Genomic DNA, 282,794 nt, shown 5'->3' with positions numbered 1-282,794 from the left:
ATATATATATATATATATACGATCAGTAGCTTGTTCAATTTTTTTATTGTAGATTATTTTACCATTCAGGTGATATTTATTCTAGATTTAGCACATACTCATTAATTGGTAGTTCAAAGTGTGTTATCCTTATCCCCAAGTGGTTTTCAGTCTAAAGGGCTAGATTGTTAATACATATTAATGCACATTAACACATGCTTCGTTATTGTCAGTGAGCCCTGTTTAATAATTATGAGGACAATTCTGTAGCTGGGCACCTCCATATCGGCACCCCAATAAATCAGGTGATGAGTGTATTCTGTAAGAACATTGGAGTGCCTAGGTGTCCTTAGAGAATTCTAGCATAAACTCGCATTTGTGCATCTAAATGTAAGCACGCACACTTAAGACAGGTCAATGGTGGGTGTAAACAGGTATGCCTAAGTGCGGAACCAACGCCCACCACTTAGAGTATTCTACAATATAAACTGCACATGTAAGAGGAATACTCCCATTCTCCAACCACATGTACATTCCTTAGCACTTATGTATTTTAGCTCTTACCCGCACCCTTATAGAATAGCACTTAGGGTGTATGTGCACATTCCGACAGATTCTATATATTGTGCCTAGCATTCCACGCTGAAATCCAAGCATATTCTGTATCAATGCATATAACTTAATTGGCTTAATAAGCCAATTGGTGTTTTTAGCAGCACTTAACAAACAATAATGAGTACTAATTGGCAATAATTAGACTTTATGTGCATAACTCGATGTGTATTCTGTAACGCATAGCACCTAATGTGTGGAGCCAAAAAAGGACATGGTTATGGGCAGGGAAATGGACATTTCATGGACATTCTAAAATTTACATGCACTGTTACAGAATATGCCCCTATGCACTTAAATCTACGCACCAGTATTTACGCCACATTTCCCTTGGCGTAAATGGATATGCATAGTTCTAGGCACTGGGATATTAACTAAACGTATTCTATATACTGTGCCTAAATTTAGGCGCTTCTTATAGAACACATTTAGGCGGAAATTTATTCCGCGCATGGAATTTTCAGGTGCCATATACAGAATCTAATTTATGAATTACAAATTATCTCTGAATTTACATATATGAGGCACACATATCTGAGGGTATGCAGTTATAGAATTGGCCTTCACACGCATAAATCATGTCAATGTGCCTTAATATATGTTACTAATTCTGGCCTAAGGGCCCTGTTTACTAAGCTGTGCTGTGGGTGTGCTAATGTTTTTAGCACACACCCTATGAGTATCTCTAGCATTAGTGCACACTAAGTTTTAGCGTGTGCTAAAAATGCTAGTGCACCTTAGTAAACAGGACCCTAAGTTTGGCCACAATGAAGGGCTTGATTTACTAAAGGCACTACCATACCTTATTTACTGTGGGTCACATTTTATGCAATAGGAACTATTAGCCTATGTTAACATGATTGTGATTTGAATTTTAGCTTCCCTGGTTTTCAGCTTGTTACTCTACCCACTAAGCCATTTCTCCATTCCCTATAGCTAACATTCACTGGTGCATAGCAACAATGACCCAACAAAAATACCCTTGCATATATATGTGGCATATCATGTGGGGATATTTTGGCACAAAGCATTTTCCTCAGTTAGCCTAGCTCAGCGGATATTTGTCCCTCTGAGACCTACAGCTCTGTGTAATTCAATTTCAACTTGAAAATCCAAGAAGGCTGTGAAGCTAATTTCTATTCAGATTGCTGCAGTCAAAAATTTTAAAGTTGCTGTGAATATCCAAGTCTAAGACACACCAAGAAGTTATGTGGGTGCTGGCCAATATTCAATGTTGGTACCTGCATATCTAACCAGGAAATGATAGGACTGATACATCCATTTAGGTTTGAGTGCAGCAGCACTGAATATTACCAGTATCAGCATATTTTCTGGCTCCACCCTGGACGGACCCAGCACTAACTGGACCAAGCCAAGACAGCCATACCAGATTCTCAGCATCATTTGAAGACTCATTCAGTGTGGTTTAATCAGACAAGAGCCTCTCCTGCCTGCTTAAATCATGCTGAATATCAACCCCTACATTGTTTTATTAGCTATATTATGAACATATAAAAGCATGTAACATTCTTGAGGGTTTCTATAATTTGCATAGGGGAATGTTATGCTCATAATCATTTGCCAATGCCATGGATGTTACTTTTGCTAATTAGAGGTACTGAAACAGCATATATGGGATTCAACACCAAAACATTGTGTGCACCAAGGCTCTCTCGTGCATGTTAAACTGAGCTTGAAAGTACATGCTAAAATTATCCTCTTGTAAATGAAATAATGCCACCTGGAAATTAGAATTTAGTAGGCACACAAGAAATATTATGGCATGCTCTTTTCTTCTTGCTGTTTAATGTGCATTTATTAAGGCCTCACATCAGATGTTAATCCTTTCAGTGTGCATGCTATTTAAGGGGCTCAACTACCAGCAAGCATTACAGCTGAAAGATGAAGGTGATATAAAAAGACCCTGTAAACGTTTAGACCTTTGAGCTAAAGAACAAAACAGTTTCTTGTATTCCACTTTGAAAAAGAAAGAAACCAGCACACACGTGGTCTACTCAAAATTAAATCAGCATTTATTTACATAATGCAAATAAATTTCCTAGCAATAAATTTACAGAGGACGATGTTTTTTTTTCTGATACTGTTATAGACTTCAAAATAGATAGAAATGGTGTCAAGAAGGGAAATAAATGACCATTCTCCGTGTTTCTAACCATTGCCATGATTGTGCATAAACATTTTAGTGTATGTGCTCTATGTCCCGCTTGATCTCACATGGTTCCTATAATTGGCAAAGAACATACTGTAGTAGAGAAAAAGCTGCTCAGATGGTGGATAAGTCCTTCACAGGTGGCTATAATGGAAGTGAATTTTAAAGATTGTTTTTCAACCCTATCTTGAACGACCAGTCCACTCGGGGTCTGTATTGTTGATTAGAAGTAATTCTGTTTAAAAATGATTAAGTATTATTTTAAAGGATTGCTTTTCAACCCTGCTTTTGTCCGATAATATACTCTGAAATCTTGTCTTTGACTGAAAGTAACTTTCCTTCTAAATTCAAAAACAAGTTGGAATGTGGAAGGCACATCTCTGACCAATTCAATTTGTGCAGGATGGAGACAGGATATGCTCGGAGTTCAGGAGATGAGCCACCTGGCCAGTGGTTTGTTTACTTGGGCCAGAAGCATGTGACTGCATCCTCATGTATATTCTTGTAATTTTCCTATGCTCTGAACATGAGCTCAGAGCCTAATAAAAAGGGAGGGCTTGTCACAGCAGAGTGGGGGCTCATCTGTGAATAGACGCACTGTGCAGAGGGTCTGTTCCTGGTCCAAGAAGCTCCTAGCTCTTGCTGTGAACCGCCCCCCCCCCCCCCAGCTGATGTTACGAGCCTGGATGGTGTAAGGACCAGTGATGATTGTATGTATAGTGATGTAATTATTGCTTCTTTTTCCTGGTCTAAGAACTCTTGGCATTCCTCAGATGTAGAGACCAGTGATGTAATGATTGTTTATATAGCTAATCATTGTGTGTATATGTGCTAATCATTGTATATCTATCCTAATCATTGTAGAATTTAGCTCCTCTAATAAAGGTTTTCATTTACTTATTACGAATCCAAAAGAATCCACAGTAGGCTGTGTCAGTGAGACAGGCTATAAATCTATAGCAGTTCAGTGGCATAAAGAGGAAACTAGGAGGAATGGTCACATCTTCCTACTACAGCGTGAATGTCTCTCTGCAATTTTCCACCTCCGATCTGGAACCTCCAAGATGGCTGCTAATGTGTGAAGCAGAAGTTGCAGGAAAAAGGTAGGGATGAATTCAGGGGATGGGACATAGGTTAGTGTTGTCACTTACCCAAACTTGTTTTCCAATTGCAGGTATTCAGTGGCTTCAGCATGAATAGCTGTTAATGTGCTGTTATCCCAACATAAATTGGTGCTTGCAGAGTGAGGAGGATCTGATGTCTTTGAACATCAAGGATAGTAGATTTCCCTTCCCTTTCCCCTCTAGCATTAATGAGGTGTGTGTGCCAGGCTGTCCAACGCAACTTCTGATTAATGTTCCCTCCAAGCTGAGCAGAAGTCCTCCAAACGTATTAATACCAGTAGAGGGCGGTGCTTCAATATTGTCTTTTGGATCATTAGGGACAGGCAGGTTTCCTGGAGTCCTGCAGAGCTTGCCTGTCTCTCGCTATTGAAAATGTGATAATGAAACAGCAATGTAGGTGGAGGACTCTCACACAACTTTGAGGGAACATTACTTTCGATGCCAACCTTCCCCATATTGGCAAATATTAGAAGAGCATACTTTTGGTGTGGATTTTCCTTTTTGGAAATTTCTTTTCACCTCCTCTCACATGCTCTCCTCCTTCTGTCCTCTACACTGACAGTCATCCCCATGGGCCAGGCTCCCTTTTATACAGCAATGCACAAGGGGGCTGGGCCATGAGGTAAAGGGAATTGTATATGCTCAGTGTAACATTTATATGCTAATTTTGTTCCACAGATATTATGATTTACTTCCTTGCTAGGTCTTTATGTTCTGCTGTCAAGGGTCTTTTGGATGCCCCTTGACAGATAAGGTTGGAGAAGTATCAGTTATTGTTGTTTGGGGTTGCAGGCTCCAATGTTATGGAATGCCTTATTACTGTCTTTGCGATCACAATCTTCTTTGGCCTGTTTTACCGAACAATACTGAGAGGCATTGCTATATTTATGTGCTGAATCCTGAATGACCTGATTAAAAAATATATATATACACATAAATTCAAGGTCTGAATAGTCTGACCTAGCGAGTATCTGGTCAGATTTTGAATGTATTATATTTTTATGGTCATTTTTATGTTTGCATTTAATTTTTTATGTTGCTATTTTGCATGTGCATTTGTAACCCACTTAGATAGCAAGGGCTAGAAGATTTTGTAAATAAATAAATACTACTCAAGATATTTTTTGTACATATGTCTAAAATTTAGTGTTTCATCTACAAAGAGTATGATTTTCATGAACATTTCTGCTGATAAAGCAATGTTTTATTTGCAGATTCTAATAAAATTGCACTCTTGATATATATGGAAAGGTATGCATGAACAACACAGACTTGAGTAACTTTACTCAGACTGAGCAGAAGCATTCCCAGGGGCGGGATGGGAAAATGTTTGATTTATGTACCACTATGAAAGGCCAAATTTTGTAGCCTTTCTGCAATGGTGAAATTGTGGGAGTCACAGATCCTCAGCTGGTAGCACACACAGGGGCCCGTTTACTAAAGTACACTAAGGGGTCCTTTTACTAAGGTGCTCTAAAAGATTTAGCGTGTGCTAACAATTAGTGCACGCTAAGTGATAAGACACCCATTGTGAGCCCGATTCTATATATGATGCCTAAAATTAACATGGGTTAGGCAATCACTCCTAAGTGTTTTCTAAATATCGCATGTACCTGGTGAAAACTATCTCAGTTTTTAAGAGTCCTTTGTGCATTTTTCTGTCACATTAAGAACCTTAAGGAACATTTGAGCTCTGTGGTTCTTTCCACTCCTCCGATTGACCTTTTCATGGGCACGGAGCAAGTTGGTCACTTGAAATGCAATAACTGTATCATGTGTGAGGTTATGCTTCAAAACAACTGAGTTCACCAATCCAGCGGATCATAAGACCTACTACTTGAGAACCAAAACTTCTTGCAAGTCTGATCACGTCATCTATTATTTGAATTGCTCATGTGACAAGGTTTATGTTGGTCAAACCATGTAAATTATCTATACATTTGACTGAACACAAAAGTTCAATACACACCAACAAGCCTGGTTTCACTTTAGTCACTCATTGCATTCAAAATGGTCACTCATTTCAAGACCTTAGGTGTTTGATTTTACATTAAGTACCCCCACTTTCCAGAGGAGGTGATCGCCAGCATACCTCATTCAGCTTGAGCAGAGATGTATCAGCAGATTACAATCGCTTGAACTGAAGGGACTTAACTTGTGCTTGGATTGGTGTTATTTTTTCTAATGTTGTCATTTTGCATATGCAACTTTTGTGATTGGCTGCAACATTGTTGGCGTCTGAGATCATCATTTCGTTAAATAGGAGCCATTTTGTAAGCAGAAATGTGGATGTGAAGGTTTTCATGGCTCTTGAATGCCGCTTTTTGATGTATGTGATTGTGAGTGGGGCTTGCTTGCTTTTTTGTACTATGAAACTTTTTCAGCAACCTTTTTTGTTTCTTTTCAGAATCATTTTGCCATCTGAGGTCCTGAAGCAGCTTAGCGAAACGCTGGCAATCGTTGGCCCAGGGGCAAGTTTGAAGTTGGAAATATCCACCAGATGCCTTTCCTGCACTTCATTTGAGCCATGAGATAAATGGTCTTCACCTTTTCTTGAGCAGTGACATGGAATGGCATTTTTGAAAGAACCATCCACCCGTAAGGGCTATGGTAGTTGTGTACAGTTGCGATTTGGACGTCTTTGCAAAACGGCGAAATCCAGGGGCGGGGAAACCCGTACTTTTGAAAAAAGATGGACGTCCATCTTTCATTTTGAAAATACCATCAGAGACGCCCAAATCCTTAAATTTGGACGTCCCTAGATTTGGACATCCTTGGATCTGGACATTTCTGACTTTTGTCGAATTTCAAAACCAAAGACGTCAATGTCAAAAACTTCCAAATGCAAGCCATTTGGACATGGGAGGAGACAGCATTTGTAGTGCACTGGTCCCCCTGACATGCCAGGACCCCAACCAAGCACCCTAGGGGGCACTGCAGTGGACTTCATAAATTGCTCCCAGGAACATAGCTCCCTTACCTTGTTTGCTGAGCCCCTCAACCCCCCCCCTAAACCCACTACCCACAACTGTACACAACTACCATAGCCCTCACGGGTGAATATATATTGGTATAGTGGGTTTGTGGTGGGTTTTGCAGAGCTCGCTGTTTCCTCCACAAATGTAACAGGTAGGGGAGGTATGGGTCTGGGTCCGCCTGACTGAAGTGCACTGCAGTACCCACTAAAACTGCTCCAGGGACCTGCATGCACTATCATGGACCTGAGTATGACATCTGAGGTTGGCATAGAGGCTGGCACGAAACATTTTTAAAGATGTTTTTTGAGGGTGGGAGGGGTTAGTGACCACTGGGGGAGTTACGGGAGGTCATCCCCGATTTCCTCTGGTGGTCATTTTGGCACCTTTTGTGCCTTATTCGTAATAAAAGCACGTCCGGGTGAAAATGTCCAAGTGTTCATCAGCGACGTCCTTGTTTTTTTCAATTAACCCCTACAGGTGCATGGTTTTGGAAGCCATCTTAAGTGTGGGCACAGTAGGGGGGATCATTTAGGGAGCTTCATGGCAGCCATATTAGAAGTGGGCACATAGGAGGTAGCCATCTTGAAGGGCTGTCACATGGGTTCTGGCTGCCATATTAGATATGGGCAGAAAGGAGTAGTTAGCCACTTTATTGCACAATGCCATATCAGAATAGGGCATAAAAGAGGCAGCCATTCGGATTCAGGCAAGCTGTGGCAGACATATTGGGGCTGGCAAAAAGGGTGTCCTAGTTGTGTTAAGAAAGCTTAGTATTGTAATTTCTTTTCCTTACTAGATGCACTAAACTTAACGAGCCAGCAACGTGGTTTTTAAACTGGTTCCAGCCAGTTTAACATACAAGTTTAACACACGCGAGTTTAACACAGCGCATTTAGCTGATACTGGTAACAGCTAAACGCTCTGTGATTGGCTGAGAGAGACCTGGAGGGAGGGATGTCCAAAAAGTTTTGGTTTGGACGTCCTTGTATGTCCCGATCCTGTGTGTGAAGGGGGGGGGGGGGGGGCCAAGCTGAAAACAACCTTGGAGGGGACTGTTGAGAGAATTGTGGTTGTGGTTGTGGTCAGTTCAGGCAGGTAAGAAAAACAGGAACTTCCTTTGTTTTTTTGTTCACAGAGTCCTTCCTAATTGCCTGATGTAAGCCTGCCTTTAACATGCAAAGCAGTAAACAATGGAAATGTTACACAAGCAGAGAGCAGCAACACTTAAATTAACTGCGGCTCTTTTCAGCACTCTCTCTTCTGAGGTTTCAGGCTGCTGACAAGTTTCTTGTTGTTTTTTGAGTGAAGGATGTCCTTGGCATGTGAAAGTCTGCAACGATTATGGGGATGACTTGTTTTTGTTTTTGAGTGAAGGACGTCCATAAAGGATGTCCTTGGCATGCGCAGAGCAGCCAGCATAAAGCTTGGCTGCTCTGCGCATGCTCAGCTGGCCGACTGGCTTGGAAGGAAATCCCATGCAAATGAGCTAGCAGTGACCAGCTCATTTGCATGCGATTTCCTTGATGCATGCCCATTTCTTACCGATCCGCTAAGGAATCGGTAAGGGAAGGGCTTTAACGATTTTTTTAGTGCATCTACCTCTATGATCGCCATTTCTCTTCTCCGCCCACCTCTATATTGAGGTCTTCTGTGGTTGGGGGAGATCTATATGGTTGCATTTTTTTCTTTATGATATATTTCTTTGCAATTACCTTGTTTGTAAGGTCGTCCCCTACCAATTTTTTTAATCTATTATGCAAATGCCTCCTTTTCACAAAACTTGAATTTACTATAGCTCCTGGAAGAGAAAAACATGCACAGAAAAGAATTGTGAAAATAAAAAAAAACTTCAAAAAAAGTGCTGTCAACCTATCATTTGACTGCTAATTAGAGGTAGTTAAACAAAGGCATCAAAGTGTATTTTAAAAAACATTATGCATGCATAATTTTTTCTTGTGAATCTTTTTTCCATTGCTGCATTGAGCAAAAATATATTATAAAACTGTCCATGAAAACTTGGCTTGCAGAACTTTTATATTGGTCTATACTGAAATCTGGTTCACTGCATTCTGCTCGCTGATAGTGTTGTCTGTGCACTGTTAGAATGAATATATTTTATACTGTATTTGCGCCTGCAGACACTAGATGGCCCCTCAATATAACATATCCAATTTCACTTTCAAAGGTATAGTTGATGTTTTTCTGTTACACAAAATCGATGTTTATCAACCTTAATCAAAATAGGCATTAGATATAAATATCTATAATATCAAATGGAAATGAAAAGAGAACATTCTAGCCTGTGAAATATTATTTACATGAAGTACTGAAGAACATTACACACTGACAGATTTTTTAACTTTCTAGCTATAAATGCCATAAACTGTACAAAAATAAGATGGCCTTTCAAGTGATCATGAAAGTAAGGACCTACATGAATTCTAAATACATTGTCAGACTGATTTTGAAAGCTTGATGCATTTTGTTGTGTGGAAACTTGAAATTCATCTCATTGAACTATTTTGGACTGACATTCCTGTATGAAATCTGCAGTACTGAAAATTGCTAATCATTTCCATGTTCAAAAGTCAGTACCTAGAGGTTTACAAGTTCTGGAAACAGAATAGACCAGCAGGCTGAGAGTCACATAAACCAGATTTTGAATCCCACTAATACTCCTTGCAGTTGCAGTCAATTCATTGTATTATCCACTGCCTCAGGTACAAACAGATTTTAAGTTCTCAGGACACAGAGAAATGCCAAATGTACCAATAAAAAATGGGTAGGATAGCATCACATAAATCTTAATTATAAATGCCTGAGGAGTGGTTAGGTTTTTTGCCTTAATGCATCTGTGAAGCCCTTTGCAAGTTTGCATTTTCATTGCACTAAGAAGTCATGAGCTATTTGACATAGTTTTTGCATCTCAGTATCTCAATAGCAAAGATTTAATGTTAAAATGATTCTAAACTAATCTGTGCATGTTAACAGTGCTGTGAGCATGCATAAACAAGCTGAAACATTAACAACACTTTTAATGTGGTTTAATCACTTGCAATAGCATTAGGGTACTTCGATACATTATTTATCAGTCAATATTCAAATGTGGTAGCATATACAGTATGTTTTTAAACAGACACAGTGTTTAAATATATTGCATACATTCAATGCCACTATCTGTATAGTGAGCAGTGCTGAATATACATGGAGACTGATGACCACCATTGGATATAGGTATAGCAATAATACTCAGTTGCTCTCAACATAACTTTGTGTTTAATTTAGAACAGCAATGTTGCTGGGGTGACCTGTAGAGATTTTCAGGGGCATTATATAGATAATGCCACTGATAATTTATAAATAGGGCACGTAGTGCGTCTTTTAAAACCCGCAGTAGCGTTTTTAGCTCACGGTATAAATCAGCTGGTGGTAAACACCAAGATGCCCATTATATTCCTATGGGTGTCTCGGTGTTTACCGCCAGCTGATTTTTAGCGTGAGCTAAAAATGCTACCACAGCTTAGTAAAAGACCCCTTAGCCACATAACCCTGGATTCTAATGCAGGACTTCCCTTGCGCTAAGCCCAATTCCAGTGCGTCCCTAAAATAGGGATTTTTTTTCTTTTTGCAGGCCTCGTGCTAATTTTTCTATTGATGCATGGGACTTGCAAAAAAAAATGAACGCGGGAGCACTTACCCCCAGATTCTATATATGGCATCCACATTTGTTTTTTGCATGCACAGCTGAATAGGCTAGCGAGCTGTTAATCATCAACAATTGGATACTAAGAACCAATTATTGATGTTAATTGTCACCGATTAGATTTTCTGCATGCGTGCACCTGGCTGCATGCTATTCTGTAATGCTAATAGACGTTGAAGAAGGGCCTTAAGACTCATCTCTTTACAAATGCTTTTGGCTAGTTGAGACTGAGTTTTAACCCTTGTCCATGAGATTCTGTTCCTGGAGTTGTATGTAGAGCACAGCGTGCAGTCGTCAGTAATTGTAATTCTTTTTCCGGTCCTGATTTTTTCATTTCTTTTTCTTCTTTCTTTTCATTTTACCATATTGTAAGCTGCTCAGAAGGGTTTCCTGATGTAATGGGGTAACAGATTTAGCTTGATGTGCCAATTAAATGCATAAATGATTTCAATAATGTCATATATGCGAGCATGTGCTCACATAAGTGAACAAATGCAAAGGACAGCTGAAAATGTCCAAACATCAAGTGGTGAACACAGCGATTTTTGAACCAGAAAAGTTTCTTTTTGTTTCGAAAATGGCCATTTCCTAGATGTTTTTCTGCTCAGTGCATCTATCTTTTTGAACCATTTTTGAAAAAAAAGGTCAAGAAAAAAGCACACAAAATCAAGCCATTGGGATGTATGGGGGACCAGCTTTTTTAGTAGACTGGCCACACAGACATCCAATCCTAGTGGGGCACTGCAGTGGACTTCACATAAAAGGACCCAGGTACACATCTCACCATTACCCCCTTATTTTGTATGGGGATTCCACCAATACTCACCAAAAATCTACTGTATTCAACTGTACACCACTACAAGAGCCCTTATGGCTGCAGGTATCACCTACATATCAGTACAGTAGGTTTTTGGTGGGTTGTGGATAGCTCACACTTTGAATAACAAGTGTAAAAGTTGAGTGGGATTTGAGCCTGGGTCCCCTTCTCTACAGTCCACTGCACTGACTACTAGGCTACTCCAACATGCCTGGCCATAACATCTGAAGTTGTCATAGAGGCTGGAATGTACTGTTTCTTTCACATCATTGGGGGAGTGGGAGGGAGTCAGTGATCCCTGGGGCAGCAAGGGAGGGATCATGCCTTAATCCCTCCAGTGGTCATTTGGTCATTAAGGGCAAATTTTTGTGACTTAATTGTGATTGAAAAAGGTCTAGACCAAAATGTCAATTTTTAGCCCTGGACATTTTTGCTTTGTTCCATTATGGCAGAAAAATGTCCATTTTTTTTGTTAATGCCCAAATCCCGTCCAACACCCCCCCCCCCCCCCAGACATGCCCTCTTATGATATGGATGCACTGCATATGAACTGCAAAGAAAGACATCCAGAAAATGGGTTTCGATAATAGCGATTTGGACATTTTGGCAAAAAAAAAAAAGGTCTATCTGCCCCTTTGTGCCACCATTTGGAAGTTTTTCTGTTTTAAAACGATCCCCATAGCCTGCATTTTATAGCTAGGCATAGCATAGGTAGAATCTGGGCCAAGCATGGGCAGGACACACATACACGTAACTTATAGAATACTGTAAGTCAGTGGTTCCCAAACATTTTCAATTCACGGCACCCTTCTTGTCCGTGCAACTTTTCGCGGCACCCCCAATCTCTGCCCCCCCCTCAGCCACACAGGTCTCCATCTTTTTATCTGCACAAATATATCAGTGCTAGGGTGTCCCAATAACCAGCCCCTCCAAATAACACACTGATTATGATTTATAACAAATTACTATTCTACCTATGAGAAATTATTCTATTATTATACTTCCTTTTTGCACATCTGTATGCTGCACAAGCAAGCATGTTTAAAAATATAAGTGAGATTAAATTAAAAATGTTACCAACAATAAAGAATGACAACTTGGAAGCAGCAGCTCATAGGTTTTTTTGCTTGTTTTGAATGGGAATGGAAACAGAGACTACTGACCTATTGGCTTCAATTTTTTGACTTCATCCTGTCTCCTGATTTCATCCAACCTCCTTAACAGTTGCCACTGAGTCCTGAATGCCGTCTACTCCCTGTCCCCATTGGCAGTGACAAAAAAACAAAACAGGTGCAGGGCTGCAGCAACCTTCAGGCATGTGCTGTTGACTTTGCTGGTCCTCTGCCCCCACTGATGTCAACTTTCAGTTCCGGTGGTAGAGGACTGGCAGAACTGACAGCACATGCTTGAAGGCTGCTGCAGTCCTGCGCTTGCTTTATTTTGTTGTTGTTTTTCTGCCGCTGCTGCGCTGCTGTGTGCAGTAGCGGTTCGGGTGGGAAGGAGGTCGGGATTTGCTGCGGCACCCCAGAGAGGTCGCTGCGGTGCACCAGGGAGATATGCTAGAGGTCTATAAAATAATGAGTGGAGTTGAACGGGTATGTTCACGCTTTCCAAAAATACTAGAACTAGGGGGCATGCGATGAAGCTACAATGTAGTAAATTTAAAATGAATCAGAGAAACTTTTTCTTCACTCAACGTGTAATTAAACTCTGGAATTTGTTGTCAGAGAATGTGGCAAAGGCGGTTAGCTTAGCAGAGTTTAAAAAAGGTTTGGACAGCTTCCTAAAGGAAAAGTCCATAGACCGTTATTAAATGGACTTGGGGAAAATCCACTATTTCTGGGATAAGCAGTATAAAATGTTTTGTACATTTTTGGGATCTTGCTGGGTATCTGTGACCTGGATTGGCCACTGTTAGAAACAGGATGCTGGGCTCAATGGACCTTTGATCTTTCCCAGTATGGCAATACTTATGTACTGCTCTAAGTTATGCACATATCTCCAGCATTTAGACATGAGCATTTAAACCAGCTCTATGGTGCTCATACCTAAATTATATGTGTGCATTTAGGGGTCCTTTTACTAAGCTGTTGGAAAAAGGGTCCTGCGGTAACGGCAGAGGCTGTTTTTCCCATGTGCCAGGTTCCTTTTTACTGCAGTATGTAAAAAGCCCCCCCCCCCCCCCATGCAGCGGGGAGCACTTATTGATTTTTTAGCATGAGCTAAAAACGCTAGTGCACCTTAGTAAAAGACCCCCAAAGATAGGGCTGACTTATATGCAGTCCTATTTATGTGGTCAACCTGGCTGGTTAAGTTCTGAATAATAGCACCAAACCAACCAAGTGCTGACTCCACCCCGGAACACCTTGCAAAATAGTTGGTTTTGAGATAGGTACTAACCGGTTAAGTGCCACTGAGAATGACCAGTTAGCCCCAAACAGGTGATTTAACTGGCCAGGAGTCATGTTTGGCTGGTTACATAATTTTGAATATTGACCTGCTTGAAAATATAGAGCACATTATAAATAAAACTGCACTGAATATGAAGAATGATGTATACAAAGTATAATAAAGTGTACTTATAAGGGTTTAATTTAGTCTATTTATTTTGATATATTGCCTTTCTAGAGACAACAAATTAATGTACAATTAAAATTATTGGGGGGGGGGGGGGGGGTGACAATCAACCAAAGGAATAAAACTGAGCAAGAAAGTTCCTTGCAAGCTGTTGTAAGCAATTAAGCCACATCACCGCAGTTCAAAAGCCTGTTTAAAAATCATATCTTTAGACTGGTCTTCAGTGGATGTTCTAGAGGACAGAGATAGAGCATTTCACTAACAAGGTGTCAAGTAGCTAAAGACACTGCTGCTGAGAAAAAGAAATGCGGGCAGGTCAGGGAAGGCCATTATGAATGGAGACTGCATAATTAAATCTCTGTGTGTACTTATCTTTTTATATACTAGTTCATATTTCTTGGTTGTCTTTTTGGTGATAGCTCAAGTCAAAGTACAATAAATTCAGCTGCAAATTATGAAGTTACTTTCTACCTTTGTTCTGTGCACTGGCCAAATTTTCAAAGGGAAACACCTTGAGGTTCGAGTGAACCTCAAGGTGGCATAACAGAGTGGTGTACACCAGTGTTTCCCAAGTCCAGTTCTGGAGTACCCCTTGCCAGTCAGGTTTTCAGGATATCCACTATAAATATGCATGAACTTGATTTGCATACACTGCCTTCATTATATGCAAATCTCTTTCATGCAGTGGTGTAGCAAGGGCAGGGCGGTGGGGGCGGTCCGCCCCCGGAGTACGCTGCTGGGGGGGGGGGGGGTGTCGGCTCTACTGTTCCCTGCTCCCTCTGCCCCGGAACAGGTTACTTCCTGTTCCGGGACAGAGGGAGCAGAGAACTAGCGGAACTGACACCCCCCCCCCAGCGGCGTGCACACAGCAGGCAAGAATGCACTCGGGGGGGGGGGGCTTAGGTGATGCACCGAGGGGGGGGTTTGATGCGCCAAGGGGGGGTGTCATGCTGCACCCCAGGGGGGGTGCTCAGCAGCGAACCGCCCGGGGTGGTAGCCGCCCTCACTACGCCACTGCTTTCATGCATATTCATTGTGGATATCCTGAAAACCTGACTGGCAAGGGGTACTACAGGACTGCACTTGGGAAAAACTGGTGTACACCTTGGGAGCAATTCTCTAAGTGGGCGCCTCTGTTTCGGTGCATTGATGCTGAGCAGTGAGAGCCTATTCTATAATGGTATCTTGGATCCCTGATTCCATTATAGAATACTAGCATAACCTGGTATCAGCATGCTTTATATTTACACACCTGCTGTTACACCAGCCATGGACCTGACATAAATGCAGTCACTTAAATGCAGCAAGAACACACATAATGTGATAGATTTCTTGGATTGTGCGACCAGAGAACTGGATTGCGGGCATGTGATGGATTTCAGCAAAGCCTTTGATACTGTTTCTCATAGAAAACGTGATGGGACCTGAGGTGGTAAGCTGGATCAGAAATTGGTTGATAAGTGGCAGAGGGTGGTGGAAAATGGAGTTCATTTGGAGGAAAGAAAGGTGAGTAGCAGAGTGCCTCAGGGATTTGTACTAAGGATGATTCTGTTCAATATATTTGTGAGTGACAATGCTGAAGGGATAGAAGGAAAAGTGTGCCTTTTTGCAGGTGATACGAAGATTTGCAACAGAGTGGATACCCCAGTGAGAGTAGAAAACATTCGAAGTAATCTACAAAACCTAGAAGAATGGTCTAATATTTGAACATTAAGGGCTCGGTATTCAGCTGGTATTCAGTGTTTTGCTGACTGCTGCCAGCGTTAAACCTGGAAATTCAGTGCCGGGCTATGTCCGAGCATTAGCATTGAATTTTTGGGTTTGCAGAGCCGGCTAACATATAGATGGTTAAGTGCAATATTCAGCACCTAACTTGCTATGGGCTACCACATAAGGATAGGACTGACTTTTATGCAGTTCTATTTATGCAGTTAATCTGGCCGGTTAAGTTCTGAATATCAGCACTTAATCGGCCAAGTGCTGACTCTGCCCCAGAGTGCTCCCAAAATAGCCAGTTCTAAGCTTGGCGCTAACCTGTTAACTGCTGCTAAAAATGACTGGTTAGTCCGAAACAAGTGATTTAACCTGCCAGGAGCTGTTTCTGGACTGTTAAATTGCATTGCATAAAATTCAGTGCAGAGTAATGCACTTGAGGAGTAGAAATCCAAGGGAGCTATATAAAAGAAGGAGAGAGAGAGGAGAGAGAGAGGCTGATAAGCACGGACTGGGAGAGGGGTGATAGTGGCTGAGGATATGGAGGTTGTGACAAGGCGGTAACCAAAGACAAAAGGATGCTACATTGCATAATAAAAGGCATAACCTATCCCTGTACAGGTTGATGGTGAGGCTCCTCTTGGAGTATTGTGCACGGTTTTGGAGGCCATATCTAGCTAAGGTCATAAAAAGACTTAAAGCGGTTCAGAGGAAGGTGACAAAAATGATATGGGGTCCTATCATATCTTTCCTCAGCAATTGTTCAATATGCACCACCTAAACTCATTAGGTCCCTGAATGATCGGTGCCTACATATTTCCCCAACTTTCTGTGCAAGACTGGAATCTACAAGGCAATCAGCCTTCTATTGTGTGGCTCCTCGCTTCGGCTTGAACTCTCATTCTCCAATTTCAAGGCAGCTCTTAAAATCTACTTATTCAGGGTTGTATTTGGGGTTACTTATTGAGTATTGTCTGTTGTTGGGCATCTGTGACCTCATTTGGTTCTGACTGAGGGACCCTTTTACAAAGGTACGCTAAGTGTATGCTAAAAATAAGCATGCACTAAACGCTAGAGATGCCCATATATTCCTATGGGCAATGCACGCTAAAAATGCTAGCATGCTTTTGTAAAAGACCCCCTGAATGTTGGAAGTGTTTTGTATGCCATCTTTGATTGTTTTCTTGTTCTTTTCCCTTTCCTGTTAAACTTAGCATTCTTTTCCATTTCAAAAGTTTAATTTTGTATTGTAAACCACTATGCTGTTTTTATATGAATAATGGCATATCAATTGTAACCATAACCATATGCAGAGAGATGCTCGTGCAGATCTTACTGTTTCACTGTTATCTATTTCGGACCTGAAACGTGAGCTGGATCATTCCCTCTTGCCATGCGTTAAGGTTCTCATCTCATCTAGAGGAACTTCCAGATCCCTTTGATATTCAACTATCCTCTTGAGGCAATGACAATGCATACCATTGTTTAGAAGCCACCTTCCATAGTTAGCAAATATTCCTTATATGGGACTCCCTCTTCAAAGAGAAGGTGAAAAAGACCATTCATAATTAAAGACACTTATTTGTCTTCTGCTGCATCCAATTCTGTTAGATGTACTTATTTTAGTTAATACTGACTTGGCTACTACTACCACAAAATATTTTATTATCAGAAACACCTCAGCAACCTCAATGTATTGTTTTCTCAAAGACAAAACAAAGAGAAAGGGCTCAGTCTATGCAAGTAACTATTTTTTATTCTAAGCATCAATCTTCTCTTTTGATGGATATCATCTTGATCTATTAGCCATCCCTCGATTTGTCATCTATCATGGACCCAATCTCTTTCCAGCTACCACAGCCTTTTATAAGATGAGATTTACCTTCTCCAGGCCAAGGCCATAGATCAGGTTCCTCCACAGGAGAGGAATCAAGGATTGGACTCAGGATATCTAAACAATTCCAAAAGAGACAGGAGGCGTACACCCTATCTGCAGGATTCTATATATCATGCCTTAATTCTGCATGGAAATCAAAGTGTATTCTATAGCAATGCATGTAATTTAATTGGTTAACTAGCTAATCAGCGCTGTCAATTAGATGTTAACATGCACTTATCAGCACTAATTGGCATTAATTAAGATTTATGCACAGAACTCGCTAAGCATATTCTGTAATGTGATGCGCATAAATTCTAAGACACATAGTTGAAAAGGGAGCATGGCCATGGGCAGGGCTGAGCATTTCTAAAATCTATGCATATTGTTATAGAATGCACCCACTTTGAGCCTAATTTAGGCATCGAGATTTACACCAAGTTAAATGTGGTGTAAATCACCGTGACTAAATTTGGTCATGTGGAGAGGCACTCCATGCAATTCTATATACCATGTAGAAATTTAAGCCTATTCTATAAAATTTAGGCATACTTTAGAGAATACGCCTAGGCGTATTTTTTTCCGCATAGAATTTTCAGGCGCTATATGTAGAATCTAGCACTATCTTATATCTAAGTAACCTCAACCATTTCCTCCTCAAGGAAAAGTTCAGAAGGGAAGTTATCAATAAAGAAGACTGGATGGATAATCTAGGTTTCAAAGATACATATATACATATTCCAATGCATTCTTCTTACAAGAAATGTCACTCTGGGAAGGTTTTTTTGCCCATGATGAGGCGTGGATCCCCTTAAGACCGAATAATTGGTCAACGGGATCTACACCTTGTGGGAGCGTTTGACCCAGGCACCTTGAGGCTTTTTTCCCCATCAGTCATGAATGACACAGAATTTGCTAACATTCATATGTGAGCAGATTATCTCCTTTTTACAGTGCAGGGGGAGTCGTGACTTTTAATAATAGTGTTTCAATAGCTACTTCCACCACCACTTAGATTGTATTTAAAAAGTTATAATGCAGGTTAAATATATTTTTTTCACAAAGGTGTGAAATAAACTCAAAAAAGCATCCAAAAATTAAATGGCCCTTTTACTATGCGGTGGCAGCCATTTTTGCTACGCACCAGGGCCCCTTTTACCACAGTGGGTGAAAATAAAAATGAAATGGCCGTGTGGTAAGTTCACACTTGCCGTACAGCCATTTCAGGGGTGAGCACTTACCACCACCCATTGAGGTGGCAGTAAGGGCTCCCGCAGTAACCCAGCGATAAACATGCAGCATGTGATGCTGCCCAATTACCGCCAGGTAACCCCTTGAGGAAATATGTTTTCAAGATTTCTAATAGTGGTGGAAATGGTGCTCACTGGGGGTGGAACTACCACCAGCAGCCGCACTGGGCTGGCAGCAACCCATTAGTAAAAGGGCCCCTAAAAATGCTTGTAAAAATTTGAAAATGAACTGACATTTTTTGGTCTTGCACATCTCTAGTACACATGTATTATTTCTTTCATTTTTGCACCATGAAAAAGTACTCACACAAGTTTGTGGCTGCTTTTTTGCAGGTGTTTTTCTAGGACAAAACTACACATGCAGTTTTCTCCACAACCTAGTCCAGGGATGCTTCCTAAAATATGTCAGTAAAAGCAAGCATCTTGGTGATAAATATGCAAATTTTAAAATGATTATAAAATGGGCAAAATTTAAAATATTTCATGATTGCCATACAAGAGGGAATTTGCAAAAAAACATTTTCCCAGGCACATATTTTTACTTGGTTATATGGCAATTCAAAAATCCCCCCCCCCCTCTTCTTCGAGGTAAAAAGTATAAATATAGGAAGCGTAGATGTACTCAGAGGTAGTATAATTAGGGTGAGGCAAATTATTGTTTATCGAGAAAGTACCCAAAGAAAAAAAAGAAGTAATCTCTGCAGATACTTTTCTCCTGAGCAATCTCACAGAGAAAGTTTTTCCCTCTGAAAGTTGCTACAGAATTTACAGGGAGAGGGTACTCTCACACTCAGCACTTCCCCACAATTTTCAAAATTGCCCCATATAGTTTTGTGGCTTTTTAAAAAATACATTCATTCCATTCTCTTCATTTTTTTTTTTAATTTTCATTAAAAAAAACAAGCTTAATGTTTGAGAAACAATAATATTCCTCTTCTTGTTATAAATAGGTTTTAAAATGTGTGTCTTAATACAGTGGAATTTCTATAAGGGCTCTTGAACACATAACAATGATAATTATTGTTCCTTATGGAAAGAAATATGGGTAAAGAACAAACAGATTCTTCAAGGGATTTAATTTTCTGAATTATTACAGAATAATTTAAGTGATTTTAGAGATTAAATAATAGATTGTTAAATAAAAATTATTCTTTTCAATGATTATGATGCTGCTTGTCTATTTCATATGTGTGCTAATTCAAACATTTTTCTATTTATTACCATGTGCCCAATAATTACCTTGTACTTAAGATGATAGGGAAGAAAGTGGTAAGGGCTTATAACTGGTCTGAAATCCAAACATCAGATTGTTAGTATAATGATGTATACTTCATATACAAAAACAAAAGGAGAGTGGGAAATAGACCAGGCTGACCAGGAACAAACGAGGAGACTTCAAATGCTCGGAGCAGAGACAGACCACTTTATGCTGGATTTCCCATTTTCCTTCAAAGGTCTTTCTGAAGACCAGTCTTCAAGATCTGTTTGTACCAACATTTATTGTCCATTTTGTGGTTTTACATATGTTTTATAGAGACTCCTGAAGCAGGCTTACTGCTGAAACATGGTGCTGTGTTGAGTCTTCAACATTTTATCAGCATTTGGAGTCTCCTTGTTTGTTCCTGGTCAGCCTGGTCTATTTCCCACTCTCCTTTTGTTTTTGTCACTTCATTGTGGTATCTCAGTGTTCCTCCTTCTTGGCGGGCCTTCACTGTATACTGCATATATCTCATGGCGGAAACAAGCTTGGAACCAAGAAACAGCTGGGAGAAAAAGATGGTTTAACAGACCGAGAAGGAAAACAAGCAGTACAAATAGAGTCAAAGAAAGAAAAAAAAAACATTAACTGAAAAGAAAATGGGTATAATCTCAACAAAGGCAGGGACTGAGTCAACTCAAACCAGTTATACTACAGGACCAAGACAAGGCAGGGGAACACAAGACTGAGGAACAATAGCAATCAACAAACAAAGAGATGAAGGAGAATAGAGGAAAATAGCATGGCAATGAAGAACAGTAGTGCAATTTGACCTAGATTTTTGCTAGATCCAAGGTACAGACACCCATGTTAATTTAGGACTATGGAGGCCAAGGAAACCAGATTAGAACCTAATCTATGATAAAACTATGAGGTTAGCGAGGAGAGAAAAAAGATTGTTGGGTCAAGAACATTACTATTTACAATAGATTTCACCAGTGAAATCAAAGCGAGGACTATTTTATATAAAGTATCAATGTGAAGATTTATTCAAACACTTTGTAGTGGTGAAGCAAGAAAACTGAGTAATGTCTGTGGGCAACACTGAGGGCCTGAGGTTATAGGACCTCAAAACAAGTTAACTTAAAAATAGGGAAATTGGGTTGTCTTTGTTCATTCATCACCTTTTATTGATTTTTTTTCCTTTGAGTGTTTTTAGGCCCATGTTAGGGATATGTACATGAAAAACACATTTCTGATTTGTTTTTGAAGAATTTGGGGGTTTCCCCAGTTTTATTGATTTTTCGGTTAGTTTCACACATTCAACTTAACAGAAAATTTAAAAATTCATGTTAGAATACACATGTTAATTTGTAGGCTAATGTGCGTAAAACTGATTTTGTGAAAACCTTTAGAAGTCTAATCCACATGTATGGGTTAGGTTTCTTGTTTCTTTGAATACAACTGAAACAGATTGTAAAGTGAATGGTGGAAAAACAGCATCAACAACTATACATGTAGCAGCAGCTTCTTCATCAACTCAGACAGCATTATAATCCTCATTATCATCAGCAGCAACAGCAGCTGGTGCAACTGACAATCTTCAAATGGGTGGTAGAAGATACAGACAGACAACAGAGAATAGGCTTTTTGCTTACTCCCCTATTTAACAGGTGGACAATCAAAACCTATTGGAAATGGTTGCTAGACTCTATCTGGAGGTAAAACAGACTAATTTGATTAAGTTTTGAATTTGACTATAGACATTTTGGACCATTCAACTGACTTAAAGACTGAAACATTGGTATCTAAACTGACATAGAACAACTTTTTTGGGCAGAGGTTGCAACCTACTGAGCACTCCAATAAGCAAGCAGTGGAAGATATAGGGCCCCTTTTACTAAGCCGCGTAGGCACCTACGTGCATCCAACCCACGCCAAAATGGATTTACCGCCCGACTACTTCATAGCTCTTGCGGTAATTTCATTTTTGGAGCACGTCTGATACTCTTATTTGAAAAATATTTTTTTTTCTGGCGTGCGTAGCGGACACGCACCAAGTGTCATCTGATGCACGTAGGTCATTACCACCCAAATTCTTTACCACTAGGTCTATGGCTGGTGGTAACGTCTGAGACCCAAAATGGACACAGAGCAATTTTGATTTTGCCGTATGTCCATTGTCAGGAAAGAAAAAGAGGCCTTTTTTACAGGTGTGCTGAAAAATGATTCTGACCGTCCAAAACCTGCACCTACACTACTGCGGGCCATTTTTCAGCACGCCTTTGTAAAAGGACCTCATAGTCTTGGAGCAGATTTTAGAATTTGACCACTTACATCTCGGGAGTGAGTGGAATAAAAATCCACGATGCTCCGAATGAAAGCAGTTAAATTGGCAAAACAATTTTTGGACACAGATCTATCCATGCCCTCATACAAGACCTGGGCAAGAAGTCTCACAATTGAAAGAATGGCACCTTAAGAAATGAGAACTGAGCTATTAGAGAGGAATGTCACTGGCAAGATAGACCTCATGAGAAACAGCCTTCACATTTCAAAGTCTAGAACTGAACTGGTAACAAGGAAAACTGAGAACAAGCAGATGAGTAGAGGATAACAAACCAACTTTCACATGGGAAGTGTTGATAAGTATGATCTTTTATAGAGCTCAGTTTTAGCATATAATCTCATATTTACCTTAGGTTCTATTTTTAAGTCACTTTACGTGCTTGTTTTACCAATCTGCCATTTTTTGTTTTTAATGAGTTCACCACGATACCGTAATACTGCATATGGCAGTTATCTTTACTAACCGTTTAACTTCATAACCAGTTATGTTTAGACGGTTTTTAAATAACCGGCCATTTAGAGTCCTATAAAACTTTTATTTTTTTTATTATATAACAAGTGGACATATTTTCCTCCGGATTCTATATAGCATGCCTGGTTACGCACGATTCTGCGTGTAAATCTAGGTGTATTTTATAACGACGCACATAGATAGTTTTAACAAGCTGTTAAGCATTAACAGCTCTTAACAAGCAATAATGAGCACTAATTGGTAAAAATTAGAATTTATGCATGTACATTGCTAAGCGTATTCTGTAATGTACTGTGCCTAAATTCTAAAGCACATAGGCAAAAAGGGGCATGGTTAGGCACATGGAAATGGACATGTTGTGGGCATTCCAAAATCTATGCGCATTGTTATAAAATATGGGCCAGTGTATGTAAATTTATGCGCAGAGATTTACACCAGCTTTTCATTGGCATAAATGGACAAGTATAGATAGTCATATTAACAACACCTAAACATATTCTAAATACTGCACATAGATTTACACACAGTTTTTAGAATTCACTTAGGCATAATTACTTAGTGTGTGCTAATTTTAGGTGCCATATATAGAATCAGGCCCCTTGTGGCAATAATATATATTTTTATTTAAGTACATTCCAGTCCATTTCTTGTACTAGTCTTTTTATTCAGCTCCATACCAGTCCTTTATATACAACTTCAATAGTCCTTCCATAATCAATAATGATTTGTCTGTAGTCTTAGACAAGTGTTTTATTTAGATATATGGTATACATTCTGTGGGCAATATCATTTTTATGATTATTCCAAAATGGGATACTCATACAACATGGTCTCCTGTTCGTGTTTCACAGTTTGTTTATTGTTGACCCTGCTCACACTCAGAGCAGTTTTAACAAGGCACTGTTCTTAGCATCTTCCAGCTTCAAGGTGAGCCTATAAATTTAGTATGCCTTTTATGACTTCTGTCTGGTGATGTGAAACCCTTGGCCCATCTATGTTTTAATATGTTTACTTATTTTGTCAGTTCATTTACCCATTTTTATCTGATGTGCAGTACAGTCTATACATGATCCTATTTTTTATAATAATTTAAATATTTTATGAGTTTTGCTCCATATCAGTTTAATGAGTTTTAATGTACTATACATATATTTTATGTATTATGCTAATTTTTATGATACTATACATATGTTTATTTTATGTTTTTACAGTACTATTCTTTTTGACCCTTGAGGCAGGTGGGCAAACCCACCGAAACATGGTCCCGTGTTGGGTCTTTATCTGGTGCCTTAATAAAGAATACTCTTATCAATACTCCCCATGTGGAAGTCAGTATGTTATCCTCTACTCCTCTGGGCGCACATACTACTACTACATAGAGGTTACATTCCTGTTCTTCTTTGAACAAGGAAGATTGAAACATACAATCTGAAGTGGTTCCAGGTCACATATGAATGTACAATTCCTGACTCCACACACAGAAAGAACACATGTTTTCTTTGTTTGCAGACATTAGAAGTAGAAATATTATTTCACAGATTGTTCTATGGTCAACTCTTGTCCTATTGGCCAATTGGTATTTCCCATCTATATGTGTCAAACTACCTGGGGCAATAAACCATCACACTTCAAAGTAAGGTAACAAAAGTTCTTCCCTGGTCATCCTTTCTGATAAGTGGGCTGGTGTGGAAAGGGAATCAGTCCAACTATCATCTTCTCAGAAGCAGGGAATCACAGGAATCTGTGCTATCTCCACTTCAGTGTATATTTTCACCTGTTAGTAGACATAATTGAGAGTTTTGGCAACAAAGTTTTTGTTTGTACTGGTGATGTGTCTTTGGCAATTTTATTGTGAATATTTTTTTGGAAAGTGCCTAGAATCATAGATAGTGTAGGGTAAAATATTTTTTTTAATAAATAAAATAATTGATATCCAGATGTGTGTGCTTTTTGGTGGAGATCAATCTGGTACAATCATGAATCTGGATAATTTCTTGTCTACAGTGACTGATTGGCTGGTTTTGTATAAGCTTAAATTAAACTCATCTAAATTTGATGCACTTTGGATTGGTAGAAAGCACACACTGCTAGAAATGAAGAAGCTGCTGCTACTGGATCTGCTGTTGTTCTGCCATTCATTTGAGTAGAACATCAGAATCTATGTTGATGAAGTCAGGCTCTAAGGGCCTCTTTTACTAAACCATGATAGTGATTCCCAGTGCGGAAATGCTGACAAAGCCCATTCACTTTAAATGGGCTTCGCCAGATGGGAATCACTAGTACAGTTGGTAAAAGAGGACCTAAATGAGAGAGAAAAATAAAAATATGTGTGGCAGAATGGCCTTAAAAATAGCTCTTTAAGGTTATGGAAAGTATGAATAAAAATGAAACCTTCTCCTTTAAAAAAAAAGTTATTAGGTGGGCAGAGGTACCATTGATGACTGCTACTAGACATCATGCAATGAATAGTTTATTTCCCTTTGTGATCAATATCTAGTTCCATTTCTCATGGAAAAGAAATCCTTTTGCTATCTCCGTGTATAAATAAGAGGCTTTCTTGTGGTTCTTCTGGTTGCTTAAACTGATCTGTGTTTCTTTCTAATTCAGCGTTTTCTGCACTGCAGCATCTGGATACTCCTGTTTGCAGTTCCTTGTACTCCATCTCCTCCTCTTAGATTTTCTCATTGATTATATATTTTCATTTTTTTCTAACCCAGTAAAGGTGTAGCAATCTCTATTTCACACTCTTCTCCTTTGTCTGGTTCCTCTCTTCTAGTCTACCAGTTGGGAAGTAGAGGAGTGGCCTAGTGGTTAGAGTATGGGTCTTGATATCCAGAGGTGGCTGGTTCAGATCCCACTGCTGTTCCTTAGTGATCTTGGGCATGTCACCTAACCCTCCATTGTCTCAGGTACAAACTTAGATTGTGAGCCTTCCAAGGATAGGGATATACTCAGTGTTCCTGAATATAACTCATCATGAGCTACTACTGAAAAGATGTGAGCAAAATCTAAATAAAGAGCATGGAATTTGGTCCCTCCCTTATCAGTACTTTGCTAGGAGCTCTCTTGCATTTCAGCAATTTCCTCTTTTCTGGTTTTGGCTTCTTTTTCTCTGCATTTTGTGTCCTGGGCAGCTTAGTTACATTCTCCTCTGCCTCAGGTATGTGCTCAATCACAGGACCCCTTAGATACAGAAACATAATTAAGCATGTGTTACCCTAAAAATCACCTGTGTGCAAAACCAGTATTGCAAGCAAAAGATGCTTCCAAAGTCAGATTGTTGATCATTTTAGCTGAAGAAGGGGATGGGAAAGAATACCTCATCCCAGCAGGAATTTATGGCACAGGAAAAAAATATTGTGTAATTGAAATGCTCTGGAGTGAAAAGCAATCTTTAGCCTCTTGAGGGCAAATCTTTCAAGCTGGTAACAAAATACACCCCTTATAAGTGGCTACAAAGCATGCAAGAGTTTAGACCCTGGATAATTAGGTGATACTTGAATTAGAACAATATTACTTTGAAATGAAATCAAGGAAAGGAGAAACTAATTATGGATGATTTACCTTGGGGGGAGGGGGAAGGAGAGGGCAAGGGTTCCTACTGATAGTGCTGCCACAATGACTTGGTGGGGGGAAGAGAGAAGGATGTATACATACCTCACAACAGAATAAAGCTTAGAACCAAAATGCAGTGATGGAAAACAGGCAGTTCAAAGCCCAAGAACAAAGACAAACAGTACTAAGAAAGCAGAAAAAAGTAAATTAGGCAGGCCAGAGATGGAAAAAGGTGACCCTGAGCAAAGGTTTGAAAAAGGGAGGGACCAAGTTCTGCCAAAATGAAAATTCTTATATTCTGAATTCCTATGGATCCATGTCAGTTCAGTGACCATCTCTGTAGTTTACCTAATTTTACTTGTTCCCATTAGAAAGTACAATGCTTTGCTATGTTATATATGTTCAATAGCCCACTTTGAGGGTGATTAGACTTGCAGGGATTTGATTAAATTTCATAGTATACCATGGGAAATGGCAAAGAACAATACATATTTACAAATTTTAGTATTTGCTTGTGATATGCTAGAAATATGGTTTGGTACTGTTTGTATTCTTTTTCTCAAACTTCAGTTTGAGTTCAGACACAAGGGCGGCATTAGCACTGGATATCTTGCTACTCAGTTGATGGTCTATGAACTTGGGCGTCAAAGAACCAGACACAGTGGGCAGCCTCCATTCAGATTTCATCTTCTTTGATGGCAAGAGGAGGGGAGGTGGAAGACATGGGGCACTGGGAGGGATGGGAATCTCCAGAAGGTTTTGGTTGCCGTTGTTATTTTTAAGGCCAGTCTTGGATTCCTGGAATATGAAATTCTCTGCAGTGTCATCGGTCCTTTTGAATTTTAGCCACTGCATCCTAGAAGACTTTGGGTGTTGGTCTTCCCTTCTTCTTTTTATAATCCGTCGTACTGGCATGACTTTGCTGGACTTTTTGTTGCGCCAGAACATTGCAGTGGAAATGAAGATACTGATGACCACGATAACAGCCATCACACCAGCTAGCACTCCTAAGGCTTTCATAGGGTTATCTTTACTTTGCATCAAAAAGGCAGCCATAGGCCCTTTATGAAGGAGACTCTGTAAAAGAGTACAAAGAGAACAAGTGATTTCACTTTTTCCAACCTGGAAAGATTGACATTTCATTTGCCCAAAATATGCAATAAATCCAGTAAATATTAGCAAATCACTATTCTTTAAAAATAAAGTTGCATTGCTTCACATTAGAAACTGGAGCTCATTGTCTCTGATTTCATGTAATTAGATAAGCAGTGAAAAGAACTTTAAGATACATGAATGACTAGGACTTTAGAAAATAAATTTTCTTTTCAGAACAGTTTGTGGCTCCAAATGGAAACTATGTTGTGGGAAGTGTTTGATCACTAAGGCAATACAAGCAAAATTGCTGTGGAACATTTTTTTATGCATTTTGTTTAATTCTACAATTATATAAATATTGTTTTCACTATTTTAGTACAATTTATTTGTTAGTACTCTTTTACAGACGTACTCCCTTTTACAAAACCATGCTAGCATCTGCCCCACGGCAATGCCAACATAGCCCATTTACTTTGAAAAAAAAAAGGGGGGGGTAATATATTAGTATAATTTGAAGTAGATGTTTGGGTCAGAAAGAATAGTAATGTTGATTTGCCATAGTAAGGACAAATGAATAAATGATGCAATAGCAGATTTGATAACAAGTTTATTTAATGACTTATTTGGAGGACCCCAAATAATTTTTCTGACTCTGCCCTGTGGATGAATCCTGGATCTTTTTACACTTTTCCAGTACATGATGGTGGATATCACTATTGTTATAGAGATGCTGGAAATAACGGTGCTCATCCATATCCCAAATATAGTCCACGGTCGCTTCCCGAGGCCCAGAACATATGACTTTACCCTTGCTCTCATCTAGAAATGTCAAAAGTAAAAAAATTTAGATTTTAGCAAAATCTTCATATCTAAAACCTATGAGGCTGATATTCAAAAATAAACTGACAGGTCAATATTAAAAAAGATTTAATTGGGCAGCAAGCTGTCATCTGATATTTAACGCCACTTAATCGTTTAGTGCCACTAAATATCATCGTTATCTGGTTAAGGGGCGGCCTGTTGAGTTAGGGGTAGACAGTGTTGGAGTTTGGGTACAGTGTCAATTTAGCTGGTTAGTGGAAATTTTCGATCTGTTCACTGGCTAGGTAACCGCTTAAAGAGGGTCTTTTAGTGTTTTTAGCATGCACTAAAAATTAGTGTATGCTAAACGTTAAGACACCTGTAGGAATAAAATGGGCATCTTAGCATTTAGTGCATGCTAAAAATGCTAGCATGCCTTTGGAAAAGGGGTCCAAAGTTAGGACAGAACTTGCTACTTTTATGTGGCAAGTTAACCAGGCACTATTCTGAATATTGGCTGGTCCTTGGTTAACTTCTGTTTTCGGATGTCATACCAGGATATTCAATGATAAGAGTCACATATATCCTGGCATTGAATATCTGGGGTTAATTCAGCCTATGGTTGGAAGCAGCTTGCCGGTTGCCTACTGCCACGGGCTGAATATTGACCCCTGAGAGCCTAAATGTAGGTTCCTATTTTAAGCAGGTAACTTGGGAACTTAAGTTCAGCTTAAAATAAGTGCTTTAAACTAGGCCAGTCTTAGCAATTGTGGGCTCTGTGCAGACCAGTTCAGAGGGGACCCCCTGGCCCTATGCTTAGCTCTGCCTCCACCTTGCCCCGCCCCTGATGACAATAAATGTATTTAGTTTTTTATTTTTTCATTTATGATCTCTGGTGAGTCCTCCTTTCCATAAAACATGTTTAAACAACAAAAACTGAAATTCACTCATTCATTACCTCTCTCTGTCTCTGAGAAACACGTACAGTCGCTATCCCTCTAAGAAGCACACACATTCACTTTTTCTAACCCTCTACCTGAGAAACACCCACAAACTCTTTTTCTGTCTCTGAGAAACACACACATTAAATATATCTCACTCTCTCTGTATCTCTGAGGAACACACACACTGGAAATCTAAATAAAAGTGAACCAGAGATATGATATAGATTATAGAGTATAGGTACCGTTACTGCTGTGGTAATTTTTGATCAAATAGCTTAGATCTACCATGGTGTCTATTAAAGTGTTTCTCACTACTACCCACCACATAATTTTCTGGGCTAGGCACTGAGTTTCATTCCTGGCTCAGATCTTTTGTTCCCCAAGTTTATTTACGAACCCAACCCAATACAATACACATACAATTCAGGATATAGCACACACTACAGGGCAGAAGTTGGCTAGGTATAGATTTAAAAGTTGGGTGAACTAGAAAACTAGATGTTTTTGTGTGGCATCACCCAACTCCTAGACCTAGCCAACCTCAGTCCTGTAGTGTGTGCTGTGTCCTATATCGTATGTGTATTGGATTGGATTGGGCTGGGTTCTTAAATAAACCTGGGGGAATAAAAGACCTGAGCCAGCCAGGAATGGAACTAATGGATTTGTCTCTGTCTGTTTACCTATCAATTATAGCATGATGCCATCAAGTTTTGTTGATGTTCCGTTCCTGTTTCCCTGGCTTCTTTTTTTTTTTTTTTTGGGGGGGGGGGGAGGTGAGAAAGTGGCCCAACTTAGAGCAACACTGCAGCTGGGCTGAGAGCTGACTCAGAGTGACCCCAACTGTATTACATTCTGTGCTGACACTGTTCACCACAGCAGCAGCAGGATGATGGTGGCCTGAAACTCCAGAAAGCAGCTGGATGACCGGATTGCTCACAAGACGCATTCATGCAGTTGCATTTCTCTGGACTCAGCCACAGTTTCTTCACGTGGCTGAGCTGCTACAGAAGTGTAGCTGTGATTGGTAAGGGAACCCTGTCTGGCACCTAAAAGGGCACTCCTGATTGGTTGGATGCCAGGAGTAACTCTATTTTTTTTGTTACATTTGTGCCCCACACTTTCCCACTCATGGCAGGCTCAATGTGGCTTACATGGGGCAATGGAGGGTTAAGTGACTTGCCCAGCGTCACAAAGAGCTGCCTGTGCCTGAGGTGGGAATCAAACTCAGTTCCTCAGTTCCCCAGGACCAAAGTCCACCACCCTAACCACTAGGCCACTCCTCCACTCTATTTGTATCTAGAAATCATTACACCATGCCACACATTCTCTAGAGGAACAGACCCCAGAAGGGAGATACTATAACCAAATGGTATACACCTTCTGTATATTTATACACCAGATTTATCTTATCTCCCCTCTCCTGTATTTCTTCCAAAGTAGATCTTTAAATTTACTTCCATTCACTTTGGGGGCAATTCTATAACTGAGTACATCTAACTAGGTACCTGGAAGGCTTGTGGTAGAAGCCTATTCTTTAACCAAAACTAGGTGCATGCAGTTTTTGCCACCATAGAGTTGCTTCAAGTGCACATGTGGCAAGAAGGCCCATATAAGTTTCATGTGTTCAGTGAGAGCCCTGCCTATATCCTGCCCATACTGCACCGCTTTATATGTCCCCTTTGCAAAAACATGCTATGCAAGTTAAATTGGTATTTGCAAAATAGCACTTTGGTGCCATACTAACATTTATGCACATAGATTCAATATACATCACCGAAAGAAATTGTTGCAGAAAAATAATGCACCTAGGCATATTCTATAAATGTCATGTAAAGTTAGGCATGGTTTATAGAATACGTCTAAGTTAGGCACAGTTTACAGAATATGCTGAAGTGCTTGGTCCAGGAACTAAACTTAGCTGTAGCCATTTACGCCTAAATGTCCATGCCTAATTTATGCAAGGTTCGGGCATATTCTATAACACTGCGCATAGTTTCTGGGAATGCCCAGGAACCACTCATTCCATATCCTTAGCCACACCTTCTTTTCACATCCGTGTCTTAGAATTTATGCACATCACTTTATAGAATACACCTAGCAAATTGTGTGTGTAAATTCAAATTAATGCTAATGCAGGTTCCCTGGAGTCCTGGGGAACTTGCCTATCCCTCACTATTGAAAACGTGATAGTAAAACAGCACTCCTCCCCCTACTGGCAAGACTGTAGGTGGAGGATTCCCCCTCAGCTTACAGATATTACTGATTCTACACATTTATGCACATAACACATGCATAAATATGAGCACCTAGGTTGTAGAATTGTCTTCTTTTTTGAGAAAGACCACTGCCCATTTTGATAACCACTGCCTGAGCTGACTTCATGCAGAATTGCACACAGTACTCTGAGGTCTCACCAGAGACTTATACAGGGGCACTATCACCTCCTTTTTCCTGTTGGTCATTCTTCTCCTTAGACCCCCAAGTATCCCAACTTTTCCTATCTGACCACCTTCTGTTCATCAGTTATGATCACTCCTAAGCCCAGCTCTTTTTTATGCACAGAAGTACTTCACCTACTACACTGGATAGCTCCCTTGAATTTTTGCAGTCCAAATACATGACCCTACATTTTTAAGCATTAAATCTTAGCTGCCAAATTCTAGGGCAATCTTCAAGCTTCACTAGATCCCTCTTCATGTTATCTACACCATCCAGGATATCTAACCTATTGCTTATTTTGAAATTATCCAAAAAGAGGCAAAATTACCAGACAGCCCTTCTACAATATCACTTACAAAAATGTTAAAAAGAACTAAACCCAGAACCAACAGGCTCCTGCCCACTTAAATCGTGCTCAAGTATCCATCCACCAATATTCAGTAACTCAACTGGTCAGTGTTGCTGAATATTGGCACTAACCACCCATATCAAATCCAGTAAGGAGAGGGGCATTTAGGGGGTGGAGTCATAGGGGATCCAGGAGTTATGCTGGTTCTAGCAATATTCAGTGACAGTGCCCATATAGCTAACCAGTCATGTAGGACTTTATGAATAGCACTAAATATCAGCTGGCATGCTCATAACTTCTGGGTACCAGCCTGAAGGGTTGTGCTCTCCTTTCCCACCTGACTCCCTTGAAGGGCATTGCTATCCCCCTCCCATTGCCCTAGAAGAGCATCTGACCTAATTCTGATCCATCTTCCCTTTTTCCCAGCTACCCCCAACTCTAAATCCTTTCTACCTCCCACCACTCTGGAACAACACCTGGCCCCCAAAGATCCCCCCAACCCCTGTAGCCTCCCCAGCCCACCTTTCTGTTTACTGGTGGTCTAGTGGAGAAAGGGCAGGACCAATGCCCACTCGATCAAGCCCATCGTAGTTTTTTCTTCAAAATGGCTGCCACAACTTCTAGTGGCAGCCATGTGGTACTATTGAAGGTTTAAGTGCCCAGGGCCTGATAGCAAGGTATTATAATAAATCCTGCTTAAGAGGACCTCTCTGATTTCAGTGTTATTTTTTACTGTATAATTCTTTTACTATCTCGTTTAGGTTACACTTAAGGCACTGAGTTTATACTGAAGGGATCAATTTTTTGCTTTCAGTTTATAATTGATGCTGCATGACTCAGTTTTGCAAGTGTCACCAAAATATTATTGCAGTGGACTAAGAGAATAAAAACTGCTTCAACCTCCTCCTCCTCCCCCTCTTGCCTATGCAGATTCCTGCATGAAGCTAGAGTGAAACTCCAGCTTTATTTTACCAGTGTATTTGAAAGCAGAATGACAGACTTGGTAGTAAAACCAATTGACCCCTGCAGAGACTCTTTTTTATGTTTAAATCATACCATTTCTTTCAAGCACAACCCAGTAGTATCAAAACTCTGAAAGTCTTTTACAACACCTTTGATGAGCTAAAAAAAAATGTACCATTATTACTAGGGATGTTTTGAATTTTACCCTCAGGTCAGGGTTAGACATTTCCCACAGAAATCTCAATTTCAATTTTTATAGTGTAGGAATTTGTACTATAGTCATACACAGTATAATATTTTAGAAGTATTTTGTGAAGTTTCCCCTACAGAGCAGTCTTCCCTTTAGTTATATTATCTCTACTATTCAATGCGAGGCTTTAGTTGTAAATAGGTTCTTCCCATTTCATAGCCATAGGAGTCAACTTTTCAAAATGATTGGGGGTGTTAAACTCAATGGAAATTAACCCTCCATGGACACACACAAGGAATTTGCTCAATACTGGGGGTGCTCAATCACCCAAAGCTTCCACAGAGCTGACTCATATACTTATAACAAAATTTTCATCATGTTTTGTAAGAATTACAACATTCGTTTTCAACTGCCCCTTCATATGTCCCTCCATCCTTAGGGATGTATTTGCACAACTGGAAACAAATGTGAAGAGAACACAGAAGTGCAGGAGCAGCCAGCAGCAGGGTAGCAGGAAGATGAGGTCTTGCCATCTGAAGATGTAGAGGAGCTGGTAGCAGCTGCTGAAACCCAATCAAACAAAAATTGAGAAACGCTGGTGACAGCGGTACTGGAGAGGCCTGGCCTTATCACCAGAAGCCTTGGAAATAATTAGCAACCAACAGAGCTGCTAGCAGAAAGGAGGAGGGAGTAGGAGGAGAAGCGTGAAGACTGCAAGGGAGAAAAAGAGGAGGGGAAGGCAAGAGAAGAAAAGGTGGAGTGGAGTGGAGTGCAGGGGATGGGGGAGGATAAGAGGACAGGGAAAAATGGGATGGGTTGGGAGGAAACTGTGTTCCCCTTGCTTTCCCTTTCCATTCTCTCTCTCTCTCTCTCTCCACATACATACATTCCTCGGCACACATTCCTATACCCTGCCTATATTAAGAAATACATCTTCATATGCAGACCAGGGGCGTATCTGCGTGGGGCCTCAGGGGCCTGGGCCCCCGCAGATTTCGCCCTGGACCCCCCTACCGCTGCCAACCCTCCCCCTCCGTTGCTCGCCTACCTTCGCTGGCGGGGGACCCCAACCCCCGCCAGCCGAGGTCCGCGTCCTCCTGCCGCTGCCGGCTGCCTTTGGTCCTTTAATTCTTCCATTGAAGCTGGCGCCGACGAAAGTTTCTTTTGAGTCTGACGTCGCTGCACGTTGTACGTGCAGGACGTCAGACTCAGAAATTGTTTCTGAGTCTGACGTCCTGCACGTACAACGTGCAACGTGCAGCGACGTCAGATTCAAAAGAAACTTTTTCGTCGGCGCCAGCTTCAGTGAAAAAATGAAAGGACCAAAGGCAGCCGGCAGCGGCAGGAGGACGCGGACCTCGGCTGGCGGGGGTTGGGGTCCCCCGCCAGCGAAGGTAGGCGAGCAACGGAGGGGGAGGGTTAGCAATGGCAGCGGCTGGGGGGAGGGGGATCGGCAATGGCGGCGGGGGGGGGGGGGGGCTATAATGTGCCCCCCCTCTCTGGCCCTGGCCCCCCCTACCGCCGCAGTTCAGATACGCCCCTGATGCAGACATATCCTCCACATCTCAACCACACCCTGCCCTGCACCTCATATTCCCTTCGACTTCCAATCTACATACTCCACCTCATCATCCCTCCACATACCCCCATGTCTTCCACATACTCCCCCACACATAACTCAAACATTCTGACAGACACATAAATACATCCTTAACCTCCACACACATTGAAATCTTTCCCACAGATGCAAATGTACATGCTATACCACACTCATACGCCTCTAATATATACTTCTACTCACCATATCCACACACACACATATATACTAGGACTGCAATGACATAGAAAATGACAGTGACATATTCTATGTCATTGCTTGTTGTTACCAAAAGAAAATGAGAAAGCAATCCACCGAGGTGGATGAACACAAACTCCCATGAAAACAAACTATCAAAAAGGGAGTGGGAAGTGGACCAATGACTCCAGGGACACGGGACTATGGTGATAAAGGAAACAACTTTATTCGCAGACTCGACACAGTACTGTGTTTCGGCCACAGGCCTGCCTCAGGAGTCTTAAATGATTCACGTAGCGTGAAAAGTGGATATTATCTGGGTAGTCTTGATAAAGACTTTGACGAAATAATGTAAATAATGCGGCACCTCTGTATTGTCTATGAAAGACAGCCATAGATGATACAGAGGTGCCACATTATTTATATTATTTCGTCAAAGTCTTTATCAAGACTACCCGAATAATATCCACTTTTCATGCTACGTGAATCATTTAAGACTCCTGAGGCAGGCCTGTGGCCGAAACACAGTACTGTGTCGAATCTGCGAATAAAGCTGTTTCCTTTATCACCATAGTCCCGTGTCCCTGGAGTCATTCGTCCACTTCTCACTCCCTTTTTGATACCAAAAGAAAATGAGCAGAAAAAAAAGACATTTTGTGTTTTATCATTCACTGATAATAGTGCACACTATTTAGAAATAGTGTGCATTATCCTCTGGATTCTATATAGCTTGACTTAAGTTACGCACACAAATCTGGTCATATTCTGGATCTGCACATGCAACTTAATTAGTTAACAAGCCAATCAGCACTGATAATTGCCAATTAATAAGCAATTGACATTAATTGGCATTAGTTAGAATTTACATGTACAACTGTCTGAGCGTATTCTGTAACGTGATGCATGTAAATTCTAAGTCACGTGGAGAAGCATAATCGAACGTCACCGGTGGCGCAACAAAGAGCAGTCCCGAAACGTATTATCGAAAAAGATGGCCGTCCATCTTTCGTTTCGATAATACGGTTGAGGCCGGCCAAATGTCAGAGATGGCCGGGTTTGAGATGGCCGGCATCGGTTTTCGCCGATAATGGAAACTAATGCCGGTGATCTCAAACCCAGCCAATTCCAAGGCATTTGGTCGTGGGAGGAGTCAGCATTTGTAGTGCACTGGTCTCCCTCACATGCCAGGACACCAACTGGGCACCCTAGGAGGCACTACAGTGGACTTCAAAAATAGCACCCAGGTACATAGCTCCCTTACCTTAGGTGCTGAGCCCCCCAAATCCACCCCAAAACCCACTTCCCACAACTGTACACCAGTACAATAGCCCTTAGGGATGAAGAGGGGCACCTACATGTGGGTACAGTGGGTTTTGGGGTTTTTTGGAGGGCTCCCATTTACCACCAAAAGTGTAACAGGTAGGGGGGGATGGGCCTGGGTCCATCTGCCTGAAGTGCACTGCACCCACTAAATACTGCTCAAGGGACCTGCATACTGCTGTCAGGGAGCTGGGTATGACATTTGAGGCTGGCATACATGCTGGCAAAAAATCTTTTTTTGTGTGGAAGGGGGTTGTGACCACTGGGGGAGTAAGGGGAGGTCATCCCCAATTCCCTTCAGTGGTCATTTGGTCAGTTGGGTCACCTTTTGGAAGCTTGGTCCTGAAAAAAAGGGACCAAGTGAAGCCGGCGAAATACTTGTCAGGGCCGGCTTTCTTTTTTCCATTATCAGGCGAAGCCGGCCATCTCGTGAGCAAGCTCCCGTCCCGCCTTCCCTACCCTACAGACACACCCCCTTGAAGTTTGGCCAGCTCCGCGACGGAAAGCTGTTGGCGCCGGCCAAAATTGGCTTTCAATTATACCGATTTGGGTGGGTTTAGGAGATCGCTGGCCATCTCTCGATTTGTGTCGGAAGATGGCCGGCGTTCTCCTTTGAAAATAAGCTGGTTAGTTGAAAAGGAGGCATGGCCATGGGCATGGAATTGGCAGGTCATGGGCATGTCTAAAATCTATGCGCATTGTTACAGAATACACCTGGTCTGTGCCTAATTTATGTGTTAGTATTTACACCAAGTTTTACTTGGTGTAACTGCTCATGACTAAATTTAGTCACTCGGACAGTGCTCAGCATATTCTGTAAACTAAGCAGAAATTTAGGCATAGTCTATAAAGTACACCTAAATTTAGGCATACTTCATAGAATACACCTAGGAGGATTTTTTTCAGCGCCAATTTTTTAGGCATGATATATAGAATCTAGCCATATATGGGATGGGAAAAGGGCATGTGGTAAAACTGAAACCAGTACACGCCTAAAACTGGCCTGAGCCCTTAAAGCCACCCACTGATCTAGTAATAAGGGCTCACGTGCTACACGTGGTGACTGGTTGGTGCATGCCAACTGTCGATTACTGCCGGAAATGCAGCATATGGGAGGAAATCTAATATAGCAATTTGCACCTCCAATGTTCTGAAGCTGACTCCATGGCAGCTTGGAAGTGAAGCTGTGAAGCCCTGAAGTGTTAATAGGCTTCATAATCGCTCCACCCAAGGTAACACGATGTCAGAAGAATCCTTCCCTCCCTCCCTCTGATTTCCAGACCCCCCTCCGAGTTCCTAACCCCTGGACTCCCCTGCCGTGACACTCTCGAGCTCCCCCTTCCCGCCGCCAACCCTCCCCCGCTGCCATTGCATACCTGTGCTGGCAGGGGACCCTAACTCCCGCCAGCCAAAGTCCTCTTCTCGGCCGCGTGGTATGGACGAATGATCTGATCAAGTTGCAATCTGTTTGTGTGTGTGCGTCTGACGTCCTGCACACAAACAGATTGTAACTTGATCAGATCATTCGTCCACACCGCGTGGCCGAGAAGAGGACTTTGGCTGGCGGGGGTTGGGGTCCCCCGCCAGCACAGGTACGCGACGGCGGCGGGGGAGGGTTTGCGGAGGGAAGGGGTGCTCGAAAGGGTCACGCCAGGGGGTCCAGGGGTCTGGAAATCGGAGGGAGGGAGGCAGGGAGGTGGGGTCTGGAACTCGAGGGGGAGGGGTTTGGAACTCGGGGGAGGGGACGAGAGGGGAGGAGGGAGTGAATGCACCACCTGTACAAAAACTAGGAAAAAAAAACAGGGGGACGATCCTGGAACTTGGAGGGAGGGGGGGGGGGCCCTGGCACACACTCTCACACACAGACTCTCTCTCTCACAGACAAACTCACACCCAGTCTCAATCTCTGTCACACACACACTCTCGCATATTCACTCTCTCTCTTTCACACAGTCACTCTCACACATACTCTCTCAAACGTACACACTCCGAGGAAAACCTTGCTAGCGCCCGTTTCATTTGTCTCAGAAACGGGCCTGTTTTACTAGTAAATAAATAAATCATCCAGGCATTATAGGCGAGTGGCAAATCTGAAATTACCAACATTGGGGCATGGTAGCCTGGCGGCAGTCTCATTTTGGTGCACGTTACATGCACATAGAGCCTAACACGCCTTTGTGAAAGGGCCCCTATATGCAGACTGGCAAAATTCAGCTGTTCTATTTATAACTTATATGGGCCTAACATGTTCATATAATGCTGGCATTTACACATATATGAACCCACACTATTTATTTATTATTTTATTTAAATTTATACACCAATCACCCTGTTTACTAAGCTGGTGGCAATGCCAACACAGCCCATTCAAAGTGAATGGGCTGTGTCAGCGTTAGTGCACCAGTAGCCCCCAGCGTGGTTTTGTAAACAGGGGGGCACGTTTTGACAAAGCAGAAATCTAGTTAAGAAAAAAAAAAGAACTATATATTCTTGTAGAAATTAGAAATATTACAATCAGCAAAATTAGATCACAATAAAAGGGACATAAGAAACAACTTATAGGGTGATGGATTTTAAAAAAGATAAGAATTAGAGGAAAAATAGGAACAATATCTTGCATTTTACAGGACCAGATCTTGGATTTAACCACAGGAAGCCCTGGATATCCACATCAAATTAATATCCAGGAAAAAAATGTAGTTGAAAATATTCATTTAAAAAAAACAAACAGAAACATAGACCCTACTTGTCCACCTAAATAATTCATTTGCAAGAAAAAGCAGGAATCTAGCTCCAGACTTTCTGGCACATAAGCAAGAACTGGTCTTGGATCTGCCTAATACAAAAATAAAAGTTGCATTACAGAATCAGAGCAGCATTATTTAAACAGAACAGTGGTGCTGAATATATATATAAGCATCAGCAGCCAGCAGTGCATGCTGGTGCTTATTAGGGGCGTATAGCCAGAAAATTTCTGTTGTCTCATGTCCCATATTGTTTCTGGGAATGTTCATTTTGTTCACTTTTTTAAAATCTTGTGCTGTCACAAGAGTATTGTCATTATGTGCTCCTTTGGAAAAAGTACATGTGCAAATGCTTCATACACTATCAGGGCAGAATGCACACTTTTCTGAAAGGGCACACACTCTTTGGGAATAGCACGTGCTCTTTCAAAGGAGTGTGAATTCTTTCAGAAAAGTGTCCACTATGAGGCACATTAAAAACATTCAAATTTCAGGTTGTTTTCTGCTTGCTTTTGTTTGCCAAAGACATGAAACATAGGATATGTTGGGCCTGATATTCAGCCATTGGCGTTATGTCTGGAAATTCAATGCCAGCCAAGTCCAGGCTTCATCACTGAGGGATCCTCTTACAAAGGCGCGCTGAAAAATGGCTTGCGGTAGTGTAGGCATGGGTTTTGGGTGCGCGCCAATCCATTTTTCAGCGCGCCTGTGAAAAAGGCCTCTTTTTTTTTCAGCCGAAAATGGACGTGCAGCAAAATCAAAATTGCAGCGCGTCCATTTTGGGTCTAAGATCTTACCGCTAGCCATTGACCTAGTGGTAAAGAATCTGGGTGGTAATGACCTACGCGTGTCAAATGCCACTTGGCGCGAGTCTGTTCCACGCATCCAAAAATAAAAAATATTTTTCAGACATGTATATTGGATGCACTCCAAAAATGAAATTACTGCAAGAGCCACGTGGTAGTCAGGCGGTAACTCCATTTTGGCACACGTTGGGCACACGTAGACGCTTATGCGGCTTAGTAAAAGGACCCCTGAAGTTCCAGGTTTGTGGAGCTGGCTAAATCATAGCCAGTTAAGTGCAATATTAGCACTTAGGGGCCTTTTTACTAAGGCGTGAAGGTGTCTATGCGTATCCAACACATGTCAAATTGGAACTTTTACCCATCGGTAATTGGCAGTTTATGTGCACTGACGATTACCGCCCGGTTAACGTATGAGACCTTACCACTAAGTCAATGAGTGGCGGTAAGGTCTCAGGCCAAAAATGTATGTGTGCTGGTTTTAATTTTGTTTCATGTCCATTTTCAGCCACAAAAAAGGCCTTTTTACCAGGCACGCTGAAAAATGGACCTGCATGCGTTCAAAACACGTGCCTACACCAGCACAGGCCATTTTTCGGTGCGCCTTAGTAAAAGGGCCCCTTAACTGGCTATAGGTTGCTGCATAAAGATAGGACTGTGTTTTATGTGGTCCTATTTATGCGATTACCTTGGCCAGTTAAGTTCTGAATATTGGCCTTTAATCTGTCAAGTGCCGACTCCACCCCAAAACAACCTCAAAATAATTGGGTTTTCAGTTTGGCACTAACCAGTGCATTTTTTTCTAGCTAAGAAGGTGCCGGTACTCATGCCAAGACCACCCTTCAGGGGTGGGGTGATCACTGAAGGACCCTGCAACCAGTCACAGAATCTGTGACAAGGCAGAATTTGCATGTAGAGCCTGAGCTCTTTCATTAAAATATGATTACCATGAGTCCATTTTAGCAGACAATGGAAAAAGTGCTGGTACTCAGTACCCCCAAATACCCCCTCAAAAAAAGCCCCGACACTAACTGGTCATTTTCAGTGGCACTAGCTGGTTAAGTGCTGTTGAAAATGATCCATTAGCCCCAGGCAGGTGATTTAACTGGCCAGGAGCCATTTCTAGCTGGTTAAATTGCTTTGAATATCGATCCGGTTGTTGACATTTCTTAGATCATTTCAAACAAATGCACAAGTTAGGCCTAATATTTATGTGGCCTCTTATGTACATAATTTATTAGCAGAACAGCTGAATTTTACCACTGAACATAAGGACTAACGCTCAGCTGAGCAGCACTGCTGAACATAAGGATTAAAGTGTCTGCACTAGAGCTTAACTTTATCCACTGCCAAGTCCTTCTGAAAACATTCTTGGGCTGTTACAAATGATCTGATTGATTCCCAGTGAAAGTTTGCCACTACATGCTAGAGTATATGATGTCTCGTGTCAAGAAACCATCAAAAACTAACACCCATTCCTGCAGCAAGTGTTGGAGACTTCTGTAGAATTTAAATTATAAAGAGCTATGTTGATGAAATCTATTATTTTGGAGTTTGACAAGGACTTGGTTAAGCATCTATTCTTTTGCAATTTGCAAAAAGGTTTTATGATGCTTGGGCTGTGATCTATGTTTTTTTAACTCATCTAAGAAGGAAAGATGTTTGATCCTCTTTAGTGAGGTGCATTTTCAAAGCACTTAGACTTACAAAGTTGCATAGGAACCTATAGAACTTTGTAAGTTTATGTGCTTTGAAAATGAGCCGTGTCACGGCCATGCTGTGACTTCTACTCCGCTCTCTGACTGACTTACCACACCACAGTGCTCTGACGGACAGCATCCTCCCTCCTTCCTGCAGTTGCTTTCTGGCCTCTTAGGGCACGTGCTGCAGCCCATAGTTTATAGGGCTAGTGGTGGGAAACCGTGTGCTTGTGCCAGGAATGACATCATGGGTCTGGGCATATTTAAGGAAAACCCAGGATCTCCTCCAGCACCTTTGCAATGGGTCTTCTGGTTTCTTCCAAGCTTTATGTGCCTCGTCTTGTTGTCAGTTCCAAGTCCAGCCTTGTTCCAGTACTAAATCCTGCCTTGTCTTCAGTCTTGCCAAACGTCGTCTTTGTCTCCTGCTTTGCCTAGTCCTGCCCTGTTTCCAGTCTTACCTAGGCCTTCCATGTATCCAGTCTTGCCTGTTTCCTGCCTTGATGTGCTATGCTTGTTTCTAGCCTTGCCTAGCCTGTCTCTAGTCCTAGCCATGTCTTGTCTTGCCTGGGTCCAGTTCATGCCAAGTTTTGCCTTGTCTTGCCTTGCCTTGTATGGATCCAGTTCTAGCCTTGTTGTCTTGTCTTGTCTGAATCCAGTTCTTGCCCTGTCTTGCCTTGCTCCATCTGGACCCAGCCAAGTTCCAACTGAGTCTATCTTGTTTCCAGTCCTGTCTTGCCAAGCCTTGTCTACCTTGTTTGCACTCTAGCTTTGCTAAGCCTGTTCTTGCCTGGTTTGCCTTGTCTCCAGCCAAGCATTGCATGCTCCACCTGTTTCTAGGCTGAGTTCTGTCTTGCTTAATACTCAGCCTAGCCCGAGTAACTCACCTACTGTAGTCAGTCCGCGGCAATGGCCAAGGGCTCGCATTCGCTTGAACTGTGACAAGTAAGGTATTGTCAGAGGAAGTGCTGAATTCTCTTTACAGTACTAGAAATGGGCAGATATGAAATTGTCATTTTGTTGTTTTCCTTCTTTTTCATTCTGAAATGAATATTGTTAATAATGCCCACTATTTGCAGATAGGCCCAAATTCTATATATGGCTCCTGCAAAATTGGTGCTGAAAAAAACCTGCTAAGCGTGATTCTATACGGGGTATGCAACTTTTATAGAATCACACTTAGCACATAAATGTAGGCATCCAGAGGTAGGCCTGCTCTGAGCAGGCCTAAATGCAGAGGCCTACATTTAGGTGTGATTCTATACTTATACACACAAATATTGGGAACACCCCCAGAACACCCCTAACCATGCCCCCATGTAGTTACACACGATAGAAGTTAGGCACAGATCCATTTGCAATTAAATTACATCCTAAGTCAATTAGTTCCAAATTTGGCATTTAATTCCAATATTTGACTTTTAACAAGCAATGATTGTTACTAATTAAATTTAATTGGAACTTACATACATCAACTTAGGCGTGGGATCTGCACCTAGATTTTATGTGTGGTCCCAAAAAGGGGGCGTGGATATAGGGGGGCATTTTGGAGCAGATTGAGGGTGTGGTTTTCTGTTACACATGTAATTATAGAATATAGGGGTTCTGAGTGTAAAGTTTGGAACAGGCATTTGCACCAAATTTTCACTCGTGCAAATGGCAGTGCCCGTATTTACGCATGACCCCTGAATGTAAGAGCTATTTATAAACTGTTGCCATAGGCGCCCCGTATAAGAGGCTTGGGGAGGCTAAGCCTCCCCAGCCAAGCTGTGACCTTTCCTCGCCTTTTCCGCCGCTGCCCACTCCCCGCTGAGCCCGCCCTCAGCTCCCCTACCTTCTTGCAGTGGCAAATTGACAAAAAAAAGTTGGAAAACAAAGCAGCTGCAGCATCCCACCCACCTAACGTCAAACTATTCAGACCGAAAATAAAACCCGACTTAAAGTCTGGACGAAACCCGCAAAGAGGGAGTGCAGATCATTTTCTGTTTCAAAAGCTATCAATCACTTAAGATGCCAGGATTGTCTCTAGAGAAAGAGGAGCTGTTTTAGGACCCTGGAGGGTCCCAGTCAAGTCTGCTCAGTTTTCCCTTCCAGTTAAAGAAATGGGAGGTGCCAGGGTACCCGATTCTCCATAAACCTGGCTTCAGTGCTTAAAGCCCGGCAGATGTTACAACTTTTCCAAAATGCGTTTTAAAGCTTTGTTTTAGCAAAATCATTTTCGGATAGGTACAGCTCAACTGTTTGCATTTTCAAGAAAGCCTAAAGAGTGATTTTCAGAGTGTTTTGATTGCCTTTTACTTACTGTACAGCCCGAAGAAACTTCATCAAATCTCGTGGAAGCTTGTTTTTAGCGGAAGGAGAGGAAAATAGCAGTGATTTTATGCTGCAAAGCAGTTACGTTAGAGAAAAGCTCTGGAGAAAAGGCCAGCTATTTTTGCATTAGTAGAGAAAGTAACCTAGGCTGAGCTCTGTTTATAAGTGCCAAAAAGCCTTTGCTAGATTAGAAAGTTAACTGAAGACTTGCAGGGTCAGATGTTTACTGTATGAAAAATCCTGGTCGATCTTGCTGTAATCTTTGGCGGCTTTTTAAAATGATTGAAATGCAAGTTTTCACCCTTGGGAGCAGCTTAGAGCAATTATGGATTCATAAAAATGTATAAGCATATTTTGCATTTTTATTTGGTATGGGGTGAACAACATAAAAACCCATAAAAAACCCCACCCCTTGTGGATCCAGTTCATTGGCAGAAAGTTTTTTTCATTTTGCTATAAACTTTCTTGAAGCTTTTGCAGGAGGAGGCGCTTTGGGGGTGGGGGGTGGGGGGGGCTGGAGGTACCTCTCGGACAGCCGGGGGGGGGGGGGGGTCGGCCAGATGCTTGGCTATTGAAGGGTGCAAAAGGACCGATCCCTTTGCTCCGACATGGCTGTTTATGCCCTTACTGGCTTCTCTGTGGTCAGTCTGCTCAGCTTTGGCTACATGTATCCAGCCGAAACCTGCCCTTGGATACTGTTAAGCAAAGGCAAGTCCCCAGAGACTTGGCTACATAAACAAACACAGGTTTCTGCCAGCTGTCATTTTTGCCAAAATACTGTTCTTTAAAGAGACTTTTTTTTAAGCAGCTTCCATTTTTCACAACTACTGTTCTATCAAATTTTGTTTTATAAATTAAAAGCCTGCCTGCTTCCCTGTGGTTCTTTAGACCCTGAATAAACACACAGAGAATGGGGGCTAGCGGAATGGCTCAACAGAGAACCTGGGTCAGTCAGGACTGGAGATGCTACAGAGGCATCCATAGTCCCTGAAGGGAGGGAGGTGCAATCACTGTGCAATGCAGATAAACATGACCTTTAGATACTGGTGTGATTGAGCATTCAGGACTGCCAGAGTTGCAGCAACCTAGCTAGTCATATGGCAGGGCACCTATGGGGTCATGGTGAGGCATCTGAATCTTTTAGGACTGTAGTGCCACCCAGTGAAATCTGCCTAAGGGGCCTCTGACACAAATAACGTGGGAGAGGGGAGGGCAGGGGAGAGGAGAGTTGCTGGACATGGGTGGATGGAGGGGAAGGGTGGATGGAGGGGAGGGGAGGGGAGAGGAGGGTTGCTGGACATGGGTGGATGGAGGGGAGAGGAGGGTTGCAGGACATGGATGGAGGGGAGGGAACAGTGAGGAAGGAAATGAGATGAGGGAAAAGGAAGAGAGAAAAACTGCACATGGAGGAAGAAAATAGGCAGAAGCTGGATCCACTGGACAGTCAAGTCTGTGGAGGACCCAGCTTTTACTTATGGATGTTGGACAAGAAATGAAGAAGAAAGGCGGAAAGTAAAGAAATAAATAGAAAGGAAGCCCTGGAAACGTAGTTAAGAGGACAGATAGCATCAGAATCGGATACTGGGCTACCATGATCAGAAAAACAAAGTCACCAGACAACAAAGGTAGAAAAGATCATTTTATTTTCATTATAATGTTTGCAATATGTCCACTTTGAGAATTAGGTGCTCAACATTAAAAGTTTATATTTATTTATTTACTTATTTATGGCATTTTATCCCACATTAAACATGAATTAGGGTGTTCTGTGGCTCTACACGTATCATGATATTATGATCCCTTGTTTCATATTGTTGACGGTCTGCATTTTCTGTATGGGTGGTATATTAGTGTATTAGGTTCTGCCCAGTGTAATATTTATGGTACAGTAAGGTTCTGAGTGCTTTTTTGCACAAAGTTGTGCATAGTGTTTTGCAGTTCAGCGATTGTGGTTAGTATATGCTTTGAGCAACCACTTTATTCTTTGACATATGATACATAGCTAATATCTAAATTTAATAAAAGGTATTAATTGTGACTTTTATTTTTATTTTTTTTTCTGTGTGTTATCAGACAATTATGGAGTTAAGCTCCACCCCTGGCCCCACCCCTAATCCCACCCCCTTTAGCCTCCCCAAACAGTTGGGCCATGACTGTTGCCTATGACTGTTGCTAAATTTAAGTGTGGTTTATAGAATAGTGCTTTTTTGGCGCCAATTCTTTTGGGTGCCATATATAGAATCTAGCCCTATGGGGGTAATTCAGTTCAGGTTGCCTAATGCTAGGCACTGGGATGCTGTGTGCTAAGCATGAATTCCATATCGGCAAAGCTACATAGAAGTTGAGAAGTAGGTGAGGGGGCACATTTTAGCCCCCCCTGGCATCGCCAACTCCCCGCCATTGCCGACCCCCCCCCCCCGCTGCTGTTGCCACCACCAACTTTGACCCCCTCTGCCGATGACCCTCTCAACCCCCCTCCCGCCGCCAACCCTCCCCCACTGCCGCTGTCGCCTACCTTTGCTGGCGGGGGACCCCAACCCTCACCAGCCGAGGTCCTTTTCTTCTGGCACAAGGCTTTGTTCTGTTTCTGAGTCTGACGTCCCGCACGTTGTACGTGCAGGGCATTAGACTCAGAAACTGAACAAAGCCTTGCACCAGAAGAAGAGGACCTCGGTTGGCGGGGGTTGGGGTCCTCTGCCAGCAAAGGTAGGTGACGGCGATGGCGGGTTGGCAGCAGGAGGGGAGGTCGAGAGGGTCGTCGGCAGAGGGGTCCAGGGCCAAATCTATGGGGGCCCAGGCCCCCATGGCCCCACGTAGCTATGCCACTGCTTATAGCACCAGGCTGATAACCAGTTCAAATTCCACTGTGGCTCCTTGTGACTTTGGATAAGTGCCATAGCCTTCTATTGCCTCAGGTACAAATTTAGGGACACTTTTACTAAAGTGTGCTAAGCCTTATTATAAGAAAAGGTTTACTGCAAATGACGCGCAGGGGTGGAGAATGGCATGGAAGTGTTAACCTGCTAGCACATTAGGATTAGCAAGCGCTAACTGGTTAATGTTGGGTTAATGTGGGAGCACTTAGCAGCACCTAAAAATGCAGTAAGTACTCCCATGTTACTTTTTTGCAGGTCTTGCATGCTAATGGTCAAATTAGCGCAGGACCTATAAATATAAAAACAGAAAAAGCCCTGTTTTACTGATGCATTAAAGATGGGCCTAGCATATTTTACCCCAGGACCTTCCTGTGTGCTAGGCCCATTTTTTTAAATGCAGTTTAGTAAAAGGGCCCCTTAGGGCCTCTATCAAACTGTGCTAGCAGCTTCTTGTGTGGTAATGCCGACAAAGCCCATCTGAATGGGATCCGTCAGCATTGCCACGCGGGAACCGCTAGCACAGCTTGATAAAAGAGGTCCTTAGATTTTAAGTCCTTAAGGGACAGGGAAATACTTAGTGTACTTGAATGTAACTCGCCTAGATCTACTACTGAAAAAGGTGTCTGCTACATCCAAATAAATAAAATAAAATTTTAGTTTTCACTCTACAAAATTGAAAGGTCTAATTGCAGAAGGGTGTGTGAAGCATCCAAACCAGATCAACATAAAAAACTTCTTTATACACACTCTTTCTGCAAGTCCAGATCTAAAGTTAAAATATTCTTAACAGGGATGTGCACAGATATGATAAAGAAGAGATATTTAATGAACTTTCTGGGGCTTCTCAGCTGGCAGAGATGGCATACGCTGTCTCCAATCTAATTCTAATTAGCACAGCTATCTCTTCCTCTCTGCGCTAAAATTCAGGCACTAGGCAATCATCAGCAATAAGTTGTCAAGCAACTGAATCTTTCAGTGCTTCTTGCTGTGAAAACACTTCACGTCCCAAAGGCACTGAAACATCTGCCAAATTATATTCCATCAAGAAGGTGAGAAAACATCTTTATCTACTGAATTCTTGTTCTTGTGCAGAGATAGATAACATTCAATAATATATCACAAGAAGGAGCACATATGTTGAGAATAATTTTCACTCCTTATCCACTGATGTATAAGTAAATAAAGAGGCCTAATATTCAAGGGATGTATACTCCTACTTTGAGAGTTAACCCCCAGTTTCTGTATAGGATGCCCAAAGTTGGGCGTACAATTTGGGGGTGCAGATCCCAGATCCACACGCAAACTAATTAGCCAGTATGGCGATAATTATTAGCATGAACAAGCATTTAATTGGCAGTAATTAGGAGTTACATATAGATCTTCCCTATGCCCTATTCTATAACATGTGTACCTAATACCGGCCGATATTCAGCCTAAGGAAAATAGGCCTGTTAAGTGCCACGATCGGTGCTGGGCCTGGATATTCAATGCTGGGCCATTTCGGTGACTGGTATTGACTATCCGTTTTTTTTTTTTGGATGGCTTAAATTAATATTCAGTGCTGGCCAGTTAAGTTTACAGTGGCCAAAGATAGGACTGCTACTTAGGAGGTCCGATTTTGCCACTAAACGTAGCCGGCAAAGGACTGAATATTCGTGACTAGCAGGTTGATTGTGTGATATAGCTGCTTAGTTGCTATGTGCTAAGCACTAATATTCAGTGGAGATAACTGGCTCTCTTATGCTGAATATTAGTGCTTAGCCGGTTAAGGGCTATTTAATTGGCCAGGAGTTGTTTCTGGCTGGATAAATAGCGCTGAATGTCGGCCCGATAGTGCGCAACTCCAAAGGGGGCATGGCTATGAGACGGACATGGGCGGGTCAGGAACATTCCCAGAAATTAGGCATAATGTTAGAGAATACCTGCATTTGCATACCTAACTGCCATTGGTTGGGCACAAGCATTTACACCAGTCTTTGGCAGGCGTAAATGCTTGTGCCCAAAGCTAGGTGTGAAATGCACGCTAAGCTGTTTTTCTGTAAAGGTCAATCTGCATAGAGCACTCTTTACAGAATACTAGTTTAGCAAACATCATCTCAGTGCCTATCTTTGGGCACCATTTACAAAGTCTAGCCCTATGCTCTTAAATTGGCCTTTTTGATTATTACTGCCAGGAACCAGGAAGCCAGTGGACTTGGCAGGAAATAAAAGTTCCTTACCTGTAACAAGTTTCTGTTTGGCCAACCAGCCTTGATTTAAAGGTTTGTCTTTTCCGGTTTTGGTTTAACAGCACTTCTTACAAAATGGTGGATACCTTATTAGTGAGGTATGTTTTTCCTGCTCTCCTTGCTGCTTTCAATTTTTTTTATAATATATTTTTTATTGAAGCTATATATTTTTTGTATATTCTATTTTAATGGCTCAATGTATGATGTTTGCTCGCAGGAAAATTATATTGTGGAAGTTGGACTTTGTGATATGGGTTCCTTGACAAAGCGAGTAGCGAAACATGATCCATGTTGGGACCCTTCAAGATTATAGAAAAATATACCAATCAAAGGACTCTTCTGAAATATGTTGAAGTGCTTTTGATGACATTTTTGGAATGTTCTAAGCAATCCTGTTTTTTTTTTCTTTTTGGATGATAAGAATTATGGCAACTAATGAAACTATGTAATATTGCTGCTACATAAGTTTGAGGCTTTTTTCTCCATCTATACATTTTTAAAAAAATATTGATTAAAGGGTTACAGTGACACCCTCCTGCAACAGAATTGTGAGCAATAGTAGTCATCTTAAGCTATGCTGAACATTAGCACATGCCCATTAATTTTGAAAATGGAAAAGTGGCCATTTTCCGGCTGTACAAAAAATTGCATTAGTGCACAGGAAAGACTTACGTAAGAGCATACTAAAACCACTTTTTAGCAGAGCTTAGTAAAAGGAGTGGAGTAGCCTAGTGGTTAGTGCAGTGGATGTTGATCCTGGGGAACTGGGTTCAGTTCCCACTGCAGCTCCTTGTGACTCTGGGCAAGTTATTTAATCTTCCATTGTTCCAGGTACAAATAATCACCTGAATATACTATGTAAACAGTTTTGAATGTAGTTGCAAAAACCACAGAAAGGCGGTATATCAAGTCCCATTTCCCTTTCCCTTAGTGATTTAGGTGTACTCTTTACAGAACAGAACCTGGCGCTTAAATGCAGAACTACTATTCTGTAAACTAGACATGTACCTTATAGAATTATCTGTCAGGTGTAATCTAGGACATTTTAGGAAAGAGAGGATTAGATGTATGGGCCTGATAATCAAACTGCAGAAGGCAGCCCGCATAAATGTTGTGATTGGCACTGATCAAGGATATTCAAAGCCAGGCCATTTCTGTTGACCGGCATTAAATACCTGTTTTTTTTCTGGATCAAACTTAGGGGCCCTTTTACTAAGTCGCGTAGATGCCTACATATGCCCAACACAAGTCAATTTGCAGTTACCACCTGGCTATCATGTGGCCCTTGTGGTAATTTCATTTTTCACGTGCATCCACTATGCGCTATGGAAAATAATTTTTATTTTCTGGCGTGTGGCAAAAAAAAGCATCATTCTACTTGCGTAGATGATTACTGTATGGTTAACACATGAGACCTTACTACTAAGTCAATTGCTTGGGGTAAGGTCTCAGACCCAAAATGGACATGTGCAATTTTTATTTTTCCACACGTCCATTTTTGGCAAAAATTTTAAAAGGGCCTTTTTTACAGGTGCACTGAAAAATAAATCTGTGCACGCCCAAAACACACACTTACACTAACGAAACCCATCTTAGGGCCCTGTTTACTAAACCGTGCTGTAGGTGCGCTAACCTTTTAGCGTGCACTAACACTAAAGACACCCATAGGAATATATGGGTGTCTCTAGGATTAATGCATACTAATTCGAATATTCAGTGCTGGTCGATTAAGGACTGCTATTTAGGTGGTCTAATTTGACCACTAAACTTAGCTGGCCAGTGCTTGAATAGCACACCTGGTGTTCCGTGCTGAAATCTAAGTGTATTCTATAACAACATGCATAACCTAATTGACTTAATAAGCTAATCAATGTTAATACCAGCACTAACACACAATAATGAACATTAATTGGAAATAATTAGAATTTATGCACTCAACTTTCTAAGTGTATTCCATAATGAACTGCACCTACATTCTAATGCTCATAGTTCAAAAGGGGCATGGTCATGGGCGTGGAAGTGGGAGTTCCTAAATTTACACACATAGTTACAGAATATGGCCCAGTGTGCGTAAATCTATGTGCTGAAATCTAAGCCACATTTTCATTGGTGCAAATGGAGGTGCATAGTTTTAGGTGCTGGCATATTAACTAAGAGTATTCTCTATACCACACCTAAATCTAGATGCCGCTTATAGAATATGCTTAGCCGGAAATGTTTACCTCAGAAATGTTTTTAGGCACCTTATATAGAATCTGGCCCTATGCACTAACTGCAAATATTCAGCAGAGATAATGATTATCTCCCATTGAATATTAGTGGTTAGCCAGTCAATTAAATAGTGCTAAATATTAGCCAGTATCTATCTATAATATTGATTTTTCCTCTTAAATGCATTTAAAAGAGAAGGCTCTTACTGGGGTGGAGAAATTCTATCCTTTTGGTTGGGTTTCTGGGTGGAGTGCTCCTTTGGGCTTATTAACTTGCTCATGAGCAGGACAGTGCGTATCCTGACCTCAAGCAAGTTAGGTTTTTAGCTGTGCTTTACTGGGCATGGAAGTGGTAGAGGACAAAGCAGGGCAAGTGCGTGGAAGCTTCCCCTCTTCTTACTCTGGAGGGAAATGCAAAACTTCAATCCTTTGTTTTTATTGAAAGTGTGCTTCAAAGATTATGCCCTGAAGTCAAGCTTGAATTTTTTATGATCTGCATGGTATGGGGTGGTATTATCATAGATCATGATAGCAAATAGAATCCAGGATTACTTAAAATTTTTGGAGTTGATATTCAGAGCATTTTAAACATTTTAAATTGTCTGTCTGATGCTAACAGTGGATATTCAGTGTCATATAACCAGACAATGCCGTTGAATATCCTTTCTAATCACCCATGCTGAAATATGCTAGTTTGTGGGTGGTACAGGGGTGGAAGAGTAGAATTAGGGCAGTACAGAAACACAACTGCATAAAGTTAGAAAAAAAAGGCTGTCCTAACTTTAAGCAGCAAAGTCAACCAGTCATCACTATGAACATCAGTCAGTGCCCAGTTAACTTCTGGGTCATGGCAAGAAGTGTGCCATCCCCCTCTCTCTCTCTTACCCCTGGCACATCCAGAACCTCCTGCCACAACAGGCAAGAGCAAGTGGGTATTGCTTCTGCCCATTTCCCCACTGGACCACCAGGAAAACACAGGCAAGTAAGCCTGCAAGCTTGGGGGGGAGAGGGGTTTGCTGTTCTGGGGGTGGGGAGTGAAGAGTAGAGGGGAGGGGAATCTAGAGGGGAACTCTAGATTTGATTCCAGGTGGGTGGAAGGGAGGGGCAAGGATCAGAATGATTGGATGGAGGCAAGATCATCTTATTCAGGTCCTGAACAATATTCAGCTGGGACACTCGTAAGCTCTGGCAGCTAGGATCTAATGAATTAGCCCCAAATATTCGATACTAGTGGATGGACATGGCCCCAGCATTGAATGTTTAAGGCTAATTCTGCCTGTGGTGGTCAGCATTTTTTTAAAAATCCTGACTGACGTGAGCTGAATATTGACCGGATAAGGAACAAAATTCAGCCCAGAAGTTAAGTGGAGGAGTGGCCTAGTGGTTAGGGTGGTGGACTTTGGTCCTGGGGAACTGAGGAACTGAGTTCAATTTCCCAGCACAGGCAGCTCCTTGTGACTCTGGGCAAGTCACTTAACCCTCCATTGCCTGCTGCATTGAGCCTGCCATGAGTGGGAAAGCACGGGATACAAATGTAACAAAAATAATAAAATAAAATAACACTTAAGATAGCTATGTTGCAATTGGGAGCTGATTTTCATCTGCAAATTGAGGGGTCCTTTTACTAAGGTGCGCTGAAAAGTGACCTGCGCTAGTGTAGGTGCGTGTTTTGGATGCGTGCAGATCCATTTTTCAGTGCACCTGTAAAAAATGCCTTTGTTTGGGGGGCTGAAAATGGAGGTGCAGTGCGCATCCTTTTTGGGTCTGAGACCTTACTGCCACCCAGTCACATAGCAGAAAGGTCTCACGCGTTAACCAGGTGGTAAGGTTCAACACTGATTCAAATGTCGATTACCGCCTGTGCGCTGGAAAATAAAAATTATTTTCTGGCGCACGTAGTGGATTCACGTATAAAATAAACTACCACTCATGCCACGTGGTAGCCGGGTGGTAATTTCAAATTGACGCACATTGTGCGCACCTATGCGCCTACACAGCTTAGTAAAATGGCCCCCTAGTTGGTTAAATTGCTGCTCAAATGAGTGATCAGAAACCTTCAGACCCCACGGACACAATCCACTTGGTTTTTCAGGAGATAGATTTACTTGTACATGCACGAGATATATTTCTCTATCATATATGATAGGGAAATTTTGACAACTTGAGTGACCAGGTGCCCATGACAAAATAGTGGTTGCTTCCTCTCACTGAATGAAGCTATCTCCATTACAGTTAAAGCTTAAATACTGTGTCTGAAATTGCTGAAAATACATGCTAGCTGGTTAACTTCCTTTTCGAGAGCCAAACCTGCCCCCTCAGGATTGCCCACATTTTGGGCAGTTGAAGACTCCACGAAGTGAAACTAGATGATTACCTTTAGCTACTCAGTGTGGAAAGGTTTTTAATGTTGGATCTAGCAGGCTGACTTCAGCATTTGACCAGTTAATTTGCTTTAAAAATGCTCCTTATAATGGTTAGATGAGCAAAGTTAAAAGTGTTGAAACATCTAACATGTTGGTTTCCTTGTTCACTGATGCACATACCTTTGTACCAAATACATCTTTTAAATCTTGAACAACTTTTCCACGTAGGAACTTAGCTTGCAGCTCAATGCATCTTAAAAATCATGCAGCACTCAATTTCCCTTGCTGAGATTAGTAACTTACCTCTTCTGTAACATCAATCTTAACTATTGCTGTGGTGCTGAAGGATGGAGAACCTCGATCTTTAGCCTGCACAACTACAGACCACGTGCAGTCCCTTTTATTTGTGATATTCTGAATAGTGTCCAAGGATCGGATATAGGACTTGAGCATAATTTCACCTGTGCTAGGATCTATGTCAAACACATTGGCTGGATCTGCTTGCATGATGGCGTAATCCACGATGTTGTTGGGTCGTTCTGCATCTTGATCTGTAGCCTGCACAGGAAAAACGTGAAGATAATAATTTGTGCAACAAAAATATTAGCATGTTTTATACTACAGGTTGATTTGTGGTTTCTGGATTCAGGATTTAAAACATTTCTAGCAGAGAGATAGTCATAAGTTGCTGAGCAGATATTCATATCCAGGGTGAAAAAGGCCCTGTGCCTCTCACAAACAGATACCCCTTTATAGAGTTTTTATGTTGATTTCTGATCTGAAATATGAACTATATTGATTTCATGTCATCTCTTAGGGACCCTTTTCCCCTGCGCTAGCGACAGTGCGTGTTTTTGCCACGTGCCACGGCTCCTTTTACAACAGAGTAAAAAGGCCAAAAAAAAAGAAATGTCTGTGCAGTAAGTTTGCACTTGCTATGTGGCCACTTTGGGGGGGGGGGGGGGAGCGCTTACTGTCACCTCAGTAAGGGTTCCTGCACTAACCTGGTGGTAAAAATATGGAAATAAATTTCCGTAGTGCCAGAAATGGCATGTTTTGGGGGCAGAATTACTGTTGGGCTGCTGCGGTAGCTCGGCGATATTTCCAGATTGGCGCACGGCAAGCCTATTGCTGTGTGCCAACCCTTTAGTAAAAGGGCCCCTTAATAACAAGGCACTATGTTGACATCATATGCATTTGGAACTGAGCCTAGAGGGCTTTATTTTGTAACTGGGGACCCCTTTTACCAAGCTGTGGCAAAAGGGGGCCTGTTTTTGACATGTGCCGAGGTTCCCTTTTACCGCAACAGGTAAAAGGGAAGTCTTTCTTTTTTTAAAAGAAATGTCCATGCGGCAAGTGAAGCACTTGCCTCAAGGCCGTTTTGGGGGGGGATCCCTTATCGCCACCTCAATAAGGGCTCCCGCGCTAACCCAGCATGCTGGGGTGGGTGGGAACTACTGCTGAGCTGCTAGGTAGCCCAGTGGTAGTTCCTTTTTGTAAAAGGGACTCTGGTTACCTATGGGGGAAGTCAAAAAAAGTAGTCTATTTGAAGCCTATTATATAAAAGCAACAAAAGCACCTATGTGCCCTCATAAAATGGGTCCTAGATGGAGTCCCAATAGTGCACAAATACAAACACAAAAATTTATGCCAGCTCCCAAGAAGGTGTAAATGTGTGCATGTTCACCATGGGGTAGATTCTATATATGGTGCCTGAAAAATCTGCATAGTAAAAAAATACGCCTAGGAATATTCTCTAAAGTATGTCTAAGTTTTATAGAATAGGCTTAAATTTCTACGCAGTATATAGAATAATGGCAAGTGCCTCTCCACATGACCAAATGTAGTCATGGCCATTTACGCCATGTTTTACTTGGCGTAAATCCCAATGCCTTATTAGGAGCACAGCGGGTGTATTCTGTAATAATGTATATAGATTTTAGAAATGCCCATTCCACACCCACGTCCCCTTTTCAACTATGTAACTTAGAATTTATGCGCACCACATTCCAGAATATGCTTAGCGAGTTGTGCACATAAACCATAATTAATGCCAATTAGTGCTGATAATTGCTCGTTAACATCCAATTGATAGCGCTGAAGCTAGTTAGCCAATAAAGTTATGCACATGGTTTTAGAATACACTTTGATTTCCACACAGAAATTAAGGCATGATATATAGGATTTGGCATTTACAAGCATATTTTATAAAATATTTAAAGTCCACTGCACTAACCACTAGGCTGCCCCTCTGCTCTGCAGGGACATCTGTGTGGCAGTTCCTCTCCAAATGATGCCAGACAGGTGTTTTTGTGTCTACTTTCTTGGCATCCAAAAGTTTTTTGTTTTTTTAATGCTAAGATGTCTCTCTCAAAGTCCATTTTCAAACTGGAAAACTGGTCATTTTTCTGTTCAAAAATGTCTGTCAGATGGACAGTTTTTTTGGATGTCATCGGCAAAACGTCCCAATTCAGACAGACAAAAATTGCCCTTCACGTATCCCTAACCTAGAACAGAACTGGCACACTTTCCTGTTCTGAGGAATGGTGAAAAGATCTATTAAGGGTGTGCCCCACTTGCTAAAAAATCATTTGGGCCATTCTTCAATTTTGAGATCACTCATCTAGTTGTAGTACACAAATTGGTTTATTTGCCAGTGCATTATTCTTCACAGCCAGATACATGACACTGAGGGTCATTCAATGAGTGATGGCCCAATTCCATATTCAGACAGTTTCCTAACACAGAAAACAGGGTCCTATTGATATAATGCATTGCAACTGGATTGTCCAAACTAGAACTCTGAAAACATAGTAACATAGTAGATGACAGCAGATAAAGACCTGTACGGTCTATTCAGTCTGCCCAACAAGATAGCCTCTGTGTATGTGCTACTTTATATGTATACCTGACCTTGATTTGTCCTTGCCATTTTCAGGGCACAGACCATAGAAGTCTGCCCAGTACTAGCTTTGCTTACCAATTACCAGTGTTGCCACATAATCTCTGCTAAGCTTCTGTGGATCCATTCCTTCTGGACAGGATTCCTTTGTGTTTATCCCACACATTTTTTAATTCCGTTACCATTTTCATCTCCTTCACCTCCCATGGGAGGGATTCCAAGTATTCACCACCATCTCCATGAGAAAATACTTCCTGACATTTTTCCTGAGTCTGCCCCCCTTCAACCTCAATTCATGTCCTCTAGGTCTACCGCTTTCCCGTCTCCGGAAAGGGTTTGTTTGCAGATTAATACCTTTCAAATATTTGAACATCTGTATCATATCACTCCTCTTTCTCCTTTCCTCCAGGGTATACATGTTCAGGCCAGTAAGTATTTCCTCGTACGTCTTGTAATGCAAAATCCCATACCATTTTTGTAACTTTTCTTTGCACCTCTTCAAGTCTTTTTACATCCTTAGCAAGATACGGCCTCCAAAACTGAACACAATACTTCAGGTGGGGCCTCACCAATGACTTGTACAGGGGCATCTTCTGCTGCTTATACTACTCTCTATACAGCCCAGCATTCTTATGGCTGCGGCTGAAAAGTCTTTAGAGTTTTCCTTACTGCTCTTAGCTCCAGGAAATTAATTTGGTGAAGTATTTCCTGGGGACACCATAATCCCTGAATATGAAATTTCTCTACATGGGCTCCGTATCCCAGTTTAGATATACTCTGAATATGGGTTTCCCCTCCTTCCCCTGGTAAGATAGTTCATAAGATTTTATAAAGTAATAATCGGGCAATGTCCTCCTGCATGCTCTAAATATCTTTATTCAGGAAATGATATGTTTTCTTTATAAATATCTCCTGAATCATTGCTCTTCACATGATTTCCACTATTTGCCTTCCAAAGGTACAACAAAATCAGGGAATGAAGCCTTTTGATCCCCAAACTGGTAACATTAAAGATCAGAATCAGGGGAAATAGTAAGCAATAGGGAAAGAGAATCCAGAGGATGTCAAGTGTGTTGTCTGTATTTGGGAAATTTTCTACTCGCAGGCAAATATATGGACTAAGGTAGACAGCAACCGTGAGGTAAAAGACTTTTATAAACTCTTATTTTTCTTAGAAGTGCATTAATTGACACATCTCTGTAATATACATGAAAATATTAAAACATCTCATATTCATGTAATTGAAGGTCATTGTTCTTTGTCAAATTCTTTGCCAAGAAAATGGATGAATTACCTTTGAAATATTTGCCATGTGCCTCCCTTCTTTCTTCCTTTATCTTTCTCCACACATTTGGTTTCCTTTGTTTCCCCTTAGATGAATTCATTCCTCACATACTTCCATCTTTTAGTGAAGTCCCTCACCAAACACACATTTTTTGCCTGAATGGTCAATGGCAGAAGTTTTACAGTATCTGCATAGTACATAGGACTCAATATTCAAACATGGCTTGATGGTTTATTCCTCTGGCTATGTCCAATATTCATCAGTCTTTTCTTAAAGGCCACTGAATATGCAGTCCCAAATTAAAATAAATAACTTAGCCATTTACAGTTAGGACTGCTATTTGTACAGTCCTTTTACTGTACAGCAAATGATACATTTGTTCGGATATATGTACATTAAAATTTTTTACTACCCTATACAACTAAAATTGTTTCTTGATAATAAGTTTCCTGTTTCCTTTTTTTTCAGTTTCTCTCTGATATTTCTGAGGTGATTAAATTTGCAGATGACACATAAGTTGTCAAAATGCATGCAGATTGTGAAAAATTGCAGGAAGACCTTAGGAAACTAGAAGACTGGACATCCAAATTGCAAATGAAATTTAATGTAGACAAATGCGAAGTGATGTAAATTGGGAAAAATAATCCAAATCATAGTTATCTGATGCTAGGGTCCACTTTAGGAGTCAGCACTCAAGAAAAATACCTAGCTGTCATTATAGACAATATGCTGACATTTTCTGCCCAGTGTGCGGCAGCGACCAAAAAAGCAAGCAAGATGCTAAGAATTAATAGGAGAGGGATGCAAAATAAGACTAAAAAATGTTATAATACTTTTGTATAGCTTAATGGTGTGACCTCACCTTGATTATTGTGCTCAGTTCTGGCCATTGTATCTCAAAAAAGGTATAGCAAAATTAGAAAAGGTTCAAAGAAGAGCAACCAAAATGATAGAGGGGATGGAACTGCTCCCATATGAGAAAAAACTAAAGAGATTAGGGCTCTCCAGCTTGGAAAAGAGATGGCTGAGGGGGGATATGACTGAAGTCTACAAAATCATGAGTGTGTGTGTGTGTGTGTGGGGGGGGGGGGGGGTGGAAGTAAATCAATTTTTCACTCATTCAAAAAGTACGAAGACTAGGAGACACTCAATGAAATTGCATGGAAATACTTTTAAAACAAATAGGAGGAAACATTTTTTTTCACTCAAAGAATAGTTAAGTTCTGAAACTCTGCCGGAGGATGAGGTAATGGTGGTTAGCGTATATGGCTTTTAAATGGTTTGGACAAGTTCCTGGAGGAAAAGTCCATAGTCTGTTATTGAGATGGACATGGTGGAAGCCACTGCTTGCCCTGGGATTGGCAGCATGAAATAGTGCTATTAATTGGGTTTCGGCAGGATACTGGGCTAGATGGACCAGTATGGCTATTCTTATGTTCTTATGTTATATTATGGGGGCTAAGAGGTGTTAAATTCTTGTATTTTTTGGTCTCTTTTCATTAAATTTTCCTGAAATTTATTTCTCAAGATACTATCCTATTTTCTGTTCACGCGAAAGTATTGCTTGTGAATTTTGTTGAAATCTGTAATACATAAATTGTTTGGATAGTTTCTGAATATTGTTGCTATCTCCATAAAGTTGACCTCACTCCTAGATATCCCAGCCAAACTGGAGCCAGGTATCAGATTTTCAACTCAAAATATATCCATTAGATAGCACCACATTTTAAAACAACATTACTAATGGGGTCAATCTTCAGAAGGCCTCTTTTACAAAGCCGCACTAGTGATTCTCGGTGCAGCAAATGAGAGGAAGCCCATTCAATTCCTATGGGTTTCCTCTCCTTTGCCATATGGGAATCACTAGCGCGGCTTTGTAAAAGAAGCCCAAAGTGATTTAACTGGGCAGTAGAGGCTCCTGCCTGATTTAATTGTCTATGCAACGCTATCCGCTGATATTCAACAGCAGTTAACCAGATAGTACTGCTGAATATCAGCACTAAATGCAAGAGCCAAAACTTGCTATTCAGTGGGCAGTCTAGGGGCAGAGTCAGAGCAAGGTGCCTATATTCAGTCCTTAACCAGTTAAGTTAGTTGGCAAGATAGGATCACATAAATAGCAGCCCTATCTTTGGCCAGTTTAACTGAACCGGTTAAGACTGAATATCAGCACTTAACCAGTTAAGTGATGGCTCTCTGCATATACCTGAATATTCAATCAGGATGAAATTGACATTATTTTGACTTACTTTGAGAAGCTAGTATGTTTTGGATGATAAAACTCAAAAAAATATGATGGATGTATAAAAATGCTTTTTTGGTGGATTTTTAATAATGTTTTTTTGAGATGCTACCTTTGACCTCTTTAGCAGCTCCTATAAGCTTGCTGATACATCAAGTTAGGCTGTTTTGTCTGATTGGTGAGACTACCTGCTGGCTGTAAGTAATAACCTCCTTCCACTTTTCAGCTGCTTTTTCTTGTTTCTTAGCTGTATGTTGTACTCAAACTGTGATTTTAAAGCTTAGATTTTGCAAATTTGCTTTTCTAGAGGGAAGCAAGTGTGATCTTATTCCCCTCTAGGTAGGTGCCATCATTTATTTTGATCAAACACTGTGTTTGAATTAGTTCCTTGACTGAAATAGCACAGTACATGGAATATAAGCACACTGCTTTAGTATAGCACTATGAGCACTGACATTGGACACTGCTATATATGTTTTATGTTCTTGTCATTTATATCTTTGGCTATATGTTCTGAAGAATTGTTTGTTTGGCAGGTGTTTATGTTATATTCTTTTATGAAGTGTACATTGCACAAACACCTGTATGTATGGAAATGTTAAAATACATGCATATTCTATAAGTTACAATTAAGTCACTGACTTTCCAATTTCATATTTATGATTCACTATGTTTTATTATGATTTTATCATGCATTATGATTTTTTATTATATTTATTGTATTTTTGTGATATTCATTTTTATGTCTAATAGCTGCCCCTGATGTAACTGTACAGGCGAAATGGTTGTATTTGTACAATACCATACCAGTTTATATCCCTATAATACCTTGCAGTTCAAAGTGGGTAACAAGACAAGACAAAAAAAGAGCAGACCTCTGTGAAAGAAAGAAAGAAAGAAAGAAAGAAAGAAAGAAAGAAAGAAAGAAAGAAAGAAAGAAAGAAAGAAAGAAAATCAAATAAAGTGAATATGTTTAAAAGAAAATCTGAAACTGTGAGATTTTAACCTTTCTTCTATAAACCAAAACAGGGAATTTCCAAAACCCGTATAATAAAAATTCTACTTTCAAAAAGTGGTTTGGAAAACTAAATGCAATGGTGTGTCACCCTGTAACTCTTTAATCCACAATCGGGATCATCTCCCATAAATAACAAGGAACCTCAAACCTTACTCCTTATTTTAATGGTGAACTAAGCCTTAGTAGCAATGTGTTCTCCATGAGGAGGTTTGAGGTTCCTTGTTATTTATGGGAGATGATCCCGATTGTGGATTAAAGAGTTACAGGGTGACACACCATTGCATTTAGTTTTCCAAACCACTTTTTGAAAGTAGAACCTTTCTTCTAAGTCATATCTGAGGAAGAGAATATCTGAGCAAGCTTTTTCCAATACTGAGCATCTTGAAATGCTAAGGTGAATTCTAGCATCCCGAGGTCCCCTTTTACTAAGCGGCAGTAAGCCCAATACGGGCTTACTGCTTGCTAAACAGGAAGTACCGCCAGGTAAAAGGGATCTTTAGTCTATTGCTACCCTTAGGTGAAGGAAAAGAAAACAAATGATTACAAATAGTCCTCCTAGATCTAACAGAAGCTGCAAAATTAAAATGTAAGTATATGTAATTGGGGACTAAGCCATATAAAACTCTGTACCAGGGGCGGGCCTGGACGGGCCCCGGCCCAGCCACTTTCCCTCCAGGCCTGCCCATCCATGATCCAACATCCTTTGTTCCAGAGCGGAGCTGCCTGTAATGGCAGTGCTCGCGGCTCGCCTCGTCGTAGCCGCGCTGCCAGGCCCGCTCATCCATGATCCAACATCCTTCGTTCTGGCATTAAGTTTTAATTTATATTGAAGCATCCAATTACCTAGTAATGATCGTAAGAAAATGTTAAATAAAATAGGAGAAAGAGGGGAACCTTGGGGAACACCACAGGGGTTTGACCAGGTTGACGTAAAGGAATATTTTCTCTCACCCTATATGACCTTTTTGTTAGAAAATTTTGAATCTACTATAAAAACATTTCCAGTTATACCAATATCTACTAAATTTTGTAATAGAATAGCATGATCAACCAAATCGATTGCTGCTGAAAGATCAAACTTGAGTAGCAAAGTGCATTTCTCTTTGCTTACTAGGACTCTATTGTGTTCCAATAATGAGGTGATTACTTTTTCTGTACTATACATTGGATGAAAACCAGTTTGTGAATCATGTAAAATATTATAATTATCCAAGTGTTCTACCAGTTGTAGGGTAACCAAATCTTCTGTGAGCTTAACAAAAAAAAAAAGGTATAGAAGCTATTGATCTATACTTGGAAGCTAAGGTTACAGATAGTTTAGGATCCTTTACTATCAGAGTAATTATCATTCCTCCAAGAGTTCAAGGAAGAAAGAAGGAGAAGGAGGAGGCAGAGAAGATATAAATATTGATATGAACAATATGTCTGCCATTTTGGAGCAATCGATTGAAAATGTTACAAAGAGAGCCACGCTCCTAGTTTCTTTTGTGTTTGAACAAGATCTTAATGCCGTTTTAAGGCTCTACTTTAAACATTCAAGTGCTTTCTTTGGAGGAGAAAAAATTTGGATTTATCCGGATGTTACTAAATTAATTCAAGAATGGAGAAAAATGTTTTTGGTTATGAAACAGGAAACATTAAAACTAGGGGGAACTTTTTTCCTTGCTTACCCATGTAAATGTTTGGTCTGATTTGGAGAGACGAAATACATTTTTTATTCCCCAGAGCAATTAAAAGCTTTAACTAGATTTTACAAAAAGTTAAAATAATGTTGGAAATAGTAATATAGGTTAGGTAATCACATGTAGCCTTTATGTCTATATTTTGCATTACCTTTGAATAATCTCCTATGATCTGTTGCCCCACCTCCTAAGTAGTGGTGGTCTAAGAAAGTTGACTTTATTTTGATATAAGAGGTTTCTTCTATTTGCTTTGGCTTCTACTATGTTTCTGTATAACAAGTGTATGGCTTGTAAAACGTTTTGTAAAATTATTATAACTAAATAAATTTTAAAAGAAAATCCTTTCTAGTGCCTTTTTTTGAGTGCCATTTATAGAATCCAGCCCCTCATGTGCATGTAAGTTATAGTATACCAGCACTTACACACTTGACACTAGTTGGGCATTAACCCCCATATTCTTTATAGCGTGCCAAGAGATCCGCTCCAAAATCCAAGCATATTCTATAACAATGCACATAACTTAATTGGTTTAATAAGCTAATCAGCATTGATAACAGCTCTTAAAAAGCATTACTGAGCACTAATTGGCAATAATAACAATTTATGTGCAGAAGTCACTAACAGGCTCATTTTCAAAAGAGATGGACGTCCATCTTCCGACATAAATCAGTACTTGGACGTCCATCTCTGAGAGACATCCAAATCGGTATAATCAAAGCCCGATTTTGGACGTCTCTCACTGAAGTCCGTCGCAAGGATGTCCAAATTTCAAGGGGGCGTGTCGGTGGCGTGGTGAAGGCGGGACTTGGGCGTGCCTAAGACTTGGACATCTTTGAGCCATAATCGAAAAAAACAGAGACGTCCATGAGTAACACTTGGATGTTTTCACCCGGACGTGTTTTTAGTATGAATAAGGCACAAAAAGGTGCCTGAAATGACCAGATGACCACTGGAGAGAATCGGGGATGACATCCCGTTACTCCCCCAGTAGTCACTAACCCCCTCCCACCTTCAAAAAACATCTTTAAAAATATTACGTGCTAGCCTCTATGCCAGCCTAAAATGTCATATTCAGGTCCGTGACAGCACATGAAGGTCCCTGGAGCAGTTTTAGTGGGTGCAGTGCACTTCAGACAGGTGGACACAGGCCCATACCTCCCCTACCTGTTACATTTGTGGAGGAAACAGCGAGCTCTCCAAAACCCACCAGAAACCCTCTGTACCCACATATAGGTGCCCCCCTTCACCCATAAGGGCCATGGTAGTGGTGTACAGTTGTGGGTAGTGGGGTTTGGGGGGCTCAGCGCACACACAGTAAGGGAGCTATGTACCTGGGAGCAATTTATGAAGTCCACTGCAGTGCCCCCTAGGGTGCCCGGTTGGTGTCTTGGCATGTCAGAGGGACCAGTGCACTACAAATGCTGGCTCCTCCCATGTCCAAATGGTGTGCATTTGGACATTTTTGACATGGACGTCTTTGGTTTCAAAAGTCAAAGATGTCCATGTCTAAAGATGTCCATGCCTAAGGATGTCCAAATCCAAGGACGTCCTTGGTGTTTTCAAAACGAAAGATGGACGTCCATCTTTTTTCGAAAATACGGTTTTCCCTGCCCCGAATTTGAACGTTTTACAAAGACATCCAAATCCCAACTTAAACATTTCTTTTGAAAATGCCACTCTAAGCATATTCTATTATGCACAGGCAAAAAGGGGTGTGGTTATGGGCAGGGAAATAGGCATTTCATAGGCATTCTGAAATTTACACATGTAGTTATAGAATATGGCCCAGTACGCCTAAATCTATGTGCCGGGATTTAGACCATGTTTTCATTGGCATAAAAGGATGCTCGCCCAGTCGCCACTCCGGACCGTAGCTCTCCTCCTGAGTGAGTCCGCACCTCTGACCCCCCCCCGGGCCACGTGGCGTGATGGTCACAACGCGTGCTGCGTGCCGCAGACTGTCTGCAGCAGAGCAGTAGATCTGTTCTGCTAAGTCCTCCTGAGTGACAGACAGTCCTGGTCTGCCACTGATGATGTGGCCCACCCCCGCGACAACTTCCTTCTTCAAGGGCGTGCCGCGCGGGACGGGCAGCGAGAGTTGAGAGAGTTCCAGTTCCAGCTTGAGCTTCCAGCCGCAGCCAGTCAGAGACAGAGTGACAGACAGAGTCGGAGTCTTCTTGAGTCAGAGAGTTGTGGTATATATTTTAAAACAATTTTAATACCTTGGTGGTCTATATGTTTTTATATTGTACATTATATTTTACACATCACTTTATTTTATTGTATATCTTTTCATTTCATTTTTATTTTAGTGCATATATCTATAATATTTTTGCTTATCAATGGGGTGGAGCTAGGGTGAGGGCAGGGGCTAGGGCGAGGGCGGGGTTAGGATGGGGCCCAACCAAATTGGTCTGCACAGGGCCCCGCACTTGCCAAGACTGGCCCTGAGGGATATCATAACCATTTAAAATCTTTTGCATACAGATCTGTGGTACATCGATAGTACCAGATGAATCACAAATACCATTATCATTGTCCCCCTCCAGGTAGTCCAACATATTACAATATCACATGCTATGAAAACTTCATTGAACAAAAATTGTCAAACTTGTGCCAATTTTGTAAATGTAGAGACATTTAAAATTTGACAGTTACTGTTTTGTGGGTTAGAAGGGATTGGGATGTGTTTAGGGGGGGGAAGAAAAATAATAAAATTTTAAATGCCCAACAGCCAAGACTAAGTATCATTTAGCTTTGCATGTTGTGTTGTTTGATTGCATTTTGTATTCATTATGCTATGGATAGTTATGCATTCTGTTGTACTTATTATTACTGTACAAGCAAAAAAGCCTGTTTCTCCAAAAATGAAATGGGCCCTAGAAAGGCTATCGTCTAAGCGATTTCTCCTCTCTCCCCTGCCCTCCCCTCCATGTCCTGCGATTCTCCCCTGCCCCTTCCCTCCCATCCTATCCATGTTCAGTGACTCGCCCCAGCCCCCACCTGCCCCCTTTTAAGCACCCGAGTTCCAGTTCAACCCCAGCCCTCACCTGCTTGCCTTCTTCTCCCACAACAGCCCTCCTTTCCTTCCTGCCAGCCTTCCTTTAAAACTTTTATTTTATCTGAAGTCGCAGCAGGCTCAGCTCACCTCCACCCTTTCCTTTCCTTCCCTCTGTGTCCCGCCCTCCTCTGATGTAATTTCCTTTTTCCGTGAGGGCAGGACACTGAGAAGGAAGGGAAGGCTGAAGGCAAGCTGATTATGTAGTAGCTCATTTGCATTTGGCTATGACCCCAGTCAGCCAGCCATCCAGAAACACAGATTGAGAAATTATTATATAGGAGATGTGTACTATTCTTGGATATTGGTTCAATAAAGATACCTCGATTTTCACTGGCAGCCCAATGATCATGGTCCTTTCTTGGATATTCTCACTGAATTCTGGGTAGTGGTCATTGACATCTAGCACTGTAACAAACACCTCAGCCAAGCTGTATTTTCCCTCTGCATCTTCAGCTTTCACATAGAAATTATATTTTGAATTCATTTCAGCATCCAATATGGCCCATGGTTGTGTATAAATAATTCCAGTTGAAGGGTGAATTCGAAATCTGGAAAACAGTCAAAGCAGTCAGTGGTTTGAGGAGTTATTTTATAGAAAAAGACAATATACTGAACTAAGATGTATGAGCACAACCAGAATGAAAAACTGAATTTCATAAATAGTTCAAAGCATTAACTTTACTTTTAGTAGTTGTCAAAACTATAAGAAGAATTGTAGAAACCACGCTGCGTGCTGTATCTATATTCTCATGTACTTAACAGTTTAATATGAATTTATTTTAAAATCAGTTGCAGATAAAAGGTCCCCCTCTCTCCATTCCGTGGTTCTGCAGTCTGCACAGAGTTTCTAAGGAGAATTCAGTCTGAGGAAGGCTACCTTATAACTAATGATGTTCAACTGCCATTTATTACAGGGACCAGGAGGCAGGGGCGAACTGATAGTGATCTGGGCCCTCGGTCAAAAGTGGTCATGGGCCCCTAACCACCTATCAAAAGTGATTAAACTAGATAGAAGTTAGAACACAGTGGGCCTCCTATTGTTGTGGGCTCTTGGGCATTACCTTGTTGTCCCAGTGGTCAGCCTGCTCCTGACGGGAGGCCAATAATAAAAATAAATACCTCAAAACATGAACAAAAATTAAAAACCTGAGTTCCTAAATTTGGGAATCTAACTAGATGCCTATTTTTAATAAATTTCAGTGCCTGTATGTGCAGAACCTCTAAGTTCATCTGAAAATGGGACCCTCTACTCTAAGGGGGTAATTTTCTATAGACCTCATGAATTTTATAATGGCAATTGCATACACAATTGTCATTATAGAATACTAGCATAAGTCCACAGTCGCATGCAGGCATGAGCACTTAGCTCAAGGGCTTTTGTAAATGCTCACACCTAACTTTAGGTAGTTAGGTGCATAGCTATTAGTTTTCTATAACCTTCCTGTGTAAGTTTTAGGCACATTCCTGACCCACCTATGCCCCCCCCCCCCCCCCCAGCAGGTATGCACAATGGTTTTGGCTGTTTCACTTTGGAAACAGTTTTTCCCAAAGCGTTCATCTCACAGCCATAACTGAACAGGAAATCTAGACATTTTTCCTTTTTGATTATGGCTGCAAGATGGCCTTTTTTTTGGACTTTATGAGCATGCCTTTTTTTGGACTTAGACTTTTTTTTAATGCCTCTCCAAATTTTCAAATATAGGCACCTGGGTTCAGCTGAAAATCTGTTCTAATTTCACAGGCATACAACTGAGGTGTTAACTTAAACCTCATCTAACTTTAGAATCATAATCTAAGCACCTAACCCTTGAAGATTACTTTTTTCCTTGACTTGATCCCTCCCACTTTTAGGTATCTAAGTTTAGGAGTCAATTAAAACACATTCGTAAATTTAGGTGCTCTGAGACAATTTTTAGTTTTCCAGACCTAGGCACTTAGGGCTCGATTCTATATATGGTGCCTAAAATTAACATGCACTAGGCAATTATGCCTAAGCGTATTCTAAATACCATGCATAAATCTACACATGGTATTTAGAATACGCTTAGGCGTAGTTAATGTGACTGAAGCTATGCGAATTCATTTAGGCCAAAGAAAAGCTGGTGTAAATCCTTGCAAGTATATTTTCGTACACTGGCCCATATTTTATAACAATGCGAATAGATTTTGGAACGCCCATTTCCACGCCCCTAACCATGCCCCTTTTTGCCTGCGTGTGTTAGAATTTAGTTGCTGTACATTACAGAATACACGTAGCAATGTACATGTGAAAATTCAAATTTTTGCCAATTAGTGCTCGTTATTGCTTGTTAAGAGCTTGTTAAAACAATTAATCGACACATGTAGTTATAAAATATGTCTAGATTTATGCGCAGAATCACTCATAACTCTAGGCGTGCTATATATTTATTTATTTGTTACATTTGTATCCCACATTTTCCCACCTATTTGCAGACTCAATGTGGCTTACATAGTACTGTAAAGGCGTTCGCCAATTCCGGTATGAACAAATACAGTAATGTTGTGGTAGAATAAGGTTTGTGTGTACAGACACATTAGGGAATCGTAGAGAGGAAGAGTTACTATATATCCATTACGAGCTTTGGCTTTGTTGTGTTGCAGGGTACAGGCATTTAAGTTGGGTCGGTAGGGTATATAAATAAATATAGAATCCGGAGGTTAGGGGGCAATTCAATAACATAGGTGCTAACTTTGATATGCATGTTACATGTGTAACTGTTTAGACTGCTAGCATATATGCGCATATATGTACACAGGCATGCATAGATGCCAATATTCTGCCTAAGTGCTATTCTCTACATATATATATCTTGAACAAGTCATATTTGCAAAGAGGCGTATACAAGGGCAGAACCAGGGCAGAGTAGAATGAAGCTCCCTTTTATGTGTATAACTTATAGAACAGGAAGTGCCTCATTTTATGTTTCAAACCTTCTGGGAAGCCCAAGGAAGAGAATAAGCACAGCTATGGGAGGGAAGAATATGCTCCTGCCACTATGTCCATAATGGAGCTGAAGGTTAGGGGCTGATGCTGGAGGAAAGGGAGACTGATACTAGGTCTGAAAGGCTGGAGCAGGAAGAAGGTGATTGGAGGCTAATGCTGGGGCTGGGATAAGGGGGCACAGGCTGATACTGAGGTTGGGGGCTGGGCATTTGGAGAAGGGAATTAGAGGCTGAGGACTGATAGACGAGAGCTAGAAACATGGGACTGGAAGAAAGGAGCTGAGGTTGGGGGCTGGGCATTTGGAGAAGGGAATTGGAGGATGAGAACTGGGGACTGATAGAAGAGAGTTAGAAACATGGGACTGAAAGAAAGGAGCGGAGGCTGATGCTGGGCTGGGAACTGGGAGAAGAGAACTGGAGGCTGATGCTGGGGCTGGGGACTGGGAGAAGAGCTCTAGAGGCTGATGCTGGGGCTGGGTACTGTGAGAAGAGCTCTGGAGGCTGGGGCTGGTGATGGGAGAAGAGCTCTGGAGGCTGATGTTGAGACTAGGGACTGGGAGAAGAGATCTGGAAGCTGATGCAGGGGCTAAGGACTGGGAGCTCTGGAGGCTGATGCTAGGGCTGGTAATGGGAGAAAAGCTCTGGAGGCTGATGCTTGACACTGGGAGGAGATAGCTTCAATCTGATGCTGGGACTGGGAATTTGGAAGGGGCTGATGCTAGAGCAGGGGATTGGGAGGAGGGAGCTGGAGACTGATGCTGGATGGAGAAGCTGACAGATTCTATGATGGGGACATGCAAGGGCATATGTAAGGGAAAATGCTATAGAAGGGGAGAAATAGGCATAGTGGAAAAGGCAAGGGCAATAGATAACTAGAAAAGTGAAAAAGGAAGCAGGAGGGAAGATCTGAGGACATAGGGAAGTAGAAGAGTAGAGATTCAGACTTTGGTGGAAATTCTATGATTGGGTGAGATTCCAAGAACAAAAATTCAATGACTGGCTGAGTACTGGGAGTGAGAGGACCTATGGGTTGGGTGGGATTGTGAATGATAATTTAGGGACTGGGTAGGTTGGAAGAGAGGGGACTTGGGGATTAGTTGGGGAGATAGTGAGGACTAAGAAACTGAGCAGGAATTAGGAAGAAAAATGGGGACTACTTGATTGGGTAAGAGTATGAATAAGGCAGCAAGACTGTGTGCAGAAAAATGTGGAGGGAAGATGGTTTGAAGGATCTGGAAGGTTTGGGGAGACAGACAGTTACAGAGTGGGTGAGAGAAAAAGGAAGCGAACAGATCTTTGAAAGAGAGGGTAAAAATGGGGGTATAGGAGTCTGGATAGTGGGAAAGACTCTTCCCTTCTCCTAGGACCAACAGCAGCACTCCCCCACCCCCTTTCCTAGGCAAAGGCATGCTGGACTTGTGCAAGAAATCTCACTCAGCAGAAAAGTCCCTCCTCTCATAGGTAGAGGAAGAGAGGTGACAAGGTAGAATCTGGAGTAAACAGAATTGAGAAAAGAAGATCTACTCTGCTTCTTAACCCAGCTCATCTCCTCCCATCTTGCAAAGAGCAGGACGGGAGGGAAGAAGGTTGGAGAGGACAGAACAGAGAAGATGAAAAATGATACTGCTTCCTAATCCAGCTTCTCTCTTTCTAATATTTTTTTCTCCAGCTCAAGTAGCCTGTAGACAGCACAGACCACCAATGACACTGCTTGGCTGACCAGCCAACTGGAGGATGCCCAATCTCCTAATAAACTAATCCATTTCTGAGCATTAAGGAGGCATTTCTATAAGTGAGTACCTCCATTTAGGTTCCCCAAGGCTGCATGATAGGAGTATATTTTATAATGTAATCTACGTTCCTAGGTTCTGTTATAAAAAGAACTAGCATAACCCATTACCAGTGCACCTAACATTTAGGCACTTGCAGTTCCACCTGCCCTAGAGCTGGTATAAATGTTGGTGGCTAAATGCAACAGCAACACCACTCCTCTTTTACAAAAATGCACTATGTTGGTTATTGGCACACCTATGCACATATGTACTAGTATTCCAGACATTTATGCACACAATGGGCATGTAAATGTCAATGCCATTTATAGCCTTGTCCTTTAACAGGGGAATTCTATATATTGAGCCAAATGTTAGGTGTTACGTTTGTGTTGAAAAACATTCTAATGGATTCAAGGAACCTAAATGGGTCAGGAACAGCAGACCTATGTGAAAACACTCCTTACTTATTTTTAGATTTTGCTCACACCTTTTTTTCAGTATTAGCTCAAAGTGAGTTACATTCAGGTACACTGGATATTTCTCTGTCCCAGGAGGGCTCACAATCTAAGTTTGTACACCTGAGGCAATGGAGAGTTAAGTGACTTGCCCAAGATCACAAGGAGCAGCAGTGGGATTTGAACTGGCCACCTCTGGAGTGCAAGACCAGTGCTCTAACCACTAGGCCACTCCTCCACTCCACTCCACTCTTACATACCCATTTATAGAATGGCGTCCAAGTGTTTCTGCATGGATCTGCAAAGGGGTGTGGTCACAGGAGGGGCATAGGCGAATTATGGGCGTTCCTTTAAAATGTTTTCAATGTTACAGAATAGTGTGGATACAGTGGTTGTCCTAGAGGGGCTGAAACCCGGGGCGGATCGCCGATGCGCCCCGCCCCCTGGGTGCAGCACGACTCCCCCCGGCAACCCCCCCTCGATGTACGCCGCTGGGGGGGGGGTGCCGCGCGCCTGTCCGTTTCATTCGTTTCCATGCTCCCTCTGCCCCGGAACAGGAAGTAACCTGTTCCGGGGCAGAGGGAGTACAGAATGAAAGTAGCGGACAGGCGTGCGACACCCCCCCAGCGGCGTGCACCCGGGGCGGACCGCCCCCACCGCCCCCCCTTGGCACGCCACTGTGTGGATATGAGCCCAACTTGCTCACTGGGATTTCTGCATGGTTTCTTTTGATGTAACTTCTTGTGTCCAAAGTTGGATGCGCATCCCTGAGCTATGCACTATTCTTTAAAGGGTACCGTTCCCAGAACACCATTCAGCGCTGATTTACTTGGCGCTGAATTTTGAGCAGCATTTACTGAATCCAGCCCCGTGTATATAGTCCTTCTAGAAACATGACAGCAGATAAAGGCCATATGACCCATTCAATCTGCCCATCCTCTGTAACCCCTAATTCTTCCTGTTCCTAAGCGATCCCACATGCTTATCCCATGCCTTTTAAAATTCTGGAACAGTCCTCGACTCCACCACCTCCACCGGGAGGCCATTCCATGCCTCCACCACCCTTTCTGTGAAACAATACTTTCTTAGGTTACTCCTAAGCCTATTCCCTCTTAACTTTGTCATATGCCCCCTCATTCCAGAGCTCTCCTTCATTTGAAAAAGGCTCTCTTCCTGTACATAAACGCCTTTGAGATATTTAAACATTTCTATCATGTCTCCTCTCTCTCCCTCCTCTCTTCCAATGTATACATATTGAGGTTCATAAGCCTGTCCCTATAATTTTTGAATTCAAGACCGCTTACTAATTTGAGTTGCGAGTACTGGAACTTCTCAATCGATTCAGAATTTAACAGTTTCTCGGGCCCTGTTCCTCTTCTATTAACACTGTTCAGCAAAGTGTTGCCCAAGTTCTTGGAAACAATGCAAGTGTAAATTGGATGTAACTGAGCTCCTGCCTCCTTGATATTTTTGACCATATGAGTTTTAAAATTGTCAGAACATACGCAGTTTGAACCAGCTGCCTTCTGATATATTTTCAGTGCAGTCAAAGGAAAACTACAGGCTATCCTACTGAGCTCAGCAGAGAGATCTGTCATGTTCAGAAGCCTATATTTATCATGTTTGTTAATAGAATAATGCAGATACTTTATTTGGGGTATAATGTAACTTACTGAAATGATGTCTCAGTTATTGAAAATAGCTCTTTATATTTTTTTTCTTGTTGGTATTCCCACCTTTTAAAGATGGTAACTGGAGGCATGGAGTATGGTAATATTTACAATTCTTTGCCTCCTCTAGAAAACCCTACTTTTATATCACCTATCTGGGAAAGTAGGAAATATCATTACAATTCTCTGAACATGAGAACATAAGAATAGCCATACTGGTTCAGACTAATGGTCCATCTAGCCCACTATCCTGCTTCCATCAGTGGCCAATCCAGATCACAAATACCTGGCAGAAAACCCAGTTAGTAGCACCATTCCATGCTACCAATTCCAGGGCAAACAGTGGCTTCCCCCATGCCTATCTCAATAACAGACTATGGACTTTTCCTCCAGGAACTTGCCCAGACCTTTTCAAAATCCAGATACGCTAACCGCTGTTACCACATTCTCCATCAGCGAGTTCCAGAGCTTAACTATTCTTTGAGTGAAAAAAATATTTCCTTCTATTTGTGTTAGAAGTATTTCCATGTAATTTCATTGAGTTTCCCCCCGTCGATTCACTTCTACCCATTCAACACCACTCAGGATTTTATAGATCTCAGTTATGCCCCACCTCAGCCATCTCTTTTCCAAGCTGAAGAGCCCTAACCTCTTTAGCATTTCCTCATATGGGAGGAGTTCCATCCCCTTTGCAACACAATACTCAAGGTAAACAGACCTAACTGTGCTCATCTAATAGATTGTTTAGCTACCAATAGAAAAATTGATGCAATTATTGGCAAGGGTAATTATAATGGTAAAAGAACATTGGCCTGGAAACATCCCTATATGACTCATGGCCCATCTTTTGGAAGTCATGCATATGCCAAAGATCAATGTTTAATAACAATTAAGACCCAACATTTAAAGCAAGCTGGTCACAAGGTGTTACCAGTTTGTTACATTAACATTAGATTAGATCAGTAGTAAATAAGGTAGATCTGGTAAGTGAATTTGCAGGAGAAAAGTAGTTGGGTCTTCTACTATTGACTGAGACTTGGTTAAAAGACATGGATATGGTGAATGAAAACATACCATGCCCTTTTGAATATGCCATTATCTCCTCTCCTAGGAATAGCAAAGAAGGTGGGGGAATAACAGTTGTTTTTAAGACTTTTCAGGTTCAAGTAGTGGAAGTAGTGATGAAAACTGAGTTTGAGGCTTCATTATTTAAGGTGAGGATGCCTCCAAAAGGCTCTGTGATTGATAGGTTGCTGATTTATAGACCACCTGGGTAGGGAAGAAATAGCTTGATGATCTACTTTCTCTGTTGATATTTGCTGATTTTGAGTATCAGCAGATTTTAGTAGTTAGAGATTTTAATCTACATCTGGAAGATATGCAAGATAGAAATCTAGGTTTGCTTTTAGAATTCCTTCAGAAAATAAACCTTAAGATTGTTAATGTAGGAAGCACCCATAAGGCACTTCATGCATTAGATGGTATAATAACTTCAGTAGGTAATGACAGGAACCTTTTATAGATCACTGGTAATATACGTGGAGGAGCATTTTTGATATGATGTCTAAGTCCGACTTTGGACGTTTTGCAAAATACATCCAAAATCTTAATAGAAAAGAAGGTCATTTTCAAAAAAGAAAAATGTCTTCTTTTCTTTTTAATACTGTTTTATGTTTTGGATGTTTTGATTTTTGGTCCATTTTCAATAAAAAAAAAAGTCCAAGTGCAAAACACACAAAATCAAGCCATTGAGATGTAGGAGGAGCCAACATTTTTAGTAGATTGGTCCCAAAGTCATCCCAAGAGATAAATGGGGCACCCTAGAGGGCACTGCAGTGGACTTCAAAAACATGCCCCCAGATACACATCTCACTGTTGCTCCCTTATTTTGTCTGCTGAACCCCCCCCAAATCCCCCCTAAATCCAGTACCCCCAACTGTACACCACTATAGTAGCCCTTATGGGTGATGGGGACACCAATATGTGGGTACAGTGGGTTTCTGGTGAATTTTGGAGGGCAACACTGTAATAATGGGTGAATATTGACTGGATAAATGTTACATCAGGGCGTGTCAGGGAGATAAAATTTCTAGATGTAATAAATGACTGCTTCTTGGAGTAACTGGTCCAGGAACCGATGAGAGGGGAGCCATTTTGGATCTGGTCCTTGGTGGTATGCAGGGCATAGTGCAAAAGGTTGTGGTGTTTGGTCCCTGGGAAACAGTGATCATAACATGATCAAGTTTGAGCTACTGTCTGAAATACATCTGTAAAAGAAATTACTGTAGCTGCATTTAATTTTTGAAAGGGTAACTATAAAATGAGGAAAATGGTTAGAAAGAAGATAAAAGGATCAGCTGCTAAGGTAAGGACACTAAATCAGGCGTCAATGTTATTCAAAAATACCATCTTGGAAGCCCAGACCAGATGCATTCCATGTATTTGCAAAGGTGGAAAGAAGAGAAAACAACAGTCAACATGGTTAAAAGATGACGTAAAAGAGGCTATTACAGCCAAAAGATTGTCCTTCAAAGAATGGAAAATGGACCCAAATGAAGAAATTAAGAAACAATATAAGCACTGGCAAATCAGATGCAAAGCATTAATAAAGAAGGCTAAAAGATAATATGAAGAGAAACTTGCCATAGAGGCTAAAACTCACATTAACAACTTTTTCAGGTACATCAGAAGCAGAAAGACTGTGAGAGAATCTGTGGGACTGTTAGATAACAAAGGAGCAAAAATGGCACTCAGGGAGGACAAGACCATAGTGGAGAAACTAAATGAATTCTTTGCTTTGGTCCTTATGGGAGAAGATGTAAGAGACCTGCCTGTTCTGGAAATGGGTTTCAAGGGTGATGATGTGGAGGAACTGAAATAAATCTTGGTGAACCTTAAAGATGTACTGAGCCAAATTGACAAGAGTAGTAAATCACCCTGACCAGATGACATATATCCAAGGGTACTCAAAGAACTCAAACATGAAATTTCTGATCTGCTGCTAGTAATATGTAACCTCGTCAGTACTACCTGAAGATTGGAGGGTTGCCAATGTGACAACGATTTTTAAAAAGGGTTCCAGAGATGATCCAGGAAGTTACAGACCTCTCAGCTCTGCCTCTGGTCTTGCCCTTCTGGAAACAGGAAATAAGGGCGTGACCAGAGGCAGAGCTGAGACAGCAGGGAAGGCAGGCTGAAGTGCCGTGCCTGCTCGCCTTTCACTGCTGCCGCCGGATCCAGAGGTAAGAACTTTTATAATCTGGGCAGCACGCAGGAAGACGAGGTGCAGGCGGAGGACTGGGAAAAGAGGACGGGCAATGCAGGTCGGGCTGCCACTTGGAGGGGAGGGGGAGAGAGAGAGAGAGGGAGGGAGGCGCAGGGGTCTGGAACTCGGAGGAGAGGGGAGCATGGAACTCGGAGGGGAGGGGAGAAGAGGGAGGGAGGGAAGGGACATGAAACTCAGAGGGGAGGGGGCCTGGAACTCGGAGGGGAGGAGAGGGAGGGATGGGGGCATGGAACTCAGAGGAGAGGAAGGGAGGGAGGGCAGCATGGAACTCGGAGGAGAGGGGGCCTGAAACTCGGAGAAGAGAGAGAGAGAGGGGCCTGGAACTTGGATGAGAGGGGGGAGGGAGGGGGTCAAGCTGGAACTCAGAGGATAACCTTGCCAGTGCCCGTTTCATTTGTGTGAGAAATGGCCATGTTTTACTAGTAAAGAATAAAATTACAGAACACATAGACAAACATGGTTTAATGGGACAGAGTGAGAATGGTTTCAGCCAAGGAAAGTCTTGCCTCACCAATTTGCTTCATTTCTTTGAAAGAGTGAATAAACATGTGGATAAAGATGAGCCGGTTGATGTAGTGTATCTAGATTTTCAGAAAGCTTTTGATAAGGTTCCTCATTACAGACTCCTGCGAAAATAGTCATGGGATAGGAGGCAATGTTCTGGTCTGGATTAGGAATTGGTTATTGAACAGAAAACAGAGGGTAGGGTTATATGGTAATTTCTCTCAATGAAGGAGAGACAGTGGAGTGCCACAGGGATCAGTACTGGGACCAGTGCTATTTAACATATTTATAAATGATATGGAAATAAGAACGAATAGTTAAGCTCTGGAACTCTTTGCCGGAGTGGTAACAGCAGTTTGCATATCTGGGTTTAAAAAAAGGTTTGGACAAGTTCCTGTAGACAGACATGGGGAAGCAAATGCTTGCCCTGGGATTTCTAGCATGGAATGTTGCCATGATTTGGGTTTCTGCCAGGTACTTGTGACTTGGCTTGGCTACTGTTGGAAATAGGATACTGGTCTAGATGGATCATTGGTCTGGCCCAGTATGGCTACTGATATGTTCTTATGTATGTAACACACCAATTTTCTATAATGGAATCTTGGCGCCAAGATGTCATCATAAAATTGGCACTAAGCACATAGCATGGGCACCTAAATTGAGGTGCCAATTTATAATATTGCTGCCTATGCTATTTGTGTGCTAAAGTAATAGGGGTCAGTAATCAAAGGGGTTTAAAACCTGGCATGAGAGACTCCTGCCCAGTTAAACCCCACTGAGGTGGCTGGCTGCCTATATTCAGCAACATTTAACCGTCTAGGTTAGGAGAGGTCTAGAGTGGAGTTTGGACAGAGCCACTTAACTGTCAAAAAGGCTGTCCTAACTTTATCCAACGAGTTAGCCGGACACTGATATAATGGACTGGTGCCTGAATATCCAGGGTTAATTTGGTTTGTGGCTGTGAGCAGTTTACAAGTTGCTTACTGCCATGGGATTAATATCGGGCCAATAGAGTACTGTTGTGCACACAGATAGCACATATGCACATGAATGTCACATTCTCATGAGTAAGTGACATTATTCTATAATCTAAGTGCGCAAATGGCACTTACATTTAGGTGCTAAGGTTATAGAATTAGGGTGATATTGTATTTTTACGTTTCATCCCATTAATTTCTTGGGAAACGTCATCTCATCCTTTTCTCAAAAAAATGAAGGATTGCAAATCTCAGCATAAATGGATGTAGGCGCTAAACACTAGCAGCAGCTCACAGTGTCCCCAATAAACTGGAGTTAATTAAGAGATATTGTTTATACAGATCATGTGCCACAATCAGATTCCGATGTATAATAATATATGATAAAAACACAGAGAAAAAGTTGAGAGATTTCAAGGTAGTGATTTAAAAAGCTGATGATCCAAGCATTTTTGGAGGGATAACCAAAATGTGTGTGTGTGGGGGGGGGGGGGGGGGGGGGCTGGGTTGTTTTTTTCAATTACAATCATGTGATCCACAGATTTCTCTCATTCTAAGAATAATGCCAACTCTCTCTCATAATAAGAGATGGGTAACTCAATATCTTCATAATTGATTCAATAGTCATAATATTATGACAGTTTTAACTAACAGTTCACAGAAAAAAGAATTTAAGACGTTTTGCCTGTCATCCTTGCATATACTGACTTCCACTATTCAATCTTCATGAGAATTAAAAAAATTGAATTTCTTTATTTAGTTTTCTCACATTTTAAAGGTATGAAAACCTGACTAAACTTGTACCTTTCATATTTTTCTGCTGATAAAACTTTCCAACCTCCTTTGATCATTTTAACACATTTGAGTATAATTAGCCAGACTGCATCTAATGAACTTTGGTATTCTTTGTGTTTCTTCTCTTTTATGCAATTAATAGGCCACTGAAGGATTTAGCAAGAAGCTGGCAATACGACATGATTGGAAAGCTGTGTGATGCTGTTTCTCAGTAACAAGGCTGTTCCCCACCCCCCCAATCTTTCAATATCCAACCTAAATTTAGTTAATTGGTCTTGTGATGTAGCAATCCTGCAAATTTAATTAAAAGGGTTCTCATCATAGTATTTGTTTGTGACTGTTCTCTCTGAATTGACGTGACTTCTTCTGAATGTTTCTGTGACAACAGCTCAAGTTATGGCACCCAAACAATCTATAATTGTATGGGACCTACCAAACATTCCCCAAGCAACAGATCTAGGAAGAAAGCTGAGAAATATTGTTTAAGATATACTTGGTAGCTGAGCTCAGGACACCAAAATTTAGGTAGGACATTTCTGGGTTTGTATCTTCCAGCTCAAAGTCTTGAGGTTTTGTTTTTCTTACTGACCAATTAGGACTACAGAATCCACAAACAATGGGATGCAAATGAAAACAAAAATAAGACAGGTGGCCAGGAGCAGCACGTCACTTTGACAACTGTACTACAATATCATGTTTCAGTAGTTTTTTTTTTTCATTCAGTTTGGATGTTTTGAAGAGGTGATTCCAGCACTTGTAACAGACAGTGCCACCAGAATTCCACCATTGTCTATTTGAGGCTGTGCTATTAAACCCTAAAAATGTTTGTGATGATAAAAATAATATTAACAATCACGGTTGTAATTTATGACAGGATTTCTGAAGTGGATTTAAAACAGGAGATATCAAGGGCCACATTTTTTTTCTCACTGAGTCAGACCAATAGTCCATCTAGCCCACTATCATGCTTCCAGCAGTGGCCAACCAGGTCACAAGTACCTGGCAGAAACCCAATTAGTAGCAACATTCCATGCTACCAATCCCAGGGCAAGCAGTGGCTTCCCCCATGTCCATCTCAATAACAGACTGTAGAATTTTCCTCAAGGAACTTGTCCAAATCTTTTTTAAACCCAGATATGCTAACCACTGTTATCACATCTTCCAGCAACGAGTTCCAGAGCTTAACTGTTTACTGAGTGAAAAAATATTTCCTCCCATTTGTTTTAAAAAAAACTATTTCCATGTAATTTCATTGAGAGTCTCCTGGTCCTAGTACTTTCTGAAAGAGTGAAAAATAGATTGACTTTTACCTGTTCTACTTTACTCAAGATTTTGTAGACCTCAATCATATCCATCTCTTTTCCAAGCTGAAGGCCTAATCTCTGTAGCCTTTCTTCATATGGGAGGAGTTCCATTGCCTTTACATAGTAACATAGTAAGTGACAGCAGAAAAAGACCTGTATGGTCCATCCAGTCTGCCCAACAAGATAAACTCATATGTGCTACTTTGTATGTATACCTGGCCTTGATTTTTATCTGCCATTTTTAGGGCACAGACCGTAGAAATCTGCCCAGCACTAGCCCTGCTTCCCAACCACTAGCCCCGCCTCCTAACCACTGGCGCTGCTACCCAATCTCTGCTAAGCTTCTGAGGATCCATTTCTTCTGAACAGGATTCCTTTATGTTTATCCCATGCTTTTTTTTAATTCTGTTACCGTTTTCATCTCCACAATCTCCCTCAGGAGGGCATTCCAAGTATCCACCACTCTCTCCGTGAAAAAATATTTCCTTCAACCTCATTTCATGTCCTCTAGTTCTACGGCCTTCCCGTCTCCGGAAAAGGTTCGTTTGCGGATTAATACCTTTCAAATATTTGAACGTCTGTATCATATTACTCCTGTTTCTTCTTTCCTCCAGGGTATACATGTTCAGGTCAGCAGGTCTCTCCTCATACATCTTGTAACCTTTCTGGTCGCCTTCTTTGAACCTTTTCTAATTCCACTATATCTTTTTTATCATACAGCAACCAGAATTGAAAGCAATGCTCAAGGTGAGGTCTGTCACGATCGCCCCCACACTACCTTACCTCTGCATCAGGGGCCCATGTGACACACTCCGCTGTCCTCTCCTCTGGCCTGCTGACAGATGTGTGTGCTCACTTGGGGGAGGCTGGATTCAGGTTGATGCTGCTCAGGCCCACCCCTCGCTGACATCATTACCCTGCGCCTTCTTCTGCAGTCACCGCTTTCTCTTTGCCTTGCAACAGGATGTCCTGGTTCTAGCCCTAGTTCCAGCTTTCAGCTCTGCTTCAGCTTCCAGCCCTGGTTCCAGCTTCCAGTCCTGGTTTCAGTTCCAGCGCAACTTCAGCTTTCAGCACCATTTCTGTTTCCAGCACAGCTCCTACTTCCAGTCATGGTTCCAGCTCCAGCACAGCTCCTGCTTCCAGTCATTGTTCCTGCTCCTGCTTCCAGTTCCAGAACAGCTTCCGCTTCCCAGCATAGCTCCTGCTTCCTTCAACACCTCTAGTGGTGCAATCCCTTCCTCAAGGACTCGCCCACCACTTGCTACAGTCTGTCTGTCCCCTGGGCAGGCAGGCTGTTCTTTTTCACCGCGGTTCAAGATGTCACTCATCTTGAAAGGTGACAAGGTCAAACCATGGAGTGATACAGAGGCACTATAATATTCTTGGTCTTATTTTGCATTCCGTGCCTAATAATTCCTAGCATCCTGTTTGCTTTTTTGGCTGCCGCCGTTCATTGGGCAGAAGATATCAGCGTATTGTCTACAATGACACCTAGATCTTTTTCTTGAGTGCTGACTCCTAAGGTGGACCCAATGAGCATCAGTTTGCATTTGTGCACGTTAAATTTCACCTGCCATTTGGATGCCCAGTCTTCCAGTTTCCTAAAGTCTTCCAGCAATTTTTCACAATCCGCATGTGTTTTGGTAACTTTAAATAGTTTTGTGTCATCTGCAAATGTAAACTTGTCACTTTTCGTTCCAATTTCCAGATCACTTATAAATATGTTAAATAGCACCAGTCCCAGTACAGATCCAGCCACAAACCCCTTATTCCCAGGATGACTGCAGTGAACATTTGTCAAGCACATTATCATATACTTGATCTGAGAACAGTGATCATTTGTCTAGTTTGACTACTCTGAAAGCCTTGAGGGCCCCTGGTCTGTAATATTAATGTACATCAGCTGATTTATTTATGGCACTAAGATGACCCACTTTGCGTTACACCTTAGTGTAATGAGATGCATAGACATCTGATTTTTTGTCCCAGTATGGCAATACGTATGTACTTATATACTTATTATGTACTTTGAATCACCATCTGGTGGGAGTTGATGGTATACAAGCAACTCATCATCAAGTCTCAGTTTCTGCCTGTGGAGTGGGACGCACACAGATAAGACTTAAGTCTGACATTATTTCTGTGGTTTGGGGCATTTCTATACAGCTCTAGAGATATGTTACAGCAAAAACATTAAAAAAAACTATCTTTATCTGCTCTGCTAAGCTTGTGGATTTTGTGATTTGTTTACTGTTTGATTTCCTAACTAACTGCTATTGGCTATTTCTGGCTATTTCTAATTTGATATCTGTTAAATCCAAGTACTAGTTTAAATCTGCTTATTAGCTATTTCCTTTTGATATCTATTATCAATAGAAATCAAACAAAATAAAACATGGAAAAGAAAATAAGATGATACCTTTTTTATTGGACATAACTTAATACATTTCTTGATTAGTTTTTGAAGGTTGCCCTTCTTCGTCAGATCGTAAATAAGCAAATGTGCTAGCTGACAGTGTATATAAGTGAAAACATTCAAGCATTACTATGACAGTCTGACAGGGTGGGAGGATGGGGGTGGGTCGGAGGTATGCATGGGGACATCAAAGCATATCATTGATATTCTAACAGGATGGGTGTGGATAATTGAGGGGTGGGGTGATCAACAGAGAAATACAGCTTTATGGTTTATAATGGGCTAGGAACCCCAGATCCTTGTTAAGTCCTTTCTGTTGGGTGTTAAAATATTCAATCATTCTGACTTCAAAGGTCTTACGTTCTTATATGGTTTTAAAGTTACCTTTCAGGATTCTCACTGTGAAGTCACTGGTACAGTGTCCTGGTCCTGTAAAATGTTGACCAACAGGCGTGGGAACCCTACTGGCACCAGTATTGTTCATGTGATGTCTATGTAAATTGAATCTTGTCTTAAGCATCTGGCCTGTTTCTCCAATATAGCATCCTGCATTACATTTTTTACACTGAATGATATATACCACATTGGAAGATGAGCAAGTGAAAGATCCCTTTATGTTGAATATCTTTCCTTTGTGGGTAACTGTGGGGTCCTGTGAAATATTTTGGCATAGTTTGCAACTGGATAAATTACAGGGAAGTGTGCCCTTCTGTTCCTTTTCAGTCTGTGATGGAAGTTTACTTCTGATTAGCTTGTGTTTTAAGTTGGGTGGTTGTCGGAAGGCCAGTACTGGTGGGGATGGGAATATCTCTTTCAGTAATTCATCCTCCTGGAGTACAGGTTGTAGATCTCTTATGATTTTCCTCAGTTTTTCCAGCTCTGGATTGTATGTCACTACAAGGGGAATTCTGTCTGTGGATTTTTTCTCCTTGTACTGTAGCAGATTCTCCCTGGGTGTTTTGAGGGAGGAGGCAATATTCTTGGAGATTATTTTGGGGTTGTAGCCTTTCTGTTTGAAGGATGCACTCAGGCTTTTAAGGTGTCTGTCTCTGTCCTCTGGGTCAGAGCAGATACGGTGGTATCTTGTGGCTTGGCTGTAAATGATGGATCTTTTTGTATGTGAAGGATGGAAGCTGGAGTCGTGGAGGCAGTGGCGTACCAAGGGGGGGGGGGCGGTTGGGGCGGTCCACCCCGGGTGCCAGTGGGTGGGGGGTGCTCCGCTCCTGCCACCTCCCGTGGCCGTTTCTGCGGCACTGCACATTTAAAAAACCGGCAAAGCAGCGTCGCAGGCAGCGCCTCGCGCCCTGCTTGTAAAAAAAAAAAAAATCAAATCTCCTTCCTTCTCCTCCTCGTCTTGACGTCGACTCGGGCCTTTCAATCAATTTGATTGGAAGGCCCGAGTCGACGTCAAGATGAGGAGAAGGAAGGAGATTTGATTTTTTTTTTTTACAAGCAGGGCACGAGGCGCTGCCTGCGACGCTGCTTCGCCGGTTTTAACGGGACTGAGGTGGGGAAGGAGAGGGGCGAAAGGGACTCGGGTGGGGGTGTTCAGAGGGGAGAAGGGGACTGGGGTGGGGTCTCAGACAGGGGAGGGGAGAAGGGGACTATGGTGGGGGTCTCAGACAGGAGGAGGGGAGAAGGGGACTGGGGTGGGGGTGTTCAGAGGGGAGAAGGGGGCTGGAACTGGGGGCTGAAAAAAGGAGCAGAGAGAGAGAGGGGACAGATTCTAGATGGAATGGGGAGCGAGAGGGAGGGCAGACCCTGGATGGATGGGAGAGGGAGAGCAAATGGTGGATTGAAGGGGCAGAGAGAAAGGGCAGGCACTGGATGGAAGGGACGGCAGAGAGGGCAGACACTGGATGGCAGAGAGAGAGAGTGAAGACAGATGCTGGATGGAAGGAAGACGGTGAAAAGAAGATGAGGAAAGCAGAAACCAGAGACAACAAACTGTAAATAAAATATATTTTTTTATTTTTTTTGCTTTAGGATAAAGTATTGTAGATGTGTTAAATGTTTATAATAGAACATGTAAATAAGGTAATCTTTTTATTGGACTAATTTTAATACATTTTGACTAACTTTCGGAGAACAAAACCCCCTTCCTCAGGTCAGGATAGGATACTGTAACAGCACTATACTGTACTGACCCGAGGACGGAGGTTTTGGCCTCTGAAAGCTAAATGTATTAGTCCAATAAAATGGTATTATTTTACTTTCTATATTTGTTTTATTTCTATTTGTTAATTTGTAAAGTGGTGATTGGTACTTGTTAGTTTTTTTCAAATTTACATCTGCTGTCTTTATATTTTGCACAGTACTAGGGGACAGTTTCTGTTTCTGTGGTGTTGCATTGTATGCAGAGTCTGGCATTGGGGGTTTAGTTTAATTTTTGTCTAAATAGAAAGTTTATGATTACTTATTCTATAGTGGATTAGGGTGTATCTGTGTTTGTGAAAAAGACATGGCTTTCAGTTGGCATTGACTGTGCAGGATCTACGATCTGTACTATTCTGTCTGGTTTCATTTTACAATAGGTGAATTGATGTTCTAGTGCTCACTGTAGTGTTTAAGATGCTTTCCTTTTCCTTGTGTGACTCGTAGAAATGACTGCTTATAGTATGGTAGAATTGTTCTATAGGTCCTGAGTGTTTTGTATTCTCGGCATGCCTAGTACTGGATTTGGGGGGGGGGGGGGGGGGTGTTAAAAAATGACCGGCCCCGGGTGTCAACTACCCTAGGTACGCCACTGCGTGGAGGTAGCTGCATCTGTCTGTGGGTTTCTTGTATATAGATGTTTGTATACCGCCATCACTGATTGAGACCGTGGTGTCCAAAAAATTGACTTTTTCTGGGGAGTAGTCAACAGTAGGGTTCCCATGTCTGTTGGTCAACATTTTACAGGACCAGGACACTGTACCAGTGACTTCACAGTGAGAATCCTGAAAGGTAACTTTAAAACCATACAAGAACGTAAGACCTTTGAAGTCAGAATGATTGAATATTTTAACACCCAACAGAAAGGACTTAACAAGGATCTGGGGTTCCTAGCCCATTATAAACCATAAAGCTGTATTTCTCTGTTGATCACCCCACCCCTCAATTATCCACACCCATCCTGTTAGAATATCAATGATATGCTTTGATGTCCCCATGCATACCTCCGACCCACCCCCATCCTCCCACCCTGTCAGACTGTCATAGTAATGCTTGAATGTTTTCACTTATATACACTGTCAGCTAGCACATTTGCTTATTTACGATCTGACGAAGAAGGGCAACCTTCGAAAGCTAATCAAGAAATGTATTATGTCCAATAAAAAAGGTATCATCTTATTTTCTTTTCCATGTTTTATTTTGTTTGATTTCTATTGATAACCTTAAGAGTGGACTAACACGGCTACCACACTCCTCTACTTTTGATATCTGTAAATCGGAGAACTGGGTTTAAAAACTGCTTTAAAGTTTGTCTGTTTCCTTAGAGTGTAGAGCCCACCCTCCCCCATCTGGTTGTAAGGCATAGGTGTGGACTAAGCATCTGCTGGTGAGAGCATTCCTCAAAGTCTCAGTTTCTGCCTGTGGAGTGGGATGCACACAGATAAGACTTAATTCTGGCATTATTTCTGTGATTTTGGGCATTTCTGGTGCATTTCAATACAGCTCTAGAGATAGGATACAGCAAACACACTCCACAGGTCTTAAGCTTAAGCCCACTGACCTACCCCGACTGACACTTCCTAAATAGCTTTCCTGCATACACTACTTTTCACTAATTAACTCCACCTGAATTACAACCCCATCATAGTACACCTGTTCATACCCATTTCAACCAATCAAAATGACGTTTATTCTTTGTAATAATTGTGGTGCTTTAGTTTCAAGGCCAATCATCTGGAGACCTAAAGCTTGTCCTATCTGCCTTCAGCTCGCTAGTTTAAAACAGGAGCTCAGTAACGTAAAGCAGGAATTGAATGCACTTAAAGCAGCTTCTAGGACTACACAAAATCATACTACAGAGAATCATACCAAATTCTCACCACTGCCTCAAAGGATAAAACCACCTAAGAATAGATGGTTCATGGTAGGCTCAGGCAGACTTAGTTATGTGACTCAGAAGCATCCGCCCTCACAAGTGTTGCCCTTACAGAATTCTTTTGCTCATTACAGCACTGTGATGTTCCTGAAAATAGAACTGAGGCGGAAGAAAAAGCAATGAAGGTGGAACAAAAAGTTATGAAAGTACCCAAAGAGAAAAGACACCCCCGAATCACAAATGTTGAAACACATACCAGGAAATGTAGATGGAAAGCGATGACCACAAATGCTTGCAGTCTAAGCAATAAAGTTCATGACCTTCAAGCCCTGATGTTGGAGGCAAACTTAGACGTTGTTGCAATCACTGAGACGTGGCTCAATGGTTCCCATGAATGAGATGCAAACATACCAGGCTATAATCTATTTAGGAAGGATAGAGATGGTCATAAAGGTGGAGGAGTAGCTCTGTATGTCAGAAATGATATCACAGCGACTGAAATGACAGGGACCTGGGGAATGGAAGAAGCGATATGGATCACCTTAAAAAGAGGTAATAGAACCTCTGTCCACTTGGGTGTTGTCTACAGACCCCCGACACAATTGGAGGAACTAGATAAAGATCTGATCGCAGATATTCAAATGTTGGGAAAGAAGAGATAGGTGCTATTGCTGGGAGATTTCAATCTGCCGGATGTAGATTGGAAGGTTCCATCTGCAGAATCGGAAAGAAGTAGAGAGATTGTGGATGCTTTTCAAAGTGTCTGCTCAGTCAAATGGTGATGGAACCCACGAGGGAGGGAGCAACATTGGATCTGGTGTTCACAAATGGGGATAGTGTGTCAAAAGTCCGAGTGGGTGCCCACCTGGGCAGCAGTGACCATCAAACAGTTTGGTTTGATATGACAGCTGAAGTGGAGGGCGGCCACTCAAAGTCCTGGATTTCAAGCATGCTGACTTTAGTAAAATGGGGGAATACCTGAGGAAGGAGCTGATGGGCTGGGAGGGCGAACGAGAAGTGGAAGGAAAGTGGTCCAGGCTGAAAGAAGCTATAAATATGGCCACAAACCTTTATGTAAGGAAAGTAAATAAAAGCAAGAGAAAAAGGAAACCAATATGGTTCTCCAAGCAAGTGGATGAGAAAATAAAGGCTAAAGAGTTGGCATTCCTGAAATACAGAAAAACTCAAGAAGAGGAACACGGAGAGGAATACCGGATGAAACTGAAAGAAGCCAAGAGAGAGATACGTCTGGCGAAAGCGCAAGTGGATGAACAAATGGCTAGAAATGTAAGGAGGGGTGACAAAAATTTATTCAGGTATATTAGTGAAAGGAGGAAGACTAAAAAGCGAATTGTGAGACTGAAAGATGCTATGAACCGCTATGTAGATAATGATGAAGAAAAAGCAAATTTGCTAAATAGATACTTTTGTTCTGTCTTCACAATATACTATAGAGTTGAGAATGACTCTTTAGACTTTGACCATGTTCCACCTTACCCCATGGAAAGAAATATATCAAAGCCAGAAAAAGTGATGTAATATTGACTATCACAGACTGTTTGCACTTTTTATGGCTCCTTGAATTCTGTTTTATTATTTATGTGAATAGCATTTCTGCATGTGTTTTATTGATTTCATTATTATTTTACTATGATTTATACATTTACTAGTAAAAAAGGCCCATTTCTGTTTTAAAGGAAATGGGCGCTAGCAAGGTTTTCCTGGGAGTGTGTATGTTTGAGTGAGTGTGTGTAAGAGTGAGTGTGTGAGAGAGAGTGAATGTGCGAGTGTGTGTGTGTGTGTAACAGAGAGAGAGAGAGAGAGAGAAAGAGAGAGAGTGAGACTGGGTGCGACTGTGTGTGTAAGAATGAGAGTATGTGCCAGGGTCCACCCTCCCTCCCAGTTCCAGGGTCATCACCCCCCCCCCCCGGTCTGTCTCCCAGTTGCAGGGTCCCCTTCTCTGCCTCCCTCCCTTCCTTCCTTCCTCCCTGTTTCCCCCCTCCCCCTCCCAGTTGCAGGGTCTGTCTGTCTCCCCCCTCCTTTTGTCCTTGACGTTTTAAGGCACTGTCTATCAAGAATTTTAAAAGGACAATGTGCAGCAGCAGCTACTAGGTTCCCTTGTTTTGAGTGTATGCCAATGAGGGCTGCGTAGGGGAGTGGAAACAGAGATTAACCAATGTGCTTCCTTGCTTACCCTAGACTTGCTGTTCTGTCTTCCATTCCTATCTATTAGACATCCTGCAGCATCTGCTAGTTTTGGTTGCTTTGTTGTGAGTGAACGGGGATGAGCGATGCGCTGCAGTTGGACCCGCTGGTCTTTCCCTCCCCCCTCTTGCGAGTGGATCGCGACCGTCGCTGTGATCCCTCACCGGCCTCCTCGACATTGGACAGTCGGTGCAGCATCTCGCTTGCCGTCTCGCCGCCCTCCCTCTCCATCCTCTTCGACAGTGCGAATCAGGAGTTGGAGAGCAGAGGGAGGGCAGCGGCAGTTTTTGGAGGGCGTTTAGTGTGCGCGTGTGGTTCGGGAGGTTCAGGCAGTCTGGTGCGATTCCTAGGCAGGAGGAGGAGTAGGGAAACATGCTCCGCGTGTTTCCCTACTCCTCCCCCTCCACATTGGACACTCGCAGCTCCTCCCCTCTCTCTGACGTTTCCCTACTCCTCCACCTCCACATTGGACACTCGTGCCTCCTCCCTTCTCCCTGTTTCCCTACTCCACCTCCACAGTGGACACTCGTGGCTCCTCCCCTCTCCCTGACGTCATGATCTACTCCATGAAGGACACCACCACCGGAAGCCACCAGGCAGCCTCAGAACCTTGGAGGTGAGCTTTATTATATAGGATGTGGATAAGTTTGTATGTGATTACTTATTGATTTGCTTTTAATTCTATTTATGTGTCTAAATTGACAGTTTGCCCTTGACACAGCCTTTCTAAAGTGAAACGTGGCCACGTCGGGCTTTGATTTTAATAAAATCTTTCTTCCTGCAATTTGCTGTTCTGCTTTGTTGATTTGCTGCTTGAGCATTTGCAGATTGTTGCCTCCCTGTGCTTCTGCTATTTACATGATAGACCAGGGAACTCTGGGCCTTAATGGTACATTTCTATTTGCCTGAATTTTGAGTTTTAATCTGTGCTGATTTTTAAAAAATTATTTAGGGCCCTGTTTACTAAGATGTGCTAGCAGTTTTAGCACATTTAAAATTAGTGTGCACTAAAAGTGTAGATGCCCATAGGAATATTATGGGCATCTACACGGTTAGCACGTGCTGATTAGTGTGCACTAAAAATGCTATCGCGCCTCCAGCACGGCTTAGTAAACAGTGCCCTTAGATATTTAGGTTACCTCAGTCCACCTCAGTACTTGAGGTGGGTTATAACTAAACATAGTTTATAACAATAATAAGCATTTCATTATACAAAACAATGCATTCAATAAATATATTAATGGAATTTCTAAAAAGTAAACTGAAGAAATCAAATTATAAAACATCCATTAAATGAAGAATTATGAATAATTTGATTAATGGGGCCGAGAGAGAGATGTAAATAGTTGATAAAGAAGAGCTAGAGAACAGAGATGCAGGTGAATGATAGAGATGGATGAAAAGTATCAGAAAATATCTGATGCTGAGTAAATTGGACTATTGTAATATTGTATATTTAGTATTAACTAAGCAATTGATGAGAAGAATTCAGACTATCCAAAATGTGGCAATACACATGATCTTCTCTTTAAAAAAAAAAAAAAATCAGGCAGGATAACTCCTTCTTTTATTAAACTGCACTGGCTTCCAGTTGGAGCTAGAGTTCTGTTCAATTTAGGATGAGTATTTAAGATAATTTCACGAACAATTCCTAAGTACATGACATCTCTGGTCTGTGTTTTGTTAGATAGAAAACAATATAACATTCGGAGACTTTCCTTATTTTCTTTTCCCAGTTTTCGAGGGATTATCTAATAAAAATTGTTTATGTCTCTGTTTTCATATCAGGCAGCTAGCCTATGGAATTCTTTTCCATTGAAGTTAAAGAATGCATCTAGTTTTATCAGTTTTAAAAAGAGATTAAAAACATGTCTGTTTTCTAAATTTGTCTTAAGGAACTGAGTTACGGTAATCATAATGTGGTCAATTTGTGATAGTTTATGATAATTTTGTGAGTTTAGAAGCATTAATATGTAAACTGTCTTTTTTACATCCTAGATTGATATGACAAAACAGTGGGTTTCTGAGCCTGAAAACTGTATTATTTCATGAAGTGTATTTCTCCTAACTGGCCAGCAGATTATGCTTGTTTTGGGTTTTAAAGCTATTGCAGAAAAATACTTTCTCGCTTCCAGTTTCAGCTTATGGAAAGGCAATCTGCAGTACCATTGGGCAGCTACTTTTAAAATTGATTCCCTGGGCTCTGATTGGCTCTGGATTTCAAATTTAGACTGAAGGTACTGGACTTTCCCCAGTCTCAGCCAGGGAGCAGAGAGAGAAAGATCTCTTTACCAAGACTCTGTGAGCAGTTATATGTTATAACCTGTGAGAAGCTGTATTTCCTGAACTTCCCAGATAGTAAACAAATGTTTAGATAGTTTTTATAATTGATCCATATTCAGTTACCTGTTATTGCTTGCTGATTTCACCTTTTTCTGTTCACTGTTCGAGTTCTGTGACAATAAACCTTATTTAGTTTATTGACTCTGCTGTCCTGGACTGACTAAGAATTCTGATCCATGTTTTGGGGTCTGTAGTTGCTTTCTGGGAACTGTGGAACTCCTGGAGTGTGGCCCCAGTGTCCTAGAAATCACTGGGGAATAACCTGTGAGTAGGAGATTATCCCAGAGGCAAGTGGGTCCCAGTCAGCAGGTGTAGGGTGCTAGAATAGTGCACGAGCCCAAGTGTAGGTGAGGCTGGGCAGGCCCTTCAGCTGGCCACAAGCTAACACCAGGTGGGTATAAAAGTGTTTCGTGACAGATATGTAGTCTAGTTTTTCTTGGTTGTAACCCACTTTGGACTCATATTTTGGTATTAGTGGGATATAAGTCAAATAACTAACTGTAACTGTATAGGGAGTTGCGATGCTCCCTATCTGATTTTTTTTTTAGGTTTTTAAATTATACTTACGGATCAGCTCCAGGTCCATACATGGAATATTTTACAGCACCCCAAACTCCTGAATCAGGATCAGTAGCCTTAGGAAATAATTAAAAAAAACTGTACTCAATGCATAGATAAGGATATTTTGTGAGTATTTTATATTCTGTGAAATTTAGAAATCTGCAAACATCATGCATGGGAAGACATAATGGACTCAATTCTGTAAATAATGCACACTAAGTGCTGCATGGGGACCTGAGTGGGTGGTCAGGTGCCACTGGAGGCTTTTTTTAGGACATCAGATGTTGCTGGGGGGGGGGGGAGTCTTGCTTGGGGAATCAAATGCCAAAGAACATGTGTAAATTATACAATTCTTTAATTTACTTGTGTAATTTTGCACTCTGCCTATGATATACCGAAACTCTACCCATGTGAATGATCACCTGTAAAGTTTATATGATTGAAGATTCATGTGTACTTGAAGATTAGTGATTAGCTGGAATACTATGGTTTATACATGTAGTGATGTGAAAAAGCTTTTCCCTCATCCTGAATTCCCAATTATTATATATTTGTCACTGAATGATTTCTGATCTCAAACAAAATATAATATTTCACAAAGGGAGCCCAAGTAAACATATAACACAGTTATTATGTTATTACTTAATTGATTTAAGGAACACCCATATCACCCATATGAAAAAGTAACTGTGCCCTAAACTTAATAAATGGTTTCATCACCTTTACCAGCAATAATTGCAACCAAGCGCTTCCTATAATTTGATATCAGTCTTTCATATTTCCCATTTTCTTTCTCTGCTAACTTGTGCATGCTCTTGACAAATGGACTGCCTGGTTTTGGCTTTTACATGGTGGTTACCTGGCTTAGAGATAATGCACTATTAGAAAGGCAAGATTTAAGAAGGAGCAGACTGGAGGGTCTGTGACAGGGTAGAATTGATGTGCAGAAGGAAAACAAATTTTAGAAAGACTGAAATGAGTACAGCAGGGACAGCTGAAGCACACACATTGCAAATCTAGTTTAATAAATGAATACCCCTGCAATCTTCTTCAGTGCACAATTATGTGGTAACTTGAGACAGAACTTACCATTACAGCGACAACATTTGAGCCCCCAGGGGAATTCTCAGGGATTCTGGCGATATAGTAGTCTGAAGAGAACTTTGGGACATTATCATTGGTGTCCAAGAGATGGATCATTATATCTGCTGTCGAACTAAATTTCTCAGGAGTATTTACTTCTATGGCAAGTAGCTAAAAAGAAAATAAGAATGATTTTCCAAAATATAGTAAGTGAAGTCTTACCAAATGCTGAAACAATGGATCATAGTAATTCCACCAAACTATACATATAAAACAATAAAAGCTTTCTGATTAAATTCTATCAATATCTATTTCAAACCTGGAGATTGAATAATAGAAAAAATGAATTACAATTATTGTAAAAACAGAATTTTGATGAAAAAAAATATTCATTGTGGCCTGAAAAAAAAGATATTCTGAGATCACAGTAAAAGGAATCATCACAGATTTACCCCATACTTCACTGTATTGGCTCCTGCTTTAGGCTATCATAAATCTAAGCTAGTATACTTCCATAGCTGTTAAACTCTCATTAGGGGCAGCTGGACCACAAGGTGGATTAGGTGTCTGCCTAGGGTAGTACAATTGAGGGGCAGCAGTGATGTAGTATTTCAAGTATCTGCATAAGACTAAGCTCAGCCCACATGAGGCCACAAGCATCTGTATAAGCACAAGACCTGCTGGGTCTCACCCTCTTTGAAACAGGAAGTTTGGAGAAGGTGGACCCTGGCAGGTCTTGAGCTCTGTTGTGCACTAGTCATGATTATTGTGTAGACATGCTGACTGCCATGCCAGTGCCGTCCCAGAGGAGAAAGAGAAATGACGAACACCACATGGAGGGGGGGGGGGCAGTTAAATTCCTTGGGTAGGGAATAGAAGCTGCTGAACACTGATAGGAGGCAATACAGGGAAGAAAGTGAATATAAGGGGATAGATGCTGAACACTTTGTGGAGGAGAGGTAGGGAAGGAGAGAGGTGCTGGATGCCACCAAGTGGAAAGGTAGGGGAATGAGAGAGAGAGAGAAAGAGAGAGAATGAGAGAGATGCTGCACATCAAGGGGAGGGGGATAGGGAAGGGGAGAGATGCTGAAAATCAGGGGGGGGGCAGGAGGGGAGAGTAGGGAAGATGCTGGACATCTTGGGTAGGTAGAAAAGCAGAACAATGCTGGAAAGGAAGAGAAAGGGAGATGCAGGACATGGGGGTGGGATGGGGCAGGGAGGAAAGGGTCTTAAGCCAACCTTTGATGGTGGAACATAGCTGAAGGTTCAGATAGGGTGCCAGAGACCCTTGGGTTTGCTCTGGCTCTAATTATATTTTATTGGAATTGCTTTAATACATTCAAATCTTTTATATGTAGAGAAAAATAGGAACTAACTGCAACAAACTTCTTTTTATTTTATTCTAACTTGAAAAGAACATTTCCTAAGTGACTAATGTGCTAATGTATATTAAGGTATGTTCCATGGGTGTTACCGCTGTATTATGTCATCTGGCACAGTCCATGTTCTTTCTCCCTTTCCCTTCCCCATATTAAAACTGAGAGCCCTACTGCACTGTCTGATCACCTCTTAAGCCCCCTTTCCTTTTCCCAGGCTCAGGGCTTCTCTGCCTATTTCATCTGTGGTTCAAAAGCAATATCGGGGAGGGGACAGAAGAGCATTCTTGCCTTTTCTGCCTGTTCCACTATGCAAAATGATACTTCCCACACAATTCTTTGCCAGTAGGGAACTTTCTTTTTGATCTGAAGTATGTTATGAGTAGAAAAAGCAACCAGGAAAGACTTACTTTACAATCTGAAGGGAAGATGGGGGGAATGCAAGACTAGATACACTGTCTTTTTAGCTCAGCAGGAGGTTTTGGAGACATCATAGCCAACTTCAGGTTTAGCAGTACAGGTGGTTTAATATACAGTGGGGGAAATAAGTATTTGATCCCTTGCTGATTTTGTAAGTTTGCCCACTGACAAAGACATGAGCAGCCCATAATTGAAGGGTAGGTTATTGGTAACAGTGAGAGATAGCACATCACAAATTAAATCTGGAAAATCACATTGTGGAAAGTATATGAATTTATTTGCATTCTGCAGAGGGAAATAAGTATTTGATCCCCCACCAACCAGTAAGAGATCTGGCCCCTACAGACCAGGTAGATGCTCCAAATCAACTCGTTACCTGCATGACAGACAGCTGTCGGCAATGGTCACCTGTATGAAAGACACCTGTCCACAGACTCAGTGAATCAGTCAGACTCTAACCTCTACAAAATGGCCAAGAGCAAGGAGCTGTCTAAGGATGTCAGGGACAAGATCATACACCTGCACAAGGCTGGAATGGGCTACAAAACCATCAGTAAGACGCTGGGCGAGAAGGAGACAACTGTTGGTGCCATAGTAAGAAAATGGAAGAAGTACAAAATGACTGTCAATCGACAAAGATCTGGGGCTCCACGCAAAATCTCACCTCGTGGGGTATCCTTGATCATGAGGAAGGTTAGAAATCAGCCTACAACTACAAGGGGGGAACTTGTCAATGATCTCAAGGCAGCTGGGACCACTGTAACCACAAAAACCATTGGTAACACATTACGACATAACGGATTGCAATCCTGCAGTGCCCGCAAGGTCCCCCTGCTCCGGAAGGCACATGTGACGGCCCGTCTGAAGTTTGCCAGTGAACACCTGGATGATGCCGAGAGTGATTGGGAGAAGGTGCTGTGGTCAGATGAGACAAAAATTGAGCTCTTTGGCATGAACTCAACTCGCCGTGTTTGGAGGAAGAGCAATGCTGCCTATGACCCAAAGAACACCGTCCCCACTGTCAAGCATGGAGGTGGAAATGTTATGTTTTGGGGGTGTTTCTCTGCTAAGGGCACAGGACTACTTCACCGCATCAATGGGAGAATGGATGGGGCCATGTACCGTACAATTCTGAGTGACAACCTCCTTCCCTCCACCAGGGCCTTAAAAATGGGTCGTGGCTGGGTCTTCCAGCACGACAATGACCCAAAACATACAGCCAAGGCAACAAAGGAGTGGCTCAGGAAGAAGCACATTAGGGTCATGGAGTGGCCTAGCCAGTCACCAGACCTTAATCCCATTGAAAACTTATGGAGGGAGCTGAAGCTGCGAGTTGCCAAGCGACAGCCCAGAACTCTTAATGATTTAGAGATGATCTGCAAAGAGGAGTGGACCAAAATTCCTCCTGACATGTGTGCAAACCTCATCATCAACTACAGAAGACGTCTGACCGCTGTGCTTGCCAACAAGGGTTTTGCCACCAAGTATTAGGTCTTGTTTGCCAGAGGGATTAAATACTTATTTCCCTCTGCAGAATGCAAATAAATTCATATACTTTCCACAATGTGATTTTCCGGATTTAATTTGTGATGTGCTATCTCTCACTGTTACCAATAACCTACCCTTCAATTATGGGCTGCTCATGTCTTTGTCAGTGGGCAAACTTACAAAATCAGCAAGGGATCAAATACTTATTTCCCCCACTGTAAATGCAGTACTATTGATGGTTACATACAAGAGTTATCTTCAGCAAGATGTTGGGATAAGTGCTCTTAGTGTTTCAGAGTTTAACAAAGTGTTAATAATGCCTGCATTAGAACTGCCCATTAGCACGTGTCAATGGACAGTTTTTAACACAGTTTAGTGATTTGGCCTTTAAGGGGGTTAATTTTATAAAAAGCCGCCTAGATTTAGGTAACAAATACAGACATTATTTGCATGCATATGTGAACACATGATGATAATCCAGCTTTGCACCATTCTGTACATATGTGCCAATCTTCAATGGTGCATACTTTGCAAATGAGTGTTTATATGGACAGAGTCTGGGCAGCATGTGGGTGAGATGTAAAATAACAAACTTAAACTAGGAATATATCTTCCTAATCTGGGCACAGCATTTACACCAGTTCTATGGCAGGCATAAGTGCTCATGTATAACAACATGCAGTATGGGCAAGATTCTATAAATGGTGCTGAAAAATGGGTGTTGAAAAAAAATCAGTGCTAAGTGCTATTCCATAAAGAGTATAGATCCCCCCTTGTTTTACATGACTCATAGAAGACTCATAGAAGGTTGCAAGCGATGTGACCACATCACACCATTTTTGCAAAAACTTCATTGGCTACCAGTACAATACAATTTAAAACTCTATGTCTGATCATCAAGGCCCTGAAAGGAAATGGCCCTGAATATCTGAAGAATAGGATGATCCTCCACACACCGCCAAGGACACTAAGGTCCTCCCAAGGACTTTCACTAACTACACCCTCTCCAAAAGACATTACATGATGTGATACCCGCAAGTGAGCCTTCTCCGGAGTAGCCCCCACACTCTGGAATGCATTGCCTGAAAGGCTTCGCTTAACACAAGACTACCTCTACTTCAGGAAGCAGGTGAAAGCTTGACTCTTCAACCAAGCCTTTAATGGAAGTAACAACTAACTTGTTAGTCTCACTCACATACACAAGGATTGACTCGGGCTGCACATACTGCAGCGGGACATGTTTATCCACTCCTACCCTAGCTGAGATAATATTTAACCAACTCTCTGACCTCATTTGCAACTTTCTTGAAATCAATCACCTTATTTTCTAATTCTTCCTACTCTCTTACTCATCTATATGTTACAACTTTGCCTTACCATTCACTACCAATTATAATGTTCTAGTACATATTGTGTTGTCATTGGAAGTAGTATGCCATGCCATACTTTGTATTGTTGTTTGAATATTTTTACTGTTTAATTGCCTATTGCTCATGTTTGATCTATTCTTACTGTACACTGCCTTGAGTGAATTCCTTCAAAAAGGAGGCAAATAAATCCTAATAATAATGAAACTTTTGTAATTTCATGTGCTATTTGTGTTGTCAAACATTTGTGCTGTAACTATAAAACACCAACTATAACACCGTCTATTTGAAAATTAATGTCATATACATCACTTTAAGTTCCACAGCTGTAAATTGTAAGCCACTTTGAACTGAAACTTGTTTTTGGATAATAATGGGATACAAGAATGAATGAATAAACAAATAAATAAATAAATAAAGCATACACAAAATCAGTTCACAGTTTAGCCTAGTAATTGTTCCTAGCATTACTCTTCTGCAAGACCACACCTTCCTATGATACAAACATACTGTATACCATCACTGGTACATAGTGAGTGTGAAAGCATCCTTCCAACAAGTAACAACAAGCTTCATTGCAACCATTAATAAAAGATCCATAAGTCACCTATCAGACTTGGGTACTGAAGTGGATAATCCCAGAGACTTCCAGATCACAAACTTGTATGTTAGCGGCTCCTGGAAACCAAGGACAAATCTCTTCACAATAGGTAACAATGATTTTTCTTTTTTCAATTCAGAGACACTGTGATAGAACTCCGAAGGTAGCCACCAAGTATTTCAATTAATAAATGATAGTTGCAGTACACCTGGATGTTCAGACTGTGATGATATTTATGGTAGATTGCTTCCTGGATTCTTTTGGAGCTAAGCCCACTTGAGTGCATTGATTAGCTCTCAGCACATTGTACTGATGAAGTCACTAATCTTAAAATAGTTCCTTTGTATCTCCTGCTTCTCCTGCTTAGAACACAGAAACTAAATATAGTCAATCAGGCACATAGGCAGCCAATCTGAAGACAAGACAAACTGAGGTCAGTCTGGTTTCCTATTGCACTCTGAAATGAACCAGATGAGAGAGGTAACATCTTTATGTCCATAGCCAAATTATGAGGACACCCATATGTGGGCAGTCTATAGAGGTGCTCAGATACCCACTAGAGATGTTCATTCCTGGATATTGGCACCATAAAATTTGAATGCAAATTAGTTTTATGTGTGAATCCCCTCAAATTAACACACATACAATTAATTTGCTTGTGCAAAAAAATATCTTGTGTGCATGCAATGTGCGCAAACAGCACAACTTTCATAGGGCCCCAATTACAAAGCTGCAGCAAAAGGGGGCCTGCGTTGGCATCGGCACGTGTTTTTGATGTGGGCCGAGGCTCCTTTTACTGCAGCAGGTAAACGGTAGGTCTTTCTTTTTTTTTTTTAAAGAAAATGACTGTGCGGCAAGTGAAGCACTTGTCACATGGCCATTTTGGGGGTGCGGTGCTCTGTCACCCATTGAAGTGGTTAGGGGCTCCTGTGCTAACCTGTCAGTAACCAGGCAGTGCGTGGCACTGCCTGATTACCACCGGGTACACAGCGGGTACATACCAACGCTATAAAAATAAACATATTTTTGTTGTGCCGGATATGACGACATGCTGGGGGTGGGAACTACGCATCGTCTGGGCTAATTGTGGTAGCCCAGTGGTACTTCCTTTTTAGCAAGCGGTAAGCCCACTTTGGGCTTACTGCCACTTTGTAAAAGGGGCCCATATTGTGTAACTAAAAAGGATCCATGGCAAGGAGCACGTCAGGGGCGTTCTGAAAAGTTGCATATGTAATTACCAAACTAAGACATGAAATTGCTGATATTCTGTTAGTGATCTGTAATCTGTCATTAAAATTGTCTGTAGTATCTGAAGATTGGAGGGTGGCCAATGTAATGCAAATTTTAAAAAAAGGTTCCAGGGGTGATCTGGGAAATTACAGATCGGTAAGCCTGACATCAGTGCCGGGTAAAGTAATGGAAACTATTATAAAGAATTCAGTTACAGAACACATAGAAAAACATGGTTTAATGAGATAGAGTCAGCCTAGATTCAACCAAGGGAAGTCTTGCCACACCAATTTGTTTCATTTCTTTGAAGGTGTGAATAAACATGTGGATAATGGTGAACTGGTTGATGTAGTGTATTTAGATTTGTAGAAAGATTTTTGACAAATTTCCTCATGGGATAGAAGACAATGTTCTATTGTGGATTGGGAATTGGTCACTGGATAGAAAACAGAGGGTAGGGTTAAATGGTATTTTTCTTAATGGAGGAGGGTGAATAGTAGAATGTCGGAAGGATCTATACTGGGACAGGAGCTATTTAACATATTTATGAATGACATGGAAATCGGATTGACAAGTCAAGTTATTAAATTTGAAGATGACACAAAATTGTTCAAAGTTGTTAAAACATGTGGATTGTGAAAAATTACAGGAAGACCTTAGGAAATTGGAAGACTGGGCATCCAAATGGCAGATGAAATTTAATATGGACAAATGGAAAGTGATGCACATTGGAAAGAATATTCTGAATTATAGTTACCTAATGCTAGGATCCACCTTGGAAGTCAGAACCCAAGAAAGAGATCCAGGTGTCATTGTAGACAATACGCTGAAATCTTCTGCTCAGTGTGCGGTGGCAGCCAAAAAAGCAAACAGTATGCTAGGAATTATTAGGAAAGGGATGGTAAATATGACCAAGAATATTATAATGCCTCTGTATCACTCTATGGTACAACCTCACCTTCTGGTCTCTGTATCTCAAAAAAGATATAGCAGAATAAGAAAGGTTCAAGAAGAGCAACAAAATGATAAAAGGGATGGGACTCCTTTCATATGAGGAAAGCCTAAAGAGGTTAGGGCTCTTCAGCTTGGAAAAGAGACAACTGAGATATGATGGAGGTCTACAAAATCCTGAGTGGTGTAGAATGAGTAGAAGTAAATCGATTTTCTTTTACTCTTTCAAAAAGCACAAAGACTAGGGGACACTCAATGAAATTATGTGGAAATACTTTTAAAACAAATAGGAGGAAATATTTTTTTCAATCAATGAATAGTTAAGCTCTGGAACTTATTGCTGGAGAATTTGGTAACAGCAGTTAGCGAATCTGGATTTCATAAAGGTTTGGACAAGTTCCTGAAAGAAAAGTCCATAGTTTGTTATTGAGATGAACATGGGGGGAAGTCACTGCTTGCCCCAGGATTTGGTAGCATGGAATGTTGTTATTAATTGGGTTTCTGTGAGGTACTTGTGACCTAGATTGGCCACTGTTGGAAACAGGAGACTGAGCTAGATGGACCATTGATCTGACCCAGTACAGCTATTCTTATGTTCTTATGAATTTGGACTAAGCGCGCCTAAGTTGGGCACCAGTATTTACACCTGGTTTCAGCAGGTGTAAGTCTAGCTCCCAAAAGTTAGGCACAAGATCCATGCCTAAGCGCTATTCTATATGAGGCATGCCCTTTATAGAATAGCATTCAATGATGAATTTTTTCAGTGCCCAAGTTTCACCATTTATAGAATTTCCCCCATTGTGCAGTGATCAATGCAGTTGCTATCTAAGTAGTATAGCTGCTGCTATTTGGAAAACAGTTGAAAATCACTGTTAACTGGATAATTTCCCAGCTCTTCCCAAGCTCTGCCCTCCCTGCGTCTCTTCATTAAAAATATAGCATTATGTCAGTTAAAGGAATTTTCAATGTGAGCCTATCCATGTGGGGCACCATTTTAAAAAGGATGTACAAACTAGAAATGAAATAGCAACATAAACATTTATACGATGGAACATAAATGTTTATATTAGCCATTTTAGAAATATGCATGTTTATTTTTCCTGAAGCTATCACAAAATGCAGTATCCCTTGCCAGTGTTGCTTTCAGGGATGGCGGTGGAGGGGTATCATCAACCACTGAGGGATTAAAGGGGTGGGGTGTATGGGGGAAGGGGTCCATAGGAGTGAAGCTGTCCTTTTCGTGAGACAATTCTAGGGAGAGGGGGTTGGGAAGGGACTATCGTTTTGTGGAGCCAGCTCATCTGGGGCGCGGGGGAGAGTTCAAGTGAGGACTGTGCATATGGATATCTAGCTGTTCTGTGGGATCAGAATCAGGAAGGAAACTTAGTTTCCTTTATGTGAAACACGGCTGATATTCAACTGAGAGCTGCGTAAGTACTGGCGTTCAGAACATGTCCAGTCATATGCTGCTTTATGGACACTGCCTAGCTTTGAATATCCAGGTCTAATTTAGCTAGGGACAACTGGTGCTTTAAAAAACTCATCTGTAGCCAATAATGATGTGCAAAAAGCAAATTTTATTGGTTCACTTGGGCTTTTTCCCTACACATTTTACACTTTCGTTTTAATTAATGAAGGCGTAAAATGACCTTTTAAGTTCATTTCACACATTCATTTTAATAAAGGTTTTTCAACTTTTTAGCCTGCAACAATCATCTTAAATATGCATTAATTCATAAATTAACTAGTCAATATTTAGCCAGTGGTGGCCATGTCCAGGCACCAGCATTGAATAACTAGTTCTGACATGTTTAGGCTGCCTGAGATTATGCGAGTCCCAGCTGAATATTAAATGGGACACATATAAGGGTATCTCAAAAGGCCAGCCCCCTCCTCAATCTAGTGATCCCTCCTGCTCCCTGACCAAAAGTTCCCCATTCCCTTCCCTGATCAAGTTCTTCCTTCTGGTCCCACCAACAATAACTTGCTACCTCTTGAATCTCCCACCTATCTACCTCCCCCCCATCTGTAGGCCTCTCCAGGCCTATATGACTTTTTATTGGGGGGAGAGGGATGTAGCACGGACAGAAGTGAATCCCATTTCAAAATGATTGCCATGACCTCTAACCTTTTATGTGGTCCTATTTGGTTACTTAGCTATGTGGTTACTGGCAATGAATATTTCCGACACTCGCATAACTCCCAGATCCTTCCTGACTATCCTCCAGAACACCCCTCCATTTGTATGGTCTGAGTGATTATTCAGTGACACTGCCCAGTTAAGAGACACTCAGTTACTGTGAGCACTCCAGTACCTCCAATCAAGAACAGAAGACTGGTACTGAGCAATTCCAAAGATGGATGTTTCTGTAATCAACTCTTTTACAAATTGGTTTAAAATGTTAAAGATCCTACACAATACAATATCTGGAAAAAAGATGGTATGAAGGTAGTCCAGCCAGACAGGTGATAAATAACAAGATAAGGTACCTTGAAGGTCAAAAACTGCAGCTTTTCATAATCTATTGCAGCAGAGTTTTCAACAATTATTGTCACCTGAGCTTCATTCAGTACAGTCTGTGGGACCACTCGAAAGATTCCACTAGGTCCAACCAAGCGCAGGTTGAACTTAGCATTGGCTCCCTGTGGAGAGAGAAACTGTATCAAAACAAGATTGTTGAGAAACAACACAGTGCTACATAAGCAAATCTAGCCAGAAAATGGTGAAAGATCCAACTTTGATTAAATTCAAAAGGGATCTTAAGACGTTTCTTTTTGAGGATGCTTTTGCATTTGTATAAAACTGCCCGTGGGGTTGGCTTGTGGATTGGTAAGTCAGTACAGATGTATTGCCCTTCCCTCTATCACCACTTTTACTCCTCTTTACTATTTTTATTGTAGTTCCGTTTTTCCCTCCCCTTACTGCTTTTCCCATTTTTAACTCTTTTCTCTCTCTCTCTGATATTTTAGAATTGTAAGCCACTTAGATTTATTATTATGACTTGCTGGATAGCAAGACTGAAATAAACTTGAAACTTGGGGGTCCTTTTACTAAAACACGTAAGCATCTACGTGCGCCCAACGCGAGCCAAAATGCAGCTACCGCCTGACTGGCATGTGGCTCTTGTGATAATTTCATTTTTGGTGCGCGTCCAAAAAAATTTTTTTATTTTCAGGCACGCGTAACGAATGCACGCCGAGTGGCATTTGGCGCACATAGGTTATTACCGCCTGGTTACCGCATGAGTCATTACCGCTAGGTCAATGGCTGGTGGTAAGGCCTCAGACCCAAAATGGATGTGTGGCAATTTTCATTTTGCCGCACGTCCATTTTTGGCAAAAATAAAAAAGGCCTTTTTCACAGGTGTGCTGAAAAATGGATTGGTGCGCCTTTGTAAAAGGACCCCTTGATTAGTACTGAACCTCAGTACAGTTGAATATATACTACTGATGTGAGGTATGTTTCTGGGAAAAAATAGATGAAAGAAACATTTTTGTATAACAGAGAAATTTTTTTGCCCAAGGTTTGGTGATACTATGAATTGTACCTAGTTGTATATGTGAGCTGCTGAATGAAGAAAGTACTAAATTCGGATTATAAATAACAGGGACTATAAAAGTTTGAAGATCAATTTTAATTTTTTGAAAGTTTTGTGTACTACAAGGTCAGTGAATTGGCCTGTACAAAGTTTTTTTTTCACAATTTCAATGTTTTTATGTTTTATAGACTTAAAACTGAAGGTACCTTAAGTGAAGTATGTGATTTCTGGGGTTAATTACTTTATTTTTTTATTGATAAGCATTTCTTATTTTTTAAAACAACAGAAAACCTTTTTTTAAATTTCAGGATGCTTTTAATATATAATTTTTGTATGGCCCTAGAAATATTCTCCCTTCACGGAGTCTTGCTATCCAGCGTCAGAGTACTGCATGATTCACAGCTACCCTGTCCTCTTTTTTCTATTTCTTCTTTCCTATCAATGAATGGAGTTCCTTTTTATTTCAGTCTAGAATTTATATTATGACTTTTATGTACACCACCCAGAAAGTCATCTCTTTGGGTGGTATATCAAAGACTAAATAAACTTGAAACTTAAAAGACACAGTTAGTCCATACCTGAGGCTGAAATTTTGCAGGATTATTCAGTTGACATCCCTCTATCTGGTGGTGTAAATAAGTCACATACCCCATTTTAGGTACACTCTCTTGTTCTACTGTCCCCCTCTCTGTCTGCTAAGGGGTGGGAATCTTGCCAATAAGCACTCTTGGAAGCCACTCTTTGTTTCCCTAATCTTCTTATCCAAGGTGATTTTAACATTCATGTTGATGACTAATAATTACAGAACAAAATACTTCTCTGACTTTCTATCTGATTTTTCCCTACAATAGTGGATTTCTTTCCCAAATCATAAGGCTAGTCATACTCTCAATTTGGTTGTCACTCTGCAAGACTCAAAAGTATTTCCTACTTCCTTTTCAGCCACTTCTCTTTCTTGGTCTGACCACTCTTTAGTTCGTTTTGGAACTCTCACTAATCATTGACAATCAGAGACCTTCTTCAATTCATGGTACTTGGACTAGGGCCCTTGCTAGGTTTGATCCTGCCGCTCTTTCCCCTTCCCTTTTTGTAATTCCACATGCCTTTTCTTTTAAATCCTTAGATGAGCAAACTGATACCTGGCATTCCATCTTACAACAAGGTCTTGATATGGTTCCCCCAAAACCTTTTGTTCTCGCAATTCCACTAAATGTCATCTCCATTTAGTTAAACAACAATATCAATGGGTCAAGTGACTTTGGAAAAAGTCAGATTCTTCAGTAGATCTGCAGAAATGACAATTTCATCATGATTATAACTATCTTCTAAAGGCAGAAAAGGAGTCATTTATTGCAAAAGCACTCTAAAGTCTTCAAATCCTTCCAAGAACACCCTAGTGAAACTATTCTTGTCTTTACCCATCTCCGTATCAATCCCTCATTAACTGGCCCACCTCCCCCCCCCCAATTCTCCCTACTCTCTAAACCCCTCTGGCTCTTCTACCTGGTCTACATTCCAAAAAAACCATGGTTACGATGAAGGCCACTCAAAGTTATTGTGACCCCCTCCCCTCATCCTGGTTAAAGATAGCTGATTTGCAACTCTTGCCCCTATCATTAATCTGAGTTTATCATTGGGTCAGTTCCCTGAAACCTAGAAACTTGCAATAGTTTGCACTATTTTGAAAAAAATCAATGTTGAACCCTTCAGTCTGAAGTCACAATCATCCCATGTCTAATCTCTGCTACATGTAAAAAAATACTTGAAAAAGTAATCTTTAACCAACTCACTTCCTTTTCTGAGAAATCACTGGTCCTTCACTCCAGAAAATGTGGTTTCAGTAGGCACTTCAGTACCAAAATGGTTATGACAGCCCTCCTCAGTGAACTCCACTCTTGCTTGTCCTTGCAGTCTCTCTTGATTTATCAGAAGCATCTTTCCCACCTGGCTGCTCTGGGACTTTCTGGCACAGTACTATACTGGTTTTCTTCATTTCTATCTCATCCATCTTTTCAGGTACACATCTCTAATACTATCTCTGAGAAACTACATTGTGGTGTCCCCCAAGGATCAATTCTCTCACCTCTTCTTTTCCATCTTTTTTTAAAGTCCCCTTGTTACTCTGATTCGGTCTTTTGGTATTTAAGTTCACATATCCATGGATGATGGTCTTCTGCTGTTTCCTAACTCCCCACTATCCCCATCATTCAACTCAATTGCAATGTGATTGAAAGACAACCATTTGGTACCTAATACTGACAAGACCGTTGCCTGTTGGGTTTCTGGTGCTTTAACACCTTCCTCTTCTTCGCTTCATCTTTTTGGAACCCCTATTACACCAGTATCTAATTTTTGCTATTTAGGAGTTTCCTCAATTCCTCCTTATCTTTTTTGCCACAAATCTCACACATATCTAGAGTTATCTTTCTGATCTTTCAGCAATTACGGGCAATTTGTCGCCTTTTCAATTCTAATCATTTTCATGCACTTGTTCTCTTTTTTTTTCACATCTTGCCTAGATTACTGTAACATTATTTATGCAGGTTTACCTCACTCAGCATTAAAGTTACAAACTCTTCAAAAGACTGCTATCCATGTACTCTGTTGTGCCCATTGCTAAGATCACACTACACCTCTATTAATGCAGTATCATTGGTTACTGGTCCAATAATGCTTCAATTACAAGGTTGCAACACTGCCTTTCAAGAAGCTCTGAGTAGGTTTACCTGACTATTTTCCTGTCACAATTCCTTATTCTTCAGCAAGAATCCTATATTCTGTAAATGATCATCATCTGATCCTCCCAAGTCCCAAATTTGCATACTTAGAATCAAAGACTTTGCGCATTTTTCTTTCTTTCATCTCACGTCTGGAACAACCTTCCTCTTTCCCTTCGGAGCAACACTTCCTTTAAAAAGTTTAAATCTAAACTCAAGACTTGGCTGTTCATGAAGGTGTTCAATGTACCAGACACATAAGGTTTACCAGTGTCTCCTCTTTCCTTTTGTTTTTCCATTCTTTTAAATGATTTTTTTTATTTTTCCTCCCCCAGTTCTATTCCTCTACCTGTTCGTCCTTTGTCGCTCTAAGTGTGAGTGAATCTACTTCCCATCAAACAATGAAGTTCTTTTTCTTTTTTTAATATGTTTTGTAGTATGTATACTGCTCTGCCCTGAATAGTCAGTTTGAGTGGTATAGAAAGTACTAGTAAACTATAAACTACCTTTTTGCTCAGCGGGTCACATATGTTTATAAGCTAGTGAGCAACATCTGTCACCTTGTGAAGAATTTGGAACATTGAGAACAGTGAAACCAACTCATTGTAACTTTCAGATACCTGAAACCTGTGTTTCTCATTTGTTTGGCAGCAGTTTCCCTGATCTGAAAATATCAGTACACTGAAAGCTTTGTACTCTCCCACTCTGACGCCCAGGTGCCCAAATACTGTGATGTATCACAGCTGTTTGCATAGAAGATAGGAGAGAAGTGGCACTTGGATGACAGAGAGATACTTATCAAGATGAGAAACTTATTCCAGAGTTCAGAGTCTGAAACCTTAGTCTATTGAGCCATTTGTATGGCTCAAAATTTGTCATTGCCTCATAACGAAACCTCTCTATTCTTCTTGAATAAAAACCTATAAGAATTGGCATTGCTGGTGAATTATATCACACCTTAAAATACAACAATAATGTGATATTGCTACTACAGTATCACTAGTATGTATGATATGAGTCTTAGGAATAATTTTATTAGCAATAATAAAGGTAATGGAATAAGTTCTTAAATCACAAAGCATCCACATTGTATACCGTGCTTTTAATTGTCTGTGTGTGTGTGGAGGTGGGGGTGTTGGGTCGGTGAGAGCCCTATTCACTGATATTCAGTGCAGTTTGGCATTCAAATAGGCGGAGTTTGAGTGGAATTCTAAAACACTATACTGTACATGTTTTCTTTAACACTGCAGGTATAGTTTGTACCAGCCCAGGTATGACAGAGCCACACAGTGGTCACAGGTGAAAGAAAATACAGTTTATTATAAGTATCAGGTAGGGGTCCTGTTCCATTCACTGGCAGGGGAGAGAAAATAAACACAAAAATGTCTTTTAAATGCAACAAGACTCTCCAGTGGCCTGCTCCCTGTACTTGTCTCTGGCCTGGTTCCCCAGACTTACCAATATAGTCTCTAGCAGTTACTTGGGTCCAAATCCAAAGTGTCAAGGTTCCAGTTGAACTGCTACCTGACTGTAGCAGTTGCAGTTCACACATAGATGGTGTAGGCAAATGCAGATGGGCGTCGCTGCTTCCCTCTGGGTCTCTGGAACCTAGCTGTAACTGGTCTTTTATATTTCCTAGATCATGTTCTCCTAGCTCCAACCCTCCCATGTCCCCTTTGGGCAGCACTATGGGGCCCTTTAACAGAGCGGCGGTAAGCCGAACATGGGCTTACCGCTTGCTCTTCTGGGACTACCGCCGGCGGAACGTGGCTGCCAGAGGTTGTCCCGCCTTGAGCGTGTGCCATTTTCAGGGGCAGCAATCAGACATTGCCAGACATTACTCAATTACTGCTGGGTTATGGCAGGAGCCCTTATCACTACCTTAATGGGTGGCTGTAAGGGCTCCCTGTTGCATGGCCATGTGGTAAGTTCTCTCACCACATGGCTATTTTATTTTATTTTTTTGTGTGTGTGTGTGTGGGGGGGTTACTGGCTGCGGAAAAATGGCCTTGGTGAGTGGGAAAAACGGCCCCCACAGCTAGCACAGGTCCCTTTTTCCTGTAGCATGGAAAAAGGACTCCTACGGGTTATAAGGTGGCTCAGACACTGTGAGGGAGAATATTTAAGGGGAAGTGGCAGCATCCTATAGATTCTCTCACAAAGTGATCACACCTAAAATATAGACAGGTTTTTGATCTATTACACTAGATCATGGATTCTCAACCCAGCCCTTGGGATACACAAACCCAGTCTGATTTTCAAGATATTCATAATAAATATGCATGAGAGAAATTTGCATGCACTGCCTCCATTTTAAGCAAATCTATCTCAGGCATGTTCATTTAGGATATCCTGAAAATCTGACTGGCTGGGTGTGAATGGGGGCTGGGTTGAAACCCCCTGCACTAGATTTAAGTAGATGCCTGCCTTTTTATATAGAACAGTCTCCAAATAGGCATGTTTTGTACCTAAAATAGGCACCCTTTTATTTATTTGGGCTTGATATACCACAAAATAGATCCAAACAGGCAACTAAGTGGTTTACAGGAACATTTTCAAGTACAACGCAGATGGAAATGCCAGCCAAAGTAAAAAGGAAGGCCAAGAGAGGCCCTAAGAGGGGGAAGATAGGAAAGCCAAAGAAAAAAGGCAAGTGTTAAGAAGGACTTTGAATTTAGGAAGGGAGGGGGTGAACCGAAGACAGGAGAAAAGAGAGTTTTAAAGCTTAAGGTCTAGATAGTTGAAAGCAGTGTCAGGAGAAATTGTAAAGTGAAGAGCAGTTGGTGAAGGAACACACAGCATGTGATCAGATGTGGAGCATAGGAGGTGGAATGGGGAGTAAGCAGTGGTGTGCTGGAGCCGGCTCGCACCGGCTCGCAAGAGCCGGTTGTTGAAAATAGCGAGCCGGCTCTGGCTGTCCTTCCTCCCTCCCTCCGGATCCGCCTCACCGCCCGCTTGTTTCGTGAATTCTTCGGGGCAGGCAGTCTTGCCTGCCCGCTTCCAGCGCTGACTGTCCTCCCTTGCCCATTCGCCCTTTAAAAATGGCCGCCGAGACTTCCAGAGGCGACCTCGCGAGACTTCAGCTGAAGTCTCGGCGGCCATTTTGAAGCGCGAGTCGGCAAGGGAGGACAGTCGGCGCTGGAAGCGGGCAGGCAAGACTGCCTGCCCCGAAGAATTCAAAAAACAAGCGGGCGGTGAGGGACCGGATCGGGAGGGAGGGTGGGAGGGAGGAGAAGAATTCACGAAACAACTCGGGAGGGGGTGGCAGGGGGGAAAATGGAGTCGCTGCTGGGCATGGGTGGATGGAGGGGGTCCCTGGGTATGGGTGCATGCAGGGCAGGGGAGAGGAGGGTACACTGCTGGACATGGGTGCATGCAGGGCAGGGGAAAGGAGGATCACTGTTGGACTTGGGTGCATGCAGGGGAGAGGAGGGTCACTGCTGGACATCTGGGTGCATGCAGGGCAGAGGAGGGTCGCTGGGTATGGGTGCATGCAGGGCAGGGGAGTGGAGGGTCACTGCTGGACATGGGTGCATGCAGGGGAGAGAAGGGTCACTGCTGGACATCTGGGTGCATGCAGGGCAGGGGAAAGGAGGGTCACTGTTGGACATGGGTGCATGCAGGGGAGAGGAGGGTCACTGCTGGACATCTGGGTGCATGCAGGGCAGGGGAGAGGAGGGTACACTGCTGGACATAGGTGCATGCAGGGCAGAGGAAAGGAGGGTCACTGCTGGACATGGGTGCATGCAGGGCAGGGGAAAGGAGGGTCACTGCTGGACATGGGTGCATGCAGGGGAGAGAAGGGTCATTGCTGGACATCTGGGTGCATGCAGGGCAGGGCAGAGGAGGGTCGCTGGGTATGGGTGCTTGCAGGGCAGGGGAGAGAGAAGAAATGCTGGACATGGATGGAGGGGAGAGAAGAGTGAGGAAGGAGATGAGATGAGGGAAAAGGAAGAGAGGAGAAAAACTGCACATGGATGAAGAAAATAGGCAGAAGCTGAGGACCAGAAATGAAGAAGAAAGGAGGAAAGAAATAAATGGAAAGGAAGCCCTGGAAACGGAGTTAAGAGGACAGATAGCAGCAGAATCGGATACTGGGCCAGCATGCGCAGAAAAACAGTCACCAGACAACAAAGGTAGAAAAAAATCATTTTATTTTCATTATATTGTTTGGAATATGTTCACTTTGAGAATCAGGTGCTCAACATTAAAAGTTTATATTTATTTACTTATTTATGGCATTTTATCCCACATTAAACGTGAATTAGATTGGAACCTGGGATCATTGAAATTTTTTTCCTGGAGAGAGTAATGCATTGCCCCCCCCCCCCCCCCGGCTATAGCCAGCTCTGCAATTTTGGGGGGGCGCCGAGGTGGACTGGGGAGAGAGCCTGTTGTTAAAAATTTACCAGCACACCACTGGGAGTAAGGAAAGAACCCAGCCACACCTCCTAAAGGGAGGCTGGGCACAACCGGGCCGATGGCCTGCGACGTGGGGGAGGGAGGGGGGAGGGGAGAGGAGGGTGCAGGGAGGATAGAAAGGTAGAGATAGGCAAGCAACGAGTTAAAGCACGGAAGGGGAGGGGAGGGGCGGAGAGAAAGGAAAAGTGAAAGGAGGGGAAGGAAAGGGGAATTTCCTTTCCATTCGGGACAGCAAGGAGAGAGCAGCGCTCTTCCACCCGCCCACCCAGTCAGGAGGCACTAATTGTCGCAGCAGGCGGTAAGAGGAGAGGTTGACGCAATGACACCAGGGGGTACACAGCAACATACCAGTAACAGTACTAACTGAGATGCTGATAACAGGGGCAGAAAGACCTCTTGCAAAGTGATAAGCAAAAGCAACAGTACGGCTGCATAGTGGCAGCAGGAAAATCTGGACAGCGTGTCTCCTGGCTTAGGCGGCCGGGGGGCCAGAACGCCGTTTTGGATATTATGGCTGGGCATCCTTAAGCGGGATGCGCCAGGAGTCTACGGGTGCTGGTAATTGGCACAGGGAACCCACAGGCTGCTTGGGCGGCAACCTGTGGGGCATACTAAGCATTTGCGAGACCCGAAGCTGTGTACCCCCAAGTTATTAATTGATGATAAATGTTAGTTATGTGGTTATGACAATAATTATGTTATAATATGTTATAATGTTGTTCTGAATTGTAATGTAAAACGTTCCTGGCTGCGGCCAAAATAAATCCAACCTTCTTCAAGATGCGTTTGGTGTGGTGTTTGCGAGTGAGGCGGAGCAAGTGCCGAGTGCACGAGTTGTGAGCAGCTGATGTAAGGAGGCAAGTGCAGAGGGAAAATGTGCTTTGAAAACTAGCATAAGAAGCTTGAAGTGAATACTGAAAGACACAGGTAACCATGCTTGAAGCAGAGGAGGGGAGTGACGTGGTCGAAGTGGTGTGTACGATGAATGATTTTAACTACTGTTGAATGGATAAGTTGAATGTGCTTCAAGAGTGCAAGGGTAAACCAGCATAGAAGGAGTTACAGTAGTCGATTTTAGAAATTATCAAAGAGAGGAGCAGGGTGCAAATAAACTGAGAAGAAAGGAAAGGACAAATAGTACGAATATGATGAAGAGCAAAAAAGGCAGAGTGAAGAACAGAATCGATCTGTGCTTTCTAAAGTAAGTTTATAGTCGAAAATGACTCCAAGGATCCTGACCAGCTCACAGAAGGAAAGTGGGTGACTGTTAACAGATGGAGCTGAGGAAATAGGGCAATTGGGGGTGGGAAAGAAAAAAGATTTGCATTTGAATTGATTAAGGAAAGACCATTGTTCTTCAGCCAAGTAGAGACAACAACTGAACAGAAATTGAGAACAGGCAATGGAGATAAAGTGTTATCATGGACCCTGTATAGGATGTGAATGTTATCTGCATAACAGAATGGCACACAACCCTGTTCTTGAATAAATGTGAGCAGAGGGGCAAGAAAAATATTAAACAAGGTAGGGGAAAGAATGGAACCCTGGGGGACACCAGAGGTGACAGGGAAAATAGCAGAAAAGTACCAGAAGATGAGAGTTGAAAAGAGCAATCAAATAACTAGAGAACCATGAGAGGACAATCCCAGAAATACTAATGTAATGAAGACAATGAAGCAGGAGAGAGTGATCGATGAGACATGATGATGACAGGGTGATGTTGATCCAGGGAAACTCTAATAGTGTCATACAAAGATAGAAGAAGGGTTTTAGTGCTGTTTCCCACATGAAACTCAGATTGACAAGGGTGGAGAACAATAGAATGGTCAATGAAGGTGTGAAGTTGGTATATTTAGCATAACCAGATGCACATGAATTTGTTCCATACCAAGTTATGAAGAGGTAGAATTGGACTTCCACCCCCTAATTCTACAAAAGTCAACAAAAATTGTATGCACAAATTTGCACGCACAATTTAATTGAATACCAAGCATTTTAACAAGCAATTATTGGCAATAATTAGATTTAATTGGAATTTATGCATGAACAAAAAAAGGGGTGCAGAAATGGGAGGGTCATGGGCAGAATGGGGTATTCCTAGCATTTACGAATATTGTTATAGAATAAGGGGGGATATGTGTCTAATTTAGGTGCATACATTTGCACCACGTTTCAGTTGGTGCAAATGGCCACGCCTAAAGTTAGGCATGATTCCTGGGCATAAAAGCTAATCTATAAACCACACCTAACTTTAAGCACAGCTTTAGAATAGTAATCTTTTCAGCCGCATATATAGAATTCACCCCCAGTGGAAGAATACAGTTATGCCGATAAAAGATGTGGTACTTCACATTGAAATGTTCTGTTCCCAAATGAATGACAGTTTATATGGCATGCTTGTTCATTATAACCAATACATTTTCCTCTTCCTGGCTACTATATGCATCCTCAGACCTCCTTATGGGTTTATATCAAGGTTTTGGACATATGATTATTTAGCAAAACAGATTCCAGAGATATCTGTCTATGGAATAGAGCCAGAAGTGTAGTACTGCTCAGACACATCACAAAACATAGGGCTTGTCAGTCTGCTACCACTGAAGAATGATTAAAGGCCAATCAGGCATGCCATTTCCCAGGTGGAGTGTATTCAGAGATCCCATGAAAATGTTTTGCAAGGCACTGATCAGATCATCTACTGGAATACAAGTAGCTCATCATGGTGCCAATAAATACTATTGCTTACAGTTTCAGCTAACCAGAGGCTCTGTTCAGAAGAAAGGGTGATGGCTTGATGGCTTCATAGTGTCTCCAGTCCACCATCACATCTTGACTCTTCATAGGGTTACTAGCTTAATAAAGTTACACCTACTGTCCTGGGAAAACCCTCTCTGTTGACAAATCAGAGAGGTGCACTGGATTATACTATGCTGTTTGTGAGGGTATGGATCTGAGTAAGATGGGTAAAGAGACACTACACCTGCAGTATGAACCAAGTAATGATCACTAACCGCAAAAGACATTTTTGTCAGTTAATGACCCATTGTCATAGACTTAAGGCTTAAGTTAATTTTCATTGGGGCACTGATAATTACAAATCTCAATCCTGAACTTCCTTATTATATTAAAGCTGCTAGCATTTTTAATTTAAATGGAAGAAAACCCTGTTTGAGAATTATCTGTATCAGCATTTTGTACATTGCATAATCCTTGCCAGTATGATAGCAGACCTGTAATTCAGAATGTAGAATTCCTATTCTAATACTGCAAGCCAATCAATCTCAAGATATAATGCTGGCCATACACTACAGGTAGCTGAAACCTCTTACTAAGAAATTTTAGAATTTTAGGAAGTGGTCACCTAGAGACAAACTCATAGAACTCATGTATAATTTGGAGGAGGTATGATTGACACATTTAAATATCTCCATGTTGTAAATGCACAGGAGGCAGGTCTCTTGTAACTGAAAGGAAGCTCTGGAATGAGAGGGCATAAGATGAAATTGAAAGGGGACAGACTCAGAAGTAATCTAAGGAAACATTTTGTAATAGAAAAGCTGATGGATGGGTGCAACGACCTCCTGGTGGAGGTGGTAGAGACAAGGACTGCACCTAAATTCAAGAATGAGCGGGACAGGACTGTGGGATCTCTTAGTGGGAGGAAGAGATAGTGGATGATATGGATGGGCAGATTGGATAGGCTAGTTAGCCTTTATCTGCTGTCATTTTCTATGTTTCTATACTTTTTTTTTTAAACCCCTAGATGTGAATGATAATATGAAACAAGGGAGGGCATATAGGAATAAAACCAATGGAGAGCTGAAATGAGCTAGAAAAACAAGTAAAATTTATAATAATGTAAATAGTACTGATGTATTTATTTATAGAAAATCAGAATAAATAAAGTACTTCCTGTTTCATGATAAATGTTAGCAGGTGAATAAATGATTGAATTAATGTTCTCTCGCTTTCTTTCTCCATGCTTAGACACACATATATAGGTGTATAAAGATCTCTTTAGAAATGTACCTGATCAGAATCATTGACTGTAATTTTCAGCCACCTCAGAATCTCTCCTTCTGTGGGATGTTCATAGATTGTTAATTCAAATCTGTTCTGGGGCCCATTTTCTCCATAGAATGTCGGAGGATGGTTATTGAGGTCAACGACTCTTATAGTCACTACAGTAAAAGCATGAGCCACCACATTGCCTTCTGGAGTAATTTCTGATACCTGTTGCAAACCAAAATCCAGACTATAAGAGTAATTTTATAACATGGTGCCTAGGTTAATTGAGCGCCTTTTTTTTAGCCTATATGTCTTTACAAAACTAGCACAAATCCTACAAAAATCACATCTAGATTGAGGGCATAGACATTGCGCCTACTCAAGAGTTTGTGTAAATATATGTGCATACAGTATGAGCAGTCCTGCGTATTTTATAAGGTTTCTTGTTGGGCAGACTGGATAGACTATACAGGTCTTTATCTTCTGTTATCTACTATGTTACTATGGTATGCATATACATCACAATTCTACCATGCTATACTATCTTGAGCACCCCTAAGTACACACTAACTTTCATCACACATACTTTCAAGTAGGACCTAATTTTATAAGACCCCATATATGCATGTTAATTAGCATTTTATAAGTAAAAACAGCTCATAAAATTACCTTCCATGGGGTAATTATATAACTACATGTAGGCTTTTCTGAATTATCAGTGTAAAAATATTGCATAATTCTATGTTGACAATTAGACTTGGAGGGGCATTTTCAATAAAACTTCTAAGTCTGATTTTGGACATTTTGCTAAAAACATCTATAAACTGAGTGGTGAGTGTAAACATTTTCGAACCTAAAAAATGTCTCTCTTTTTGGTTCAAAAATCACCTTCTTCTAAATGTTTTGTGCTCAGTACATTTTTCTTTTGGGACCGTTTTGGAAAATAAGACGTCCAAGAGACAAATACCCAAAAGCTAGCCATTAGGATGTCTGGGGGCCATCATTCTTAGTAGACTGACCACACAGACATTCCAGCACAGCTGTGGGGCACCCTAGGAGGCACTGCAGTGGACTTCACATAAAAGGTTCCAGGTACTCATCTCACCATAACACCCTTATATTGTGCGGTGAGCCCTCCAGAAATAGCAAAATAAATATACTGTACCTAACTGTACACCACTACAATAGCCCTTATGTCTGAAGATGTCACCTATATGTGGGTGCAGTAGCTATTTAGAGGTTTTGGGGGCACTCACACTTTCCACCACAAGTGTACCAGTTAGAGTGGAATATGAACCTGGGTCCTCTTCTCTGCAGTTCACTGCACTGACCTCTAGGCTACTCCAGGGACCAGCTTGCCTCTCTAAGAGGAATAACCATCATATCTGAAGCTGTCATAGAGCCTGATATTTACTGTCACTATCATATCTTAGGGGGATGGGAGGGGGGCCAGTGACCATGGGGGGGATTAAGGGGGGTTATGCTTAATCCCTCCAGTGGTCATTAGGTCATTTATCACGTAGTTGTGATTGAAAGAGGTCTAGCCAAAAATGTTTTAATTTTGGCCCTAGACATTTTCATTTTGTTCCATTATTCCAGAAGAATGTCCATCTCTTGGTGCTGCCTAGGATCCGTCCAAAACATGCTCCCAACACGCCCCCTTGAATTTGGATGAACTGTGGAGCAAAATGTCTAAAACCAGGATGTCAAAAATTGCAACTTGGACGTTTTTGAGAGAAAACATCCTTCTGCCACCTTATGATGTTTTTTGGTTTTGAAAATGAGCCCTTGATATTTGAGGCAAATAGAGTTAGTTGGTTAAAATACGTGTATGTGTTTAAATTTTCAAAAGTTTGCATGTAACTGATAACTCTTCTCTAATTCACCTCACTAAAGTCTCCTTAAATATATACAGCCAGTGTGTAACAGGTCATCTACTGGTAAAGAACTACTTTACAATGGAAAAACCTTTGAAAACTAACCTCTAAGAATATTTTTCCCTGACAAATGTAGGGCTACATTTACTAATGTGTATTAACATGCAACATGTGTAATTCAATATGTTAGTAAACATAAGCATCATTAATGTCAATGGGGTAATTCACTATCCAGCATATATTCAGCCAGAGGTGGTCAGAATTTTTATGTCTGCTGCTGGCTGTATTCCCAGATATTCAATGCCAAGCCATGTCTGGGCACCGGCACTGAATATCTGATTATATGTTGGCAACTAAAACTTATGCGGTTAAGTATAATATTGAGCTCTTAACTGCATAAGATTGGACCACATGAAAAAGTCCTATTTATGCAGTTATCTTACACAGTTAGGGTCTTATTCTATAAAAGGTTATGCTCCTAAATTTACACTCCTAAATCTTAAATTTATGCTCCTAAATTATAAACGTAATCTATGCTCCTAAATTTATGCTCCTAATTTATGAGCATAATTTACACTCCTAAATCTATGCTTCTAAATTACGAGCATAATCTATTTTGGAGCATAGAGTATGCTCATAATTTATGAGGATAAATTTATTAGGAGCGTAAATTTAGGAGCATAACCTTTATAGAATAAGGTCCATTATGCTAATAGATTTAGCATACATTGAGGAGTACAAATTACGTGTTTAAATTTATGAGCGTAAATTTAGAAGCACAAATTATGCTCATAAATTTAAGAGTACAAATTTAGGATCGTAAATTTAGGAACATAACCTTTATAGAATAAGGCCCTTAAGGGGTGAATATTAGCACTTAATGGCATAAGTGCCAACTCCTCCTTGGTATAGCCACAAGTTAGCCAGTTTTAGCTCAGGCGCTAACCACAAATATTTAGTAGTACCGACCAGTTAGGTGCTACTGAATATTCATGATTACTACTACTACTACTATTTATCATTTCTATAGCGCTACAAGGCATACGCAGCGCTGTACACCAAACACAAAAAGACAGTCCCTGCTCAAAGACCTTACAATCTAGATAAGCCACAGATAAATGATTTAAACAGCCAGGAGCCTCTCTGGGTCATTTAAATTGCTTTGAATATCATGCAGTATGTACATAACTACCATTAATATATATTAATGTGCATTAGTACATGCTAACACATTAACACACATCAGTAAATCAGCATCTTAATTTCATTTAAGGTCTATTTGCATTTTGCTTTAAGAACATAAGCGTGTGCAAATAAAGGGCCCTGTTTACTAAGGTGTGCTAATATTTTTAGCACACACTAAAAATTAGCGTGTGCTAATGTTAGAGATACTCATATATTCCTATGGTTGATATACCACTATTCAAACAATACAGCATAGTGGTTTACAGTACAACTTAAAATATTTGAAATAGAAACGAAAGGGAGAGAAGAGGAAAAAAAAGGAAAGACTAGTCACTCAAGATAAGACAAACAGAGATAAAATAACCATGTCACATTCAGGCAGCAGAGATGAGATCACCGATAAGCTCACGAGCAGGCTCAGTAAGTGACTCCAAAGGCAGCTTTAAATAGATAAGTTTTAAGGGCTGCCTTAAATCTAGGGAATGAAAGCTCAAGGCACAGTGAAGATGGAAATGAGCTCCATAGTGTTGGGGCTATATAGTAGAAGACTGATTGCCTCATAGAGTCTAGTCTTACAGAAGAAGGCAGAGGAATATGAAGGCATCGGTCATGTAAGGGCCCTTTTACTAAACCGCGTAGGCACCTACGTGCGCACAATGCGCGTCAATTTGTAATTATTGCCCGGTTATCACGTGGCCCGGGCGGTAATTTCATTTTTTACATGCATCCACTACACACGCCGGAAAATATATTTTATTTTCTGGCATGCGGCGCTAACCGGGCGGTAATTGGCATTATACGCGCTTAGACGATTACCGCCCAGTTAATGAGTGGCAGTAAGGTCTCAGACCCAAAATAGACGCGTGCCAATTTTCATTTTGCCACATGTCCATTTTTGCACCCCCTCCCCCCCCAAAAAAGGCAATTTTTACAGGCACGCTGAAAAATGGATCTGCGTGCATCCAAAACACGTGCCTACACTAGCGCAGGCCATTTTTCAGCGCACCTTAGTAAAAGGACCCCGTAGTGATCTAAGTAATCTAGGGTGTGTGTATTGGACTATTACTGAGGATAAGTATGATAGAATACCTGTGGATAGAGTCTTGTGGGTCAAGGTCAGGATCTTATGTTGTATGTGAAAGCTAACTGGGAGCTAATGGTTTTGGATTGAGAGGGGAGTAATGTCTGCTGTCTGCTGCTCTAGTCCGCTTGATCATCTGGGCTCTCAAACAGAGTAGGAGGCCTTCTCTGATACCTGACCAATGTCTTCCAGGTTCACCAACCTCAAAACACACCAAGTCTGGAGAGTCTATCCCCAGAGTGGGCAGGGCTATTATTTACTTACCTGGACTTGATATCATCTCTGCCTTAGAACTAGTGACTCCCAGCAATACCAAATGAGCTCAAACACAATTGGGAGCTTCACTGATGGAGGTCAGACACAGTTATGGAGACTGTTGTGCATCAAAGGGGTATACACAGAGCTTCCCCTTGCATTTCCCCATGGCAAATATAGGTGAAATGTGAGTGCCATATTGTCTCTCCCTCTAAATCTAATACTTTTAAAGGAAATATGACTAAGAGTTTGTAATAAAGTAGTGCTAAGCAAACTTTATTTTTATTTGAGCCTCTGGCATGGTTAACTTACTTAAGGGCCCTTTCACTAAGCCACAGTAGGCACTAGCGCATGCCTACCATGTGCCAAAAAGCACTGCCACAGGACACGCTGAGGCATCTCGCAGTAGTGTGCCAATCTGTGCGCGCTAATCCTGCGCTAAAAAATAGTTTCTATTTTTAAAATGGGAGGCGTGTCTATGGGCAGAGAGTGGGCGTGCCCTATGCTAATTGGGTACTGAGGGCACATTGCTGCAAGCTGCCTCATTAGTGTGGGGTTAGCATGGGAGCCCTTAATGCCTAATAAATAGGTGGTAGTAAGGGCTACCATGCTAATGGTCATGCAATAATTGGGAAATTAGCATGTGGCCATTACAGAACAAAAACACAAATGCGTCCATTTTACCACTGCACTAAACGTGGCCACAGCGCGCAGTAAACCCACATGCTTCAAGCAGCACCATCCACTGTTTAGTGCAGCTTAGTAATAGGGCCTCTTAGGGATTTAGGGGCTTGACATACAGCAACCAGGAACTACCACCGGCCCAACACAGGAGCCAGCAGTAGTTCCACCCCCAGCGCATGCCATTTCCAGCGCTAGCAGAAATATTGAAAACAATATTTCCTCAGGGGGTTACCCGCCGAGTTAGTGTGGGAGCCCTTACTGCCACCCAAGTGCTCCCCTTGAAATGGCTGCATGGCAAGTGCGAACTTACCGCACGGCCATTTCATTTTTGATTATTTTCACTCGCTGTGCACACCCAGAATTGTCTTACATTATTTGCTTGTTAAACTAATATCATGTTTCATCACTATCATGCTACCCAAGCTTCTTATGTAATACTAAATGTATATTCTCTTATATATTTCCACTATTCATGATGTATTGTAAGCCACATTGAGCCTGCAAATAGGTGGGAAAATGTGGGATACAAATGCAATAAATAATTAAAAGGGACCCTGGCATGTGGCAAAAATGGCCGTTGACATTAACGCAGCATAGTAAAATAGCCCCTTAGGAGGAAGTTATCAACATGGGCTGCTATTAAAGGGGAAAATTATCAATGTGAGCTACTGTTAAGATGGGTTATTTTACTCAAAGTTGTACTATTTTAGCTCAGGGTCTGATTGCATAAAATAGCACAACTGATGGTAAAATAATTTGACTTAACAGTAGCCCATATCGATAACGTCCCCTCTTACATACTAAAGGTTCTCAGCTACTATTGGGGTAATTATATTAAGTATTTTCTGCATGTAAAATTTGTTTTGCGTATGGGAAATTGCTATTATAAAATTGTGTGGTGGTATACACATGTAAAAAGTAGACACATGAAAAGATAGCACCTACTTTTATATGATCTTCATGTGGGCACTTCCAGGATTATAATTTGGATTGAGCTGGGCCAGGACTGTAATGTATTTTATAAAATACAAGTGCACATACACTGGGTAATATTTGCACCTGCTTTGGTGTAGGTGTAAATTCATGCATGAGTATTTTTACACATGGAATATTTCTGAGAGCCTGTTTATTAAAAAAAAAATACATAGCAGTCTAGGTGGCTTTTATAAAACAGGTGCTCTTTTGGAAATTTTATATAGAAGTCATGGTACAAAATTACCTCCCAAATGACTATGCTGAAAATACATATTACATGGACTGCTTACTGCCAGTATTATTTAAGAGTTAAAATTAAGCTTCTTTGTAACACCTTTGATGCATAAAGTAATGGTAAGTAATGGTAAAGCTATTAGAAGCCTTCTGTGGAAGGGGACCAGACCATAACAGCAGACGGTACTGTTGACCATTATTTAAATTACCAATGAAATTCAGACACAAACATAGTAAAATTCTAGACAGCTGCTATTTACAGTTTATGAGACGTCTGAAATTTTTTATGATCATTTTGGAAAAGAAGAAAAACCTTGCAGATTGATGAAATACACCAGCACAAACCTAAACATTCTTTATCTTGCTGATTAATGTTCCCTAGTTAAGTTACTGCACAAAGGAACACATGAATATGAAGCCATAACAGTCAGGTCTTTGATCATACTCTGCTTTAAGTACTTCACAGAGCAAGTGGATTGTAGATTTTTGTCAGTATGTGATGCACAATACCTGGATTTTAAGCTCATAAACTTCTTTCTTTAGTTCATTTGGACTTTTTATCACTGAAATACATCCACTCTTATTGTTTAGGGCAAATGATCCTTCACTTTCTACACAAAAATAGAAATATGATTGAGTGACACTTTTAAAGATAATGTTGCATGAACAGACTTCCAGATCTTATAGACTTCTACCAAATGCACAAATATTAACTGGGCAGAGCAGTAAGTCTTCAGATGTAGCTAGGGGTGGGCATGGGGAGGGGGTGGCACCTTCTTCCCCAAATATTATGGAAGATAATACTGAATTGGAACCCCTCACCCCACTGCCAGTGTGACTTCCCTATTCTTTGCTCCCCCTCCCCCTCCCAAAATAAGCATTCAAACCACATATTTTCTCAGAAATGAACAATGTCCATAAAGGAATGTAGCATAAGGAAAATTCATAGTACTTAGGCATTTTTTTTGTAGTTTAGATAAATTGCACTCACCGTCCACAAGGAAATAATGAATAGTATTAGGGTTTCCTTGATCTCCATCATAAGCCACAACTATTAATATTTCAGATCCCTACAGAGAAACAGCACACACTTGAAAATATGTACAGCATCTAACATTACCAGCACGCCAAAGTCTACATTATGTTTTTCATAATTATCACTCATTTCCATAGCTTTTTACGACATATTTGAGCATGGCAGTATGAGAATTCTTTCTGAGATCTGGTTTAAATGTTGTGATTTTGTCAATAAGACAGCTGCAGTATTTATAAATACTGTATGTTTAGAACTAATATTTCCTAAACCCCCCCCCCCCCCTGTTTATTAAGCCATGCTAGCGGCTGCCATGCACTAATGCTGACACAGGGGGGTTTGTATGTGGAAAACATCTTCAGTTCACTTTTTGGATCCTATCCAGACATTTTTTCCCAAAACTGTTTGGTATGTTTTTCGTTTGACACTATTCTGTTAATTAAGCAAAATCTACACTAGAACCTTTTATAGCATGGAAATCAACTTTATGCATACTAATTCATAGCTTAATGTGTGATAATTGATTTAGTCCACACAACTAACAAAAAATGTGCTAATGAATACAAATTCCTAATATTCTCTGGTCAAAAAACATAGGTCTAGAATGTATATTTTCTAATCCAAGTTCTGTTTTTGACTCTCTGTGGACACTTATGTAAGTCATTTCAGCTAACTATTACTTACTTTTCTTAGCTAAAACAAAGAAATCAGAAAAAAAAAAACACTTTTCCGCATGGGGATAATTTTATAACAGAGCACCTAGACAGGAAAAGAAACAGGTGCATATGGTATACCTATTGAACAAGGGCAACACGTAATCTACCCAGAAGCTCCCACATATACTTGCTCCAAGGCAGGTGTAAGTTTCTGTGTTTATACCACTAAGAATTGACTTGTGTTCCAGTGATTAGATCTCAAATAATTGAACATCTTAGTAGAATTCACACAAAAGTGACACAAGCTCCTTTGGCTCAACATTGGAGCACTTTTAATCATGATATGACTGAATGAATATTTGTAGTACTAGAAAAACTGGACCGTGGGAGGAGGGTGACAATTATATAAAAAAATAAAATAACTTTGGAGACACGAACAGTTCTGGATTTATCATTGGGTCTCAACCGGGAAGTGGAGTGGTGGGCTTATTTATAATGAATTTATTTATGTTGAATCATTATTAGCTTGTTTTAGACAGGTTTCTTGTTAAATGAGTTCTGTCTCTTTAATTGCCCTCCCAGCTCAGTGATGTGCTCATCTTGCATTTCAATGAGGAGCCATTCTGACTTTTGGGTTGTCAGGGTGTCTATTGTCAGTTGAAAGAAAGCTTGGAGGTGGTATGTGTAAGCCTCACTCTTTTCTAGCCAGAATGCATTAATGAAGAAATGTTAAAAGGTTTCAATATTAGAATGATATATACATTCTTTTGATATCTCATTTATTTTCAGGGACTTTAGCAGTACTGGTTTTAGTACTGGACATTTTTGTTTTGTTCCCATTATGGCTGTAAAACGTCCAAGTGCTAGGCACACCCTAATCCTGCCTTCAAAATGCCCCCAACATGCCCCCTTGTGATTTGAACGTACTTATCATAAAATTCATAGAAAAATGTCTAAAATAAAGTTTCGAAAATTCCAATTTGGACTTTTTTGTGGCTTTATGTCACTTTTTGGACGTTTTTCTCTTTTGAAAATGAGCCCCTAAATTTCATCAGATTGAGGATATACAGTGGAGAGTGACTGACACTGTCTGTTCTGAGATGTGGTCTAGAACATCAACTAAATCTTCATGAAATGTATTGGACTTTGCATCCACAAGGTCTGAATGAAAATATTGAATAATTTATAATAATCTGATGCATGTGAATATCATGTGTTCTGCACAATATTGATTTTATTGGCTGGAGACATCTTTATTTGCTATTTAAGCCTGAATGCCATATTGTCTTTTTTGATCAGTATAGTGCATGAATTTATTGTGGAAGAATAAAGTATGGTATTGATTTTAGATACCATATTCAGTTTTTTTAATATGCTTTTTTAAAGATTATTTGCAGAGAAGATTTCCCTGATGTAGAGCAGTTGCTTGAAACACGATCATGTTGGTGACCTTCATTTTTGAAGGAAAGTATTATATATTTGTGTTTTTCTCACTAAGAATGTAAATTTTGCAATGTGAAATTGCTGGTAGATTTGGTGCACATATCATTTTCAAAAGCTCAAAAATACATTATTTCTACATATATAGACTGATGATTATACTACTGAAGTGGTATATGGCTGTATGCCTGCTTCATTTATAGTTCATAAATCCACCTGCCTAAGGGCCCCCTTTACCAAGCTGCGGCAAAAAGGGGGCCGGCGCTGGTGTTGGTTTGTGCGCCAAGGCCCCCTTTTACTGCAGTGGATAAAAGATAGGTATTTCTTTTTTTCAGGAAATGGCCATGCAGCAAATGAAGCACTTGCCATGTGGCCATTTCAGGGTGGAGCCCTTACTGCCACCCATTGAGGTGGCGGTAAAGGCTTCTGCGCTAACCCAGTGGTAATCAGGCAGCGCATGGCAAGTGCTGGATATGACACGCACTGAGGGTGGGAACTATCACCAGGCTGCTGCAGTAGCCTGGTGGTACTTCCTTGTTAGCAAGCGGTAAGCTCGCATCAATGCCTCTTTGTAAAAGGGGCCCTAAGTAAAGATAACAACTAATTCAAAGTGCCTTTTTTTGTTACAAGGCCTCTGTTGAATACCTAAGTATTACAATTACTTTTTCAATGTGAGCCCTAATTATTTTTGGTTGACACTAACCAGGCGGAGCCACAGTTGTATGAGGTTTTCCTCTCATTATCAACACAATCGTTAACACGCAGTGGTTGCAGGTGTACATTGGAGATTCACTCAGCTCTGCTGAATACCAACATAACTCTTCGTTATTCCAACTCTAATGTAACACAAGAATGCAATGATGGCATTTGCTTGGTACATTATTTGCTATGCTATTTGGTAGATCACTTCCATTGTGAAATAACAATGCAAAGTACAGGAACATTGGCCTGTAAAATGGGGGAATCGTCTTTATAACATCTAAAAGTTGTAACCAAAAGGAAAACTAAAACATTTCAATAAGAATAAAGTTTAAAAATGTATTTTTAATAATGGTGTTTTACTAATATGTTCATTCGAGATATTTTTAGATGTTGCAGTATCTTTATATAATAGACATAAAATAGTGCCCTTTTATAAAATTACCCCCAATCCCATGGATTCTATATTGCACTCCTAGAGATCCGCGCCGAAATCCAGGCAGATTCTATAACAATGTGTGTAACTTAATTGGCCTAACAAGGTAAGCAGCATTGAGAACTTAATAAGCAATAATGAGCACTAATTAACAATAATTACTATTTACGCTCACAACTCGCTAAGTGCATTCTGTAACATACTGCACCTAACTTCTAATGTGTGCAGGCAAAAAGGGGCATGGTTATAGGCAGGAAAATGGGCGCTTCATAGGTGTTCCAAAATTTACATGCGTAGTTGAAGAATATGGCCCAGTGCGACTAAATCTATGTGCTGGGATTTATGCTATGTTTTTGTTGGTGTAAATGGACATGTGTAGTTTTAGGTGCTGGGATATCAACTAAGCATATTCTATATACTGTGCCTAAATCTAGATGCCGCTTATAGAATACGCTTAGGCAGAAATGCTTTCCGTGCTGATTTTTTAGACACCATATATAGAATTTCCTCCAATGTGTGCAGAAGGACAAAAAAAGAGGAATAGTTGAACATAAATAAAAAGGACAGAAAAGACATAACATTTAAACAGAAAGAAAGAAAAACTGCTCATATTCCACATACCCTGGCTTAGATGTGAAGTTCATTACTGTCATGTAATTTGCTAACCTAACCCACTGAGAGACACTGTCCTCAAGGAAAACCTTTGTGCCAAGCAGACTGGTATGTTTTCTCTGGGTCACTAATGAATTCTCTGGGTCACTAATGAATGGTAGTGTACCCTTAATAATGATTTACAGCAAACGATATACATTCTGGAGCAAGTCAAATTGAATGAACAGGCTGTTTTCCACATTGCTCCTGTATTATGTTTGAGAAAGGTTAACAAAAAACAAAGTAAATTAAATATATATATATATATATATATATATATATATATATATATATATATATATATATATATATATATATGAATAGGAACTATTCCCAAAAGGAAATCTTTGGTTTTAGTGTTATTAATGAAACATAACAGAGACATCTGTATAATATCAACAAGACACTCGGGAGATGGAATTGCTTTTGAGAGTATGCTACATCTGGGGAAATTACAGCAATTTGATTCACCTCATGCATCAGAGGTGGGATTGCTTCCTGATAATAACTAATCTTTCTGCATCTTATTGCTTGAACGCTCATCAAAAGTTTATTTCAGGTTTTCATTTGGGGAGTTCTGAAGTATAATATCTTATGGCAATTTCAATGTGGCCAGTCCATTTTTACAGCTAATTTATTATTAATAAGTACTTACTGGCAGTGTGTCCTCATAGACATATCCATAATATGGAGTGCCAATAAATATGGGAGGTGTGTCCTGAATGTCTTCCACATTAACTACGGCCACGGTTGTAGTTGAAAATGCTTGGTACTTGCCTCTGAGCTTTCCACCTCCATCCTGGAACAAAACATATATATTCTGCTTAAACTCAGCGCATTAAAAAAAATTTGCTTTCTGAAATATTCATTAGAATCATTTTGGGAAGCTGGGGAGCAGGGGGCGGACAGTTTTCAAGATGCAGTAAATGTTGAGCATTTAACACAGGAGTCACCAACCTGCAGCATAACAATCTCGAAGGTTACTGACTACTAAAGTAAATGAATAAAGGTGCTAGTGCCAATTCACCTCACTCCCAACCCAATGATATCCCTTGACCTCCAATGAAACCCTCCACCCCCAATGACATCCTACCACCTACCGATCAAGCCCTCCAACTCCCAATGACATCGCATATCCTGCCAAAGGGCTCCCACCATCTTCTTGGGCCACCTGCCCAGTACTTGTTGGTCCAGTGGTCTAATATGGAAACATAACCCCTAGCAGTAGTAGCATAAGACTACCATTAGGTTGCCATTTTGGAAAAAGCACCATCAGGACAGAAGCAACTGGGGATAATTCCTGCTTGAAGACCACTGAACCACCAGATACTGGGCTAGAAGGCCAAAGAAGATGGTGGGAGTTTTTTTTTTATAGGTTGTGGTATGTCATTAAGGGTGGGTGGGTAGGTGGGAAGGAAGGAACAGCACCAGCCACTTTAGGCATAGGCATTGGGGGAGCTGCCAGTGCTGTTGCACTCCCAAAATTTCCTCCTTCTTCCTCACCTTGATCTGTAGAACATTTCTTCTTCCTCCTGCGCTAAGTATTGATTTCTTACCTCTCTTCGCCAGGCAGCAATGTTGCAATCTGCTTAACAAAATTGACTAGCGGCTAGCTGGCATGGGTCCTTGAGCATCGGCATATGCTCAAGGTCTGTTGGCTTCCGCCCCGCTCTGAAACAGGAAGTTTGGAGAGGTATAAGCCAGCAGGCCTTCAGCATGAAGCCATATTATTGGGAGGATTACAGTGTCACCTTCTGGGGGAAAGTGATAAGAAATCTATATTTAGCACAGGAGGACAAAGAAAGATGCTAAGGGAGGAAGGAAAGAAATGTTAGATACCACATGAGGGTGGTTGGGGGAATGTTGAAAAGGTGGTGGAAAAAAAGAAAGGCAAGAAATGCTGGATACCATGGGTGTGAGGGGGGGGGGGGAGAAATGCTGAAGGAGTGATAGGTGAGGGGAAGAAAGAAATGTTAGATAATGGGGAAGAAGGAAAGAAAAGCTGAAGAGGTGGGGGAAGGAAAGGAAGGCAATATATGGTGGATTACCATGGGTGGAAGGGGGGAGGAGAGAAATGCTGAAGAACTGGTAGTTGAAGTGAGGGAAAGAAAAGAGAGAAATGCTGGACATTGTGGGGGAGGAAAAAAATGTTGTAAAGGTAGGAGGAGGGCAAAGAGTTCCAGAGTTGAACTATTTGTTGAGTGAAAAAATATTTCATCCTATTTTTTTAAAGTATTTATGTAATTTCATTGAGTATCCCCTGTTCTTTATACTTTTTAAAAGAGTAAAAAATTAATTCACTTCTACTTTTTCAACACCACTCAGGATTTTGTAGACCTCAATCATATCTCTCATCAGCAGTCTCTTTTCCAAGCTGAAGAGCTCTAACCTCTTTAACCTTTCCTCATATGAGTGGATTTTGATCTCCTTTATCATTTTGGTCACTCTTCTTTGAACCTTTTCTAATTCCAATATATCGTTTTTCAGATACAGTGACCAGAACCTAATGCAATACTCAAGGTGTGCTCGCACCATGGAGCGATACAGAGGCATTATAGTCTTACTCACCATCCTTTTGCTAATAATTCCTAGCACCCTGTTTGCTTTTTTGGCTGCCGCTGCAGCCTGGACAGAAGATTTCAGCGTACTGTCTGCAATGACACCAAGATCTTTTTCTTAGGTTCTGACTTCCAAGGTGGATCCTAGCATCAAATAACTATGGTGTTTTTTTGCTAAGCAGTGAAAAGCCCAATGCGGGCCTACTACTCGCTAATCCAGAACTACCGATGGGCTACTACAGCAGCCTGGCAGTAGTTCCCATCCCCAGGGTGCGCCATTTCTGGTACTACAAATATAGTGCCCCATTTACTAAGCCACACTGTAAGTGCACTAACATTTTAGTGTGCGCTAATGCTACAGACACCCATATATTCCTATGGGTGTCTCTAGCATTAACGCACACTAAAAAGCTAACGTGCCTATAGCGTGGTTTAGTAAACGTGGACCATAGTTTTTTTTTATTTTTGTAGCATTGTTATTTACCTGGTTACCACTAGGTTTTCACAGGAGCCCTTACCGTGCTCCCTCATAAAATGGCCACGCAGCAAGTGGTTCACTTACAGCATGGCTATTTCTCTAAAAAAAAAAAAAAAGACAGGCTTTTATTCCTGCTGCGATATAAGGGGGCCTCAGCGCGCATCAAAAACAGGTGCTGCAGGCCCCCTTTTACCACAGCTTAGTAAAAGGGCCCTATGATTCAGAATATTCTTTCTATTGTGCATCACTTTGCATTTGTCCACATTAAATTTCACCTGCCATTTGGATGCCCATCTTCCAATTTCCTAAAGTCTTCCTGCAATCTTTCACATTCCACATGTGTTTTATAAATCTTGAATATTTTGGTGTCATCCGCAAATGTAATCACCTCATTCATCGTTCCGATTTCCAGATCATTTATAAATATGTTAAACAGCACCGGTCCCAGTACTGATCCCTGTGGCACTCCACTATTCATCCATTGAGAGAAATGGCCATTTATAAGTACATAAGTAGTGCCATACTGGGAAAGACCAAAGGTCCATCTAGCCCAGCATCCTGTCACCGACAGTGGCCAATCCAGGTCAAGGGCACCTGGCACGCTCCCCAAACGTAAAAACATTCCAGACAAGTTATACCTAAAAATGCGGAATTTTTCCAAGTCCATTTAATAGCGGTCTATGGACTTGTCCTTTAGGAATCTATCTAACCCCTTTTTAAACTCCGTCAAGCTAACCGCCCGTACCACGTTCTCCGGCAACGAATTCCAGAGTCTAATTACACGTTGGGTGAAGAAAAATTTTCTCCGATTCGTTTTAAATTTACCACACTGTAGCTTCAACTCATGCCCTCTAGTCCTAGTATTTTTGGATAGCGTGAACAGTCGCTTCACATCCACCCGATCCATTCCACTCATTATTTTATACACTTCTATCATATCTCCCCTCAGCCGTCTCTTCTCCAAGCTGAAAAGCCCTAGCCTTCTCAGCCTCTCTTCATAGGAAAGTCGTCCCATCCCCACTATCATTTTCGTCGCCCTTCGCTGTACCTTTTCCAATTCTACTATATCTTTTTTGAGATACGGAGACCAGTACTGAACACAATACTCCAGGTGCGGTCGCACCATGGAGCGATACAACGGCATTATAACATCCGCACACCTGGACTCCATACCCTTCCTAATAACACCCAACATTCTATTCGCTTTCCTAGCCGCAGCAGCACACTGAGCAGAAGGTTTCAGCGTATCATCGACGACGACACCCAGATCCCTTTCTTGATCCGTAACTCCTAACGCGGAACCTTGCAAGACGTAGCTATAATTCGGGTTCCTCTTACCCACATGCATCACTTTGCACTTGTCAACATTGAACTTCATCTGCCACTTGCACGCCCATTCTCCCAGTCTCGCAAGGTCCTCCTGTAATCGTTCACATTCCTCCTGCGACTTGACGACCCTGAATAATTTTGTGTCATCGGCGAATTTAATTACCTCACTAGTTATTCCCATCTCTAGGTCATTTATAAATACATTAAAAAGCAACGGACCCAGCACAGACCCCTGCGGGACCCCACTAACTACCCTCCTCCACTGAGAATACTGGCCACGCAATCCTACTCTCTGCTTCCTATCTTTCAACCAGTTCTTAATCCATAATAATACCCTACCTCCGATTCCATGACTCTGCAATTTCTTCAGGAGTCTTTCGTGCGGCACTTTGTCAAACGCCTTCTGAAAATCCAGATATACAATATCAACCGGCTCCCCATTGTCCACATGTTTGCTTACCCCCTCAAAAAAATGCATTAGATTGGTGAGGCAAGACTTCCCTTCACTAAATCCGTGCTGACTTTGTCTCATCAGTCCATGTTTTTGTATATGCTCTGCAATTTTATTCTTAATAATAGCCTCCACCATCTTGCCCGGCACCGACGTCAGACTCACCGGTCTATAATTTCCCGGATCTCCTCTGGAACCCTTCTTAAAAATCGGAGTAACATTGGCTACCCTCCAGTCTTCCGGTACTACACTCGATTTTAGGGACAGATTGCATATTTCTAACAGTAGCTCCGCAAGTTCATTTTTAGTTCTATTAATACTCTGGGATGAATACCATCAGGTCCCGGTGATTTACTACTCTTCAGCTTGCTGAACTGACCCATTACATCCTCCAAGGTTACAGAGAATTTGTTTAGTTTCTCCGACTCCCCCGCTTCAAATATTCTTTCCGGCACTGGTGTCCCCCCCAAATCCTCCTCGGTGAAGACCGAAGCAAAGAATTCATTTAATTTCTCCGCTACGGCTTTGTCCTCCTTGATCGCCCCTTTAACACCATTTTCGTCCAGCGGCCCAACCGACTCTTTGGCCGGTTTCCTGCTTTTAATGTATCTAAAAAATTTTTACTATGTATTTTTGCTTCCAACGCTAATTTCTTCTCAAAGTCCTTTTTTTGCCCTCCTTATCTCCGCTTTGCATTTGGCTTGGCATTCCTTATGATCTATCCTGTTACTTTCAGTTGGTTCTCTTCTCCACTTTCTGAAGGATTGTTTTTGGCTCTAATGATTTCCTTTATCTTACTGTTTAGCCACGCCGGCTGACGTTTAGTCTTTTTTCCTTTTTTCTAATACGTGGAATATATTTGTCCTGAACCTCCAGGATGGTGTTTTTAAACAGCATCCACGCCTGATGCAAGTTTTTTACTCTGCGAGCTGCTCCTTTCAGTCTTTTTTTCACCATTTTTCTCATTTTGTCGTAATCACCTTTTCTATAGTTAAACGCTAGCGTACTTGATTTCCTAGTTTCACTTCCTTCAATGCCAATATCAAAACCGATCATATTATGATCACTGTTATCAAGCGGCCCTCGTATCGTTACCCCCCTGCACTAGATCATGAGCACCACTAAGGACTAAGTCTAGTATTTTTCCTTCTCTTGTCGGCTCCTGAACTAGCTGTTCCATGAAGCTGTCCTTGATTTCATCAAGAAATCTTATGTCCCTTGCGTGTACAGATGTTACATTAACCCAGTCTATATGCGGGTAATTGAAATCCCCCATTATTATTGTGTTGCCCAGTTTGTTTGCGTCCCTGATTTCCTTTAACATTTCCACATCCGTCTGTTCGTCCTGGCCAGGCGGACGGTAGTACACTCCTATCACTATCCTTTTCCCCTTTGCACATGGAATTTCAATCCACAGTGATTCCAAGGAGTGTTTTGTTTCCTGCAGAATTTTCAATCTATTTGATTCAAGGCTCTCGTTAATATACAATGCTACCCCTCCACCAATCCGATTCACCCTATCACTACGATATAATTTGTACCCCGGTATGACAGTGTCCCACTGGTTATCCTCCTTCCACCAGGTCTCAGAGATGCCTATTATATCTAATTTTTCATTTAGTGCAATATATTCCAACTCCCCCATCTTATTTCTTAGGCTCCTGGCATTCGCATATAGACATTTCAAACTATGTTTGTTGTTCCTAAGTACATCATGCTTAGTACTTGACAGTATTAATTGGCAATCTTTTGTCTGATTTTTATTGTTATTTAAAGATACCCGATCTACTACAATCTCTTTTGCAACCTCACTATCAGGATACTCTATCTTCCCTGTTATGGTGATATCTTTGAAAGATACCTTATCCCGAACCATGCTCTTTTGAGCGACTGTCGGCCTTCCCCCCATTTCTAGTTTAAAAGCTGCTCTATCTCCTTCTTAAACGCCGATGCCAGCAGCCTGGTCCCACTCTGGTTAAGATGGAGCCCATCCTTTCGGAATAGGCTCCCCCTTCCCCAGAATGTTGCCCAGTTCCTAACAAATCTAAAGCCCTCCTCCCTGCACCATCGTCTCATCCACGCATTGAGACCCTGGAGCTCTGCCTGTCTCTTGGGCCCTGCGCGTGGCACAGGTAGCATTTCAGAAAATGCTACCCTGGAGGATCTGGATTTCAGCTTTCTACCTAAGAGCCTAAATTTTGCTTCCAGAACCTCTCTCTGTTTTATGTCCAATAACCAGTCCCTAATCCACAACAGAACACTGTCTCCTATCCCATGACACTTTAATTTTCTCAGGAGTCTCTCATGAGGTACTTCATCAAAAGCTTTCTGAAAATCTAGATACATTACATAAACTGGCTCACCTTTATCCACGATTCACGCCTTCAAAGAAATGAAGCAAATTGGTGAAGCAAGACTTCCCTTGGCTGAAACCATGCTCACTCTGTCCCATTAAATCATGTTTATTTATGTTCTATAATTTAATTCTTTATAATAGTTTCCACTATTTTACCTGGCACTGACGTCAGGCTTACTGGTCTGTAATTTCCCAGATCACCCCTAGAACTCTTTTTAAAAATCAGCATTACATTGACCACCCTCCAAGCTTTAGGTACTACAGATGATTTTAATGACAGGTTACAGAATACTGACAGCAGATCAGCAATTAATGTTTGAGTTCTTTCAGATATCTTGTCCGGGTGATTTACTACTCTTCGATTTGGCTCAGTATGTCTTCCAGGTTTACAGAGACTTATTTCAGTTCCTCCACATCATCAGCCTTGAAAAACATTTCTGGTACAGGTAGATCACGTATATCTTCTTCTGTAAAGACCAAAGCAAAGAATTTATTCAGTTTCTCTGCTATGGCCTTGTCTTCCCTTAGTGCCACTTTTGCTCTTTCATGATCTAACAGTTCCACAGAATCCCTCACTGGCTTTCTGCTTCTGATGTACCTGAAAAAGTTGTTACTGTGAGTTTTTGCCTCTGCGGCAAGTTTATCTTCATATTCTCTTTTAGCTTTCTTTATAAATGCTTTCCATCTAACTTTCCAGTGCTTATTTTGCTTCTTATTTTTTTTCATTTGGGTCCTTTTTCCATTCTTTGAAGGGCATTGATTTTGCTCTAATAGCCTCCTTCACTTCACATTTTAACCATGCTGGCTGTTGCTTTCTCTTCTTTCCACCTTTGTAAATATGTGGAATGCATCTTGTCTGGGCTTCCAAGATGGTATTTTTTAAAAATGTCTATGCCTGTTTTAATGTCCTTACCTTTGCAGCTCATCATTTTAGCTTCTTTTTAACCATTTTCCTCATTTTATTATAGTTGCCCTTTCAAAAATTAAATGCTGCTACAGTAGATTTCCTTTGTGGCTTCATTCCAGATAGTAGTTCAATCTTGATCATGTTATAATCACTTTTTCCTAGTGGAAGGAGAGAAATGATGAACATCATGGGGTTGGAGAGGGGTCTGAGAGGTAGACAAGGATAGAAATGGACACTATGGGGTAGAGATGGGTTTGAGAGGTAGGGAAGAACTGATGGACACTCTGGGGGTTAGAGGGGGTTTGAATGGCAGGGAAGAATAGAAATGATGGACACTATGGGAGTGAAAGAGGATTTAATAGGTAGGGAAGGAGAGAGATGATGAACATTGTGGAGGGTGGAGGGGGTTTGATAGTCAGGCTTATCCTCCATTTCATGGAAGTTTCCCTTTTATCATAAGAAAGAAATGTGAGGTATTAAAAAGAAACAAGTCATTTGAATTGTATTGTGTATATCGTTCTTTCTTTATATTTAACATCTACATCTCAACTGTATTAGTAAGTATCTGAATAGTTAGCCATGCAATGAAAAGAATGATTTGATATTAGTTTAGCTTAGAATACATGTTTACATGTTATAAATTTATAGGTCAATATTCAAAGCGATTTAACTATCCAGAAAAAGCTCCCAGTTAAATAGCTTGTTTGAGACTAAGGGGTCATTTTCAATGACTCTTAACTGATTAGTACTGCTAAAAATGTCTGGTTGGCGTCTATTTTGGGGTTGTTCTGGGAGAAGAGTCAGCACTTAACTGGCCAAGGTATCCACATAAATAGGACTGCTTAAGAATCAGTCCTATCTTTATGTGGTGCTCCATAGCTAGTTAAATGCTGAATATCTCACTTACTGGCTATGCTTTACCTGTCTCCAGAAACCCGGAAATTCAACACAAAAGCCTGGACATGGCCTGGCATTGAATTTCTGAGCATAAAACCAACAGCACAGCAAATCACTGAGGGCTGCTGGCTGAATATCGACTCCTATATTTCATCTCTTAGGGCCCTGTTTACTAAGCAGCGTTATAGGCGCATTAACGTTTTTAATGCGTGTTAACCATGTATGTGCCTACAATATCCCTATAGGCACCTACATGGTTAGCGCGCACGCTAAGTGTAGGCGTGCTAAAAACACTAACACACCTTAGTAAACAGGACCCTTAGTAATATCAAAGAATGTGGTGCTTTAATTTTATATTTTTAACTAGTCATTAGAGGCCATTATTGGTAAAGCCCAGATAGAGAGTCTGATCTTTATTTGTGAATAGTCTGGAAACATCTCAGAGATTTCTAAATATAAATTTTTAAACATAACTTTTTTAAAGTAATTTCTCCTTTCTCTCTTCTCCCCTCCAACTCTGCATCCTAGTAGCCCCAGATAGCATACCAGGGAGGATTAGGGAACTTTTCTCTCCTGATGACTGGAGGGAAGCCTCTTTCAAGGAGTATCCTCAGTGGTACTTTATAGTGTGTTGCTCCGTTCTAGTCACTCATTTCACTTTTTCCAGAGTGGACCATTATTGTGTTGAGCTACAACATTCACATTTTGAGCAACAACTCATACACCTAGTGTTGATTGAGGCAAGCGTTAGTTATGTCGAAACATGGCCCATGTCAGGTCATTAATAATGAACACTTCTACCATTCTTGAGAGCTCTTTGTGCTTTTTTCTGGACTGCTTGTGCTGTGTACTTTGACCCTCTCCACTGTATGCTGTAAGGGGCTACCATAATACCATATCAACAGCTATCCTTCACCACCCCCTCACTTCATATGAGCATATTGCCTTTACAATGTTTCCAGGTCAAACTAACCACAGGAGAGGAGGGATCTAACCTCGGATCTCCCTCAGTATAGAGCTTCCATTTGTTTGTATAAATGTAATGGTCCTTAAGTCATCCATATCCAAGTCCAGTTTTGACCATATTACCTTTGCTATAACAGTGACAAAATGGGTTCTTGTTTTTTCATAGTCTAGATTGACTCCTGCTTTGATGCGAAGAACTCCACTGTGCCGATCTATTGTAAACTTATTTGAATGGGCATTCTAAAAGGACAAAGAAAGATACAGCTATAAAAGACTACCAGTTCTAGACAGGATAATGACAACCTGGTGCAGAACATTGCCATTCTTGCTGTAATGACTACACCTGGAAGTAAGAATCATAATCAGTAGAATTAGAACAACTTGGTAACCTTATCAACAATTACATTTTGGATTAATTGTGTGTTTTTAATGCCTCCTAAAAGATCTAGATATATCAGGACCAATATCCATGGTGGTCAGCCATGGGCAGAGTTAAGTCAGATCAGGGCATCAGCACTGAATATCTGAGGTCAGCCACCAACCAGGAAGTTATACAGATGCCGGTTAATAATCAGACAAGACTGCCTTTTGTGCAGTAATATCTGCCCGCTTAGCTATGCAGGTACTGGCACTGAATATGGCTGGTGCCCACATAACTACTGGCTCCTCCTTGACTCCGCCTACGAACTGCGCCCCCCCCCCCCCCCAAGTTGAATATCGGTGGCTGGGACCATAAGTACAATTTAACTGGGCAGGAGGGCAAGGGTATAACTTGGCAACCTCAATGGCTTTTTCTGAGCACCAATTCTATAATGGCATCTTAGCGCCAAAATTCCATTATCGAATACTAATACACATTTGCACCAATGCCCCAACAGTTTTAGGGCCTACACTTAAACCAGGTTTATGGCTTTCTTAAGTTGGCATGTCTTGAGTGCACAGAGTGCGCAACTTATAGGATTGTATAAGGTGCACACACAAGTAGATGACATGTCCATATCCCATTAATGATAATATAGTCCAGTTTGAATTTTCTTTAAACCCTCTTGATCTTAAGTATAGTAGAATCCTTTTTACACAGGCACAATTTATAACACAGATACTTCAACATCAAAAATTGATCATATATTTATTTCAGAACCTCAGTGATGTAAATCGCTATCCTTTAGATAGAGACGATTTCAATAACAACAAGCTCTTCACCGGTTCTTTTATTTTTCTTTTAATTTAAATGGATATATATTTTTATCACTTATCTTTTCAATTTATCAAGTTTGTCGGACCCAGGGGATCATCTGCCCGACATGCACGTTTCGCCCATAGTGGGCTGTCTCAAGGACATTCCCCCCGTGTTTCTTATAGCGTCAGCTCAGCAAAAGTTATTAGCCAAGATCCATATCCATGTCCATATCCCACCCATGCTCCACCTACATATATGCTCCACTTGCAGTTACATGCTAGCTATAGCACTTATGCACTCCCATAAAGCACATAATGCACTTCCACATGTGTCAATTAAGGTGTCATTTACATGTGCAAGGCACAGGTAACTGCGTGTGCTCAGTTAAAGAATTGCACTGTAGTCAACCTAGACTAAGGGCCCCTTTTACTAAAGTGTAGCATGCACTGACATTAGTGCATGCTAAATGCTGTATGTCCTATTTTATAGATATGGGCCACATGGCACTTAGCATATGTTAATGTCCATTAGCACACACTAAGCTTTAGTAAAAGGGCCCCTAAGTGGAGTATAGGGTTAATATACATAATAGATTAACAAGTAACATACAACAGACAAAGAAATGCTTACAACGAAACTATAAGGACAAAACTGACAGACAATAAAAAATAACTCAGACAAAACAAAGGATGACTCGTTGTTAATAAACAGCAAAATTAAGTCTTAATTGACAGAAAGTAATGTGCTACCTCCATAGAATTCAGACACTATCTAAAAATTAAGGGCCTAGTTAAACCCCGCCAAGTGAGCTGGCAGCCAATAACCAGTTACTACCAGTGAATATGCCCGTTATCTGGCTATCCCCTAACTGGATAGGTTAGGGGTAGGTTGGAAGCAGAGTTAGGGCAGAGTGTCAACTTAGCTGGTTAGTGGCAATATTCAGTCCATTAACCAGCTAAGCAACCACATAAACTTAGGACAGCAAAACAACTGTCCTGTCTTTAGGGTCCTTTACTAAGCCACAATAAAAAGTGTACTCCGGTAGTGTAGGTGCATGTTTTTGGTGCTTGTCGGGCCAGTTTTTACCAAATCTGCAAAAAAGGGCTTTTTTTTATAGAACATGAAAAGGGCATGCGGCAAAACTGAAACCAGCATTAGCCTAAAACCAACCTGAGTTCTTAATGCCACTCATTGATGTAGCAGTAAGGGCTCACATACTACATTCGTGGTGATGTAGGGGTATTTCCCTGTGATCTAGCCTAAGCTGGTCTTGGCCTATACAAGCCTATGACATCTTGGTATAATAAGATGGCTGCTGCAACATCTCTGTGTCAGCAAGATCCAGCTTCAGCTTGAAGAAAATCACTGACAGGCTTGCTAAAGCCAAGGACAGTCTGTGTTCTAAACACCCCCTTCTATCACCCTGAGAACAGAGTAGGGAGGCAGACATGGCTCCTGAAGTTACCATTCTCCAAGGTCACAACACAAAGAACTCTTCTTGCCCATGTACTGAACTGGACAAGATCCTGATTGGTTCCTACCGTCACCTGACCGAGAGGTACGGGGAAAGTGGGAACAGAAGTAAGTTAGTGAGTCGGAGACCCTTGGAAGAGGGGCAACTGGTAAGAGGACCTGAGAAATCCAGCAAGGCTCGGGGGGGGGGGGGGGGGGGGGAGCCAGAGCCTTTGTATGATACCAACCTCGTGACCTGCATCCTGGTGCAAATACCTGTGGCAGAGATATTGGCTCTGATAACCAAAGGAGTGACGGGAACCTACGTGGGCTGATAAAGACCTGCACTACATAAGACACAGACAGCTAAAATAGCGTCTGGGGAGATTCTGCTCCGGTCTTATCTGAAGCCATCATCACGACAGCGTGGTAAGATCACAGTGATATATTTCCTGGTCTGGGGTTAGGCAGTGGTTTTATCTAAGTACGACTGGTTTATGTCAGCTCTTGGTCAGGGAAAGCAGCTAATGTGTATTTTGCATAAGATGTGATAAGTTTCATAAGGATTATTAGGTTATCATTTGTACTGTTCTAATCATTACCGTACTTAGTCTCAAGATAATCAGAGTGTAGTTTAGACAATATATTTTCGGTAGTGCTCATATCAGTAAGGGATATTTTTATTGCATAAGCTAGGCAGAGTATTTTTATTTTCTTATCCATAATAAAGCTAATATATATATATATATATATATCAGCTGTGTCTTTCTTTTTCACTCTACACACCAAAACACCTGGAGAGGTGCCAGAAGCAAGATTCCTGTATCTCACCCTAGACAGAGCTAGTGAGTCTGTTAGGCAGACTTATGCATCAGGGAATCTTGGTATAAGTAATCTGTGGGTACCTGTTGCCCTAGGTATTATTTATCTCACCCTACAGTGATGGGTCAACTGCTGATTACTGCTGGAAACACCTTGCATGGGATGAAATAAATAAATCATCCAGGCATTACAGGCATGTGGCAAATCTGAAATTACCATCAGGGGGCATGGTAGCCTGGCCGTAGTCTCATTTTGGCATGGTCTGCATGTGAGTAGAACCTAACGCTCCTTTGTAAAAAGGCCCCTTTATGCACTGTTAACCAGGCACATCCCCTCTATCATGATAAAAAAGCAATGCAGTTCTTCCATGCATTGGCTGGGTGATTCAATCTTAGCTCCCTCTATACTTTGTAACATTTCTGCAGTTGGGAACACGAACAGCACTTGGGTATCTGTGAAGCCCTCTAGTATTCATTGCATCAGGGTTGACGTGTATGATTTCACCAGCGGGATCACTAGTTGTTCCAACCACAGATCCTGGTTCATCAGTCACCTCCAGGTGGAAAATTGTGATACTCTTAAAGCCCTCCTATGATATGGATTTCTGTGCTAACAAAGAAATAAGTGAAAATCACTTCTTGTCTCCCCTCCTCCCTGAACAGGGCTTTGTTCTTCCTCTTGCTCCTTGGAGAAGTCCATAGATTCTATTAGTCCCTTAGTTCATCTGGAGCTTAATCTTTAAATCCCACCAATTACAGATGGTGGCAAGGTCTTATTCCTCTAGATCATGCTCTCCTTGTTTAACCAACATCTCAGTTGGGCAATCGGTTCTATAGACAGCTCAACCATTGCCCGCCAGCTCAGTATTTTTGGTTCTTTCCCCCCCTATTTTCCCCCTAGTTTTTATAATGGGAAGGTCCCCTGTTAAGTTTAAGCAGTACTTCATGTAGCTTTAATAATATCAACTCAACCAACATATAAATATTTTCTTTGCGTGTCCAACATTCTCTACCTCTTCCAATCCCAATCTATCCTTGCCTCCTAAACCTACAATCCCTTCTCTCACTAGAACAAGTAGAAGAGAGTAAGATTGAGTCTAATGGCCTTTTATTGGAGCAGAATGGGAAGATGAAAAGAAAAGCAAAATAAAAGAAGCAAATTCTGTCAAATAGCATCAAGTTTGGTGGCAGCTACCCTTGATTTCTGTGCTAAAATTTAATCCCACAAAAAGGAAGAAGAGAGAAAAAAAAGAACTCAAGATCTGAACTGACTGTTGAGAGGATAGTTTTAAAAAGCTAATGATATTTTTAGTAATACAGATACTCTATTCACAGTGTCCTCTCACTTTTGTCTCCTATCATAGCTTCCTAGCACTAAATCTGCTGATAATGTATGCAGCCTTTCAACTCGAAAACATCTGTCTTAGGATTCCTGTTTTCCCCTGTAGCATTGATTATTTTAATGGCTCCATTTTCCTTAACAGAAATTTGAGTACACATTTCGCTGTTTTACTTCCTGACTAAAACATCTAGAAGCTGCTTCTGTTATGATAGAAACACAAACATATTATCCCTTGAACAAGAAACTCCCTCCAAAGCTAGTGGCTATTCAGCAATTAGCAGGCATCTAGAGGGAGGGAGGGGGTAATAGTTTCCAAAGGCAAACAAGTACAATATGTTACAATGTTCACTAACTTTAAACCCAATTATTATTGTCAAGCCCAAATGCTACTGTTTCTTATCACATTATGGCAACATTTGCCCTGTCTGAGGTCGGGTACCAAGCAAAGATAGAACATGAGCTTCTTCCTTTTTAGTCTCAGTTCAATAGGAGAGGCCTATTACATGCTAAAATGTTCATGTATGTGGCAGTTTGTCCTTTTGTGTGTACATACATGTCTCCACCTTAGAGATCCTTTTACTAAGGGGTGTTAGAAAGTGTTTGGCGTTGCAATTAGCGTGCAGGTTTGCCGTAGCTGGCGTTGCAATTAGCATGTAGGTTTGCTGTGTGCTCGACCACTTTCTAGTGTCATTGAAAAATGGATGCAGTCATTTTTTTTAAAATGGCCACACACTAATTTCCCCATTAGCATGTTGCTCTTGGAAGACTCTATGGGAGATGTTACAACAAGAGGAACTTTAATTATGACTTTAGTCTTTGAACAAGATATAAATTTGTTGATGAAACTTTATTTTAAATATTCCTCAAAATTATTTTGTGGCCAGAGAGTCTGGATGTTTCCAGACATTGCAAAGATTACACAACAAAGGAGGAAACAGTTTTTACTTTTGAGGAATGATGTTAAGGGATTGGGAGCAACTTTTATGCTGGCCTATCCCTGTAAATGTTTAATTCGCCTATCTGGAATCAAATACATCTTTTTTGATCCACTTCAATTAAAGACGTTTCTGGACTCTAAAAGACCTTCTAGTTGAACGATACAATAATTCTCAGCGATGATGTATAGGGATGAAGATTAGGATTATTAGCCTTAGAGATAAAAGTTTGCTTGTGTTACATACTCCCTGAGTTGTACTTATAAAACCACTCTCCCCCCACTTATGGTGGTCTGAGGAAGAGTAAATACAAATGTTTCATTAATCTATGATGTAACTTTTTGTTTATATAATTTCTCTGTATTGCCTTACAAATGATTCTTTGTTTGTATTATTGAAATCACATAAATAAATAAATAAAAAATAAAAAAAAATATATAAAAAAAAAGCATGTTGCTATTACCATCGGGAGCCCTTACCACCACCTATTTAGGTGGCATTAAGGGTTCCCGTGCCACTCCTGTCCAACCGCCACCTGAAACTGAACATGACCAAGACAGAGCTTATTGTCTTTCCACTCAAACCCACTTCTCCTCTCCCCCCACTCTCTATCTCAGTCGATGGCACCCTCATCCTCCCCATTTCATCTGGCCGCAACCTCGGGGTCATCTTCGACTCCTCCCTCTCCTTCTCTGCGCATATCCAGCAGATAGCCAAGACCCGTCGCTTCTTTCTTTATAACATCAGCAAAATTCACCCTTTCCTCTCTGAGCACACCACCCAAACTCTCGTCCACTCTCTCATCACCTCTTGCCTCGACTACTGCAACCTACTCCTCACTGGCCTCCCACTTAGCCATCTATCCCCCCTTCAATCCATTCAGAACTCTGCTGCACGTCTTATCTTCCGCCTAGACCGATATACTCATATCACCCCCTCCTCAAGTCACTTTACTGGCTTCCGATCAGGTACCGCATTCAGTTCAAGATTCTCCTACTAACCTACAAATGCACCCAATCTGCAGCCCCTCATTACCTCTCTACCCTTATCTCCCTCTACACTCCTACCCGAAACTTCCGCTCATAGGACAAATCCATCCTCTCTGTACCCTTCTCCACCACCGCCAATTCCAGGCTCTGCCCTTTCTGCCTCGCCTCTCCCTATGCTTGGAATAAACTTCCTGAGCCCATACGCCAAGCACCCTCCCTGCCCATCTTCAAATCCTTGCTCAAAGCCCACCTCTTCAATGTCGCCTTCGGCACCTAACCATTCTACCTCTATTCAGGGAAACTCTAGACTGCCTCAATTTGATTGACTGCACATGTTGTCCATTAGATTGTAAGCTCCTTTGAGCAGGGACTGTCCTTCTTTGTTAAACTGTACAGCACTGCGTAACCCTAGTAGCGCTTTAGAAGTGTTAAATAGTAGTAGTAATTGGATAGAGTGCAGCAATATGTCTATGCTACTCGATTAGTGCAGGCATGCCTACTCTCCACGCCCAGACATGCCTCCCTCACTGGAAGATAAAAAGTATTTCCAGTGTGGGATTAGAACACGCTAAGCTGAACACTAGTACAGGATGCCTCAGTGTTTCCCGCGGTAATGCTCTTTTAGCAGACGGTATGACCGCAATAGGCCTACTGTGGCTTAGTAAAAGGGCCCCTTAGACTTTGTTGTACCAAACTCTGGGGTCATTTTACTAAGCCATGGCAAAAAGTGGCCTGTGGCAGTGTGGGCACGTGTTTTTGGCGCTTGCTGGTCCACATTTTACCTTGTCTGGGAAAAAAGGGCTTTTTTCAATGGGCCAGGAAAAGGGCCTGAGGTAAAATTGAAACCAGAGCATACCTATTTATGGCCTAAGCTCTTAACGCCACCTATTGATCAAGTGGAAGGGCTCACACGCCTCACATGTGATGTAGGCACACACCAACTACTGATTAATGCTGGAAATGCCGCACATGGTAGGAAATAAAAAAATAAATTGTCCAGGCAATATAGGCATGTGTTAAATCCAGAATTACCACCAGGGGGCATACACGCCTGGCGGTAGTCTTGTTTTGGCATGTGCTGCACACGTGTAGAGCCTACCACACCTTTATAAAAGGGCCTCTCTGTGTGGAGGTATTTATTTTTGGAGATATCTAACTTTTCAAAGTCTGTGAATTATTTGGAGGGAGTAGGATTTGCATTCTTAAGTATGCATTCAATTTATTAACACACCTTAAAAAAACATGTGTGTACAAAATTGATTGAATATGCAATAACCTATAAATTAATATAAGTATAATTGATTTTTACTCATTAAAAACTACTAATGCACAATCAAATGTTTTTATTAAACTGAATATGTAAAACACACAAAATCCCTCCTCCTCCCCCAAAAAAGTTCAGACAGTTTTCAAAATTTCTGAAGCGAACCAAATATTTTTTGACAATGTACATTCCTAGGGAGAACACAGGTAGGAACAAAGTTGGATCTTGTAGAAAAGAATTGTATGTGGCATGCATTAATTTATGCTGCTACAAATAAGTGCTAAGCTAATTTTATAAATATTTTCTTGTGTGTATATGTAAATATATGTGCATATAGTGTGTCTCATACAACTACCCTCCATATAAAGTACATCAGTCAATATTCAGCCCACGGTGCTCAGTGATTTTTTAAACACTGACTGCAGTGGGCAGATTTAGTTCCAGATATTCTTATGAGATCCCGGATGACATTGTGGATTCTGTTGACTGGTAGTGCTACATTTCATATTGTCAGTTATTCATTGTTGGTGGCAAGGTTCAAAAAGATTGGAATGGGGGGGGGGAGGTAGGCTTTCCTCGGTATATTTCATATTTAAATATTCAAACTGAAGTATTAGAACTGGATAGAAAGATGCTCATTGTTTTTTCCAGGAAGTTGGGGACTTCCTAAGGGTGCGACATTTTCTCTCCTGATTTTAATCTACTTATGAAATCACTTAGAAATGTAATTGGTCAGTTTTGTTCAGATCCTTTTTCTTCCAGTTATATTTTCTCTTGGGAACAAATACAATACAAGTTTTGGAAAAGATCAATCATTTTTGAATAGATTTGTTACTAGATGAGGAACAATAAATTGAGCTTGAATCCACCCAAAACAGTTGTTGTACAGGTGCAAAAAGGAGGCATGGTTTCTGAGAAACCTAAATTTTATATTGATGATCAAGAAGTTAAAGATCACTTGGTGAATTTGACTGTAAGATTAGAATGTGTCTTAATGTTGGATGCACAGGTAATTTTCATTTGCATCAGCTAAAATTGATGAGTTCAATACTCAGCATAGTTTAAGCAGGCATAAAAGTAAGTAGTACTACAAAGTCTACCAGTAGAGGTTGCAGCAGCCATTTTGAAGCCAAATCTAGCATCGGCAGGAGTAATTGGAGAATTATCCTGCCTGGACAACCCCCCCCCCCCCCAGACCACCAGGAATAGTAGGGTAGGCTCAAGGGGACCTTAGAGATGAGTGAGTGGGGATGCTTCTGCACATGGTGTCTGGAAAGGGTCCAATGCTATTGGAAAACTCCAGGAAGGGCCTGATGCTCTAGGCAGGTCAGGACCGTAAAGGAGGAAAGTCAGGGAGTCCTTACAAATCCTCTTATGCAGGTCCCGGCTGATATTCAGCCAGGACCTGCACAAGTGCTGGTTAACAGGAGAGAGAGTTGCCAATCAAAACACCAAGATATAAAAGCTTGTCTTTAATGGGAATTTCTATGTGGTTAAAGACTATTTGTGGTGCATGCAAATCTATCTCACGAGTATTCGTGTGGATATCCTGAAAACCTGACTAGCTGAGGTGCCCCCAGGACCAGGTTTGGGAATCACTGTTCTAAGGTTTCTGCATCGGCCTCAGAGTCTTTTACTGGGGAAAAAAGCCTGTATGGTCTACATAATATTATCATTTGTGCAGCAGGTCAGCTGTTTTCTATGTCTGTTTCATTCTGTGATATTACAGTTTTATTAAACTAGAGCTAGCAATGGAATATGCCCTTGCTGCAATCTGATGTAGCTATTGTAATTTTCAGCAGAAACATCAACATACCATACTTATAGCAAATGATGCGAATGTAATGTTACTACATCAAAGAGTGTTCTATAATGAGCAACAGTTCTAGGGATGAAATAACCTTAAAAATCAGCAAAAAAGAACAAGTCAATGACTTTTATAAAAGTCACAGACAGCAAGACCACTGTGACACAATTAGACCTTTAGAGTTAAATTTTCATACTGATTTCTGCTGAGTCAAAGCTTTTTCCTTTGCAAATTGGCTGTCTGAACATCAAGTCGCATACTTGACAATGTGTTGACTTTTAGCTACACTGAAAGAAGGTGTTACTGGGGCACATTAAGGTCTGTGGAGGGAAAGCATATGTACAGATTGTATTTTCAAATCTATGTTGTGCTTTTCAAGTAAAAGTTTACCCAATTAAAAAAAGGTGCAAATGACTTAGCATACTGTATACTCATGACACTTTTCAGAGAAAGTGAATGTGTGCTATCACTTTCAGAACTGGTGCAAAGTCAGCAATTAAAAATAAAGTTACATTATATGAAATTGCATCAGATCAGGGGTTCTCAACCCAGTCCTCAGAACACACCTAGCCAGTCAGGCTTTCAAGATACCCCTAATGAATATGAATCAGATAGATTTGCATAGAATATTTATTTTTGTTACATTTGTACCCTGTGTTTTCCCACTCATGGCAGGCTCAATGCAGCTTACATGGGGCAATAGAGGGTTTAAGTGACTTGCCCAGTGTCACAAGGAGCTGCCTGTGCCTGAAGTGGGAATTGAACTCAGTTCCTCAGGACCAAAGTCCACCACCCTAACCACTAGGCCACTCCTCCACAATTAGGTAGTGCATGCAAATTTGACTCATGCATATTCATTGTGGATATCCCAAAAACTTGACTGGCTAGTTTATCCCCCCTGCATCAGACACTTAAATCCCGCAAAAGCCTTATGCATTCAGAAGAAACACTAGGCCTTCCCAGGATGATCACAATATATCACCAAAATATATTCAGTTCATCGATCCATGACAAATTTTTGAAATTATTTATAATTTGTTGTTTGTCTCAGGATAGTAGAAAACTAAATAAGATCCTGATGGAGTATCATAATTTCTGATTTATATTTCAATCAGATTAGATATATAGGGCTCCTTTTACAACGGCGCACTAGCCTTTTTGGCATGCACTAAAAATAAGCATGTGCTAGAGATGCTCATATATTCCTATGGGTGTCTCTAGCATGTAGCGCATGCCAGGGGCGTAGCCAGATCTTGATGGGAGGGTGGTCCAGAGCCTGAGGTGGAGGCACAGTTTAGCCCTCCGCTGACCCCCCCTGCTGCCGCTGACCCTCCCCCGCCACCTTTGACCCCCACTCGTCACCACCAGGACTCACAGAGACAGATCAGCGAATGCGCCAGACCCCTGACAGCAAAGGTACCTGGCGGTGGCGACAGGAGGAGGGGTTGAAAGTGGTGGGGGAGGGTTGCCAGCAGGGGGTTCAAAAGTAGAGGGGGCCAGGGCTAAATCTGTGGGGGCCCATGACCCCGTGGCCCCAACTAGCTATGCCCCGGTGCACGCTAATCATTAGCACGTGCTAAAAACGTTAGTGCACCTTTGTAAAAGACCCTCATAGCTAGGTGTTTGGCCATAAAGAATAAGGAATACCAAAGAACACAGTTTTAAAATAGCAAGGGTTTCAACAGGAAGCCAATTAAACCTTAAGAATAATGGTGCATCTTTTTTCAAATTCGGAAACTAAATATTAAGCACGCTGCAATATTTTATAATGTTTGCTACTTTTCCTGAATAGATAATCAGGCTTATTTTCGAAGGAGAAGGGCGCCCATCTTTCACACAAATCGCAAGATAGGCGTCCTTCTCACAGGGTCACCCAAATCGGCATAATCGAAAGCCGATTTTGGGTGTCCTCAGCTGCTTTCCGTCGCGGGGACGACCAGTTCATGGGGGCGTGTCAAAGGCACAGCGAAGGCGGGACTGGGGCATGCCTAACACGTGGGCGTCCTCGACCCATAATGGAAAAAAGATGGGCGTCCCTGACGAACACTTGGACGACTTTACCTGGTCCTTTTTTTCTTACGACCAAGCCACAAAAATGTGCCCTAAATGACCAGATGACCACCGGAGAGAATCGGGGATGACCTCCCCTTACTCCCCCAGTGGTCACCAACCCCCTCCCACCCTCAAAACATTAAAAAAATATATATTTTTCCAGCCTCTATGCCAGCCTCAAATATCATACGCAGCTCCATGAGAGCAGTATGCAGGTCCCTGGAGCGGTTTTAGTGGATAAAGCAGTGAACTTCAGGCAGGCAGACCCAGGCCCATCCCCCCTACCTGTTACACTTGTGGTGGTAAATGTGAGCCCTTCAAAACCCACCACAAACCCACTGTACCCACCTGTAGGTGCCCCCTTCACCCATAAGGGCTATGGTAGTGGTATACAGTTGTGGAGAGTGCGTTTTGGGGAGCTCAGTACACAAGGTAAGGGAGCTATGCACATGGGAACAATTTCTGATGTCCACTGCAGTGCCCCCTATGGTGCCCGGTTTGTGTCTTGGCATCTCAGGGGGACCAATGTACTATGAATGCTGGCTCCTCCCATGACCAAAGGGCTTGGATTTGGTAGTTTCTGAGATGGGCGTCCTCGGTTTCCATTATTGCGGAAAATTGGGGATGACCATCTCTAAGGAAGACCATCTCTAAGGTCGACCTAAATTTTGCGATTTGGGCGTCCCCGACCGTATTATCGAAACGAAAGATGGACGCCCATCTTGTTTCGATAATATAGGTTTCCCCACCCCTTCACCGGGACGTCCTGCGAGGACGTCCTCAGGAAAACCTGGGCGCCCCTTTCGATTATGCCCCTCAATGAAATGTAAAAGTTTAAAAAACATGTGTCTTAATATCTCATGAAATAAATATTAATAGAACATATATTTACCTGGAGGAAATAAGTAACACTACCTCCAGAACCAGTGTCTTTATCAACTGCTTCAATCTTTAAAATGCTGCTTCCAGAAGGCGTGTCCTGTTAGTAAGAGACATTGAACATGTGAAGGAAAACAAATTATTTGCAAAATTGTTGAATGCTAGTTGTATTATTTGGAAAAGAACAGGAATAAAGATCAGACTAGAGATGAAAACAAACAGTAGTAGTCTCTACAGCAGGGGTTCTCAACCAGTTCTCAGAACACACTTAGCCGGTTAGGTTTTCAGGATATTCAAAATAAATATGCAGGAGATAGATTTGTATACAATGGAGGCTGTGAATGCAAATCTATCTCATGCATATTCATTGTTGATATCCTGAAAATCTGACTGGCTAGGTGTTTTCTTAGGAGTGGGTTGAGAACCCCTGCTCTACAGAATATGAGAGAGAGAGACTGAGATAAGCATTGAAGACATAGTGAATGAGAAGAAACAGGATTTATTCAAATTTAGAAAAAATAATTTATGCTATTTATAATGAAGTGAAACTAAAGTGTGTTCTTAGGTACACTTCTAGAGAAGAGCAAAAATGAAAGTAGGGGAGGACCAATACAATTCCAACTCAAGGGTAAAAAGCAACTTTTATTAGTCAGACTCAACACAGATCTGCATTTCGGAGTGGGGGCACCTGTCTCAGGAGTCAACAAATCAATCCAGATAAGCATTTGAAAAAAACCTAAAAAACAGTGTCTTTGGTAATACAAACACCAAGAATGTAAAATATTGTCTGCAGTAACTAAATTTAACTATTCAGCATTGCTGTTCCTTGTGACCATGTTTTTTGAGACCTGCAGTTTAGTTGATTTGTTGACTCCTGAGGCAGGCACTCCGTGCCAAAATGCAGGTTGGCATTGATTGCTTTTTACTGAGTTGGAATTGTATAGTCCTCCCCTACTTTCATTTTTGTTTTATGGCTGGAGTCAAAGGTTTTCTCTTCTTCTTTTTGACACTTCTAGAGAAGACATTTTTATATTTGCAACCATGCTCTCTATATATAATTCTAATTTAGTATTTTATAAATGTAATTCATTGTAGTTTTTTTTTTTTGTTACATTTGTACCCCACACTTTCCCACTCATGACAGGCTCAATGTGGCAGGCAATGGAGGGTTAAGTGACTTGCCCAGAGTCACAAGGAGCTGTCTGTGCCTGGAATCGAACTCAGTTCCTCAGGACCAAAGTCCACCACCCTAACCACTAGGCCAGTCCTCCACTCGTGTATTCAGGTCTGTTCTGACATGATATTGTATAGAAGAATCAAAAAACTAGTCCACAAATTTAATATGAGGATGTTGTAAGCAAACACACACATGTCCAAGAATGATATAAACTTTCTAACTTTACTTAGATCAACAACGTAGTAATATGGACTATCTGAAGGTTACTTGCAACTTCAGCGGTGTATATCCTTCACACCAAAAGTGTTTCTAACACTACACATCCTCATTTGTCTAATTTACTATCTCCAGATATTTTAGTAATATTTCAAATAATTATTTAAAAAATCATAAAGAACTTATCTTAAAAAGCATTCAGGGACCAACTATCAACATGAATCATGTTTCAATAGCTGTGCTTCAGAGAAGATGGTCACCTTTCAAATAACTCTCACACATTCCATATAGTGTTGCCATAGCTGTTTTTAATATTTTTTTGCAATACACAGCCTTGCATTTTTGTAATACATATTAAATATTTTTTTTAATATTGAAGTTTAAAATTTAAGATAAAGATTAATAAAATATCTGGAGATAGTAAACTGGACCAATGAGATTGTGTAGGAGAGGCATGGAGGTTCTCTGGTTGCAAGGTAAGGGGAAGAAAGCCAGAGATCAACTACACTCTGTCAATTGGACAATTAAAAACAATACACAAAAAAAGGAACTCTATTTCATATAGCACAGAAGGTAATAAATAGAAATAAAACAAAATACAGAAAAGAAAATAAGATGATACCTTTTTTTATTGGACTAACTGAATACATTTTTGATTAGCTTTCAAAGGTAACCCTTCTTCTTCAGATCAGAAATAAACAAATGCTGATAAATAGCATTATATATAAGTGAAACATCAAAGCATTTCAATGACAGTCTTCAAAGGAAGAGGGTGGGGTGGGTAAGGTGTGAAACATGGGAGCTGGGTAGATGAGAGACAGGGAGAGATGCATGTAGATAAGAGGGTGACAGCAGTAGAATGTTATGGTTTATAATGGGCTAGGCAACCCAGATCTTTGTTAAGTCCTGTCTGGTGGGTGTCAAAAAATTTAATCATTCTGACATCAAATTGGATTGTCTTAAAGTTTCCTTTTAGTATTCTCACCATAAAATCATTGATACAGCGTTCTGGTTTTGTAAAGTGCTGTCCCACAGAGGTAACAGCCTGGTAGGCATTGACATTTTTCATATGATGTCTATGTAAATTAAATTTTGTCATTAGCATCTGACTTGTTTCTCCAATATAGCACCCTTCTTCACACTTTTTATATTGAATGATATATACCACATTGGAAGATGAGCATGTGAAGGATTCCTTTATGTTGATATTTTTCCTTTGTGAATGACTCTGGGTTCCTGCGAAATGTGATGGCACAGTTTGCAGCTGGATATAGTGCAAGGATGTGTGCCACTATCTTCTTTTTGAGCTTCTATCAGGAGCTTGCTTTTCAATAGTTTGTGTTTTAAGTTGGATGGCTGTCAGAAGGCCAGCACTGGTGGAGATGGGAATATCTGTTTCAGTAGTTCATCCTCCTGGAGTAGTGGCTGTAGATCTTTTATGATTTTTCTCAATTTTTCTAGCTCTGGGTTGTGTGTCACTACAAGAGGGATTCTGTCTTTGGCTTTCTTTTCCTTGTACTGTGATAGGTTTTCCCTGGGTATTTTAAGGCAGGAGGCAACATTCTTGGAAACTATTTTGGGATTGTAACCTTTTTGTTTAGTCAGGATTTTGAAGTTTTTATCTCTGTCCCCTGGGTCAGAGCAGATACGGTGGTATCTTGTGGCTTGGCTTTTTATAATGTTTGTTTTTTGTATGTGAAAGGTGGCAGCTTGAGTTGTGGATGTAACTGCATTTGTCTGTAGGTTTCCTGTATATATATATATATATATATATATATATATATATATATATATATATTACAGAGAAATAAAATAAAAAAACAACAGGGTAAAGGAAAGAGGATCTGTGTGACCTGTCGAACCGCTATCAAACAACATCCTCCATGTAGCGTTAAACGTAGGGAAGGATGATTCAAGTTGGAACCCTATGGGAAGATAATTCCATAGATGTGGACATAGGAAAAGAAAAGCACAATCCCTAGTAGATTCTAGGTAGCTTGCAGAGATTTATGGACGAGCCAGATAACAATCAGTTGAGGTACACAGGAAGCATGGAGTAGACAAGAGAAATAACGGAGAGGCAAAGTTTTGGGGGAAAGCTGATATGCAGCCTTATATACAAGGGACAAACTTTGAATTAAACATGATAAGAAACATAAGAATACAACATTATATGTTGGCATACTGAGACAGACTGAAGGTCCATCAAACCCATCATCCTGTTTCCAACGGTGACCAATCCAGGTTACAAGTACCTTGCAAGATCCCAAAACAGTACAATTCGTTTTATGCTGCTTATTCTAGAAATAAACAGTGGATTTTCCCGTCCATTTAAACCCCACTAAGCTAACTGCTTTTAGCACATTCTCATTTTTAGAAATATGTTAAAAAGCAGCAGCCCTAGCACAGAACCCTGTGGAACCCCACTATCTACCCTTCTCCATTGAGAAAACTGATCATAGTGCTCTTCAAATGCTGCCTTCACAACTCAAAAAACTGCATGCAGTACTTCACCTTCTCAATAAAAGTACTTTCTTTGACTTAGTAGTACCTGAAGTCATGATGTTAATCAGTATTTTAGCTCACATGAAGCTGAAAGTCTGGTTTAAGATTTTATTATTATTTTATATTAATCAAATGTCCTTGATTTTGCTTTAACCAAGTTTTGAAATATCATTGTTCCACAGAATACATAAAGCTAAGACCCATATCTTGCTGAGGTCCAAGTACATTTCTTCAGTGTCTCTCATTTGGGAACAGCGATGGTGTGACAGAGATATAAAGGTCGATATTCAAAGTGATTTAACAGGCTAGAAATGGAATCCTGGGGCTATCCGCTGTTTGGGGCTATCCACTGATGTTCAATGGCACCTAACCGTTTATCCCAGGATTCTATATAGCTCACGTAGCATTCTGTGCCAAATTCCAATTTGTTTTCTATAACAATACATATAACTTAATTGGCTTAACAAGCTAATCAGCGTTATTAACAGCACTTAACAAGTAATATTGAGAACTAATTGGCAATAGAATTTATGTGCACAACTTGCTAAGTGTATTCTGTAACATACTGCACCTAAATCTTAATGCATGCAGACAAAAAGGGGCGTGGTTATAGGTGAGGAAATTGGAGTTTCGAAGGTGTTCTAAAATTTACGTGTGCTGTTATGTAGGAGCAAAGCAAGCACTACTGAAGCACTATGAGCACTATTGCCCAGCTATCCATGTACCTCTATGGAAGCATATATGGCCTTCTACATACATGAAAATCCAGCATTAATAACCTGATTACAATATGCAAACTCAGACATTTCATCTATAAAGCCTCTAGAACAATGCGGAGACATCAGTTCTAATAGAGGCACAATTCTTGTTTACTATACTTGGAAGCTGCTGATAAATTCACAATGTTCCAGGACAATTAGGCTGTTATCAGAATTGACGTCAATGCAGGACTCTTGGAGACACTGAAGCTGGTCAACATGTACTTGTTTATGTTATTCCAAGGACAGAAAGTATATCAGCAGTACAGATACAGCTTCTGATTTCTCTATAAAAAGGAGTTCTTATCAGAGATAGCTGCTGCTATGCCAACATCTTCCTTGAGGAGCAGCCCTGAATTGGAGAGACTGACCATCTGAGGGACACATTGACATCTGAAGGACTGCATCAGGTTATGTGCCATGTATCTTTGTATTAGTGCTCTGGGGTTAGAGTCACTCTTTGTACTTCAGAGTCTAGTTAGGGACTTAGGTGCATTTACTCTAAGCTATTTCTGTAATGGGGTTGTCTTTGTCTTTAATCCTGTCTTCTTTATATTATTTGCTGCTATGACAAACAAAATAATACCCTATTTTTATAACACTTGAGTGTAAAGTTAGTTCCTTCTCTCATCTTAGCACAGTGACACCAGACTTACTAATGTAAGACTTGTTTGGGATCCATTTTTGTCATACCCCAATCAGGTGCCAGGTACCCCAATGGTACCCCAAACAGAGTGTGAATATAGCCCTCTGCACCTAAATCTATGCGTCGGGATATATGCCATGGTTTTGCTGGTGTAAATGGAGGTGCATAGTTCTGTGCACTAGGATATCAAGTAAGCATATTCTATATACCGTGCCTAAATTTAGGTGCCATTTATAGAATACGCTTAAACAGAAATCTTTTCAGTGCATATTTTTCAGGTGCCATATATAGAATCTGGCTCTTTGTGCTGCTGAATATCATTTCAGACTGAAACTCAAAGCCAGAAGTCTGTGGGCAGAATCAGTATTTATGCAGTTAAGTGCCGATATTCAGCAATTAACTAAGTTTAGCGGTCAAATCGGACCACATAAATGTCCTTCCTATCTTTATGTAGTGTTGCTTATGCAGTTAAGTGCTGAATATCACACTTAACACATAAGAGATAGCTGACTACATAAAACTGGATAGTAAACAGTGGTGCCTGAAAATGGATCAACACTGCATATCTGAGAATAATACCAGTGGTGGCTAAAATAATGCTCATCGTCAGCGGCAGAATATCGTCCCCATGGAAAAAATAGGCTCACCTCTGAGACTTTGATAATATATGGCGTGTTGAGAAATTCTGGACTTTCATCATTGGCATCTGTTACAAGGATTCTGACCTTTTCAACAACCTAAAGAAGAGAATAAAAAGTATTATTAATTAGTTATTTTGCACATTACTATTTCTCTGGGCAAACAAAAGGTACAAAATAGCTTGGAAATAAAAGATAGAAAAATGGTTGAGACAAGGCATTGCGACCTACCTGGTCTGTAAGAATCATACAGTATTCTCAACTTGTAGGTATAAAATATTGGAGCAGACTTCACTTCAGGTCAAAAGTTTAAAAAGATTAGGGGTCTTCTCTATAAACAGTGCTAAATAGCATATCAGGCAATAATGTAATCCTATTTTCACTACAAGGGTTATACTCTCTTTTAATTAGTCACCGCTATCATGTAACCAACTTGACTAATGTTTTGTCTTTTACTATATTATTAAACGTATAACAGTATACATTCCTTCATTATTATTTATTGCTTAACATATTTTTACAACCATACTTTCAAACAAACAAATAAAACTCACGTCCCCCCCATTAGACAAATCTCCTCAAATACCAGTCCTCTGGGCTTATGATATAATCATGTCCACATATCGTGTTATCCACAATGGTCTCTTAAGTTCTAACTCTCCAGGTTACATCACCTTATTATATGCAAATACTAGCACCACTTCATTGTATCCAGAGTATATATTCCAATGGCAACTTCACTTAGTCCAAATGATGGTAATCAATATTTGAACTTTGAAAATTTTTTCTCGCTGTAACCTTGACATTAAACTCCAATAGATGTGAAATCTTCACAATATAAGTCCTCACAAGGAGACTTGTCCGGGTCTGAACCACACGTGTCAATCATATTCACTCATCAATCAGGTCTCTACACAGGCCGTGTTTCATTTTCCTTCTTCAGGAAAGCACCATTTATAAAATTTGGGAGATAATGTGCACTCTTTAAGAAGAATGCAGAACTGCTAGGCACACGCTCACTGGTATTAAATAATATGAGCAGGCAACTATCAGTTGCACATAAATGCAAGGGAGTGTGTTCAGGGGATGGTGCATAGGCAGGGCATGGACATGTCAAACATTTATATACTTAGGTTATTGAATACTTTTATTTACATGTTAAAGTGTAACCTTTAGGTGCCCACATTTATGCCTACTATTGACATGGCGCAAGTGGACATGCCTAATTGCTAGCACGTTAATGCCAACTTGAACTAATCCTATATAATAATTTGCACCTCCAACTTTCCATGTCTGGCTGCCTGGGTTCGTAACATCTCCTGACGTCAGCCAGCCTCCAGCATTCCATTCCCCCTCACTGTCCCGCCCTTGCATCAAGACGTAAGGACGTCAGAGGGCAGAACAGTGAGAGGGAAGGGAACGCTGGAGGCAAGCTGACGTCAGGAGGGATGTTACGAATGGAACGGAAGCCAGCGCCAGCCAGCCAGCCACAGAATATTCAGGTACAAATCGAGGGGAGGAGAGAATCGCGGGACATTGAGGGGAGGCAAGGAAGGAGGAAGGGAAGGGAAGGGGAGGGCAGAGGAGAATTGATGAATATGGATGGGATGGGAGGATAGGTGAGGAGAGAATTGCGAGAGAATCGCGGGACATGGATGGAAGGACAGTAGAGAAGAGAATCGCTGGACACGGATGGGAGGGCAGGGAAGAGGAGAATCGCTGGATATGGAGGGGAGGAGGGGGAGGGGAAGAATTGCTGGACATGGAGGGGAGGGCAAGGGAGAGAGAGAAAAAAAAGCTTACATGACAGCCTTCCTAGGGCCCATTTCATTGTTGAGGAAATGGGCATGGTTCCACTAGTATTCTATAATGTAATGTGGGGTCCCCGATTCCATTGTAGACTTTGCACTCATCGTTCTTCATTTTGGTGCCTGAATTTTGGCACCCTTTAAAGAATTGACCCCGATGAATATTGTCATTTATACTTTGAATATATTTTTATTTTACATTTACATATATTAACATAAACGTTCAATCGCAATATTTTAACAGAAAAAATATAATACTAAATTGAAGTAATAAATCATTTCCACTTTGTCCACAATATCAGGTCCAAGTACTAGGAAATAATAGAACACCAGAAAAAACAAAATTATATAATCAATGGGGCAGATGAGAGCCTAGTGCTCACAGCCGATATATAGCGATCAATTATTAGGTGGAGCCAAGGTATCTAAAGCTCTCTCCTTTGAGTTAATATATTCCATCAGTTTTTTGGGGTCATAAAATACATAATTATTTGAATTGAATGATATTAAACATCTGCAAGGGAATTTTAACATAAACGTTCCACCTAAATTAAGAACTCTGGGTTTTAAAACCAAGAATTCTGTTCTTCTTTTCTGCGTTTCCCTAGCCAGATCAGGAAAAATTTTAATTTTTGAACCCAAAAAATTTGCATTTATATGACGAAAATAAATTTGAAACATATTATTTTTGTTTGGTTCTAATGCGAATGTCACTAGAAGGGTAGTCCTTTCTGTTATCACTTCCAGAGAATTTTCTAAGAATTCCGTCAAATTCATCACAGATTGAAGACCTATACTAGGTCTGGAAGTAGCTGTAATGTGTTGGGCTCTGACTATAGGGGGACACCCCTCAGTCAGAATTCCCAATACCTCTTTCAAGTATTTCTTTAGCAAATCAAGGGCTGAGGTAAGTGGTGACTTAGGAAAGTTCAAAAACCGTAGATTATTTTTCCTTCCTTGGTTCTCCAAGTATTCCAACTTATGATATTGTATATCTCTGTCCTTGATAGCCAATGAGGAAAAACGTTATAGATGGACTCTCTCTCCCTCTAATGATTCAGTACTTTGAGAGTAATTATCTACATTATCAGACAATGCTTGAAAAGATTTTTTCATTTCCAAAATTTTCCCTTTAAAAGTGTTAGATACCTAAAGGAGAGAAGCATTTAGTCCCTGGATCGCATCCCATAAGGTTTCTAGTGTTACCACAGTTGGTCTCATCGTCTCTTCATTGCTTCTGGGTGTGGATCCCTGGCTAGGGAGGAAAACAAGTCGAAACGCCTGGTTCACCTCCGCAAGATCTTCTCTCAGGGTTCGTACAGTCGAGGGTTCTCCCCTATCAGCGGTAGAAGCCAAGTCCCTGCCGGCGCCACCACTCACTGCATCTCCGTCGGCATGTGTCATCGTAGCAAGCTGAGGGTCTCCTTGCCTCCGAACTCCAAAATCCTCCAGAGTAGCCTGACGTATGGTCGGGGTCTCCAAAGGACTCGAGGAGGTAAGTATCTTTGGTTTCCCTTTCCTTTTCCCCATATTACAATGGGAAAATTCCAGTCAACCTCTTCAAGAGTTCAGGAGCCTCAGGAGATCATGTCTGCTCCAGCCGCCATCTTGGATCCGGGCTGAATATTGTCATTTTTACACAAAAGAAAATAGGGCATCATGAAATGTTCACATTCTACTTTAAAAAAAATAGGATCAAGTCCATCAGAGAAAAGGAACACAGTCTGGTAATATTTCCGTAGGAATAAAGACCTTCAGGAGCATTAAGTCTACCATAGATTTACCATAATAAAACAGTGGTGCAAATGCTTCTAAGAAGTCAGTGTCACAGCCTTGGGCCGTGCCTCCCACCCGACGCTCCTTCTTTCTTCTTGGCGAGTCCTGTGATGTTCGGGGTTCTCAGGTGGTGGTCAGGTCTGGCTAGGCACTAGTGCAGCTGCATCCGGCATCTGGTGGTGTTCCTCAGACTCTGTGCTGCTCCTGGGGTGCCCACAAGTGCCAAAGACCTGCCCTTATTGGGGCAGCATGCTGGACTTCTGAGGTCTTCTGGTCTTGGTGGCATCTAAAGCCTTCGCAATTTGATTGACTGCATACTTTGTTCTTTAGATTGTAAGTGCCTTTGAGCAGGGACTGTTCTTCCTTGTTAAATTGTACAGCGCTGCGTGACCCTGGTAGCGCTTTAGAAATGTTAAGTAGTAGTAGTAGTAGGTCTCCTGCCTTTATGTGCCTTCCCTTGTGTTCTTGCCTTGCTTTCTTGTCTCCAAGTTCCCGCCAAGCTCCAGTCCTGCCTTGTCTTAGAGTTCCTGCCAAATTACAGCCTTGTCTTATCCCCGAGTTCTTGCCTTGCCAAGTTCCAGCTTTGCCTTGCCTGTCTTGTCTCTTGTGTTTTCCAGTCCTGCCTGTCTCATCCAGCCTTGTCTTGTCTATTTCTAGCTTCTGCCTCGTCTCTTGCCTTGCCTGGATCCAGTTCTAGCCTTGCTTGCTTTGTCCTGTCTAGTCCTGCAAGCCTTGTCTTCAGTTCAAGTCCTGCTTGCCTTGTCTTCTGCCAAGCTTTATCTAGTACTATGCCTGGAGCTGTGCCTAGCCTGAGTGACTCGCCTGTCGTAGTCAGATCTGGCAATGGCCCAAAGGCTCACCACCCCTTGAACTGTGACAGTTTATTACAGTTTAGTAAATAACCACTGAAAGTAAATTTGTGCAATATTCTGCTGAATAATAAGGGGATAATGAAGAGGATACTTCATTTTGAGGCCAGAATGTAAAGGTATGCAAAGAACTAATTGGGATAACCAGTTAAGACAAATTTTTGTAATTCTCTTCTAGGATGCAACTTGTTTTGGTGCTCAAATAAAGCAAATTGCATACAAATGATCATACAATGAAGGAAATCATACCTGACTTGTTCAGAACTGTGGAATATATTAACTACTTGATTTTGTAATGCACAAACCTCATTATCCCTTTTTCAATATGCAAAGTTATACAACCTCTGGTAATCTCTATGGGGTTATTTACTAACCTGTATTAGCTCATTAACATGGGAAATAGCATGCACGAGCACAATAATGAGCATTATATTTTCTTTAACATGAAAATGTCAATAGCGTCATTAAATCTCACTTTAAGATGGAATTATATGGAAATCAAACAAATATGTGGGAAGGGTAAGATGTGGATAGACGTTACACAAAACAGGCTTACAACATTTAATGCTCATAAATGATAGCAAAGAAATTTAATTACATCTCCAGAGGTGTGATTAACTACTTTCTGTATTAATTTTTCATCTTCAAGGTGCATTATTCAATACTAGGAACCCTGACTGCCTTAGACAGCACACACATGTAAAGATTCCTGGTACAAATTAGCACCTTAGCATCTACCAGGATTCATTCCACTATGGCATCTTTTGGATTGAGCTTTATGGTGAAGGCAGTATTGTGAGGACACCAGCTGAAAGAGCAATAGAATCCACAGCAGTAGCCAGAGTGAAAACAGATAAAAGTGCAGCAGAGCCAACTTAACCTAGGCAGTCACCTAGGAAAGTAACTTCAAGGGGTCAGCAAAGATAAGCTGCATTCAAAGCAAAATAATAGTCCTGATAGACACACACAAATTCAAAAGAAATATCATCCTGTATTCTTGTGCACAAAGTTGGAATTTCCTACCAGTCCATTTACCGAGGTAAATGGCATGTGAAAATTTCCCTCATTAAGTACATAAGGCTTAGTTTTCAGTATGATTTAAGTGGGCATTAATGTTGCATTTAGTTATTGTAATAAGTGGTTGTTAAAATGATCAGTATTTTACCTATTGGATGCGTGCAAAAATCAACACAAATCTTTGGATTTGCACAATCTGTGTTCCGTATTCTCTCTTGTCTGAAGGATTGCATTGCTGGATATTTGATTCTTGACATTTATATTGATATATACTTTGAAGTTACTGCAATTCTACAACTAGATGCATGCAGTTTCGCATAGCGCATAAGTGCTATAGCGCATAATTGCAAGAGGCCAAACATGTGAATGGAGCATGGGAGGAGGATGGGTGTGTCTCCAATTTATGCACACAACTTATAGAATACCATAAGTTATTTATGTTGCATGGTGCTCTTTTGCATACCCATTAACACCAGCCATAGATAGTATTCTATAACAAAATCGTTATAGAATGGTGTCCCCTGCGCTGCATAGAATAGGTGCCCAGATTCTGTTATAGAATATTAAAACAAAAAAATAATAGGGACATACATAGTAAAACCAGAATAAATTAACTCAAATATACTTAACCAGAAATACTCCAGATAATCTTTTGAACAATATCAAAATCATTATATAAAAATATTATCACTCCTTTCACATTCACAACACTCATGCATACTGCTAACACCCTGACATAATAGTCATGCCTGTTCAGGAGCGTATTGCCTTTAAACTCTGCTCCTTGACCCATAAAATTATCTATGGGTTTGCCCCGGAGTATATGCACCCCTTGATCGACCTCCCGCCCAGGAATGCCAACCCTCCTGCTCGTTCCTTCCTCCACCTTCACTTCCCAAACTGTAAGGGTGTCAAGTACAAGAAGATCTTCGCCTCGTCTTTCCGCTATTGGAGTCCTAAGCACTGGAATTCTCTCCCGCAACACCTTAAAACTCAAGCGGACCACGCCCTCTTCAAGAAGTTGTTGAAGACCTACTTCTTTTGCCAAGACCTGCTCCTCACTTTATACCGCTGCTTGATGCACTCTCCCTGGCTCCTACCCTGCTAGTTCACCCTGTTAGATGCTTCTCCCCCTGCATACTCCTTGTATACTCTTCTAAGTTTTCCTATTCTGTATTTTATTTAATGTTTGTAAGCCACATTGTGCCTGCATGAGTGGGAAAATGTGGGATATAAGTGAACAATAAATAAATAAATAAATTGCACGCTATGTTGCCAGATACAGTCAGTTCACTAGCTTGTATTGCAAAATGTTTCAACCACTGAGGAGAAAATAAGTTCAACTCCGCTCTTTCTTTCTTTTACAGAATACCAGCGTAGCCTAACATTTATGTACTCAGTTATTTCAGTTAGGAGCAGGGACTTAGCCAGGCTTCAACAGGAGGGGGGGGGGGCAGAGCCCAAAGTGGGGGGGGGGCATATTTTGGCCTGCCTCCCTGCTGCTGCCGCCCCCTGCCTCCACTGCCCCCCTGCTGCCGCCACTGCTGCACAATGGTACCTTGGCTGGCGGGGGTTCCCAAGCCCTGCCAGCTGAAGCATTTGTTCCTCATTGGCCTCACATTGCCTTCCCTGCTCTGTTCTCAGTCTCGCTGTGCACACACGTTTTAATGAAACTGAGCATGCACAAAGTGTTGCACATGCCCAGTTTCACTAAAATGAGCATGCACAGTGTGAATGAGAAGAGCAGGGGAGGCAAGGCGGCGAGACCAGCATGGGACAAACTCTTCAGCAGCTGGTGGGGGTTGGGGACCCCGCCAGTTAAATCCAATGCATTTGGCTGGCCGGAACCGTATTATCGAAACAAAAGATGGCCGGCCATCTTTTTCGAAAATATGGGTCTGGCCAGCTGTTTGCGGCGCCGCCAAAATACATCGCTGTGATTGGCTGAGAGAGACCTGAAAGGGAATAATCAAAAGGGAGGGACATCCAAGTAAGTGGAGTTGTGGCCAAGTAGTAACAGCACTGGTCTTGTAATGCAGAGGTGGCTGGTTCAAATCCCACTGTTACTGTTAAAAAAGCTGTGAGCAAAAACAGTTTTGATTTCCCCGTTCGGGGAGAAAGACGGCCATTAAGGGAAAGTGCACATCAGGGATTTTTTAAATTTGTATGAAGTCTTTATTGAACATTTCTCAAAACAGTATCACAAAATACAGCACTCCAGAACAAGTAAGTCATAACATAACTGATCAGCAAGATCCTTTTTTTTTTTTACGAGCTGACCGACTAGCTTCCCCTCCTAGGGAAGGAAATTCACGCGCAAATGAGCAGCTCATCTGCATGCGATTTCCTTCATGCATGCCCTTCCCTTACTGATTTGCTAAGGGATCGGTAAGGGAAGTACTCTTCCGTGCAGTTTAGTGCACCTGGCTTTACATCTGCTCCAGGGACCTGCATACTGCTGTCATGGAGCTAGCTGGCATAGAGGCTGGCAAAAAAATGTTTTAAAGTTTTTTTTTGGGTGGGAGGGGGTTGGTGACCACTGGGGTAGTGTGGGGAGGTCATCCCCGATTCCTTCCGGTGGTCATCTGGTCAGTTTGGACACCTTTTTGAGACTTGGTTGTGAAAATAAATAGACCAAATAAAACCGGCCAAATGCTCGTCATCGGCGGTTTTCTTTTTTCCATTATCAGCTGAAGCCGGCCATCTCGTAAGCACGCCCATGTCCTGCCTTCACTACCCTGCCGACATGCCCCCTTGAAGTTTGGCTGCCTCCGCGACGGAATGCCGGCGAGTGTGTCCAAAAATCGACTTTCGATTATACCGATTTGGCGGGTTTCAGGAGATGGCCGGCCATCTCCCGATTTGTGTCGGAAGATGGCCGACGATCTCTTTCGAAAATAAGCTTGTAAATCGCCTAGACCAGATGGTATTCACCCTAGAGTACTGATAGAATTGAAAAATGAACTTGCAGAACTATTGTTAGTAATATGTAATTTATCTTTAAAATTGAGCATGGTACCGGAAGATTGAAGGGTGGCCAATGTAATGCCGATTTTTAGAAAAGGTTCCAGAGGAGATCCGGGAAATTACAGACCGGTGAGCCTGAAGTTAGTGTAGAAACTATTATAAAGAACAAAATTGCAGAGCATATTCAAAAGAATGGATTAATGAGACAAACTCAACATGAATTTAGTGAAGGGAAATCTTGCCTCACCAACCTATAACATTTCTTTGATGGGGTAAACAAACGTGTGAATTGATACTGTGTGTCTGGATTTTCAAAAGGCATTTGACAAAGTACCTCATGAAAGACTCCAGAGGAAATTGGAGAATCATGGGATAGGGGGTAGTGTTCTATTGTGGATTAAAAACTGGTTAAAAGATAGAAAACAGGCTGGGTCACGTGATGACTGCTTCCTGAACAGCAGCAGGAAGGGAGAGCTCCTTCGAATTCTTTGCAAAAACCAGCTTTTTTAAATCCTTTTTTACACCCCGAAGGTCCCAGAGCTAACGCGAAGGGTCAGAGAACTCACAGCACGAACCTGATCGCCACAGGTGAAACGGGACAAACGGTATGCCCACTAGAAACCAGGGCGCCATAAAACACAAGCACACTCCCACGGGAAAGGCTGCCAAGATGGCGATGTCTCCTGAATCCTTATCTGGGCCGGAGAAAAACGCGGGAGAGTGGGCGAAAGAGATATCCTCAACAGTAGCGGCGGCACTGGAGGACCGATTAAACAAAATCCACTCTGCGGTCGAGGAAATCAATGAGAAGTTTGACACGCAGGCCCGAAGGCTAACAGAGGTGGAACAGCGTGTGCTCGCCCAAGAAGAGATGACGACGGGTATGGCAGCCCAGATCGAAGCCCTGCAAAAAGAAGCAGCAGCTCTTAAAGCACAAGTGGAAGAACAAGAGAACAGGAATAGCAGCAACAATCTGCGGGTTGTAGGGCTTCCAGAGGAAGTGAAAGAGGGAGACCTTTACAAATTTTTCAGCGAATGGCTCCCTACGTAGTTGGGCCTAGGAGGAGGAACAGGCGCCTGGCAATGCGATCGTGTGCATCATATAGGGAGCCGGAAAGAAGGAGATAACAAACCCAGAACAGCAATTGCACATTTTTCCAACTGGCGGGAGAAAGAAGCGCTGTTGAAACAGGGGAGATCCAGAAAAGCGCAACTAGAATATAATGGCCATAAACTCTTACTGTTCAATGATTACTCATTGGCGGTGGCGCAGCTCAGACGAGCAATGGCTCCCACGTGCTCCCAGATGTACAGCAAGGGCATTAGATTTTCACTTCTTTACCCTGCGAAGCTAAGAGTGTGGCATGAAGGGAAATCCCTGATGTTCCAAGAAGCAGCAGAGGCCAAAGCGTTTATGGAAAGATTGAACAGAGAAGTCCCAGAAAGAGAATAACTATTGAAGGAGACACCTCTCCGGGGGACAGATCGAATGGGATATAATAGTTGGATTTAACTTTGAACTTCTTCCTTGTTGGCATAATGAGAACCTAGTTGGAAAGACCTGGTCAGAGGGCAACACTGGTATTAAGAGACTCCATGTGAAAGGGGTCAGACCTGAGTTATCAGGAGAAAAATTCATGCCCCCCAAACATGTTACAAAGTTATTAACAGGATATTATCAATGACATTGCATATACAAAGTCTGGAACCAAACGAGTGGGAGCTGTAGTAAGCATGGTCCTGATGAACTGGCGCAGTGGCGGATTAGTCCAGAGCTACGGAGAAAGGTGCAGAGTTCTCGAGCAAAGTTATAAAGATAATTCCAGCAAGTTATAAGAATGTTATGTATATAGGTTGTGATCTGTTAATTTTGATGTTGGGGGGTTTATTACGGAGTTAGGGGGTGTATGACTGGGCAAGGAGTTCGAGGGGGGAATGTGATGTATGTTTCTTGCTGTTTGAAGACGGGAAGGGGAAGGATGATGAAGAGGAGGAATCAGAAAGGGTTTGAAGGGGAAGAGGGAGGACAGGGAGGGAGAGAAGTTAGGGATTGTGTGAATGATGGGGAAGGAGATAACAAGGGGGAATTGGGAGGGGGAGGGATGGGTGGGGGGAGGATGGGATAAATTGCCTGCAGGGGGAAAGTAGGAGATGTCCTTTGATGGAAACCGAAATACAGAAGCAGAGGGTTTCTGGTGGGTCCAGCTGGGAGGCCCGCCGGGAACATGAAAAGAGAAGAGTGGATGACATGAGGATTATAGACTATAGAGTGGGAGATGGTTAATTTGAAGATAATATCTTTGAATGTAGATGGTATTCACTCCCCAGTTAAACGTACCAAAATACTGTCCTGGCTGAGAAAAGAGGGGGCGGATATCGCCTTTCTCCAAGAAACCCATTTGTCTAGCTCGGAACATATGAAACTGAAGAGAGGGTGGGTGGGAGAGGTGGCATATTCATCCTTTAACAGCAGGAAAAGGGAAGTTGTTGTTTTAGTACACAAACAACTGCCTTTAGCCATACATAAGGTATAACAAGATAATGAGGGAAGGTATGTCATAGTGATGGGTGAGTTGTGGGGCCGAAAGATCAGCCTTTGCAACGTATATGGGCCAAACACATACAACCATAAATTTTTCTCAGATATAGTGGCACAGATGGCGGTATACCCGGAGTACCAGAGAATCTTGGGGGGGGGGGGATCTTAATAATACTGCAGATCCTACTATTGATTGTAAACCAAGTAAACCCAAAACTAGGGGGTGGGACCATAAGGGAGTCAATTTTTTGATACACCAATTGGGATTGGTAGATGTTTGGAGAATTTTACACCCTTATGACTCAGACTTTACATTCTTCTCCATTCCACACAATTCGTATTCTAGAATAGATTACTTTCTTGTGTCACAGGCCTTGTTCCCGGTGCCAAAAACAGCACACATACTGGACAACACACTGTCAGACCACTCCGCTATCTCGTACTCCATAGAATATACCAAGGGGGCCACGGAGAGAGTGTGGAAGTTTTCCCCCTTCCTATACAGAGATGATGCGTTTAAAGCCTATTTGAGAGAGAAGTGGGCAAATTACCAGAGGGATAATAAAACCCCGGAGGTGAGTCCAACTGTATACTGGGAGGCAGCCAAGGTAGTATTGAGCGGTCACATTTTGGCATACACTGCTGGGAGAAAGAAAAAAACAGAGGCAGAGCTGTTAACATTGTCGGCTGAGTACCAGCAAGTGCGCAGACAACATATGGGCAGCATGGATAAAGAGCACAGGGAGAAATTGGGTCGGCTCCGCAAATGTATTGGTCAATTGCTTAATGCCAGAGTTGAAAGGGACATATATTTTCAGAGATTCAAATTTTTCAATGGGGAAACAACGCAGGGAAACTTATGGCAAACCTAGTGCGACCGTACAGGAAAAAAACAGATTGTTACATCAATAAAGGATAGTACAGGCAGAGTGTACCATGAAGAAGCTCAAATACATAAACAATTTGTTCACTATTACCAATCTTTATATGCAGTGCGGGAATTAGACCCATTACAGAGGGATGCTTTCTTTGAGGGCCTGCATTTGCCGCAGATGGACACAGATCAAGCACAACGATTAAGCGCCCCTATAACAGAGCAGGAGGTCAAGCAAGGCATTAAGGCATTAAAGCTAACTAAAGCCCCAGGCCCAGACGGATATGGGCCTGAATACTATAAAATTTTAATGGCAGATATTACTAAACCACTGGTTGACTTCTTTAATGGATTATCAGGGGGAGGGGCTGACGGACAGCACAACCAAAATCTAGCACATATTATATTAATTCCTAAACCAGGAAAGAACCCAGGGCAGGTGGGGTCTTACCGCCCCATATCCTTATTAAACCAGGATGTTAAACTCCTAGCAGCTATTTTAGCTCGAAGAATGAACCTATATCTGTCCAGGGTAGTACAGGAAGATCAGGCGGGGTTTGTTCCGGGCCGGTACGCCTCAATGAACCTTATTAGGGCATCGGCGGCAATCCACACTTACAAAGGAACAAAGGGGAATGAGGTGATAGTGGGGCTAGACATGGAAAAAGCCTTTGACAGCATATCGTGGCAGTATCTCTTTTGGGTGATGGAGAAATACGGGATCAGTGGTAGCTTCATTGAGTGGGTTAAGACCTTATACACTAAACCAAAAGCGAGGCTGATGATAAATAACACCCTAACAGAGAGCTTTGAGTTACAGAGGGGAACAAGGCAAGGGTGCCGTTGTCGCCACTCCTGTTCCTGATGGCAATTGAACCGCTGGCGATCAAAATAAGACAGAGTGACAAGATTAGGGGCCTCATGGTGGGAGGGAAGGAGATCCGCATCAATTTATTTGCGGATGATATCCTTCTATATCTGCAGGATGCATTTACCCACCTGGATCAGGCACTGCTCTTAGTAAAGCAGTTCGGGGATGTATCGGGGTTAAGGGTCAATTGTGAAAAATCTGAACTACTTCCACTAGCAAGAACTCAAGACACCTCAAGGTTTGGTAGTCTCCCTATACCACCAGTATCACAGGCAATGCGCTATTTGGGGATTTTTTTGAGTACTAACCCATTAGTGATGTATAAGAAAAATATAATGGAACAAATTGATAAGATCAGGCAAACTTGTGAGAGATGGAAAGATCTCCCTCTATCACTTTATGGAAGAATAGCATTGGTTAAGATGGTTCTGTTGCCAAAGCTACTGTACCCATTGCAAGCAATACCCATATGGATTAAGAGACAGGATGAAAGGTTATTTAGGTCCACTATAAGATCATTCATATGGAGACATAAAGGTGCTCGCATAGGACATCAGGTGTTAATACTTAACAGGGAGAGGGGTGGTCTTAATCTACCTGAGCTCCGCCTTTATAACGTGGCAACACTGATGCGTATAATATACGAAGGTATTAGTGGCCAATCAAAATTCACCCCAAACCACTGGTGGGAGGAATGGTGCAAACCCTATTCATTTATAAATTTATTACACACTTCTCCAGGGTTAGGCACCATTGCAAACAAGCAGTTTAGTTTCCTTACACCGCTCCGCACGGCGTGGAAGTGGTGGAGGAGTCGACAGGATAGAAGCCCGTTTGCCTCACCCTTTCAAAGGATGGTGGGACTGGTAGACTTCCCAGTGGGCATGGGACCCTCTGTATTTAAGAGATGGGCAGAGAATGGATGTGTGGCCTGGGGAGATTTGGTGTCCACAGAGGGCAATAGTTTCCTTCCCTTCTCGCAAGTGAAGGAAACCTGGAGGATCCCAAATAATCAAATGTTACACTATCTGCAAGCACGACATTATTGGCTACAGGTGTGGAGGAAGTATGGGAGTGGATGGACATATGGAAAGCTGGATGAGATGGTGTTATGTTTACCCCCGAAGGGCAATAAATTATCTACGTGGTATAAGCTGACGAAGATGGCTATACCAGCTAATGGGAAGGGAGGAGCTGTCTCTGCATGGAATAGAGAACTGGGAACTGAATATTTGCAACCCCAATTTAATTTCCTGTTTGTGTCACTAGCCGAATTTGTCAAATCTGCGGATTGGCAAGAAACTCAGTTTAAACTACTCCATAGGGCATATATCACTTGTGAAAAGGGGAAGAAAATGAAACTGTGGGAATCGGACACCTGCTCCAAATGCCAGGCGGGTATTGGTACGTTCTTACATAGTTTCCTGGAATGCCCTAAACTGGTATTATGGAACCAAATCTTTGGGGTATTGAACACAGTGCTTCAGGAGAAGGTAGAATGGTCTTACCAATCGTTGCTGTTGGGGGACCAGACAGATCTCCTAGAACAGGGGTTCTCCCAACCACAACGGAGATTCTTGTATATGGCTACCCTGGCAGCTAAAAAAACTATCCTGCAATGTTGGATAAAGGTAGAACCAGTGTCCTATAACTGTTGGGTGGCGAAGGTTAAAGAAATGGCAAGGTATGAGAACACTGTATAAAAAATCTCCAAACATAGACAACAGGCAGTATGCATTGCTTTGGCAGAAGTTAGAGGAAATGATAAGATAGTGAGGTTTCCTATCACCGAAGGAGAGCATATAAGGGGGGGGGGCAGGCAAGGGGGGGTTAAGGGGAGGGTGGGGGGAAGGGTATAGAAGAAAATGTTAGTGCAATTATGCTTCATGAATGTTATTTGAGTATATTTTGTGATGAAGGTCATGATGTTCCAAGAGTTGATGGCTTGTATCAGAGCGTGAGATGTATGAGCATGTATTGTACTGATGACAATAAAGAGAATTGAAAAAAAAAAAAAGATAGAAAACAGAGAGTAAGGTTAAACGGTCAGTATTCTCAATGGAGAAGGGTAGATAGTGGGGTTCCCAGGGGTCTGTGCTGGGACTGCTGCTTTTTAACATATTTATAAATGATCTAGAGATGGAAGTAACTAGTGAGGTAATTAAATTTGCTGACTACAGAAAGTTATTCAAAGTTGTTAAATCACAAGAGGATTGTGAAAAATTACAAGAGGACCTCATGAGACTGAGAGACTGGGCGTCCAAATTGCAGATGACATTTAATGTGAGCAAGTGCAAAGTGATGCATGTGAGAAAGAGGAACCCAAAGTATAGCTACATAATGCAAAGGATCCACATTAGGAGTTATTGACCAAGAAAGAAGGATACATAAAAAAGGATACTGAGCTGATGACACTAAATAAAAGATTGGTTCAGAGTGAGTGACACAGTAACACATTGGTTCACTTCATTAAAAAGCAAATGATCCCGAGGGTTACAAGTAGTTAAGGAACTGAAAATTTGTATTTGAGATAAGCAGTTTGTTGCTAAATGGAAAGTGATCCTTAATAAGCGTATATTAGATCTGATGTTGCTTTTTATTTATACTACTGTGGAGGTTGAGAAAGACATTAATGAACAAATTACTCAAGCAGAAGATAAATTAAGACAGCAGTTGTCTCTTGATGAGCTTGTCAAATGACATGTTGAACTTTGACAAACTCTAATGAAGTATAAGGAAATAGTACAGCAAAAGAAAATCAAGATGCTTAAATGAGATGAGAAAGATGATCAAACTGATAAAGTTTATCCATGGATGTCAATTGAGTTTGCTAAGTGAAATCAAGAAATTTTCCTTTGCTTGTTTGTTTTTCAGAAGACACAGAATTCAGTAGTGAAGACGGTGAAGACGGTGTGAAGGAAGGAGAATGAAAGGAGGATGATATCTTTTGACAGGAGGAAAAAGAGCCTCAGTTGTTGCTGAAACCAAGACACTTCATAAGAATTGCATAATTCAACGTTCTTAGCTCAGCTGTGCTCAATCATTGGCTCACCAAAAAACCTCCATATCAGCTATATGCCTTTGTGATCAAGCGTGCCCTTTAATCCGTAGGTCTCTCATGATTGGTTGCCAGGTTTTTGGCATCTGATGTCATTTACCTTTAAATAAAGTGGCCATTTTCTTTGACATTAGTATACTTATAAGTTTTGCATGACTGGTTGGCTATTCTGATGTCAAGTGAGTATTTTTTGGCCTGGGGGCAAGTTTCATGCAGACCATTTTTGTTATGAAATACTGATTGTTCTGTTCTTTGCAGACATACTTGCCAACTGGACCCTGATGCAGTTTTTATGAAACACTGGCCATCATTGGCCAGGGGGCAAGTTAACATCATTATCTACCCAGCTGATGTATTTAAAATAAGTTGCTTTTTGATGTTATATTATACACATTTAAGCACTACATATTTGGGGTTTTGCACAGCACTTGACTGCGTGGTGCTGGAAGGTTTTTGCCTATGATGAAGCTGAGATCTGCTTAGATCTATATCGCTCTGTATTTCCTACCAAGGCTTGAGCGACTTTGAGGCTTTTCCTTCCAATTTGCATGCACTTTTGTTTGATTTCATAACTTTTCCTGTGGATTACTTTTTGCTCTTGGTTTTCTTTTTTTAATATCTCAGAATAACACTGATATTTGTGCTACACTCCTAGTAACCATTCTCTCTGACAATATGATACTTTAAAAAGAAAGAACCCAATGATTTTTCTGATGTTTCCCTGTAAGAGTGTGATGTCTTATCAGAGTAATACATTTTTATTTTTGAATCTTCTCAGCTTGAGAATTTGGGGTATGATTATGGATGGCTGTATGTAGGGTATTTATGTTGAATCACTATACAGGTTGAAGTTTTTCTCAATATTTTTAAGTAATATAAGGGTCATTTTACTAAAATTTGCTAATCAGTTAGCTTGTGAATTAGCTTGTGCTGTTAGCACTGGCATGACAGAAAGCATGCTAATTCCCATGATAACTGAATAGCCTATTATGGATAGGAATGTGCATTCCAATTAATGCATAGTATTTTACTTTACTCTGCCATTGTGGCAGTTAGGACAGCAGACTTAGCACCTCCGAAATAGGAAGATTTAGAGGTCCTTTTACTAAAGTGCACCAAAATATGGCCTGCGCTGTTGTACACGTGCGTATTGGACACACTCAGGCCCATTTTTCAGAGCGCCTGCAAAGAAGGCTTTTTTTTTTTTTTGGCCAAAAATAAATGTTATGCAAAGTGAAAATTGGCATGTATCCATTTTGGGCCTGAGGCCTTACTGCCACCCATTCACTTAGCAGTAAAGTCTCACGCATTAACCGAGTAGTAATCATCAGCACATGTACAATGCCGATTACCGCCCGGTTAGTGCCGCGCCCTAGAAAATAAAATGTCTTTTCCAGTGCGCATACTGGACATGCATAAAAAATGAAATTACTGCCCAGGCTACATGGTAGTCAGGCGATAGTTCCAAATTGGCATACGTTGGGTGCACGTAGGCACCTACGCGGCTTAGTAAAAAGGCCCCTTAAGGAGGTAATTAAGCCACCTTGCTTTATTTATTTATTTTTATTTATTTATTTATAACACAGCTTATAGACCGCTCTATCCTATATTCTAGGTGGCTTACAAAAATAATAAAATTAAACAAAAAAAAATATCTTCCATATAAAAGCAATTACTAACAGAAGAAACTAAAATAAATAGCTCTCCAATCAACTAATGCCACTCATCAGCAATTAGCCTGAGAGAAAAAAATAAGCTTTAAGAAATTTTCTAAATTGCAGATAGTTCTCAATCTTTCTTAATTCAATGGGTAACTCATTCCACAAGCGAGAAAACGCAATGTAAAAATCTTTAGATCTAATATCCTCCAATCTAACCTGTTTACAAGAGAAAATTAATAATAGTTTATCAGCAGATCTAAGAGTTTTTGATGGACAATAAATACTTAAAGCCATGGCTAAAGGGATAGGAACCTCATTCTCTATAACTCTGTAAATCAAACTCAAAGTTTTAAACTGAACTGTCCACTTCATCAATAATCAATGTAATTCATACAAAACTGAAGAAATGTGTTCAAATCTAGAAACAATGCAAAAAAAATTTTTAGAGCCAGTTGGAATAAGTATATCATCAACAGCAAAATAAAAAGTTCCAAATACCTTGAAGCCGTCCTATTTTAGACTCCTTCTACTATGTGTAAACAGGATTTTATTAATCAAGGAATAACAAATTACAGTAATCAAATAAAGGGACCCCAAGTGATTTTACACTGTCTTGAAATTCAAATTTGAAAGCAGGTCTTTCAGTCTATGCAACATTTTCAACTTATAAAGGCAGCAGGAGGGCACATAAATGGAGTGGAGGAGTGGCCTAGTGGTTGGAGTGGTGGACTTTGGTCCTGGGGAACTGGGTTTGATTCCCACTGCAGACACAGGCAGCTCCTTGTGACTGGGCAAGTCACTTAACCCTCCATTGCCCCAGGTACAAATAAGTACCTAAGCCACATTGAGCCTGCCATGAGTGGAAAAGCATGTGGTACAAATAAAAAAAAAAATGGTGATATTTTGATCATTTATGTATATAAGTGCCCATTTATGTGTAAATTGAGTGCAGATTCCCTGAATTCTATAATACTGTATACTTCTTTAGTGAATGCCTCTGACCCTCTCATGCACCCTTTTCAGTTGCATGCATCTTTATAGAATAGTTCTGTACAAGATGCAAATCCAAATTATTGCACAAGGATTTACACCAGGGTTCAGTTACTGTAAATTGTCATGCCCAAAGTTCGGTGTGGATTCCAGTGCTACACACTCAACTCAGAGCACCATTTATAGACTAGCACTCAGCACTCATTTTTTTCCGGCACCCAAATTTGGGCACCATTTACTGAATCTAGTCCAGTTAGTGTAAAATGTTTACTGCACTTTAATAAAAGGGTCACATAGTTCCTGATTTACTAAGGTTTCCTCCCCCTCCCTCCACCGTCCCACCTTAAATAGAAAATAGGATAAATTTACTTAATTAAGCATGTGTTCTATCCCATGTGATCACCCTATTTGGATACTTACTTTATTCAATCCATCTGAAATGCTGACCATCACATTTATCTCATCTTCTCTCTGGGAATAACAATTATTAAAGTTGTAGTTATTTGGCAGATTGGCACATTACTGTACATCTGTAGTACTTCTTTTCAATATATGCATGAATAGCTATATATTTAGATGTTTACATTTATATTAACATTTAATATACTGCTTAACTTATATAGATCAAAATGGTTATATATATATATACACACACATATACATATATATATATATATATATATATATATATATATATATATATATATATATATATATACATATATATATATATATATATATACATATATATATACACATACACATACATACACACATACAAGTGTGTGTGTGTGTGCGCACACACTATTCTTATGAAATATTTTGTGTATTAGAACTTTACTAAATAATTTTCTCTTATAGTCCAAGTTTATTTTGATATATCATAGATAGAAAATACCATCTTAGTGATGTACAGAGCTAAAAATAGGGATGAGACAAAGGGAGATACAAGAGTGACGAGGTGAAAAAGAACAGAACAACAAAAATAAGAGGGGATGGCATGTGCATTGTAAAGTTCTGTTTTTGCTACTACCGGTGTACCTTACATTCCCCTAGAAATGTATACCTATATTGGTTTTTGCCAGGTACTTTTGGGTTTCTGCCAGATACTTGTGACCTGGGTTGGGCACTATTGGGAGCAGGATACTGGGCTAGAAGGACCATTGGTCTGACCCAGTATGGCTATTCTTGTGTTCTTATGTACAGTGCTTTTACAACTTAGATTGTGAGCCCACTAGGGACAAAAAAGTACCTGCATATAATATACATAAAACCGCTTTGGTTGTACCCACAGAAAGGTGGTATATCAAATCCATGACCCTTTACCCCTTTATTAGAAAATCCGTATCAGCAAATTAAATCTCTCCTCAAATTCAGATGAAATGAATGACAAAACAAAGTGTGATTTTTTACCATTGATTATTATAGTTGCATATGCACTAGGGGTTAATTCTATAATACCAGCATATATGTGTGTATGTACACATGTATATGCAGGATACATACCTATGTGTATGTTACATAGTGCGCATTTTATAGGTGGGGGTACAAATTGGTGGATTCTGGGAAGGCAATAGGCAGGGTATACTTTTATACACATAACCCCAGATTCTATACAGCACAACTTACGTTGTAAGTGCAAATCTAGTTATATTCTGTATTTATACATGCAACTTAATCAGTTAACAAGCCAATCAGTGCAGATAATTGGCAACAAGCAATTATTGGCATTAATTATAATTTACACACACAATTGTCTAAGCATATTCTGTAAAGTGACGCACATAAATTCTAATGTGCATAGCTGGAAAACGGGTGTGACATGGGTGGGTCATAGGCATTTCTAAAATCTATGTACATTGTTACAGAATGCACCCAGTCTGTGCCTAATTCAGTCACAGGCATTTACACCAAGTAATACTTGGTGTACATGCCCATGACTAAAGTTAGTCACGTGGATGGCACATCAGTGTATTCTATAAACCGTGCCAAAATGTAAGCATATTCTATAAAGTACACCTAAATCTAGGCATACTTTATAGAATATGACTAGGCATATTTTTTCTGCACAGATTTTTCAGGTATGAAATTTAGAATCTAGACCATGGGGGGGGGGGGGGGGGGGGAGAGATTCTATAAATAGTGCTCAAAATGGGTGCCAAAAAAAGAGGGCACATGCTCTATATAGAATATCACATAGTGCCAATTCCAATGATTATTTTTGGGTGCAAGGCTTATGCCTACTGAAACCTGGGGTAAGTGTTTGCATCTGAGTTACACATGTTTAACCAGTATTCTATAACTATGCACATACATTTTCAAAATACCCCTGACACTCCTGTGCCCCTCTAGTGACCATGCCCCCTTAAGGGATACACGCTATGGGAGATAGGCACCGTGCCTTATAGAATAGCGTGCAGCCAGATGCGTGCACAAATTATAATGAGTGCCAATTAACATCAATAATTAGTTGTTGGCACTCAAATTATTGATGGTTGAGCTCATTAACCAGTTTATTTGCACACACATCTTGGCAGTGCACCCAAATTTTGGTGCCGTATATAGAATCTGGGGAATAACCTATTGAAAGCTATAACTTAGAAGCATATCACTGGCACTTAGGTGCATACATACTAGCTCTATAGCTGGTATAAGTGCTCACACCTAAGTATATGCATACCTACTCTCCTTTACAGAACGGGCACCTACATATAGGCACATTGTTATAGAATTATGCATCTATTTCAAGCCTCTTACTATAAAGAAATGTAGACATCAACTTTTCTTTAAAGTATACTAGTGCAAATTTAAAGTGTGAGCAGTTATACCAGCCCTATATCAAGTGTGATGCCAGTGCCTAGTTGTATGCTACAATATATGTAAACTATCATATTCTATTACAAATCTTTATTGGCTGATTATATAGCTGAAATCATCTAATACCACCACAAATAGCAGGCTTTCTAAACGGTATTACCGCTAAATCTTTTCACTTTCTTACTTTCATGTAATAAGACAACAATATGGAGGAAAAAACCTCAGTATTTTATCAGTATCTTATTAGTCTATTGACTACACTTTAAGGTTACAACATTTTTCCTTTACTAGTCTGAAAAACCTCCACCTCCTTTATTATATTTCTATTTTCTTTTTTTAATATGTCTTTTTCAAACTGTTTTCTAAAACGAAGTCATAACAATTGTACTTCTTGGCAGCAGTGGGAACTTAGCTTTATCAGATCAGCTCAACAGAGTCCCTCTACCGCTGGGCGCCCATGCTACCCCAGCGGTAGGGTCAATTTGGCGCGCAGTAGCCCTACTGCACCTTCGTAAAAGGGTCCCTTAGCAACATAGAAAATGATAGCAGATAAAGACCTGCTTGATTCATCTAGTCTGCCCAACGTATTCATTACCAAAGCAATATTGAACCAACAATCCAATAGATTTATTTCAGCATTTTACTCACTAAGTTTCACCATACAATGTATTCCCCTCCCCCACTGATATATACAAGAACTTCACTCATATGAAATGAATGTGGTATAAAATAGACAAACTTGCTCCTGATCTGTACTAGCCATTTTCAGGGCTCGGACCATTAAAAAAAATTCTGCCCTGCAGTGGCCCTACTTCCCAGCTACTGGAATTGCTGTTGAAAACCACTCCAGTCCATCCTGATCTGACTTGCCATATACTGGACACAGACTGTAGAAGTCCATCTGGCATTAGTCTCGCTTTCCCACTGCTGGAGTTGCCGCTGAAGCCCACTAAATCTCATCTTGATCTGTCTTGCCTTATACGGGACACAGATCATAAAGGTCAGTCCACTGTGAGTGGATGTTAATCTCTGTCCTATATTTTAATGGAGTTCCTTTTCACATTATTGTCTTTTTATTATGTATTGATCACCTTGATTTGCTGCGCAAGAAGGGCGGTTTTATCAAGTCCTCCAATAAACAAAAATATAAATATTGGCTTCACTTCTCCATTGCTGAAGCTGCCATTTAAGTACCACTCCTGAGCATCATAAATTAACTTATTCCTGTTGATGTGTTATCCTTTTTCTATTTAGGGATCCTTTATTTCTATCCTATGCATTTCTGAATTCTGTCACTGTTTTTGTCACATTCCAGGCATCGACCACCCTCTCTGTGAAAAAGTATTTCCTGACGTTACTCCTAAGTCTACTACCCCACAACCGCAAACTATGTTCTCCGTCACTGGAAAAGATTTGTTTGTAGATTAAACAAATCTTGTTTTGTTCTAACAGTATGATTTTCCCCTAAGACAGCCCTAACTTAGGGCAAAACGTGGCCATGTCTGGCACTTGTTTCTAACCCCTCAAGTATAGTAAAATAAAGCTACACCTTTGGATTTTATTTATTTGGCTTGATCCTTTCTTTTCACTACCTTGGCTCTTGCAGACATCTTGTCTATTTGTTTTCCCAGGTGTAAGATAGGACTGCTTTTTATATAGTACTATCTGCCCAGTGAGGTATGCAGGCATCAGCATTGAATATCAGCAGTTCCCGCATAACTTCTGGGTCTGTCCTGTCTCTGCTCCTGGATTGCTCAGTTATTGGCCGGATAGTGCTGGGGCAGTCGGAGTCCATTTTTAGCAGAACTGCCTGGTTAAGTGCCACTGAATATGACTGTCTACAGAGTGGAGAAGTAGCCTAATAGTTAGTGTAATAGCCTCAGAACCAGAGGAACTAGGTTCAATTCCCACTGCAGCTCCTTGTGTCACTGGGTAAGACAAGGAGAGGGGCATTTTCAAATGAAATGTCCAAGTTGCGATTTGGACATCTTTGTAAAATGTCCAAATCCGGGGGAGGGGAAAACCGTATTTTTGAAAAAAGATGGACGTCAATCTTTCATTTCGAAAATACCATCAGAGACGTCCAACTCCTTAAATTTGGACGTCCTTGGATTTGGACGTTTCTGACTTTTGGCGATTTTCGAAACCAAAGACGTCCATGTCAAAAACGTCCAAATGCAAGCCATTTGGACGTGGAAGAAGCCAGCATTTGTAGTGCACTGGTCCCTCTGACATGCCAGGACACCAACCAAGCACCCTAGGGGGCACTGCAGTGAACTTCATAAAATGCTCCCAGGAACATAGCTCCCTTACCTTGTGTGCTGAGCCCCCCAACCCCCCCAATACCCACTACCCACAACTGTACACCACTACCATAGCCCTTACAGGTGAAGGGGCACCTATATGTGGGTACAGTGGGTTTGTGGTGGGTTTTGAAGAGCTCGCTGTTTCCTCCACAAATGTAACAAGTGGGGGGGGGGGGGGTATGGGTCTGGGTCTGCCTGTCAGAAATGCACTGCAGTACCCACTAAAACTGCTCCTGGGACCTTCATGTGCTGTCACGGACCCGGAGTATGACATCTGAGGCTGGCATAGAGGCTGGAACGAAATATTTTTACAGATGTTTCTTGAGGATGGGAGGGGGTTAGTGACCACTGGGGGAGTAACGGGAGATCATCCCCGATTCTCTCTGGTGGTCATCTGGTCATTTCAGGCACCTTTTTGTGCCTTATTCGTAAAAAAACAAATGCCTGGGTGAAAACGTCCAAGTGTTCATCAGAGACATCCTTGCTTTTTTCGATTATGGCTCAAAGACGTCCAAGTGTTAGGCACACCCAAGTCCCACCTTTGCTACACCTCCGACATGCCCCCTTAAACTTTGGACGTCCTTGCGACGGACTGCAGTTGGAGACGTCCAAAATTGAATTTTGATTATACAGATTTGGACAACTCTGGGAGAAGGACGTCCAACCGATTTATGTCGAAATATGGACGTTATTCTCTTTTGAAAATGAGCCTGTTAGCGTCTCTTTTACTAAGGCGCGGTAGGTCTAACATGAGCCTACTGCACGGTAAAGGGGCACTACCAGGAGACGTGCTAAGGCATCCCTTAGTAGTTTCGGCAGCTACTCCCGTGGTTAAAAATATTTTTCAATTTTTGTGGCTGGAGGCATGTCTGGGGGTGGAGAGTAGGTGTGCCTGTGCTAATAAAGTAGCGTGAGCATATTACCATGAATTACCCGATTAGCACAGGAGTAGTGCAGGAGCCCTTACTGCCTCCTAAATAGGTGGCGGCCATGCACTAATGGGGAAATTAGTGTATTGTCATTAAAAAAAACCACAACCGTGGCCATTTTTCAGCTGTGCTAGAAAGTGGCCAGAGCGTGCACCAAACCCAGTGCTAATCGCTACACTGGCCACTTTCTAGCATGTCTTAGTAAAAAGACCCCTTAAATGTCTATTGCCCAAGGCACAAATTAGCACCTGTATGTAACATATAAACCTCTTGGAATATAACCACAGAAAGTCAGTATATCAAATGCTATTCCTGTTCAGCATGGTTTAAGCAGACAGTAGATTTTTAATGCCATGGCCAGTGTTTAAAAAAATCCCAGACTGTGGAGTGTGAATATTGACCCATAAATTAAAAAGAAAGAAGTCATATAAACTAAATAACATCAACAGAAAGCATCCTCCTATACTTTACCTCCCTGTCAAGTTCTTCAATCAATGTGACATTCCCAAGGATTGGATTAACTGCAAAATAACTCTTGGATCCAGGCTCAAAAGCCAGGCCATATATCACGGAATGTCCTTCTGGGTCAGTTCCATTTAAGGTATATATATGAGAACCTGAATAAAAGGTTAAAAGAAAATTACTATTGCTGTAATTTGAGAGTTAGCTTTACTTAATTTTTAATTCAGTTGTTTCTTCTGTTGTGGCACACCTGACAGTGTTCATGTGTGTGACATACTGAAAACTGAAATTACAGCTGAACAAAATATCAGTTCTAAATATGTCAATGCTAGAAAAGATATACTTAATCAGAATTTACTTTTTTTTATAAACAGTTAAAATTAAAGGGGCCCTTTTACTAACATGCAATAAGCACTAACACGTGCATATAGAAGGTTAAAATGCACTACTGTGGGACATACTCAGGCGTCCTGTGGTAGTTTTAGAATCGGCATGCACCATCCACGCATTAAGAAATAACATTTATTTTTTAGTACTTGGGAGTGTGTTTGGGGTGGAGAGTGGTGCAGCTATGTTAATCAGTTGGCGTGTGAGCATTGCCGCACACTAATTGATTAGCAGAGGATTAGTGCATGAGCCCTTACCACCTACAAAATAGGTGGTGGTAAGGGATCATGCACCAATGGCCACATACTAATTGGGAATTTAGCATGTGGTCACTATCGGGAAAATAGAAAAAACTGCCTTTTACTAGCAGTACTAAAAGTGGCCACAGTAGCAGGAAAGACCCACGCTGGGGCTATCACAGACCACTTTCTAATGCTGCTTGATAAAAGGGCCCAAAAGTTATTACATTGTATTTTTTCTTTAAAAAAAAGTTTTATTCTTCACTTACTGTATCAGTGAGAAGTCTGGGACCATTTCATTGCATACAGTTTTTCATTATGGGGTTGAATAGACAACAAATTCACATTAAAAACTTACTGGCAACATCAAGAAATTTGTGCCTATTCTAATTCACAGAGCTAGGATGTTTCCCCTTACAGTTTCAGGAAGTAGAGGTCGACACAATGACTTCCACATGGGGAGTTAAAAACATAGCAAGTCTTTAAATTAAGGCACCAAGGAAAGACCCAACATGGGAATATGTTTCGGCAGTCAGCCCACCTGCTTCAGGAGTCACAGAAAATCACTGCACATCAAAACAAATGCATAAAACATACTGTAAAAATATATACTAAAAGTATAAAAACATTTAAAAATATTAAAAACTCATGAACTCATGTATATCCTGTGAGTTAAAGAGACACTTTGAAGAAGTTGTCACTAGACCTTGACACCTGGTTTTGTAAAAATAACTGGTTATTAGAACTTGAAAACTTGGTTGTATATAAGTACATAAGTACATAAGTAATGCCATACTGGGAAAAGACCAAGGGTCCAAGGGTCCATCGAGCCCAGCATCCTGTCCACCAGTCCACCAGTTAAGTAGTTAAAAAAACATCATTAAAAAAAAGGAGGGACGTTAAAAAACATGCAAAGAAATTTATAAACCCTAAGCTCAACATACTGAAAAGGAGAAAAACAAAAGTGTGGGGGGCTAGTAAGATTGTAGCTAACATTGGATGCTAAAGACATATCATAAGAAAGGTCTCAGGTCTATTTCAGAGGTCTACATAAAATAAATAGTTTCCAGCTCTTATCTAAGAAGGCATTTATCAATGTCGTTGCCTTTCCATGAATTACTGATCACCTTAAATACAAAAAAATTTATATCATCTATAGAATGGTTGAGGCTGTTCCGATGTTCAGCTATGGGTGCAGAGACAATGTTACGACTGATGCAGCTCCTATGTTCCATCAAGTGCGTTGTTTCATTGAATGTATATGACCAGTGCCATATTACAATTTGATGAATGCATCAAGGGATATACTCTTTCTGATTGTGGATGAGTAAAAGTGGTAACCTCCAGGGAATGTAGGCAGATGCTACATCTACCACAGTGTCTATGTCCAAGATGAATGTTCAAAAAAGCATTAGTCATGTGAAAGAGCTGATGGAAATATTCTTTGTTCTGGCTTTATCATATCCCTCTTTTATACATTTGCTGGTATATCTCTTTCTCACAAATCTCTCTGACATGATAGCTGATTGTTCTACAAAGTCATCATACTCTGATCAAATGTTCTTTAGCCACAGGAACTGGCTGTACGGCAGGTTACGTTTAAGAGATGGGTTGTGAAAACTGGAAAAATATATAAATATGTATTCCTGTCCATCGGTTTGCAGTATAATGTGGTGCAGAAGCCATATTCTTTTTTACGGATATGCAGATCCAAGAAATTAGTTTCATGTGCGTTATATTGCAATTTGAAAGTTAAATATGGATCCCTTTGATTTAACCAATTGAAAAAAATTCCAGAGTGTCAGCATCCTCACACCAATGTAAAAAAATGCCAGCAACAACATTGGACTTATAGAGGTGACCCTCAAGATGGGTTTTCTCAAAATGTACGACACAGAAGTTAGCTATGTATGGAGTCATTGCTTCCCCCCCATTACTGTTTCACGTATTTGTATGTGTCTTTTTATACACTTTTTCTGTAGCTTTTTGTTGTATTAGGCACCTGGTCTTAAAATTACCGCACAGTCAGTCTTGGCACCATTTTCTAGGGTTTTTTTTTTTTTAACTATCTTAACTGGCATTAATAGAGGCTTGCTTTTACCAGTTTCTACTGTCTTGTCTCGCTTTTAATGTTATAACCGGTTGTGTAGTAAACTTTTTTTTTTTTTACAACTATCTTTTTAGATGTTTTTATGCTATTTACTATAATCAATGTGCAATTGTCTATACAGTCAGCAGGGTTCCTGTATTCCTTATATCCCCCATTTTATCCTTATTCTTGACTGTGTTATAAACATGCAGTTAATTTGAGAAGCCATATGTAAATTTATAGTTTCTTTTAATTATCTTTTATTTTATTACAAGCATACAATTATCTTGAGAAGTCATGTGCACATTTGCAGTCTGTTTTGATTGTTTTATTGGTCTGGTATATTATATAGATATAGATAGAAAGAGTTTATATTATAATTTAGGTATATAGTTTTTGACATGTAATTGTTTTATGATTCATGCATTTTTAAGAGTATTGTTTTGTATTTTTATTATGATGAGCTCATTTTAAAAAGAGAAAAACGTTCAAAAAGTGGCATGTCTGAATTTGGACGTTTTTCTCACAAAAACGTCCACATCAGCATTTTTGAAAACTATTTTTAGATGTTTTTCTCTGAAGTCCACTAGAAGTGCGTCCAAATCTCAAGGGGGAGTGCCAGGGCAGAACTTGGGTGTTCCTAATACTTAGACGTTTTTCAGCCATAATGGAACAAAACAAAACTGTCCAGGACTAAAACTAGACCTGTTTTTATTATGAATAAGGCACAAAAAGGTGCCCTAAATAACTAGATGACCACTGGAGGGAATCAGAAATGACTTCCCCTTATTCCCCCAGTGGTCAATAACCCCTCCCACTCTCCAAAAATGTGATGAAAAAGGTCTGTGCTCTGAAGAGCACAGGTACAAATCAAAGTAGGGTATACACAAAAAGTAGCACACAAGTTGTCTTGTTGGGCAGACTGGATGGACCTTGCAGATCTTTTTTCTGCCGTCATCTACTATGTATGTAACCTCTATGCCAGCGTCAGAGGCTATACTCAGGTCCATTAGAGCAGCATGTAGATTCTTGGAGAAGTCTAGTGTTGGGTGCAGTGCACTGCAGACAGGTGGACCCAGGCCCATACTTCCCCCTACCTGTTTCACTTGTGGAGGAAGCTGTGAGCCCTCCAAACCTCACCAGAAATCCACTGTACCCACATATAGGTGCCCCCTTCACCCATAAGAGCTATGGTAGTGGTGTATAGTTGGGGGGTAGTGGGTTTTGGGGGGCTCAGCACACAATGTAAGGGAGAAATGGTGAAATGTGTACCTGGGAGCATTTTATGAAGTCCACTTCAGTGTCCCCTAGGGCGCCCTACTGCTGTCCTGGGATGTCAGGGGGACCAGTCTACTAAAAATGCTGGCTCCTCCTACATCCCAATGGCTTGATTTTGTGCATTTTCCACTTGGACATTTTTGAAAATGGACCAAAAAACGAAACGTCCAAATCACAAAACGTTGTTTGAAACATTATTTTCGAAAACAGAAGATAGACATTTTTCTTTTTTGAAAATGACCTTCTTTCCTATTCGGATTTTGGACATTTTTTGCAAAACATCCAAAGTCGGACTTAGACATCATATCAACAATGCCCCTCTCTCTTGTTATCCTTGCCTATATTTGTATATCTAATAATATCACCCATACCTCACTATTACTCTTCCTCACCCTTATCACTTTCCATTGTGCTAAAAATTAATCAGACATTCATACAAGCTTGGCTACCTTATGGCTATTGCTTATCCAGTTCTTTCATCTTCCCTCGTGTTTTTTTTTTTACTATTACCGGTAGATAAAAGTAGACATTTATAAACATAAACAACACCTAACATCCATACCCACACCTGTTCATTTGCATGCTTTGCCTCTTACTACTACGCATTCTGCAGTAACTTATAATAACACTAGTAAAAAAGGCCTGTTTCTCACAGAAATGAAACGGGTGCTAGCAAGGTTATCATGTAATGGTGATTATGTTTTTAAGGGAACTGTTAGGAGAAATGTTCTGTCATGATAAGTAATAATTGGGAAGGGTGTATAATGAGGAATATGCTCCAGGGCTACGAGATTTGGATTGTTTTATCTATGTTTTTTTTGTTTTAATTTTTCTTTTTTTGTGATTTTTATTTATAGTATTTTTTAAAAGACGAAGAGTATGCAGACTCCATACATATCCAGCATTTCTCCTCTCTTCCCTCCCCTCAATCCATGTCCAGCATTTCTCCTCTCTTCCCTCTCCTCCATCCATGTGCATCGCCTTCCTGACTTCCCTCTCCTCCATCCATCCATGTCCAGGAACTCTCCATTCTCCCCTGCCCTCTCCTCCATCCACCCATATCCAGTAAATGTCCTCTCTCCCCTGCCCCCATTTATCCATCCATGTCCAGCAATTCTCCTCTCTCCCCTGCCCTCCCCTCCCATCCATGTCCAGTGATTCTCCCTGCCCTCCCTCAGCTCCCCGACAGCCCTCCTCTCCATTCCTTCTCCTCCCCGCCCCCCGTGTTGAACCCTTTTACTTTCAGGCGAAGCGACGGCAGTGAAGAGAACAACACAGCCTCTCCCTTCCCTCACACAGTGTCCCACCCTCGTGGAAACAGGAAATGCATCATCGCAGAAGGCGGGGCACTGTGTGAGGGAAGGGAGAAGCTGGAGGCGAGCCCGCTGTGTTGTCCTCTTCACTGCCGTCGCTGCACCTGAAATTAAAAGGGTTAAACATGCACAAGGGGGGGAGGAACAGAGAGGAGGGCTGGCGATAGGGGAGCTGAGGGTGGGAATGAGCGGAGGGACCATCCGAGAGCTGCCTGGCTGCAGCGCTGCTGCGCCAGGCAGCCCTGCATTTGGGGGGGCAGCAGCCAGGGGAAGGTCACGGTTGGGCTGGGGAGGCTTAGCCTCCCCAAGCCTCTTATACGGGGCACCTATGACTGTCCTCCCATCCCATCTATGTCCATCAATTCTCCTCTGCCTTGCCCTCCCCTTCCTCCCTCCCTCCCTGCCCTTGATGTCCCACGATTCTCTCCTCCTGATATCATCTCGCCTCCAGCGTTCCCTTCCCCCTCATTGTTCCGCCTTCTGACGTCATTACGTTTTGACGCGAGAGCGGGGCAATGAGTGGGAATGGATGTTACAAACCCAGGCATCCAGATGCAGAATGTTGGAGGTGCAAATTATTATATAGGATGCATCATGGTAATATAATACGCATTCCCCAGGATTCTGTACATCAAGCCAAGATTTCTGCATGGAAATCAAAGCGTATTCCATAACAATGTGCATAACTTAATTAGTTAACAAGATAATCACCACAGATATTTGGATGTTAACAATCACTAATAAGCATATTTTGTAACATGGTGCACATAAATTGTAAGTCGCATAGTTGAAAAGTAGGCGTAGTTATGGAATAGAATGGTTGGGTCATAGGCATTTCTAAAATTTATGTGCATTTTTATAGAATATAAATGCTCCATACCCAATTTAGGTGTCAGGATTTACACCAGGTTTTAGTTGGCGTAATTGACCACAGTTAAATTTAGCTGCACGGACCGGCGATTGGCATATTATATATACCACGTGGAAATTTAAGCCTATTCTATAAAATTTAGGCATATTTTTTCCCACATGGAATTTTCAGGCACCATATATAGAATCTTGTGTATTATGGCCATTTAACATACGTTAAGGGGCAACTAAATTGCATTATAGTGCTAATGCATTTTGATACCTATCCCCCTAAATCACCAGTATAGGTTATGATTCTCTTGCTCATAGTACTTCTGTGTTTGAATCACTTTATTGGTTACCAAACAGATTATGTATAATTTTTCAAATTTTAACTGATGTTGGTTTACTCCATCTTGCTGGTACAGGTGCCACATAGTGCTCTAGTTAATGTAAGTAGATTTAAATTTATTAGTAGTTCCATTGTAAAGAGAGACATGACTTTCTTATTTTATTTTGTTACATTTGTATCCCGTGCTTTCCCACTCATGGCAGGCTCAATGTGGCTTACATGGGGCAATGGAGGGTTAAGTGACTTGCCCAGAGTCACAAGGAGCTGCCTGTGCCTGAATTGGGAATCAAACTCAGTTCCTCAGGACTAAAGTCCACCACCCTATCCACTAGGCCACTCCTCCACTCCACTCTTATATGCGATTATCTGCTTTTCTCGTGGCAGACTTTGCTTATGGTACTCATTATCTGGGAAGATGAAACTAAAGACTTTTCTATAGATCAGGCATAAATTAAAACACTTTCTTTGTTAAATTTTGACTGCTTTCAAATTAGGATTTTTTCTGTTTTAGTTAGGGAATTTTTTTTACATTTGTACATTAATATGTGATGACATTTGTTTACATTTATGTCTTAATTTTCATTTATATTTGTCATGGTGTTATAGTTTTATGGTATTTTATTACAATCGAATGAGAATTGTCTTCTACTAGATATGTGGTATAGAAAAGTAATAGAAAATACTGTAAATACAATTTCCAAATTATGAATCAGGGTTCTTCTGGAAGATATGCAGAGATCACAAGGTGAAGCTCCAATGTAGTCACTCAATCATGAAAATCCTAAGCAGTAAGCAAGACAGCAGATTGTAAATTAGGGATGGGCAGACAGAAAAATGTAATTTCATTGTCATTTCCTATATTGTTTTTTTAGGAAATCTCATTTTATTCATTTTATCAGTTTCGAGTAATAGTGCAGTCTTTGGAAATAGTGTGTACTATGTGGAAAGAGGATGCAGTATTTCAGAAAGAACGGTCTCTCTTCTCCCGATAGGGCATGTATGCATGTACAAGTTTGCAAATGTGCACTAGATTACACATACTCAATGGTTCGTGTGTGCATGGTGGTACCCAGTGCATTTTTTCTAGTGAAAAAGGTGCTGGTACTCAAATGCCAGGCCACCCTTCAGGGGTGGGGTAATCACTGAGGGACCCATCCCACAATAGCCAGGCCCCCTGCAAACAATCACACAATCTATGACAATGCAGAATTGATGTGTAGAGCCTGAACTCTTTCATTAAAACTTGGGGACCATGGGTCAATTTTAGCAGACAATAGAAAAGGTGGCGGTACTCAGTACCCCCTCAAAAAAAGCCCTGGTGGTACCACTATCAGAAGAGAGTGTCTTCTTTCCAAAGCAGTGTTCCCTCTTTTCAAAGAGTTTGCACTATTATCAGTGAACTATAAGACATATCATTAACATTTCCTGTGTCATTGCAAACAGCCCATCCCTATTGTAAATTACTTTAAGAATAGCACATCACATTAACAGCACTAAAGCTGTGAAAAGTATCACATTTTGGACTGGATTAAAAAGTCATGTTATTTCATGTTTGGATCTTTAATGAATAATAATTTAAATATGATTTATAAACAAAAATGTTTGAATACCATTGCTCTATACAAGTGTAATTTTATAAAACATTCTGATGCATAAAATGCTGATTTATACATATAAATGATACCTTATAAAATTAGGTCATGCTTACAAGTACAAATGACACAGTATCAGGCTTATTTTCGAAAAAGAAAGACGCCCATATTTTGACCCAAATCGGGAGATGGGTGCCTTTCTCCCGTAGGCGCCCAAATCGGTATAATTGAAAGCCGATTTTGTGCGCCTCCAACTGCAGTCTGTCGCGGGAACGAACAAAGTTGACAGGGGAGTGTCAGAGGCATGGTGAAGGCAGGACTGGGGCGTGTTTATCGGCCGAGGAGAGATGGCCGCCCTCGGCCGATAATGGAAAAAAGAAGTGCGGCAGTAGCGAGAATTTGGGCTGCTTTTTTTGGACCCTTTTTTTCACAAACAAGTCCCCCAAAAGTGCCAAAACTGCCCAAATGACCACCCGAGGGAATCGGGGATGACATCCCCTGACTCCCACAGTGGTCACTAACCCCCTCCCACCAAAAAAAAAGAACTTTAAAAACTTTTTTTCCAGCCTGTATGCCAGCCTCAAATGTCATACCCAGCTCCATCACAGCAGTATGCAGGTCCCTAGAGCAGTTAGTGGGTGCAGTGCACTTCAGGCAGGTGGACCCAGCCCCCCCCCCCCCACCTGTTACACTTGTGGTGGTAAATGGGAGCCCTCAAAATCTCCCCCAAAACCCACTGTACCCACATGTAGGTGCCCCCTTTCACCCATAAGTGCTATGGTACTGGTGTAGAGTTGTGGGGAGTGGGTTTTGGGGGGGATTTTGGGGGCTCAGCACCCAAGGGAAGGGAGCTATGGACTTGGGAGGTATTTTACTGTTTTTTTTTACAAGTGCCCTGGCATGTGAGGGGGACCAGTGCACTATGAATCCTGGCCCCTCCCATGACCAAATGCCTTGGATGTGTTCATTTTTGAGCTGGGCGGCTTCGGTTTCCATTATCGCTGAAAACCGATACCGCCCATCTCAAATTCGCCCAAATCCGATGCATTTGCCTGGCACCAACCGTATTATCGAAACAAAAGATGGACGCCCATCTTTTTCGAAAATACGGTCTGTCCCGTCCCTTCGCGTACCCGTCCTCGGAGATAGTCGCCCATGGAGATGGGCGTCTGCATTCGATTATGCCCCTCACTATGTGCTCAGGGGTGAGGTTTGAGCAGAGCATGGGCAGAAGCAAGTTTTATGTTCATATTTATAATTATACAGAACTGCAAATATTGTTTACATTTATGTTTTAATTTTCATTTATATTTATTTGTCATGGTGTTATATTTTTATGATGTTTTATTGCAATCCACAGAGAATAGTCTTCTACTAGATATGTGGTATAGAAAAGTAATAAATAAATAAAATACTTGGGGTTCCTTAAATTCTCTTCTGGTGTTCCATGTCAGTGCAAGTTCCAGCTAGTCGGGGCAGCAGTGATCCATGATGGCTCCTCTGCCGCATGAGACCTCCTGCGGCAGCCATTTTGAGATAGGAGCCAACATGGGTAGAAACACTGCGGATCTGTCCTGCCAATGCCAGCTCAAATCTCAAAATGGCTTCTGACTTCTCCACTGCTCAGATGACATGACAGGCACAGGCAGAGGACATCTTCAGCTGGGCATAGTCCTGCCCAGTCAACCCCAGAAATGGACTTCTGGCTATGCTACTGGTTTGAATAATAAAATACATGATAAATACATAAGAAAATACTAAATAGTTTTTTCTGGGATGCGCTAGAACTGGTTTGTGAACTAAGCACAAACCAGCTATAAGATTTTTTTAAAAATCAATTGTCAAAATTAAAAATAGGAAAAATGAAATAGTTGTGGTAATGGAGGAGCTGAGAGAAAATGTTTTCAACTGTATTATTTCCATGCAGTTTCTCAGGCAACCCAGGTTGATATTTCACATGTAGTGAGTGATGTTTTCATTTCATCAGTACAAGCTGCCCATGTCATTAACACTCTATGAGCACTTCCTTGCATGGTGTTAATGCCAATTAGAGCATTTTCTCTAGTTCTGGCAAACACCTACTGCTCAAAAAGGACAAGAACAACAAGTAAAACGTAGCAAGCAAGCTAAAAACTGCAGGAGCAATTAGGCAGAACTGGGTTAGATTGTAGATATGTATATATTACATATCCAGGACATATAATATCTAGCATCTCACTCAAAAGTTTGTTAAGAAGAACAGACTTTTCTTTTTCGTTTTCATCAACTTGATAAACTAGATACTTTAACTTAATGCTGAATTGACTGATTAAAGGTTTTAAACTCTCCGTAGGTAATAGGTGTAAAAGTTTACATTTAATTCAAACCACCTTGGAAAGAAGGAGGATCAGTGTAGTTTGGACTATCCCAATATGGTTTGTCTTTATTCAGCAAAATCATCATAGTGCAGCTCTGATTGCTGTTTTTCTCGGAAACTGGGATCAGGATTTTCATAAAATGGGGTACTCTTTTAGTGATTTTGGGACCCTGAGCAAAAGCCACCCCCTTTATTATCACCTAAGCCATTCTAAACATTAATAAAGCAATCAATTTTCAAAGCACATACCCCTTCAGTAATGCACCACTGATTTCACTCAGTGTGAGTGCATTCTATTGGATTCAAACAACATGCTCTAGCTATAACAAGAAAACAATGCAGTTAGTTAGGGATATTTTTCCCTATTAAAAGCAAAAATATCAAACAAGACAAACTCTCCTGGCCTTTGTGTCAGCAAAGATGATGCTATCAGGCCCAGCTGTACATATAAGCAGACTAGGCATCTGCCTAGAGCAGCAGAATTTGGAGAAAGACAAGTGCAGCGCCCACATTCTAGTAAAGCAACGCTTAAATATTGCTATCAGTGCTATGGCAGGAAGTTTGCATTAGTTGGGGAAGAATATAGCATACCTTAAGCTCAGGTCTCTGTTCAAGACCGTGCTGTGCTGACTTTTATTTTGTGGAAGCAGCAAAAAGAAGCACAATAGGGTCTAGTAAACCGTCTTTTTTTTTTTTTTTGGAGGTTCATTAGAATCAGCTGTTACTCTCGGAACTAGTTGGTACAACTCACTGTTGAAATATCGATACAGTTCCAAGGGACGATTTGAGATATTTGTTTACAAAAAAGAACATTTTTCTTGACTACTAAGGCAGGCGCATGTGTTGGGTAATTTTTATTAAAGATTGTACCTTTGTTCCAACCTTGAAGACCCTATTGTGCTTCTTTTTGCTGTTCTCTTGTGTTACTTCTCTTTTATTTTGCAGCAGCAGCTGAAGCTGGAGGATGGTGATAAGAGTGGCAGTGGCAGCTAAGGAAGGCAAGATGTGAGAAAGTGTTAGATGGGGGGGGGGGGCTAAGGAAGGGGAAATTAAATTTGAGATACATTCAGGTATAGGGGAAGTAAGGGGAGATGCTGGACATGAGGGGATGGGTAGGAAAATGGTAATGCTGGCCTATGGGGGGTAGGCAGGGGAAGAGGAGAGGAGATGCTGGGCATCTTAGAGAGGACACAGCTGAAGGTTCATCTAGGGTATGAGATACCTTTGAGCCAGTCCTGGATACAATATCATCCATGTCCAAAGATTGACTGACTTGGTCATGGATGTAATTTATGGGAGCAAAAGGGATAATGTCCCCCAAATACTGCAGGTTGGCATTGGAAAGGGGAAGGCCATAATGAGCTAGATCATCAAACTTTTTAAAACCACCTCCTATTTCTGCTGCTGCCACTTTCTGTTTCCTCCCCCCCCCCCCCCCCCCCATCTCCTCAGAAGGAAGGAATAGCAAAATTAAAAACAGTAATGTGCATTGTGGAGCCATTATGCCCCCATGTCATTGCACTCTCTGCTCCACCCTGCCTCCTGCTTCATGCACTTCCTATATCCAAACGGGGCTGAAAGCAGTAGATTCTTCAAATGCCCAGAGGCACAAAGACTCCATGGCAGATGGTGTTTTTAATTTAGTTCTCACTGATCAGTGGCAGCAAAGGAAATTTGATAGACAGGCGATAGAGATCTGAAACTCATACAGGCAGAGCAACGTTGGATTTATAGATTTAAAACACTAGCCCCAGTGGGCCTGAATAACAGAGTAGAATGGAAAGCCTTCCTTTAAACCGATAAGTAGAAAGGCCAACAGAAAAAGCAAAAAAGATAGAATAAGGGGGTATCCCGTTAGATGGGGAAAGTTGAGGTCCCTTTAATTAATGCAAATTCTGTGTCCCCATTTGATTGGCTCATAAGGGCGTCGATAGTTTAAAAACAGCTGCCATTTTTGAGGAAAAGTGAGGCATATAAGACGGAGGTAAAATGGAGAAACAGGTAAACTATGAGTACAATAAAATATTTAAAATTAAAGGGGAGTACAAACCATAGGTATAATAGATTGAAACTTTCTAAAAACCTTCTCTAACTTCACATATTATGTTATTGATTTCAGAGCGAGGCAGACTAAGGGATCTGCGCCTTTTGAAGCACTCTGCAAAACAGGAGCTCGCTGTCGGGCGTTACCCATTAGTCCAATCCGCATAACAGATAAGTGCCAAAGCGTCATTAAAAATGCCAATATATGCATGAAATAAAGTTAAAACAACACATAGATAGGAGAGGTTTTTTGAGACTCATGAGGATGCTCGCCAGTCAGTTTACATAAAGAAAATTCATTTTCAAGAATAAACGCTGTGCAGCACGATGACTACAAAATATATAGTTGAGTTATCGAGCGTCTGAAGTCTTTTCCTCTCATTAATTACAAAATCGGAGTTAGATAAGAAGGCTTTTGTGTAAACAGTGAATTGTGAATTTAATTACAAAAGAAATAATCAGAGTAAAGAGAAAGGGACTTGATATACCACCTCTGTGGTTACAATCAAAGCGATTTACATATAAATTACAGGTATTTATTTTCTACCTGGGGCAACAGAAGGTTAAGTGACTTGCCCAGAGTCACAAGGAGCTGCAGTGGGAATTGAACCCAGTGCCCCAGAATCAAAGTCCGCTGCATTAACCACTAAGTGAAAGCTCTGTCTCTGTCACAGATTTCTCTAATAAATCAGAAAGATTAAAGTCCAGTTTTTCTCTATATCCTTGCGCACCTGGTTGCACACCTGGTTCCGTCTTAGAAGAAATATAGGGCCCCTTTTACCAAGCTATGGCAAAAGAGGGCCTGTACTGGCATTGGCCTGAGTTTTTGACGCAAGCCGAGGCCCCCTTTTACCACAGCTGGTAAAAGGTTAATCTTTTTTTTCTGCAGGAATTGGCTGTGCAGCAAGTAAAGCACTTGCCACGCAGCCATTTCAGGGGGAAGCCCTTACCACCACCCATTGAGGTGGTGGTAAGGGCTTCCACTCTAACCTAGCAGTAACCGGGCAGCCCACGGCACTGCCCGATTGCTGTCGGGTACACCTTAGCGCTACAAAAATATATTGTATATTTTTGCAGCACCGGATATGACAGATATGACATTAGTGTTTACCGTCACTTAGTAAAAGGGCCCCATAGTTTGAAAGATTTCCTTTTTGTTCCCCCACCTCTTTCTGTTCCTCTCTATGTAGGCATGAGAAAGAAACCGAGACTAAAGAAAAATAATTTTAGAACATTTTGAGGCCATGCTACATCAATGTTATTTCTGCAAAAATAAAATTATAGCAATGACACATTTATCTTTGTTTGTGACACTAATGGGTTGTTTACAGTTTGGGAACCTTAAGTTATTAGCTTTCCAAAAAGATTGATAAATGACCATATTACAGGAGAAAGTAGGAGAAATTCTTACAGACAAACATCCAAATTGATACAATAAATGTAAACCTATAATTTTTTTTTAAATAAAGCTTTCAATAAGACTTATGTTCCATGAACCAGCTACAAATTATCTTCAGAATATACAAGTATCTATGAATATTTATTGGCAATGCATGACTAGCATATGAAAAGAAAAAAATTATTTCTAGGAAAAAAGGAGATTGTATGATTGTGGATCATATCCGATTGATTAAATGAGAATGAGAAAAACATGCTATTACACTATATGATAGCAATACATTTATATCCCTTATAACCTACTAACAAGTTCTATCACTGGATAAACTGCTGGCTGAATACTCAATTCTTCATTTGTAAACTGTGGTCTTGAAAACTGGAATGGCCCTGGAGCATTTCATGTGTGCTCTGAAGATCAAGAGGGAGTTGTTTTTATGTTTTATATAGTTTCTATTTCATTTTGAAATAAGGTAATGTTATAGGATACACAAAATGTGCATTTCTTGGTTCCTGCCTCTTGCTTTTTGCGGAAACTTTAAATCAAAACTGTTCACGAAAGCAATCAACTTTTGGTGAAAGATTTGTTGGGCAACTGATAACCCATTGGTGGAGAGGCAAATTTTAAAAAGCCATTTTCCCATGTTATTTGAACACGTGTCAACCTGTTTGCAGGTAAAAGTATACATATCATAGAACTAGCATGACACTGACACGGTTGCACCCCATTGTCACCTAAAACTAAGCGGCTCCTTATCAAATTACCTGCATATTATGTTTTTATTCTGAGAACTGGTAGAAATAATGTGGGAGAGACATACCCATAAACTTTGTAACAAGTGAAGCCGGCGAAATGCTCCTCAGAGCTGGCCTTCTTTTTTTTCATTATCAGCTGAAGCCGACCATGTCTTAACAATGCCCCCGTCCTGCCTCCGTCCCGCCTCCCATACCCTTCCGAAACGCCCCCTTTAACTTTGGCCGGCTCTGCAACGGAAAGTAGTTGGAACCGGCCAAAATCAGCTTTCAATTATACCGATTTCGCCGGCCATCTCCCGATTTGTGTCGGAAGATGGCCGGCGATCTCCTTCGAAAATAAGCTGGACATTCACCGTTTACAATTGGTACAGAATTCTGCTGTTAGACTGATTTTGGATTATCTCGATTTGAGTCATTTCAATCTTATTATTCTAAACTTCACTGGTTATCAATTGCTGAGAGAATTCAATTTAAATTAGGTATCACCACCTTTAACATTCTTATTGGGCAAATTCCTGATTATATGCTGAATTTAGTATCCTTGTTACAAAGGTCTTCTTCTAGATACAATACTTGTAATCTCTTTCAGAAAAGATTTCCAGTGTTTAAGAATTTAAAATTGAGCAAGCACCTTACACTATCTCTTCAATACCAGTTAGCTAATTTGTGGAATCAGCTTCTGTTGTCTTCGAGGGCTTGTACTCATTATCTTTTGTTTAGAAAACATTTAAAAACTTCTTTATTTGGCAAGGTGGGATACCTAATGTTTAGTTTTTATCGGTTTGTTTTGATTGTCATTCCTGGATTGATTGGCCCAGCTCTTGGATTGTTGTAATCCGTCCTTGAACTGTATAGATATAGGCGGAATACAAGAACTGGAGTAACATAAAACAAATCAAATCAAAGGGTCACCCACGTGGCAAGTGGGTTTTGGGGGGGGGGGAATTGGGGGGCTCAGCACACAAGGTAAGGGAGCTATACTCCTGGCACCTATTTTTGGTTTTTAAAAAAATATTTAGAAGTGCCCCCTAGGGTGCCCGGTTGGTGTCCTGGCATGTTAGGGGGACCAGTGCACTAGAAATGCTGGCTCCTCCCACGATCAAATGGCTTGCATTTCGCCGGGCCCAGTTTCCATTATGGCTGGAAAATGAAGCCAGCCATCTCATGTAAACCCGACGATCCTGCTCTAAACCCAGCGATCGATTTAGCCGGCCCCAACCGTATTTCGAAAATACGTTTGCTCCGCCCCTTTGCAGAGCCGGCCCCGAAGATGGCCAGCCATCGATTTTGCTGGCGCCGTTCTATTATGCCCCTCACTGTTTCCATTGAAAGTGGGCTGGTGTGTTTTTTTCTCTTCTTGTTAAAATGTGTTTTCTTTTACATAACATCCCTATACATTAATTTGTAAATTATGTACTTATAAATACAAAAAAAAAGTCCGAAGAACCAAACCTTGTGGCACACCACTGTAACATCCTTTTCCTCAAAATGAGCTCCATTTACCACTACTCTCTGTCGCTCATTCAGTTCCAAACCCAGTCAGTCACTTTAGGGCCCTTACCAAGAACACTCAGTTTATTTATTAATCATCTATGCAAAACCATGTCAAAGGCTTTGGTAAAATCTAAATACACCACGTCTAACACTCTTGCTCGATCCAACTATCTGGTCACCCAGTCAAAGAAATCAATCAGATTTGTCTGACAAGACCTGCCTCTAGTAAAACCATGTTTCCTCAGGTCCTGTAATCCATTGTTCTATCACCTTCCTCAGATTGCCCATGAGATGCTGTTTCCATCTTTCTTTTTACTGAGCTTGTGCAGAATAGTTGTCAGTCACCATTCCTGGTGATCACCACTAGTATATGGACATTTCTAAATACTTAGTTCTGTAAATTATCATTTAATTGCTACGAGTGAAACCAAAAAATGATTTTAGCATTTTATACTAACCAGTAGGTGCATCTTCAGGAATACTAAGGAGGGCCATATTTCCATTTGTGCTGCTAGCTCCATTATCAAAGAAGTAGGGTGCATAATTTGTCTGAGCTGCAATCAGAAAAGAAAAAGCTTTTATGCCTAGGCAAGCCTGGAGTTTCTAGCTCTCAGCATAGTGACATCATTATATTACATTAGTACTGTGATTGATTTCTGTATGTCTAGTAATACAGCAGAGCTGCCAAGTTACCCAGTATCAGGTCAGGAGGGAGATTTTTTGCCAGTCCTAGTTTTGAACTTACATCCCAAAGCTCTGTGGTATTTGTAGTCCCTGATTGTAACTGCCGAAATCAGTGCTGCAGGTCCCATAATGCACCAAGATAGAGTTGTCAGAAATCCAGGATTAGCCTAAAATCTCCTTCCTAGAACTGAGTAACTTGGTAGCTATGATACAGTAATAAGAAACTTCTTTATTGTTTGCTAACCATCAGGCTTATTTTCGAAAGAGAAGGGTGCCCATCTTTCGACACAAATCGGGAGATGAGCGTCCTTCTCCCAGGGTCGCCCAAATTGGCATAATCGAAAGCCGATTTTGGGCGCCCTCAACTGCTTTCCGTTGCGGGGACGACCAAAGCTCATGGGGGTATGTTGGAAGCGTAGCCTCAAAAAGGTGTCCCAACTGACAAGATGACCACCGGAGAGAATCGGGGATGACCTCCCCTTACTCCCCCACCCCCTCCTACCCTAAAAAAAAGAACTTTTAAATGTTTTTGCCAGCCTCAAATGTCATACCCAGCTCCATCACAGCAGTATACAAGTCCCTGGAGCAGTTTTAGTGGATGCAGTGCAGTTCAGGCAGGTGGACCCAGGCCCACCTGTTACACTTGTGGTGGTAAATGTGAGTCCTTCAAAACCCACCAGAAATCCACTGTACCCACATGTAGGTGCCCCCCTTCACCCCTTAGAGCTGTGGTAGTGGTGTACAGTTGTGGGGAGTGGGTTTTGGGGGGCTCAGCACCCAAGGTAAGGGAGCTATGCACCTGGGAGCAATTTGTGAAGTCCACTGCAGTGCCCCCTAAGTTGCGCGGTTGGTGTCCTAGCATGTGATGGGGACCAGTGCACTACGAATGCTGGCTCCTCCCACAACCAAATGGTTTGGATTTGGTCGTTTCTGAGATGGGCATCCTCGGTTTCCATTATGGCTGAAAATCAGGGACAACCATCTCTAAGGTCGACCTAAATTTCGCGATTTGGGCATCCCCGATTGTATTATCAAAATGAAAGATGGACACCCATCTTATTTTGATAATACAGCTGTCCCTGCCCCTTCACCGGGACGACCTGTGAGGACATCCTCAGGAATACTTGGGCGCCCCTTTCGATTATGCCCCTCCATATCTCGCTCTGATAATGCCCTGTCTGAAGTTGGCAGTCTAGTGATGAAATGTAAATCAAAGTATGCACTCAGTATGTAAATCATTACAGAACAGAATATAATAAAAGATAAATGTGTCTGTATTAGAAAGACACAGATAATACACATTCCATTTCTCAGGAAAATACAGTACTTTTAATTTTGAGACTGATGCAACTATGCTGTTTCTAAGACTAATGGAACATATAATCCCGAAACCAAAAGCCCATTTCCATAATTGATTTAGACCCAGAACATATAATTCCCAGTACACAATTAGAATTGACACTAAAATTTGTAGGTAAATGGATGACAGGGGGAATTTTGTAAGATTAAGAAGCATAGAGACATTTAAGGAAGAGCAGTATGACTGAAGAGATAAAATGGGGACAAAAATGAAAAAAAAAATAGTACAGATCAAAAAACTGAAAACATTGTGGAAAGAATTTGAAATGGAAAAGGGCCAAATTAAAGAAAGGAAAATTTGAAGGGAAGGCTAGAGAAACCCCAAATAAAACAAAATAAATAATTGTATTATTATTTTGTATATAAAGTTATTACATATGCAAATAGAAAATGAAAATTCCCCAAGCTTTTCAATCAGATCTGTGTAGAAATCTTTGTCAAAGTAACATGTAGTTGGAGCAAATACAGTGTAGTTATTAAACCAGATATTAAACTGGGTTAGTTCCTCTGGTGTTTAGTAAACTGTGATACATAAGTACAGTAATTTAGTAAATACCAAGGTAGAAGGTACTTACTAAATTTGCCAAATCCAAATGTCACTACTCCATCCTCATCCTCCTTGACCTATGCGCCACTTTTGAAACTGTCAATCATAATTTACTTCTTGCTGCACTATTCTCATTTGGGTTCCAGGGCTCTGTCCTCTCCTGGTTCTCCTCTTATCTCTCCCACCGTACCTTCAAGAGTACATTCTCATGGATCTTCCTCCACCCCCATCCTGCTCTCTGTTGGAGTTCCTCAGAGATCTGTCCTTGGACCCCTTCTTTTTTCAATCTACACCTCTTCCATGGGCTCGCTGATCTCATCTCATGGTTTCCAATACCATCTTTCTGCTGACGACACCCAGCTTTACCTCTCCACACTAGAAATCACTGCGGAAACCCAGGCCAAAGTATCAGCCTGCTTATCTGACATTGCTGCCTGGATGTCCAACCGCCACCTGAAACTGAACATGGCCAAGACCGAGCTCATTGTCTTTCCACCCAAACCCACTTCTCCTCTCCCTCCACTCTCTATTTCAGTTGACAACACCCTCATCCTCCCCGTCTCATCTGCCCGCAACCTCAGAGTCATCTTCAACACCTCCCTCTCCTTCTTGTCCCACTGGAGGAGTGGCCTAGTGGTTAGGATGGTGGACTTTGGTCCTGGGGAACTGAGGAACTGAGTTCAATTCCCACTTCAGGCACAGGCAGCTCCTTGTGACTCTGAGCAAGTCACTTAACCTTCCATTGCCCCATGTAAGCCACATTGAGCCTGCCATGAGTGGGAAAGCGCGGGGTACAAATGTAACAAAAAAAAAATACCCAGCAGACAGCCAAGACCTGTCGCTTCTTTCTCTATAACATCAGCAAAATTCGCCCCTTCCTCTCCGATCACACCACCCGAACTCTCATCCACTCTCTCATCACCTCTCGCCTTGGCTACTGCAACCTACTCCTCACTGGCCTCCCACTTAACCATCTATCCCCCTTTCAATCCATTCAGAACTCTGCTGCATGTCTTATCTTCCACCTAGACCGATATGCTCATATCACCCCTCTCCTCAAGACACTTCACTGGCTTCCGATCAGGTACCACATACAGTTCAAGCTTCTCCTACTAACCTAGAAAAATGCACTCAATCTGCAGCCCCTCATTACTTCTCTACCCTCATCTCCCCTTATGCTCCTATCCGTAACCTCCGCTCACAGGACAAATCGCTCCTCTCAGTACCCTTCTCCACCACCGCCACTTCCAGGCTCCGCCCTTTCTGCCTCGCCTCACCCTATGCTTGGAATAAACTCCCTGAGCCCATACGCCAAGCCCCCTCCCTGCCCATCTTCAAATCCTTGCTCAAAGCCCACCTCTTCAATGTCACTTTCAGCACCTAACCATTGTACCTCTATCCAGGAAATCTAGACTGCCCCCAATTTGATTGACTGCACTTTTTTCTCCTTTAGATTGTAAGCTCCTTTGAGCAGGGACTGTCCTTCTTTGTTAGATTGTACAGCGCTGCGTAACCCTGGTAGCGCTTTAGAAATGTTAAATAGTAGTAGTAGTAGTAGTAGTAGTAGTAGAGGGCTGTTCCCTCAATTGAGGCAAAAGGGAGCCTAGAGTCAACCAGTACTACTTAGATGATGGTGTTGGTCATACAGGAGTGACTTTTTTTTCCTCACTATAAAAGATCCAGAGACTTCTTAAAATGGGCTGTTATTGAGGGGTGAGAAATTGGAAGGCTGAATTATACCTGGTTTTCAATCAAGGATGTGACTTACAAATATACAGCTCGGAGGGAAATCAGTGCTGTGTGAGGCCCCTTTAAGCATTCCAGGGAATAGGCCTGGGCCAAATTACAGCTAACTTTGAATTATTGTCAGTATTAAGTTAATATACTGTTAACAAGGATTATGGAAGCTGCATTAATAGGTCATGGAGGTTGTTTGCATTTTTTTTCATGATAACGAGCTCATTTCCATTTTACCATAGGAAGAAATGTTTGGACCACATTAATGCTAAATTTACATTTGCTAAATTACATTAGTACATGTAATAAGAGGTATTTTCAAAGCATTTACACTTACAAAGTTCCATAGTAACCTATGGAACTTGTAAGTCTAAGTGCTTTGAAAATGAGACCCTTAGAGGCCGGTTTACTGAACCTGCAATAAAAGATCACATTTGTGTGCTCTTTTGCAGAAGGAAAATTACCACAGAATTCACCAACTTATGAAATCTCAGTATTGGCGTCAGTGAATCCTATGGTACCTGTCTTTACCTTGATATGATAAAGAATATCTTGCATTTCCAGTCACAGCAACACTTCATAGCATCTTTAAAAAGGATTGGCTTGTTTTCTTAAACATGTCCCTTCCCCTCCCAGCCAAAACCAGTGGTGAGGCAGAGGTGAGAAGCATATCTCCTCTTCCTTATACCTCCACCTAATCTATATATAAATGTTAGTATGGCCCCAAGTCCTGCCCCTTTATTGCAAAACAATATAGATTAACACTAGTAGGTCAAGGGTACCATTTTGAACCCAGAGCCACAATGCTTTCACTAGACCACCAGGCACCCCCAATAAGATTTGGGATGGGCTCGAGGGGGGGGGGGAGGAGGTAAATGAGGGGGCTTATTTTCTAGGAGGCCTATCAGGGGGACAATGTAGACTGCTTATGTAATGGGGGTTGGTGTTGGGGGAGATGTCTGGGGTATTGGATGGAGTTTTAATGTCAGGTTCTGAGGTGGAGGAAGCCTTGATGTTGAGGGGGGATTGATGCTGTCAGGAGCAGCAATTTTAGAAATATGTTTCCATACACAAATGGGAAAGAGCAGGACCCTTGTAGCTTTTTAAAAACTGTTGTGCTCACTGGACATTGTGGGAAATACACATGCAGTACTGCATTGTTCTTAAATGTATTTTACAAGAAGCTCTATCTTTGCAGAGCCTTTGTAAAATATAGGGGAATTGTGCATGTCTTGACCTGGACATCTCAATTCCCTTCACCACGTCCTATCTAAAATGGGCCTTATAGCCATATAATCATTACCACAAACACTTATTGCTATGACCTACTTATATAAATTCACAAGCAGCCAGGCTAATCTATACTGCCTTTCCTTTCAGAACATGGAAAGTGCTGAATACTCCCTTTAAATCTTTGCTTCTCTTATCAACCCCCTCTAACCCTACAGTAATACCTTATATTTTTATATTATTTTTTAATGTATTTTTAAAAGATCTATATCAAAATAGTTTGTTATTTTTTAATGGTCTACAACTCATCGACTTATATGACTGGATAGTCAACCCCTGCCATGCTGGACCTCTCAAAGAACAGTGAATGATGGACAGATGTTGCAGCTCTGATGTACTGGTTCCACTTATCTTGGAATGGTAGAAAGCCTTCTAGTAATGCAAAGTATTATTGAAAGGCACAGTGGGCAGGGACTTATAAAAGCATGGGATATAGGGATATGGGGTTGAATAGAGAATGGAACATATACATATAAAAGTTTATCTTGCTATATCTGATGTACTGAACTCAAACTTTTGCTGCCTAATAAAATTCATATCAAAAATATAATCTCACAAAGCAACCCCACCATGATTCCCAACTTGCTAAATCATTTCCATGCTATATATATTGAACAAATGCTGATTCACATTCTTCTCCCTTTCACATTCACATTATTCTCCCTTTCACTGCTAGCATTTAATTCACATTAGAAGTCAATTTTTAGTAGATGAGCTATGTTTACCTAATTTTATTTTCTCATGAAACTCCCCTTCTATTAGAAAAGAGGCCTGAGGTTCAAAAGACATGAAAACTGAGGTACCATCTCACCCCTAGAAATGACCTATTCAGAACAGACTTGAGCGGCATCAGTAGAAGTCATAAGGGAAAATCTATATCTTTATCTATACAATATCTATTTTCTTGATAAATGAAAAAAAATTAGTTTCTTGTGTTAGCAATCCAACAAACATTACATTCATTCTTCTTTAACAAACACTACATTCATCTATAAACTTTAATTGTAGGCTCAAGAATTTTTAATCTACCATTAGGAATCGGTAACAACCCCAACCCCTCCCCAAACTATATAAGAGAGTTACAAAAATGTCTGTTTATATCAAAATCTTCAATGAATTTCAGTTCTGTTACAAATATTAAATAACCCACTATAATTTAAATACTTAGTATGTGATACACACACCACAATAAATACATAGTGCTTCCAATTAAAAGAAACACAAAAGTTACCCAGGGAGAATGTAAACAGGTGAGTTGCACAATGTTTTACAGTTGATTTGCAGTAAAATAAAACACAGTATTATTACACCTTCAAGAAAACTTTTAAAAATGTGCCTTCAAGCAAGGATCAAATTAATCTCTAAGAAAAATGTGATAGGTACAATAGAAATCAATGAGAATGCAACAAGAATGTTAATGTTGCTGTTTCTCAATGAAGAAAGAAAAAAAAAACATTGTACTTACCCAGACAAATATGAACCACTGAGAGAAATAACAACACAAGCAGGTGTTTCTCTTGCTTCATTTCACTGCTGAAACGGGCAATTTCTTCAGCTTTTTATCCTTATTGTTATTTTTCTTGCAGGTATTTTGTTAGCTGCTAAAGTGCCCTTCAGGACTGCTCAATAGCTAAACGGGAAAGAGGGAGTAACAGATGTTAAGATGTTAAGCGGATGACACGTCTTATTTTTCTATGGAATTTAAAGAAGCTCCTTCCTACCACCTAATTAGACCAATTACTTTGCAAGCAGCTGAGGGACTTGTTTCTGAAACTACTGTGGGTTTGGAGAAAGCAGCTATGCTCTCCTCTAGTCTCTTACCTTGTGCTTGTTCGATGGTAATAAAAGTTCCTGTTTGTCCTTCCGTTTCTTAAAATGAAGACAGAAGCATAGAGAAAGGTAAAAGGTTCTGATGTTTTAAAATATATTTTAATGATGCACTTTCTACCCTAAGAACAAAAGCTGAGTAATGCAAATTAGTATGTTGGCTTATTTTGCAATACAATATTTTACTTTCTACAGTTATATAAAGTAATCACTCTGTGTAAGTCTTCTCCAGTTTTGAGTCTATGAGGTGTAAAGAAAAATCCTCATTGGAAAGTGGTCTGAAAGACAAGTCATATTTTTGGGGGGACCTAACATAGGGGGTCTTTTATTAAAGTGCACTCATATTTTTAGCGCACGCTAAGCGTTAGAGACACCCATAGAAATGCATTGGCGTCTCTATTGTTTAGCGTGTGCCTATTTTTAGCGAGCACTAAAAACACGAGCGCGCCTTAATAAAATACCCCCATAGTAGCAGATGGTAGATACAGACCAGCATGGTCTATCTAGTGTTGATAGCAAGGCAGCCAGAGTTAGACCTGATGCTCTGTGCAGGGCATACAGGTTACCTCTTCTGTGCCTTTATTTAGGACTGTGTCTGCCACTAAGTAAAGGTTACACTTTTCTATGCCAGTTGTTTTGCTTTGATTCCATCCTCTTGCTAAATAGGGATCTTCTGTTTTTATCCCACACCTTTGTTTTGGAATTCCACCACTGTTTTAGTCCCACCCACCTCCACTGGGAAGGCCTACCATGTAGGTATCACCCTTTTGCTGTCCAGGCATCTGCTGCTCTTTCCATGAAACATTCTGTACCATCACTTTCAGTGGATTCTGATTGTGAGTTGCCTTGGCATTCTTCTTATTGCCAGCAAGTATCATTTAAGGGCCCTTTTACAGAGTGACGGTAAGCCCAACACGGGCTTACTGCTTGTTCTTTTGGGACTGCTGTGTGGTCGCTGGTGGTAGTCCCGCCCCAAGCACACGCCATTTCTGGGAGAAAATCCCCGAAAATGACTTTTATGTGGCGGTAACCTGACGGTAATTGGGCATCGCCATGCACTGCCCGGTTACCATCAGGTTAGCACAGGGGCCCTTATTGCCACCTCAGTGGGTGGTGGTAAGGGCTCCCCATCGCGTGGCCATACGGTATGAGTTCTCTTACCACATGGCCATGTATGCTGGGGGCTTTTTTTTTACCCGCTAGGATAAAAAGGACCCTGGCGTGCAGGAAACATGGCCCCCACTGCTGGGCCCTTTTTCCTGCAGCTTGGCAAAAGGGCCCCTTAACTTGCACCTTCTCTGAACATTGCTACCACTAGAGAGTCTTTCCTGTTTAATTCAACAGAACAGGAAAGGACTCTGTCTACAAGACTGCTCTCTGGCTAACTAAGGATATGGAGGATGATCCAACAGTGTGAGGAGAAGTGGGGACAATAATAAATATACTGTAGTTGATTTAGCAGAAAGTATGTAATGCACAGTAGGAACTAGGGCACCCCTGAAAAGAAAAACAAAAATAGCTGAGTACTGTAGAAAAAAAGAAGAAACATATTTATCACTCATAACTTTTTGCTTTATTGTGATTTTTTTTCTCCTTGAAGTTCTGTTCAGGGGCACAAAATGCTACCCTAATTTTAGCTGAAACAGCTCTGCTAATGGATTCTTTCTTATGGCTTAGATACTTCATTTTACAATTAGATGTGGAGCGGCATTTTAGAAAGGACGTGCAAATTGGAATTGAAACATCCAGGTCAGGATGTCTCACATTCTGCTAGCATTTTATATCAAGATCAGTCAACATAGATACATGGTGAAATGGATTTTTATGTGGCGGTTGCATGTGGCAGGAGCATCCATTTCAGAAATATAAATGTCTTAATATCGGTGGGTAAAAATGGCAATATAGATGTGTTTTTGCCGGTATTTCAGAACATACCCATTTTTATTAGTCACTTTAGAAATATAGATATGCATGTTTTCCAATGTTGTTATAGAGTGTGATATCATTGTCCAATATTGCTTTTGGTGTGTGTGTGTGGGGGGGGGGGGGGGGGGGGAAGGATCAGAAACAATGGGGGATAAAGGGGGAGATCTCCCTAATCCATCTAGAGGAGTGCTCCATGAAACAAGCACTTTTCTGAACCCTAGGTGTCCTGGGCACCAGATGTCCATCTTTTTGAATATAAATGTGCATTCCAAGAGGAATGTACATCTACCTTTTGGCCCTGGTCCGATGTAGAAAACTAGTGCAGGTGGAAGCACACAATTAGTGTTACAACTGCACCTGATGCAGAAAAACGTTTTATCCAGATGCAAAACCTTGCATTAGACACCAGCATACAGCAAATTAAAATGGATGCTATTAGGTATTTCGCGCCAATGCAAAGAACTGCTGCAGAAGACTTTAAGGCCAGACCAACACAGGAATCTAAACACTAGGTCCAAGGAGGTATAGAAGAGTTAGCTTGCTCTTCTGCAGCAGTTGAATTGGAGCAGAAGAGCTAATAACCCCCACTGGGATCCAGATCCCCAATCCCTCGATCCTCTACCCTTCCCCTGATATTATCCCCTAATCATCTGACCTCCCCATCCCCTAATACCTCTGACCCCCTCAAACTATCCCTGGTGTCTAGTGGACCTCCTACCTCCATGATCTCACTGACCCTCCAAAAAATATACCTGGTCTGTAGTGAACCCCCACCTCATGATCTCCCCTGACTCTCCAAAAATACTGCATCTTTGGTATCTAGTGGATCATCCACCCCCTCAACTCTCCCACAGGCCTCCCAGACCCCATAGCTCACCTTAAAGATAAGGCAGGAGGGATACCCATTCATTCCTGCCTCTGTGTCACCTTTTTCTAAAATGGCAAACCCTGATCCTATGTGGTACATCCTGTGATACACTGCACAGGGCCGATATGCCAAATAAGGGAATTTTTCATTTATTTGGTAGTGTCCACCCAGACTACTACACAAGAGAATAATTCTCTTTTTTGGCAAACTGCCCTATGAGGTGCATCTTAAGATGTACTGCAGAGGGTCAGGCACTACCATTTTGAAAGATGGTGGCATGGATGCAGGAGTGAGTGGGCATCGCTCTGACCTCTTCTTCAAGGTATGCAGGACAGGGTCTGGGGGATGTAGCATTCTTGCACGAAATACCACAGAATAATATGTATCTCCAAGCTGCTTTCTCGTAGTTAACGCAAAGTCTGTTATGGTACACTCCGAGGAGATCTTTAAGATCCTCCCAGGGTAACTTACCAACTATTCACAAAGTGAGATCATTTAGAAAACAATTTGGCATGGTAGGAAATTTTCAGCAATAGCACCAGATGTGTGAAACATTCTCCACTGGGATCGTTGAGCCGGGAAAAAAATCACACATCTTTCATGAAGCAATTAAAGACCTTTCTCTTCCCCTAGTAATAGGCTTCTGGGGGCAGAGAATTGATTCAACCCTTGGTGGGTACTCATAGTTCCCATGATAAATTTTTGCCATTTGTATTAATGTTCTCTTTTTATCTGACTTTTATCTTTTATTGTTTTATTTTCTTGTAATTCATCTTGAATTATTGTTGTATTTTTGGTGTGTGTGTGTGTGTGTGTGTGTGTGTATATATATATATATATATATATATATATATATATATATATATATATAAAGAAAACAAGAGAAGCGCTTAACCAAATATCATCTGCTGCTCTTACCATAAGATTGGCCCTATGGCAGCAGGATATGAAAGAGGGACAGACAATAAAACGCACATAGTAGATGACGACAAATAAAGACGTGTACTGTCCATCCAGTCTGCCTGAGAAGATAAACTCATTACATAAGGTATGAGGTGATACAACATATGTATACCTGATCTTGATTTGTTTATGTGGGCCTCTTAAGTTGTAATCCGCTTAGAAACTATTTTAATATTAGTGAAATATAAAAAATATTAATAGAATAGAATGCTATTTTCAGGGCATAGACCATAGAAGTCTGCCCGACATTGTCCTTGTTCTAAAATTTTTGAAGTTGTTATTGAAGCCCTTGAAAAACTCCATTCTAGTCCATCCAAATCTATCTAGCCACAATCGGGACACAGACTGTAGAAGTCTGCTCAGTAATGGTTTTGCTTTCCAATTACCAGTGTTGCCACCTAGTCTCTGCTAAGCTTCTTTGGATCGATTACTTCTCATGCATTTTTGAATTCCATTATGATTTTCATCTCTACCACCTCCGTATCCAGGAGCATCAGCGTATAACCAGCTACCGCACAGACTCCTGATTCAGGTCTAGCGGCCGAAACACGTTTGTGTCGAGTCTTTTTATTGAATAAACTTTTGTTGTTGAGCAAACGTCTTTCCAGACTTTGGCATCCGTGATCAAACTCCCACTTTTTCTGTCTTATCTCTGTGTTTTCCCATGGGACTTTTGAGTTCTCCGCCTTTTGGCGGATTCTCTTGAACATATTGTTTGGGATGTAGTCATTCTAACTTTAAGCGTCTCCAGTCTCTTCAAAACAGTGCTATTCATTTTCTTTGTCATGCCCATAGGTTCGATCATGCAATCCCCGTATTGCAGAAGTATCACTGGCTTCCAGTTGAGCATGTTATTTTCAAACTCCTCACTTTGACTTTCAAATCTTTAAGATAGGTGTCCCTCCTTAGTTATCAAATCTCACAATTCCTTATTCTACAGTTTGTGTACTCTGCTCTCTTAATGATTTTTCAGCTCATTCTTCCTAGCCCTAGAAATGCACAACTTGAATCCACTAGGCACCGTTCCTTCTATTTTGTCTCCCCTTCTTTAAGGAATTTCCTTCCCCTTTCTATTTGAGCTGAGCAATCTTTCAAAACATTTAAACTTTTAAAAAGACCTTTTCTCTAAATTAGGTTGGATTGACTGTTCCTCTGTTACTTTGTGGTTTGCTCCTTTTCCTTTACTTGCCATGCTTTTGCCCTTCCATGCCCTTTTCCCCTTGTTTACTCATAACTTTGTGTGAGTTTGATTTGAGTGTGTATCTTTCCTGTCTATAGATTTTGTAGTTCCTTTCTGACTATCCTTTGGCATTTTTAATTTTTGTAACCTGCTGTTATCTACAAGTTAGTTATGGCAATATATCAAGCACCACAAGTAAATCATAAACCATATAATTAGTTGACTTATTGCAGCATTATAATCCAACTAGCAATCTTTGGTTAACTTGTAAATGTCTCTTGGTAAGACCAAGTAATATTAAATTACAGCCTACTTACAAAGGAGCTTTTGCAATCCTAGGGCTGAAATTTTAGAATGAACTACCTTTAGAATTATATCAGATAAATTCTTATGCTCGATTCAAAAAGAGTTTAAAGGCTTGGTTTTATGTGAAATGTTTCTTTGAATCTGTGTAATGTCATTTTAGGTAACATATGATGATTTGCTATGTATTTTAAATTTGCAATTTGCTTCAAGCTTATGGTGAAGTGAAACATTAAATGCTGTAAAGTAAATGTAAAATCTACAAAACTCTGGTTAGTGACATTTTCTGTGTATATTTCCCATGGTCTCATGGGCCACATTAAATTCAATGGCACTCCGCAGATTTCCCACTCCTGAAATATGGAATGGCAAGCTATCCTTTCAGACTATAAAGTGGATTTATGTGTTTTATAGGTGAGCAGTTTAATGCAGTTCCTTTTGTACAATACTGTTTGCCTAGGGTACAGCAAAGTCCAGACCAACTAAAAATAATTACCTCACTTCCTTCCTGACTGAGTCCTGCTGCTGTGCCAGATCCAGTCCCATGACATGACAACTGATCAGGTGAAGGCTGATGATGCCAGAACCCTGGAAGACCCAGAGAGGGTCACATACTAGATTATGTCTGAGACTGGCATGGAAATGCCAGTTGAGAGGAAAGGTGCAGAAATGTGTTCTCAGAGCCCTGGGTTATCCCTTGGTAAGGGAAGCTTGTGTTTGGAAATGATGGAGTTTGCTCTCAGAGTTTGAGATCACAGGACACAGTGAAAAAAGTGCTACACCTGGACTCCCCCCAAAACGGCTTCTGTTGGAAGTGATTCATCAGTGCTGGTAACACGCAAAGGTATTGAGGAAGCTTTAACTAAGTTGTGTGAGCATTCACTAGTTCAGCTGCAGTTATTAGTTTCCTCATTCAGAAGGTGAGCTCTTTATTTCTTAACCAAGAGTCCTTTTCAACAGATTATGTTAGTTGATTCAAAAAGATAGGAGAAGATCTTAAGGGAGTTCAGAGGGTAAAATACAACCTTAATTCAGGACAAGATGCTTCTCGTAAGGTGGAACAATTAGACAATCAAAAATAGATATCTTACTGTAATCTTTGATTTTGATTTTGATTTTTTGAATTTCTCTAAGACAACAGGATTGTCTTTTCATATCTTCCTAAGAAACATCTTGGCTTGAAATGGGCAACTATTAGTGTTCCCCCACTCAAGGAATTCTGTTGTATAAAATAACCCTCATAGTGGGGCAAAGTGAGCATGTAGAACAGCATTTTGAAGGCAACTCCAGAAAGGGGTGCTTAGATTTAGATACCAAGGAAAAGTCCGTATTCTGCTATTGAGGCAAACTTGGGAAGCAACTGCTTGCCCTTGGATTTGTAGTATGGAGTGTTGCCAAGATTTGGGTTTCTGCCAGGTGCTTGTGACCTGGCTTGGCTACTGTTCTGAAAACAGGATACTGGGGCTAGATAGACCATTGGTCTGACCCTGTATGGCTACTCTTATGTTATGTTCTTATATCAATAAACATATACAAACACACACACATAAGCTTAAGGGCTTGTGCCTCACCTTATATATATGAGGTGAGGAACAAGCCCTTAAGCTGGCCATAGAGCTGGTATAAATTCTTGTGCCTAGATGTCAGGGATACATGCTATGCTATGCTAATCTGGAGGGGCATAATCGAACGGGGTGCCCAAGTTTTCCTGAGGTCGTCCTCGCAGGACATCCCACGAAGGGGTGAGGAAACCCGTATTATCGAAACAAGATGGGTGACCATCTTTCGTTTAGATAATACAGTTGGGGACGCCCAAATCTCCACATTTAGGTCGACCTTAGAGATGGTCTTCCCCGATTTTCGGCGATAATGGAAACAAAGGACGCCCATCTCAGAAACGACCAAATCCAAGCCTGTTGGTCATGGGAGGAGCCAACATTCATAGTGCACTGGTCCCCCCTGACATGCCAGGACACCAACCGGGCACCCTAGGGGGCACTGCAGTGGTTTTCAGAAAAAGCTCCCTTATCTTGTGTGCTGAGCCCCCCAACCCCCCCCCCAAAAACCCACTCCCCACAACTGTACACCACTACCATAGCCCTTAGGGATAAGGGGGGCACATAGATGTGGGTACAGTCATAGGCGCCCGGTATAAGAGGCTTGGAGGCATATTTTCAAAGCACTTAGCCTTCCAAAGTTCCATAGAAATCTATGGATCTTTGGAAGGTTAAGTGCTTTGAAAATATGCCTCTTGGGGAGGCTAAGCCTCCCCAGCCACAAGCCCCAAGCATCTCTCTCTCTCAGTCATCTATCGTACCTCGTGGTGTTAGAGCAGCAGTGAAAAGCATTGCAGGCTGCTGGGCTCCATGCTTTGTTGTGCCTTCTCTCTCTCTCTCTCAGCTCTGGCACCCCCTCATTTCCTGTTTATGCAAGGGCAGGCCAGAGCTGAGAGAGAAGGCAAAACAACTAAAGCACGGAGCCCAGCAGCCTGAAATGCTTTTCACTGCTGCTCTAACAGCACAAGGTATGATAGATGACGTTTAAAATTTGGAGGAAGCCTGGAACTCGAGGGGAGTGAGGGAGGGGGGGCCCTGGAACTGTCTGTGAGGGAGGGGAGACCCTGAAACTGTCTGAGGGGGAGGGGGACTCTGGAACTGTCTGTGATGGATGGAGGGAGGGAGGGGTACCCTGGAACTGTCTGTGAGGGAGGGGGACCCTGGAACTGTCTGTGATGGAGGGGGAGAGAGGACCCTGGAACTGTCTGTGATGGAGGGAGGGAGGGAGGGGGACCCTGGAACTGTCTGTGATGAGTCTGACTTCTTGAGGTAACTTCCCAGTTCAGTAGTTTGCCTTCATATCTGTTGTGTCATGTGTTTTTCATGTGTGATCAAGATGCAGTATTCTGCTAGCGTGTAGTATTTGCAGCCCTTTTTGTTTTGTTTCACTAGGTTGTGTACTGTTGTTTTAGAGCCAGGTGTAATTATAGTGCTGCCTTTCCAAGCATAAGGTTGTAGCTCGTCCTGTCCTTGGAATTAGTGCTGTTATGGTTTGGTAAGGTTATGAGCAGTGGTGTGCTGGTAAATTTTTAACAACAGGCTCTCTCCCTGGTCCACCTCGGCGCCCCCCCTCCACCACTGCGCCCCCCCCCCGTCCACCTCTGCACCCCCCGTCCACCTCTGCGCCCCCCAAAATTGCAGAGCTGGCTATAGCCGGGGGCGGGGGCAATGCATTACTCTCTCCAGGAAAAAAAAATTAAATGATCCCAGGTTCCAATCTAATTCATGTTTAATGTGGGATAGAATGCCATAAATAAGTAAATAAATATAAACTTTTAATGTTGAGCACCTGATTCTCAAAGTGAACATATTCCAAACACTATAATGAAAATAAAATGATTTTTTTCTACCTTTGTTGTCTGGTGACTGTTTTTCTGATCATGCTGGCCCAGTATCCGATTCTGCTGCTATCTGTCCTCTTAACTCTGTTTCCAGGGCTTCCTTTCCATTTATTTCTTTCCTTTCCTCCTTTCTTCTTCATTTCTGGTCCTCAGCTTCTGCCTATTTTCTTCATCCACGTGCAGTTTTTCTCCTCTCTTCCTTTCCCCTCATTTCATCTCCTTCCTCACTCTTCCCTACCCTCCATCCATGTCCAGCATTTCTTCTCTCTCCCCTCCTCTCCATCCACCCATGTCCAGCGACTCCCTTCTCTCCCCTGCCATGCGTGCTTATCATATGTTTTCTTGAATTGTTACAGCTTTTACCTCTACCACCTTCACTGAGAGGCCATTCCATACAATGTCTTACTTTCTTCAGTATGGCTAAGCTGCTTCTGCATCCTCCATATGGATGTCCTTTGCATCTGCACTGTGCCTCTGCTGAGCTTTCAGTGTATTTGTGGTGCAGAAAGCACCTCTTGAATTCATTGAGAGCTCAGTGGTGTGATGCAGATGGTAGGAAAGCCTGTTTTGCAAGGGAGGCAGCCAGGCCTAGAGACATGAAATCCCAGGCATTTATTTCCCATGAATCTGGAAGCAGGAGAAAATGCTTCTGGCTATCACCAAATTAACTGTACATAATTACTATCGGCAGCTTTTATTATTTGTCCCTATATAGCATTTTGACTGTTAGTGTGTGACACTGCACTGGCCCCTTTAGCGGCACCAAGTAGACTCACGGGAGTGCCATGACGCCTGTCTTCCACCTGAGAATAAATGCAATCTAGACGCTATGAATGCTCCACACAGTGCCACCCCCCTCCCGAGTTCAGCGAATTCTCCTCCCTCCCTCCGGATCCGGTCCCTCACCGACTCCTGGCTTGTCCTTTTAATTCTTCGGGGCAGGCAGGCAGTCTTGCCTGCACGCTACCAGCTGACTCTCCCCTGCTGCCGGTTCGTGATTCAAAATGGCCGCCGAGACTTCAGCATAAGTCTCGCGAGGCCGCCTCTGGAAGTCTCGGCGGCCATTTTTAAAGCACAAATCGGCAGCGGGGGAGAGTCAGCTGGTAGTGGGCAGGCAAGACTGCCTGCCCCGAAGAATTAAAAGGACAAGCCAGGAGTCGGTGAGGGACTGGATCCAGAGGGAGGGAGGAGGGAGGGAGGAGAGCCAGAGCCAGCTCGCGTTTTTTAACAACCGGCTCACAAGTCGGTAGAAATTTTAACTACCGGCTCTTGCGAGCCGGAGCGAGCCGGCTCCAGCACACCACTGGTTATGAGTGTGTTTTTGCACAAGTTTGTGTATAGTGTTTTGCAGTGGAGAGATTATGTGTTGGCCTTACTGAGGTGGCACCAAAACATCAGAAAGGGTGTAGAGCCTAAATCATGACACACTACCTCTTGAAGGATCTACATATGGTCATTAATAAAAGGAGCTCATTGTGAACACTAGCCACCCTAAAAGGGTGTCTTTTGGCTCTACACGTATCATGATATTATGATCCTTGTTTCATATTGTTTCATATTGTTGATGGCCTGCATTTTCCGTATGGTGGTATATTGGTGTATTAGGTCTGCCCAGTGTAATATTTATGGTACAGTAAGGTTATGAGTGTGTTTTTGCATAGTGTTTTGCAGTTGAGCAATTGTGGTTAGTATATGCTTTGAGCAACCACTTTATTCTTTGACATATGATACATATCTAATATCTAAATTTAATAAAAGGTATTAATTGTGATTATTTTATTTTTACTTATGTTATTTTTTGTGTGTTGTCAGACAATTATGGATGTAAGCCCCACCCCTAACCCCGCCCCTTTAGCCTCCCCAGACAATTGGGCCACCGACCGCCTATGGGTACAGTGGGTTTGTGGTGGGAGAATCGGGGATGACCTCCCCTTACTCCCCCAGTGGTCACTAACCCCCTCCCACACTCAAAAAATATCTTTCAAAATATGTCCTGACAGCCTCTATGCCAGCCTCAAATGTCATACTCAGGTCCATCACAGCAGTATGCAGGTCCCTGGAGAAGGTTTAGTGGGTGCAGTGCACTTCAGGCAGGCAGACCCAGGCCCATCCCCCCTACCTGTTACACTTGTGGTGGTAAATGTGAGCCCTCCAAAACCCACCACAAACCCACTATATCCACATCTAGGTGCCCCCCTTCACCCGTAAAGGCTATGGTAGTGGTGTACAGTTGTGGGTAGTTGGGTTTGGGGGGGCTCAGCACACAAGGTAAGGGAGCTATGTACCTGGGAGCAATTTCTGAAGTCCACTGCTGTGCCCCCTAGGGTGCCCGGTTGGTGTCCTGGCATGGCAGGGGGACCAGGGCACTACGAATGCTGGATCCTCCCAAGACCAAAGGGCTTGCATTTGATTGTTTCTGAGATGGGCGTCCTTGGTTTCCATTATCAGCGAAAATCAGAAATGATGAAGTCTAGGGATGACCATCTCTAAGGACGACCTAAATGTCAAGATTTGGGCGTCCCCGATCGTATTATCGAAATGAAAGATGGGCGTCCATTGTTTCGATAATACGGGTTTCCACACCCCTCCATAGGGATGTTTTGCGAGGACGTCCTCAGCAAAACTTGGGCGTCCCTTTCGATTATGCCCCTCCACGCAACTTTGTAAGTCTGTGCTTTGAAAATGTGATTTAGGTGGGCAGAGAGGCTCGTACCCAGGGCTTTTTTAAGGGGGTACTTGGGGGTACTGAGCAGGGGCGTATCTGGACTCCGGCGGTAGGGGGGGCCAGAGCCAGAGGGAGGGGGCACATTTTAGCGCCCCCCCCCCGCCCCCCCCGCCGCCGCCGCCGCCGAGCCCCCACCGCCACCAATAACTTAGTCTCTCCACCCCCCTCCCGCCGCCAACCCTCCCCCGCTGCCGTTCTTACTTTTGCTGGCGGGGGACCCCAACCCCCGCCAGCCGAGGTCTGCTTCCACCTGCCGCTGCCTTCAAAACTTCTTCTTCAGCCGGCGGGGGACCCCAAACCCCCGCCAGCCGCCCCGCGCTGTTTAAAATTCATCTTCGGCCTCCGTGGCCATGCTGCTGGGATAGGCGGCGCTGTTGAAATCCACTTCGGAGTCTGACGTCGCAGCACGTACAACGTACAACGACGTCAGACTCCGAAGTGGATTTCAACAGCGCCGCCTATCCCAGCAGCACGGCCACGGAGGCCGAAGATGAATTTTAAACAGCGCGGGGCGGCTGGCGGGGGTTTGGGGTCCCCCGCCGGCTGAAGAAGAAGGTTTGAAGGCAGCGGCAGGTGGAAGCAGACCTCGGCTGGCGGGGGTTGGGGTCCCCCGCCAGCAAAAGTAAGAACGGCAGCGGGGGAGGGTTGATGGCGGTAGGGGGGGCCAGGGCAAAATCTGCGGGGGCCCAGGCCCCTGAGGCCCCACGCAGATACGCCCCTGGTACTGAGTACCAGCACCTTTTCTGTTGTCTGCTTAAACTGACCTATCGAACCCAAGTTTTAATGAAAGAGTTCAGGCTGTAGACACCAATTCTGCCTTGTCATAGATTCTGTGACTGGTTGCAGGGGGCCTGGCCATTGTGGAGTGGATCCCTCAGTGATCTCCCCACCCCTGAAGGGTGGACTAGAATTTGAGTACCGGCACCTTTTTTGCTAGAAAAAACACACTGCTCGTACCTCCTTAAATCACACTCAGTGGGCTGGCCACTGATATTCAATGGTTTAACTGAGCAGTGCCACTGAATATTGGCATTAACTGGCCATATCAAATCCAGTGAGGAGAGGGGCATTATGAGGGAGGAGCCATAAGTGATGCAAGTAATGGCAATATTCTGTGCTGGTTCCCTCATAGCTAATTGACCAAAGAAGACCGCAGAAAAGGCTGCCCTAACTTTAGTTACTTAGCTATAGGAGGTGACAAAGGCTTCTGTGTTAATTTTTTTCAATAACCAGGTGCTAATGACATTAGTGATCAGCTAGAAAATGTAATAATTAAAAAAAAGTCTGAATTTATGGCTGCATTAGAAATAGGCTTAGCATGAGGGAAAGTCTAATCTTAGGACATGCAAAACCCATTTATTATTGCAGCTTAGTAAAAAGAAAGAGACAAAGAAAGAAAGAGAAACCTGCCTTTTCTCATAGATAAGCTGCTCTTAGGGGCCCTTTTACTAAGCTGCGTAGGCGCCTACATGCATCCAACATGCGTCAAATTGGAGTTACCACCCGTTTACCTATGGCCCTTGTGGTAATTTCAATTTTGGCGCGTGTCCGCTACATGCATCTGAAAAATATTTTTTTTATTTTCTGACATGCTGCAGCTACGCATGTCAAGTGGAATTTGACGCACTTAGACCATTACCACCCAGTTACCGTGTGAGACCTTACCACTAGGTCAATGGCTTGCAGTAAAGTCTCAGACCCAAAATGGACGTGCGGCAATTTTCATTTTGTCACTCATCCATTTTTGGCAAAATTTTTAAAAAAGGCATTTTTTGTAGGTGCGCTAAAAAATAATTTTGCGTGTGCTCAAAACGCACATCTATACTACCGCAAGCCATTTTTCAGCACACCTTAGTAAAAGGATCCCTTAAATGGACAATGCCATTTTACCCATAAGGAAAATTTTATGATAGAATGGATCTTGTGGATCTAAGATAGTGCAGGTTCCTATTGCAGTTCTGGAAGAAAAATAGAACTGAAAGACCACAGGATCAGAAAGAAAACCTCTCCAACAGATTTTATAGTGCATTTGATAAAAGTAAGGTACAGATGAGATTGATGGTTTAAAGTCAGGGCTACTTGTGTGACCATACGGAATTTCTCCCCCAACCCCACAAAAGTAAAAGCCTTTTTGCTCTGCTCTGGAGTATTGAAAATTTTGGTATTTCATTTGAAAGTTAAGATTTTTAAATTTTTTTAGCAAAGAAGTTTATTTAATTTATGTTACAGTATAGAACTTTGAATTATTATAGCAGAAAAGGATACATATTCCTAATAAAATGCATTTTGAGTATTCTCTTGTACCAAAATAACTTGTATTTTCTTAGAAACCCAGAAAAAAGTAGTAAGGAGTTAATTTAATAAGTATCATTATATTCTGTGCTAGTACCATGCTAGACACTTCTTAACAGTGCCAGACATCATTTGTAAAGGAGTTATATAAGGAATGGTCAACACCATGTCCTAGAGTCTCAAGATGATACTTAAGCTTGTATCTGTTTGGTGAACTTCATACCCTGTATGTGCAGTTTTTCCTTGAAGTCAGTTACTATCAGAGTGATTAGAAGAAATGCTGGATTTAGCCTAAAGAAAGAAATGCTGTTGAAAAGAGATCATATCTGTAACAATATCACATCAAAAATGTTTGTCCCCTATTCACCACTGGATTGGTGCAAAGAGGTTTGTGAATTATATCCAGAGAGCTGACTCATTGTTTACCACAGAATACAAAAGATGACTGGTATTGCAGTCTATCACTTACCCAGTGTTGGAAACTAATTTACATGCACAAACAAAACCTTTTTAGTCAACATAACCAGTATTTTAAATTAAGACCTGAATGCTAATTTACAAACTGTTAACTATTACTGCTGCTACCACATATCATTTCTAAAGTGTTGAGAGAGTGCTCAGGGGCAGACTGACAGTGATCTGGGCCCTCGGGCAACAAGGATCACAACCCCCCCCCCCCCCACCCCACAACCTGCCATCTGACAGAGATTACTGGTTCTGCTCTATTGTAATATTTCTACAACTCATTACCTGTGGCAATAGGAACCCTTTTCTTCTTTCTGCTACATCTTTATATTCATAAAACGATTCACTCCCCCTCTTCCTATGCTGCCCCATACTTTTTAAAAAATGATTGATGCTAAGGGGTTTCCCTGCCCCCTACTAATAATAAGAGTACTGTAAAGGAAAAAGTATAGTGGTGGGGTCCCTCAACTAGCACTCTCTTTTTATGGAAAAGAGAGGTAACAGGTAAGGGTCACCCTGCTTGTAAGCAAGAGATAGTTTTATGCACTTTAAAATATGAAAGGAGGGAGGGAAGGGGGCTGTTGGCCATGGGTAATATTTTTAAAGATGGGAAGGAGGGGAACCAGAAGCCCATAGAACTAATTTTATACATTTAAGATGGCAAAGTACAGGGGTCAAATAACGATTTACTAGGTCAAGGTGAATTATATTCAGGTGCACTAAATGTTGCTGAGGCTCTAGTACAGTGGTTCTCAACCTTTTTTCAGTCAGGGCACACCAGATGGCGATGCTTGCATATGTGACACACTGCATGCACAACCACCACAGACCTTTGGTCTGACACAGTATATCAGTTCTTATGAGTTAAATGAGTTAACGTGATCTGCACCCCCAAAATTCATCCCCCTCCCCAACAACAGGTGCAGATCATATATGGGCATTTCTCCATGGAAGGCAGTATAAACAAATATTCTCATTCTTATGTCATTTGAGCAGTAGCAAAATAAATCTCTCCACTACCAAGTACATTGTGAAATATTAAATGTGAGAAAAATCCTAACATATATGTAGCAAACTTATCATACAACAGTAGCATTAGTCCTATGATTCAAACAGCAAGAACACTACCTATAAATAGGCAGCACTACAAATAGTACATTGGGCCCTATAACACCGGTAGCTCTACTATTGGTAAAACAGAACAAGAGGGATTGCTACAGACTTCTACACAGAATAATATTCTTCAGTCATACACAAAACATAGGCAGACCCTCATATAGAGAACAAGAGATCACAAACTAGAAATAGAAAAAGAAAGACAAAAGTTTAATTGGGAACCCCAAGACATGGCATGAACAACAACATCTCTCTATATAAAACGCACCTCCAACGTTCTAATGAAGCCGGAAGCCTGAAACCGGAAGCTGTAGTTGTGTAGATCGCTGTTTGCCCATGAGTGTCTGCCCCGCCCTCACGTCACAACATGATGGCGTCGAGGGCAGAGCACTGACACTCACCGAATTGCATCACTCACCTGTTGCTATGCCACAAACCTTTACGTCAGATGCATCACGGACCTATGAGAACGACAGCCATTAAAAAAGTAAGGAGTATCAGCAGCTGCTGCAACTCGGAGGGAGGCGGGGAGGACCCTGGAACTTGGAGGGAGGGGGGACCCTGGAACTCGGAGGGAGGGGGACCCTGGAACTGGGAGGGAGGGAGGAAGAGGGGGACCATGGAACTTGGAGGGAGGGGGACCCTGGAACTTGGAGGGAAAGGGGATGGGACCCTGGAACTTGGAGGGAAGGGGGACCCTGGAACTGGGAGGGAGGGGACGACCCTGGAACTCGGCCGGAGGGAGAGAGGGGGAGACGGCCCTGAAACTCGGAGGGAAAGAGGGAGGGAATGGCCCTGCAACTCGGAGGGAGGGAGGGAGGGAGGGAGGGTGAGATCACATTTAGCCTAACAATCCCTTTCAAAATATTAATTGCAGAAAGGCAATACCTTGCTAGCGCCCGCTTCATTGGTTTCCGAAACGGGCCTTTTATCCTAGTAAGATAAATAAAAACAGAAATGTATTTCCTCTTATACTAATCATAATACAAAGACATCCATGATCAACATTTCTCAAATTAACATAAAACTAGTTAATAAATGCAAAATAAAACACTTTTTTCTACCTTTGTTTTGTGGACATTTTATTTTTTCATCATACTGGTCCTAGTTTTCCTGTGTGTCTTCTGAAAACTCTGTTTCTAGGGGCTGCTGTCCATTTGTCATTTCTTTTTTCCTGTCTTGTTCCACTCCCTCACTACTTCTGTCTCTGACATATTGATCTTTCCCTTTCAGCTCTTTCCTCTCTTTCTTTCTTTTCTGACTTTCTGTCAATTCAGATTTCTTTTTTTAAATTTTATTTATTAAATTTTACATTTTACTTCAAGTACAATTCTTGAAATTTGAAAAAGATGATTATAAGTCATTTACATACTAGGAACTTAGATATACGTAATATTTCAACATATAGATCTCTCATCTTTAGTCCACTATTAAGGGGCATTACACAATTCATAAGGTAATCAAAAACATAGAGTAACAAAATAGCTTCTATGATTAAAGAAATAGACGGCTGAGAGGAAGACCCAGGAATATACTTATTACGGAGTTGAAGTTGTTATAGGCCTTGGTTGAGGCATGGATGGCTCAGCCAGCCTAGCATCCAAAAAATAATTTAGTTGTTTAGATTCAAAACATACATATTTAACAGAATTTAACTTTAAGACACATTTGCAGGGAAAGTTCAGCCAGAATAAGGCGCCCAATTTCTGAACTTTCGGGCGCAATGTAAGAAACTCTTGTCTCTTCTTCTGTGTAGTCTTGGAGATATCCGGATACATTCTTACTTTACAATTCAGGAAATCTTGTTCTCTGTGTAAAAAATATTGTTTAAGTATCCAGTCTCTATCCGGTTGTAATATGAAGGATACTTTTAATGTTGCTGTTGTCAGTCCCACATTATCTTCAAGTATTTGAGTTAAATTCATATCTAGAATTACTACAGGCTCATCAATTCTCTCTCTCCTTGTTGTAATTCCTTTTTTATAAAAGACAAAATATAGTACATTTTAGATATAGGAGGATGTGACTGTTCCGGTATTTTCAAAACGTCAGTCAGATATTTTTTAAAAGTCAAAAGAGGTGAGATAGAGACTTGCTTCGTATTAACCTAAGGGTATTCGAACGTTGATAATTTTCTAGAATTTCAATTTTATTTTGAAGAAAAAGGTTTTCTTTAATAAGATTCACTTGAATTTGTTGGCAATTTTGGGTTGTCTTAGTGTTTGTTTCTATTTCTTTACCCATAGTTGTTAATTTATTTTCCATTATAGGAATTTTTACAGAGTCAGAGTAAAGTTGCTGATTTAAGGATTTAAACTTTTGAGAGAAGGAAGTTTCCAAGCCGACCAAAGCTTCCCAAATATTGTCTAGATTTATTGTATCAGGCTTATTTGGCAAAAAACACTTACTTGGTAAGTCCAGTTCTGATTTGGATCCCACCGCTGGCTGTGTCTCCAATGTTTCATGATTTTCCCCAAGGACTCTTTCTCTGCCTCCTGCACCCTCCATTTCCATCTCGGGGGAGGTCGGCATTTCTTCTCCTGGGTTGGCACCCACTCCTGGAAATCCTGTTGAATCTTGTACATCCGGGGATTCCTGGGCCGTCCTTGGGGTCAGCGCCGGCATAGAAGGTGGGTCTCTCATGTCGGGACTGAACGATGTTTCATCTTCAAGCCGGAAAGCAGGCAAACCTCTCCCCAAACTTCCCGGCAGCGAAGGACTACCCACCAATGATCCTTGAGTAAGAAAGTTGTCGAGCATCCCTGCTACAGGCGGGACAGGTGTCGCGGGACTGACACATTGTCTGCCTCTTCTTTTAGTCATTTTGTAATAAGGAAACAACGTTATACTGAAAAGTAAGCAGGTAAGATCGGAGCTGCTTCTTTTACTTCTTACTCAGTTGTCATCTTGCCCCCATTGTTTTGTCAACTCAGATTTCACCCACTTTCTCATCACCCTGAAGTCCTCCATCTCCTTCTCTCACCTACTAGCTCTCCCAATTCCTGCCTCACTCCTTCCCTGGCCTCCTAATCCCTTATATATTTCCTCTTCTTTCCATTGATGCATTTTTACCCTCTGTACTTACTATCCTCCTCTGATTCAACTCTTTGACAACCCCCATGGCTTCTCCCATATAGTTTCCCCATTCCCAGTTTCTTTCCTCCTTTCCCTCCCTCCATCAATCCTTGTATACCAGCATCTCCGTCCTCTCTCTCCCCCCAACCTTGCAGTCTGACATGTTCTTGCTTCTTCCCTCCACCCCCCCCCCCCATCATCTTCTATCCCATCTCTCTCCCTATCTCCTCTCTTCTTGTCACTGTGGTCCAACATCTCTTCCTTTCTGTCCTTCCTCTCTGCCCCTGTAGTCTAGCATTTCTTTCTTTCTTTCTTTCTTTCTTTCTTTCTTTCTTTCTTTCTTTCTTTCTTTCTTTCTTTCTTTCTTTCTTTCTTTCTTTCTTTCTTTCTTTCTTCCATCTAACTGCTGACTTTTTGATTTGGAACTCTGTCTTTCTTTATAAAAGCATTATTTAACCTCAAATTAACCAACTTGGCTATTTAGCTCTGCTAACTGTCTCTATTTCTAAATACCAAATAATCAAATAGGCTTCCAATTTAAACTTTAGAAACAGAGTAGATTAGGCTTTTTATCCTAAACTTCACAAACCCTATAAAATTGCTTAACATTGCAAGAAATATCAAGTAAAATCAAACTCAAACATATCATCACCGTGGAAAGCAGACTGCGGAGTACCACAAGGATCACCGCTATCACCGATCCTCTTCAACCTAATGATGACCCCACTAGCCAAGTCCATATACAACCAAGGCCTTAACCCTTTCATTTATGTCACAATATTCATTCCTTACAAATCTAAACTGACAGAAATCACCAATGAAATCAAGATCAGCTTGAACATAATGGACTCTTGGGCAAATGCATTTCAACTAAAACTAAACAAAGAAAAAACACACTGTCTCATCCTTTCATCCCTACACAGCGTGGATAACCCCACAATTATCAACACTCCAGATTACACCCTCCCTGTCTCAGACAGTCTGAAAATCCTCGGTGTTACAATGAACTGCAACGTAACACTAGAGAGCCAAGTGACATCCACAACAAAGAAAATGTTCCACTCAATGTGGAAACTCAAACACGTGAAACAATTCTTCCCGAGGGGAACATTTCGCAACCTGATACAATCAATGGTACTAAGCCATGTAGACTACTGCAATGGAATTTATGCGGGATGCAAAGAACAAACCTTAAAGAAACTTCAGACCGCTCAAAACACGGCAGCTAGGCTTATCTTCGGAAAAATGTGATTTGAAAGTGCAAAACCCCTCCGTGAAAAACTACACTGGCTCCCAATCAAAGAATGCATCACCTTCAAAATCTGCACCATGGTTCACAAAATCATCTACGGAGAAGCCCCAAGTTACATAACAGACTTGGTCAACTTACCAATTTGAAATACATCCAAATCAACATGAACTTATCTGAATCTGCACTACCCAAGCTGCAAAAGACTTAAATACAAATCAACTTACGCATCTAGTTTTTCCTACATAAGCATACAACTGTGGAATGCATTACCCAAAGCCTTGAAAATTACGTACGACCACCTAAACTTCCGGAAATCACTAAAATGTTACCTATTCAAGAAGGCATACCCTACCGATCCAACCTAAATGCCTAACCTCAGCAACACGGCCAAACTAAAGCACTTAATGGTCATAACACAACTCTTCTGTTCTACGATTCCCTAATGTGGCTGTGCCACATAAACTTTATCTTACCACGACATCACCTTGTATTTGTTCACACCGGAGCCTGCAAAGGCCTCTCCGGTACTATGTAAGCCACATTGAGCCTACAAATAGGTGGGAAAATGTGGGATACAAATGTAACAAATAAATAAATATAAAGAATTTCTTTTAGGTTCTTTCCTTTGGGTCAATCCTCTCACTGTGTTTCTTCTTAATACTCTGGTTCTTTGAGAGTGATTGTTTAGTTCTACCAGAGAGTATTTTTGGGAATCCTTTTTTTGGAAATTGGTGCACAACTAATAGCAGTTGGGCACATAAATGACCCTATTCTATAACACTGTGCCTAATTTCTGGGAATGCTCCTGACTCCCATGGCCACACCCCCTTTTTAGTTGTGTGCTATTATATTTAGGTGTGCATCTTATAAAATAGTGTGAAAAGCAGGTCTATGCATAAACTCAAATGAATGAGCCAATTGTTGATTGTTATTGGCTCATTCATTAATTAGTTTTCCCGCCCGACTTTGGGTGACCTATATAGAATCTGGAGAAAACTCTATCTGGATTTTCAGAAAGCATTTGACAAAATACCTCATAAAAGAAACCTGACAGAATTTTTAAAAACATGGGATAGGAAGTAATGTTCTGTTTAAAGAGAGAAAACAAGGAGTAGGGTTAAAAGGCCAATTTTCACAATGGAAGAATGTAAACAGTGGATTGTAAGTAGTATACTATGCTATACTTAGTATTGTTATTTGAATATTTTTACTGCTGTAATTGTCTATTGCTTATATTTGATTTATTCTTACTGTACACTGCCTTAAGTGAATTCCTTCAGAAAGGAGGTAAATAAATCTTAAATGGGTCCAAAAATGGACGCTAACAATCAATTATTGGCAGCAATTTGGATTTACACTTTCATCTTGCTAGGCACTATTCTATAAAGATGTGTGTGCAGATCATTTAGTGCACTACTGAGAAGGGGCCATAGCCATGGGAGGGGCATGGGCGAGTCAGGGGCATTCAGTAAAGATTCAAGCAGAATTCTAGAATTCGGGGATCCATGCCTAATTTACACATATGGATAAATCCTTGCTCCCAAAGTTGGGTGTGGATCCCGGCACTATGTATTGTTCCATATAGGGTGTCTATCTCAGAGCACCCTTTATTGAATCCCATTCAGTGCTGAATTCTTTTTGTGCTGAATTGTGAGCACCATTTACTGAATCTAGTACAATATTTTGAAATCTTCTGCTTAGTATATGGCTGTGGCCAAAAAAGCAAACCAAATGGTAGAACAACTTATAGGGACCACCACTTGCATGATGGTGTCTTGCAGACTATTAGTGAGGTGGTTTGCCATTGCCTTCCCCAGTCACCCCCCCCCCCCCCCCCCCCCCCCCAGCTAAGGTTAGGTGCTCATTTAGTAACCAAAAGTGGATAGATGGCTGAGTTTGGCTACCTAACAGAAATCCCAGTTTGGGATTTGAACACTCAAGGGCACAGTAGACAAACAGCCTACTGATTGAATAACAATGCTAAAACAGAAAATACCATAATGCCTCTGTTTCACTACATGAAGCCTAGCACAGGGAATCAACATAGGCTTCATAAATTACTTGACAAGCCGTGATTATTTCTTTGGGACTTCTGGGATAGACTAACCTGAAAATGGCTAAGTGAAAATGAAATTAGGGGCAGAGGCCCAACTTCTGCAGATCTGAGTTTCTGGTTTCTGATTTCTGATTGTAGATGGACTGATATATAGAACAAAGTTTAAGTTAAATTATCTCCACAGATTATTTTAGCTTGAACAGCTGATTTTCCCAACAAAACTAATGAATGCCTCATATGTTAAATATGTGAAGTATGCTATAACATAAATATATCAGTTATTAGAACTGGATGGTTTGGGTGATTCAGTCACCAAAGGCTAGAAAGGGTCAATTAGATAGTATCCTTAATCACTGGAAGACTCCTTTCTTGAATTTTCTCGAACATGCCACTGTGACAAGATTCCATGTGCATAGGAATCTGAAATTTTGCCAGGAAAACAGAATAGAATTTGTAACAGAATTACTTATTGGTGGGAGATGGAGAAGGCATCTCAAGTGCATCAGCCAGACACCTGCCTGGAGCCACAAAGCTGTTGTAATTTACATTTGATATGATTGTAGCTTCCTAGCTGTGCACTCCATTATTATCATTATCATATTCTGTGCTTAAACATAAAATCCTGCCTTACTTGCTGCTTTAGAGGGGAATTCATCAAGGTGGGGTAAAAGATCAACCTTTACTGCACCTTGATGCCCCGTGGGATTCAGCAACCTGCGGGATCCCAGTACCACAGGTTGCTGAATCCCTGGTCAGGAGAATAATGCTGCTTGTGAGTCAACTTGCAAGCAGCATTATTTCCATGGTCTGATGCTCCCAGGTGTCAGTGCAATGTCTCCCCAGGCATCTGGCCCTCCAACTTAACCCCTCAACACAAAGCCCATCCATCCCCACAAGAACAAGGCCCCTGCACCTCAAATAGCTACCTTATCTCATTGGTGGTCCGGGTGGGGATCCTCAGGATCCAGGGGGGGGCATCGGGGGGTCTGGGGGAAGGGGTGTTTGGCCAGGAGCAATGCCCAGTTGATCCTGGCCAGTCCTGCACCACAGTCAAAATGGCATCCCTAGCAGTAGTCTTGCATGACTACCACTAGGGGTCATATTCCCATATAAGAAAATATGAGACTACCGCTAAGGGCACTATTTTGACTGTGGTGCAAGACTTGCCCGGAGTGACTGGGCCCGGAGTGACTGGGCATTGCTCATGGTGGAATGCCTCCTCTCTGGTCCCTGAGGACCCCTCTTGGACCACCAATGAAGTAAGGTAACCCGTTGGGGTATGGGGATGGGTTTCTTCTTGTGGAAGTGGGCTGGTCTTGTGGTGGGGGGTTTAATCAGTAGGGGTGGATATCTGGGGGGACCCTGCATTGGCAGCCCATGATCATCAGACTAGAGCTTTACGGTCCAATGCTCCTGGATGGTAAAATAACCCCAGCATGAAGCTGGGGATATTTTACTGTGGTTTTTGGACCCTAACACAACTTGCAGTGTATTATCACAAGTCGCATTAGGGTATATGCTTAGTAATGAGATGCAAAACATGTATTTGCCTATTTTGCATCAAATTACCACCTCACCCGTGGTGACTTATGTATCACTGCGGTATTTTTAGTCAAGCAGCGTTAGGGCCTGCTAGATCACATTAAGGGTCAAATGACGGGTGTTAAGGCCCTAATGCCACTTGATGAATTCTCCACCTTAATTTCATAAAACTAAGCTGTTTCTTTTTAGGGAAGTCCATGAAGTCCTTTTCTATTTGCCAGGTACTGTAGCATTTAAACAAATATATCTGGTCTGTCAGCATTAGTCTTAATACTGTGCTACCAAATTGTAGAAATGGCCAAATACGTGCAGACATCTATACCTGTGGAATTTTATTTCCCATACTAAACACACACACACACACACACACAAATGGAACAAGCTGGAGATCCCATGGAGATGTCTTTACACTGTAAATATTGTTTACATGCTGATAAGTGTTGCAGAATAGAGGCATTGATCATGTGAATCCCATATATTCCTACATGGGCATTTGATTTCTGTTTATTAGACACTGCATGGAGATTGAATATTCTTCAGTATATGAGCAATATTTGGTTCTGAACTCTATAAAGGTAGGGGTCCTCAAATCCAGTCCTCAAGGTCCACAACCTAGCCTAATTTTCAGGATTTCCACAATAAATATGTATTAGATCTATTTGCATGCAGTAATCATTGTGGAAATGCTGAAAACCAAGCTGGGTTGTGAACCTTGAGGAATGGATTTGAGGACCTCTGCTATAAGGCTTTTCTAGGGAAGATATAAAGATAACAATCCATGTTTTCTATTTTTCTTATAGTATGATTTAATACAGCATTTATTACTTGGCAATGAATTGCTTGCAAAATTATAACTTGGTCACCGGATGATACAGTTATTTTTAAACTTCAAGGACAGTCTATTCGGCATTAAAATAATTGCTCAGTGCAGTGAGAACTGAATAATCAGCAAACTGATAATTTATTCATCAGAAGCTGTGAAAATAGGAAAAAGTCTGTGAGATGTCGTTTGGGGGATGCTCAGATTTGCAAAACATTTCTAAGCGTTTCTGGAGATTGTCTAGTTTCACATTACAATCCCGATTAACAGAGCTGCTAAGCCAATAGAGTTGGTTAACTTGATAACCTCAGCTGCTGTTTAACAGGTCTGAAGTTTTGATGTTTGTACTCTGCCATATTTCTCAGCTGGAATACCAAACAAAGTCAAATTTTGGTATATCCTCTCTCTAAGACACTCTTTCAGAACAGTCCAATATTAAGGGACCATTGAGATTTCAGTGATGTTATAGATCCTCCACCCTGCCCTATCAAAAAGCCTCCGCAGTGAGACACCTTCTGTTAGAGATGTGCACTAACCACTGGATTCTATATATCACGCTAGCATTCTGCGCCAAAATCCAAGTGTATGCTATAGCAACATGTGTAACTTAATTGGATTAACAAGTCAATCAGCATTTTAACAGCACTTAACAAGCAATAATGAGCACTAATTGGCAATAATTAGAATTTACACACATAACTAACTAAGGGCCCTGTTTACTAAGATGCACTAGTGTTTTTAGCTTGCACCTAAAATTAAAGCACGCTAAATGCTAGAAACACCCATATATTCCTATGGGTGTCTTTAGCATTTAGCATGTGCTAATGTTTAATGTGCACTAAAAATGTTAGTGCGCCCTTAGCACTGCTTAGTAAACATGGCTCTAATTGCCTCAATTCTAATGTGCTGAGCCCAAAAGGGGTGTAATTATGGGCGGGGAAATGAGCATTCCAAAATTTACATGCACTGTTATAGAATATGTCCCTTTGCAGCTAAATCTATGTGCCGTTATTTACGCAACATTTTCCTTGGTGTAAATGGATGTGTGTAGTTCTAGGTGCTGGGATTATCAACTAAGTAAATTCTATATACTAAGCCTAAACCTAGGCACCACTTATAGTATACACTTAGGCAGAAATTTATTCTGCATGGATTCTTCAGGCTCCATATATAGAATCTAGCCCTAAGTGTCAATGCACATCTTCCTAACACAAAAGTAATACAAATGTTTGGCTCCTTAATGCAATAACCAAATAGTATGCAAATATGCCCAATGCAAAAAATTATGCACAAACATGGAATAGCATACCAGCACAGCTATTTGAATTTATACTCTTGCTACTAGATTTGACCGCATAACTCCTTTACTTATTCAACACCACTGGCTTCCCATTACTTACCACATCCAATACAAAGTTCTAGTCCTCATCCATAAAGTATTTCATTCAGTTATCCTCTGTTATCCTTACACTCCATCCAGAGTGCTCCACTCAATGACAAACCAACTTCAAATTCCACTCCTAAAGCAAGCTCATTATGAGTCCACCAGAAATCACACCTCCTTCTGGCTTGCCCCATTGTTCTGGAATTCCCTTCCCTCTGCAATCCGACTCAAACATTCTTAACCATAATTTAAAGCCCTTCTAATAACTCTCCTATTTAAAAAGCTTTACACAATCCATTGGATTGCCTTTCCATAAGAAACCACGCATTCTAACTTTTCTCTCTTCTTCTTTACTTTCTTATAATGAAATTAGCGCTCTTTTTGGCCTAAATTATTTTTACACATTATTGTACATCGCCTTGCTATCCCACTGAGGAAAACTGATTCATTAAATCACAATAAAACAACCAAACAACAACAACAAAAACAGATGCAAGCACATGTGGGTTTCTACCAGCTATATCTTGAGCACTAAGTAGCATTCACAGATGCATTTACACAAATCTAAACAAGTGCTGCAATGTTATTCTTTGCAAAACACTGTAGTGATACCAATGTTTATGTGCAGAATTAGCAGTCCATGACATGCACAGATGTATGCATATGGAACTTGGAGTGCTGATACCATGTTTTTGTGCGCACATGCTCTTTGCTCTTTGTACAAACACCCTCCTGCCCCCCTCCTCAGTTGTCTTTTTTTTTTTCTGCCCATGTTCTTTATAGCACCCACAAAAATATTGTGGATTTTATTCATTTACAGTAAAAAGAAGAAACAGGCATGAAATCCTCACTAACGCTGACTGCACATGAACAAGCTAACCTTTTTCATCCTCTCAGACCTTGTGTTAAAGTTCTGGTGTTGAGTTCAGCCATTTTGTCTTCTGTGCACTCCTCTACATCTGTTCTGAATAGCTAATAGCTGCATTAGCATGGTATTAAATGTGTCATGTGCTAGTGTCCATGGAAGGGTTTAACCATCATTAGCTAATGCACAAAATTTGTCTTTGCATTGTGCTCCAACTAACTTGTACACTAAAGCCAAGCTAACTGGTGCACAAAGCTTGGTGTATTTTTCTTCATCAGTCCACAGAGGAATTCTTTTTTGAAAGTGCTCTACAGTTTGAGATTTGGGCTGATTGTCTGCCTCATCTACTTTGCAAACTGCCAGATGTGCTCTGAAGCATGACATAATTAATACCATGGTTTTCTAATCCTAAAGATAGTCTCCCTAATATTTAACACTATTAATCGGTCAGTAATGGCCACTGACTGGTTAGATAGATAGCATTTTTGCTGCTAACTGCTGAATATTTGCAGTTAGTGTCTAAAGCGAAACTGGTTCACATAACTTTGTAAGTCCAAGTGCTTTGAAAATACACCTCCATGTCATGCAACTTATCTAGTTAGACATGGATATTCAGCACCAGACCAGATAAGTATTTAGTAGTTAAATTGGACCACATAAATAGCAGTTCTATCTTTTAACCACTATAACTTAACTGGTCAGTACTGAATATTGGCTTAATTGGTTACGTTTTTAGCAGCCAACCCCCTCCCCCTAAGATATTCAATGCCGGTCACCTCAAAGAATGTTTCCTATCATGTCAAATTTGACTTCCACCCATCCACAATCCATTCCAGATACCTTACACACTATTTCATCCACCAAATACTTTCGCTCAAAAATCTCTGACTTGCATTGTTTATTTTCACCTTTTATCTCTCTTCCACTCTGCATATCTCTCCTTCTGCTTTCCTGTCACCCCTCAGCCAACCTTGATCTGTCTCTTCTCCACCACTGGTCTATGTTTCATCATCGTCCACTAATTCTAAAATCCTGTTTTGCCCTTGATCTTTTTTCAACCCTCTTAGTAATAGTGCTCTCTTTAAGCTTCTATCCTCATTTAAGCTCACAATGTGCTCACTTGATCTTTTCAATCCTCCTTGTTTCATACTCCTTCTCTCAGGCTTTCATCAACGGTCTTATCCATGCTGGACCTTAGCCTACAGTCAAGAGAGGTACATGCTGCCTGGAGGCAGCCTATTGTTCATTTCCTCCTCAAGAAACTGTCACTTGATGCCTTTTTGCATATCACCTACAGACCTGTTTTCAATCTTATCTTCGTATCCAAACTTCTTGAGAAGGCTGTATTTGCTCAACTCCTTCAATGTGTTGAATATTCTCTACCCCTATCAGTCTGAATTTTGCCTGGGACACACAGTATTGAGACACTGATTAAGGACTTAGTTGCACAAAATTCTGGATAGAGGTCAGATAACCCTGGTGTTCTCACTAAATTTAACATTGGCCTTTGAATTTGTTGATCATTCTGTTCTTTTAGTTTAGATGGCATTGGTCTTACTGGTAAAGTTCTGCAATGACTTAATTCATTCCTTTCAGATCACTCTTTCTCATTCATACTTTCTTCTTTTATCTGCCTCTGTGCCTTTAACCTGTGGTGTCCCACAGGGTTCAGCTCTGCTTCCACTTCTTTTTAAACATATTCCTTAGCTTTCTACACATTCTAATATAATCCCAGGGGGTCTCAGTATACTACTATGAGGACAACATTCTCCTAGTGGCTACCTTTCATCCATTTTCTCTTAATTTTTCTCAGTTCAATATTATCTTAATGAGCAGCTATTTCCTGGCTGGTTTCCAATCACCTTGTCCTTAATCCATCCAAATCCATTGCCTGCTGGATTACTGACCAGCAGACTTCGCCTTCTGTATTTCTTACCCTTCATGGCTCAATCATACCTTTAGCAGAATCATTTTATACTTTTTATTGGCCAATGTTTTAACATTTGCACTTCAGTTAATACATATGATTCATCAATGTTTATGGGCATTAAACCAGTATAGATCAATATGCAGTCTTCTTGATGCTCTGTTACAACACTCTCTTCTTTATGCTTCAGTAAACTCTTGTCTTGAATACTCAAACATATTGTATATAAGTCTTCCTATCTTATTAAACTCGTATGATCTCTTTAGAACACAATGATTTGACTTCTCTGCCACCTAATAAATTTGATCACATGATGCCTTTATTTATGCAGCATCACTGGCTTACAATTACCTGCTGAATTCAGTTTAAAGTTCTTATCCACAAAGTTCTTTATGCCGGTCATCTACCCTATCTCAGTTCTTTATTAACACTATTCACTACTACTCACTTCCTACTCTCTTCTTTGTTTCTTCCACCCATTGCATCAGTCTCACCTTGACTCTACAAAAGACTTTTTCTTTTCTTGGGCCATGTCTTTGGAACTCTTTATCAACTCAGGGCCAGATTCAGTAAATGGCGTCTAAAATGTAGGCACGTTGGAATAACACACATAGCGCTATTTTATAAACCATGTCTACAGTAATATGCAGTTTATAGAATAGCACCAAATGTACGTGCTCATTCCCCTGAATTCTATAACAACATGTGTACGTTCGATTGACACCTCTATCATGCCCACAGTCCTCCCATAGCTGTGCCCCTTTTCAGCTATGCGTGTTAGAATTTACACACACCTCTTTTTAAAATATGCCTAAAAAGAAGTGCACATAAATTCCAATTATTGCCAGTGATGATAATTATCAGCCAATTATCATCAATTGGCTTGTTACTTGATTAGTATGCATAAATTAACCATGCACATAATTTCATTCATACTATTGGCCGTGCCTATATAGAATTCGGACCTCAACTTCAACTTGAAACATCATATGCCAGATTCAAGACTACCTGAAGAACTCATCTTTTTTTTCCTAAAAATTTGTGTTCTCTATCTGGAGGGGGGGGGGGGGGGGAACAGAGTGTGAAGGTTTGTATGTGCCTTCTGTTATAATCTTCTCTATTTTTGTCTGCTTTTTCCCCCTTTTCTGTGTCCTATCATGATAAATGGAGCTCCTTTCACCATTTTCTGTTTTGAATATATACCGCTTTGCTTTGCATCAGTAAATTCCAATAAACATAAAGATAAAGAAGCACTCCTTATAAGGCAGGATGACCCCTGAAAGTAATACTGTAAGCCTGTCACTCATAGGTACTGCTTTGAACCTGAGGCTGTGTTGGGAGGATCCAGAGGTGGACTTCTCCTATCCTGGCCACTAGACTACCAGGTGACCTCCAAGTAAGTTCCAGTGAGGGATTCAGGGTAATGAGGAACCCTCTGTTTTTGCCTTATTGTGGTCAAGAGCATATAGTATTCTCAGCTGCAGCACACAAAACCAAATTTAGCACGGGATTCACTAACCCATGGTACCTCAGACTTGTCTATTTTACTACAGGTAGTAAATTGGTCCCTCAGTTTATACTTGTTATAATGGAAATCTAAGTGACTTCTTCAAGGTCATAGGAAGCATCAATGTGAGAAGCAGGGTTTGAAGTCTGGTTTTCTTTTGTTCGCAGCCAACTGCTTTAACCACTAGGCTACTTCTCCACATTTTCAAGGCTCCAACATACAAGGCTTCACATGGGGAGGGCAATTTTCAAAACTTGGTGTTCATGTAGCTAAACAGTTACCTTGGAAATTGCCCGGGTTGCAAGCTGTCTTCCAGTCAAAAGGCAAAAGATTTATGCTGTTTTATAATGTGCATAATTTTGACTGCAGGGAAAAAAAGGCGGGGTTAGGTTGAGGGGTATGAAGTACAAAGGTACAGTTTCTCACAGCTGTTGTTCAGCCTGAATTTTCAAACAGAAACTCTATAGAGCATTTTCCTTTGAAAATGAATATGTAGATCTATGGATGCAAAATACTTAGTGTATGGAGTCACAGACTTCCTGAGGGGTTTGCTAAATGCCCCTCATTGTGACTATTGCATAAACGTATGGGATTTTCTGAAAATGTTAGTAGTCTTTAAGAAGATTCTTCCATTAAGTCTTTGTTAGTTGTCTTTAAGGAGCTTCTTCCATTCAACCTTTGAAATGATTGATTTCTCCTTACTTGAAACCTTTTAACAGGATTTCAAAAGTAGTATGTGTGCACTGGCTATTTGCACCTTATGCATATAAACACAAAGAGTTTCTGTTAAATTGTTCTGTTAGGTATTCCAGCTATATAATAACTGTAACTTGCTGAAGTTTTCAGTTAGCATTTTAATATTTTGTCTTAAGGATGTGAGCTCCCTCTGTTGGGTCTAAATTTCATGTTTACTTTCCAAAGGGCTCAATAGTTATAGCATTATTCTTGACATTTTTCCTTCTGTTGAAATAATGCTTTGAAAGTCAGAAATACTGGCTTATTTCTTTATTTTTCTGGTATAGTATGTTCTTCAAATCACTACATAATGGTCATCTTGCTCCAAAAAGTGTGTAATCCAAGTTGCTCATTCAACACAGAAAATCTCCAAACTGAATCAAGCATTTCTGACTTTCAAAGCATTATTTCAACAGAAGGAAAAATGTCAAGAATAATGCTGTGACTATTGAGCCCTCTGGAAAGTAAACATGAAATTTAGACTATAACAATGAAAGGTTTAAAAATATTTATATTTATTTAAAAAGTTCAGAAATGGAAAACAATAATATTAACCTCTCTCACAATATGTTAATACATCAACCTAAGCATTTATTGCACTTCTGTATTATGTACTAGACTTCTACAAATCTAAATTTTGTAACCGCCTTTTTAACAATATGTAAGCCACATTGAACCTGCCATATGGTGGGAAAATGTGAGATACAAATGCAATAAATAAATATGAAGTAAAATAATGATTGCACACAGCCCATGCTGGCAGAGGATTCCATTGGGCAAAGTGAAAAAAGTATATGACACAGCATGTTATTGTAAGTAAGCAATGTTAAAGTTTATAAATTTAACTGTCCTCGAGTAGATGGGATATGGCAGCCCCAAAGACTTTCAGTGTGAGGGAGAGACCTCTCCTTACCTCTTTTATGTGTTTCTGTATGTTGTAGATGCAAGGTGTAGATTGCTCAAGGCCCTAGTTTACTGGATATACCCTCTACATACCCAGTGTCTCTTACCCTTTTGTTCAGAGCTCACTGTCACCACAAGATTGTATAAAATAAAAAGTGATCTTTACTGGGTAAAGTAAATTACCGAATAAAGTTCATATTTTCCTTTCACAGACTGTAGGCAGAAACAACTATCAACAAAAATACAAAACCCAAGACACTGGTTATTTTTAATTCTGTCACTCTCCTGTTCCATTTGGAATTTTATTCTTCTCTGCTCCAATTCTCTTGTTCCTCATTCAAGATTCTCCACATCCTCAGAGATTTTCTGTATCCTCTGACAAGTGTCTCTTCTGTTCACCACTCTCTGAACAGCAACTAGGAAAGCCAGGGTGCAAATTCTGTTGATGCTTCTTCCATTGGTCCTCTCTTTTTCCCTCAATGTGTTGAAGATTTCAATATTGCCTCTGGTAGAAACTTAAGGCCACTTTTACTAAGCTGTGGTAAAAGGGGCCCTGTGATAGAAGGAGCATGAGTTTTTGTTGCACGCAGATTCCCCTTTTACCGCAGCGGGTAAAAAAAGGTGGAAAAAAGAAATGGTCATGCGGTAAGTTCACACTTGCCGTGTGGTGATTTCAGGGGTGCACTTACTAACACTCTTTGAGGTGGTGGTAAGATCTCCCACACTAACCCAGCAGTAGCTGGGTAGCGCCACCAGGAATCACTTGTGGTGATAATTTTTTAAAAATTCCATCAGCGCCAGAAATGCCGCGGTGGGCCGGCAGTAGTTCTGGATTGCTGTGAAGCAATCCTTTAGTAAAAGAGCCCCTTAGCGGTCTAATTCCTAACATGCATTAACCAATTAATGTAATTAAAAAAATGCTTTGTAATGCAAACCTATTATACTCAATGGACCCTATTTATGAACTATGGAGGCAATTTTATAAAAGCTTTTTCATTCATATAAATGCCAGTCTAGGTGCATAAAATGTCCTTATAAAATTATCACCAGTGTAAAAGTACACAGGATGACAAGAGCGTACATCCCTTTATGTGACTCAGATGTACAGGGGAAGGCAAAAACATAACCTCTTAGAGTTGTTTGTCGTTTTCTCAGCAACCACTTGGAATTTCATTGTGAAATTTTACAGCTTTATTTATTACTATCTATGCTTGCGTGCTAAGTGGAATTAGATTATCTATAAACATGGTAGAGTTACAGACCTTTTAGCACCCAGTGATTTTCACGCATTCGAAAATGTTTGCACTGTCAGTCCACTTTTACCCACAGACCTTTTGTTACACCACAGCAGAACGTCTTACTGTGCGGGAGTATTTAGGCATTTTACCTTCGTACCCACAACTTTGTCGGTGTCATTTATGTGATTCAGATTTATCATTTTCTACTGATTTGTTAGACACGCCAAAAATGAAATTACCTCAAGAGCCACACGAAGATCACCTCCCCTTACTCCCCCAGTGGTCACCAACCCCCTCCCACCCAAAAAAAAATTAAAACACATTTTTTTGCCAGCCTCTATGCCAGCCTCAAATGTCATACCCAGCTCAATCACAGCACTATGCAGGTCCCTGGAGCAGTTTTTAGTAGGTACTGCAGTGCATTTCAGGCAGGCAGACCAGGCCCATCCTCCCCTACCTGTTACACTTGTGGTGGTAAATGGGAGCCCTCCAAAACCCACCCGAATTCCACTGTACCCACATGTAGGTGCCCTCATTACCCTTTAAGGGCTATGGTAGTGTTGTACAGTTGTGGGTAGTGGGTTTGGGGGGGCTCAGAACCCAAGGTAAGGGAGCTATGCACCTGGGATCAATTTGTGAAGTCCACTGCAGTGCCCCCTAAGGTGCCCGGTTGGTGTCCTGGCATGTGAGGGGGACCAGTGCACTACAAATGCTGGCTCCTCCTACGACTAAATGGCTTGGATTTGGCCGGGTTTGAGATGGCCGCCATTAGTTTCCATTATCGGCGAAAAACAATGGCAGCCATCTCCAACACCGGCGATCTCTAAGGGTGGCCCAAATGTTGAGATTTGGCCGGCCCCGACCATATTATCAAAACAAAAGATGGCCTGCCATCTTGTTTCGATAATACAGTTGGGTACGCCGCTTGATGGGGCCGTCTTTAGAGATGGCCACCCTTATAGATGGCCAGCCCCATTCGATTATGCCCCTCCACATCATTCTAGCAGATCTGGCAGAAACAGGCATCAATGGAACAGTACTTGCTTAGTTCAAGATTCTATCTATCAGACAGGCAACAGTAAATACTGTTCAGCAGCACCTCATTGCCAGCATGGGCACTGACCTGTGGGGTACCACAAGGATCGACATTATCACCTATTCTGTTCAATATCTACCTCAAGCCACTAGCTGAGCTGATTCAGTTGATGACACTAAGTTCTATATCTATGTGGATGATGTACAGTTACTCATACCCAATGAACCTGACTTACCCACAGCCCTGATTAACTGACTACCTGTCTATCATCAATTCAAGAATGGGCTAAAAACAAGAAACTTTGCCTGAACCAAAGTAAAACCGAGCTTCTATGGGAATGGGAAATACAAATTCCCCCTCCAATCGCAAGCCGGGAACCTTGGAATACATCTAGATTCAACACTTTCTCTCATCCCCCAAATCCAAGCAACCTTCAAGAGCTGCTTCTATCACTTGCAACAACTACGCTGCCTCCCTCCTTACATTGAGAAATTAAGTATTGCCTCAGTTGTGCATGGCATGAAACACCAAAACTAGGTTACTGTAATGCACTCTACATTGGTCTGACTACAAAGGGTCTGCACCAGCTCTAATTGGTTCAGAAGATTGTAAGCGACATGACCACATCACACCACTTTTGCAAAACTTTCACTGGCTACCAGTAATGTAGAGGGCTAAATTTAAAACTCTACGTCTGATCTTCAAGGCCCTTAAAGGAAATGGCCCAGAGTACTTGAAGAACAGGATCTGTTTTATTTTCCCAGTTTTTTAAGAACTCCGAAATTTGAGGTAGGAGGAGGGCTGTGGGTTAAATAGGTAACTGATTGTATCTGAATGGGCTTGTCCATGTTTATTTTATATTGTGATCTGCATTGAGCCTTATTAGGTCAAGCAGAATCAAAATGTTGCTATTAGCTTAGATTAGATAATATCACACCCCTCCCCTCCAGCACAACACACAGAATACAAGTTATACAGTATATGAACCTTCAATTCCAGTTTGAATCTCAATTTCTCATTCTCTCTGTAATCAAAGATGATTGGACGGTTTCTTCAGGAACAGGAAAAAACTTCAATGATGACCAAACCAAACCAACAGTAGAGGCTGACCAAAAGACAAATCCAGCTCAGGAGATAGTGCTTGAAAGATGCTTTATTGCTTGCTTGAATAAAGGACCCGACACAGTCCGTGTTTCGGCGTCGCAAAACACCTGCCTTAGGAGTCACAAATCATGTTCTAAAAAAAGCATATAAATGTGTCATACATATTGTAAGCTCGCTCCTCCTTAGATCATCTGTCGCAGCTCCAAAAATCGCAAACAATTTCAGGTACAGTTCAATTAAAAAAAAAACACCAAGAAAACTGTTCAGGGGATAGGAAGAGAGTCTCTCGTTTGGCCTGGCCTTTTATTTAAGTCCCAGCCCTCAACACTTTTACTCTCTTCAAGCCGGGCGGTCCACAGCCCAGGCTTCAGCAGCTACTTCCTCTCTACCTCTTAGAAGATGAAAATTTGCCACAAAAAAACAAATCAATAATACAGTCCCGTATTTCTTGGCTGCTTCCACTCTCCCTCTCTTGGAGAGTTGTAGTTAAACAAGGAAAAAAAAACACCCCCCCCACATTAAACTTCAGGCCTGTTCTCTCTTCACAGGTAAGTGGCTCTTGTGAAACAAAACTCATGAGCCGCAGCCCAGTCCTTCTTTAGCTTTTTAAACACGTAACCAGTCCTTCACACCGTATCTCTCTCTCTCTCTCTCTCGCTCTGGCTCTGCGCGGGAACAAAGCCAAGGGCCTCCACCCTCTTGGTCAGTCACACTCTCACCTGACCTCCTCCCACATGGACCCACTTTGGCATCTGTTATCTCCCGGGCTTTCGCTGAGCCAATGCTGAAAAGTCCATAGGCTCTTCCTGGGCGTTCTCCGGTTCAGTCAGTTCCATAGGGCATGGGTCCGCCTCCTCCTCCCCCTTTTCAGGAGCCCAGTCCATATTCTCTTCACCCCGCCCTTCCCTCAGCTGCCTCCCCTTTTCTTCATTGATCTTTTGTATCTTTTCTTTCTCCGCCCACTTGTCCCACCACCTCCTCCACCAGGTTGGAGACTCGGCCTTACTCCTTTCCCTGCAGCCCTCCTCTGGTGACTCTCGGGAATGCACGTACCCTCTCCTACCACTGGGTTCCTTTAGTGCATGTTGGGAGTTGTAGTCTCTTTCTCTCCTTTTCTCTTCCTGTCCCCTAGACCGTTCCACCTCCTCTTTACATACCCCCCCCCCTTAAGCTTCCTCCCACCCCTTCTTCCTCCTTCTTCTCTCTCTCCTCATCTACCCGGGACAGGGCATCAACATTTCCTAAACATCGCCCTGGGCGATGCTCCACGGAATATTGGAATGGCTGCAAAGCTAAGTACCATCGCATTAGTCTCCCATTATTATTCTTCATCGTATTCAGCCATTTCAATGGAGCATGGTCTGTTACCAGCTTAAATTTTCTCCCTTCTAAATAGACCCTACACTCCAGCACTGCCCATCGTATGGCCAAACACTCCTTTTCTATGGTGGAGTAATGATCCTCATGAGGAAGGAGCTTCCGGCTTAAATAAAGCACCGGATGCTCCTCCCCATCATACTCCTGTGACATAACGGCCCCTAACCCCCTTCCCGAAGCATCGGTTTGAAGGACAAAGGGTTTCTCGAAGTCCACTGCCTTCAATACCGGTTCCTGGCACAAGGCCCTCTGCATTTGTTCAAAGGCCCTCAACTCCTCCCCTCCCCATCTCAAGTGGTCAGGATTCTTCCCTCGCAACATGTCAGTTAGGGGGGCGGCTATGACGGAAAAATGAGGGATGAACCTGCGGTAATACCCCACCATCCCTAGAAATCTACGCAATTGTTTCTTGGTGTTGGGTCGGGGGAACTCCTGGATGCTCTGGACCTTGTTTAATAAGGGTCGCACCTCTCCCCGGCCCACATTATACCCCAAATACTTCACCCGGTACTGAGCAAAATAACATTTTTTTGGGTTTAAGGTAAGCCCTGCCTTCCTAAAAGCCTGCAGAACTGCCTCCACCTGTTTTAAATGGTCATTCCAGCTTGCACTATGTATTACCACATCATCCATATACGCTGCCGCGTAGGTCTGATGTGGTCGGAGAACCCTGTCCAGCAGCCTCTGACAGCTCGCCGCTGCCGAATTCAGGCCAAAGGGCAATCTTTTAAACTGGTACAGGCCTATGGGAGTGCTAAAAGCCGTCTTAGCTTGAGCTCCTTGAGTAAGAGGAATCTGCCAATACCCTTTTGTCAAGTCCAGGGTAGTGAGATATTGAGCGGATCCTAGCCTGTCCACCAGCTCCTCAACATAGGGCATAGGATATGCGTCTGTTTGAGAAATGGTGTTAAGCTGGCGGAAATCAATGCAGAATCTCCACTCCCCTTCAGGTTTTGGCACTAACACCACTGGACTTGACCAGGGGCTATTTGACTCTTCAATTACCCCGAACTCTAACATTTCCTGCACCTGTTTTATAACCTCTCTCTTTTTCAAGGGGGAAAGCCTATATGGTTTCTGCCTAACTACCTTACCCCTTTCTGTTATAATGTCGTGCTCCATGAGGTGAGTATTTCCCGGACATGCCGTTAGCACATCATCAAACCCCTTCAGGAGCCTTCTTATTTCCTTTTTTTGTGTCTGAGTCAACCGGGGATTAATCCCTGGTTCCCCTGGCTTGAAAATTTCACTTATTTGCGGTCCCAACTCCTCTCCTTCCTTTTCCTCCACCCCAGTCTGCCACCCTACTCTTGCTACCCAGAGTTTCATCCGGTTCACATGGAAGGTTTGGACCCGACCCTTCTCGTTCGCCACCTCATACGTGAGGGGCCCTAGCCTCCTCTTCACCACCCAGGGACCCTTCCACCTAGAGGCAAACTTATGAGGATCCTCAGAGATTAGGATAAGGACCCTATCTCCTACTACAAACTCCCTCTCTCGGGTACCTTTATCATAATATTCCTTTTGTAAGTGTTGGCTCTGTTCTAGCCTATCCCGGGAATATTCCTGTAGCCTATCCAATCTGGCCCTCAGATCCTGTAGATATTCTACCACGGACTGACCGGGCGTTTCCAGAGGTACCCAGTGTTCCTGCAATATATCTAAAATTCCCCTGGGTCTCCGGCCAAACATTAGTTCGCAAGGAGATACTCCTAATGAGTCCTGCACCTTCTCCCTGTATGCATATAGCACGAAGGGTAACAGTTGGTCCCAACCTGTCCGATCATCGCCTAGCACTTTTTTTAACATCCCCTTTAAGGTTCTATTAAAACGTTCCACCATCCCATTCGTTTGAGGATGGTAGGCCGCTGTCCGAATATGTTGTATCCCAAAAGCCTCCCACACTTGTCTTAAGGTGCCTGACATGAAGTTGGATCCCCTGTCTGTTAAAACCTCTTGGGGGAACCCTACCTCACAAAAGATTTTTATCAGTTCCCTGGCAATGCCTTTCGCTGATATGCTCCTTAACGGTATGGCCCAGGGATACCTAGTGGCCATGTCCATGACCACCAAAACATAGAGGAACCCTCTCTGCGATTTTGTTACCGGACCAATAACATCCATTGCTATTCTCCTCACTGGTTGTTCCACCCTGGGCAGGGGCCTTAGCGGTGCCTTAGGTGGGAGCCGATCGGCCACCTTTTGGCAATTTGGGCAAGACTTGCAATACTTCTCCACCTCCCCATAAACTCCAGGCCAATAAAATCGCGCCAGTATCTGAGTCAGGGTAGCCTGGGAGCCCTTATGCCCCCCCAACGGATGGTCATGAGCCAGTCTTACCACTAGGGCCCGAAAAGCCTGGGGAACTACTAGCTGCCTCCCTCCTTCAGAGTTCTCCCAATTTGGCACCCTGCGATATAATAGGTCCTCTTCTACCAGGAACCCCGGAGCCTCCATGCCCTCCCCTTGTCGTGCCCTCTCCCAGGCATATTCTAAAGTAGGGTCAGCCGCCTGCTCCCTATGAAACTGGGGAAACTGCTCCTTCAATTCTTTAGGGGCCGCCGGCAGGTAGCTTTCTTTTTGCACCTGCTCCAATGCCCCCCGTCTACCCCTCTGCTCCCTTTTCTTCGAAGCTCTATCCCTCCTCACTTTCCCTGGCTCCCCTAAGACCTCTCCCTGAAACGGAAAAATACCTCCTATTCCCTCTTCCTCCGCCTCGGGGTCCCGTTGCGCCTGAGCACGGGTAGTTACTAACACTCTTTTTTTTTCCATACAGTCTGCAAATGGAGGCCAGTCTCTTCCCAAAATCACCTACTGGGGCAACCTGGGCAGAACCGCCAGGGCTATCTCTACCTCTCCTGTGGGCCCCTTTAAGTTAACTCTATGGAGGGTATAACGAGTACTGGCCCCATGTATACATTGAATGGCCACTTCTCCTTCATAGGTATCCTTACCTCCTGTCCTCCTCTTCCTTATTTGCTCCCATAAGCTCCTAGATATCATGGACTGGTCGGCCCCAGAGTCTAACATGGCTTCAATGGGTAAACCCTCTACCTCTATCTTGGCAGTGTACCGTGGCCTAAACCCATGGTCCACCTGGGAGATCCATCCCTCGCGCCCTGGGCAATCCTTCTTGAAGTGCCCTATTTTCCCACACTCATAACACCCCGTTCCCTCGTAAGAGGTGGCTTTTTTTTATGGCCTTCTAGCCCTACTGGCCTTTTACCAACCCAACTTGTACCGGCCTTCCCTTTCTGGGGATCATTCTTAAGGCCAGGAACTGTGGGCCCCCAGCCTTCTTGAGATCAGGGCTTCCCCCCCCCCCCCTGGTCGGGTCCGCCCCAATGTTGGGCTTCCAGGTAACACTCCAACCCAGCTACCACGCCCTCCACCGTCTTACAGCCCCTTTGGATCAGCCCTGCCCTAATCTCCCCGGGTAAGCCCTGCAGGTATTGTTCCACTACCAGTTCTTGAAGAATTTCTGCAATGGTGTGGTGATCTGGTTCCAACCATCTTTTTACTAAGTCCATCAGTTTATTGGCCATGGCTTTAGGGGTTTCCCCTTTTTCCCACTTAGTGGCCCGGAACTTTCGCCTGTAAGCCTGGGTACTTAGTCCATATCGGTCCTTAATGGCCTCTCTCAACCGCCCATAGTGGGCCGCATCACCCGGTGCCAAATCTCTAAAGGCTGCCAGAGCCTCCCCGGACAAGGAAGGCGCTATCCGCATGGCCCACTGCTCTTGCGGCCATCCTGCGGCTACCGCCACCCTCTCAAATGCGGTCAGGAAATCATCTACATTATCTTGCTCAGACAACTTTCCCCAGGTAAGTGAGTTCATGGATAAAGGTCCTACCGCACCGCTTCCTCCTGGGCCCTGTTCGGTCCCTCTGGGTCCAAAATCCCTTGGGGTACTGATCCCCTTCTGAAAAAAGTCCTGGAGCAGATTCAACACCGGCTGTTGTTGCTCTTGTGCGGCCGTCAAGGACTCCTCCACCATCTTCGCGGCCAGTTCTTGCTGTTTCTGGAACTGCATAGTCATCCAGGCGAAGATCTCTTTGGGGTCCATCCTGGCTTTGGGAACAGCTACTCCTGCGGAACAGAAAGCAGAAGACAAAAACTCCAAGTGCGATTTCACCACTTAAGTTCTCCCTTTTCCTAGGAACCCTCTATTCCCCTATTTGGGCCCCGCTTACCGGAACCCAAGCTGGGTCTGCGCTTTTCTCAGCGTTGGCCCCTCCTTCGGGCTTCTCCTCCTTGTATGTCCTGGCCTCTTCGAGCGACAGGTCCAGGAAAAAACCTTGAACATCCCACTCCTGACACCAATTGTAAGCTCGCTCCTCCTTAGATCATCTGTCGCAGCTCCAAAAATCACAAACAATTTCAGGTACAGTTCAATTAAAAAAAAAACACCAAGAAAACTGTTCAGGGGATAGGAAGAGAGTCTCTCGTTTGGCCTGGCCTTTTATTCAAGTCCCAGCCCTCAACACTTTTACTCTCTTCAAGCCGGGCGGTCCACAGCCCAGGCTTCAGCAGCTACTTCCTCTCTACCTCTTAGAAGATGAAAATTTGCCACAAAAAAACAAATCAATAATACAGTCCCGTATTTCTTGGCTGCTTCCACTCTCCCTCTCTTGGAGAGTTGTAGTTAAACAAGGAAAAAAAAACACCCCCCCCCCACATTAAACTTCAGGCCTGTTCTCTCTTCACAGGTAAGTGGCTCTTGTGAAACAAACCCATGAGCCGCAGCCCAGTCCTTCTTTAGCTTTTTAAACACGTAACCAGTCCTTCACACCGTATCTCTCTCTCTCTCTCTCTCTCTCTCGCTCTGGCTCTGCGCGGGAACAAAGCCAAGGGCCTCCACCCTCTTGGTCAGTCACACTCTCACCTGACCTCCTCCCGCATGGACCCACTTTGGCATCTGTTATCTCCCGGGCTTTCGCTGAGCCAACGCTGAAAAGTCCATAGGCTCTTCCTGGGCGTTCTCCGGTTCAGTCAGTTCCATAGGGCATGGGTCCGCCTCCTCTTCCCCCTTTTCAGGAGCCCAGTCCATATTCTCTTCACCCCGCCCTTCCCTCAGCTGCCTCCCCTTTTCTTCATTAAGGATCTTTTGTATCTTTTCTTTCTCCGCCCACTTGTCCCACCACCTCCTCCACCAGGTTGGAGACTCGGCCTTACTCCTTTCCCTGCAGCCCTCCTCTGGTGACTCTCGGGAATGCACGTACCCTCTCCTACCACTGGGTTCCTTTAGTGCATGTTGGGAGTTGTAGTCTCTTTCTCTCCTTTTCTCTTCCTGTCCCCTAGACCATTCCACCTCCTCTTTACAATATATAATAACAATATGTAAAAACATACTGTATTTAAATTAACAAACAAATATAAGTAGAAATACACAGTTTAGCTTTAACCTAAAATATGGCAAAAGCAGACACCTTGTTTGGAAATATGATGTATGTAAAATGTAAAATATGAAATTTAAAAATATTTGAAAAACTATGAAAAATATATGAAAGCAATAGAAAACTTTGCTTTCATATATTTTACTATTGTTTCCAACATTGTACTCAATCCATGTCCCACAACATGTCATGTTTCATGTACCATCACCTTCATAGAAGTCCACTAAAATGTTTCATTCACCAACCTGATGAAGCGAGGATAACTCTCAATAATTGGTCAAAGAAACATCAAGTTAGTCCATAAAAAAGGTATCACCTGCAAGGCTTTGACCCTTATTTCCACATATCCAAGTGCACTAACAGGGCAATCACAATTCTCTGCTTTAAGACTAAGAAATTCTTCATATTTCAATGTCACCTCTTTCAAGGCATCAAAGAAAAAGGAAAGAAAAAGGCAAGATTAGGACAAGAAATATACAAGGAGAACTCCCACATTATGGATAGCTCAAATGCAAATGATATAGTTGAAGCTATAGGAGATTGTCAGATCATTTATTCAACTACAGTACTGATTTGTTGTCACGTCTCTCTCGGAATCTCAGGGTTAGTGAGCCCTTGGGCCACTGCCAAGGAGCGGCAGCGGCAGGAGAATCACCCAAACACAGACAAGGCAGGACAGACGTACCAGCAAACCCAGGACAGGAACTACCAGGTGAAGACTGCAGCCGAGGCAACTCAAGCTGGAGCAAACAGGACAGGAAATCAGCCCAAACTTCACCTGCACGACCACAGTTCCTCAGGAGTTAAGCCCCTGGGTGCAGGTGGACGACAGGACTTATCGGACAGGGCTGGAAGGCAGAACTGCAGGAAACAGCAGCCGGCTGGCGATCAGTAGGAAACTTCCAGAAAGCACACCAGGGTTCCAGGCAGGCAGCAAGCAGCAGAATAAACCAGAAAACAAGCTGGGTCTGGGCGGGCAGCGGGCAGCAGACAGAAGAATAAGCCAGGAGACAAACAGGGTCAAAGCCACAATCAGGAAAAAGCACAGCAGTACTGCAACAAACTCTCACCAAAGGAAAACTCCTCTGAGGACCTCTGTTGCAAGGCAAACTAGAGACCTTCCCAGGTGGGTAATAAAGGCAGCATACAAGGGAGTTCACCAGGTATGGGTACTGCTTAGTTCCAAAAAACTCCCAAAACAATCTGGAAGGCTGGAAGATCCGGACCGGACCACCATATCTTCTGGAACATGGGAAACGGTAAGCCATCAGTTCACAGCAGCCACCAAGTTTAAGCACCGGGGGGGGGGGGGGGGCAGGTGACTGAGAGCCAGGAACCTGGGCACAACCGTGACATTTGTTAAATGGAGTCTGCTCTTCATAGCCACTCTAGCTAGGCTGTTTCTTGGTATCACTTCATATATGGCATGCTCTTCAGGGAAAAGTAATCAATGCCAGACTTTCCCAGTGGTGGTGATTTATATAATCTCACCTTCAGATCCAGCAACTGAATAGACTCTATTTTACCATACATTAGCAGGTAGATAAGAGTCAAGGGAGATAGAGATACCCTAGCTAGTCTCTTACTCTGGCTAGGCTGGTTCTTTGTATCTCTTCATATGTGGTGTGCTCTTTAGGGGAAAGAATCAATGCCAGACTTTCCTAATGGCGATGATATAATCTCACCTTTGGGTCCACTGACTGAATAGGCTGTAGATTACCATTCATCAGCAGATACATGTTATGACCCGATAGTAGTGAGCCCCTGTGCCCCAACTGAACACGGCAGAAATGGAGTGACGCTGTACTCGGTCAGGCAGCCAGACAACCCCTAGCTTCACCTGGGAAGCAACCACCATTCACCAAGAGTTGAGCTCCCAGCTGCAGGTGGCCACCAGGACTTCTGGAACGGGCGGGGTTGCACAGCCGCTGACCAGGCAGACGGGCAAGCATACACAGTCCAATAGCCAAGTAATCCGTAGGGCAAAGAATAGTCAAACCAGTCCAAGGTCTAGGCAGACAGCGAACAATCATGGTCAGGAAAACAAGCCGAGGTCTGGTACACAGGAATACAGGAACTGAGGAAAGCCGGTGAACAGAACTCCGGCGTGGACCTCTGAGACAACTGAGGACGAAGCAACGAAGGGCTGAAGGCAGGGCCTTAAGTAGTGGAGGAATTAGACTCAAGCATGTGCAGCTGATTCAAGATGGCTGCCCCCATCAGCAGAGGTGCCTACGTCCAAATATGGGCTTTCTTCCTGACCTCATTACTCCAAGATGGCTTCCCAGGACCTGATCTATCCAAGATGGCTGCGGCCATTGATCCAACCCAGATGACGGTTGCCAGAAATAGGAAACAGAAACAGATCCTCCTTCCTTCCTGAAGCTTAACCAACACCAAGATGGCCGGCTATCTTCGCCGGACCACGACTCGCTGGCGAATCGGCCGCGCAGGCCTGGCACCAGGTGCGGGATGTAACAGTATCCCCCCCCCGATGCCTCCCCCTTCTCCCCGGCCCGGGTCGAGTAGGATGAAGAGAATGGAACTCACGGACCAGGTCTGGAGCATGGACATTAGTGGTTGGCTCCCAGGAGTTGTCTTCTGGTCCAAAATGTTTCCAGGACAGCAGGTAGAACAGCCTTCCTCTACGCAGCTTCGAGTCCAGGATGCAGTCCACCTCGTACTCGGGATCTGGATCACTCTCAAGCACAACCACCTTCTTGGGTTCAGGATGCCACTTGGACCTGCGGAAAGGCTTCAAGAGAGACACATGGCAAGCATTGTGCACCCGGAGTTGACTGGGTAGGTGCAACCGGTAATTGACTGCTCCTATCCTGGAGCGTACCGCAAAAGGGCCAATAAATCGTGGAGCAAACTTGAGCGATGGGAGCTGCAGTCTCAGGTACCGGGTGCTTAGCCACACCTTCTCTCCCGGCAGGAACGTGGGTGCCGCTTGTCTCCTGCGATCGTAAGTCTCCTTGGCCTTGACCGCTGCCCGGCGCAACTGCTCCTGCACCTTCTTCCAGGCCTCCTGAAGTGAACGGACCATGGGCTGTACCTGCGATGGAACCTCCGCGGGGGAAATAGGCGGAGGTAGACGTGGATGACGTCCATAGATGGTGCTGAACGGTGTAGTCCGGGAGGCTGAATGCAGGCTGTTGTTATAGGCAAACTCAGCCCAGGGTAGTAGAGTGGACCAGTCATCCTGGCACTGATTGGAGTAAGCCAGGAGGAACGCCTTCACCGTCTGGTTGACCCGCTCCACCATTCCATTAGTCTGTGGGTGGTACGCTGATGAGAAAAGAGTGGTTACCCCAAAGGCTGAACATAATGCTCGCCAAAAGCGGGAGGTGAACTGTGAGCCATGGTCACTAATGATCCTTTGGGGTATTCCATGGAGCCTGAAGATGTGGGTTATGAAGCTCGCGGCAAGGCTTGCAACAGTAGGTAAGGCCCTCATTGGAACAAAGTGAGCCATCTTGAAGAACCAGTCTATCACAACCCAAATGACAGTGTTGCCCTGGGAGGCTGGTAGATCAGTGATAAAATCCATAGACAGGTCCTCCCAGGGACCTTGTGGTACCGGCATGGGCTGCATCAAGCCCCACTGCCGCTGATGGGAACTCTTAGTTTGGGCGCACACTGGACAGGTGGACACATACTGCAGCACATCCTGCGCCATCTGAGGCCACCAGTACGACCGGGCAATCAGATGGAGGGTCTTGTGGAACCCGAAGTGTCCAGCGAATTCGGAAGCGCGCCACCAGCGTAGCACCTTCCTACGGAGACTCACTGGTACTGCCTTCTGGCAAGCGGCGCCAGCTCCAGGTATGGAGGGAATACAGGCCGGGTTCAGCATGAGGTAGGTCTCCTCCTGGTCCCCAGGAACCTCGAAGCTGCGGGACAGGGCATATGCCTGGACGTTTTTCTCCCCCGGCCTGAAAATCAGGAAGAAGTCAAATCTAGCAAAAAACAGAGACCACCGGGCCTGGCGAGGATTCAGTCTGGTGGCATTTTGGAGGTATAGCAGGTTCTTGTGGTCATTGATCACCGTCACCAGATGCGCTGCCCCCTCCAGCAAGTAGCGCCATTCTTCAAAAGCTAACTTGAGTGCCAGAAGCTCCCAATCCCCCACCATATAGTTCCATTCCGTGGGGGTGAACTTGCGGGAGAAGACAAAGCAGGGGTGCTTCTTCCCAACAGCAGACGTCTGAGAGAGCATGGCCCCTACTACCAGGGCTGAGGCGTCCACCTCCACCACAAAAGGCTGGGTAAGATCCGGACTGCGGAGGACTGGCGCGGAAAGGAACACCTTCTTAAGGGTGGTAAATACAGCAACCGCCTCCGGCGTCCAGTTCTTGACATCAGCGCCCTTCCTCGTGAGGGCCGTTAGTGGAGCCGTGATGAGGGAGTAGTCCTGGATAAACTGCCGGTAGTAGTTGGCGAACCCTAGGAACCTCTGCAAGGCCCACAGACCCTGGGGAGCCAGCCAGTCACGAATAGCAGTCACTTTCCCGGGGTCCATTTGCAATCCAGTGGAAGAGACAATATACCCCAGGAAAGGCAGAATCTGTTGGTGGAGCGAGCTCTTTTCCAATTTGGCATACAGCCGATGTTCCCAGAGGCGCTGAAGTACCGTGCGGACGTGGGAAACATGCTGGAGCAATGAGGAAGAGAAGATCAGAATGTCGTCTAGGTACACAATCACCGAAGTGTAGAGCAGATCCTGGAAAATGAAGTTGCCAAAATTCTGAAACACCGCAGGGGCATTGCAGAGGCTAAACGGCATTACCTGGTATTCAAAGTGTCCCTCATGTGTGTTGAAAACCGTCTTCCATTCATCTCCCTCCTGGATCCGCACCAGGTTGTAGGCTCCGTGCAAATCCAGTTTGGTGAAAATCTTGGCCCCCTGCAGACGGTCAAACAACTCCGGGATAAGTGGAAGCAGGTACCGGTTCTTCACCATGATCTTGTTCAACCCCCGGTAGTCAATGCAGGGACGGAGAGACCCGTCCTTCTTTGATACAAAGAAGAACCCGGCTCCTGCTGGTATGTAGAAGCTCTGATAAACCCCTTGAGGAGATTCTCTCAGATATACTCCCTCATAGCACGGGAATCCTCATGGGATAGGGTGTAAAGACGCCCCGGGGGAGGATCGGTTCCTGGCAGGAGGTCTATGGCACAGTCAAATGACCGATGTGGAGGCAGCGTGTCAGCCGCCCGGGCACTGAATACATCGCAAAAGACCTGAGAGTCCCTAGGCAGCCCAGGCAGCTCCTTCGGCGAGGTCTGAAGCTGAGCTGAGCAGAGCGACAGGGGAGGCTTGACTTGCTGTAGGCATTGCTTGACACACCGGGCGCCCCATTGCCCGATCTCACCGGTGGACCAGTCGATCACTGGAGCGTGTAGACGGAGCCAGGGCAATCCAAGAATCACCGGATGAATGGCTCGGGTGAGGATCAGGAACTGAATATCTTCCTGATGTAGTGTCCCTACCTGCAAATGCAGAGGCACGGTGATCTGGGTGATGGTCCAGGGAAGACTATCTCCCTGGATGGAGGTCACTCGGAGCTCCGGTTTGCAGGGTACCGTGGAGCCACCCAGCTGAGACAGGAACTCACCATTGATAAAATTCCCTCCGGCCCCGGAGTCCATTAAGGCCTGAGCATGAACCTGGCCTCCTTCACCTTGAAGTAGTACAGGAATGGAGAGCAACTGGTCAGGAAGGGCAGATAACTGGCCCAGAGCCACCCCCTTCATAGGGCTCAGGCCGGAGCGTTTCCCGACTTCCCAGACTTGTTTGGGCAGGTACGCATGAAATGGTCGTCATGCCCACAATACAGATATAGCCGATTCTGGAGACGGTGGACCCTCTCCTTCTAGGACAGACGATGGCCGGCCATTATCATGGGTTCCTCCTTGGTTCCTTCCGAACCCTCCTCACGGGACCCAGGCGCTGCTGGATGACAAGACAGACCTCTTAATCTCTGCCCCGACTGCGACATGCCCCTTTCCAGGGCTCGCTCCTGGTACCAGATGTCAATCCTTGTGCAGAGAACAATAAGGCCGTCCAAAGTGGCCAGAATCTCTTGGCCAGCCAGCTCATCCTTGATTCACCCGTCCAGTCCTTGCCAGAAGATGGCCGTCAATGCCTCCTGGTTCCACCGGAGCTCCGCAGCCAGCGTGCGAAACCAGATGGCGTACGCCCCGACCGACCCGGAGCCCTGCTGAATCCGCAGCAGTTCCCCCGAGGCAGACGATGGTCGGCCAGGTACGTTGAACACCATCCTGAACTTTCGTAAGAACTCCTCCAGGTTAGTCAGTATCGGACTCCGCTGTTCCCACAACGAAGATGCCCAAGCCAATGCGGCCCCGGACAACAGGGAAATAATATAAGTTACTTTAATTCTGTCAGATGGAAAAGCCTCCGGCTGTAATTCAAACAAGATCTGACATTGATTAAGGAAACCCCTGCAGGCTGCCGGGGTCCCATCAAAACGCGGTGGCTCCGGGAGACGCAGACGTGCAGTGGAAGCCTCCGCTTTAGATCCTGGTGGACCCGTAGCGGCCTGCTGCTGGAAGTTGATTGCAGATGTTCTGCAGCACACTGGACAATCGTGCTATTTGTGCTTCCTGCTCCTGTACCGCTTCAGCCAGCTTAGGAAGCTCGGAACCGTCTGGCGAGCTCATGGCTTCGGCCTACTGTTATGACCCGGTAGTAGTGAGCCCCTGTGCCCTGACTGAGCACGGCAGAGATGGAGTGACGCTGCAGTTGGTCAGGCAGCCAGACAGCCCCTAGCTTCACCTGGGAAGCGACCACCGTTCACCAAGAGTTGAGCTCCCAGCTGCAGGTGGCCATCAGGACTTCTGGAACCGGCAGGGTTGCACAGCCGCTGACCAGGCAGACGGGCAAGCAGACACAGTCCAATAGCCAAGCAATCCGTAGGGCAAAGAATAGTCAAACCAGTCCAAGGTCTAGGCAGACAGCGAACAATCATGGTCAGGAAAACAAGCCGAGGTCTGGTACACAGGAATACAGGAACTGAGGAAAGCCGGTGAACAGAACTCCGGCGTGGACCTCTGAGACAATTGAGGATGAAGCAACGAAGGGCTGAAGGCAGGGCCTTAAGTAGTGGAGGAATTAGACTCAAGCATGTGCAGCTGATTCAAGATGGCTGCCCCCATCAGCAGAGGTGCCTACGTCCAAATATGGGCTTCCTTCCTGACCTCGTTACTCCAAGATGGCTTCCCAGGACCTGATCTATCCATGATGGCTGTGGCCATTGATCCAACCCAGATGACGGTTGCCAGAAATAGGAAACAGAAACAGACCCTCCTTCCTTCCTGAAGCTTAACCAACACCAATATGGCCGGCTATCTTCGCTGGACCACGACTCGCCGGCGAATCGGCCACGCAGGCCTGGCACCAGGTGCGGGACGTAACAGTACATAAGAGTCAAGGGAGACAGAGATACTAATAATCCCCTAGTAACATAAAGATAGGATAGGGGAATCTCTCTGCACCCTACGCCTGGAATAAACTTCCTGAGCCCCTACGTCTTGCCCCATCCTTGGCCACCTTTAAATCTAGACTGAAAGCCCACCTCTTTAACATTGCTTTTGACTCATAACCACTTGTAACCACTCGCCTCCACCTACCCTTCTCTCTTCCTTCCCGTTCACATTAATTGATTTGATTTGCTTACTTTATTTATTTTTTGTCTATTAGATTGTAAGCTCTTTGAGCAGGGACTGTCTTTATTCTATGTTTGTGCAGCGCTGCGTACGCCTTGTAGCGCTATAGAAATGCTAAATAGTAGTAGTAGTAGTAGAATTCAGTAAGTGAAGGGACATGTAGGAACCATATGAATTACTAGTACTACTACCACTACTTATCATATAGCGCTACTAGATGTACGCAGCGCTGTACACTTGAACATGAAGAGACAGTCCCTGCTCGACAGAGCTTACAATCTAATTACAGAGCTTACAATCTAATTAGTATTTAATCAGGAAAAATCCTTGTCTGTTTGCCTGTATAGACATAAGTGAGACAATATTCGGCTGCAACAGCGAACATATTTTAAAATGCTGGTTGAGGCATTAAAAAAAAACAAAACATCAATATTCATTTATACAAAACACCATCTCTCTGCCCTGGCACAAGCCAGATAGTGCTGAAACAGAGGGAAATTTCATCAGTGCTATCCATATAGTACTAATGAAAATTCAAAGAAAAGGGACACATGTACAGTGGTGGCCACTAAATATTTAGAGGGGCAATAATCAAAACAGGCTGTCATTAAGATGGATTATTTTACCATGTCATGCTATCTTTGCACAGGGTCCCATTTTATGCAATGAGATCTTGTGTTAAACTAGCATGACTTGTGGTCAAATAGCCTGTCTTAATGATATACTACATTAATAACTTCCCCCTAAATTCACCCAAAGATACTTGTTGATATGAACAGCAGATACACACTACACTATAGAATAATAAAGTTATTTGTTCCTTTCTTTTAACATGTGAATAATGTTATAATTTAACAATGAGGCATTTCAAAATACTGGAACCAGTGTTGGACGCTGTACTGTAATGCTGCTGTAAGAACTGGTCCTTTGGTATCTTGGCATTTAAGACCTTCATGTTGCACGGAAGTCAATAATAATTGATTTTTTTTAACCTGAAAAGCCCTTTGAATCTAAACAAAACTGAAAAAAAATACACACACACACACACACATTCATGCCCATCACAGTATTACTGCTGAATTACAGTCAAAATAAACTGAGACACAGAGAGGTAAAGTGATTTTACTATGTGCCTGCAAAATGGAGCAGCAGATTTACTGAACAAAGGTCTAACCATTTCAGCACTCATCCTCCTCCAGATAGTGGAATTAATAATTATAGCTCAATTATGCCAAAGTATCCTGCTGTTTTCAACAACAACAACAACAACAAATGTACACAAATGTATAGGGTTAGTTGAACATCAAAAATGTTTGAAAACCATAATTGGATATGTTCTTAATGCAATGTAATATAGCTGGAAATCCCATTCATATGATGTTATATCATTCTGTACATAAAATACCTTTAACCATAACATGTGGATTTAGCAACTTTGTTATTGTTTTTAAATGATCAATTTTCTTCCTAGATTGTAAGTAAATTTCGTAAACTGCTGCAATGGTTGTAGTAGGTGGAGGCCTATCATATCAAAAATGCATTACATCAAAAACAACTTGATATAAACAAGAGACATATTTTTCTTACATTATATATTTGACTGCCTTCATGGATACCAATCAAGTTCCAAGCAGGGCTGTGCTTCATATTTTTCCTGATGAACTTCTTTTAGTTGCTGACACCATTGAGCATATATGTTGTGACTGAAAAAAAAAGAAAAAGCTTTTCTCTACTGGCCTTTCATCTTTAAGATAAATTGGATGATCATGAAAGCTGTCAAACTTGAAAGGGGGCCATATGCACCCTTGTTAAACAGCTTTCAGCTTGCATCTAGAAAATCTATCCTATAAAGTTAGACACACATCTTGTACAACACATCTACTTGAAAAGATACTCGTAAATCTTTATCCCCTAAATATAAAAATGCTTAACCTTGAATTTAGATTGTTCTTAGTTTTCCAAAGGTATTTCACACCCTGATCAATGTAAACTGACTTTATCACCAGTCTGAAAGCATATGAAGTGGCTTTGTCCTGTAAATATGGATATTCCTAGTATTGCTTCTATAAGTTTGGGTTAAACTGCAACTAGATTAGTTTTGCTGAATCACAGATAAATGGACAGTGTGGTTTTATTTTAGCACGGTATACAAATGGCCCCCTGCTGAAGATAATTAGTAAATCTGTTCAAGAAATGAGAGAAAGCATGGAATAAATCTTCCTTCCTGGCAGACACAACTTTAATCTTGGTTTCTGAGAAGTATTTTTAATAGAACTCTGCTAAATCTGACTTCAAGTTTCTTCCTCAAGAAGAGTGGAGGAGTAGCCTAGTGGTTAGTGCAGCAGACCTTGATCCTGGGGAGCTGGGTTCAATTCCCACTGCAGCTCCTTCTGACTGTGGGCAAGTCACTTAACCCTCCATTACCCCAGGTACAAAATAAGTACCTGTATATATGTAAACTGCTTTGAATGTAGTTGCAGAATACCACAGAAGGGTGGTATATCAAGACTCATTTCCTTTTCCCTTTACTCCCTTCCTTAGATTCTCTTCCTCTGTGATAGTGTGAGCAGGTGTAAAACACACATTCTCCACAAACACAACCAATGCATGAACAATGTGCACATGTGCACACTATCAGAAAAGAGTGCTCACTCTTTGTGAATAGTGTTAGTAAAGTAGAACAAAATACTTTTGGGCTGTACATCAATTATACACTCAGACCTGTTCCTGTCACAGACCTGGTCACTCAGGAATAAACATAATCCTCTTGTAACTCAGTCCTAGTACAAAGAAAGTGGTTTCTGCAAGGCTACAGTTAGTCACTTTGTACCAAGGAATATCACCTTAAAGGTCAGCAATCAATGGACAGGAGCCTGGCTTCTGTCAAGTTACAAGGTTATCAGTTACCAATGTTCAATTGAGAACTGTTGTACGTTGGCCACTTTTCTGGTTCCTTGTACATAACTCATGGAGGCCTACCCTGAAGGGATGTTCCTTCTTGCTCTGGGCCTCCCAGTCTTGTTCCTGCTCCAGATTCTTACCCCCCCCCCCCCCCCCTAGCTGAATCATTCCCTCCTGATTTAGCAGTCTAGAGCTAGAACACTTTTATTGTGACCTTCTGAGGGAGTATACTTAAGGGGAACTGGATTTATACCAAATACCCTCTCATATCCTCACATTATGATTTAGCAGGGTAGACACTGTTTTGTATCCTGGCACCAGAGTGCTTTGAAGGAATAGGAATTGTGAGGCTACAACCTAGCCAGTTTTTTTGGGTGCCTATATGATGCCAGAGCCAAACCATCATGTATTCTACTACAAAACACTCAGGAATTGTGACATTGCAGCATAGCCTACCTGAATGTGAACTATGAACAAAACATTGTTCTTTGTTCACCTGCTGTGTAAGTGAGTGAAGCAGAGGCCTCAGACCTTGTCAGCTTTGAGACTAGTTATGAAGATCTTGAAGAAACAACACCATTTTCAACCAGCTGTGGTACCCCATCTGCATTCCATCTCTCAATATTGAAAATGTGGCACCTCTGATCTGCACCTGATAGCAAAAGTCTGACTTGCTCTGCTAATATCAGTAAGCTGCATTACAATCAATCAGAGATACTGCCTCCAGTGTGCTGAATATAGCTCAGTTAACAGAAGACTGAAACTACTAATTCTTTTACCAAGCTGCAGGAAAAATTGGTCTTGGTGCACCCTTATGTAGGTTTTTCCTGCTCTCTAAGGCCATGTTTCCTGCAGCAGGAAAATGGACAGTTTTCTAATTTTTTGAATTAATAGCCATGTGCTAATGTTAAAAACTCTATATTGTCAGGCTTACTTAAACAATCCAGTGGAATATCAACATATCCTCAAACTGTAAACCACCAGGATACAACACTACGTAAATATTATATATTGATTTGCCTCAGTGGTGCAACTCAATGAAATTGACTGTAATCAATGAGGCTTATAGCACCCGCCTCCTCATCGACAAATCAATATTCAAATTTTATGAAAAATTTTCAATACATTTTTTTAAATCATATTCATCAAGGAAACTTGAAAAACATTTCATTCTTGTTTACTTAACTTCTTTTAGAAGAACCATTACGTAAATATGGAAAATACTACCTTTCAGGGACTCATTATCCGACATGCCTGTTTCACTATATCAAGCTGTCTCAAGGACTGTCCCCCTGAAAGGTCAAGCAGAGAAGAAAATTACTCAAAACTCTGCCCAATCATAGAACCAAACGTAACCCAAAGAATTTTGATTACATACCTTTTGCATTATGGAGGAGTGGCCTAGTGGTTAGGGTGGCATTTTTTCAGCACACAAATTTGGACATCATTTCCAGAATTTAGTCCGAGGAGTGGCCTAGTGGTTAGGGTGGTGGACTTTGGTCCTGGGGAACTGAGTTTGATTCTCACTTCAAGCACAGGCAGCTCCTTGTGACTCTGCGCAAGTCACTTAACCCTCCAAAGCCGCATTGAGCCTGCCATGAGTGGGAAAGCATGGGATACAAATATAACAACAACAAAAAAAACATTTACCGGTCTTACAACTTAAATTCCACGCAAAAATGGCAACAGCATCTATTCTAGCTAAATACTACGTGCTGACCTAATATGTAACAGTGATTTCTCCCACAGTAACTGATTTAAAGTAAAGTCATCCACTCTATTTCTAAATTTGAATATTGTTTTGCTGATGAGGAGGTGGGTGCTATAAACCTCATTGATTACAGTCAAGTTCATTGAGTTACACCACGGAGGCAAACAATATATAATGTTTATATATTGTTCTATCCTGGTGGTTTACAGTTTGAGGACATGTGCTAATGTTGCTATTAGCATGCGGCCTTTATCAAACATTTTCGTGTGAGCACTTGCAACCACCCATTTTCTAGGCAATAAGGACTCGCGTGCTGAAATAGATGCACTAACTGATTGGTGTAGTATCACCCACCTCACAGAAAAAATGAAAGAACATTTTGCACAGGCTAAGGCTATACTTACTACATAAACCTGAGTGTGTCCCATTGTAAATCCTTTTAAGCTGTCTCAGGCATGCGTTAATACCTAATGCAGCATAGTAAATGAAACCCTTTGGTATTTACCATTGTTTCTTTCCACAGGTTTTTACTCAAGACACTGTAGGACATACTGTTTCTGTGCTGCCATCCATAAACAGTCAGTGACTCATCTGTTAAGGGAAGCTGAAGTTAGGTAAGACAAAGGTAAGGGTATGGAGTGGGGCTAGGGCGGGGTATATGGGTATGGAGTGGGGCTAGGGCGGGGTATATGGGGAGGGTCAGAATGGAGAACATTAAAATTCTTGGGCTGGAGGTCAACATCTATATCAGCTGTAAAGGGTTACTGGTGCATGTCTGAATACAGAAAGGAAGCTTTCTCTACCCCCTCACTCCCTCCCCGGTACCTTTGTTACTTATGGCAATATGCACACTGAATACTGTTCAAGAAATATGTACCCAAAAAAATCAGACTAATGCACCAGAACAATACCATATAGTAAGCAGAACAAGGTTTACAGTTTTCTGGGAATATATGCAGGTGCTTCAACACTCAGCTCCCCCATAGTCCTAGAACCCGTGTCCAGTATCTTGCTGTTGGCCATGTGAACAGTACCATATAGTAAGCAGAACAAGGTTTACAGTTTTCTGGGAATATATGCAGGTGCTTCAACACTCAGCTCCCCCATAGTCCTAGAACCCGTGTCCAGTATCTTGCTGTTGGCCATGTGAACAGTCATTAATGGCAACCATAACATGATTTGTAAACTATCAGTTTTTTTGGTATGCTGCCACATGGCCACTAGGCTTCAGATCTGCTGGCTTTTAGTTTATTGTTGAATTACCAGACATGTTTGGAATATGTTTTATCTGTATTAACTGTACCTAATGATTAGAACAGCAGGCTGAGAATCAGGGAAGCAAGGGTTCAAATCTCACTGCCACTCATTGAGTTCTTGGATAAGTCTATTAACTCTCACCTACAAACAGATTGTATGCCTTCCAGAGGCATGAAAATTACTGTACCTAAAATATACCTTGCATTGAGCTACAACTGAAAAAGGTGTGAGCTAAATACAAATCCAAAATCCAGTACCAAGCATATTGTGAGTAATATAAAATTCTACAAAAGTTATTCAGGGGCTATAAAGAATTCTACCATACCATACCAATATTAACTTCTAAGAGTTACACATATGGACCTTCCTAGAAAAAGGTAGAACTGTAAACACAGCAGTGGGCACAAGAACACTAAGTAAATGAGATTAGTATAAATGAATCCTACACAGACATTCAACGCTAAAATAATACCTTTTTCACACATGAACACAGGAAGATCTTCTTTAGTGAGCAGTCCATTTTTAAGGGAGGGGCACACACGTCCTCTCTATCCTTCCACGCCTGCCACATTAGGAGGGGCATAATCGAACGGAAGCGCCTATCTCCATGGCCGTTTATCTCCGAGAACAGGTCCGTGAAGGGGCAGACTGAACCGTATTTTTGAAAAAATGGACGTTTTTGAGCTGGGCGTTTGTTTTTTTAGCGATAATGGAAACTAAAAACGCCCAGCTCAAAAACGTCCTAATCCAAGCCATTTGGTCGTGGGAGGGGCCAGGATTGGTAGTACACTGGCCCCCCTGATATGCCAGGACATCAACTGGGCACCCTAGGTCAGTGCGGTGGACTTCAGAAAAAGCTCCCACATGCATAGCTCCTTTACCACGGGTGCTGAGCTCCCAACCCCCTCCCCCAAAACCCACTACCCACAAATGTACAACACTACCATAGCTCTTAGGGGTGAAGGGGGCACCTACATGTGGGTACAGTAGGTTTTGGAGGCCTCCCATTTACCAGCACAAGTGTTACAGGTGGGGGGGATGGGCCTGGGGCTACCTGGCTGAAGTGCACTGCGGTACCCACTAAAAGTGCTCCAGGGACCTGCATACACGCAGGCCTCTAGGACTGGTTGCTGCTATATAACATTGGCACACCAGTTGACACCTGAAGACTAATCTCTCCGAAAACGTCCTTTATTGGAATAACCGCCTTTACTCACAGTTAACTGCAGATCAGAGGTTGTGCCCCACTGGCAACGAGTCTCCCTGGTACTGAGATGAGCAGTAGGTCAGAACTGGCAGAATGTTGTACAATGCCCTCATTCATCCACATTCAAGGGAAGAACTAAGTTGTCTAACGTGGCTAACAAAGGAAAGGGAACTAAAACTGGCTTACAAAAATGGCCACTACCGCATGGACTACAACAGGAAACACAACAGGGCACACTCTCTTTTTCTGCTGTCATCTACTATGTTACTATGTTACTCTGACCCAGTAGGCAGGGGGAAAGGCACCATGGGAGAAGAGCCTACCAACTACCAACATCGTGAGACTGTAACAGAAGCTAATGAAATCAAGGAGCCCAATACCCTACACCCACCACAATGCAATGCTGATGTGACCCTATACTGCACCCGAGAGCCAAATCTGACCCAGGGAAAGGCTGTGACAGGATCGAACACATTCTGCTGTCATGGAGGTGGGTATGGCATTTGAGGCTGGCATACAGGCTGGAAAAAAAGTTTTTAAAGTGGGTTTTTTTTGGTGGGAGGGGGTTAGTGACCACTGGGGGAGTCCGGGGAGGTCATCCCCGATTGCCTCCAGTGGTCATCTGGGCAGTTGGAGCACTTTTTTGGGACTTGTTCGTGAAAAAAAGGGTCCAAAAAAAGTGACCCAAAATCACGGTAAAAATGCCTTTATTTTTTCGATTATCAGCTAAAGACGCCCATCTCTCCTCAGCTGATAACCACACCCCAGTTCCGCCTCCACCACACCTCCAACACGCCCCGTCAACTTTATTCGTTTTTGCGATGGAGTGCAGTTGGAAACGCCCAAAATCGGCTTTCGATTATACTGATTTGGGCGCCTTTGCGAGACAAATGTCTATCTCCTGATTTAGGTCACACTATAGGCGTTTTTCTCTTTTGAAAATAAGCTGGTAGGTATGTGAACATATAATAACTCTTCCTCTCTACGATTCTCTTCCTCTCTATGATTCCCTAATGTGTCTGTACACACAAACCTTATTCTACCACAACATTACTGTATTTGTTCATACCGGAATTGGCAAACACCTTTACGGTACTATGTAAGCCACATTGAGCCTGCAAATAGGTGGGAAAATGTGGGATACAAATTTAACAAATAAATAAAATAAATAAATTAAGTATAAAATAAGTAACCACAAATTACAAACAGAAATATGTTGACTAAAATTAAACTGAACCCCCAAGAAGCCAGACTGCATACAGAGCAACATGAGAGAAATAGAAACAGTGGTACATGTGGTACAAATTTTAAAAATTAACATATTCCACTTAGGATTGTATTTCAGTTAAAATGTTTAATCACTTGATTATTCACATGATTAAAAGCAGGGTAGAGCGAGCAGTCCATTTTTTTAGGGGGGAGGCCCATACACTTCCTCTCTATCCTTCCATGCCTGCCACATTAGGTATCATAACTTTGCTGGTGGGGATGCAAAAACCCCACCTGCTGAAGAAATTCACAGCCCGAGCTGCCCCCTTTCTGCCTGTGCTGCCTCAGGAGTGAGGCAGTCAGCAGCGTGCCTCCAGCTATGACACTGGCACACTCCAAGCATGCTCAGGTCCATTCTCTCTCTCTCTCTCTCTCTCTTCCTTCTCTCCCATCTACCCCTCTGAATGATACCTTTCTACCTCTTTCTTCCTTTCTTTTCCCTCTCCACAGGTCTAATCTCTCTCTCTCTCTCTCCCTCCCTCCCCCTCCCTCCATCCTCTCCATCTCCAAGACCATTATCTTTCTCTCTTTATTCCCTCCCTCCCTCTGAATCCAACATCTCTCCCTCTCTCTTCCCTCCTTCCATTTGTGCAGCATCTCTTTCTCCCTCTCTTCTACCCACTCCCAGATCTCTCTCTCTCTCCATTCTTCTCACTCCCCCGCCAGGCACATGGTCAAGCATATCTACTTCCCTCCCTCTCACCTTTGGTTCAGCATCTCTTCCACTTTCCTTCTCTGCCACTGTTGAAGCCATTGATTTTAAGATGTACCCTGAAGGGGTGTGTTTCTGTGTTTCTATGAAATATTGCTGTTTTAACTCTTTTTTTTGCCATCTTCAAATGTTCTATTCCATTTATCTCATATCTTTAGGCTTATTATGATGTTTGTGCAAAACTGGACCTGTATGCACAGCAAAGAACTGATTTTCTTTCCTGTCCAAAAGCTCTATTATGCAAATTGGCTACCTTTCCCTTTTCCACACACTCCAATAATCCTTCTTTTTGTTCCTCAAATTCATTTAGTGAATTTTATTTTTTTTAAAGGAAAATGTCCATATTCTATTGCTCCAAGTCAACATTCCTGAGTGTGTCATGATTCTGTTTTGGACAAAAAAAATGCAGAACTATAAATTTTACCAGACTTTCCCTGAAAATTAATAAATGGAGTCAGTCAAATTTCATTTTGAGCATGTTGCTCTTTCATGACTTTATGATGTGAGCGCTCACCTGTTAATATTACTTTAATCTACAACACTTGGCATCATTCCTAGAAGTAGCAAAGCATGCCATTTTCAGAAGAAGCAATGAAACATGCCACAGCATCAGTCAACTCATATTTTTTGCTGATACGGGCAAATCAGTACCTTCTTGGGAAGGCCATTTACAGCAATGCAGTGAGCCAGGTCAAGTTTGACAACCTGATACTTATTAAAATATACAAGAGAAAGGTACCTGACAGCAAACCATCTGCTATTGCTCGCTACAGAAAATAACTCCTCAGTAGTACTTTTCATGTTGTGCCACTTGATTTTATCTGAATTGATGGGGAGTGGGTGGATGCATTTTTCCCCATTTTTTGATTCATTAGTGCATCTCAAAAACTTTAATGGGGTAAGTCTATAAGGGGATCTTTTACCAAGCTGCGGTAAAAAGAGGCCTTGCGATAGTGGCAGCGACCATTTTTGACACATGCTGAGGCCCTTTTTACCACAGCGGGTAAAAATGCTGCAAAAATACATGGTTATGTGGTAAGATTGCTCTTACCATGTGGCCATGAGGAGGGGAGCACTTACTGCCACCCACTAAGGTGACAGTAAGGGCTCCCGCGCTAACATGGCAATAACTGGGTAGCCTTTGGTGCTACCTGATTACCGCCAGGTAACCCAATGCGTGAAAAAATCAAGCCCTATTTTCTCCAGTGTGAGAAATGGCACATGCTGGGGCTGGAACTATTGGCACCTATGTTGGGCCACCAGTAGCTCCAAATTGGCACACAGTAAGCCTGCGTTGGGCTTACTGCTGCTTTGTAAAATGGCCCCTACAGTAGGCATGAACATATGTATGCAAACCAGTGGTGTAGCTACGTGGGGCCATGGGGGCCTGGGCCCCACCAAAATTTCTGTGGGCCCCTGGTTTTGCTGGCAGGGGATCCTAACCTCCACCAGCTGAAGCGTTGTCCAGCGCCGGTCTCCAGCGCCGCCACGTTGCCTGCTCTACTCTGTCTTCACCTCAAGTCCGGCACGCTCATTTTAGTGAAACTGAGCATGTTCAGTTTCATTAAAAGGAGTATGCAGGACGTGAGGAGAAGACAATGCAGGGCAGGCAATGTTATGGCGCTGGAGACCAGTGCTGGACAATACTTCAGCTGGTGGGGGTTGGGTATCCCTGCCAGCCCAGGTATTTGATGTGGCAGGGTGGCCGGGGGGGGGGGGGGGGGTGAGGCAGCAGACTAAAAATGCCCCCCCCCACCTCAGGCTCTGGCCCCCTCCCACCATGAGGTCTGGCTATGCCCCTAATGCCAGCTATGTGTGCAAATGCTTAAAATACTAGTATATGCACGCATGTGTGCAGATATGTACAAATATATGCCAACATGCTGCCTGAGTGATACAAAAATAACTTTTCTTAAAATATCTCATTCTTCCTAACTTAGTTAAAGGGTTGCTATAAAATACATTATTATAAATATAAATGCTATAGCCCACATTACTTAAAAAATCTTAGTCCTCAGAGGGTTACTGCCACTAATACAAGAATAAAATTAAAATTCATCATAAATGAGCGATGTGGGAGAGGATGAGACTAGCATCGACTGAGACACAGACAGCTTTAACCCGAGTCTCTAAAGAAAGCTGATTTGAAACCCGTGGCTTCAGGCAATTCCAGGGGAGAGCAATCTTTGGTCTATTATTTCAGTGAGAACACCTCATGAGCCCTGGGCGTGCAGTTGCCGAGGACAGGGGGCTCCTAATTTAAGTCTTCTTTGCATTTTGCATGACAAGAGCAGAGCTGGCCATCATTGGTTTAAGTTAATATTAATATTTTTGAGCACACGAATATATATGAATAGCACACAGCACGGTTCTTAATAAAGAGTAACCTGATGAATGACGTGCTATACCACCTGTCAGAGGTCATTACATACCACTGAGTGGGTGTGGGTATCTCTGAGGGCACTCTTTTTCACATTTATATTTGAAAAATGAATGGAGTAGTAGCAATATAATTTCCTGGTTTTATAGAGCACTAAATATCCCATAGCACTTCACGCCTGGAATAGACTTCCCGACCTTGTATGTCTAGCTCCGCCCTTGGCCATTTTCAAATCCAGGCTAAAAGCCCACCTCTTTAACGCTGCTTTTGACTCCTAACCACTACTCACTTGCCCTGTACCCCTTTTATCCCCTCTTTAATTCCCTTACCTCTTAGTTGTTCTGTCTGTCTGTTTGTCTGTCCTACTTAGATTGTGAGCTCTTTGAGCAGGGACTGTCTTTTTTTGTATGATGTACAGCACTGCGTATGCCTTGTAGTGCTATAGAAATGATAAGTAGTAGTAGTAAATAGAAAGAGAAGCATCTACCAGCATAATTAATGTTACAGTTAAACGCAAACAAAATGTGCCTATTCATTTCCCGATTTTTAGTCCCTGCTGAGATGTTAGTGTTAAATGTGTTGAAAGCTCCCCTGTTCAGCCATCCTTATGTGGGGTGTGGCTCCTTATTACACTTTCACTCCCTAATGGGAATCTTGGACTCACAGCATGCTTGTAACAGGGGATTTTGAGAAAGAGTTAAAAAGAGCTTATATGGCTATTTTAAAAGTATGCATATTTGTTAAAGTTTAAAGCTATGACAAATTAATAATGGGGCTGGGAACTCGAAACTGAGGAAGCTGATACTTGGAAAAGTCTAGCTGGTCCTGTTGTTTTCCTGGCAATACGAATTTCTGATATGAGATGAAGGCAAAGTTCAGAATTTGCTGGGGTTTTTTTGTTTGGAGAAATGAAACTGAGATCTGGTGGGTGTGATTACAGTCACATGCATCACATCCTAAGAAGAGACTTTTGGCCTTGAATCTCTGCAAAATTCTTATGCCGATCCAACAGAAGATGTCAGAAACTGCAGAGTCCATTTTTCACCAGTACTAATATAATGCTATCAGTGGTTCCCAAGTTTCACATGCATTGTCTGTATTTTGTTTCTTGCCTTCCTATGTCCTAATTCTAATTTACAAATCACGTAAGTGCATTATTTTATGATTAGTGTTTAGAGGCAGTTAATTTGATGAGCCTGAAATTCCTGAACTTGGAAAGCTATTGCAATCCTGGTGCTCGGTGGTTTTCTTCCCCAAACAGAGACTTACATAATAGAACCTCGTCTCATTGACTTCTGCTTATGAGGTTTCTTACTCAGTATGCTGTACTAGGAACTGAAATTTTGAGGATTACAAATGGGGATTCTGTGTCTTATCAACTTCCTCATCTGTTTCTACCTTGTCTTGATGACAAGAAAGATCAATTTAAACATTTAGCAGGAATAAACTGTTTTTCCCCTCTTGAAGAAATAGCTTTAGAATCTTCAAATTTAATTGCAGTTTGCTTCTAAGTCTGATGCTCTTGATCAGATCTGCTCAGAGCAGTGCCCTGAGCTCACTGCACTGCTGTTAAATTCCAAGACCTTGAATACGATTTATTACCTGGAAGACTTTCAGCCTCCAGAGGAGGCAGGAGCTGCTGGGGCATTGAGAGAGGTGGGACTGTATGCAGGGGGCAGGAGAGCAGTGGGCATCTTTAGAATTGCAAATCAGCATCTGGAACAGGTTGACTTAGGAACTGAGGCATAAGCAGGTAACCACATCTGTAAACCTACACTGCACAACTTTCCTGACTCCCCTGGCACACGGGGACCCTTTGCTATAGTCCGCTCAGAAACCTGGATCATACACTGTTGAAGTAGGTGTAATGATACCTATTTGCGCCTTCAAATATGTTTGCCTGGTATCTGATTAATGTCATGTGTGCCACTGAAAAGACGGCAAATAAATACTCCGATAGACTTAGCAAAGTCAACATCAATGAATGCCTGGGGAAAACTGGTGCCAGTGTTTGTTTCTTTGAAACAATGAATATTTTGTGTGGAATGCCTTTAGAAGATTAGATCCTACCTTTTGTATTCTTATAGAATGTGAAGTGTTACCGTGCCAGAATATTACAGGGAAATCATTATATTCTCTAGTAAAAATCTATGTGTTTGTATGGCCTGCTAAAATGTATTCAGTGCTTAAAGCATGCACAGTGTTGGTTGAAATAAATGGCTGGTTAGAAAGTTTTCTTCTTCAAAGGCACAAGAATCTTAACTATGAGCAGAGGTGACTTCTATCCAACCTGATCTCCAAGCTGGTCAAGGGTCTGTTTAAATTAGTGTGAGGCAGAACCAAGCCACTGAAACACAGGAGGTTCCAGGGGGATGGGGAACAAAACTGTCAGAAGCCTTCTTTTATTGCCTTCTTCCCCAGAGGCTCAGAAAGGGGTTTGCTCTGCAGAGTGAATATAACAAATTAAGAAAAAGAAACTTTCTTTAAACTACTCCCTTATTTTCTTACTCCTGTTACTCTAGCTTTTCTATCTATATGTTCCATCTTTGCTTACACCCCATGCTGTCTATTAAAATGTTTTATTGTGTATTGTGTTGACATTGTAATGTAATATACTATCCAGCTTATAATCGAAAGAGAAAAACGCCTATATTGCGACCCAAATCGAGAGATGGGCGTCTTTCCCCCCTGGGCGCCCAAATCGGTATAATCGAAAGCCGATTTTGGGCGTTTCCAACTGCAATCCGTCGCGGAAACGGGTAAGTTGATGGGGCGTGTTGGAGGTGTGATGAAGGCAGACCTGGGGCGTGGTTATCGGCCGAGGAGAGATGGGCATCTTTAGCTGATAATCGAAAAAAAAGGCGTTTTTACCGCGATTTGGGTCACTTTTTTTGGACCCTTTTTTTTCACGAACAGGTCCCAAAAAAGTGCCCCAACTGACCAGATGACCACTGGAGGGAATCGGGGATGACCTCCCCGGACTCCCCCAGTGGTCACTAACCCCCTCCCACCAAAAAAAAACCACTTTACAAACTTTTTTTCCAGCCTCTATGCCAGCCTCAAATGCCGTACCCACCTCTATGACAGCAGAATGTGTTCTATCCTGTGACAGCCTTTCCCTGGTTCTGATGTGGCTCTCGGGTGAGTGTGACACCTTTTCTGTTATGCGCACTGCAGAATCACATCAGCAATGCATTGTGGTGGGTGTAGGGTATTGGGCTCCGTGATTCCACTAGCATGTGGCAAATGCTCACAATGTTGGTAGTTGGTAGGCTCTACTCCCATGGTGCTTTCCCCCCTGCTTACTGGGTCAGAGTGTGCCCTGTTTTGTTTCCGGTAGTCCATGAGGTAGTGGCCATTTTTGTAAGCCAGTTTTAGATCCCTTTCACGTGTTAGCCACGTTACAGAACTTAGTTCTTCCCTTGAATGTGGCTGAAAGAGGGCATTGTACAGCATTCTGCCAGCTCTGACCTACTGCTCATCTCAGTACCAGGGAGACTCGTTGCCATTGGGGCACAACCTCTGATCTGCAGTTAACTGTGAGTAAGCGTGCTTATTCCAATAAAGGACGTTTTCGGAGAGATTAGTCTTCAGGTGTCAACTGGTGTGCTAATGTTATATAGCAGCAACCAGTCCTAGAGGCCTGCATGTATGCAGGTCCCTGGAGCACTTTTAGTGGGTATCGCAGTGCACTTCAGCCAGGCGGACCCAGGCCCATCCCCCCCTACCTGTAACACTTGTGCTGGTAAATGGGAGGCCTGCAAAACCCACTGTATCCACATGTAGGTGCCCCCTTCACCCCTAAGAGCTATGGTAGTGTTGTACATTTGTGGGTAGAGGGTTTGGGGGGAGGGGGTTGGGTGCTCAGCACCTGTGGTAAGGAAGCTATGCATGTGGAAGCGTTGTCTGAAGTCCACCGCACTGACCTCTAGGGTGCCCAGTTGGTGTCCTGGCATGTCAGAGGGGCGAGTGTACTACGAATCGTGGCCCCTCCCATGACCAAATGGCTTGGATTAGGACGTTTTTGAGCTGGGCGTTTTTAGTTTCCATTATTGCTAAAAAAAAACAAACACCCAGCTGAAAAACGTCCATTTTTTCAAAAATACGGTCTGTCCCGCCTTTTCACGTACCCGTTTTTGGACATAGATGCCCATGGAGTAGGCGTTCGCGTTCGATTATGCCCCTCCACGCCATACTTTGCATTGTTATTTGAATATTTTTACTGCTGTAATTATCTATTGCTTATGTTTGACTTATTCTTGCTGTACACCACCTTTAGTGAATTCCTTCAAAAAGGTGGTAAATAAATCCTAATAAATAAATAAATAAATGCAACATGGCTATTGAGGTGTTATCTTAGGTTAGAGTAGTGGGAACTGAGGCTGATGCCTGACAGACTTCTGTGATCTGTGTCTCACAAATGGCAAAAGGCTGAAAGAAGATTAGCCAAATCCAGTATGGGGGAACTGAGGTCAATGCTGGACAGACTTCTATGGTCTGTGTCCCACAGATGGCAAAAGACTGAAAGAAAATCCAGCATGAGTGAACTAAGGCCAATGGTCTGTGTCCTGTAAATGGCAATAGACAGGTGAAGCTTGGCAACTCCAGTGTTGTAAATCACTTTAATGTCACACGCTGCAAGTGAGGATGCTGGGGGGCAGGGAAAACACCTTGATTAGTAAGTTGAATACTGTCAGCAGTATTTGGAATTGGTATGTGGATGTAACCAAGACTCCATCATGTTTGGTTGCCTATATGTTTGGCATTTGGAGACTTGACAACCAGCGTTTAAGAATGAGTGACTGGTATGGGCGTAGACTGGGGGAGGCGAGGGGGCAGTGCCCCCCCCAAACGACAAAGACGATAAAGACGAGTTCTTTCCCGCAGCGGCGAATGGGCGGGCAGGAAAGCAGCAAGTAAGCAGCCACGCTAAACTCCGTCCTTCGCTTCCTGAATCCTGCCCTCTCAGCGTTCCGCCCACCCCAAAGGAAATGACATCAGAGGAAGGCGGGACACAGAGAGGGCAGGATTCAGGAAGAGAAGGACGGAGTTCAGTTTGGCTGCTTGCTTGCTGCTTTCCTGCCTGCCCGTTCGCCGCTGCAGCTTCGGGAGTGGAGTGAGCCAGGCCTATCTAGTCCACTGTAACAGTGTGTAAGTAAGGAAGCCATTTCCACTCCCCCGCGCAGCCGTCGCCGTTCACAAACACAGCAAGCAAACCTGTGTGAGCTGCTGCTGCATCCATGTTGTCGTTCTTGGGAGATGCTTTGAAGGGGGAGGGAGACGCTGGATAGAATGGGGAGGGGAAGAGAAGGGGATGGAAAGAAACAGGATGGGCAGCGGAGAGAGAAGAATTGTTGGACAACAGGGATTGATGGAGAGGACAGGGGAGAGAGGAAATTTGCTGGAGATGGATGGAGGAGAAGGCAGGGGAGAATGGAAAGTTGCTGGACATGGAGTGGAGGGCAGGGTAAGGAGGAGAATTGCTGGACATGGATGGATGGATGGAGGGGAAAGGGGAGAGAGGAAATTTGCTGGAGATGGATGGATGGAGGAGAGGGCAGGGGAGAAAGGAGAGTTGCTGGATGGATGGATGGAGGGAGGGGAGAGAAGTCAGGGAGGAGATGCACTTGGATGGAGGGGAGGGAAGAGAGGAGAAATGCTGGACATGGATGGAGTGGAGGGCGGAGAAGAGAGGAGAAATGTTGGACAAGGATGGAGGGAAGGAAAGACAAATATCAAATGGAAAGAAGACCCTGCATAAAACAGAAGACACTGGGACCAAAGTGAATAGAAAAACTAAATGATCAGACAACAAAGGTACAAAAAAGTATTTTATTCAGAATTTATTAATTGGAATACGTCAGCTTTTTGAAATGTGCATCTGTGATATTTTGCATGTAAGTTTCAATTTTTCTGGTATTGCTGCATGCTGAGTCTGACTTCTTGAGTTAACTTTCCAGAATTTTGCCTTCATATTTTTTGATTTCTAGTTCCTTGTGTCATGTGTTTTTCATGTGTGATATAGGTGCAGTATTCTGCTAGCGTGTAGTATTTGCAGCCCTTTTTGTTTTGCTTTTTTTTTCACGAGGTAGTGTATTGGTGTTTTAGAGCCTGCCTGGTGTAATTACAGTTCTGCCTTTTCACGCATAAGGTTGTAACTCATCCTGTCCTTGGAATTAGTGCTGTTATGGTTTAGTAAGGATATGAGTATGTTTTTGCACAAGTTTGTGTATTGCGTTTTGCAGTGGAGAGATTGTGTGTTGGCCTTACCGAGGTGGCACCAAAACATCAGAAAGGGTGTAGAGCCTAAATCATGACATACACTACCTCTTGAAGGATCTACATATAGAGCCTATGCATTTCTAAGGTCAACACTGGCATGGTATGGGAAAGGGGGTGGGGAAATACTACTTGAGAGGAAGAGGGAGTGCTGGGTAAGGAGGAAGGAAGGAACGGTGAAAGAGCTGGCTTGATATCTCATACATATTAATTATGGTTATTCCCAAAAAAGCCAGCTCTTTTTCCTTTCCTTCCTTCCTCCATATTAACATATTCATTTGAATATATATATCTGCAAATGAATATGCTAATATGCTCCACCCCATCCTTTGTCCCCCCAAATGAAACAGTCAAACTACGCCCATGGTGACTGGGGCCACACAGGATGTTAGGCATAGCACTGGCCACCTTGTTGGGCAGATTAGATGGAATGTGTGGGTCCTTATCCGCCATCACTTACTATGTTACTGGATGCCCAACCAAGGAAAGCAGAAGAAAACAGCTTTTAGGGCCCTATGAAATTTTTGATAGGAGAGTTCCTCACAAAGAGAGGCTGATAGAGAATTCCAAAGCAAAGACACAATTAAAAAAAAAGGCCAAATGCTGAGTAGCCTCAAGTTGAGAAAATGAGACTGAGGGAATGGAGAGGCATTTGATCAATTACCCAACATTTAAAATGACTGAAAGTGTGATTGAACTCTCTACAGTGAGAAACTAAAGGTGCCCCCAACTCAAATGACGTTACACAAGACTAGTGTTCACTTAATCTTCGATTCAAACTTCTGTCAGTCTTGCCAATATACAGTTTATCACAGGGGCATTTCAACGCGTAAATAACATGATCAGACTTGCATGTTGTCAAATGTCTTAACTTATAAGTCCTATTGTCCACTGGATTGCAAAAGCTGTCACACTCAATCATAATGTCGCAAAACATACACAATCCACAGGCTTTATGGATTCCATCTTTGGTTTTCGTTCTTGGTACAATATCTGCTGGACACAATAATTCTTTAAGATTCTGCTCCCTAGAAAAAGCTATTTGCAGCTCTGAATTATTGAATAATGGATGTTCCTGTACAATATCCCAATTTTTTCGGATCTGACTATCTGATCCGAAAAAATTGGGATATTGTACAGGGGCATCCATACCGGTTCAATATACCTACATGAAGTTCCTGCTTTTCCTTATGTGTATAGCCCTTTAAACAGCTTTTCATGAGCGCTGTTGTAAACTTGCACTGTCTTTGTCAGCCGAAGTAGAAATCAGCTGATCCTACGCATTATGCGTGTGATGTGGCAATCCATGATTGGAGGTTTTTTCTTTTAAATTTTAAGTGAGGAGCCAGTAAGGACACCAAACTTTATAACATTTGCAACCAAGATTAAGGTATGTGGACATGACACATGTGCGAGGAATAAATTTATATAAGATCATTTAGCTCTCATGCTTCTTTGCCTTTGATTGGGGAAAAAAACGATGTGTTTTTTGGCAAAGTTTGCAGTTTTAGTGTGAGACGCGATCATCGTCAATAACAAAAAAAATGTTCTGTTTACTTTAGGAGTAATATTGTTGAGACCTCTATGTCGCTGGGTTCCCTGATGAAGACAATCGAAACGGGACCGTAGGAATCAGCGTATTATTGGAGGACAACATGGCAAGATAAGTGCAGTCGAGTGATTCGCGTTTTTTTGAAAATATGGATTGTTTTGAAGTGAAAGCAAAAAAAACTTTATAAGTGGATTTAGGGAATAGTATTCACATTGAAAACATTGAAAAAATTTAAAAATATATATATATTGGTTTTGAGGGTTTTTTAGTCTGTGATGACTTTTTCTACGTGCAATCAAACAAACAAGGTTTATTGCCGTAGTAGTTGAGACTTTTCCCTCGTACATGTATAAGTGCTGCTAAGTTGGGACGTGAGACAATCCATTGTTATTAGCAGTGGAAATCTGGTGTTGGAATAAGTAGGATGATACATGCTCAGATTTCATAAGATGAAATAATATATGAACAGCTGTATGTTGAACAGATTGTAAACGTTTTAAAGAATATTGAGGAAGGCCGGCCTGTATGGTATTACAATAGTCAAGACAAGACATTACCAGTGCATGAATGATTGTTTGTAGGTCAGAATTACTTAGAAGGGAGTGGACAGAAGAGTTCTGATGAAGGACAAAGAAACAGCACTTGACAACTATTAAAATATGAGACTGAAAGTTTAATTGAAAGTCAATGATAATTCCAAGATATTTAAAGGAATTGACTAATGTAATAGAGGAGCCAGCTAGAGAAGGGGTCAAAGATGGTCAGTTTGAATGATTTGAGAACTAAACAGCTACTGATTTAGAAGGGTTCAAGACGAAGTGATTTTCTATTAGCCAGGATTCCACCTTGATCAAATATTGTTGAAGAGGCTGGATATCAGAGGCAGAGGTGTCCACATAATGGAGAAATAGAATGTCATCTGCCTAAAAATAAACACTAATAACAAAGGAGCTAAGACGGATCCCTTTGGAATACTGCAATGATTATGTAGGTGGATGAGAAAGATTTCTGGATGAAAACTTAGAAAGAACATTGATGAAGAAATTATGCAAACCAATTGTGAACATGATCAGACATGCCAATATCACTGAGATGAGCAAGTAAGCATTCATGATAAACAAGATCAAATGCAGCACTGAGATCAAGAGAGATTGCCAATACATCTTGTCTCAGTCAAATACAGCATGTATATCACTTAACAAAGCAATTACCACAGTTTTGGTGCGGATGCCTGTTCAAAACCTGGATTGTTGTGGATGTAGAACCAATGTGTCTTCAACAAATTAAGGGGTCCTTTTACAAAGGCGCACTGAAAAATGGCTTGCGGTAGTGTAGGTGAGGGTTTTGGGTACACACTGATCCATTTTTTAGTGCGTCTGTAAAAAAGGCCTTTTTTTTTGCTAAAAATGGATGTGTGGCAAAATCAGAATTGCTGCACGCCCATTTTGGGTCTGACATCTTACCGTCAGCCATTGACCTAGCGGTAAAGAATCCAGGCAGTAATGACCTATGCGCATCAAGTGCCACATGGTGCGCGTCCATTATGCGTGCCCGAAAAAAAATATTTTTCAGACGCGAGTATCGGACACACACCAAAAATGAAAATACCGCAAGAGCCACGCAGTAATCGGGCGGTAACTTCATTTTGGTGCATGTTGGACGCATGTAGATGCATACGTGGCTTAGTAAAAGGGCCCCTAAGGAAGATGATCAAAAACATTTTCTCAAGAATTTTTGAAAGATAGAACAAGTTTGAAACAGGTTGATAATTTGCGCTATCAGGAAGATCCAAGTCAGATTTTTTTTAAAAAGTGGGTGGACACAGGCCTGTTTCCAGGCATCCAGAAAAACTCCTAAAGAAAGACTGGTATTAAAAATAGTAAGAATAGTAAGTTACATGTGTATCATCAGAACTTAGCAGCAAGCAATGTTTGCAACTGTATTCATTCCTAAATGTATGCACACATATACTGTATACCTTGCTGAGCAAATATTCTATAAAGAAAAGTAGGCACTCTCGTTCCTTTACAGAATATATGCCATATGTATAGGTGCACAGTTATATTTTTGCCCTTCAAGTGTATGCAAATTCAGTTTAATACACAGTAAACCATGAATTAACACACATAGGAGGCAATTTTGTAAAGAGAGCGCCAACAGCTAGGCGCCAAGAACTGGTGCAACTGATCAGATACTAACACATACACACACACACACATTTGTGAGCATAAGTGCCAACCGGCTAATATTTTAAAAGATTTAACCAGCCAGAAAAGGCCGCCAACTGGTTAAATCGCTTGTCCGCATCTATCCGGTCATTTTAAGCGTCACTTAACTGGTTATCTCTGCTGAAAATAACCAGTTAACTCATGGGCATTCCAAGGGTGGAGTTGGGTTAAATGGTGATTTTCAGCCCTTCCCCGCATAAGTAAAATGCTTAAATCGAGTTGCATAAATAAGAATCCTATCTTTAAGCGGGTTGGCGTATGCAGTGAGGGGCTGAATATTGATATAACCAGCTATGTGTTAGCCAGCTCAAATATATCAGCCGGCAATATTCCAGTTATCCTATATAATAAAACACACTTCCAACATTCTGAAGCTGACTGCATGGCTGAAGCATTCCTGCTCTCTGTATCCATCTCCTGAATTGACATCACGTAATTCCGGGTTCGTCACAAGCAGAAGTGACCAACCACACGAGGTTTCTCGGCTTCAGAATGTTGGTGGTGCATTCCATTAAATAGGATTGGTCAGTTCCTTGAAGCACAGCCAGAGCTCAGCGTCCTGCACAGTAACCCTCAGACACCAGAGAGAGAGGGGGGGGGGGGGGCTGACACCAGGGGGGGGGGGAGGTATCACTGTCACACACACTCTCTCTCTCACAGTCAATGTCTTTCTCTCTCTCACTCTCACACAATGTCTCTCATACACTCTGTGTCTCACACTGTATCACATTCACTCTCTATGTGTCACACAGTCACTCACACTCTCTTGGACTCATACACTCAGTCTCACAGAGAGTCTGTGTCTCACACACACTCTCTCTCTCTCTCTTGCACACACTGTATCTGTGTGAAACACACTCTCTCTCTCTCACACTTTGTCTCACATATACACTTGCACACACTCTCATTCTCACACACACACTCGCACCCAGACTCACTCTCTCTCTCTCACACACACACTCGCACAGTCACTCTCTCTCTCACACACAGTCACTCTCACACTCTCTCAAACATACACACTCCGAGGAAAACCTTGCTAGCGCCCGTTTCATTTGTGTCAGAAACGGGCCTTTTTTACTAGTGCACTAATAAATATAAAGAAAACCCATAAGATTAATTATGGGTGGATAATATTGGCATTGCTGCGGTAGTGCCTATATATATTTTGTTATGGTGGAGGTATAAAAGAAAAATGGGTGGTGGCGGGAGAGATATATGCTCAGTACGAAGATAATTTAATAATTTTGCAATGGGAGTCTTATAAAGACTTAGGAATTAAAATTAATGAAATTTTGATGTAATTTAATTAATTAACAAATTAATTAGCAAAACGGGGTAAACAAAAATAAGAAGGGATTACTGGGAAGAGATGTTGAGGTTTAGTAAGGCATCCAAATTAGAGCAGAAAGAATGGTGACTTCAAAGGGTATGTACATTTTTGTTTTTGTTTTTTTCTTTTAAGGCTGGGGCAGAACAAAAGAGCACGAGAACGTCAGGAAAATTGGCGGGCTCCGGGCTAAGGAGAATTGATGGGCAGCAAGAAGCAAAGATAGTTGAGGGAACTGAAGCAAGAAATTTCATCCCACTCAATCCCTCCCAAAATTTAGAAGAGTGAGGGTTGGCATTGGGATCTTGGGTAATTTTGTAGTTGGTATGGCAATGTTTAGGGATGTAGAAAGGGGTAGTTTAAGTCACAGCTGCAGTAATTTAAATGAGAATTTTTCAAGCAGCCTTCATTTAGGAACAATGAATGTACTGGCTATATGGATTTTACAGTATAATCTGCTTGTGTACGAAACCGCCAGAAGCAGAAGTGAGGCCTTGACGTCACCACAGGTCTCACTTTACAAGGTGGTTCATTTGATGGAATAAATATGTGCAGCTAGGTTGGCATTGACAAATAAAAAGAAAAGTGAAGGTTGCATTGAAATATTGATAATAACATTCTTATTTGTGTTGGTACTGGGGAGATTTAAATGAGAATTTTTCAAGCAGCCTTCATTTAAGGACAATGAATTTACTGGCTATATGGATTTTACAGTGTAATCTGCTTGCGTGAGAAACCGCCAGAAGCAGAAGTGAGGCCTTGATGTCACCGCAGGTCTCACTTTACAAGATGGTTCATGGAGTATTAATACATTTGATGGAATAAATATGTGCAGCTAGGTCGGCACCGACTAGCTTTATAAAAGGTAATAAGAAAAGTGAAGGTTGCATTGAAATATTGATAACATTTTTATTTGTGTTGGTTATGAATTTTTGACTGGTTAATAAAGCTGCGGCCAAAATTATTTTTCCAGTTAGTTGTCATAGTATTTTTTGTTCAGGTGTGTATGAGGAACCGATGCAATGCAAGTGCCAATATTATGTCCTAAATGCGATCGCTTGTAGTTTGAAGGTGGATTTCTGGGTGGATGGGACTCACACCAGCTCATTTTCAAAAGAGATCGCCAGCAATCTTCCGACACAAAAAGGGAGATCGCCGGCGATCTCCTGATCCCGGCCAAATTGGTATTATCGAAAGCCGATTTTGGCTGGCCCAAACTGCTTTTTTGTCACGCGCCGGCCAACCTTCAAGGGGACGTGTTGGTAGGGTAGCAAAGGCGGGATGGGAGGTGGACACTTGTGGTGATAAATATTGAGCCCTCCAAAAAAAAAAACAAACCCCACTGTACCCACATGTAGGTGCCCCCCTTCACCCCTTAGGGCTATGGTAGTAGTGTACAGTTGTGGGGAGTGGGTTTTGGGGGGGATTTGGGGGGGATTTGGGGGGCTCAGCACACAAGGTAAGGGAGCTATACTCCTCGCACCTATTTTTGTTTTTTGTTTTTTAATATTTAGAAGTGCCCCCTAGGGTGCCCGGTTGGTGTCCTGGCATATCAGGGGGACCAGTGCACTAGGAATGCTGGCTCCTCCCATGACCAAATGCCTTGCATTTCGCCGGGTTTGAGATGGCCAGGCCGGGCCCGGTTTCCATTATGGCTGAAAACAAAGCTGGCCATCTCCTGTAAACCCGGCGATCGTGCTCTAAACTCGGTGAGCGATTTGGCCGGCGTCAAGCGTATTTCAAAAATACGCTTGGCTCCACCCCCTTGCGGAGCCGGCCCCGAATATGGCCGGCACCATTTGATTATGCCCCTGACAGTTACATTCATATATTATGGAATACTATACTTTACATGTGTTTTACAGCAAATTGTGTATGGGCATTTACACCAGCTCTATGGGTGGTGTAAGTTTTGTCAATACCTAAAATATACATGCAAATTTGCCCTGCTAAACTAGCATTCTATAAGGGAAAGTAAGCACCTAAAAGTAGGTGCTGCTTTATAGAATTACCCTCAGAAAGTCAATTTGTACGTATTAAAGAAATGTTATTAATATGAATGCATGAAAGAGAAAAAAGTTTCACAACTCATGAAAAATAATCCAAAAATAAACTGAAAATGTTTCCCTGTTAACATCCCTAATAGGAAGTGCCTTTACAAATATTAAGGTTTTATAAATATTATACAGTCTATATACATACCTGTCAATATTCAGCTGGTGTCAATCAGCAGCTAAATTGATTCCAGATATTCAGTGTTGGGCCATGTTCAGGCTCTGATACTGAAATCCAGGTTTAATAGCACATGTTCTGGCAACTGGAGCTTATGTGGGTCTTGGCCGATATTCATCCAGGGCCCACGTAAGAAAGTTATGCTGAATATTGGCCAGGACCCACATAACCAAAAGAAAAGTGAAGAGCCAATCCCCCCCTACTCAGGTCCAGATCCTCCTCCCTGGTGATATTAAGTTCCCCACCCCCTCCCAACCCTCCTCCATGCAGGATAGGTTCCACTGAGTCTACCTGCAATCCATGGGAGTCCAGTAGGAGAGACTGGGACAGGAGTAAAGCCCATTCACTCCTGCCACTTGTGGCTGCCTCAGGAAAATCACTATCATTACCTCTCGAAGCAGCATTGCAGTACTACCGGGGGGGGGGGGGGGGGGGGGTGCAATCCTGCATGGAGGAAGAGTGGGAGGTGATTGGTTGGGGGAAGGGTGGAGGATTTGATATTTTGCCAGGGTACAGGGATCAGAACCTGAGGAGTAGTCAGGGTGCTCTGCATTTTTTTTTTGTTGTTGTAGATGCTGGCCAATATTCAGCCAGCACCTGCCTAGCCAAGTGCTTGAATGTAAGACAGTTTTTGAGCTGCATATTGCCAGCACCTACTGCTAGCTCCTCCCCAACCTTGCCCCCTGTGCCGCCATTAACTTGCCCACTCTTCTGATTGCCAGAGAAAACTGATATTCAATAGCACTGCCTGGTTAAGTGTAGCTGGGTGGCAGTTGGGTGGCCATGAGCGATTTAAGTGGGCAGGAAGTGGGCAGGAGCCTCTCTTTAGCAGGTGGATAGAGTTCTCTGTTTTTATTACAGCACATACAGGTAGAAACAAAAACACAATATATATATATTTTTCTTAATCTCTGTGATGGTGTTCCTCCATTTAAGATTGAAATCTTAGGGCTAGATATTCAAAAAGGACCTGTCTGTATATCAGCCGCTGTTACATGCTAAGTGCTCTAGCTGTTCATTTTCAGTAGCACTGTATGGATAGCTCCACTGAAAATTCTTGCAGAGCGACCCAGTACTATCCAGTTAGTACAGGAGCAGAATGTGGGTATTCCTCCTAACTTTATATTCAGCCGCTCTTTGTATAGCCATTCTTTGGATTTTGCTCATACCCTTTTCAGGAGTAGGTCTTGATGACTTACATTCATGTACAGTAGGTATTTTCCTATCCTCAGAAGGCAAATAAAGTTTGTATGTGAGGCAATGGAGGGTCAATGACTTGCCCAAGATCACAAGGAGCCACAGTGGGATTTGAACAGGGCTTATGTAGCTTTCAGCCTGCTGCTCTAGCCATTAGGTTGTTCTAAATCCACTTCACTATACAGATAATGGCTGAATGTTACTTCTACACAGATCCAACAGCACTCAGCGGTCTATAGTCAAATTTAGTGCTGCTGAATTTTTGTGTTTTTTTTTTTTAAACACACCACACAAGCTGAATACAAATCCATTAGACTTTAGTGAAATGGCATGTACTAGTGAAGTCATTTTGCAATCTAGTTTTAGAGATTAGTTAATGTTCATCCAAATTTACTAGCTGTGACCTTTAGCCATGAACTTCTTGATGACTAAATCATTTATTAAAAAGATATTTATATCCTGTCTTTCAAGGTATCGCCAAGCAAAAAACATTGAGTATTCTGGCAATTTATCACTGTAAAAGTGTGGTATTATATCTGAAAGCTAAAAAGTATCATTTGTACTCTGCTGACATTTATCATAATTCTGTTATATGATTGCTTTATTATGCTGTTAAATGTTTATATTTCTGATACTGCAGCATGGTAGTCGTATTGCTAGTATTCAATTTTCCATGTCTAAGTTTACCTTATTGTTTGTATTTATACTTATGTTTGATCATTTTACTATTGTTATGCTGTTAAATTTGTAGGTTTTATGCAAAGCTGTACCTTCTATACACTGTCTTGGGTAAATCTCTTCATAAAGGTTAATAAATCCCAAAAATAAATAAAATACAATAAGCAAATGTAATTTACTAAGAGGACTCTTTACTAAACCATGTTAAATGCTAACCCATGCCTAATGTGGGGGGGGGGAAAGAACTATCGCAGAAGCTGTTAAAGTGTTTGAGCTAGTTTACGTCTTAAGGCATACCAATTATACAGCATATTTTTGTGGAGGGGTGTGACAGAGAATGGGCGTGAACATGTTATCCAGCCAGTGCACTCTGATTAGTGCGTGCTAACTGCATAGCGTGGCCTTAATGTGAGAGCTTCCTAAATAGGAGGTGGAAGTGCTCCTACATTCATTTTTTTCAGGTAACATGTTAATACAACAGAGCATGACCTTAAAAAATAATGGAAAAATGCCAAATATACTGCTGCATTAGAAATGGGTTTAGTGCACAAGGCTACAGTGACAGGAAACCTGTTTGAACCCCACACTATAGTGTTATCTTTATGTGAGTGGAAAGTTAAACTTATAAGATACTGTGGTGGAGGAGCATCAATGGCTTCAGCATAGATGTTATGTGATCTTTATGGTTAGAACTGGTAAGAAATCTTGCAGCTGAGTTTTGTATCCAATGACAACTTTTTAGTTGCTGTTAAGATAAGCCAGTATATATTTGTCATGAAATGCCTAGCCACCTGACTGGGGCTACCCCGCAGCCCCTTAGAGGGTCTATCCCCAGCATAGCTCAGGTCCACCTGTACCTGCTGCTTGTGTTCTACACTAGCACTTTCCTCCCACCAAATGGGTCAAAACCGCCTCTGGGCGAGTCTGCTGCTCTCAAATTATCCCCCAGTGATTTCTAGATTACTGGAAGCCACACTCCCAGTGGTCCCACAGTTCACAGAAAGCATTTACAAACCCAACACACAAACTACCAGGATTCTTTATTAGTCCAGACAAGCAGAGTCAACAAACTATTGTTTATTGTCAGAACCTGAACAGTGAAACAGAAAAAGTACAATCAGCAAAACAATAACAGGTAATTGAAATATGGATCAATTATAACACTAACTAAACATTTGTTTACTTTCTAACAAGTACATGGGGAAGAACAGGAAATATGCTGCTCACAGATTATCAAATATAACTGATCACAGGGCCTCAACAAAGATCTGTCTCTATTTTCTCCCGGGCTAAGACTGGGGAGAAAGCCAGTAAAATCCAAATGAAAATGAGTTCCTGGGCCAATCAGAGCCCAGAATAACAATCTTTTGAAAGCCTACTGCAGACTGCCTTTCCAAAAGGCTTAAACAAAGAAAAACAGCCTTGATTCTGCTGTAGCTTCAAAACATGAACATGCACCACCTGCTGGCCAAACTAGAGAAATGCACTTCAGGAAATACCCAATACATTTTACAGGCTTAAAACACACTGTTCTGCCACAATCTTGAATTGCAATAGAATATAAGCTCATTTCTACATAGCTTGCCTGGGTAAAAAATGGGATATTTAAGCTGGAATGTTCAAAATTAACAAAGTGTTTTACAAAAGACTAGGCATAAAGTTTCCAGGCGTGGCAGACTTGGATTATAGTAGTTGATATTCTGATATTTCAAGGTGCTCTAATACCTGATATATGTGAAATACGTTTTTTATACATCCCTGTGAACCCTTGGGACAACACACAGACTATAGGGGAAATTCTATATCTGGCGCCAAACATCAAACACTACTTCTGCACTGAATTTTCAGAGTGGGAAAGTGCTCTAATGAATGCAAGGCACTGAAATGGAGATGAAACAGCAGATCTGTGCAAAAACACACTTACATGTCCATTTATATAATAGCACCTAAGTGTTTCTGCGTGGCTCTATGAAGAGAGCGAGGCCATGGGAGGGGTATAGGCAGGTCAGGGGCATTCCCTTAAAATGTGTGCAGTGTTATAGAATTTGGGAGATCTGTGCCCTATTTGAGCACCGGGATTTACATTTGGTTTCAGTTGGTGTAACTTCTCATGCCCAAACTTGAGCGCAGATCGCCATGCTATATTCATCCCAGAATGCCCATTATAGAATATTGTACAGTGGTGACTTTTTGTTTGTATAATCACATATGTTCAATTACTCCTTTTTGGTTTTAAGCCATGGAGATTATTGCAACAGAATCTACACGGGATGCAAAGAACAACTCATTAAAAACTCCAGACCGCCCAAAATACAGCAGCCAGGCTGAAATTCAGCAAAACATGCTTCGAAAGTGCCAAACCCCTCCGAGAAAAGTTGCATTGGCTCCCAATCAAAGAACAGATCATCTTCAAAATCTGCACCTTAGTCCACAAAATCATGTACGGCGTAGTCCCAGGATACATGACAGACCTTATAGACTTACCAATAAGAAACAAAGTCAAATTGACAAGATCCTACCTAAACCTACACTACCCAAATTGCAAAGGACTAAAATCCAAAACAACTTACGCAGCCGGCTTCTTCTACATAAGCGCACAACTATGGAATGGGCTCCCAAAAGCTGTGAAAACAATTCACGACCTCTTGAACTTCAGGAAATCACTAAAAACCAACCTCTTCAAAAAGGCCTACCCCAACGACCCCACGTAACCCTCTTCACCTACTACTACTACTACTTAGCATTTCTATAGCGCTGCCAGGGTTACGCAGCGCTGTACAAGTTTAACATGAGGAAGGACAGTCCCTGCTCAAGAGATCTTACAATCTAAAGCATGACTATGATCGAACAGGACATCACATCATGCAATCTTCATCTATTCCGACCCTCCACTTATACCTTATACGATCATTATACAACTTTATATTTGTTATCCACCGCCTGGGCAAATACCTTTGACAGTACTAGGTAAGCCACATGGAGCCTGCAAATAGATGGGAAAATGTGGGGTACAAATGCAACAAATAAATAATATGTATTCATGGAAAAGTGTATAGCACTGATGTTTATGTAATGCCAAAATATGACCATGTTGGGTGTTATGTCATTTTTATATTTATGTAGAGATTTGTATTTGGTTAGTTGTTATTTCTTAATAAATTATAGTCATTTGTCTTATTATTTTGATACTTCATCATTCACATATTTTTCTGTTGTTATCTGTGGTACTTGTATGTCTACCCCTTACAGACTATTAGAGCTATCTGAAATCATGCAGACACAGAACACATAGTAAAACATTTGTGCACAGCAATGGCATTAATAAAAAATCTTGTGAGATGATCTTTAATTTCGATTTGTTACATTTTGTTTTGCATATTTAAAAAAGCGTACAGCATTATCAGAAAAAGCATTGCCTTTTGTGAACCTTATCCTTGGAAAATAATTTTCTAAATAAATGTAGAAACTTTTTTTTTTAAGCCCTAAGCATGTGGATGTCTTTCCTTAGTCTCCTTCTTCTCTGATTCTGTCACTGGGTTCCTCTTCTCTATCTTTCACCTGTTATTTACTGCAGTCTCTCATAACTCCTCTGTCTGTAACCCTTAATGGCATTGTTTTATAAGCTCTATTTATGATTTCCATGTGTATGTACATAGCATATACACAGAAGTACTGATTTCAGAACGCCAATATTTACATGTGGAAATCTGCACTATTGTGCAATTTTATAACCTAAGCCACTGGTTCCCAAACTTGGTCCTGGAGGCACCCCAGCCAATCAGGTTTTCAGAATATCCACAATGAATATTCATGAGAGAGATTTGCATGCAGTGGAAGTAGTGCATGAAAATATCACTCATGAATATTCATTGTGGATATCCTGAAAACCTGACTGGTTTGGAAACCATGAACTAAGCACTAACATTTACACACATTACACATGTAAATGTTTAGAATGCTAGCTTACACGTGTATATGCCAGCATGCCTTCCAAGTGCAATTCTCCAAATAACCAATTAACTTACATTGCGTCTATTTGAGAGGAGAGCATACAAAGGAGCAGATCATGGGTGTGACATATAACTTACAGAATATTGTAACTTACATAGGCATCTACAACATTAACTTCCGCATTCTATATATAGCGTCCAAAGCTGCGTGTGCAAATTTGGGAGTGTGCCCAATTTGTGTGTGCAATT

At 41.8% G+C, this 282,794-nt stretch overlaps 1 protein-coding gene across 2 annotated transcripts; it reads right to left on the bottom strand.

Moving 5' to 3' along the window:
* Positions 1 to 53,610: 53,610 nt before the first annotated feature.
* CDHR1 (cadherin related family member 1) lies at positions 53,611 to 202,346 on the bottom strand. 2 transcript variants are annotated; one of them, XM_030204878.1, is made up of 16 exons: positions 202,156 to 202,346; positions 195,532 to 195,627; positions 178,940 to 179,085; positions 172,837 to 172,887; positions 153,996 to 154,085; positions 148,060 to 148,146; positions 135,449 to 135,565; positions 126,039 to 126,182; positions 121,460 to 121,538; positions 120,979 to 121,079; positions 114,199 to 114,402; positions 101,982 to 102,134; positions 92,065 to 92,229; positions 90,982 to 91,049; positions 66,013 to 66,241; positions 53,611 to 54,061 (listed from the first exon to the last, which is right to left on the bottom strand). In XM_030204878.1, exons 1-16 carry the CDS (start codon positions 202,214 to 202,216, stop codon positions 53,795 to 53,797), a joined length of 2,058 nt encoding a protein of 685 aa, XP_030060738.1. In that variant the 5' UTR covers positions 202,217 to 202,346; the 3' UTR covers positions 53,611 to 53,794. The 2 variants fall into 2 exon arrangements, with proteins under 2 accessions (XP_030060738.1, XP_030060739.1); XM_030204879.1 differs by lacking the exon at positions 114,199 to 114,402.
* Between the last annotated feature and the right edge of the window lie 80,448 nt (positions 202,347 to 282,794).

Source organism: Microcaecilia unicolor, chromosome 5, assembly GCF_901765095.1.
Source record: "Microcaecilia unicolor chromosome 5, aMicUni1.1, whole genome shotgun sequence".
Taxonomy (NCBI): Eukaryota; Metazoa; Chordata; class Amphibia; order Gymnophiona; family Siphonopidae; genus Microcaecilia; species Microcaecilia unicolor.
The sequence above is the reverse complement of the archived record's forward strand: the minus strand, read 5'-3'. Positions and strand labels throughout refer to the sequence as shown.

Coding starts and splice junctions, on each gene's coding strand:
- CDHR1 (XM_030204878.1), bottom strand. CDS start 202,216: ATGAAGCAAGAGAAACACCTGCTTGTGTTGTTATTTCTCTCAGTGGTT. Junction 195,628..202,155: donor AGTGGTTCATATTTGTCTGG/GTAAGTACAATG, acceptor TTCTGATTGCAG/CTCAGACAAATTATGCACCC. Junction 114,403..120,978: donor TTTATGAGCTTAAAATCCAG/GTATTGTGCATC, acceptor GGTTTGCAACAG/GTATCAGAAATTACTCCAGA.